The 288,358-nt window shown below is 45.9% G+C and overlaps 7 protein-coding genes and 1 long non-coding RNA gene across 15 annotated transcripts; 5 read left to right on the top strand and 3 right to left on the bottom strand.

The window, feature by feature from the left end:
• Nucleotides 1–2,047: 2,047 nt before the first annotated feature.
• On the top strand, nt 2,048–23,217 carry ilrun (inflammation and lipid regulator with UBA-like and NBR1-like domains; the record flags this gene model as incomplete). The annotated part of the gene is given in 4 exon segments (XM_042342116.1): nt 2,048–2,202; nt 8,759–8,956; nt 12,661–12,989; nt 23,100–23,217. Coding segments are annotated over 4 exon segments (718 nt in total), but the record flags the coding sequence as incomplete, so codon positions are not given.
• A 61,021-nt stretch (nt 23,218–84,238) lies between these two features.
• Nucleotides 84,239–115,947, top strand: LOC103179064 (SAM pointed domain-containing Ets transcription factor). 2 transcript variants are annotated; one of them, XM_007894144.2, is made up of 6 exons: nt 84,239–84,383; nt 104,214–104,687; nt 113,597–113,794; nt 114,277–114,360; nt 115,087–115,227; nt 115,660–115,947. In XM_007894144.2, exons 2-6 carry the CDS (start codon nt 104,237–104,239, stop codon nt 115,836–115,838), a joined length of 1,053 nt encoding a protein of 350 aa, XP_007892335.1. In that variant the 5' UTR covers nt 84,239–84,383; nt 104,214–104,236; the 3' UTR covers nt 115,839–115,947. The 2 variants fall into 2 exon arrangements, with proteins under 2 accessions (XP_007892335.1, XP_007892336.1); XM_007894145.2 differs by having other exon boundaries at nt 114,277–114,324; nt 115,660–115,946.
• Nucleotides 115,948–121,634: 5,687 nt separating this feature from the next.
• On the bottom strand, nt 121,635–189,078 carry pacsin1b (protein kinase C and casein kinase substrate in neurons 1b). 6 transcript variants are annotated; one of them, XM_042342112.1, is made up of 12 exons: nt 188,968–189,078; nt 178,461–178,543; nt 147,946–148,072; nt 136,262–136,418; nt 134,958–135,193; nt 132,995–133,150; nt 126,868–127,043; nt 125,871–125,991; nt 125,156–125,283; nt 123,940–124,083; nt 123,137–123,333; nt 121,635–121,835 (listed from the first exon to the last, which is right to left on the bottom strand). In XM_042342112.1, exons 3-12 carry the CDS (start codon nt 148,003–148,005, stop codon nt 121,726–121,728), a joined length of 1,485 nt encoding a protein of 494 aa, XP_042198046.1. In that variant the 5' UTR covers nt 148,006–148,072; nt 178,461–178,543; nt 188,968–189,078; the 3' UTR covers nt 121,635–121,725. The 6 variants fall into 6 exon arrangements, with proteins under 6 accessions (XP_042198046.1, XP_042198045.1, XP_042198048.1 ...); XM_042342111.1 differs by lacking the exon at nt 188,968–189,078 and adding an exon at nt 183,480–183,528; XM_042342114.1 differs by lacking the exon at nt 178,461–178,543.
• Nucleotides 189,079–208,413: 19,335 nt separating this feature from the next.
• On the top strand, nt 208,414–214,939 carry rps10 (ribosomal protein S10). Its single transcript, XM_007894149.1, has 6 exons — nt 208,414–208,495; nt 209,317–209,466; nt 210,970–211,144; nt 212,656–212,727; nt 214,611–214,666; nt 214,857–214,939. Exons 2-6 carry the CDS (start codon nt 209,317–209,319, stop codon nt 214,893–214,895), a joined length of 492 nt encoding a protein of 163 aa, XP_007892340.1. The 5' UTR covers nt 208,414–208,495; the 3' UTR covers nt 214,896–214,939.
• A 1,438-nt stretch (nt 214,940–216,377) lies between these two features.
• Nucleotides 216,378–231,385, bottom strand: ttll1 (tubulin tyrosine ligase-like family, member 1). 2 transcript variants are annotated; one of them, XM_042342231.1, is made up of 10 exons: nt 231,273–231,321; nt 224,178–224,346; nt 223,345–223,553; nt 221,709–221,889; nt 220,799–220,933; nt 219,756–219,864; nt 218,284–218,427; nt 217,718–217,804; nt 217,456–217,619; nt 216,378–216,893 (listed from the first exon to the last, which is right to left on the bottom strand). In XM_042342231.1, exons 3-10 carry the CDS (start codon nt 223,550–223,552, stop codon nt 216,770–216,772), a joined length of 1,152 nt encoding a protein of 383 aa, XP_042198165.1. In that variant the 5' UTR covers nt 223,553; nt 224,178–224,346; nt 231,273–231,321; the 3' UTR covers nt 216,378–216,769. The 2 variants fall into 2 exon arrangements, with proteins under 2 accessions (XP_042198165.1, XP_007892338.1); XM_007894147.2 differs by lacking the exon at nt 224,178–224,346 and having other exon boundaries at nt 231,273–231,385.
• Nucleotides 231,386–234,004: 2,619 nt separating this feature from the next.
• On the top strand, nt 234,005–255,458 carry LOC103179069 (bcl-2 homologous antagonist/killer). The gene is made up of 6 exons (XM_007894150.2): nt 234,005–234,068; nt 237,111–237,228; nt 240,143–240,275; nt 243,650–243,793; nt 247,399–247,579; nt 249,099–255,458. The coding sequence occupies exons 2-6, from the start codon at nt 237,138–237,140 to the stop codon at nt 249,201–249,203; spliced, it is 654 nt and encodes a 217-aa protein (XP_007892341.1). The 5' UTR covers nt 234,005–234,068; nt 237,111–237,137; the 3' UTR covers nt 249,204–255,458.
• A 3,373-nt stretch (nt 255,459–258,831) lies between these two features.
• LOC121850443 lies at nt 258,832–261,316 on the bottom strand. Its single transcript, XR_006085608.1, has 3 exons — nt 261,133–261,316; nt 260,202–260,332; nt 258,832–258,906 (listed from the first exon to the last, which is right to left on the bottom strand). It is a non-coding gene; the product is annotated as an uncharacterized LOC121850443 (long non-coding RNA).
• A 14,791-nt stretch (nt 261,317–276,107) lies between these two features.
• On the top strand, nt 276,108–287,847 carry apobec2a (apolipoprotein B mRNA editing enzyme, catalytic polypeptide-like 2a). Its single transcript, XM_007894152.2, has 3 exons — nt 276,108–276,457; nt 281,759–282,303; nt 287,537–287,847. Exons 1-2 carry the CDS (start codon nt 276,303–276,305, stop codon nt 282,297–282,299), a joined length of 696 nt encoding a protein of 231 aa, XP_007892343.2. The 5' UTR covers nt 276,108–276,302; the 3' UTR covers nt 282,300–282,303; nt 287,537–287,847.
• The last annotated feature ends 511 nt before the right edge of the window (nt 287,848–288,358 follow it).

The following is a 288,358-nucleotide window of genomic DNA, read 5'->3' as shown; positions in this document are numbered from 1 at the left end:
CGAGGATGTGATAAAGTGCTATATCAAATGCAAGGATTATTATTATAAGCAGATAGGGAAAGCTGTGATGGTCAGAAGGATCACCTATCAAATGACCAGCTTTTTCTTGTGTACTGTCCAGCAGCTCAAACATTGTTGGAAGATCATCCAAAGTATTGGAGCAGTATTGTACTGACTTGGGCTTTTCTAGAAAGTTGAACTTGTTGAGAGAAATCTAAATGTTTGCCAAAAAAGGACACCAAGCTATTGGAGGCAGCTTCAGCAGTGGAGATGTGAGTTCCATTTGAGATCAGAGGAGAAAGTGAGGCCACAAATGTCAGCAGCTGAATGAGAGTGGAGACATCAAAGGTAAGCAGTGCTGGGAGCCATTGATTGGATTTCAGAAAGTTCTTTCATGTGTCTCATATGAAGTGAAAGAAACAAGGTTTTCCTTACTGCACTGAAGGGAATTTAGTTGCTGAATCGGGAGCGTTATCAGAGCAGAACTTGTCCTTCACTGCCGTGGTTGCCACTTTAAATGTGGTGACCTGAGCAAGCTACAACTTAGCTTTGCTGCTGGTTTCCAGCTTGACAAAGTATTTATAAAAAAAAATTCCTTGCATTTGATATAGTACCTTATCACACTGAAATGTCTCACATGTAGTGTCTATGTGTTTGTAGGCAAATAAGTATACCAGGTAGAGGGTAGTTTAGTGAAAGGGACTCGTAGTTTTACCTCTACAAAGCACCGTGGACTCTTAATAGAGCTCTGGGCAAATGCGGGAGACGATGCAACTTTTTATAGTTGAAAACTAGTGATTAGAGAGCTTAATGGTATCCCCTAAAGAGAAGGAGCTACTGTACTGTTTTAAATGAACATGAAGGAAAAATAAGTTCAGGGCCACAGTTTTGGCAAGTGTGAGTGTTACCTGGGAAAAAAATAATTGGGGAGTGAGGAAAAAAGCATATCTTTTTTATCCAGGCTGACCATTTCCTCGCTATTCCATTTGTTGCTTTGAAGGAATCACCTTTGTTTATGGATATTGGTATATCTTAAATCTGTTTCTTGTTCTTACATTGGACAATGCTTAAGATTATTGTCATTTCACTTTTATATAACTTTAATGTTGGAGAGAATGAGCATTTGAGACACTTGACAGACACACAAGAGTAGATTTTCCAGGTATTGGCTTCTTCGGTAAAACAATATTTGGATGTGATTGAGTTCAACCTTGCTCTTCAAATGAAGTGACCTAAAGTTACAAGGGAAAGCAAAACAAATAATGGATTAGAGATCTGATATATCCAGAGAGTCTTTGGAGTCTTGTTTTAATGCTCATACTGTTCCAGTTTCAGAAAATGTAGAAAAACTAGAATGAAGAACTTCTGAATTAGATTTTATCTCCATGTTATCAGTTAGTCATTCTAAACGTGAGTATCTTTTCTGTTGACTAACTATATTGCCATTACCCACTCCAGGGCACTGCTGATGACAGTCCAACCAGTTTGGAGTACCAGACCAGTTACTGGAAGCAGGGATTCTTCCTACTTAGCTCTTGTTAACCCTGCAAGCCAAAACCCTAATGGGCAGGGTGGACCTAGATGAACAAGTACCTAGGTGGACATGTCGTCCATCTAGGACCACCCAGAAGCTTGCCAGACAGTGATCTCAATGGCAAGATTTGCAGTTTTAGCTGGTTAAATTCCAGTAGTATCCCAATGCACACTCTGGGGTCCCCAAGCCTTGGCTCTTGCCAACCTGTCCCTCATATCTCCAGAATTAGATAAGAAAGGTGTATACCTCTAGAGAGAAATTGCACAATCCATTCCAGACACAGTGGCATTTCCATGCGTAGGTGGCATACATGTGTGGAATTGGGTCTGGTTGGATATTCTTAAGCATGGGATTGGGTTTCTGTATGTGTCAGTTGACACATTTAAAAATGATTATAATCTTTGCAGTTATTTGCAGATCTGATAGTATTATTGTAACTGCTTTCCTGTCTTAAATATTAATGCATTTCAAGGAACTATTCAAATTGAAGAAACCTGTTTTTTTGTTTTTCAGGAATTTGCAAGCTGCCATTGGTGCTTACTATGACTTTGAGAGCCCCAATATAAATGCTCCTTCTATGTCATTTGTTGAAGATGTTACGATAGGAGAAGGAGAATCTGTACCACCCGACACCCAGTTCACCAAAACCTGGAGGATACAGAACACGGGTAAATATCTGCCCAGTCTGTAGGCTGGCACTTTCTGTAAAGTTAAGAACAGAAGAAAAAGATTGAGATGCATGTGGTGAAAACCTGTTGCTTAAACTTTTAATTTAAGTCATGCAAAATGCCTACAATGGGTACTGAAACACAGGCTTGGCAGTCCAGAGCTCTCTGAGGTTGGGAGGAAAACATTTTGTATGACTTAAACATCTTTCTTGTTCTCTGTCTCTTCTGTTTTGTGTTCCACTAGCTAACCACTGAATGAATTCAAGTTGTTATTTAACCGATACTCTTCAATTTTTAAGTTTCATCATTGTTATACTTTGATGAGCCACCAAGTCTGCATTGGATAGAGCTGATTATTTCCACTAATTGTCAATTGTGGATCAGCGAACATTGCTTATAAATGGTCACAATACAGAATGCAAATTAGTTACAGTATATCGTCATGAAGAATACAATTGGCTTACCAGAAATTTTTCCCACCAGAAATTATACTATCACTATCGTACCTCAGTGGGCCAGCCCTTCACTCTCTCTGCCACTCTGGCTTTAATTTTCTCACTCTGTTTCTCTGGCTTTCTTTATAACTCTTAAGTCTACCTCTGTTGTGCTCACAAAATACACAGTTATATCGCTTTACAGTCTATCCTGTGAAGCTCTTTTGAGAGGTCTCGACAATGTAATAAGGCACTCTTATCAGTTACAAGGATTATTATTGTTATATAACTTTTATCTGTTTGCGCACCTCTGTTTGCAGATGTTAATATTCTGTTGGCGGACTCAACTGGGGATCTTGTGCGCGGCACTCACCATCTTGAACAGTGGGACATGATGGTGGGTACCTCCAAGTGCAGATATATGGGCCTTGAAGGTACTGATTGGAAGATACAAGAGGCATCAGTCCTAATTGTTGATTCTTATCGGTATCTGGGGCATGTAGCGGGCACCAACTTTTGATTGGACATTGTCCTGCGGGACTGTGTTGAGAAGGGGCAAAGGTCATTGGTCGTTCTCATCTCTTCAATAACATCAGAGTCCCAATGCAGGTCAAGCTTGTGGTGTATAAGACTTGTGTCCAATCAATTCTCCTTCATGGTTTCCAGCTCCTGCACATGCAGTGAGTGGGTTTCCTCCAGACTGTTTATCCAGGATCAAGCAGTGAGGTGAATTTATGACAAACAGGGGAAGTAGCTACAGGGATGCAGGGCTCCAGCCTACACCGACTTGTCGCTGAGCACGCTGGCAGAGTCGACTGTACAATGGGCACTTCTATTTGTCAGTCCTTCACACAAGGACCTGGATTAGTCATTTTAGACTTGGACCTAGAATCATACAGCACAGAAGGAGACCATTGCGTCCGTGCCGGATTTTTGAAACAAGCTATTCAAATCAATCTCACTGCCCCACTCTCTCCCCATAGCCCTCCCCAAATAATTATCTACTCTCTTAAAAGTTGTTCTCGAATCAGCTTCCACTACCCTTTCGGGCAATTAATTCCAGATGACCTCTAGAACAACAAGGCATGTTAAACTGTCCTGTAAAGGTCCTTCCAACATATTGAAGGCAGATATCTGTCGAATAGCTGAAAGGAAAACTCTGAGAGGCTTGGGGTGGCAGCTGCTGGAAGGCGTTACCTGGAGTTCAGGTTCGTGAACATGCAGTCATATGTCTAGGGCTTAGAAAACACCCTGATTGGTGCAGAGAGGTGAGCAGCTGATGCTTAAGCGCCTTGGGACGTCCTCCCGATGTGAAAGGCGCGATACAAATCTAATCTTGTTGTTGCTAAGCTCTGCATCTCCAACTGGTGGAACCAATGCTCAATGGGAAGGAACATGTGTCTGAACTGTGGGCAGGAAGATAGCTGCCAATGTTCTCATGCATTTCATGCTGAGCTGTGCTGTCCACCAAGAAGCTTACATGGAGTCCCTGGTACTTGCTATCCATCTAGTGAGGCTCAAATCTCCACATGTTGATGTCAAATGACTAACTAGCGACTATCCTCCTTGTGGGAGGGGTAGCGGGGAGAGGTGTGGCATCTCCTTGGAGCTGATCTGGCTTCAAGGGTACATACTTGGCAACCATTGGAGCTGAGTCAATCCTCTGTGGGGGTCTCGGAAGTCCAGTTCCTGAGCCAAGCTCTTTGCAGAGCTACAGGGCACTGCCAATGACAGCACAGCCAGGCTGGCTCAGCGACAGGAATTGGGAGGTTCAGCTCTGTCACTGGGGACAGTGATTCTTTCCTCTCGGCTCCTGTTAACCCTGCAATCCAAAGCCCTAATGGGGAGGATGGTCTTACCTGGTCAAGGGGGATAGCTTGCCAGAAAGTACTTTCAATGGCAGGGCATGTGCATGTAAAACTTCACGTGTGAATTTTATTTTGCCATTATCTCACAACCCTGCACCCATTTTTACATTCAAACCTAATGTAGATAAATGGGCTTGTAGATAGTGGGTGTGTGGTAGAATGGTGTTCTTGTGTAGCCAGAATATTTGGTACATTGGTGCAAATCTTGTCTGTGCGAAGGGAGAGGTATTGATGTCCCTCTGAGAGTTTTATATTGAAGTGCATCCCAGTGGAAATTGTCCCCGGGTTAGCTACAGTCCTAACCAGAGGGAGACATTGTCTTGTATTACTGTCCTCCGTCCGATCAGGAAAGTTCTGTTTCTGTGACGTAGGAATTAGCTGATCTAACTTGTGAACCTTTGGTGCACTTTCAACTTTAACATTTTAGCTTATTGTTCCTTTCTGAACTAGAAGTGCTCTGTGGAGCGTTTCGAGTTGCCATCGTGGGTCTTTCCTTTGAAGACAGATTTGTTGTGCTTTAGATCCTAGTCTGGAGTCCAGAGCTGAAGGAAGCTGCTGTCAGCATCTTTGAGATAGAACTAGTCAGCACAATATGACAAACATATTGGGGGACTGAGTTTATAGTGCTACAAAACTGCTTGAGCTGCGCTCTTCAGTCATTGTGTACGAATTGAGAAAATTCCTTTAATGAGTGCTGCGTCGTTTTGTTTTTTGTTTTGCAGTTGGAATTTCTCATGTTAATTTGGATTAATATAATTGTTGTGCATCTGCACAATCCCAGTTGGCTTTTGAATATTTATACTGCCATCACAGTAGTGGAAAGTAGATAATTAGTCAGAAATGTACTTTGATGTCAATTAAAAAAGCCTGTCCATAGTTCATTGTCAGCAAATTGCATGTTACAATAATAAATAATCCTTGCATTTGGTATAGCACTTTTCACATCTTCTAGACGTCTCAGTGCGCTTCGCAGAGTATACTGTAAAATGAATTAACTGTATATTTGTGGGTGAAACGTGGCAGCCAATTACGCACAGCAGTGTTCCACAAATAGTTGTGGATTGAGTGACCTTTTTTTAGGGATTATTATCCCCGGAAATGCAATCCGCCAATCGACTAACAACTGGGTTCCTAGTTACTGCTCGGTAAACAGGCGTGTGGAGTAAGGAAACTCGCCTAACATTTCGCCCTGCGGGAATCAAACCCAGGACTCTCGCTTGCAAGGCGAGCGCTCTAACCACTGAGCTACATGACTCCACTAATAAACTGAAGTGTTTCTACAGATGTTTTTTTGGGGGGGGGGTGGAGGGGAAGAGAGGTGACTTCCACTCAGCCAGGACCTAAAATGATGTCTCAGTGTCAGCAATCTGTGTATTCTGTTTGTGTGTGAAGATTTGGTACTGAATAACAACACGTTACATTAAGATCGCTCCTGTCATGTAGAGTAACATCGGTATTCAGTTACAAAATATGTGCTTTTCTGACTGTAAAACCAAAATTGTGTATTAATGCAGCGTATTGACGTTGGTGATTTGACTCGTTCTGGTGTGTGATTCGTTACAAACTGTAGCTTTGTGTAGTGCCGCCTTGAGGCATACTGTGTGGCAGTTCTATAAAGTGTCAGTGGCATCTCATAAAATCCTCATTTTCTCTTGAATCTACCAGTTTCTCAACAAAAATGTAACATTTGTGAGGAATGGTACTGCACCCTTGCCTGCTCATTGATGTCTGATTTTAAGCGGTGTTGCATTTACATTTGTGCAAACCTAAAGCAAAAATCAGGAAAGTAAATCGTGTGATGTACTTGTTCATGCATTAATCTGATCGAGCAGCTCACACAATTCCACAATTCTGATATGGTCAGATGGACCCTGATCTGAGATTGGAGCTCAAATTTAGATTGCCCAGATTGCTTATCAGTGGACAGGTGATTTTTTTTGTATGACTCATGTTTTCAGAACTGTGAGCACTGGTTGTTTCAATACTTTCCAGTGGCTGTCAGTTTATAATGTACTTGTTAGCCTCATTCCCTCTCTGGCTGACCTGAATAGAGCTTCCATTTTATTCGTTTTGAAGCTGTTACGGATGAAAAATAGAAACCTTGCATTTAATATAACACCTTTCGTGTTGAGAGGACATCTGAAAGCACTTCACAGGATTGTACTGACTATTCGCCCACAAATATACAGTCAATTCACTTTACAGTGTGTTCTGTGAAGCGCTTTGGAACGTTCTCCCGACGTGAAAAGCGCTATATCAAATGCAAGGATTATTATTATTATTTGTAAGTGAATGCGGCAGCCAATTAATACCCAGCCGTGTCATCTGGAGGACAGTACCGCTCAACAATACCCCACACCACTCCCACAGCATTACATGGGAGAGTCAACCAGGACTGAATTCAAAGCACTGATATTTGAACCCACAACCTTCTGACTCTGAAGCGAGAGTGCTACCAACTGAGCCAGGCTAATGTGTAATGAAATGTTTTATGAATAATTAGTTTTGGTAGAAATATGTAACAGAATTCTGTGCAAACCGGCCCCAGATAATCGAATGGTAAATTGCCTTTCGGCTGCACGGGTTGAGGATCTGAGGCCCCGGGTTGGCAAAATGCTAGAGGGAGCAGGTGAGGAACCAATTATTTGATACAGGTTGGTGTTCGCTGAGCGAAGGGAGTTGCCAGGTCGGTGTGGCTGAAAGAGGTCGCAGAGAAAGAGTGGGGTGAGATTGTGAAGGGATTTGAACGTGAGAATGAGGATCTTGAACTTGATCTACTGGGAGATGGGGAACCAGTGACACTGAGTGAGGGTGGGGGTGATAGGCCGATGATGGCCAATGATGGGTTTATTAATATGAAGAAATCATTTTGCGGGTTCTAAAAACTACAGTTCATAGTATGCAAGGATTATTATACCAGTTGATCTTTACATCAATATCAAAGTGTTTACAAATTGTCTAGTGAGTATATTTCACTACATTATTATGTTGAATCAGATAATTGTTGCTGGGCACTGGAGCCGAGAGGGTTGAGGGGCAAGATTATCAAAAGCACATATTTGCGATGTTAAAAGAGTGGATTGATGACAATAAGTGGTCTCCTATTTCTGGTGCTTGATGGCATATTCAGCATTTTGGATCAAGGTTTAATTTTAATTTTTAAGATCTTATTTTCATGGTAACATGTAGTAGCATCTTGGTCTTAGGTTGATATTGTTGATATTGTGAGAGCTGCTTGAGCTTTCAAATCTCGGATAGTCAACCAATTGTAACTTTGGTTCATATCTACCTTGTTCTTTCATTTCATTAGAAATTGACCGTGGATGATTTTCTTCTTCCATTTGTTTTTTCTACAAGAAATCATTTTCTTTTTAAGGATAATTTTCATTCATTGTGTCATTTTTGTTAGGCCAGATGAGCTACTTTCTGTTCCTTTTTGATGGGTGTCATATTCTTGTTTGATCTCGATTGCTTCTTTAATGATGGAACATTTCTTTTTCTGGTTTTCACATTTTCCTATCATTTTGATCCTTGATCAGTGTTCTGATATATTCAGCTAAACTTCAAAATGCTTAAATTTCATTCAGGCCTCCCCCTCCCTCCTCCTTGATATATGAATATGCAGGACATCAGCCTTTATATCGTGTAGGCCTTGAATGGTCAACAGTTGGTATAACAAATACATTAGATTGAGGTTATTGCCATATCTGAGAGAGATGTTTCATCCTGTAAGAATTGCAAGTGAAAACCAAAGGCTTAAAGTTCTATGGTCCAGATACTTGGAGCTGAGGTACTGTTGTCCCTCAGAGGTAATGTTGCCATGCATTACCCTTCGTCTTTCCTAGGAAGCAGTTTTCAGTGTTTCCAGTTTAGAATCTAATATTTTTACAAAAGTGAAATGCTTAGCAAGTACATCTGAGAATATTTCATAAAATGGGAGTATTTTCATTTCTAAATTTTAGTGCTTAGGTAACAAAAATCAAAGAGCTTTCTTTATTCAGCTCCTCCCTCTTTCCTAGAAGCCACATTTGTTTTCTATGGCTTAAAGAATTTACATCATTGTTTCCAATCTGTGAAGTCTTACTCTTGACTGAAACTACACCCTTAGGTTTCATTTTCTCAGAATTCCCTGTTCTGAGTTTGGATGGGGAATAAATCTTTCTTCATTCAAGTGGTACATTTACTTTGAGGGTATTCAGTGGCCCATTGTTTTAGGAGTGATAGAACTACAGTGACCAACTCTTTCCTTTCCAGGTGCAGAGCAGTGGCCACCTGGAGTTTCCCTGAAGTATGTGGGAGGTGACCAGTTTGGGCACGTGAACATGGTGATGGTTCGGTCGCTTGAGCCTCAAGAAGTTACTGACGTCAGCGTTCAGATGCGAAGTCCATCTACATCAGGAATGTTCCAGGGCCAGTGGCGCATGTGCACGGCTACTGGGCTTTATTTTGGAGGTAATAACATTAGGAACTAATGTTTCACGTGATGATGAGGGCAAGAAGTGCTTTCCTCCTCTTTCTCTTCGAAATTACAATAAATAACCAAATTTATATTGGTCTTCCTTCATGTTAAGAAAATTCCTCAATGAGAAGATTTTGTCAGAAATCTTGATTTATAGAAGTACAACAGTATACAAGGCTGGTGAGCATGTACGGTTTACACTTGGATATTGCCTTTCACATTGAGAGGACACCCCAAACCGATCGATAATTCTTGCTGGGCACCGGAGCTGAGAGGGTTGAGGGGCAAGATTACCAAAAGCATGTATTTGAGATGTACCTTAAAAGAGGGGAGAAAGAGGGAGCAAGTGGGAGGGACCTGGGAATAGAGTACCAGAGAGCGGGCACCAAGTGGCCACTAGCCAATGGCGAGGTAGATAGATCGAGGGATGTGTAGTTGGTCAATGTCAGCCAAGGAAAAGAAAGGGCTGGGTTGGTGTGGATGAAAGAGATTGCAGAGGTCAAATGGGGAAAAACCATGTAGGGATTTAAATGAGAGAACGAGGATCTTGAACTCTATCTGCTGGACAATGGGGAACCAATGTATTCAATCAAGGATGGGGTGACAGGCTAGTAAGCTTGATACAGGAGAGTGCATGAGCTGCAGAATTCTGGATAGTCTGCAGCCTATGCAGGGAAGAGCAATTAAAAAGCAGGAAAACGTAATGCATGTTATTCTCCACAAGAGGGAGCTCTAACATTTCAGTAGATCAGTTGGATATTGTGGGACAGGAAGACCAATATCCAAGAGTTTTGTTTTTAACAGAGGATTCTATCAAAATGCTTGTTCTTTATTATCTCCTTTGCTGATCTAAGCAGGTCCCTGAGGCACTAAACGCAGGGCAAAGGAGAGGAACTAGTTGAACCTAAGGAATAATTAGAGGAGCTAAGGTTCTTCAGCCTTGACATTGGATGTCACAGAGGCAACTTTGTAGAGGTATATAGTATCTAAATCGGACAGAGAAAGATAAAACGGAACAGTGCTTTCAGATATGCTAGGATAGGAAGACAAGAGGCCATGGGTTCAGGTTTGAGAAGGGCCAGTTTAGATGGCTGCCAAGATATATTTCTTTTACACAGAGGGTAAATAATATCTGGAATGGCTCATCAGGTAAGGTGGGAGAGGTCAGAACCCTGGACTCACTTGCAAAAGTGCTTGATGTTGTGATGGAAAGATGTGATGGGTTGATATTAAACCATAGAAATGAGTACCATAGTAGGAGGCCTGTTTCTTCATGTTAGTGTTTCCTCTAACAAGAAACCATCTCACCATTTTGTCCTTGTTGGTCCTCCTCTTTTGGGGAGGGGAGTTAGTGGCATTTCCTTGAGCCGAGCTGGCTCCAAAGTGACGAGCTTGGCAACAGGATGTCAGAACTGTAAGGTTTGGATACTCTTCAGTGTGACATTGGGTTTCTGCACAATGGGCCAAATGGCTGCCTTCTGTGCTGTAAAAATAAATTCTAGGTATCAGACAGCCAGTTGCCCAACTAAAAAGCCTTCCATCCTAATCCCAATTTCCCTCTCTTTTTCTGTACTCTCTAATACCATTCCTCTGCATGTCCTTGTCCAATTCTTTTTTAAAAGCCCCAATTGATTCTGCTGGAACTGCCACCTCTGACAAATCATTCCACATCCCGACAGCCCTTTGGGAGAAGTTTTTCTGAATGTCTCCCTTTACTTTCCTCATCACAATCTTGAATTCATGCTCTCGTGACTTCAAATCCTTTATTAACGGCAATAATTTTTCAGGATCAATTTTCTCCAATGACCTCTAATCTATCATAGCACCCCTCGCCCTTCCTGCTTCAAAGGGAACAGTCCTAATCTCTAGCTTCTCATGGCGATATCCTTTCATTCCCCGGTATCATCTCCTGTAACAAAGATGAGATTAAATCGGCCAAAAGGTCTTGTTCCTTTGAATCTGGCTTGTGAAGTTCAACTTCTGGTGCAATGTAATGATCCATTGGTCATAATTTATTTTGGTAAAGGTTGCCATGCACTATTCCCCAGCTGAAGGGAATGCAGTCAGGCAAACAACCTGTTCCTGGGTCTCTGCCAATATCATTCTGTCAGGAACAGCTTGGAGGCACCCTGTGGCTCTACATTATACTCGGATTGTCCTTCAACCATTCCCCTCCCTAAATATGTTGCTAGTTAACTTGCCGTGTGTTTTTGCCGTACTTTTACATTCTCCTAAGTAATGTTTAAAAGCTGTTTATTTTAATTGTAGCATACTTTAATTTCCACTTGAGTGTATAATAAAAGGATTCGGTTGTTGAAGTTATTTTTTAGGTGGGGTGAGGATTCAAGGGAGACTATAGGATGGTGCCAAAAGATTCTTGCAGTACAGAGGGGTAGATGCAAAAACTCTCTGACATATTTCTTTCTACATAACTTACCAGTGAGTAATGCGATTTCATGCCGGCTAGCTACCCTCTTTTTGGAGAGTGGGGAAAGGGAGGAATTGCTTCTTCAGAGGTTCTGGAATCTGGTCCACCAGAATTCAGATACATTAATACAGCATTTCACATCAAACTGGCAAACCACAAGTTGCTGTGGGTGCTGCTGCTGAGTCAGTTTGAGGCAGCAGCTGTGGAATGGGATGATCCTCCATTGCTGCCAACACTGACGTGAATGTTTTGCAGGTAACTGGTTAAAGTAGCTCTTAAACACAGAGTTGCAGATTTGTCCTTGTAGTTTCTAATATCTTGGAATTCTCAATTTGGGGTTTTGCTATGATTGAAATGAGGCTCTGGTTAGAGGAATGGAAGGCTTGCAAACACAGAGTGCTTACCATCTACTTGGCCAGTGATGGTGTGTGCTTTTGAAGAGAGAGCCAAGATGATCTTCCTAATGGGAAAGTGTTGGCTTCTTGTTGACTGGATGGGTACAGCTTAGTGTATGGGCTATGTGGGCCCGCATTCAGTCTCTGAGCTGTGTTAGATTAGTGCTTAACCAGGATATGTTCAATTGCTCACCTGCTTTGTGACTGTGAGGTCCTGGAGGTTGCTGGTGTCCGTGAAAATAGATTTTTAATGATTTGCCTCCTTGAGTGTGATGGAAAAGTGGAGGCGGGTGGTGAAGTGTAGAATTTTTTTTAAAACAAAATGCTCACATTGGGGAAGGTCTGAGATCAATGACTCGTGTACCCATGAGGGTGGCAGTCAGGTTCTTCCTTTTTCACAAGAAAAACACCAAAATGAAGAGAGAAGATTAGTCTGTCTTTAGAGTTTTCATCCCCTCCTTAAAAGGCACACAGACAGTAGCAGCAGCCCTTGGGTACCATGCTCAGGTGGTCGTTCCTCATGTACGAGCCCAGATATGGAGAGCGCTGGAAACAGTGAGGGGTGGGAGGAAAATACCCATGTCCTTCCAGGAAGGGTAAATGACCATTGCTATTGTTTCCCCTCTCTCCCCTGGGGTGGAGAGCGAACGAGAAAGATTCCAAGCCCTTAATGCATAGAGATACATTGACTACTGAAGTGATTTGTAACAAAACTGACATTGACGTTATCGATTTAGATTTTGCCAAGTTCTGGAATCTGAATTCCAAGGGTTTGAAATATTTCAGTAATGGCAAATGTTAATTGGCTCCAATGGCATTGTAATCTACTCAGTAATTGTGATTTCATGTCTTTTGTGTCTTGTATCTGTCTCAGATGTGATTTGGGTGATTCTGAGTGTTGAAGTCGGAGGCCTTTTAGGAGTTACGCAACAGTTGTCTTCGTTTGAAACAGAATTTTCTTCACAACCGTGTCGCAAGATTGAAGGCAATTTTAACCCTTTCGCCTCACCGCAGAAAAACAGGCAGTCTGAAGACAGCATTGTGAAGGACCCCGGGGGCCGAGGTACAAACCCCATTAGTAAAAATGCATGGAGCCCAAGTCAAGACCAAAATGAACAAGAGCAAAATGGACTGTCGCAGAAATCTGTAAATATCTCACCTAACAGTCACTCTAGCAACTTATCAGTGGTGACTTACAGTCAGGTAAATACAGAATGATTTTTTTCCCCCTGTTGTCTTGCTTTTCTATTTTTATATTTGTGTGTCATTTTGATGTAGCGGCTATAGGAATGGGTTTTTCCTTGGGATGTTCAGGAAATTGAGGGCTGACCGTCTTAGGAAATGGAACCTTTCCCCACTTTATACCTTGAGCCACCATTGAGGATTCATCAGTAGGGTCATACTACAGAGAAGGTGCAATTAGGAACCCGACTTAACCATATAAGGTCAGAAGCGACTGCTGGTTTAATGCCGTTGAGGCTTCTTTTTTGGTCTGCTGTGAATTCATTAAACCTGAATTAAGTTCACTCAGCTCAGTGTAACCTCACAGTCCTTAAAAGCAAACGCTCAAATGGGTTTGGTTTGGAGTGGTGCAGTCTTACACAAGTAAGCCAGTGAGCTTCTTTCCCCTTTCCCTTTTCTCCTCCCCCACCACCCCCCCCCCAAAAAAAAATACTAAAATATAGTCAGCTTCTTAATGGACCTGTTTGAATGCAGCTTTCCTGAGAGTGGAGTTTGAACTGTGTTTTGCACCCATACCTTCACAATAATACTTGCTTCCAAATGCTGATAGAGGTTGAAGAACACAAATGTATGTTAATGGTGTTCTCTGAATAAAATGGATTATTTCAACTTTTTTGCTTTATATTTTTTTGTTTCAGTATATTAAATGTCGTGCCTTTCTCCTGATTAGACTTCTCTTGCTCCTCCTTCCTCCCAAACAGGAGACTGGTCGCAGTGCGGTCTCAGTAGTTGCTGCCGGTGCTAATTCAGCATCTGGCAGTCCAAACGCTGGGGACAGTACACCCCCCACCCCCATCCCCATTACCCAGGGTTCAGTTTATTTCTCGAAAGTTCTCCCCAAAACTTGCCAAATGAAGGCAAATAGTGATGCTGTGGCTGGAAGTACTGACTGTCCACTGCTAGTTTGCTGGCTTTAGCTGAAGTTTGCTATTTTAATATAAACTGCAACTTCTGATGGTACAAGCCATTTTGGTCCTGCTCTCTGGAACTCCATCCTGGAGTCCTTCCTGCCTTCAAAACCCACCTTAAGACTCATCTTTTCGCCCAAACTTTCAGCCACTTCCTTTATTCCTCCCCTCAGCTCCCCCCCAGCTTGCATGCAGCGCTTTGAGACATCCACCCGACGTGAAAGTTACTTAGTAAATTGTTGTTTTAGCAACCCGGTACTTAACTTTACATTCATAAAAGCGACAATTATGTGTCCTTGAGCACACTTAACTTTTTAAGTGTAAAAAGTGTGATTATTATGGTGTAGTAACTTTATAATGCTACAAGGAGGTAAGTTTTATTTTCTTTTGACTTCTAATGCTCACAATTCTGTTGCACAGGAGGGAGCTCTCAGAAATTATTTTAGACTGGAGGGAAACTAATAGGAAGGTCCAAAGTCCATTTTCTGGTCTTCTATAAAACACTGAGTCACTAGGTGTGGAGGCAATAATTGCTCGAAGAAGGCAGATATCTGAAGGCTCGCCCTCCCACCCGCAGTAAGTGTGCGAGTGAAAGTGTTGGCTGGTCGCTGTTTGCTGTTATCACTCGACACTTAACAGCCCAGTGACTGACACTGTCCAAATAAGTATTTGGCAAAGTATAGAGAGGCAGGTCTCAGGAACTGCATACCAGCGATAGTCATTGACATGAGGAGTGCAGGGGAAAAAACAAGACCGAAGGCTCTTGCTTTGTTTCTTGACTTGTTGCAGTATTGATACAATACAATATTACATTTGTATAGCGCCTTTCACATCAGGAGGACGTCCCAATGCGCGGACGTTCAGGGATTTGGGCCATAGCAGGGGGGAGTTGGAGCAAGGGAGGGTAGGAAGGTGGCCAAAGGCACGGTGGAAGAGGAGGATCTTGAGATGTGCCTTGAAGGAGGCAAGGGAGGGAGCGAGGCCAAGGGAATGTGGGATGGAGTTCCAAAGGGTGGGAGCGGAGACGATGAAGGCCTGACAATCGATGGTGGGGCGGGCTGAGCAGGGGATGTGGAGCAGGCCAGATCCTGCTGAGCGGAGGGAGCGGACAGGTTGATAAGGGGTTAGCAGGTCACAGAGGTTGGAAGGGGCAAGGCCAGGGAGGGCCTTTAAGGCGATGAAAGTAAAAAAAAAACTAAAAACAATGTACCCATGTCTCATTTCCGCTCGTGGTACTGATTGGAAATGTAACATACCCCATTGAAGGACTAGCTTTGCTGGATTTCTTTTGAGTATTTGTACTCCGATTTCTCCCATTTGCCCTTTAAAACTACTGCCAATTTAGCTCCCGAGTCCCACAGGAGATTGGATGACTGTGGGTTTAGAATTTCCTCTGATAGCTTGCCAAAGTGGTTATTGTTTATGTGCAAGCCGAAATGGTGAGAATTGCCAGGCTGTTTAACCATTGTGGGCATTAAACCAAGAGCCAGTTCCATCCTCACCCGATTTCAGGAATATTTAATGGTTTGCTTTCTTTTTTTGTCTAGTTATTTATTATGTTCTTAGGGGGATTCACCTCCTAAGAACATAAGAAATGCTAGACGACAAAAGACCAAAGTCCATTTAGTTTGCCCTCCACCTCCTTGGAGGTCGCATGAACATATGTCCCAAACTACCTATGTACTATATTCCATATTGTAATTTCTAAAAGAAAGCTATCTAATCCGGGTTTGAAAGAATCAACACTTCCTGCTTCAACCGTCTCCTCAGGGAGCCTGTTCCACAGGTTCACTATTTGTTTACTGAAATAGTATTTGTGTAAATCTGTTTTGAATATACCCCTCTTTAACTGCAGGCCGTGCCCTCTCGTTCTACTATTCTGGACAAGGTAGAACAGCCTGTCATGATCTATCTTGTCTTTCCCCTTTAGAATCTTAAAGACAGGAATCATGTCGCCTCTGAATCTTCTCTTTTTCAGTGTGAACATGCCCAATTTACTTAGTTGCTTCTCATAGTCCAGTCCTTCCATTCCCTCAATCATTGTGGTTGACTTCCTCTGTATCTTCTTGATTTCTCCAATATCCTTTTTGTACTGTGACAACCAGAACTGTAACTCCTAGCCCTAGGGACACTGAAGCTAATCATACATATCATACATCCACAACTAATAGGCCACTAGGGCAAGATATCTGAGGAAATTTACTACAGCAGGCTTCTGTAGGAGAAAATTGGCAAAGGTTTTCCAACTCTCTTAAGTGTTAATCCTAGGTGGGCAGGAGTGGCTTTGATAAATGAGCGAATTGCTAATGGAAAATAACCTTATCAGGGTGCTAGTTTTTAAAAACTATTTGTTGTGCTGAAGTGTTTTGTAAATTATTTACTCTGGGCACACACGGCGTTCTCTTTGAGCAAAGCGTATTGCAGTAAATGGCAAATGCTCGTGTCTATCCTCATCGGGGTGGGGTAAGCATGGTCTCCTTGAGCTGGACTTTAGGTAACATGTTTGGCAACAGAATGTCAGAAACTAGTCTACCCTGAGTGACAGTCACGGTTCCTTAGCCAGGTGAGTCCGCAGAATTCTCTGGCATTGCTGCAGACAGACAGCAGCCTAGCACGTTGGCAGGACTTGGAGGGAATCTTCCCACTCAGCTTCTGTTAACTGCAAACTAAAGCCTATGGGTAGGGTGGCCCTAGCTGGACTTGGTGAGAGGACTTGGATGCTGAAATCTAACCAACTATTGAGAGCCCTGCTTGGCCCTAGCTTGCCAAGCAGGGTTCTCAATAGCTGGTTAGATTCCAGCGGTTACCCCAACGCACACTCTGGGGTTCACAAGCCTTGGTTGGCTCTCACCGACCAGCACCAAATACTCTCCAGAATTAGGTAAGCAGGATGCATCTATCCTGAGAGAGTGTACGTTCTATTCCAGGTAGAGGGGAATTTCCATGTTTATATGGACATACATATCACACATATCTACCTCTTAAGGATGGTAATGGATTTCCATACGTGTTATACATCTGACTGATCAAAAAAAGTGCCATCTTAGAAAGTTGCTTTAACGTCCCTCAATAGTAGATTGAAATGCATGCTGTGTTTTAAAAGTGTTAAGAACTAGTGTAACTAATTTGCACATATTACAGCTTGACATAGTTTTGTCTTTGTTGGCTTGGGGAGAATTAGTAAGGCAGCTTTGTGACCTCCATGTGAGTATGTAGTTTGTAGTTAACTGAATGCCCTTTTTATGATGCTTGAAGTGAAGTAATATCTCTTCCTGTAGCTAAGCTATTGATAATGGAGTGAATTTTAATTTCCTGTTCCCAATTGCAGTGGGCAGAGTGGATGTTATGGATGTTGATATTAGGTGTTGATGTCATTTTCTTTTTAACATTAAAAAAATGGTGATCCAATGATCTGCCCGTGAACTTTTGAAAGACGATCAGGACCTCAATTGATTCACAACCAAGCAGTCAGTGCAGGTTAAACATCAATGTATTGTAGGAACTGCTTCCTCAACAGCTTGGTTTATGTTGTAGGAAGGGATATCACTACAGTATAAAATGCTTACAAGCAAGCCTGCTGTGTACTTCCTGCTCCTGATTACATTGTCCAGGGTTCGAGAGAGCTCAAGCTCATGTCCAGTGAAGCACATGCCAGAACTCTAATAATGGGTGTTAGATCTTCAGTGTTAAAGAGCTGTTTGGGTGACATGTGCTTCAATAACATCACGAATAATCCCTGAAAAGTCCCCCAATGGAGCTGTGGTTATACTGGACCTGGTGTGAAATGTGTTTCGAAAGTCATCACCTCGGGGTGATATTAGCAGCCAGGCTCCAATGAGATCTGAGTTGAATCCCATTGATAAATCTGATTTCTAAGGCCCCTTATGTGGCTGTTTGCCTCACAGTATAAACTGTCTGTAAATTCTCAACTGTTAACTGAGATAAATAATCATTACATTTGCATTTGAGATCCAGTTCTTGCAATTGAAGGATGTGTTGCTGCTTAGTACTTAGTACTTTCTAATGCACACATAGAAATAGAAAGTTTTAACACAGGAGTAGACCATCTGACTCTGCAAGCTCCAACTGATTTTCCATTGAATTTTAATAATAATAGTCCTTGCATTTGATATAGAGCTTTCCACATCTTCTCGACGTCTCAAAGCCCTTCACAGGATAGACTGTAAAGTGAATTGACTGTATATATTTGTGGGCGAAATGCGGCAGCTAATTGTGCACAGCAGTGTCCCACAAACAGTCGGGGATTGAGTGACCAATTTATTATTGTTTTTTTGAGGGATTATTATCAGGCATGTGGAGTAAGGAAATTTGTCCAAGGTTTCAGCCTGCCGGGAATCGAACCCAGGTCTCTCACTTGCAAAGCGGGTGCTCTAACCATTGAGCTACAGGACTCCACAAAATAATAATAATAATAATACTCCTTGCATTTGATATAGCGCTTTTCACATCTTCCGGACATCTCAAAGCGCTTCACAGAATAGACTGTAAAATGTTGTTTTCCTGCAGTTAACTATTCCACTATGCATTGCTGCTGGGATGCAGTATTTAATACATGTTCACTATAGTGTAGTAAAATTAGTTATCTTAATTGGTAAAGCAACTGCCAGTAAAATGTTTAGTTTCGTCCCCATCCGATATCTCTATTCCCAGTATTCATTGACTCTTATCTTTCTTATTTTATTGAGATCCTTTTCTAAGACAATGTTATGCATTGTAACAGAGTCACTGGCAATTTTTTCTTTAATTATTTTGCTGGAAACTTTTGATCTACAGTGTAGATTTGGTGTTATTGTGCCACCAAATTCTCTCAAAATATCTGCAGGATTTACTTTAATAAACTAAATTAATGTATCAGATTTATTAAAGAAGCAAAATTTGCTTTGGTGAGAATGTGGTAAAAGTCTACCTTATAATTGCAGGACCCAGTCCTGTCAGAGTATGTTCCTGTATGTTTGGCCGTGTTCACCACAACTGCAGTGACAAGTTTGTAAGAATTCGTAACTAGTTGAACACATTCCTATTGATGATAACATCCAGCCTTTACTAAGACAAGAAATTCTTTTCACAAAGTTTGTGAGCTCATTCTAGTCAGCATGAAGGTCGTAAGAGATCTCCAACTGAAGGCAGGGCGGGAGAGAAGAGACTGAGAGTAACACAACTTTTAATGCCGGGGTTCCTACCTTGAAATTGACACAAGCTGCAATGGAACCCTTTAACATCATTTCTTATAAAATTTTGTTTGTGGATTCTCTCGTTGAACAGTTTACTTTCCTGTATGTTTGGCTGTTGATGGAAGTTTCACAATCCAGCCGCAGTCCTCTGAGCACTGTAACGACTGGAGCGATCATTATAGCAGAAAATGTAGACAATCTGCTTATAGACGTAGACAATATACATTTCCAAATCAGATGATCTATTAAGTGCTGTGTTTTTGTACCTTGAATGCTGAACTATTGCTAATTATTTTTCCTTGATGCTGCATTTGTTTTTTATGAGGGGTATATAATGTGTATTTGCTTCAGGTTTGGTCTGATTTTCCAGTTGCAGCTATACTGTCAGAGGGAGGTGATGGGGAATAGGAAATAGATACAACACCAATTTGCATTTATATAGAGTCCTTTACGCGGGGTAGTGTCCCGGAGCACTTGACAGCGGTGGAGTCTGACACCGAGCCAAGTGGAGAGGTTACCGTAAGCACGACCAAGAAGCAAGATCTTTAGGCAGGATTTGAAAATGGGAAGGGACAAGGTAGAGGGATTGAGGGAGAGAGTTCTAGAGCTTCGGGGCGTTGTGGCTAGGTACGGCCACCGATGGTGGAGCAGAAGGGACGAGGGACAAACGGGAGGGAGGAGACAGCCGATTGGAGGCAGCAATGGGGGGTAAGCAACTCGGATAGGTAGGGATAGGAGAACCTCTGCGTCTGGTAAGATACTGAAACTCCAGGGAGGGAAAGGGAGAGGATAAATTAGACCTAAGGTACCACCCCTCCTAGTGCATAGATTCCAAGCATGATTGAGAACAGTTCCCATGTGAACCTGCTGTTAATCCACAAAGGACACACACTATTGCAGAGGTGCTGTCAATGGGTTTTGTGTCCTGGCTTGAATGAAAACTAAATTGCACTGAATACCACAACGCCCAAAGGAAACTAGCTCATTTTGGGGGGGGGGGAAAGCATATAGAGACTGGAACTGTTTGGAACTCTTTAGAAAAGCTGTTACTTGAAATATCTTTTGCAGAGTTCCATTCATTTATCAAAATCAGTCACTTAACTAAGTAGGGCCCAACCTTTTGGCTGCTGAGGGCCAGATGCCAGATTTGAGCAATATTTTCTCCTGATTGGCCAGTTCTGTTGTTGGCCAGAGCCTGAGCCCCTGGTGACAACCTCTTGATTGGTTCACAGCCCAGATAAAGTCACCCCCTGGGCCGGTTGTGGCCCACGGGCCGCCAGTTGGACCATCCTGTCGTAATTTATTGTATCTCGGAGTGGGAAGGAAGAGTAAAGTTTGTGTGGACTTTACTTCATAATTAATAAAATAGTATTTTAACATTAAACATTCTATACACTTAAGAGTGATGACCTGATTTGTTTCTTTTAAACTATACACTGAAGACATTCTAAATGCATTTGGGGCAAAACCGATCTCTGTCTTCCTAGTTTAAAATGAGACTGAGAAGCTTTGTGCGTTTTGAATTTTCTGCTTAATATTTGCCCCCTGAAATTTTTTTGGGGAAATTTCCCATCTGGAACAAAATATTTATTAAAAACCTGAATATTTTACTGTATCCAGTCTTTATGCTTATCAGAGTAAGAGACTAGCTTTCTGGTCACATCGCTACTGTTACAACAAACTTCTCAAGAGTACTGATAGTTTACCTAGCAGGAAGTAGGAATACAGTTGTTAGTCAATTGGCGGATCGCTTTTCCGGGCATAATAAATATCCCTTAAAAAATAATAATGTTTATGGGACACTGTTGTGTGTCGTGTTTCGCTCACAAATTGGCTATCGTGTTTCGCTCACAAAATATACAGTCAATTCACTTTATAGTATATTCTATGAAGTGCTTTGAGACTTCTCGAGCACGTGATAAAGCGTTATATCATATGCAAGGATTATTATTATTTTTACCATTATCAAATGGCCATCTCCAAACGACAACAAATAGCTTTTTGACATACTTCAACAAAAACCAACCAAAGAGTGTTAAAGCTTCTGGTTAATTTTATTGCACCACATTCTGGGGCACAATACAGGTACTTGTAATGTATGAAATAAATGATGTCTCGCAGTGGCTGCTTTTACAACTCCCATTTCAGGAAATACCATTGGTTACAATACAGACCACTTGGTTGATAATCTATTCAGATTGCACTCGGGGTTCTGGTTTTGTTTGCACATCACAATTCCCAAGTTGGCAAAGTTCTGGGAAAGATTTAGCTGAAAGCTTTTTTTCCCCTGGCCTTTTTGAGGATTTGGGCAGTTTGGGGATTTCCAATATTCCAATTATTTCCAATAATCACAACCTGGAAGTGAATGCAACAAATTTAGTTTAATATTGTATTTTTTACCCCAATATGATTTTTAGTGTTTTGGGGGAGTAAAAGCAATTTTGATCAAGAAGAAGGGCAGTGCTTTCTTCTGGCTTTAATTTTGGTTTCAATTTAGTGGAATCTTTTATTCTGGACTGAAATAGTTTACTTTGCTTAAAGCAGCTGCACTTTCTCTCTCCTTGTCCACTTTCACCATTTTTCATTTACTTCATTTTGTGGCTGGTCTATTGTGTTCCATGACTTTAAAATCAGAAATAAAATACATTTTCCTTTAACTAAACTAAAAGAGCTCAGGACAGCCACAAAGGCCTGAAATGATGTCTGAACATTACTTTGGTTGTCTTAGGGATATCAGCTTTGTTTAGAACTTGAAAAATTATTTATATGGATGGGTAAGTTTGCTGTCTATTTGATTTTCAGAAGCTGTTGGCAAGTCCCCTAACTTCTAAGTATATCTGAATTTTATACACATCTGTAAAACCCAATTGCATAACAATTTTTGGAATCTGGTAATTGCGAATTGCGGTCCAGCACTCATTTCTATGAATTTATTCAAAGTTGATGTTTTCCTCTCGGTTTTTTTTTCATTTCTTTGATTTGTGCGTGCTTGACTTTACGGAGGTCACAAGAACATTTTGCTGATGAGACAAATGCCACTGATTCCAAATAAGCAGTTAGAATGGCCTCATTATTGCTACAGTAGCTACAGATTGACTGACCACAAGATGCAAGGGAAAAAGTCTTATCATTTTAAGGGCTCATAACCCCTCCGGAATTTGCTTGGTGTGCAAAAAGTTGCTCAGCGTGACTATGTCTCTCTGTGGGAGAATGCCTCGTGCTCCAGCTTGTGTTAGGGCTTCCCCAAGGGCATTAAATCCACTATCCACCACTGTATTGTCAGTGAGTGCTTTGCAGTTGCCATGCACTTATGTCAACTCTTCACTACCCCTTTTTGATTCCTTGTACCACCTTGGAGGCTATTCTAATTTCCTATTGGGTTGTTGCTGGAGCATTGATCTTCAGTAAGCAATTAAGATCTTAATGTGTCCCGAGTCTGTAGTGGGGAAAGAGACTGAGGGTATAAAGCAACTGGGAGGAGAGTCATAACAAAGTCTTTGGGAAAACAATGGTCTGAATTCTACAATTGGAGAATGTGTTTCTGCGTATACCTGGTAACATGGTCAAGCCTAAAAAACTGGCACTTTGAGAGAGCTTAAATTTGAAACGAATTGAGTGAATTGAACCTAACCCTCTTGGTTAAGATTCCTAAATCTTTTTAAAGGACCTTGTCTACTATTGTGTCCTGTAAGATCAGGCCAAAATAGTAGACTTCCTGCTTGTATCCGCAATGACACAGGGTTTTGGGAAGTGTGTTGGGACACAAAGAAACAGAGCCAGATATAGACGCTAGAATTTGGAAGCTTGAATGTTTTGCTTTTAATGTAATTACAGACACCTTCATTACTTTAAGGCTTTGTTACAGCCCTACTTTAAGCTTAAATCGGTGCAAAATGCATAAAAGCTGCGCTTCCCGTGCAATGTGGCTGCTGCAAAAAAGTAATTAACATTTTCACTTTTTCTCTTTCCAGGGTTTCCATGGCCCTTATCCCTTTGGTCAGTCTTAAAACGGGTATTGCCATTGTCCAGCAGCCTCTGGGGTCTCAGCGTGACTCTGCAATTTGCTATGGCCCTCCCCCCCCCCCCCCCCTTGACCCAACACTGAAAATGATGGCTGTTTGTTACAAAACAATGTATGCATGTGTGAATGCTAAATTAAAGAGTGCTCTAATTGTTGAAATAAAACACAATGGATTTTTTAGATGACATTGTCAGAATAATTATGTAGTTAAACACAAAAAAGCCATGTTCAAATTATTTTGCCTACTGAGCAACTGTAGTTTAAGCAAAAAGGTTTCAAAAAAATTATTTTGTATTTGTTTGTTCAAAAAACATCTTAATTGTTGGAATTTTTTCCAGTGCGAGTGTGAGTTTGTTGTAACCCGCGGATACCACATGGAGAGAGTGCATGAATGGAGTAGGTTTGTGTGCGAGATGAGTGGAACTCACTATAGAATGGGAGCAGTCTGTCAGCACAATCAATTGGAGATTTTTCCATACTGTACAAATGAAGTTTATTATTAAATTAACACTGACGTCTAATCAAACTTGTGTCTAATTTTAGAAATCACTTTGTTTCAGTCAATGTCAACAAATGAGAGACTGTTGACCATTTTCACAATATTTTTTAAAATGTCTATCTCCAGTTGATTTTCAATTATATTTCAATGTGCACTGAAGAGTTATGCTATGTGATGTGTTCAATGGGATGATTTAATTTCCATTAGGCCATCCCAGGATGTCAACTGCTCCTGTGTTTGTGGAAAAGCAACCAACAAATGCTCTCTAAGTCAGTTGGATATCTTATACACTACCATCTTGTCACGGCATCTGTTTAACCTTCCAGTAATATCTGCACTCAGTTCAAAATTCTACAGTTACCAAGCTGGCCAGTAACCATAGCTCATTCTTTCCTATAAATAGTACGTTTCCTAGTTATTCTCTTCTCCCCACCTATTCTAAACCCTTTGTAGTTTAGGCTGACCCACTCACTGTGGACTGGTTTTCTCTGCCAGTGGCACACAGCCAGCGATTGCACAAATGCTATTCGTAATGTACAACTCTAGGGTGATTTTAACTGTGTAATGATATTGAGTTTGCTGCAGATGCCAGTTCATAAAAACATTAGGTAAGGAGCATGTTGCCACATGCGTTTGATGACCCTTGGGGCAATAAGACAACATGGCTCATGGTGGTTCTAGATTTTTGCTACATTGTGCTTTTCTGATCTCTGATAGACTTGGGTTTCCCTGTGGATTTACAAATTCAGAGCCTAGACTGCTCTTGCATGGTTACCAATGGCTGATCATTGCCTTCAAATTCCTGCACGCCCTTGCACTCCCTACCTCTGCAATTTTCTGTGACTCTACATCCTGGGCACTTTGCCAATGCCGCCCCATTCCATGTCTCCTGCCCCACCATCGTCAAGCCAGCTGGCAACCTCTTTGCTCCCTCACTCTGGAACTCCTTAAATTCCTCCTTCCTCCTCCTCGCTCTTCCCTCTGTGCTTTCAATTCCTGCTTGGGGCCTCTTTGACTGTGTTTTTGGCCACCTTTTCCCAGCTTGGGTTCCCACATATTCTTTTCAATTTCCCCAACACAAAAGTCTCTGTACGAAGTGTATATTGTTGGTCGGAGAGTGACCGAGACTTAGAAATGGTACATGTTCCTGCTTCTGCATTCTATAAAAAACATCATTTAGGTATGAGATAGGCTGTAAAGTTAATGATGGTTTGCTTTCATGTGTTTATATGAAGCTAAGCCAGGACTGCTGCCTGTTGTCACTGCAGTATATGACAGTTCAGTTCTTGTGCATCTAAATGCCTATAGTGTAGAACAAAGAACTGGGGAAGTGAACAGAGTGAGCACGGAGTGGCTTGAGACTATAAAGAGAAAGTAGACATGAAATGGTTTCTGCAGCATCCAGTGTATATCTTGTTGTCCATCCCCCTCAGATGGTTGTTTCAATTTCTAATTATATTTTTTTAAATGCTGTCTGGTTTCGGAAATTAAATCAATAATTGTGATCTAACTACCATTAGTGTTACAACCAAAAGCACCTTAGTGAAGGTTATTAAATCCATGGGAGGGAGGAGGGAGAAGAGAAGAGTGGGATTCTCTCTAGACGCTGTTGGAAAACTGCATCAAATGGCTGTCTACATGGTGAATATCTGAAACCAGAATGTGAGAGCAGCTATTCATGAAGACTATGCATGATCTGTTTGCAACATGTTCGAGACTTTTGAACTAAAGTGGTTTGTAACCACATTGGAAGCCAACCCACTAAGTGTGTCCAATCTATTGAGCCAAGGAGCTAGTGGTGCTATCTGCTTTAAGAGGAGTAATGGAAGTCTGAATTGGTTGCATGTTTGTAGAGACTAAATTGAAGTAAGTGAACATCTGGACTGGGCTTGCAAACTCTAGTGGACCTGAACCAATACTTGGATCATTTTGCTTAGTTTATTAGTTTTTCCAATGACATTTCATATGCAATCTCCCCCACCCCACCCCCTGCAGTTCTCTTGCTTCACAGCTTTCCAGCTTTGGTTCACCCAGCATAGTTTTCATGGGTGAGATGGTTTAACCTTTTGTTTATCCCATTTCATCGCTTCGCGACTTTGCACAACATGTCAAAACCTCACTGGTTTGTAGTTGAGGCTACTGTTTGTGCCAGTTTTATTTCACTCTCTACGATTCAGTCTCAATGATAAACTCCAGAAGTTATCCTGGAGCCATGCCAACATGAGTGCTGACAAAGGTGGCATTTCACAACCTGCCTTCTGCCTACTGAAAGTGGTCAAAAGTCAACAGTGGAACATATTAGTCATAAGCTGGGCCAATAGAAAATTGCACTCACAATTGTTTCACAAAACCTGTGAAAAAAAATACTTTTTCCCCTCCCCCAGGGCCGCTGTTCAGATTGTGTGTGTCTCTCTGGGTGTGTGTCTCTCTCAGTCTATGAGTGTATCTCTCTCTGTGTATGTGAGTGTGTCTGTCTCTCTCGCTGTATCTCTCTGGATGTCTGTGTGCGTTGGTGGTTCCGTGAGGCAGAAGGTGGCAACCTCCTCGAGCCTCGCAGTCAGGGCACTGGCGATCAATACTGGTGTTCAGCGGATCTCCACTCCTTCAAATGTAGTGCAGAGTGGAAACGGACCAGTCGGCCCTTCAGATCTGTGCTGGTGTTTTTCCTCCCATGTTTTTGTGAAAGAAAGGATTAATAAATGTTTTTTTTTGTTTGCAACAATCTATGATTTCTCCATATTTAGTTTTTATCAAAGTGAAAAAAATGTAGGTTTGCAGTAAAATGTGCCTCTCAATACCACCAATCAACTCTCCGCAATTTACAGCAAAATTTGTTAAATTCCCGGCAATTTTTGGCAAATATTTCTGCAATTTTCTATTGGCCCTGGTCATAAAGTGCAATGAGCATGAATCCGAATAGTCTCAAACTGATATCAAAATTGCATAAAACCTCAGTGATATGAATTAAATATTTTATACACCAGGTTCCACTATTTCTGTTGACGTTGAGCTTTACTCTCGGACAGCTGTCTTTCAGTATCAGTTGCAAATTTTAATCCTTGGTCACCATCAATAGAAATAAGTGTGACTGAGTGAATATAAAGAGTGTGTATTGGTAGAGTTTTGTAAGTGTGTTTGATGGTAGAAGCATATATGTATATTGCTGACTGCTGCACTGATGAACATAAGAAGACTTGGAAATTATTGCAATTAAAGAAATGTTAATTTATAAATTGTGTGAATAATTTGATGTGCAGTTTAATGTCTAAACACAGTGGGATTATTTTACTCTGTAGCAACATTGGTTGTGTTCTCTACGAAGATACATATATATATATAAAATTGTATAGTCTGGTCAAGGCTATACACTTGGTACCATATAGCCATAGTGCACAATTACATTATAGGAAACCCATTTTAAACGTTTCTTGACTTCTCTGTTGTAAGTATTGCATTCTCAATACTGAGCTACATGTACGTTTATAATAATTCAAAAATTGTCTTGCATTTGATATAGCACCTTTCACTGGCTGATATTTCAAAGCACTTCACAGGATTCATCTGGCAGCAAATTTGCACACACAATATCCTAGAAATGGCCATGAAGTAATTGACCAATTTTAGTTGGATACGACACTGTTTCAAATAGTGCCATGGCATCTTTACTATTCAACACCAACAAATTACATTTGTATAGCACCTATCATGTCGGGAAGACATCCCAAGGAGCTGGACAGTCAAAGGTTTGTACCCGAGCTGGGACTTGGGATCAGGAGGGGTGGAGCGCAGGGAGGCTAGGGGTAGAAGGGTGACCAAAGGGTTAGGGTTTTGAAGAGGAAGACAACCTCAACATGGAGATGTTACCTTGGTTTAAAGCCTTATCTGAAGGATGGCTTCTTTGGCTCAACAGCACTCCCCAACACCTTCTCTTCACCAACCATTGACAAAAGGAGATGCAGTTAGTTTGTTCAACAGCTATAACTACCCTTTGTAATGTGCCTTTCATGTAGGAGGTCTTGGAAGTGCTTTTCAAAGTGCAATTAAATGGCCACTCAGATTTCCAAATTAACATGAGTTTGAAAAGATCCAGTTAAAATACCATACACTTACCTTACATCTATTTATCAAGTAGAATCATAGAATTTGACAATTCACTTAGCTCCCTTCCCTTTCACCTCCCCTGCCCTCTACTTGTAGCCTTTCATGTAACTCCTTAAATAAGTGAGTGCATTTGCTTTGACAACTTTATACCTGAACAAGCACAAGCATTTCAAATGAAACCATCGAAAGGTGACTGACTGGATTCACAACCTTGTTCACTCCGGACTCTCACAATTGCAGTTTCAAATGAAACTTCTTGAGGGTATGGTTTCTTTGTAGCTGCGTGTTAAGGAGCAGCGAGTGAACATTCATTCCCATCACTGAAGTTTTACCCACATCAGGAAGACATTGTGAGAATCCATTGAGATGCTATTGCTGGAAGATCCTAATGTCATGAGGGATTTGCATAGTAACAGGTTTCTGGTTTATGGTAAGGAAATAGGAAAAGTGCCATTGGTATACAGAACCCACCTGAATATGTGCCCCAAACTGCCCTGTTACAATCAGTGACAGATTTCTACATTCCCTGAATACATGGAGAGCATCTTGCTGAGAAAGATTCAACTGAGAAAATTCCCCAAGTCATCACTGTAAATGCGATCTTTAAAAATTCCATCAAATATATTCTGTGCAATTACTGGAAAAGCTTTTGCTGATGGTTTCTTTGTGATGGACTCATTAAGGTACACAAATAAGACCTTGGTTTCACTTTTCCAATGCTCAATCTCATTTTCTGCCCTGGCGTTGATTGCTTCCCGAGAAGGTAAGTGGACAAGGTGATCTTCATTACTGATCATGTTTCGTTGGATCCAGATACTTAAAAGCAAGCCTGTGCAGCAATAATACAATGAAATAATAATCCTTGCATTTGATATAACGCCTTATGTCTTCAAGACGTCTCAAAGCGCTTCACAAAGTAATAATAATAATAATCCTTGCATTTGATATAGTGTTTTTCACGTCTTCTAGACGTCTCAAAGCGCTTCACAGAATAGACTGTAAAGTGAATTGACTATATTTGTGGGCGAAACGCGGCAGCCAATTGTCACATCAGTGTCCCACAAACAGTCGTGGATTGAGTGACCAAATTAGTTATTAATTATTATTCATATATTAATGAGAATTAATTAATGATTATACTGTGAATTGAATTGGCTGTATATTTTGTAGGCAAAAAGGCAGTAAGGAGGCATTCTCTTATCTCCTGACTGCCCGGCTGAGGAGTCAGTAAACAAACCTCCACTATGCAATACGTTACCTGAATTGTGAGTTGTCAAAAGTTTACTGAGATGTCCATAAGTTGAGGTTCTGCTGCAGTTTCCAAGCTCAAGTTTTATTGTTGCTAAACAAGTTGCTTCACACAAGTAGAAGTTAGCTTATCTTTTCAAATATTACTGTATATATACTGTGTGAACCTCGTTACACCACATTCTGGTCCTGGAGAATGACTGAAGTGCTTCCAGCAAAAACAACAAATTACATTTATATAGCGCCTTTCATGTCAGGAGGTGCTGGGCAGTCAGGAATTTGTACCTGAGCTGGGGGTTGGGATCAGGAGGGGTGGAGGGCAGGGAAGGTGGAGGGTAGAAAGGGTGGGGGTAAGAGGATCACCGAAGGCGCCGCCAAGAGGAGGGTCTTGAGACGGGTCTTGAAGAAGACAAAGGAAGTAGCAAGACGAAGGGACTGGGATGAAGTTCCAAAGGGTGGGGTTAGAGAGGCTGAGGGCTCAACGTGTCATTCTCTTTCCACAGTCAACAACAACTTGCATGTAGGCCGTTTGGGAACCTGCAGGGGAAGCAGAGGCAGCTGTTCGACCTTATTTTAAAATTCTATTTTACGTGGTCCTGAGAAACGTCTGGTCATTAGAAGAAACTTACGAGAGAAACATGGGGACAATTTGAAATTTATGTTTCAGTGCCCTTCACACAGGGAAGCATCTTGGAGCGCTTTCCTATTCACTTACCCTTAATATTTTTGGGGCTTTCTCCACTTCATTTTTAACATTACCACAATACACAGGTGTCAAGACAGACAGCTTATGAGAACTGCATCTGATACCTTCATGGGCGAAACCTTGGGCAAGTTTCCTTACTCCACACAGAGCCTAATAATAATCCCTCCAAAACCAAAAACAATAATAAATTGGTCATTTTCAATCTACGACTGTTTGTGGGACATTGCTGTGCGCAATTGGCTGCCGCGTTCGCCCACAAATATACAGTCAATTCACTTTACAGTGTGTTCTGTGAAGCGCTTTGGGACGTCCTCCCGACGTGAAAAGCGCTATATCAAATGTAAGGATTATTATTATTATTATGAGGGGTTTAGATAGCTCTGGATATACAACAATTAAGCACATTTTTGGATCAATATGTACCATGCTCTTTCGTGTAACTTTGTAACTGCTTGCAGGGAAACTTCTGGGCACAAAGCAAGAAAATACCAACGGATAAGGCCGGGAGAGAGTAGATCTTAATGGCAATTGGAGTAATAACTTTAGTTGAATCCATAGCTTTGTGTGAAGGGGAAAAGGAGCAAAAATAATATGAATGTTAAAGCCGTTGATGCTGGTAAGAGAATTTAAGTGACTGCCCATGTGAAGCCAAGCTTTGGGATAATAGAATTCCAACTACTTATTCATTCAACCTGATTTCTTTTATCAAAATAGTGTGGGTAAAAGTAAAATATTTGGAGACATTTTGTTATGGAACAGTTTGACCTGCACCTTAATGTTTTAAAGGTCATTGTGAGATAGTCTCGTGATAATTGTTCTATTTTCATTTTCAAGCTTTGTTGGATCACTACGCTATATTCCTACTAATGCTTAAAAATTATTCCGCAAAATGTTCTCATCATAGCCTTAGCAAGTGGCTTCCTTAACCTCCTTTTGTATTTTAAGACTTTTTGATTTAATACTGAAATACTTAACGTTTGAATTTTTTTCTTAAAAGGTTTTAACTTGTTGACATTTAATGGAGAGCCAGAAGGAGAGTGGGCCAAAGGCAGGGCAAGGCTGCCTGACAGCAAGAGCCAAGGCATTAATATGTGACTTATTAACACTGAAACAATTACAGTGGTTCTGTTCAGATAGGTTCTGTGGTCCTTCAATCAGGTGCTCAATTTCTTCCCACAGTTCAAATCAGTGCAAGTTCTCAGTGAGGTGACATTGGCCCAACAGGAAGCCATGAACTGCATTGCGTAACTGAGCCTGGGTTTTTTTTCACCACACTTTATCCAAACCGAGCTGAGACTTCTATGATTCCCTGCCCCCAGTGACTTGTCTGCCATTCCAAGTCCTGCCGATGAGCCAGTGACCAGCAGTGACCTTTATCTTTATTTATATCTTGCTAGATAAAGTCTGGGGTCAAATTTGCTCTGTCAATCACACCAGTAGAAGTTCATTCCAAGGCAGTAATGTTACTCCCAAGTGTTTTAAACTTTAAATTTGCCTGTTGGAGAAAGAGCTGTTGACAAGTCAGCAATGAAAGATCACACCTTATGAGGAGTAAATGTCCTCATCCTTGGAAATTGTACAAAATATTAGGCTCCGAAATATTAGGCTCCAAAATTAACCGCAGTTCACATTACAGATCAATCTGCAATTGCATTGACAAAGACTGGCATTACACATTAATATTTAGTACCATTGCTGTTAACATTTTCAAGTATCTGCATTTGTAGTTCTTAGTAATATGGATACCTGGGACGATTCACCAACAATCATTCAATTTAGAGATCAGTTGATAATAATAATCCTTGCATTTGATATAATGCCTTATTACGTCTTCGAGACGTCTCAAAGTGTTTCACAGAATATACTGTAAAGTGGATTGACTGTGTATTTTGTGGGCGAAACGTGAGTCAATTGCGCACAGCAGAAAGAGTGAAGCTTCGATAGTTTGTAATCCTTGTTTAATCCCGAAAATACTCCCGTTTGTCCATGACTTTGTCCACTGCTGTTTTCGGGTTTGCAGGCAGAGTTTATAATACTGTGTTTCTTGCTGGTTGTTGATATGATTGTGGATATTAGCGGGGCAGTGGACCCAGTTGGTGTATTACATCTCCACTGAATGATAAATAGACATTTTAGTTACCATCGAGTCACATTCCCCAGTTTTTCACTATTTAATTGTGTTTTATATCATTCAGTTAGAACCAGAAAAATAGAGGAGAATGTCACTTAGTGATACACGCCATGTGTAACATTATCTACTTCATGTCACACGACGGAAAGCTGCAATGGCATTTCAATTCTCTCCACTGCTGACCTTTTTAACAAAGCCATTTAAAAATGTTTATTTAAGGGGAGGCCATGTATGTTTTGGTGGAGCTTTTAGTACATAAACTCCCTTTTTAAGTCACTCCCTTTATAATATGACCGTCATCATTCTGAACCAGCCCACCACACCACTGTGCTCCAAGCTTACAGAAATCACACACCTTTACCCCTGAAATACCATATTTTTTCTAATAATTCTGCATGTAAACTGAGTCCCTATGATCCAATTGAATATGGTTGAATGTTGGGTCAATAGAATATACAACAATATGTACAACCCCTCACTCAGGGTAGAGTCCCAGAGCACTTGACAATAACAGAGCATGACGCTGAGCTGAGAAGAGCTGACCGTAGGCACAGTCGAAAAGGAAAGTCTGCAGGTAGGACCTGAAGATGGGGAAGGAAGGGGCAAAGTGGAGGGATAGATGAAGATTGTTCCAGAGTTTCGGGGCGTAGTGGCTGAAAGTGCGGCCGCCTATTGTGTAACAGAGGGGCTAGAACTGACATCTGGAGCCAGTCGAGTGGAGGCAGCGGGTTGTGGGTTGGGGAGTAAGCAGGTCGGAGAGATAGGGAGGTGCCAGGGCATGAAGGGATTTGAAAACGAGTGTGAGGATCTTGAAATCGATCCATTCGGTAATAGGGAGCCATTGGGAGTCCGGCTAGAACTGACATGATGGGGTTCAGAGCGAATAGCACTGATGAAATGTGGAAAATAGGTGTCACTGATTTGTCTGGCACCAGCCTGTTTAGGTGGAATTAAAGAAAACGTCACTAAGAAAATCAGGGTCAACATTCCCGTCTGGTTCAACTTTCAATGAATCGTTCCGTTGATGATCCTTTCCTCACAGGCTCTGCGGTCCAGAAAGTTACATTTCTTTATATAATCGTGTAAGGTTAGACAGTAAACTGATGATTGTGTTTGTGAACACAAAAGTTGTGCATTTTCTTAAACACTGAAGATGCAAACTGATTTGGGAATTTTAAATGGGAGAGAAAGCTGAGACCTTTAGTTTGCTTTAAAATATTTTTGGGGGCTTTAACACTTTCGGATTTTGTTTTCTCTGTAAAGAGCTTGCTGTCAGTGCTGAAGCATATTCTAGCCACCTTGGTCGGCAGTGACAGTTATAGCATGGCTTAATAAGTACACAATACAATCTCTTTTCTGTTCCATCCTCAGAAAGGGAACCCTCCCACTGTTCTATTATGACCCCCCTCCGTCTCCTACCATCCTTGTGACTGCTCAGAGATCTTCAGACTGCAGTGTGCTAGCTACTTGTCCTATACAGAACTGGCACAATATATATTCCATATAGATCTGTTCGCTCCCTCTGCTCAGCAGGCTGGAGAGCCTGCTCCATGTCCCTTCTCCCAGCCCAGTTTGCCCTCCAAACCATTCAACCTCTCCGCCCTCACCCTTTGGAACCCGCGAGCCAGCGAGCGGCAGGGCCTCGAAAACCCAACTACCGACCCATTTCAAACCCAATCCCACAGTCCCCTTGCCTCGCCCCCTCCCTTGCTTCCGTCAAGACCCTCCTCTTCAACCGCACCTTCGGTCAACCTCCTACCCCCACCTTGCCTGCCTCCACCCCTCCTGATCCCAAACCCCAGGTCTAAATCCCTGACTGTCCAAAACCTTGGGACGTCCTCCCAACTTGAAAGGCGCTATACTAATGTCATTTGTTATTGTATCCATGGGGTTCAGACTGCAAGCAGCCGGGTCAGGCTCACACCACAGGCGGAAGGGCATTTGGTTAACTTGAAGATCATCTGAGAATCATTTTCACAAACTCTTTACACTCACTGAATGGAATACGGGCGTGACTGACTCACTTGAATTCTGTCCTTACTGCGATGAAGTGCTGTGTTTACAAAGATGTTAATACAATTATTTCATTTAAGCGCTTTGGGACGTCCTCCCGACGTGAAAAGCGCTATATCAAATGCAAGGATTATTATTATTATTATTTAATTGTTTATGCCACCCCAGATAAAGAGATAAAACTACCAATTAAAATATTATCACAGCTCCAAAATAATAGATGATTCTTGCATTGGATAGCACCTTATCAAATAGTCATAACGTTTCGCAGCACTTCACGGGATTTACTGTAAAGTGTAGTGACTGTGTAGTTGTAGGCAAATGTGGCAGCCAATTTGCACGTAGCAACGAAGTGAATTAACCAATTTTATCTGTCGGACTGTTGGCCAGGACACCAGGACTCCCTTCTCTAGGCAGTAAATGGCTCGTCCTTTACCCCTTTCAATGTGTGCAAGCTGCCTGGATTCACATTGTGGGGTTCAGGACGAATACTGGGCAGTGAATCATATGCTACACAATGTTGGCATACAGTTCTACCTGGTCAGCATAGGCTCAGCCATTTAACCCTTACCTGAAGAGCAGTGCAAGCTTCACCAGCGTGACTCACCCACCATTGGTTTGAACATCTCTGAGCGAGAGCGGTAACTCCAATGGAAGTTGTGTTCCTGTTTCCACACCTGGTGTGAGACTTTGTTTGGATTTCGATCCCCACAACCATTGTACTAAGGAACCATTCATCCACAGCTAAGGTAAGGTAACCAGGGAAATTGTGGATTTCTGCTGCAACCAAATGAAGCCTACATGTTTATTTTCTGTTTTGTATTATCAGTAAGACAGTTGCGTTGATGCTTCACTTTGCATCGCTTGTCAGCTCTGCTCAGTGCCTCTGCACAGGGCTGTGCGTGGCTGCAGTGGTTTTCTCTGTGTGTGACACTCTGCAGTGTAAATACATGCTCTGTCGGTCTTCCCTCAGGCCATTGGTGCTCAAACCAACAATACATATCCATTGTGCTCCCAAAATATCCATCTCAAGCCTTGTAGGATATGGAGCCCTTTAGTAACCAGTCTGCAGCATAATGCCTGGCATAGGGATAGCAGGCAAACCAATCTCACTCTCGTTCATCAGGCTCCAGCCTGCTCCATGTCTCCCACCCGACCCGCCCTACCATCGGTAGCCGGGCTTTCAGCCTCTCTGCCCCTACGCTCTGGAACTCCATCCCACGGTCCCTTCGCCTCGCTTCCTCCCTTGCCTCTTTCAAAGCCGGTCTTAAGACCCTTCTCTTCGATCGTGCCTTTGTTCTCCCTCCCACCTCTCTGCCTTCCCTCAACCCTACACCACCCCTCCCCCATGCTGGGGCCCCGACATCTGACTGTACAGCGCTTTGGGACGTCCTCCCGACGTGAAAGGCGCTCTATAAATATAATTTTGCTGTTGTTGGTGTGGAGAAAGACCACTAATCTGTGAACCAGCTGGTCAGACACACTAGTCCAGGTGTGTAAGATGTACAGCAACCAACTTGCTGGGGTTGGCTTCTCATAAAGAAACTCAGGCGACTGTGCCTTCGGCCACCTTCCTACCCTCCCTTCCCTCCATCCTCCCTGATCCTCAACCCCTTGTTCAGGTCCAAATCCCTGACTGTCCAGCACCTTGGGACATCCTCCCGACGTGAAAGGCGCTATACAAATGTAATTTTATATTGTATTGTATTTCAAACCAGATTCAAATACAGATTGAGAAATCTCTACAGAAGCATAGTCCAGGATCTTCTCCTATGGGCCAAGGTCACAAAGTGTATGTGAGCACTGCAACACAAGGCGGCAGCACTGGAATCAGTTTTGAGGCTGCAACGTGCTTCTAATGTGTCAATATTTCTGTGCAATGCTTTCAAAGCCAGATATATCTCCCCGTGCTTTAAGATAATTTACAGACAGGCGAACAGTTTGAACGCTGATGCTTGCTAAATCTGTCCATTTTGACTATTCAGCACGATTTACATTTGTACATTTCACATCGCCTTTCCCTTTCACATCTGGAGGACGTCTCAAAGCGTTTCATGTAGCCAGCTTCCAAACCGAGCAGAGGTGGGGATGGATGGGGGAAGATGACTCAAAACAAGGCCACAAGGCCTTTTTTTTTGGTCAGCCCGGTGTCTGACACACGCGGAAAACCATCACCATGCTTGAGTATCCAAACCAAACTGAGATTTTCATGCATCCCACCTACACATGGAAATCCCAGAGACAGATTGTTGGAATGGAATTCTGGAGTCTAACCATCTAAAACCGCATAACTTGCCATTGATAACACTGTCTGACAAGCTTTCCCACTTCTTGTCCAGCTAGGACCACCCTTCCCATTAGGGCTATGGCTTGCAGGGTTAACAGGAGCTGAGTGGAATGACTCTGTGCCCCCAGTGACTGGTGTCCTTCCAGGTCTTGCCAATGAGCCAATGCTGATGTGTTGTTGTGCAGCAGTGCTCTTTAAACGTGGGGAGGGAGGGGAAAAGCGGGAGGGACGGAGTTCCAGAGAGCTGGGGCACATTAGCTGATGGACCAGTCATAGTCTGATTGAATATGATGTGGGAGCATGTGTTACACTGCTTTCCAACACTTCCCCAGATTCCCTTAATCTTTTTACATCTCAGGTGCTTATCTGGATCCCAAAGTAAATAAATTGCTCTGCCTGCATTATATTTTTAAACATCATATAGAACCATAGAGTTATACAGCACAGAAAGAGGCCATTTGGCCCATCTTGTCTGAGCCAGCTCTTTAAAAAGAGCTATCCAAATCAATCCCACTCCCCCGCTCAATCCCCATAGCCCTGCAAACTTGTCCTCCCCAATATGGACTGAATAGGGCCTTACTAATGAGTGGGACAGTTTGTATAATACAACACTACATAAGGCTTGAGGAACACAACCATTCATTCTCTTTGAACCTCAAGTTAATAACAGACTAAAGATCTAAGTGCTGTTGCGATGCTTATCGCATTCATCTATTGATCTACGGCTGCCATGATTTCTGTTCTGAGTTCTATCTATCGCCTATAGCAGCAGTGTGGGCATTTGTTGGTGATTATTTGGCTGTTCACGATGCATGGTCTGTGACCAGGGCTCCCTCTGCCTCCTCAACCTCTTTCCTGCGATCCTCAGGGCTCACCATCAGCAGCATCACTATCCATGGATGCACACTCCACCTCACTGAGCTTCCTCAGCACACAGGCCTGTGCATGTCCCCCAACCCCTCCGCGCCACCATTGGTGTCCATGCCTTCAGTCACTACATCCCTAACCTCCGCAAATCTCTGCCTCTATCCCTCTGCCTTGCTCCCTCTCTTTCTTTAAATCCCAACTTAAAGATCACCTCTTCGACAGCGCCCTTAGTCACCTCGCACTCCCCCTTGCTATTGAGGGTGAGCACTGTGCCACTATCCTGCGTGAAGGCCACTGCACTGTGAACCCCCCTGCTCGGGTCATGACCCAACTGTGCAGCGCCTTGGACGTCCTCCTGACGTGAAAGGCGCTTTATAAATGGAATCTTGTTGTTGTTGTTGTTGTTGTTGTTGCATCAATACAAGTTACTGCTGTTCCTCAATAAATCAGTTTCTGCCGGTGGAACACATTGACATTTTCTTCCCTTAAACCTCAGGTCTCGGAATATATAATTTACTTCAAACCACAAGCTCTTTTTAAAAATTTCCACAGACCAGTCACCCAACAATAAGAACATAAGAACATAAGAATTAGGAGCAGGAGTAGACCATTCGGCCCCTCAAGCCTGTGCCCCGCCATTCAATAAGATCATAGCTGATCTTCAGACCTCACTCTAATTACCCGCCCTATCCCCATATCCCCTAATGACTCTGTTTTTTAAAAATCTATCAGTCTCAGCCTTGAAGATGTTCAAGGACTGAGCATCTACAGCCTTCTGGGGTAGTGAATTCCATAAATTCACTACCCTCTGAGTGAAGAAATGTTTCTTCAACTCTGTTCTAAAAGGCTGACCCTTAATTTTCAGACTGTGACCCCTGGTTATAGATTCTCCTATTGGGGGAAACAGACCCTCAGTGACTACTTTATCAGCCCTTTAAGAATCTTATAAGTTTCAATAAGATCTCCCCTAATTCTTCTGTACTCTAGAGAATATAGCCCTAGTTTATTCAGCCTATCCTCATAGGTCAGTCCCCTCATCCCAGGAACTAACCGAGTGAATCTACGCTGCATCCCCTCTCGGGTAAGTATGTCCTTTTTTAAATAAGGCGACCAAAATTGCACACAATACTCTCGGTGCGGTCTCACCAAGGCCCTATACAGTTGCAGCAAGACTTCCCTACTCTTGTACTCTAAACCTTTTGCAATGAACGCTAACATGCCGTTCGCCTTCTTAGTTGCTGCTGCACCTGCAAACTAACTTTTTGAGACTGGTGTACAAGGACACCCAAATCCCTCTGCACACTAACACTATCTAATCTCTCCCCCTCTAGAAAATAATCTGTTTTTCTATTTTTTCTACCTAGGTGAATAACTTCACATTTCCCCATATTAAATTCCATCTGCCACCTACTCGCTCACTCCCCTCGCCTATGTATATCCCGTTGCAATCTTTTTGCATCATCCTCAGAGCTTACTCTCCCACCGAGTTTAGTGTCATCCGCAAATTTAGATACGTTACATTCAATGTCCTCGTCTAGATCATTGATGTAAATTGTAAATAGCTGAGGCCCAAGCACTGATCCTTGTGGTACTCCACTAGTCACATCCTGCCAATTCAAGAGTGACCCATTTATCCCTACTCTCTGTTTTCTACCCGATAGCCACTCTTCAATCCATGCTAATATGTTCCCATTAATCCCATTAATGGGCCTTAACCTTGTGCAATAGCCTTTTGTGTGGCACTTTGTCAAATGTCTTTTCAAAATCTAAATATACTACATCTACTGATTCCCCCCTATCTAACCTGCTGGATACATCTTCAAAAAACTCTAAAAGATTAGTTAAGCATGACTTCCCTTTTGTAAAGCCATGTGGACTCTGCCTAATCTTGCTATGGTCTTCCAGGAATCCCATAACGACATCCTTAATTAAGGACTCAAGAATTTTCCCTACCACTGAAGTCAGGCTAACTGGTCTATAGATTCCCATCTTTTCTCTCCCACCCTTCTTAAATAGTGGTGTCACATTTGCAACAATAATCCCTATCAAAGGTGGATATGAAAACCATATGTGGTATCAGCTCCCGAGTTTGTATCTCAACACAAGCCTGTGGTTTAGCAATAGTACAGATATCTGGGAACTACTACAATCCTACACTGAAATGCTTGCACACTATCTAATCTCTATTGAATGTCTTTTTAATTGACAGTAAATGAGGCTGTTTACCCGGTCCAGTTTCCTCAATTATAACAGCAGCTGGTGCTTTAATGCTGACGTCAAGTGGAAATGCGCCTGCTAATACTTACACACATTGCAACACTACAGTAAACAGTGCTAGTTAGGCATAATACTGCCAGGGTTTATACTGCCTGATTGATGAGTGTGAGGAGCTGCAGTACATCTGTGATCCTTTATTGATCACAAATCGGTGACTCCAGTTGTCAGCAGTTGCTAATAGTTTAATGACCGCTTTCTTTCTTTCCTTAGTATGTTTCAAAATGTGTCCTCCCGTCTCTCAACCTATTCTAGTTCCCGATTAGCTTTTCTTGGTAATGTTCACAAAATCATAAAAAATATTTTTTTTTCGGGGTTGAACCTTTTATTGTCAAGAAAAAGAGGGGGAAAATTGGATGCAAAAAACCACAAGTAAAAATCTGCCTAATGTTAAAGATACAATATCATTTACATTGCTGTTACGTTGGGAGGTGACCATAGCTGATCACAGCTTGCTGGTCACCCAAGGGGGCGGGAAGGACAAGATGACTCAAAGTGCGAACGTTTCGCCCACAAAATATACAGTCAATTCACTTTACAGTATATTCTGTGAAGCGCTTTGAGACGGCTCAAAGACATAATAAGACGCTGTATCAATTGCAAGGATTATTATTATTATAAAGAGATGAGTCTTAAGGCAGGCTATAAAAGTGGGGGGGAAGAGGGTGGGTCAGAGGGGCTCTGTGATGGTGTTCCGGAGAGCAGGGACATAATGGAATGGCTATCGACGTTGGGATGATTGGTTGACAGAGGACATGAAGCGGGCCAGTGTTCAGTGAGCGACGGGAGTGGCTGGGTCAGTAGGGTTGCAGGAGGTTGTAGAGATAGGGTGGGAGAAAGGCCATGGAGGACGTCGAAAGTGAAAGATCATCAGAAATTCAGACTGGGTTTCACAGCGCAAATTCCACACAGCTCCTTCTCTCTCAAGTCGTGGGCAACACTTGTGAGATTCTGGGCTCGAGTAAGAGGAACATGCTGAGAGCATATTAAGGTGCTGAGCTCATCTCGGGTCTGTCTGTACACCGTCACAGGGGTCAGAGGCTACTGTCAGTGCAGTGTTTGTGTCAATCCAGCCCAAAAGCAGGACAAAATTGGAGAAATTATTCCTGTTCCGAAAACCTATTCCAGGTGTGGCTTTGATATCTGTGTGCCCTTTCCCAGCTCTGTACTCTCCTGTTCCCTCCAGTCCGCTTGGAACTCATAGAATATTGATCAGCAACTGGTCCGGTGGAGAGATAATACTGCTCTCCATTACGTTTAACCTTTAACAAGAATAAAAGTTGTTTTTATTGAATTAGAAACAAACTCTGTGTCAGAATCGTACCTGCTCCTCTTTAGACTCACTTTTTCATTGGCTTCAAAAAGTAGAGCCTTCAACTCTCTCCCTAGAGGGATACACCCTGCTTACCTAATTCTAGAGAGTATTAGCCACAGGTTGGTAAGACCCAAGGCTTGGGGACCCCCAGAGTGTCCGTTGTGGTAGCTGCTGGAGTTTAAACAGATAAAATTTGTTTAGCTTACCGTTGATAGCAATGTCTGGCAAGCTTTCGGCAGCTTATCCAATTAGGACCACCCTACCCGTTAGGGCTTTGGCTTGCAGTGTTAACGGGAGCTGAGTGGGAGGATTCCCTGCCCCAGCGACCAACGTCAATGTCAATCACTTTCTCATTTGAAGGTGCAAGAACAGTGCCGGCCACTGGGGGCCCTGCTTGCTCTGAAGCTCCGGCAAAGTCACTTGTGAGTGTTGGCACCAACGGTGACAGCTGTGGCCCTTCATGGGCCTCACTGCACGAGTGCTGAGATTCGGGCTGTTGTTGGTGGCTAAGAATACTGCGGCTCAGGAAGTGGAAATAGAGACCCGCACAGAGGGTTGGCCCAATTCCGAAATCATTCCAACATTCTGACTATCGCCCCCCCCCACTCCCCCACCCTTCCGCCAAAGAGAAAGAGGACAGTCATTTCCGGGCAGTATATATTACACAACGATGTGTGCACCACACATACGTGTGGACCAGTGAGGCACCTCTGCGTGACCAGAGTGTGATAGTGTGAGACCAAGAGACCAGGCTGTCTATTTGCAATGAGCATTTTCACTGCCAGGAAACAATGCTGTATAGCAACCACCGGTTCTCTCGGTAGAATTTCATTTTTCTAATATGACTTTATTTGAAATCACATTAAGAAGAATGAAATCAGAAAATGACAGACCATTGTAATAATCTTTTAATGTTTGATTGAATCCGCGTCAGTTCTACAAGTTACAAAGTAACTTGATAATTTATAATGGAATAGCTGAGTTGCAGCAAAGCACAAAAGCCTTGTCAAAGCCATGATTTGCATGTTATTCCCATATTTTACAATATTCTCAGATAGTGTGTCAGCCTGACGCAGTAGTAACGCTCTTGCCTTTGAATTAAAAGGTTGTGGCTCAAGCCCCACAACCTGACTTCAAACTCACATAGTCTATGCTGACACTCCAGTGTAGTGCTGGGGGTGTTGTAATGTTGGAGGTGCTGTATTTTGGATGAGACTTTAAACCGAGGTTCCATCTGCCTGTTCAGGTGTATGTTAAAGATACCATGGCACTGTTGGCCTGGTCCTAAACTCTGCACCTCAACAACCCAGTCCTTGCCAGGGTCCACTGGCTCCCTGTCACAGAACAGATTAATTCCAAGATCCTCACACTCACGTACAAATCACTTTGTGCCCTGGCACCTCCCTGCCTCTCCAACCTGCTCACACCCACTGGGTTTCTGCAAGTCCCCCAATCACTCCGTTCCGCAATCAGCAGATCACATCTGAAGACTTTGCTCTTCGACTATGCCTACGGTCACCTCCCCTTTCTCCGGGCTCGGTGTCAGGCTCCACCATTGTTAATCGCTCGACGCTACCCCACAAGTAGGGGTAAATTCAGTTGGTGGTCATATCTTCACTGGGATGAGCGAGGGAGTAGTGGCGTGGAATCGTGGAGCAGCAGAGAGAAGGAGAAAGATCGGTGCTTCCTGCCAGTGTCCAGGGCAAGGACATCAGAGCGTGGAGTGGAGGGAATGAGAGGAAAAAAGAAGGAAAGAAAAGGCCAGAGAGCAATTGTAGAAACACGCACATATGATTGTAAGGTGTGTGAGTTGGGTGGGGTGGGGGGATAGCTGAGGAGGGCAGGCAGGAAGGGGGATAAGATGACCAAAAGCACAAAGAGACAGGTCTTGAGTCAGGCTTTGAATATGGGGAAGGAGGGGGCCTCAGAGGGACTCCGGGATGGAGAGAGGGAGGCACAGGGACCCCACCCACCATCAATATTTGTTCCTCTCCTCCTGTCCCTGTGTCTTCCATTCCTGAGATCAAGCAGATATCTGTCCCCTTCTCTCTGAAAGAGACACGGCACCAACTTTATTTGCTGGGAGGCTGTTCCACCACCTGCTCAGTGAGAATAAATCCTTAACTAATCTCTAGTTCAGACGGTAAATGTGGGATTTGAGGTGCCTTTCTGGTGGTGGTGTTTATACTGCACAGTGTCGTCCCTTATAGTCTCACCCTCAACGCCATGTCAAAGAAAACAGTGAAAACAGCCAGAAAACTTTAAAGGGAAGAATTACAGCTTCTGAAATGTCGGTCACCGAGACTTCCAGCTTTGGCTACGAATATTTCATAGAATCATAAAAATTTACAGCACAATTTGGCCCATCGAGTCCGCACTGGCTCTCAGAGCAAGTTGTTCAATCCCTCTGCCCTGCCTACTACACTGCTTAAACCTCTATCTCTCATATACCCGTCTACTTCCATCTTGAAACTCACACTGGACTCTGCCTTTACCATCTTGTAGGCAGTATGTTCCACATCCCAACAGCTCTCTGAGTGAAAACATTCCTACTAAACTCTCCTTTCACTCTTCTGTGATTGTCTTATATCAATGTTCTTTGTCAGCCTTGCTGTGACACAGGCAGAAACCCATCATTGTGTTTAATAGTCTCCAAAGCAGATTAAATGTTCCATATTCACATGGTTTCGATTGACCTGGTGCGCACCTCTTACTCTCACTTGGCATCCCTGCTCCTGGAGATCATTAGGTGCAGGTTGGCCCGGAGACAAGTCTTGGGCTTCCCAGAGTATTTGTTGGGGTACTAACATCACTTCCTGCTGCATGTCCAGTGAGGCCCAGACAGCCGTTCAGCTTGCGAGTGGGAAGATTCCCAGCCCCAGTTTAATGTAAAAGAGTTCGGAGTTTTGTGCAGAAACGACCTCTTGAAGCTTTGGTGAAGCGTACCATAATGGAAGTGTTTTGTAAGAACTGATTGAACGTGAAGAGTACAATAAACACTGAAATGGCTACAAGCACAGGCTGAATCCATGCAGTAATTGGAGTTTGTTTGATGTTGAAATCCTTTTTAAGTTGGTTTGTTTTATCCTGTAGTTTGACAGGCGAGTGGGTGGCAGACCACAGACCGTATTTAGTTACAAGGCAAACGTTCACTGAAGACTTGATGCCTTAGGGCTGAGGGAGGGAGGGGAAGACATACACAGAACAGCCAGGAGCCACCTGTTGAGAAATCTCACTGCAACATGTGTATTTTAGCTGTTAATCTCAAACACTGCAAAAACATCAGAAAGCCATGGCATGAGAAAGGGCTATTTGGCTCATCAAGACCGTTTCTTGCCACAGACCAGGTACAATCTGTTCTGTCATGGCCTCCTGACCCAGCCAGCCTCCTCAGCAGTTTCTTCCTCTCCTGCCTTCAAAGGCAAATGAAATAAAACTCCAGAAAAGCAAACCATATATTCCATTGGCTTTGCCCACGGCTGACTGCTTCCCCTGGCAATGCGCCCCATGTTGCTGAGCCAGGATTTGGTTTGACGTACACTCAGTACGGCAAGGATCAGCCTGGTCAGTGGGTTACACATCTCTCCTCACCTCTGGGATCAAGCCCCATGTTGACGCTTTGAACTCACAGCCCACAGTCCAGAGGTGCCATCCTGCTGATAACACGTTAAACCAAAGACATGGTATGGGGTGTGTTGGGGTAGTGGGTTGAGCTGCAGTCCGCTGCCCCAGGAGTTCACTGTATCGAATGCCAGTTTGTGCTGAGATTGCTGGTCTTAGCCGATGCTGTGTGAGGAGGCTAAATTGGCCCTGGCCTGCCCAGCGTTAGGGAGGAAATAACCAGTCAGGGGTCCTGCTCCTGGTCATGTGCGGCAACTGGGGGAGGAAAGATCAGGTTTGTCTGTGACTCCCTCTTCACTCAAGTGATCCGTCGACACTCACATAATCAGTGGTCACTAGGGTGGGTACCAGATGGCACCCGATGCCTGTGGACTGTGCCAGAGCAGGCAGAGGCCAGACCAGGGACCGATGGGGAGAAACATCAGAAGATAATTTGACAAACAAAAATGTTAAATAAATGAATAAATAAACCTCAGTCCTCTCAGCCTGTTCAGGTGGATGTTAAAGATCCTGTGGCGCTACTGGAAACAAGAAGTGAGTTTCCTTTTGGTCACTCACTTCAGGACTGTTCGTGTGACCTTGCTGCGTGCAAATTGGCTACTGCGTTCACCCACAAAATGCAGCATCACTACACTTTAAGTGCTATGAAGAGCTTTGACACTTCCTCCTGACATGAAATGCACTGTATCAAATGCAAGGATTATTATTATTATTTCAACGGGTATATAATATTACAGTGTGTGTCAGCACTGAGGGAATTCAGCTAGACTGGTTTTTGGTCTTTGTGGTAATACATTACAGCTATAGCAGGAAAACAGGCCTGACTCAGCCCAGTGTTGACACAAGGAGTGTGCGGGAGAGGGCAATGACTGACATTTACCTGAAACCCAGCTGCACACCACAACTACGTTGCAAATTGGTAAAGTGCTTGCCAATAAGAGGAAAGGTGGCACGTTCATTTTGAAGGGCTGGGAATTGGTTGGCCTTTCCACTGGGATAGACACCAGGAAGCATGTTTTTTTCGCAAATTGATAGAACAGGATGGGATGAGTGGGTTAGGCGGGGGCCGGTTGGGGGCTGGTGGGTGGCAGGAGATCTTGGAACCAAAGTCACATAATCACAAGATTGATGCAGATGAACAGTATTTCTTAACAAAATTCCTAAGTACCACGTGGGAACTCTCCTCTGCAGTTATGGTCTGTCGGAGCAGAATTCCTATCAGCCCAATGTAACTGGAAGGAATTGCCATTCCCAGATGGGAATGAGGCCTCAGTAACTTACACAGAAACATATAATAATAATAATAATAATCTGCATTTGATATAGCACCTTATCATGTTGTTGAGACGTCTCAAAGCGCTTCACAAGATATACTGTAAAGTGAATTGACTGTATATTTTATGGGCGAAATGCAGCAGCCAATTACACACAGCGGTGTCCCACAAACAGTCATGGATTGAGTGACCAAATTATCTCAGGCAACAATGCAACTGTAGTGTTATTAAGCAGCAGTGCCCAAAACAGACCCTCCAACTGCATCTCCTAACCAGCTTTGTGTGGAAACCTCCTACTCTTCTGATGATAACTTCTGGAACTCTCGTCACACTGAAGGTCAGACTGACCGGTCAGTGTGGTCGGCCTGGGTGTGCATCCATTGTTTAATATAGGACAGAACAAGCATAATTTACAGAAACTGCACACTCCATGATTCTTATACAATTTAACCAGTGTTTCCCTGACATAATGCCTTTGTTACACAGCACTTCTCTTCCTGCTGCAAACCACTGCTGAGGCAGAGTCCATCAATGCTTCCAAACATGAATTAGATACAGTGTTGGGAAAAAAGGACCATCAATTGACAGCCTCCTGTTACTGACGTGCCGATCAGTGGAGATAGTCTCTCTGTTAACCTTACCTCAGTGACACACTCTATTGCCACCAAACTCCAGAGACTCAGGAGGGAGTTGCCATTCCTTTAGAAAGAGGTCAGACATTGGTCCCAGGGTGGAGAGGGAATCAGAGTCACACAGCAAGAGACTCAGGTGGATGTTAAGATCCCATTGCACTATTTAAAAAAAGAAGGAAGTTTCTCCTGGTGTCCTGGTTTCTCCTGAACAAAATTGGTCACTCGCTCCATAGCTGTTTGTGGGGATGTTGCTGTGCACAAATTGGTTGCTGAATTTGTCTGCAAAATATTTGATACAGCATCTTTCACATCAAGAGGATGTCTCAAAGTGCTTCATGGGATTTACTGTAATAAAGGGAACTGGTAACCAGGAGACGTGGAAAAACTCTCTTCTCTTTTCGAATAGTGCCATGAGATCTTTAACGTCCACCCGCACAGGCAGTTGACTGATTGAACCAGAGTTGATTGAACTCTTTATAGTAAATGCTGTGAAGCACTTTGAGACGACAACAACAACAACAACAACTCGCATTTATATAGCACCCCTCAAGCAGGGTAGTGTCTCAGATTGCTTGACAGTGGTGGAGCACGATGCCGAGCAGAGGAGGGTGGTGTGTGGGGGGCACAGGTCACACACGGAGATGTCCTCCTGATGTGAAAGACACTGTATCAAATGCACAGATTATTATTAATAATTACACTGCCTTCCTGACACTGGCCTGAGCTGATATTGAGGCCAGTTGTTGGGATCTTATGCCAGAGGAAGAGGCCGAGACGAGAAAAACAGCCAGCAAATTAGAGGAGAATTAAACAACATTACGAATTGCTTTCACCTGCTCTGAGAAACACCTTCTTGTTTGATCTTGGCCTTTGGACTGAGGAGATTCAATATTTATTCTTTAATTATTATGAGTAGAACGTGATAGGAGGCAGGATTGCACAGACAACACTGGATTGGTGAATGATCCCTGCCAAATCCAGAAAAATCGCAGTAAAGAGCTTTCAATCCCAGCTCCTGGCACTAACCAGCTGGCCTCCTGCACCACATAATAATAATAATAATAATAATAATAATATACTAATCCTTGCATTTGATAAGGGCCCTATCACGTCATTGAGACGTCTCAAAGCGCTTCACAGGATATACTATAAAGTGAATTGACTGTGTATTTTGTGGGCGAAACGCGGCAGCCAATTGCGCACAGCGGCGTCCCACAAACAGCCGTGGATTGAGTGACATATTGATTATCTTCTTTCTTTCTTTCTTTCTGTCTGTCTGTCTGTCTGTCTGTCTGTCTGTCTGTCTGTCTGTCTGTCTGTCTGTCTGTCTGTCTGTCTGTCTGTCTGTCTGTCTGTATGTATGTATGTATGTTGCCGATGTCACTTCACGAAATAAGTCATGTCAGGGAACTGATGTCACTCACACCTTCACCCAGGGCTGGGGGCAGGATGGGGTGGGCGGTCTCTGGACAGTGGTCAGGAGCAGGGAATCCTGGCTACTTTTCAGTCCCTCCCCCCACGAATAGCCCTAAACCCAGTGATCGCCACACCTTACAGTTGATGCAGCAACTTTCGGATTGAGAGGACGCCTCAAAAGCCCTTACATTACTTGCTCATCACCCAGTAAACACAGTCGATCCACTTACCATACATTAACAGCACATCCTGTGAAAGTGCTTTGCGATGTCTTGGCGACGTGATAAGGCGTTATATCAAATGCAAGGGGTATTTGGTGCAGTGACTGTTATTCTAAAGCCACATTAAAAATAATAATAATCCTTGCATTTGATATAGCGCCTTATCACGTCTTCGAGACGTCTCAAAGCACATCACAGGATATACTGTAATGTGAATTGACTATGTTTTGTGGATGTTTGGATGTTTTGCCATGTGGATGGAGGATGGAGTCAGGCTTCCCTTTGTAATAATAATAATAATCCTTGCATTTGGTATAGCGCTTTTCACGTCGGGAGGACGTCCCAAAGCGCTTCACAGAAGACACTGTAAAGTGAATTGACTGTATATTTGTGGGCGAACGCGGCAGCCAATTGCACACAGCAATGTCCCACAAACAGTCGTAGATTGAAAATGACCAATTTATTATTGGTTTTGGTTTTGGAGGGATTATTATTAGGTGTGTGGAGTAAGGAAACTTGCCCAAGGTTTTGCCCTCTGCCTGGAATTGAACTCAGGTCTCTCGCTTGCAAAGCGAGTGCTCTAACCACTGAGCTACAGGACTCTAATAAGGAAGTGAAATTCCTCTCGAGTTGCATCTGCTTCTGTTACACTTCAGCCAATGCTGCACATCCTCACCCACACCAGGGCTGGCTTTTGGTTTCTATTGACTGAACTCAAGATAAAGCAACAAACATAAATCCAGATTGCTGTTGTGTGGGCACTTGACGCTCAAAGCAAAATACAGGCCCACACTGTTAACCCTTTCAAGACTGCAGACATATTCAGCCACCCCCCGCACCAAATGAATCAGGTTCTGGGTAGAGTAATGCACAACAATAATAATCCTTGCATTTGAATTGCCGGCTTTCACATCATCCAGTTAGTTATGGCGAAGAGCGTGTGGAACTGTGGGCACACCCCATTTGTCAGGAAAACAAGTGAAGTTTCTCAGCCCGTGACTCAGACTATCTGATGGACTGAGCACCAGACGGCAATGTCTTGCTTTGAGATATGACAAAGCAACACAGGAACAGGAGGAGATATATACTCAGTCGAAGAGGAAGGTTTTGAGACATGCCTTCAAGGAGGCAAGGGAGGGAGCGGGACGAAGGGAATGTGGGATTGAGTTCCATAGGGTGGGGGCAGAAAGGCCGACTGCTGATGGTGGGGCTGACAAGCAGGGAGTTGACGTGGTCAAGCCTGGATGTGATGAATGGGTGGATGAGGGTTTCAGCAGCCTGAGGGGTGAGGCGGTGGCATAACCGGTCGATGTTGTGGAGTTGGGGGAAGGCAGAACGGGTCATGGCACTGATGATGGGGTAGAAGGGAGAGTTGAGGGCCAAACAAGACCCCAAGGTTCCAGACTGGCTCAGTGAAGTGGAGTGTGCATCCATTGATGGAGATGCTGCTAGCGACTGAGGGATGGAGGCGTTGTCAGGAGCCAATCAGGAGGGCCTTGGTCTTGTTTGACCTTCAACTGGAGAAAGTTAGCTGGTCACGACCACAGTGATCCTGGAGTCGAGAGTGGAAGCAGAGGCATAGTGTTGGGTGTCATCCACAAAAAGTTGACCCCATGTCTGCGGATTATGTCACCAAGAGGGAGCATGTAGATGGGGGGATGGTAGGGTGGATGTTCTGGAGGATGAGATTGGATGATCCAAAACGCTTTTTTCTCCAGATCGATCTTGTGCAAACCAAAAATGTGTATTGTGGGCTCGAGCAGCAACTCTGTGTTTGTACTGTCCTGACAAGTCAGAGATAAAGATGTTCTCTAGTTAGTTAAACATTAGAAAATCCCAATCCATTAATCATCAAATCATTTCCTCCTGGCTACACTGGCAGCGCAGGGCCCAAGGACATGCACAACAGCTGAAATAGGTGCAGCAAGCAAATTCTGTGAACGACATGTATAAAATAACGTATTAAAGTACAATGGATTACAATACAATGCATTACCATACAATACCATGGGGTTGGAATAACACTGGTGTTGGTGTTCACAAGAGAACCAACAATCCCCTTCCCAGCTCGCCCTAAGTGCTCCGAGATCCTGCTGTGTGAAGGGGACTATATAAATCCCAAAGAAAATACTATAGATGTTGGAAATCTGAAATAAAAACAGAAATCGCTGGGAACCCTCAGCAGGTCCGGGAGGCATCTATGGAGAGAGAAAAGTGGGTAAACATTACAGGTCGATGACCTTTCATCTATGTTTGTTGTGTTCGTTCAAGGTGTCCTTATCCAGATCCAGACTGGAATTCCCAGATTTGATGGGAATTGGAGGATTTTATAGATGCTGGCACCAGCTTTTTTACTATTTATCGGGTTCTGCGGGATTTCAGGATGAACTTTATTTCTTGTTAACCCGGCTGATCTGGCGCCAACTTGACATCACAATTAATAATTGGCTTTAAAGCTGCAAACGCAATTAAAAGCAACTTGTATTTACGTAGCGCCCTTCATGCTGGGGAGCCAGTGGCGTCTGGCAAGGACTGGTGTGATGAAGGAAAACTGGTAACACATGATGGACAGAACGAGCGAGAGGAAAGAAGATAAGTGGACCAAAAGAGAGTTGGTAGAATGCTCCATAGCCACACTCTGTGTGTATGCCCATTTCTCCTCACGCGGGCTGCGATAACAATAAAAATATCGAATTGTGCAACACTCCCAAAGTTACAGGATTTGCAATTCAGCCTCACAGCACGACTGTGAAAAACAATTTTAACAATTTATTTCAGGTACAGTTTAGGATTAGAGACAAAGAGAGAGAGAGAGAGAGAGACAGAAAGTCAGCACGTAATAATAATCCTGTATTTCATGTTGTGCAGTAATCATGTTGAAGGATCTCAAACGCTCCTCAGTTTTCTGTGAAGTATAGTGAAGTATTTTGTAGGCAAACACAACACCCAATTTGTACACAACAATGTCCCACAAACAACTAACAAAGTGAATGATCACTTCTATCTGATTGTCGGCCAGGACACCAGGAGAAACTCCTGTCTTTTTGAGCAGTGCTGTGGGATCTTTAACCCATAACTTTCTGATCCTGAGGCGAGAGGCTGACACCTGGCTCAGTCAGTATTACTCCTGAAGGCCTTATTCCTGACTGATCTCACAACCTCCCATCGACATTCCTTTTGTTTACTTCTTTTTTGGGGGTCAGCCGGGTGTCTGATGCATGCGGAAACCTGTGCTTAAGATTATCAAACCCAAACTGAGAATTCCTTGCATCCCACCTACACATGGGAATCTCAGAGATAGGTTGTTGGAATGAAATGTGCACTCTCCCTGGACGGATGCCTTCCTGCTTACCTAATTCAGCAAAGTATTAGAGGTAGGTTGGCAAGAGCCAAGGCTTGGGGACCCCAGAGTGTGCGTTGGTCTGATGGAGTCTAACCAGCTAAAACCACATAGATATTGCTGACTTCTGTTTTTATTTCAGATTTCCAGCATCTATAGTATTTTGCCACTCACTTCATGGCTCTTTGTAGGACGTTGGTGTGTGAAAATTAGCTGTTGCGTTCAACCAACAAATACACAGTCACTATACGTTACTGTGAATCCCAGTGAAGCCGGGACCAATGCGAGGAATGTTCTCAGGTGGTCTACCTCATTCAGGTGGTCTACCTCACTCAGGCCTCAATGTTTCATTACAGGAAAGTGACGGTTTAACATTATGGGGGAACCTGAAAAGTCACTGTGCTCAGCGAGTACTGTTTAAAGGAAGGAGCAGGTTATTGATGAGAGGCCGGTGTGGTATGAAGGTGGTTCATTGTCGGATTATTTGGGACACTTGGTCACACCAACACCCACAACCCCACCATCTCCCACAGGCCGTGCTGTGGGCTCCCAGCACTGGTCCCAGTGTGGACAAGGAGAGAGAAACCAGCAGCATTCCTTCTCGTCTCTCAGGAACTGTCTGTCCAGGCAACTTCCCGTGAAGTGGACTGTTAATGATTACAGTGAATCCTCGATAATGATAAAGGGAAGCTGGGCTGATGGAAACCCGTCAATAAACAGCAGAGTTGCAGCTAACAAGTGCTCTCAGGTGCAGAGCCCAGGTTAACCCCTTCACCCCTGACTGCTAAATAAACACAATAAAAGATGGTTAGTGCAATAAATGTGGAGCCTGGCGACAGACAGACTTTATGATTCTTGTTACAGGCGAGACCTCGGCTCCTTGTGAAGCTCTTGGCATCCACTGCGTTTTTTCCCTGCCTTTCTGTCCTTTCACCCTCACCTCAGCCTCTTTTCTTTATCCCCCCACCCCCCACCTTCCCGGTCACTGAGCTCTCCACACAACACAGCACTTTAATAGACTCAGATTTGACCTTGGTTTAATGGCATCACCCACATAGCACTCCTACCAGCACTGCACTGGAGAGTCAGCCTGGACTGTGAGTCTCACATCCCGACATGACGTCGGGGCTTGAACCCATAACCTTTTAACCGGGAGGTGAGAGAACCACAGTCAGGCTGACATCTCCCCCCACCGCACCCGCCCACCCATGCCCTCCGATCCACCACTGGCGGTCGCCCTTTCAGCCAATACGCCCCGAAACCCTGGAACACTCATCCTTTATCCCTCTTCCTAGCCCCTCCTTCCCCATCTTCAGGTTGTACATGTACATGAAGACCTTCCTGTTCGAAAGTACCTACGGTCACCTCCGAGACGTTATATGAATGCAAGTTGTTGTTTTTGTTATTGTTCAAGTTGTGTAATATCAGTCTTGCAGGCAGTGAAATGATGAACTCTGGGTTATCTCCCCCTGATATCAAAGCCATTCGGAGCTTGTTTTGCTGCCATATCCCACTCAGTGTGATAATTGAGCTCTCAAACAGCAAGTGATAAAGCAGCTCATACAGCATCAGCCATTGCGCAGGCAAACGTAAACACTCTGACTGATAGCATCTCAGGCTTCCGGAAACCCTGTGTTATCAGCCTTTGATGGTGTGTGCGGGCAGCTTCTCCCTGTGTGAGTGTAGCGGCACATTAACAGCCTGTGCTGTGCTGTGTGCAGAGAGGCCCAACCTCAGGCATCAGTGTCACAACTCTGCTCCGCTCCGAGTCCCTCCTACATCTCGACCGCAACAGCTGCAGGGCTCTGTGATAGCTCTGTCATACGGGAGCTATTCTACACACTGCTGTGCGTCAGTGCTGAAGGAATCTCAGAGCAGTGCGTATATTGGCAGAATGTCACAACCAGAGCAGTTGTGAGATAGGCACAACACAACATGTGTTCACTGTGCTGCCTCGTATGTAATACCTGCCTTTGACAGAGACCTTTATCATCCTGAACAGTCTCAAAGCACTTTATACTTCATACACTTTACTTTGAAGTGTAGTAATGATTTATGTAGCAGCTATTCTACACAGCAGGATAAATCGCCCATTAATCTTGCGGTTCTAGTGAGTTGAGGAATGGGAGGAGCTCCTGGGCGGAGGACCTTTCACACTCACCTGCACGGCCAGGAAAGGCAGATGGAGTTTTGTTTTACAGTGTGTAACGTGAAGGATGGCACGTGTGTGACATGTCTCAGGACTGCACTGGGACCAGGTGTCAAGTTCAAATCAAGAGGAAGAGATCTCAATGACCATGACCTGCCGAGCCAGAAGTCAGAGTGCAAACCCAGTGAACCAGAGGTCAAAGTACAACCCAGTGCACTAGAGATCAGAGCCATGGAGTTACAACAACAGCAATTTGTATTTATGTAGTGCCCTGCCCAGCATTAGCCGAGCAGGGCAGCGTCCATTGTCCCACAGAGAGCTCATTCTCACTTGTTCCTGTGTCTCTCAATGCTCCGTGGGCCTTTCCAAACATAGTAAAACCTACTGTCAGTTTAGTGGCATATCCAATCTTTATCCCCTCCAGTGTCTCAGACATACCCACCTGGCTGCTCCCTTTGCTCACTGGGCATTGGTCTGCCTCATGCCCCGGTCTACCCACCCCACGAGCAGCTATTCTGCTCCTGTTTTCTGGAACTGCATTGTGGAGTCCCTCCAACATTCTCCCTCTGTCAAGGTCCACCTCAAGATCTTTGACCGATCCATTGGTCATCTTTACATTCCCCACCCTCTGCTCGAGTGTCCAGCCAAGGACTATCTAGTCACAGCCTTGCGATGCCTTCCTGTTGTGTAAGTTTGTAGTGAATTGTGTGAGAAGTGGATGTTCCCTCTCCCAATTCCATTTTAACATTGAAGTGGGAAACCCATCACACTGGACTCCTGGCACATGGATTTCATTGAAGTCACGCTCCAGACACATATCAGTGCTAATAATCTCTACTCCTCGCTTATCATACAGGCTGGAACAACAACAACCTGCATTTACATAGCACCCTTCACATATCACAGAACATTAAAATCATCTCAAATCGCTTCACAGTCTTGCTCTTCTCTACCTCTGCAACCTACTAAATCTTTACTAACCCGTCTGCTCCCTCTGCTCAGTGGGCAGTAGTCTGCTCCATGTCTCCTGTCCTGCCCACCATCGGAACTCCATCCTTCAGCCTTTCTGGCCCCAACCTCTGGAACTTCAACCCAGAGTCCCTCCGCCTCGTCCCGTCCCTTGCTTCATTCAAGGCCTGTCTCAAGACCTTCCTCTTTGACCTTGCCTTCGGCATAAAAGCATAAAAATAAATCCTATATTTTGTTAAAAATTTGAAGCTGTAAAAGTTAGTAAATGTGGTTTCTCTCAGTGTCTCATTTCTCCTATTGAATTAACTGCCACAAGTAAATTATAGTTCAATCGGAAGGTATAAAGCTTCTTTCTGATTTTCCACATGTGCAGATACCCAGCGGCATAAAGCTACACAGAAATAAGCCATTCCACCCAATTAGACCACCAAATAATGGGAATGAGACAGATGAGCAAATCTGCAAGCAGATTTCAGAAATGAAGTGGGACAAGTGGAGCGGGTTTCAGGAGAAGAGCATCTGGAAAATAGTGAGCACAACATCACTAGGTTTAGAGTACTTATGGAAAGGGACAAGGAACAATCAAAGGTGAAGATACTCAACTGGATGAGGCTAATTTCAATGAGTTAAAAAGGGACCTAGCCAAGGTGGACTGGAAAGAAAGATTGGCAGGTAAAACAGCTAAAGAGCAATGGGAAGCCTTCAAGGAGGAGATAGTTCGGGGACAGAGCAAATACATTTCCACAAAGGGGACAGGTAGGGCATCCAGACCTCCCTGGATGAATTAGGAAATTGGGATTAAAATAGAACAGATAAAGGAGGTTTATGATAAATGTCAGGTCCAAAATACAGAAGATAATCAAATAGACTATAGAAAGTATGGAGGAGAACTGAGAAAGGAAATAAGAGGAGCAAAGAGATTGTATGAGAAAAGATTCACAGGTAACATAAAAGGGAACCCTAGGGTATCTTATAAGCATATAAAGAATAAAATGTTAGTCAAAGATAGGGAGGGTCCAATTAGGGACCAAAGAGGAAATCTTCTTGTGGAGGCAGAGGGCACGGCTGATGTACTGAATGAGTACTTTGCATCTGTCTTCACAAAAGAAGAGAATGCAGCCAATGCCAAAGTATCGGAGAAGAGGTGAGAGAAATTCAATAAGATAAGAATAAACCAAGAAGAGGTACTAAAAAGGTCGTCAGTGCTCAAGATAGATAAGTCACCCGGTCTGGACAGGATGTTACTGAGGGATCTAAAGGTGGAAATAACGGAGGCTCTGGCCACAATCTTCAATCTTCCTTGGACACCGAGGTGTTGCCAGAGGACTGGAGGGTTGCAAATGTTACTCCCCTGTACAAAAAGGGGCAGAAGGATAAACCCAGAAATTACAGGCCAGTCAGCCTAACGTCAGTAGTGGGGAAACTTCTAGAGACTATAATCCGGGACAAAATAAATTTTCACTTAGAAAAATATAGGTTAATAAAGGACAGTTAACACAGATTTGTTAAAGGCAAATCATTTCTAACAAACCTGATAGAGTTTTTTGATGAAGTAAGAAATAAGAGATTTGTAAGCAAAACAGAAGCTCATGGTATTAAAGGGACAGTGGCAGCATGGATACAGAACTGTCTGGGAGACAGAAAGCAGAGAGTGGTGGTGAACGGTTATTTTTCTGACTGGAGTGTGCAGTGGTGTCCCCCATCAGTATTGGGACCACTTCTGTTTTTGATCTATATAAATGACCTGGATTTCACCATGGGGAGTATAATTTCCAAGTTTGTAGATGATACTAAGCTAGGAAAAGTAGAAACAGTGAGGAGGTTAGTAGCAGACTGCAAATGGACATAGACAGACTGGTAAAATGGGCCGACACGTGGCAGATGACGTTTAATTTGGAGAAATGCGAAGTGATACATTTTGGGAGGAAGAATGAGCAAAAGCGATATAAGATAGATTGTACAATCTTAAAGGAGGTGAAGGAACAGAGAGACTTGGGGTTTCATATAAGTAAATCTTTGAAGGTGGCAGGACGGGTAGATAAAGCTGTTAAAAAAGCATACGGGATACTGGGCTTTATAAATAGGGGCATAGAATACAAAAGTCAGAAAGTTATAATGAACCTTTAGGCCTCAGCGAGAGACTGTGTTCAGTTCTGGGCACCACATTTTTGGAAGGATGTCAAGGCATTGGAGAGGGTGAAAAGGAGATTTACCAGGATAGTACCAGGAATGAGGGACTTCAGTTATCAGGAGAGGCGAGAGAAGCTCGGATTATTCTCCTTGGAGCAGAGAAGGTTAAGAGAAGACTTAATAGAAGTTTTCAAAATTACGAGGGGATGCGATAGGGTGAACAAGGAGAAACTATTTCTACTGGCGGGTGGGTCGGTAACCCGAGGGCACTGATTTAAAATAGTTGATAAAAGAAGCAGAGGGGAGGTGAGGAGAAATTTTTTCACACAACGCTTAGTTTGTATCTGGAATGCATTGCCTGAAAGGGTGGTGGAAGCCGATTTAATAACAGCTTTTAAGATAGAAGTAGATAATCATTTGGGGAGGACAAGTTTGCAGGGCTATGGGGAGCGAGCAGGGGAGTGGGTTTGAATTGGATAGATCTTTTCAAAGAGCCAATACAGACACGATGGGCCGGATGGCCTCTTTCTGTGCTGTATAATTCTATGATTCTAGTTGCGCCGGTGTTTATACTCCACATGAGCCTCTATGCTCCTAATCCCCCTCTCTAGCCTCCCCTCCATATCCCTCTATGCCCTTCTTCCTCATTTATAATAATCAAAGCATTTCACAAGAGTTTAATCTAAAGCGTAGTGACTGTATTTTGTAGGTGAATGGAGCAGCCAATTTGTGCACAGCAATGTCCCACAAAGAGCTATGAAGTGAATGACTGATTTACTGATTTTATTTGGGGGACTGCTGACCAGAACACTGGGAGAGAAACGCCCTTATCTTTTTTAATAGTGCCGTGGGATCTTTAATGTTCACGTGAACAGACAGAGGGGACCTTGGTTTAACGTCTCATCTGAAGAATTGCCCCTTCAATTCTGCAGTGCTCCCCAGTACCACAGAACACACACAGGCAGAGAGCATGCATTATCACAGGCACAGGAAACAGACACGTGCAGTAATGTGTGTGTGCCTTCACAGATGGATAAAGGATAGGATAAAGGTAACACTTGGCTTGAATCATGCACTCAAGGAAAGAGTTAAATAGGTCCAGAACAGCAAGTGGCTCAGGGAGGGCTGAAGCTGGGACATGGCCAAAAGAAATGAGTGGATCAGACCAGCTGTTGAACACAAAGTTAATTGTGCGTCTAAGTAAATGAATCAATATAAATAATGAGTTATTGTACATAGGTGGAGCTCACAGAGTCAGCACAGACACTTACTGGGTTCACTTACTCACACGCATGACTCTGTGTGACTGAAAGGTCTCAGAGTTTTATAAACGAGCTCCTGATTAGGGTACTCACTAAAACCATCAACTGATTGGTAAATGGCTGGGGGTTTGCGGGGGTGGAGCAATAGAAAGCCAAGTGCAGGAGTTTAAAGTGACCGGCACTGAACAGCAGAGGATCAAAGAGGATCTTTTGGGACTTGGCTTCAAATTTAGCCCAGGGTGAGGGGATTCCTGCTCCAGCTGCTGAAGACCCCACTGAAAGCCTTTCTACTCAGTCTTAATGGGCTCTTAGAGAACAATATTTCATAGCTTGTCGGACGTCGCTGTGCACAAAGCTGGCTGCTGCATTTCACCCACAAAACACAGTCACTACACTTTACAGTGAATCCTGTGAAGCGCTTTGAGATGTCCTCTCGACGTGAAAGGTGCCGTATCAAATTATTACAGTAAAGATTGGCCATATTTCACCATAGATTTGGAGTTGGCATCCAGAGAGCACTTAAATGCGGTGAGTACAGAACTGCTCATTCTGATGTGAAAGTGCTGTAATAGAGAAAATCCTCCAAAGTGGTATCACTCTGATCCTGTTATTAAATGGAGCAGCTTGGCTCAGTTTGTAGCACTTGCACCTCTGAGTTAGAAGGTTGTGTTTTCAAGCCACATGTCAGGGTTTGAGTTCATAGTTTGGTTAACACTCGAGTAAAGTGCTGGGCGAGTGCTGCATTGTCAGAGGTGTCCTACTTTCGATCCAACTCATAAACTATTTGATAAGGGAGTGTCTCCCTGGCCAACAATCCTCCTATTAATAGGTTTTTCACGTCATGTCCCAATTTGAGGGACGTCACTGGAGTAGATTAGGAAAAGGCCCTATTAAAACCATTGTACACAGAGCCCCAGACTTCAACAACAACAACTTGCATTTATACAGCGCCCTTCACTGTATCTCGGAGCGCTTAATTCCACATAAATGACCTATGATGGTGCTCACTCTTCCCTGGAGCTGTCTACTTCGCCATCTCAATTCTCTCATTTTCCTCTTCGTGTTTAATTCAATTCCCTTTTAAATCTTCTTATGGTCCTTTGCTTTAATAACCACTTGTTTCAGAGTGTTCCATGCTCTGATGACCCTCTGTGTCAAAAATCATGTTCCGCTTAATTCCTCCAGTCGGTTTATTATGATAATAATCCCTGCATTTGATACATCACCTAAAGCCACAAATCGACTCAAACACTTTACAATAATGTAGTGACTGTGTAATTGTCGCCTTGTGTGGCAGCCAATTGGCACATAGAATGTCCCCCAAACAGCCATGAATTGAATGGCAAACGTAGTTGGTGGCCAGGACACAGGGAGGAACTCGTTTCTCCTCACTTATCAGATTTCCAGTTTCAGTTACATTTGATTTTATAATCTTTAAATTGAACTGTAATTTTACCCCCTACCCCACCTCCAGCTCGGAATGTCTGGGAAGCACCAGAGACACAACGACTTGCATTTATATGGCACCCTTCACCTAGAATAATGCCTCAGAGTGCCTCATAGTGATGGCATTGGTGATGGGATTGGACGCTGAGGAGGGGGAGGTGATTAGGGTGTGGTCAAAGGGACAGACTTTCAAATGGGATTCATAGATAGGTATAGAGGGTGTGAGATGGAGGGAGTTCCAGAGGTCGGTGTGGGGAGGGGCAAAAGAAAATCACTGAAATAGGGAGAGCAGCAAAGGGTGTAGGAAGTTCTAGCTGAAGGTGGTGATCTTGAAGTTGATCGGTTGGGGGACAGGGAGACTAGTGTCTCTGGTCACTAATGTCCCGCAAACAGCCATGAAGCGAATGACCAATTTTTATCTGAAGGATTGTTGGCCCACAAATATACGGTCAATTCACTTTACAGTATATCCTGTGAAGCGCTTTGAGATGTCTAGAAGACGTGAAAAGCGCTATATCAAATGCAAGGATTATTATTATTATTATTGTAACCCAGTCAGGACAGAATATTTAACAAATCAACCTGTTCATATAATTAACTAACCACAAATGTTTGCTCAAGCTAAGAACATTGGCACAAAGGCCAATTTACTGTTTGCTGCATGACCAGTTTGGAATAGATGAATTGACAAGAATATTTCGATCTCTTACTAAAACGGCCTGATTCAGTCGCTCACGCTCTCCCCTCAGCGTCAAACGGTTGAGGGTTCAAGCCCCAAGTGGAGGCCTTTGAGCTCACACTCTTGGCTGACACTCCAGTGCAGTGCTGGGGGTACACTGCATTGTCAAAGTGCCGACATTCAGATGCCACATTAAACCGAGTCCCGTCCGCCTGTTCAGGTGGATGTTAAAGATCCCAATTTTTATCTGAAGGATTGTTAGCCAGAAGAAGTCCAAGAGAAATTCCTTCTCTTTTCGAATAGCCCTATGAGATGTTTAATCTTTAATGTTCACCTCAGTTTAACATCTCTTCCGAAGGACGTCACCTCAACAATGTAACACAAAAAGAGAGGGGAATTTATCTCCCCCAGTTTCCTGGCCGATAATCCGTCACATAAATATGATCATTTACCGATTGGTTGTTTGTGAGAACTTGCCTTGTCACATTTGCCTACAAAATACACAGTCACTATACTTTACAGCAATTTCTGTACAGTGTTTTGAATTATTTTGATGTCATAGGTGTAATATAAAATTGCAAGAATTATTATATTATAGAAGGCAAAATGAACAATTTAACAATAATAATAATATAATACTTGGATGACTTTCTTCCTGCCCGTTGCTAAGTGTTGCACAGTTTTAAATGTCTGGTTAGTTTGATGTGAAAAGTTTCAAGCTCCTGAGGATACTTATCGTGCCCTCTCCCTATCTATGCTCCGTTGATGTAATTGACATCCTTCCAACATGGAAGGCACTACTGTATATAAATGCAATTTGTTGTTGTTGTTTAGGTGCTTTTATTACTCTCCCTCCCATGGTTTGAGTCTGTTTTTCCCTTCTCTTCATCTATTGCAAAAGGATAAGAGTAAATACAGCTGGTGTAAGCTGAGCAATGGGAGGAGGCTGGGAAGGGACCTACTGTTTGTGGGACACTGCTGTATGCAATTGTCTGCCATGTTTTGCCCACAAATATACAGTCAATTCACTTTACCTTATATTCTGTGAAGCGCTTTGAGACGTCTCGACGAAGTGAAAAGGGCTATATCAAATGCAAGGATTATTATTATTATTAATCTTTAATAGTTGGCAATAACCAGGCAGTGCAGACATTCAGACGTCAAACCTCGAGCCATGGATACAATCATTGTCACTGTGGAAGATTCCTTCTTCACATGAACACAAGTCTGGATAAAGAAGGCCCTTCGGACCATTTGACCTTATTCTGCCTGAATACCCTTCTTTTGGATACCTTTCCTGTCCTCCCCCCTCCCCTCATCCTCCTCCGCTTTCACTCACAGCTCCAGCTGGAATTATCAGATGCTTTGGGACGTCCACACAATGCTAAAGGGGCTGTGTGAGTGTAAATTGTGTTGTACCCAACGATCCTCCCATCACATCATCATTTCTCCCACAAAACACACAGTCACATCACTTTATACTTTACTATATCCTGTGAAGTGCTTTGATACGTCTGAATGACATGATATGGTGCTGCATCAGAGTATAGCAAGAATTTTTATTATTATTAAAATAACAATTTTATCAACCTTGGGGTATTTAATAAACTAATATTCTGATATCCTGATATTGGAGGCTGCTTTGGAGCGTGAATGTAAGGTCAGTCCCAACACTGAGGTAAAGCTCCATATCTGAAAAGGTTGTCATGTTCATTTGAAACAACCGACACTGCCAAACCCACTGACCGTGTATACGAAAGCTCAATTGTCTTTTGAATAGAAACGTCATAAAATTGAACAAAATCTACATAATGTACAGTTTTTCTAAAACGCGCTTGTTCCTTCCCATGGGAAACAATGGAAGCTCACCCAAGGCTGCCCAGTGCCCAGCACGGCCTGACCGGTCAGTGTGACTCCAGTGTGCAGCAGTGCTCCACTAGTTTCCAACAGGAGCGACGAACTGTGCTGGAGAGTATGAGAAGGAATATCTCCAGGGCAAACGTAAAGACTTGAAAACATCCTATAAAAAGTTGTAAAAAATACATGTGAGAAACGTCTTTGGATGTGTTTACAGAACCATTCAGAGGAGGCCATTCAGTCCTATGAATGTGTCTGTGTTGGTGCTCACTCCCCACTGGAGCTCTCCGTTCTAATCCCATCCTCTGCTCTTTCCCCATCGTGTCTGTGCTGGTGCTCACTCCCCCACTAGAGCTCTCTACTCTAATCCCATTCACTGCTTTTTCCCCACAGACATTTATATTTATTTTTCCTTAATTATTTTTCCTCAATGATTTATACAATTCCTTTTTAATTGCTATTTGCTGTTACTGGAAAGTCTCTCATGCTAAAGCTCCCAATGTCTTAACAACACTGAGAAAGTGAAGCCAGAACCAGATATATCAAGGCAACAGAACAATAGGGCACAGGTTCAAAGGCCAAAATTTCATTTAAAAATCATCTTGATTCCATGATGGGGGGACAGTAAGGATGGTGTTCTGGAAGATGAGATCAGATGGGCTGAGGGGCCTCCTTCAAGTGCTCATCAAGGGTACAAATGATGTCCTCTGTCTCTGTGACCAGGGTTCCCTTCTGCCTCCTCATCCGCTGCTGTTAATAGAGTGGGGGCGTAGTAGCTGAAAGCACGGCCGCCGATGGTGGCGCGGAGGGGGCGAGGGCCCAAAGGTAGCTGCAGATGGCCGATCGGAGGCTGCTGGTGGTGGAGTGGGGGATTAAGCAAATCGGATAGGTAGGGAGGTGTGAGGGCATGAAGGGATTTGAAAATGAATGAGAGGATCTTGAAGTCGATTCGTTCGGCAATTGGGAGCAGGGCAGCCTGGCAAGGACCAGTGTGGGGGGTACGAAGTTTTGTGCGGGTGAGTGTTCGTGCGGCAGAGTTATGAATTAATTTAATTTTGTGTATGTTGGAACTGGGGAGACCAGCGAGGAGGGCGGTTGAAAAGACCAGCCAGGAAGTGACAAGGGCTTGGGCGAGGGTTTCAGTTGCTGTGGGTGTGAGGTATTGGTGGAGGCGGGCAATGTGGCAGAGGTGGAAAACAGCAGTCCTGGTCAGGGAACGGTCCTGAACAAGATGGAAGCCATCCTCCTTGGCTCCCATCACCGTCTTCTCACCTGCAGCTCTGAACTCCCTAACCTCCCCGGCCGAGCTTTCAGTCTCCCCCAAACTATACACAGCCTTTGTGTCAGGTCTTATGGTGTTCATTTCATTGAATTTGAGTTGAGTGATGGTTGGAATTCAAGCTCGAATCCTCCTGATTGCAAGGTGATTGAGGGGGCAGTCTTCCACAATTCTGCTCCATCTTAAGTTTGAAGTGAACAGGGTCAGAGAGGGTGGGCGCAGGTTCATCTCTAACGTTCTGTGTTTCCCTGTGAGTCACTGGTGTGTTGTGCAGGCTATTGTCCTGATGCTGCTCAGCGTTACACTGGATGCTTGAGGGAAGGGGAATCAGCCAAATAATAAAACTCACATTGAGTTATAATGACTAGACCTGAGTTTTATTACCTTGGGTAATAAAAAATATACAGTGAAGTCACTTTACAGTATATTCTGTGAAGCGCTTTGAGACGTCTGGAGGTCGTGATAAGGAACTATAAAAGATTATTATTGAGTGAAAGTCGAGTTGCTTTATACCCAAAAATCTATGGTCAGCCATAGAACCACATGGGAAGCCAGGGAAATGCAATAAGAATAGTAACTAATAATAATAATTTTTCTATTTTATACAGTGTTAAAACATCTCAAAGCGCTGTAAAGTTACTATGATGTGCAGTGACTGTGTTTTGTGGGCGAATTCAGCAGCTAATTTGTACAGAGCACCACCATCCCACAAACAATTATGAACTGAGTGACCCACACTGGACAGAATTAGCTGTGAAGTGCTTTGAGATGTTTTGATGCTGTATCACATTGAAGGATTATTAAAACCCATGTTGATGGCCATTGCGCACAGTGTTTGATGGGATCCAATGCTTCGCTCCCACTATCTTTGTGCTCCACTGTGTGAACCACATTGTTCCTGGATTTCCCATCATCTGGACATGATCACAAATTGGGCACCAGCACTAGACAAGCTCTGAATTCCTCATTCCCACACCCCCACTTCTCCACTCTCCCCTCCTTCCCCACTCTCCCTAACTTCCCCCCTCCCCTAATCCCTCCCTCCCTCAATCCCTCCCTTCCTCACTCCATCCTCCACAACTTTCCCCCTCCCCAACTCCCCCTTTCCCCACTCCTCGCTCCCCCCTTCTCCCCCCAACCCTGAGTCGTTCCCTCCAAGTTGCTGACTGTGTGCCGGGACAGTTTATTGTTCTAATTTGCTATCTGCCGTTCACAACTGCAATCCCATCCCCAGGACCAGGCGGGTTGTGACAGCCCAGGGCCAGGCGGGCGGGCATGTATTTGCTGGAGGGGCTGAGGGTGATTCCCACCGGGCAGCCCTGATGGTTGGAGTGATTGTCACATGTAAACGGACAGAGACACAGGGCAGGCAGGGCACCAAACTCAGCAGGGAGAAAAACAAACCCTCTCACAGCGAGATGTGCTCTCTGAGACACTGGCAACTTTCAACACCTGTCACTCAGACTTACTGCACAGTTGTGTATATCTTGCTGTTATTGACTGACTCACATTAAGCTGATTGTGGATTGATGGTACAGGACGGTGGGAAAGCCCTCAAGGGGGATGAGGCCATCAACGTCTTAGCTCTGCTGCTCCTTGTCAACCTGGTTCAGTTGGTAATGCTCTCACCTCCAAGTCCGGAGATTGGGCGTTCAAGCCCCAATTGGGGACTTTGGACTTGAATTCTAGGCTAACACTCCAAAGCAGTGCTGAGGGGGCGTTGTGTTATTGCAGTTGCTGTCCTTCAGATGAGACATTAATCCGAGCTCCTGTCTGCGCCTGAAGCGAGTTTTTGAACAATTTCAGATACGAGAGAGAAGGAAAACCATTTTCACTGGATCGTGGAAGTTTGAGAGGAGACCTGGCAGAGGTGTTCACCATTAGGAAAGGTTGTGAGCAGGTAAATAGTGGAGAAACTATTTGTGTTAGTCAGCGAGTTGATAACTAGAGGGCATTGATTTAGGATCGTCACCAAATGAAACAAAGGGAGAGGAGAGGTTCCAAGAGTTGCTTTACACAGAGAGTCACTGAGAGATGGGAACAAATCTACAATTGTTTTTTTATAAAAAAGAACTGGACAAATATTTTAAAAGGAAAATATGGAAGTGGAAGGCAGGGAGTGGAACTCAATGGATATCATAATCCTTGCATTTGGTATAACGCCTTTACATCAGGGCAACATCTCAAAGTGCTTCACAGGATTTATTATAAAGTGCAGTGACTGTGTATTCCTAGGTGAATGCAGCAGCCCATTTGCAATGTCCCACAAACAGCAATGGAGTGAATGACCAATTTCATCTGTGGGATTGTTGACCAGGACACCTGAAGTCCCTTCTCTTTCCCCAAGAATGCCAGGGCATCTTGAAGGTCCACTTGAACAGGCAGACAAAAGCTCGGTTTAACATCTCATCAGGAGGACAGCACCTCCAACATTGCAGCACACCCCCAGCACTACACCGGAGTGTCAGCCTAGATTGTGAACTCAAAGAACCGATGTGGGTTTTGAACCCATAACCTTCTGATTCAGAGGTGAGAGCGCTACCAGGCTGACAGCAGCCTTACAGCTCTAAGAGCACTCTAGGACACCACCCTGCATGAGGGGGCTATATAAATGCAAGTTGTTGTTTATAGAGAGACAGCGCAGCTATGGTGGCTGAATGGCCCCCTTTGGTGCTGTAAAACTATCTTGTTCTACGGAAATATGAAGGATCAGGTTTTGTACTCACTTTACTGAGGTACACAGTGTACAGTGCAGATTGTGTCTCCTCATTCAAGCAACTGCTCAACCTGAACAATGTTGTCGGGGTCCCCATGCCTTGTCTAATACTCTCCGTAGTTAGGTAAGCAGGACTGTCCCTCCAGGGAGAGAGAGAGAGAAAGAGAACGCATTCCATTCCCACAATCTATCTCTGGAATTTCCATATTGGGAGGCAGGGAAATCCCAGCTTGGTTTGGAGACTCTTAAGCTGGTGATGGGTTTCTGCACGTGTCAGACTTCCGACCCCCCCAAAAAAAATGCTGTCAGGTGGAGGTGTTGGCAGGGGGTGTGGGGGAATGGGGGCTGAGGGGGATCCTCAAGTGAGTTAATAGCAGCACTGAGACTGTAAAAAAAAAACAAAATGGTGCACTTTCCCCATTGCAAATCTGCAGAATTGGCCGTGTGGGTCAGTGCTGCGGAACATCAGGGAGGCTCCACAGTTTGGGCTGTGCTTGTAACCCCCAGACAACCAGCGAGCGAGTTCTCAAGCTCAGTGTCGGGGGGGAGGGGGCAGGCTGGCACACCGCTGGCACTGCATGAGGGCAGGGTGACCCTGGCCACCTCACACAGGTAGAGGGGCAGGGGAGGGGAACGGCTGTGCGGGCCAGGCCAGGGACAAATCAACAGCAACGAATAAATGAAATAAATTAATGGGTAAAATCGAGTCGAGTTTAACTTGAGAACTTTGAAATGAATCGTTTAGGTCTGAAATTCCACTCGGTTTTACTTACCTTGTGAGACTGTTCTATCTCAACATTTAAAATCACGTGGGAATGTGGGATGTTCTTAAATTCAGCCTGAATTAGGATTTGGGAATTCTGTGTCATCTGTGTCATCTCAGGGCAAAACAGTGGAATTTTAGCTCAATTAGTGAACTCACTTGTGATGCACTCAAGAGAACAAGGGGTGAGAGTCTGACATTCTGTGTGATATTTAGCACATCGAATGCTGCATTTTTCACTCCAAGATTGATTGTAAAGCATCCATCTCAGGTACATCCGGGAAGAGCATGTCTTGGAATTGAATGCCTGAGATGATAGGAATCTTATGTTGTCTCAACAGTAAATAATAATAATATAATAATAACAATAATAATAAGCCATACATTTGATACAGCGCCTTTCACAGGATTTTCCTCTGGAGGTATATTCACATGGCTTCGGTCTTACGACTCACCCCAGCAACATCATTGTGCAGTCTGAATATTTAAAGAGGGTAAAATAAGTTAAAAATATCCTTTTTAACATTTACTGTGAAGTGCAGTGACTGTGGATTTTGATGGAGAATATGGCAACTGGTTTGCACACAGCAATGTCCTGCAAACAGCCATGAGGTGAGAGGAGTTTTACAGCAAGTTTGTTTGATTGAAGTTTGAAGGAAAATGTTGGGCTGATTGAATACACTTTGTGACATCCTGCAGAGAATACAGGGTGAGTGCCCGAGGCTAACAGGGTGTCTGTCACATGTGGAAACCCATCACTATGATCAACCAAGTGTCTAATACATGTGGAATCTATTCCCCGTGATCAGTCAGTGTCTGACATTTTACACACGCCATGCTAAAGAATCTCCAAGTTAGACGAGTGAGTTTCGTAACTTTGCCCGACTCTGCCACCACCTCACACCTCAGGCACTGAAACTCTTATTCATGCCTTCATCACCTCCAGGCTCGACTATGCAAACGCCCTGCTTGTCTACCTTCCCAACTCTTCCCTCCACAGACTGCAGACAATCCAGAACTCTGCAGCCCGTGTCCTCTCCCACACTAAACTCCATGACCCCATCTCCCCCATTCTCGCCAGACTCTGTCCTCCTTCAGAGGATCCAGTTCAAAATCCTGGTCCTCACCTACAAAGCCCTCAATGTCCTCGCCCTACCCTATCTCTGTGACCTCCTAACCCCCTACCAACCCGCCTGCTCCCTCCGTTCAGACGGCTCCGGCCTGTTCCACGAGCCCCAACCCACCCGCCCCACCATTGGCAGGAGAGCCTTCAGCCACTCTGCCCCAACCTCTGGAACTCCATCCCCCAATCACTCCGCCTCGCCCCCTCCTTAGCCTCCTTCAAGTTCCGCCTCAAAACCCTCCTCTTCAACCATGCCATCGGCCACCCCCCTTCCCCTCCCCTCTCCCCCCTGACCCCAGCTCGGGTCTGAAATGCTGTATACTGTCCAGCGCCTTGGCATGTCTATCACAATCGCTATAAGGCGCTATACAAATGTAAACTTGTTGTTGCTGTTTCACATATACATGAAAGTTTTCCATTGTCTGGAACGGAGCGTGGGGCCTACACTGCTTACTGAACCCTGGGGAGTGTTAGGCTCAGGTTAGCGAGAGTAAAGCTTGTAGGGGGGGGGGGGGGTGACGCCCAACGTGTGCATTGGGGTAATTTCTGGAGTTTAACCATGTAAAACAGCTCGCTTAGCTGATGCCGTCAGGCAAGCTTCCCACCGCTTGTCCAGCAAGGACCACCCTACCCGGGACAGGGTTGACAAGTTCAAGTGGGAGAATCCCAGCCCCAGGGACTGTATTTTGAGAACAATTTTTGTTTGTAAAGTTGCTGCACAATAAGAGAAGCTGCACCTGGCCTGTACTCACACGGTCACACGTCTCTGGCACAAACAATAGTCTCTGTCCATAAATCACTGTAACCAGCCTGGATTAAACAGCCACTGCTAAACTGGGCATTTTGATCAATTTAATATTGTCACTGCAGTTCCATTTCAGACAATATATTTCAGTACAGTTCAATATCGCAAACTCCAACAAATCACAGGTTTTAGGTCATGTTTGGAGCCTTCTGAACTTCGTAGAAATTATAGAGGTTTTTATTATTCCTGTGGCACCAGGGACAGGATGTTATCAGACAGCACAGCCTGTTCTTGGTCGGGCACATGTTGAAGATCCAAAAAGAGAAGAACAACAAATTACATTAAAACAGAGCCTTTCACGATGGGAGGACATCCCAAGGCAGTGGACAATGCACTCGAGATGAGGATTGGAATCAGGAGGGGTGGAGGGCAGGGAAGGTGGGGGTGGGAGTTTGGCCGAAGGCATGGTTAAAGAGGAAGGTCTTGAGATGAGTCTTAAAGGTGGGAAAGGCAGTGGGGCTCTGGGATGGAGTTCCAAAGGGTGGGGGCAGAAAGGCGGGGGACCATCGATGGTGGAGCGAGCATGGCGGGGGACATGGAATAGGCCAATGCCTGCCGAATGGAGCGAGTGAACAAGTAGGTATGCTATTAAGAGGTCAATGACGATGAGGAAAAGGGAGATTCTCTTTCCTGGTGTCTTGGCTGACAATCCCCCAGATAAAATCATTCATTCACTTCATGGCTGTTTGTGGGACATTGCTGTGGGCAATGCCTACTGTTTTTGCCCATAATGTGCACAGGTCTCCAAGCACATCACAGGGTTCACTGAAAAGTGTAGCGACTGTGTATTTGTAGGCGAACGCAGCAGACCAATTTAAACACAGCACACAGTAGCACCATGGGATCTTTGACATCTACCCGAACAGGCAGACTGGACCTCAGGTTAACATCTCATCTGAATGACTTCACCTCTGACAATGCAATGCATCCCCAACACTCTGTGAGTTAAAGTCCCAATGTGGGGCTTGAAGACATTAGAAGCAAGAGTGCTATCAACTGAGCCAGACTGACAGAAGCATTGTTATCACAAAAGAACTTACAGAAACAAACGGCTGCAAATTAAGACTGTATTTAAGAACAGTTTAAGCCTTAGCCCTGGGGCAGTTTCTCACTTGAAGGGAGCAGAATAAACTTGTTTCACCCAGTGCTTCCACCGTTTGGACTTCAGGGCAGGTTACAGACAGATCCTAGACAAACTGATTTGAATCCAAGAATTGTATGTCTTTTTCCAGATAATTTCTGCCCCTCCTCTCAGCAAACGATTGTGATCTGGCACTCGCCAAGCTAACAGCCTTGTCATGCTCTCTTTATAAGATTGTGGCTATCTCCTCTGATTATCCAACAACAACAACAACAAAATTACATTTATAGAGCGCCTTTCACGTCGGGAGGACGTCCCAAAGCTCTGAGTTTACCTGTAACTTGTAAGCAATTTGTGCTGAGTATTGAATCCAGGTCACTTATACTCACAACGAACAGATGTCAGCCTGGCTCAGTCTGTAACACTCTCGTCTGTGTCTGAGATCCACCTCGGGACTTTGAGCTCACAGTCCAGGCTGACAGTCTAGTGCAGTGCTGGGGGAGTGCTGCATTGTCGGAGGGGCCATCCTTCAGATGAAACATTAAACCAAAGTCCTGTTTACCTGTTCAGTGGATGTTAAAGATTCTATGGCACTATTAACAATGAGAAGGGAGTTTCTCTCTCCTGAGGTCCTGGCCAACAATCCCCCAAAATAAAATTGATCACTGACTCCATGGCTGTTTATCGGATATTGCTGGGCAAATTGACTTTGCTTTTATAGAATCATAGATTCATAGAATCTTACAGCACAGAAGGAGGCCATTCGGCCAATTGTGCCTGTGCCGGCTCTTTGAAAGAGCTGCCGACTAGTCCCACTCTCCCTCTCTAACCCCCATGTAAATCTTTCCTTTTTAAGTAGCCATCCAATTCCCTTTTCATCTACAAAATATCCAATCACTGTATCTGACACAAAGCTATAATGTGTTCTGTTGTTGTAGGCATGTTGTTAAATGCAAAGATTTAAAAAAACTTAATGTGTCCACCATTGTGGCGCAGGGAGTGCTATAAAGGGACTGTTGGTTAGACCTTAGTTGGAGACTGGGTTCAGTTCTGGGCTTCACTGCAGGAAAGGTGTTTAAGCCTTTGATCATCACTGGCATTAGTTATGAGAAGAGATTGGAGAAGTTGGATGGGTTTTCATTGGAGCAGAGAAGGTTGAAAGGGGAACCTGATAGAGGTGGACATGGTGATGAGGTAGAAGCTTCTCCATTGTTGGGGAGTCAGACACAGATGTAAGAGAGGCACAAGAAAGGTGAAAGGAGAAATATTTTCCCTTGGGGAGCTTTGGTGATGTAGAATGTCCTGTCAAGTAAGAAGATAGAGGCAGAATCCAGTTTGGGTTTCAAGAGGGAAGTAGAAAGGGGCTTGAAGGGGAATGGAGTGGTGGTGGGGTTGTGGGGAGTCAGTGGAATTGAATGAACAGCTCGCTCCGAGTGCCAACACAAATTTTTTGGGCTGAATAGCCTCGCTCTATGTTGCAAATGTCTATGATGTCATGAGCAGGAACCCTACCTGGTTTTCCTCTCACTAACCCTGGGAAGGCTCTGGCCAATGTAGCCTCCCCCAAGCAGCCTCACTGAGTCCAGCAAACTCAGCACAGAACCAGCGAGCTCCTGGTGCGTTATCCACAGCCCCGTCCACCCCGCCATCAGGGCTGCCACACAGATTGTTATTAACAGGAAGGTTTCGACACAGAGGTTGCCGTGAGCTATTGATGGGCTGGCAGTGCCAGGGGAGGTGCGGGCAAGGGTCAGATGTAATGGAAGTTGGGAGGAAGCAGCCATTGAACGAGAAAGCTTCTCTAAAGCAACAGCCAATATGTGCTTATAGCATGCCCAGTGGCTTGGGACGGCCTCCCAATATGAAAAGCGCTATACAAATGTAATTTTTCTATTTTTCTTATTATAGCACTCCAGGTAACAGCCTCCTCAACTCTTGCAGTGACTGTGTACCTGTGTGAAACTGGTCAATCTTGTTAGAAACAGAGCCTATTTCTCTCTGCACCTCCTATTGTTGGCAAAGCCTCCTCGGTTACACATGAAGTTGTGTGTTTATTGGTGGCCTCTCTGTCCTGGGGGAGGAATTGTCCAGAACGTGCTGATTATGAGTATTTAGTTTCTGCCAGGAAAATATGTGATTTGCATGTTGCTAATACAAGGAAACCTCAACATACCTCAGTGAGAATCAGCAGGAAACCACTCGACACAGACACCTCACACACTCACTCTCACACACACACTCTCTCACACACACACACTCACTCACTCTCACACTGACCACGGATACTCATCACACATATTCACTGACTCAGTCACACACGCACACATACACTCACTCTTACACTAACCACACACACACTTGTTCTCACACACACTGACCACACACACTCACTCACTCTCTCACACATACATAAACACTGACCACACACACTCACTCACTCCCTCACACACACATAAAAACACTGACCACACACATTCACTCACTCTTACATACACTGACCACACACACACACGCACACACCTACTGACCATGCACACTCACTCACTCTCACACTGACCATGGATACTCAAATTCCTGAATTCTGCCTTCATTTGGAAGCTGTTTTTTCTTTAACAAATGCAGAAAACTGGCTTCTAAACAAAGACTGAATTCGAGAACTTTCCACAATTCTGTGTCAATTTAAATTTTAAAGCAAAAACCTGAGGTTTGAGGTGCGGAGTGTGACAGAGCTGATGGATGGTCCTAGCTGTGTAGCTTCACCATGAACCACAAGGCTGGGAATCATACCCGGCTTGAGAACGCCAGGCACTCAGCTGGCAATGGTGGAAATGGGCATTTTTAATGTACAGGACTGAACGCAGGGTCGACCATCCAACAACTGAGCTCAATAATTGATCATGTGTTTAGGAATGCTTATAAGGAGCCCACATAAATGTTACTGGTCTTGTTCAAACCCCACATTGATCGAGGCTGACACCCCCAATGCAATGCTGGGCGAGTGCTGCGTTGTTAGAGGTGCTGTCCTTCAGATGAGACGTTAAACTGAGGTCCTGTCGGCCTGTTCAGGCGGATGTTAAAGATCCCATGGCACCATTCGAAAAGAGAAGGGAGTTTCTCTCTCCCGGTGTCCTGGCCGATAATCCCCCAAATAAAATTGGTCACTCACTTCATGGCTGATGTGGGACATTGCTGCGTGCAAACTGGCTGCCACATTCACCTACAAAACACACAATCACTAAACTTTACAGGGAACACTGTTCAGCAAGTGCCTTGCAGTGTTTTGATGTTTAAGTTCTATAACTAATGAAGGGATTATTATTAATAATAATAATACATCCAACCCATATTGTTTTGGATATGGTGCTGATCTAGTTGGTGCGGTTTAGAAAGGGTTAATCTCGAGGTGGGGAGGAGACTGTAAAGCTGTGAATGTGAAAGAGTGAACAGATCCCAGCAGAGGAAAGCAAACAGTGGCTTGTGTCAGTTGAATATTTATGCACAAGTAATTTAACACACTTTAATAGTATCTGGAATTGAGATAAGAGATGTGCAACATTCGCCAGCTGTCCGTGGACTTAGAGAAATGAGTCAGTATTTAAAGGCTCCACGAACTCTCCAACAGCAACATTCGGCAAATCCTCAGCCGAATACTGACCATCAACATACCATGGTCAGCCGTTGTCTGACACACACGGAAACCCAACACCATGATCAGCCGGTGTCTAACACACACGCAACAATAGCAACAACAACAACAATTTGCATTTATATAGCGACCTTCCCACAGGTAGCGTCCCGGAGCGCACATGGAAACCCATCACCCCGGTCAGCCAGTGACTGGCACACCCAGAAACCTATAACCATGATGAGCCGGGTATCTGACATACATGGAAACCCATCACCTTGATCAACCAGTATCTGACACACACAACAACAACAACTTGCATTTATATAGTGCCCTTTCACGTGGGGTAGCACCCCGGAGCGCACACAGAAACCCATCACCGTGATTAAGGCTTTCCTAACCAGACTGAGAGTTCCCCATATGCCTTCCACCTGCACATGTACATCTCCCAGTGACTGGTCTGCTCCTCCAAGTCCTGCCGATGAACCAGGCTGGGTTGTGCTGTCATCAGCGGTGGCCTGGAATACTGCAGACCCACCTGGCTCAGGAACCGGGCTAGAGGCCGCCACAGGGGGTGACTTGATTCTCGCATTCCGTTGCCAAACACGTCACATTGGAGCCACTTCAACCTCAAGGAGAAATGTTGGGCAAGTTTCCTTATTTCACACGCCTCTGTTTACCCAGCAGTAAGTAGGAACCTGGTTGTTAGCCAATTGGCGGATCACTTTTCCGGGGGTAATAATCCCTTCAAAAAATAACATAATAATAATTTGGTCACTCAATCCATGACTGTTTATGGGACGCAATTGGCTGCCGCGTTTTGCCTACAAAATATACAGTCAATTCACTTTACAGTGTATTTTGTGAAGAGCTTTGAGGCAACAACAACAACAAAATGACATTTGTAAAGCACGTCGGGAGGACATCCCAAGGCCTGAACAGTCAGGGATCAGGACCCGAGCGTTGGGCCGCAGGGTTGGGATGAGGGAGGGCAGAGGGTGTAATAGGGCAGCTGAAGGCACGGTCAAAAAGGGGGTATTGAGCCATGCCTTGAAGGAGGCAAGAGAGGGAATAAGGTGAAGGGATGGAGTTCCAAAGAGTGGAGGCAGAAAGGCTGAATGTGCCGCTGCCGATGGTAGGGCGGGTTGGGTGGGAGGCCTGGAGCAGGTTGGAGTCTGCTGAATGGAGGGAACGGACAGGTTGATAGGGGGTCAGCAGATCAGAGAGGTAGGAGGGGGCAAGGCCGTGGAGGTGCCTTGAAAGTGAGGACAAGGATTTTGAATTCTATCCTCTGAGGGACGGGGAGTCAGTGGAGCCGGGCGATGGTGGGGTTGATGGAGTCACGGAGACTTGTGCAGGAGAGGACACGAGCTGCAGAGCTCTGGATGATCTGCAGCTTGTGCAGGGAAAAGTTGGAGAGGACAACAAGGAGGGAGTTTCCATGGTCGAGCCTTGAGGTGACGAATGCATGTATGACGTCTCAAAAACGTGATACGGCACTATATCAAATGCAAGGATTATTATTATATATAATTCAGGGGGTGAACAGGTCAGAGCCTATTGTTAACTATTGTTAGTTTCTTCCATTTTTTACTTTAATGTTTGCTACTTGGGATGTGCTCCTGATGTGGAATGCACTACAGTACTGTATGTAAATTTAAGAGCTATTCGAATTTACAGGCAATTTTATTTCTGTTTTTCCCTGGCAGCCAGGAGGAAGCAGAGCACAGTTCTTGCTTGCTCTATTCCCATCATGTCTTTGCCGGTGCTTACTCCCCACTGGAGCTTTCTACTCTAATCCCAACACCTGCTCTCTTCTCATCGTGGAGTCCTATAGCTCAGTGGTTAGGTCACTCACCACGCAAGCGAGAGACCTGAGTTTGATTCCCGGCAGGGCGAAACATTGGGCAAGTTTCCTTACTCTATACACCTCTGTTCACCTAACAGTAAGTGGGAACCCGGTTGTTAGTTCCTTGGCGGATGGCTTTTTTTTATTCCTTTAGAAAAATAATAAATTGGTCACTCAATCCACGACTGTTTGTGGGACACTGCTGTGCACAATTGGCTGCCCCTTTCACCCACAAAATATACAGTCAATTCACTTTACAGTATATTCTGTGAAGCGCTTTGAGACATCTCGAAGACATGATAAGGCGCTATATCAAATGCAAGGATAATTATTATTATTGTGTCTGTGCTGGTGCTTGTTCCTCCCTGGAGCTCTCTACTCTAACCTCATTCCCTGTTCTCTCCCCATCATGTCATGTAAGAGAAAACAAAAGTGAAAACAAGCTTAGAAAACACGGAGATGTGAGGAGACTTGCTGGAGAGTTAGAATACAACAGAAACTTGCAATGAGATAACACCCTTCCTACAGGATAGTGTCTCAGAGCACTTATCACTGGCAGAGCCCGACTCCGAACCAGGGAGAGAGGGGAAGTGACCGAAGGCGCAGTTGAAGAGGAAGATCTTCTGGTGCGATTCGTAGACAGGCAAAAAAGGGGCAAAGCAGAAGGATTGAGGCAAGGAGTTCCAGAGTTTAGGGGCAATAGAATCCCACTGAAATATCAGACTAGCCATCTTTGCTTTAAACTTTAACCCGAGCACTTAACATAAAAAACCTATAAGGTAGAATTAGTTTACACTGTACATATTTTTCTCTTATATAACATTGAAGATCATCTGTAATGAACAGGCATTAAGCTGATGATGATCCCCAATTGCTTTTTATTGTCTGTTTTTCGTAACTATAAAATGTAATGTTATCCATTATCTCAGTGAACGTGACAGCATCCTATTTAGTGAGGGGCTGGTGCTAGATACAAAGATATGGGAGGCTGCTGCTGACTGGCTTGCTGGGCTGCTCGGCCTGTTATATACTAATCAGTGTAATCATGGCCTAAACCCTAGCCTTTTATACAACATGTCTGCACGAGCTCTGAACTCACCCAGGCTCAAAGGATTAGAGAGGAATCTATTATCCTGACTCTGTGCAGATCGAGCTGGGACATCTCTGGTTTTCAAACACAAGCTGCCTCGAAGACAACAGAAAACTCTCTGGATGATCCTCTCCCACAAGACAATAAGTACCCCCATGGGGGAGGACGTGGACCCACAAGGGATTGGGGGGAGGGTTGGGGGCTGGGGGAGAGCCACTGTGTGGAGGGTCCAGCCTCTCCTACTTGTATCCTCTTTACTCAAATCAGTTTACATCTGATATTAATGGAAATAAAGTATGTCAAGGACAATCAATTGAATCGAGTTATAAGCACTGAACTTTAAAAACTGTAGAATTGAGCTTTACTTTGGTTGATTGATTTGAGAAGATGCATGTCTCTTCAGGTTGCATTGGAGCTGTCAAGGTTTGTCTATCTGCCTTGCATTGGTTGCCATTTGAACCGAACACTAGTCAAATCTCCAGGGAATACATTCGCCACCAAGCAACAGGTTGTGGCATTTTGAATTCATGGTATGAACTGGGATGACTTGTCTTTCCCTGTTGGGCTGAGCTGAATGAGGAGCCACTAGTTAGCTGCAGGAATAATTTAGGCTTTAACTCAATGGATTACTAATGTTACCCAGGTTAATTGGTTTCTTGCCAACAACAATAAAACCTAGTACTGATTGACAGGCATCTGAGAGTAAATATGGAACCATAGAAATTTACAGCACAGAGGAAGAACATTTGGGCCATTGTGTCTGTGCTGCTCTTTCAGTCCAATATAAAGCAATGTAATCTCTACGAGGGCTTCAGAGTGACAGCAATACCCACTGAACCTTGCTGTACATGGGAGAACATCTGGCAGTGCTTTACGGTGATACGAATAGCGGAGATGGGGAAGGGGTTAGGGGGATGACTATAGGTAGGTTTTAAGGTTGGACTTGAAGCCAGATAGAGAGGGGACAAGACAGGGGGGTGGACGAAGGGAGGTCAGAAGGTCCGGGGGCATAGAATTTGAGTGTTTGACCACTGGCATGAGTAGGTCAGGGTAGGGCATGGGAAGTCCGGGTTAGCCGAATGGATGGGATGAGCAGAAGAGTGGGGTGGGAGGAGATAATAGAGATAGAGGCAGAAGGATTGAGGGAGGGGCTCCAGAGAGTGGGGGCAAAGTTGATGGGTTGGCCACCGATGGTGGGGAGAAGGGAGGAAGGGCAGGGACTGCAGGAGGCCTGAGTGGAGAGTGCTATATAAGTGCAAGTTGTTGTTGATGTTGCTTACCTCGCGGAGTGGGGGAGGAAGAGTGTGAGGTTGGGGCAGGTCAGAGATGGAGAGAACGAGGATCAATCCACTGGGAGATCAGAGAGGTAGGGAGGTGCTCGGGTGTGAAGGGTTAGAACCTTGAAATCATTAGGGAATATGGCGACAGGGGAGCCAATTGGGGTGATGGACATGTGGAGTTTTATGCGGCTGAGGAAGTGAGTGGTGGATGTGTGGGTGGGTTGGAGCAGGGGAGAGCAGCAAGGAGAGTGCTATCAGCTTGTCTGGCAGACATGAGTGTAAACTTTCTGCAGCTGAATGTGGGCAAGACGGAAGCCATATTCCTTGGCTCCCGTCAACATCTTCAGTCTTGCGGATCCAAACTCCTCAACCTCCCTGGGCTCTCCCTCACACTCACCGAACCAGTGCGCAACCTAGGTGTCAGGCTCGACCCCCAGCTGTCCTTCCTCCCCCACATCCGGTCCCTGACCAGGGCCGCCTTCTTCCACCTCCACCATATTGCCAGCCTCCGACCGTACCTTACCCCAAATGTAGCCAAAAACCCTTGTGCGTGCGTTTATCACCTTCCGCTTGGATTACTCCCAACGCAGTCCTCGCCGGTCTCCCCAGCTCCACCATTCACAAGATCCAGCTCATTCAAAACTCTGCCGCCCACATACTGACCCGGACCAAACTCTGTACCCACATCTCATCAGTTCTGGCCGGCTCCACTGGCTCCCATCACCGAATGGATCAATTTCAAGATCCTCACATTAGTGTTCAAATCCCTTCACTCCCTAGCAGCTCCCTACCTCTCCGACCTCCTCACTCCCCACTCCAACACCCAGTGCCTCCACTTGACTGGCACCGGCCTCCTGCTTGTCCCTTGCACCCTCCGCCCCACCATCGGAAGTCGTGCTTTCAGCTACTATGCCCCAAAACACTGGAACACTCTCCCTCAATTGCTCCCCCTTGCCTCCCCTCTTTCAAGTCCCGCCTTTTCTCTTCTACCGTACTTACAGCCACCTCCCCCCTTCCCCCCCGGCTCAGAGTCAGGCTCTGCCACTGTTAAATGCTCTGAGACGCTACCCTGAGTGGATGGCGCTATATAAGTGCAAGTTGTTGTTGTGGTTTACCTAGCGGAGGGGGTGAGCAGGAGTGCGAGGCTGGGGCAGGTCAGAGATGGCGAGAGCGAGGATCAATCCACTGGGAGGAGATAGTGGAAAGTGAGGGGAGAGGAGGGAGAGACAGAGACACCTGTTTAGACACCTGCAGTCACACACAGAGAATCACACCATTCTGTTTATTGTACACCCAAAAGACACTCACTGGAATCTTAAGTGCCTCTTAAACGCGGTTAGGAACACTATGCACTCTGCTGCCGCTGCATCTTAGTTTACATGTGAATTATTATTTGGGTGTTTTTTAACATGAGTGACAGAGCGGCCCTGTGGGCAGTGAAATGAGCAAGCACACCCCTAGACTGAAGCTGGCCAGGCATCCAATGGCAAGTGGCTGGTAGGTTGTATATAAATCGCTGCCTGGAGAGCTGTGCGGGAGAGCTGGACTGTGTGGATGGCACTAGTGACAGGACTGATGCTGGAAGGATCAGAGCTTGTGTGGAACCTGGTAGGTTGATGAACTTTCCTTTCTCATCTTTTGGGCTTGTGATAACGAGGTTAGAGATTATTACCCATAACAAGAATGGCTCCTTTAATTAGTGACCAGCCTTCCTGTGCTCAGAAAAAAATAGGGGAATAAAACAATCCAGGACCAAGCGTATGTTTGTAGCCTTCAGCCCATCTTAACATTCCAGATCGGGCAGAATCTTTAGCTGGTTTCAGTTCCCAAGTGGGGATGAACTACAGTAAAAAGTGTTTCCCAAATGAAGACTAAATTGAAGAATTCACCAAAAGCTGCATCGTCTGCAAATTTAAAGGCAAAAACAATGTTAAGGCTAATACCACCAGCACAACAACAACAACATGCATTTATATAGGGCCCTCCACACGGGTTAGCATTCCAGAACACTTTGAACAGGTGGAATTCCAGGTCTGGAAGGTATTGTTCCCAGTAGTGACTGTACATCCCCCTCACCCCGTTTCTATGAATAGACAGGAATGAGAGCCTTTCCTGTTGTTGCCCTCCCAGTATAATAATAATAAGCTTTTTATTTAGTGCAGTGTCTTTCACATCAGGAGGAAGTCTCACAGCATTTACTGTAAAGTGTATGTTTTGTAGACAAATGCAGCAACTATTTAGCTCACAGAAACGTCTCACAAACATCCATGAAGTGAGCTTATCTGGAGGATTGTTGGCCAGGCCTTCTCTTTGCAAATAGTGCCGTGGGATCTTTAACATCCACCTGAACAGGCAGATGGGGCCTTGGTTCAACGTCTCATCTGAAGGACCTCCGATAATGCAGCACCCCCCCTCCAGGATCCCCGCAGCCTTCCAGCAAAGCGCTCTGAGACATTCTCCTCCATGAGAGGTGCTAAATCAGGGTTGAGGCATCCTGAATGCCATTCCTGTCATGAAAGTTGTTTGCTAAACCTCTCCTCCAGCTAATCACTGGAGGCTTGCTCATAGTGTGATAGGTCTCTGTGCAAACCTGTTAACCAGTGAGATTTCTGCACTTGCCGCTTATCCCCTTGGCAAGTTCCAGAGCAGTCACCCAGCTGTGGTGACAAGATCTTGTGGTCAGGGGTGGGGGGGGAACATGAGTCAACACACAGCAGCAGATGGGTCATAGCTATTACACAGTGACAATATAGGGTGGAGGACAAGAAGCTGTGGTGTGGACAATAAAACTAGAGATAGGGAAGACAGGAATATTCCGCCATTGTAGGGACATCAATTCAACAAAAAAGAAACAATGGGAAGGCTTGGGATCGAGAATTTTGAAGCCAGAGTGAGCAAAAGATTCATATACACATGGACACATGCAGGCAAGGCACAGAGACCCATTAATTGCCACCACCTCACCCCCTTCCCTCTAACTACACTGCTTTGTGCTGTTGTTGACGCTGACTTAAACCTGGATTGACAGAAGTGTTTCTCTCTGAAAATGGTGAGTTTGTGCAGACTTCCAATGTTCATTAATCAAACTCCTAACCCTCCCTGTGAGAAGAGGAGATGGTGGCAAACTACACCTGTTGCCTGGGGATAGATAATGTCAACCATGACAGCCTGTTTCAACTTGTTCAGAATAGTAAAGCCAGAGGACCTGTGATTGAAAGCAATAAATTCAGAACAAATCTATGCAAACACTATTTCAGTGAGTGAATATTAAACCTGTGGAATAGGCTCTCTAGGGAGACGGTTGAAGCAGGAAGTGTTGATTCTTTCAAACACAGATTAGATAGTTTTCTTTTAGGAAATAACATTATGGGATAAAGTACATAGGGAGTTCAGGACATATGTGCATGCGAACACCAGGAAGGTGGAAGCTGGACTAGATGGACCTTGGTCTTTTTTTTGTCTAGCATTTCTTATATTCTTATGTATGTTATGATTCCTGTCTCCAGAAAGTTTAAGTTGACTTCTGTGTCTGAATGTTAATTTGGAAAATACCCCCATAGAACCCCAGACATTTACAGCTTTTCCTGGGGATCACCCCCTTCCTCATCACAGCCTCCTCACCTGGATTCCCCCCCACCCAGCCCTCGCCCTAACCAACCTGGTGATGGGGTGGTCCTCATCTCCCAAACCTCTCTTTGTCTATGCTCTTATTCCTCCGTCTTCTTCCCCTGGGAATTTATAGTGCAGAAGAAGGCCATTCGGCCCATCATGTCTGTGATGTTCTTTGACTTCTTTGACTGAAGAGTTCAACTACACAAGGTCTTACTTTGAGAAACAATTCTGTAATATTATCAGAAAGATATCTTTATAATAATACATAACTAATAATCTTTGCACTTGGTATAGCTCCGTAACACATCGTTGAGGCATCTCAAAACACAACACAAGATTTATTGTAGTAAATCACCTGTATAGGTGAATGTGGCAGCTAATTTGCACACAACGATGAGTTACAAACAGTCAATGAAGAGAATAAGCAATCTGGGGGTTTGTTGGTCAGAACACTGGGAGAAGGATGGCACCTCTGATCTGACAGCGCTCCCCCAGCGCGGCACTGCAGTGGCAGCCAGGCTGGCACATAGAGCTGGGCTGACACACACTGAGCCAGGCTGACAACTTGAATCATTTAACGCTAACCTGGATGCTTCCATACAACCGGAGGAATTTAAGATACAGTAGGAGTCCTTTTGACCCATTTTATTTGTGTCAGCTTCAGTGAAGCCACCCATCCTAATGCCAATTCCCTGATCCTTGCCCATCCCCTCTTATACCCTCCCTTCACACTTGGCAAGCTAACTGCTTTTTAAATCCTCCCAATTTCCTCCAAAAGCAGAGTTATTTTATCCAGTGGTTAGCTGATTATTTAATGGGCTGTCAGGAGGTGTTTTCATTACCAATGTTCCCAGGTGGTGTAATTACAAACCTGCCTCTGGGGGTAACTACATCAGCACAGTTCAAATGTCACCTTTTTTCCTCCTGTCAGCTCTGGAGCTGTATTCACAGAACATCCATCTCGCCACTCACTCCAGCAATGTCACTGTGCAGCTCTGAAAGTTTCAGGGGGAAAAAATATTGTCCATTTTAATTTACTGTCAAGTGTAGTGACTGCACTGTATTATGTAGACAAATGCAGCAACCAATTTGCACACAGAAACATCCTACAAACAGCAATCAAGAGAATTAACAATTTTATCTGAGAAATTGTTGATCAGGATTCCAGGAAATGAGTGATATGCGCCACAGCAACCTGAAATTCCACCTAGTCTCAGCTTGGGAGACCATTTTGTTTCAAAGTTTAAGATGCTGCTGTATTGTGGAGACTTCTTCATTCCACTGGTAATTTGAAAGCCAGTTTTCTGTAGTTCTGAAACAGAAGCCGGCTTCCAAATAAGATTGATTTGACGAAAGTCCCACTATTCTGCCCCATCTTAAACTTTAAGGAAAACTGGTCTCACAGGCTGAGACTAGGTGGAATTTCAGGCCAACAGAGAGCAGTGACCACCCCAGCTGGATAGAATGGTGGAGACCTGAGGCTGGTGAATGAATGGTACAATACACAAGTGAGCATGTGAGACACTATCCCATACAAATAGGATAGCACTATAGAGCACCATATAAATGCAAAATCTTGCAAGCCAAAGCTCTAACGGGTAGGGAGGTCCGAGCTGGATAAGCAAATTGGCTGCTGCGTTTGTCTAAGTAATGTGCAGTGCAGTCACGACACTTGACAGTAAATGAAAAATAAGGATATTTTGACAGGAGAAAGTAATGTGACATTTAACTGTAGGAAAGCGTTCCGGACAGCGATATCAATGGTAAGCTTTTTGGTAGTCGCTCGGCCTCAGCTGAGCTCAGCCCAAAGCTTGCCTGTCCCTGTGTTAAACCGCTGTAGCATTGATAATGTTAGCAGAGGTCAGTGCAGGTGAGTTTCGGTGAGTGAAGGTCAGTGCGGGTCAGGGCGAGTGAGTGCCAGTGGTCAGTGTGGGTCAGGGCAGGTCAGTATGGGTCAGTGCCAGTCAGTGCCAGTGGTCAATGCAGGTCAGAGTGGGTCAGTGTGGGTTAGTACCAGTGGTCAGTGTCAGTCAGGTACCAGTGGTCAGTGCAGGTCAATGCCAGTCAGTGCGGGTCCAAAGCACAGTGTAAACTGGACACAAGACGCTAAGAAGCAACAACAACAACAACAACAAGATTCCATTTATAAAGCGCCTTTCACGTCAGGAGGACGTCCCAAGGCGCTGCACAGTTGGGTCATGACCCGAGCATTGGGGGGAAATGGTCAGGGTGAGGGGAGGGAGGGAGCGAGAAGGGGGAAGAGAGTCGAGAGGGGAGCTGAAGGCACCCATCACCCAGCACCAGCCATGGATCAGCCATAGCCCAGCACACGTCAGGCTGAGCACATTGCCAGTCCCAAGCTCTAATGTGAAAGGCGTTGCACAAATACAAGTTATTGTTGTTGACCCAAACTGCTGTGGGTCTGAGACGTTTTGTCTTTAAATTTAAGTGCGCTCAGAATTTTGGAAAATTGTTAATTCAAACAAAGGGCTTCCAAAACAAGATTGAATTGAGGAATTTCCCTTAATTCAGCGCCATTCTTAGATTGAAGACACATTGTCTCACAGGCTGAGACTTAGTGTTGTTTTATACCATCAAGGCATGCCTATGCGAGCCTAGTGGCCCTCGCTTAATAATGTTAATTATTACATTCTGTCCTTCGGATGTAAAACGAGGTCCCGTCTGCCTGTTCAGGTGGATGTTAAAGATCCCATGGCGCTATTCAAAGAGAGAAGGGAGTTTTTCCTGGTGTCCTGGTCAAAAATCCCCCAAATAAAATTGGTCACTCACTTCAGGGCTGTTTGTACCCAACGGGCTGCCACGGTTCGCTCACAAAATACACAGTCACTACACTTTACAGTATATCGTATGAAGCACTTTGAGACGTCTCAATGAGGAGTCCTGTAGCTCAGTGGTTAGAGCACTCGCTTTGCAAGTGAGAGACCTGAGTTCAATTCCAGGCAGGGCGAAACCTTGGGCAAGTTTCCTTACTCCACACGCCTAATAATAATCCCTCCAAAACTAAAAACAATAATTAAATTGGTCATTTTCAATCTACGACTGTTTGTGGGACATTGCTGTGCGCAATTGGCTGCCGCGTTCGCCCACAAATATACAGTCAATTCACTTTACAGTGTGTTCTGTGAAGCGCTTTGGGACGTCCTCCCGACGTGAAAAGCGCTATATCAAATGCAAGGATTATTATTATTATTATTATATGTGATAAGGAGCTACATCAGATGCAAGGATTATTATAGTTATAATCCTCCAATGTCCCATTTGCACCTGAGCTCCGGGTAGCGAGTGCAGTGGAGTGAGGGTGCTGCTGTAACATGTGTTAAAGGGTTAACCGGTGGCTGTGATGCACTGATGTAAGCCCCATTGTGTTTGTACAGGTAAACAATGCTTGATTATAAATTCAGCCACTGCCTTCATCTACTGTAGCCAAACAGGAATCATTGCAAGAAGGAGCAGCGTGGAGTTTCCCCAGTGCAGGACAGGCAGGAACACGTTCAGGGGACACCCGGAGTATCTCTTTAAAAAGAAGCAAGTGTGAGCGAGCAGTGCCATTCAGGTAAGTTTGAATGCACCTGTCAGCTTCCATGTCTGGGATATAATCAGTCATCATTGTGAAGTAATAAAACACTGTGCAACTTGAAGGATCATTGTGATAACGATGAGTTAGGAAACTTGTAAACTAACAAACTGGTAAAACCTGTAGCTAAAAACTGACTGAATGTTTCCTGCTGCACTTCCTCTGTGTAAGTGCTCAGTGGCTGCAGAGTGTCCGCACTCTCCGTTACCAGGTTCAGTCACCTCAGATGGTAAAGGGAACTGGTGTACAGGGAGAACGTAATGCGATTCGGATGGAATTCCCACCTCTCCTCGTCCCCGGGGCTCCAGGCTGCCGTCACAAGCTCGTTGGAAGAGAGCGAACGGGTCCAGGTTCTGCACGTCTGGGCTCATGTCTGAATTTGAACAACACGACCCTGTGCTGGGGCCACCTCAGCGACTGTGGATGTTGTCAGTGAGATTTGCTGTCTGACTGTGCGTCACTTTTTCTGTGAGGAGGGGAAGGAAGTGCATTAGTGGAAAGTAATTGAGAGATATCGGAGCAAATGGGAAAGAAATTGGGAAGAGTTGCAAGAGGGAACATTTGGTTCACGGCACCTCTCTAGCCACCCTTCATTTCGGAGACTGTTCTTGAAGCGTCCTGTCGTGTATGATCCCTTTAAACGTAGTTGGAATCTTTAAGAAGCTATTTTGTACCGGGTGACCAAAAACTCACACCACCATTAAAATGTCTAATAAGTCTTAAAGAAATGAATTTTTTTTAGATAACAGGGTAGTTGTCACAATTTTTTGATCACCCTGGCTTTGGCCTGCGGGATAGTCAGTGTTGGTTTATGGTGTTGAGTGGGACTGAATTGGCCGCAGAGTACAAGTTTAGCGCTCTGAGGGGTTAAATTGCCTGTTTGACACATCTCTGAGTGCAGAACACACCCTCCAGGCTAGTGTTTCTCAAGCTTGTATTAGACACCAGTGGCTGGCTGTCTCTCTCTCTCTCTCTCTACTTACGATGGTTGTAGGATACTGCTGTGCGCAATTGGCTGCCGCTCACAAAATACAGTCACTACACTCTACAGTATATCCTGTGAAGCGATTTGAGACAGCTCAAAAATTATTATTAATGTAATGGACCATCAGTAACCACGGCATTAGGCCAACTCTAGCACACTCTGGGAATGGAGGGAACTGAGGGGCTCGGGGCTGGAGAGTAGAGGAGGACTGGGGGAGAGGAGTTGTGGTTTGCGCTGGATCACGCTGATCTGAGAGCCCCCGTTGCACCCCCCCCCCCCCCCCCCCACCAGGGCTGCCCACAGCCTGTGACTCTTTATTGCTGGCACTCGTTAACTCACGTTTGTAACCAACTGTGAGTGCAGTCGGCTAGAATGAATTTACCCAAAGCTGGACTAAACGTTTTCCCAGTAAAGCCGGACACTCCTCTCATTCCTTTGCACAGGCAAAATATCTTCACATAAATGGCAACATGCTTGTGATCTGCGGATAGGTTTGCAGGACTGGGATAATATCAGGTTTTGTTGAAGTGAAAACAAATGGTGGCAACATAGAGCCACTGAATACATAGCAATAATAATACAATCCAAATAAGTATACAAAAATTAAGACTGTAATGTATAGTAATGTGTAATAATACTCAGCTTTTGATATGATGTTGAAACATCTCACAGTGAGCGCCTCGCAGAGAATTGCTGTCAAGTGTAGGGACTGTGTGATTGAGTGATTTAGCTGGACATTGGCGACTGAGAGAAACTCCCTTCTCTTTTCCAATAGTGTGGTGGAATCTCTAACGTCCACCTCGTTAGGCACAGTCAGGACCTAGGTTTATTGTCTCACTGGAAGGAGATTTGCTGTGGGGCAGCCGGGTGTCTGACACACGCAGAAACTCATCACTGTGCTAAAGAGTTTCCAAACCAGACTGAGAATTCTCTTTCGTATGACACCTACACACAGAGATATCTCTGTGTCTGGAATGGAATGCGCACACACACTCTCTCTCACACTCTCTATCTCTCATTCTCTGGACGGATGTAACCTGTTTAACCCAAGCAGGGTTAGCAGAGCCAATTCTGAGTAAAGGACAATTGCCAAACAGTCCAGGAAATGGTTAAAGTGCAACCCAGAAAAAACCCTCAAAAATGAGCTTGCAGCTGACTTGGATGGATGTTTCATGAAGGTGAGGTTCTGAAATCAATTTCTTTTTGGGTAGGTTTCCCGTTGCCAATGTAAACACAGCGCTCGGGGCGTGTCAGCTTGTGAAGTGACTGTTGTTAATAATAAAAAAAAACTGTTGTGTTGTAATCATTCTTCTCGCCCACTGGGGTGATCGTCAGAACAACCGAGCGTGTTCACCGCAAAATACACAGTCACTACACTTCCCGGGAAACCCTGCGAGGCACTTTGTTACTGCAGCAGTCAGTGTACCTGGCTGCTCTCAGCCTGTGAGACATCCTGTCTTTAACATTTAACATTTAACAGAAAATCGTCAGCCTACTGCTCATTTGGATACGGCTTTTAGGACAAATTAATCTTCTAAGTTAGGAATGGGCCTGAAGATGTTCTCTGGACAAATTGTGCCTGAATTGAAGGGTCGTTGCTTCAATATTCTGCGCTGCCTTAAGTTTCAAAAAGAGAGGATCTTTCAGGCTAAGACTAGGTGGAATTCTGGGGCTTCTGTTCAGACAGCAAACCACCCCAACCCATTTCTCAAATGGTGTGATTTGGGACTGTTTGCATTCAGGGGTTCGTTCCTATAGGCAGGCACGTAATAATAATAATAGTAATTCTTGGATTTGGTATAGTGCCTTATCATATCTCCTTTAAGAGGAGTTTCCTTTAAGAATCTACAGAAAATTGACTTCAAAGTTAAGACCAAATTCAACGACTTGCCAAATTCTGGTGACTCTGAAAGGCTAAGCAAATAAAATAAATCCAGAGCCAGGTAGAATTTCTAAACTATATTGTGTCCTGTGTCCTCCTGATTGTGGTCTGGAAGGCAGAGCGGAAATACCAGTGGCTGTGACTGCGTAAGGCTTTTCCTATGAGTAGACACAACGTACAGAATAAGAATGAATAATACTTTATTTTATTCAGCGGACTCTGGCTTGCTCCACGTCCCCTCCCTGCCGGCCCCACCATTGGTGGTCAGGCCTCCACTCTCTCTGCCTCCACCCTCTGGAACTCCATCCCTGAATCTCTCCATCTTGTCCCCTCCCTTGTCCTCCTTTAAGGCTTGTCTCAAGATCTTCATCTTTGACCGTGCCTTCGGTTATCTTCCCACCCCCTTCCCCTGCCCTCCACCCCTCTTGATTCCATTCTCCAGCTCAGGTGCAAACCCTTCACTGTCTAACGCCTTGGGATACCCTCAACGAGAAAGTTGTTATATAAATATAATTTGTTGTTATTGTTAAGAATTAGAATCAGGCAGGAACGAGCGGAAAGGAAAACCACATGCATGAAGATGGTAGTTGTCAGGGTTGTTATTAACTGTAGGAAGAGAGCTGACTGCTCTATCCCCAGGGTGTGAAGCGCACTCCTGGGATCACTTGTTTGGCCCAGTGACTCTCACCAAGCTGAGCACTGGATTTTGTTCAATCCCAGTGCAGTCCTGAGGGGGTGCTGCCTTGTTGAAAGTGTAACCGTGCTCCTCTGTGGCGGGCGGGCAGACGGGAAAGATCCCATGAGCCGAGTGTTATAAAGAGAAGGTAGTTCTCTCAGGTTCCTGTCTGGATATTCCTCCCTCATCCACATTCACTAGCGGAATATTAACCTTGGTCTTTCGTCTCATTTCTATTTGTGGCACGTGCTAGTACAGATTATTAATTAGAATAATAATCCTTGTATTTGATATGACGCTTTATCACATCAGAGATGTTTTAAAATCGCTTCACAGGATATACTGTAAACTGATGTGACTGTGTGTATTTTGTGGGCAAACTTGATAACCAATTTACGCACAACAACATCCCACAAACAGCCATGAGGTGAATCATCAGTTTTATGTGGGGAATTTTTGGCCAGGACACTAGGGGAAGAAATGCCCTTCTCGATTAGTTAATCTTCAAAGTCCACCTGGACTGACAGATGACACCTCATTTATGTCTCATCAGAAAAGTATCACCACTGACAATGCAGAACATCCCCAGCACTGTACTCAGATGTTAGCAACAACAACTCCATCTTGGAGTGTTGAACAATGGATAAACTATACAGGTTCCAAGTCCACAGAGGTGAGGCTGCGGCATTAAGCCAAGCTGACACATACTGAGCTGGTGATTGGGGAGGAGACCATATCTCCACTGAGGGAGATGAAGAGTTTGGGGTACCCGGGTTACAGCTGCCCAGACACAGTGTTACTAACGGTCATTAAATCAGTATTCTAGACTCGTATCTTGTTTCCCTAAAGACCAATGATACATCCTTCCAGATGTATCACCTGGGAACACAGCTCAGGCCTGTGTTGAGGAGGGTGTCAGCTCAGGAGTGTTGAGGAGGGTGTCAGGCAGGAGGAAGAGTAGGAGGATAATGAATAAGTGGTAGATGAGGGATGAGGAGAGAGGGCAACCTTGGGGAACAATGGCTGGCTAACATCCTCCTCCCAAGGGCCTTTCTTCCCATCCCTTCCCCCCACACCCCCCAGTAGCAGGTGGTACAACTGCCAGAGAGGAGCTCAGAGGCAGGGACGAGGGAGCCAGCAACTTTGGACATGAGGGTCCAGGCACAGGGAACCATAGAACTATAGACATTTTCAGCACAGAAGAAGGCCATTCGCCCAGCATGCCTGTGCCGCTCCCTCAAGAGCAATCCTTTCAGCCCCACGTACCTGCACTTTCCCCACACCCCTATACAAGTTCCAACTTTAAGGTATTTGTCTCGTTCCCTCTTGAAGGCTATCCACTCATATCAGGGCATTCCATATTCCTAATGTGGTGAAATATCCCTGTGAAAAAATTCTCCTAAACTGCCCATTTGCTCATTTACTAATTATCTTAAAACCTGATGCCCTCCAGTTACTGACTTACCAACAAGTGGGAATAATTTTTCTGACAGTGATGTTGATTGGCCCGGTGAAGCTGGAGACAGAATCGTACACATCAGCCTTTTCTCACTGTGGGTCCAACAGGTGATTGAATTGCTAGTTAATGGGTTTCTGAGTTTCTGAAACTCTTCTGAGTTTCTGGTCAGTAGTCAAGGACCCACTAACTAGGAGGGCACCGGTGCCTGGCTTTGTGGTTAGTCAGATTGAGCAAGAGCATCATGGGGGGAGTGGGAGGTCAATCTCCAGAGCGTAGCTGAAGCTGGAACCCTTGGGCCTGTTTGAGAAGCAGCTGGGTGTTGTGATCAGCGGGCAGCTGGTCGGGAATTCTAAAGGGATGAGATCAGAGGGTGGAAGAGATTTCTTCATCCCAACCAACCTGATGGCCTGTGACCTGCTAAAGCATGGAGCCTATCAGTAAGTGTCCAGTTAAATCTCCCACCCCACGGACACACACACACAGTGCCTCAGGCACCTATCGCACCATTAATTACCACAGTGTCAGCCAGGCATCCGGAAGATCTGAATCAAGGAAATTTACAGCACAGAAGGCATCCACTTGACCCGTCATGGCTATGTGGCTCTTTCAGTCCCATTCACTTGCCCTTTCCCCATACCCTGAGAACCAATTCCTTTTTTTAAATTTGCCAATTAAGCAGTAATTTACAATTTATGTTTATATACAGTAGCACCTTTCCTGTTGAGAGGACGTCTCAGAGTACTTTGCACAGCTGGTGGGCTCCCGAGCTGAAGAGTGCCAGCCGTCGTGGGTGGGGGTTAAGCTTGAGGCTGACATAATGTGTGGATTAGCTCTGGTGGTAGGAGGGACACAGAGATGGTCCAGGGTTGACAGTTTCAGGGACAGGCCCAATGTCACTGGTTCTAACCAAGCACGTGACCCCGGGATTAGAATACAATACTGCAGGGGCTTGTGTTTGTGAGCTATTTCTTCTGAGCTGGGGGATTTTTTAGATGTTGTGAGGAATGTGCCGTGGGAAGCTTTGAGAGAACATAGGGTGGTAGAGGTCAGGACACGACTTATTTACAAAACAGGTTGACGCTATGATGGGAGGCTGGTCAGGTAGGTGGGTGTTTATGAAAAAGGTTTATGAAGTCAGCCTGACTCAGTTGGCAGCACTCTCCTCTGAATGAAAATCTTGTGGGTTCAAACTCCACATCAGGTAATAGAGCCCAGAACAGTGCTGGGGAAGTGCTGCATTGTCAGAAGTGCCGTTGTTTGGGTGAGACGTAAACGTTACTATCCTCCTTGGGGGTGGGTGGGGGTGGAGGTCAGTGGGATCTTCTCTGGGCTCACCCTGTATTGGCTCCAATATTGGTGTGATTGGCAATGGAACGTTGGAACTTCCATGTCAGAATGGAATGGCAGAATCGAGCCCAATCTCTGTAACGGTCTCATAGAATCATAGATTATTACAGCACAAGAGGAGGCCATTCGGCCCATCTTACCTGTGCCGGCTCTTTGGAAAAGCTATCCAATCAGTCCCACTCCTCCCACTCTTTCCCCCTAGCCTTGCAAACATTTCCTTTTCAAGTACCTATCCAATTCCCTTTTGAAAGTTGTTATTTATTGTCTGGAGTCCGGTTCCTGAGCCGGGCAGGTCCGTGGTACTCCAGGGCACTGCTGGTGACGGCACAGCCCTGCCTGGCTCATCATCAGGACTTGGAGGGTGATTCTTCCTACTCAGGTCTTGTTAACCCGCTTTTCCTAACAATATCTTGGATCCCAACAGTGCCTCAAAGCGCTGTAGAAAACATAATTGATGAGAAATGGAGGGATTGTTGTTATATGGAAACACAGCAGCCCAATGAGATATGTGGACTTCTCCTTTGAAATTGGGGGATGAACGTGGGTCAGGCCCCCAGTAATGGGGCGCGATGGCTGGCCAGCACCTGGGCATTGTCACCTCAATAATCCCGTGACCAATCCATGTGCGTGAGACCCTGCTCTCGCCCCAACAACCTAACCCACTCACCCGCCGGGAAGTCAGGTTGTGTTTTGCCACAATGTGCCAGCAGGTTAGGATACCCCTGCAACGAGCAGGATCCCAATGAGGGGTCCACAGGGCTCCCACCTCACAGGCAAACCAGTGTTATACCAGAGCGCATTATAACAGGTTTCTGCTGTGGAAGTCAGAAGCCCCTCCCACACACACACACACACACTGTTATCAAACAGCATCTCCTTCACCTGCGCTCAGCAGGCGGGAGCTGAAGCAAAAGCAGTGATACAAGAGAAGATGGGAATTGGGGTCTGTGTCAGCCATTCACCTCCTCTGATTGGTTATAGTTTAACGTGCAGTTCACTGGTGGACTGGGAAGTGATGGAAGCTCATTGCGAGCGTGGAAAGCGGAATAGAGCTCATCGGTCTCGGTCCCCGGGACCAAACCCTTATCTTCTGTGCTCACCCCTGGAGCTCCGTCCCCGAAGCCCTCCGCCTTGCCCCTCCCTTGACTTGTTCAAGGACCGTCTCAAGCCCTACCTCTTTGACCTTCCTCTTCAATCACCCTCCCACCTCCACATCCCTACCCCGATCCCTATCGATTCCAACTCCCAGATCGGGCGTGGACTCTTAACTGCCCAGCGCCTAGGGATGTGCTTCTGACGTAAAATGCTATATAAATGTAACTTGTTGTTGACTGAGAGCTGTGAGGTGGACACAGGAAGAGGAGGAAGCTGGAGCTCGGTGCCTGGGCTGGGGTATGCTTCCAGGCTACTTTAACCTTTTGTTTGCTCTTTTGCTGGGAGGAGAGGCGTAGCAGCTGGGAAGAAGTGTCAGAACATTGCAAAGAGCAAAAGTACATTTATTAAAGAAATGAAAGCAGCACGGAATAATGTGCGGTGTAGATATAACCCACTGACTTAATCTCATCTCTGTCGCTGATATTTTCCTGCAAGAGAGAAGTAGCTGAGCAAATATCCACACCTGTTCAAAAGTGCTTTGGCTCCCGTCCACGATCTGTGGAAACGAGTGATTAAGCCAGGAGCCACCCACTGTGTAAAGTGCCCGGCCTCACCTCCCATAGGCCAACACGCAGGCTATTGCTCCTACAGGAATCTGGCGTAAACCGTGAGCCCACAACTGGGAATTGTATTCAGATCATTTCTTTACAGAGCGTCGAGTCCTTTGGCAACTTTGCATTTCAAAAGCTTCAACTTTCTCTGTTTGTTGAGCTGGTGTATACTGTAGGCTGCACTCACTGGCTTTCACCCGCCCGTCGTTTTGATGTGACTAAAGCACTAAATGTTTACTTTACACAAACTGACTGATGTTCCAGTGCAGTTCTGGGGAAGTGCTGCGTTGTGTCAGAGATGGGGTGAGGCGTCAGTCTGGCTCAGTTGGTAGGTCTGAAGGTTGTGGGCTCAAGCCCCCACATCGGGACTTTGAGTTCACAATCTAAGCTGACACTCCAGTGGAGCACTGGGGTGTGTCGCATTGTCGGAGGTGCCGTCCTTCAGATGAGATGTTAAACCGAAGTCCCGTCTGCCTGTTCAGGTGGACGTTGAAGATCCCGTGGCGCTATTAGAAAAGAGAATTTCTCCTGGTGTCCTGGCCGACAATCCCCTAAATAAGCTTGGTCACTCACTCCATGCTATCTGTGGGACAATGCTGTGCGCAAATTAGATACTGTGTTCACCTATAAAGTAAATAGTGACAACAACAACAACAAGATTACATTTGTATAGCGCCTTTCACGTCGGGAGGACGTCCCAAGGCGCTGGACAGTGTACAGCCTTTCAGACCCGAGCTGGTGACACCACATTACAGTAAAAATCCTGTAGAGCACTTTGAGGATGTGAAAAGCGCTTTGTTAAATGTAACAGTTATTATATTCACGATGCCCATTCACTCAGGAATCAGGGCCTCTATTTTACACGATAATCCCAAGCCCTTTTGGGGAAACAGTCCCCCACTAGATGATCGGTGCAGAGTTTAGTTACACTGAGGATCTGGGCGGCAGAGTTTTGAATGAATTGGATTTTATGAATGGTGGAGCTGGGGAGACAGGAGAGGAGGAGATGGAGAAATCAAGGTGGGAAGTCACAAATGTGTGGATAAGGTTTCAGCCACGTTGGGAGTGAAGTACAATGAAGTATATTTACACCGCTCCTGATATTCAATCCTCCCCGTCACTGGGAGATTTTGGAGATACAAATAGTGCTGTGTTTGCCTGCTGGTCCTGTCTGTGTGTGTGTGTCTGGATTTATCTCTGTGTGTCACTGCTGACAGCCTGGCTCAGTTGTTAGCCTCTGGATCAATCCTCCACTTGAATTGATCATTCGCTCCATGGCTGTTTGTGGGATGTTGCTGTACGTAAACTGCACAGTCACTACACTTGAAACCGTGTAAGGTGTGCTGCAATATTGCGATGTGATAGTTGCTGATTTGTTATTTATTACCACTGCTATCACCTTAAGATCACAAAGCCCCGAGCTCAGGGTGGGGTTTGAGTTCAGCGTTGGTGCCGGAGTTATAACAAGTTAACGGCTTCTCTGTTAGGGTATTTGTGAGCATGTGATGCCTGTGAGAGATTGTAGCTTCAGAACAAACATAAAAGCATAGGGGTAGCACTGAGCGCAGAGCAATCACCCTTCCTCAGGGATCATTTGTGTCAATCAAGGTTAAAACAGTGCTCTCATCCTGTGATTAAAAACAGCCTCGCTGGGGACACTCAGCGGGTCAGGCAGCATCTATGGAGAGAGGAAAGTGAGTTAACGTTTCAGGTCATCAACCTGATGCGTTAACTCACTTTTCTCTCTCCATAGATGCTGTCTGACCCGCTGAGTGTTCCCGGCCACTTCTGTTTTTATTTCAGATTTCCAGCTTCTGCAGTATTTTGTCTTTTCTCTCACACCGTCAACCAGTTTGAGAGTTAGTTAATGGTCGCCACTGTGGTGTGTGCTGGATGACATTCTCCTCCTGATGACATAGGCACTGTCTTGTCCTGGAACATTGCTCTGGGACAGAACATCCTCTGCCAACAGCAACACACTGTGATACTTGTACTGTTTCTGGGTCAATAGCAGAAGCTGAGGCTCTGTAACCTGAGCCGAATCTCTGTCAAGTATCGTTTACAGTCCTGTTAGGTTTAGTGAATAGCACAACGTGTCCATTTTTCCACGTGAGAAGTCAGTGTTAGTCTCCAGCCTCCGTCCCGAGCCGGTGTCGTCAGCCCAGGCTTCCCCGTCCCCACTCGCCACAGTCACAGCTGCGTCTGGATCCACTGAATCTTGGTATCAAGCCCTCAACCGTTCAATTTGCATAAAATAAATCGCAATTTCAATTCTTGTCATGCTCTCATCCCTGGCCACAAACATGCTGGGCTTTTATACTGCTGCTTGGTAAACGGCCAGGGGCAGTGATCATCAAATCGCTCTTGACTTGGGTAAGCTGGAAACTTATTGAGACTCAATCCAATGGCAAGCCAGCTGAATCAAAAGGCTGTGGGTTGAAGCCCCACATCAGGAACTCTGAACTCACAGTTTAGATGTACGTTCCTGTGCTGGGGCTGGAGGTGACATCCATTGAGCTGAGATGTTACTGTCTGCTCAGGTGGACGTTAAGAATTCTGTGGCACTTTTCGAAAAGAGAAGGGAATGTCTCTCTCCCGCTCTCCTGGCCAACAATCCACCGGGTAAAATTGTTGATTCACCTCGTGGCTTGTGGAACATCGCTGTGTGCAAATTGCCTGCCGAGTTCCCCTGCAAATACACAGTCACTACACTTCACATGTGTCAGTGATGCGCTGTATCAAGTGCAAAGATTTATTCTAAAGCCTGAGGTGTTTTTTAGGAGAAGGGCTTGGAATTCAATCACTGTCTTTTTAAACAAACCTCTAAATATACACAGTCACCATTGATTTGATGCCAACAGTGAGGTATAAATAGGACAATAGCTGAGACTTGGTGCCTGGGGCCTGAAACTGACCTGCCTATGCTCCATGGTGTTGCAAGAGGGGTCATCACCATTACTGGCCTGATACACCCCCCAGTCTCAGCCTTTGAAACCAATGTGTCTTAAAATGTGCATTTTTAAAATCAAAAATGGCTCCGAAATTCAGACACCAGATTGAAGGATTTCCTAGAATTCAGCACCACCTTCAAAGTTGAGACAGAATGGTCTGAAGAGCTGAGTTTGGAGAAATTTCGGGGGCCTCGGGTGCTTTGGATACTTCCTCATCTCGTATTTCTCTGTTGCGAGACCAGAAATAGAGTGTATTAAAGTTATTAAAAGCTTTTGTAGATATTTTGGAATATTAATGTTCTTTGAACAGGGTCTGTGATGCGTGCTCTGCTTTGTGAAGCTGCTCAGCCAATTGGGGTTGTTCAAAACCTCCTTTACATTGTACAGCTATGGCTTTGGGCCGAACAGAACAACCTTTGACCTGCCCCAACCCCTTTGAAGCCTGCGATTCCAGTCAGGTTGGTTTCTGAGTTTCTCAGAAGTGTCAGCCTGGCTCGACTGGCAGCACTCTCTGAGCAAGAAAGTTGTGGGTTCAAGACCCCAGGCTGGCACTGCAGGGCAGAGCTGGGGAGAGCTGTATACCCGAGGTCCCATCTGCCTGTTCATCTGGACGTTAAAGATCCACTGGTGCTATTGAAAAAGAGAAAGTAGTTTTACTCTCCCATTGCCCTGGCCAACAATCCCCCAAATCATAAAATTGGTCAATCACTCCAGATGAAGAAGGAAGGCCCTGCGGCGTATTTGAGTTTAGAGTTTAAGATCAATTAGGCTGCAGGATTGTGGCAAATTCTTACATTAATCTGGAAGCTGGTTTCTTACAGTTCTTAGAAAGTTCCAAGGTGACATCCTTGGCAATGAAATGTCAGACTTGAGTCAACCCTCTGTGATGGTCTCTAGTTCAGTTCCTGAGCCAGGTGGGTCCACAGCACCCCAGGGCATTGCCCAGCCTGGCTCATCGGCAGGAGTTGGATGCCCACTGCGGGCAGGGAATCCTCCCACTCAATTCCAGTTAACCCTGTAAGACAAAGCCCTTATAGGTAGGATGGGCCTCGCTGGCAGCAACAACAACAACAACAATACATTCTCGAATTAGATAAGCTGCATCCCCCAGGGGGAAAGAGTGCACATTCCATTCCAGTCATAGGGAAATTCACATGTATAGGTGGCATAAATATGTGAAACTGTCAACCTAGTTTTGATATTCTTAAGCATGGTGTTAGGTTTCCGCAAGTGGCAGAAACCTGGCTGACCCCGAAAATTGTACTTACCTCAGTAAGGGCTCTGCTGAGATGTTTATTTTCAAGATCCCATTGATAGCAATAGCTTCATTTAAAAATGTCATAATTCCGGATCAGTGCCAGCAGCCTGGCTCAATGGTAGCACTTTTACCTCTGAGTCACAGGATTGTGGCTTCAAGGCCCATGTCAGTATTTTGTGGGTGCTACATTGTCAGAGGTGCCGTCCTTCAGGTAAGACGCTAAACCAGAGGTCCTGTCTGTGCCTGTTCAGGTGAATGTTAAAGATCCCATGGCACTACTCGAAAAGAGTAGGGGGAGTTTTTCCTGGTGTCCTGGCCAACAGTCCCCCAGATAAAACTGGTCATCCACTTTATGACTGTTTGTGGGAAGTCACTGTGCACAAATTAGATGCTGCGTTTGCTTACAAAATACACAGTCACGGCACTTTACAGTAAAAATCCTCTGAAGAGCTTTGAGATGTTTTGACGATGCGATAAGGTGCTGTACCACAGGCAGAGATTTGTTTTTATTGTCATCAACCCCAGAGTCTCCAAATCAAACAATGTTTATAATACAAAAACCTCTGAAAAAACCCTGCTTGATGGATATTGTCTAAGCCCCAAAGTTAGTGCTCACAGCACCACCTTACACCATGCAGACACCGGGAGGCCATTTGGGAATTGGTGGTGTAACAATAGGAGCACAGCTGATTTGGCATTTGGCCCTTTCCCCTTCCCCGTGCCCAACTCAGCGCATTTTTGCTGTGAAATATCGGAATGCCTCCAAACAATAGGAACACGGTATCTGATTGCATTGTTGACTTAGTGAAGCTGCCAGCAGCTACCTCCTAGATACCCCACTCTATCGACGGAATGAAACATCGGAATATTGCCCCTTTCACTGTAACAGTTCCCACAATTTATGGCCCCAAATAACTTTTTAATGGAGTAATTATACTGTATAATTCCCCACATTGGATTATCTGTATGTTGGGAGCAGGTTGTGTAATTGTATCTTCCTCCCACATACAGAGCTTAGGGAGTTGGCAGGGAAGGAGTGCTGACAGTGACAGTGCTGAGTTATGTGGGAATTTTTAGTCTTTACGCAATCCTCTGCAGTGAGGTGTAATGTGTAATGAATTACAACATAAACCTGTTTTACACTCCAGCAGCTTTATTCTCTGCAGACTCGGTGCAGGACCGTTCAGGGCAAAGTGATCACAAATATTTCTCTTTCTGGCTGGCGTGGACACCCTGTTATTCACGGGTTCTGCACTTGTGGACGCCACAACCACTTAAGTGGCCAGTAAAGTTCAACCGAGACATAACTTTCCAAAAACAGGAACCTGTGCTGTCAGACATGTCAAGAGAGCATGTCAGATTTGCTCCCTTAAAGTTCCTGTGTACGTTTATGTGTGCATCGGTGTGTGTGTGTTTGCTCCGGGACGCTACCCCACATGAAGGGCGCTATATGAATGCAAGTTGTTGTTGTTGTGTGTCTGTGTTGAGTTTGTGTCTTTGGGTATGTGTGTGTGGAAACCAGGATAGAGTTCCAGAGAGGGGGATGGAATGGCTGAAACCTCGCCCGCTGATGGTGAGGTGGATCAGGAGACACTATTATTAGCTATCAGGCTGCCTCCGATTTAACTCATTCTTAGAATCATAAAATCTTACAGCACAGATGTTGGCTATTCGGCCTATCGTGCCTGTGCCGGCCTCTTTGAGGTACCAACTAGGGCCATTCACCCGCTCTTTATCCCCTAGTCCTGCAAAATGTTGCTTTTCAAGTACCGATCCAATTCCCTTTTGAAAGCTATCATCGAATCTACTTCCACCACCCTTTCAGGCAGTGTATTCCAGACCGTGATAACTCTCTGGGTAAAAAAGTTAATTGCCAGCAACTAAATACTGTACAACTCTTTACCTGCGTCACCCAGATGTCAGCGGGAATCAATGGGTTGAGCTCTTTCTTCTGGGTTTAATCCACGTCAGGGTTGTGAACTCATCGTCCAGGTTGACACCCCAGCACAGCTCTGTAGGGAGCCCTTCACTGGCAGAGGTGTCGGCCTTCGAATGCGATGTTGAACTAAGGTTGCATCTACCTACAGAGAAACTATTTCCTCTGATGGGAGAATCCAGAACAAGGGGCATAATCTTAAAATTAGAGCTAGGGCATTTAGGAGTGAAATCAGGAGGCAGTTTTTCATCCAAAGGCTAATGGAAATCTGGAACTCTTCCACCAACAGGCTATGGATGCTGGATCCATTCGCATTTTCAAGACTGAGGTGGATAGATATTTGTTAGGTCAGGTATCAAAGGATATTGGGCAAGGGTGGGTAATTGGACTTGAGGTGCAGATCAGCTATGATCTTATAGAATAGCGGAACAGGGTCAAGGGGCTGAATAGCCTACTCCGGTTTCTATCTGTTCAGGTAAATGTTGAGTATGTGATGACAGTAATGTCAGGGAGTTTCTCCCAGAGTCCTAACCAAAAGGCCCCCAAGTAAGGCAGCCAACCCAGTCTGAGCGACTGACCTGTGCATTGTTCATGTGGCAGCGATGGCTCCTGTAACCTCTGTCAAATGCGCATTATAAACCAGCAAATATTATATTTATTTTATTTATTATTTATTATTATACATAATAATGAAGCCCTTCGATCGGAGCAGCAAGGGAAGGCAGAGAAGTTCCTTAGAATAAATAGTACTTACTGATGATATAATGCTTCTCACAATGTTACTGTGAAGTGTAGTGACTGTATTTTATAGGCTAATGCGGATGCTGATTTGCACACAGCAATGTCTTACAAACAACCATGAAGTGAATGATCATTTTTATTTGGGGGATTGTTGGTCAGGAACCGGGAGAGAGAAAAACTTCCTTCTCTTTTTGAATAGTGCCATGGGATGCCGGCAACTTGGGTTAACATCTCATCCGAAGCACAACATCTCCAACAGCCCTGCGCTGGACTGTCAGCTTAGTCCATGTGAGTTCAAAGTCCTGATGTGGGGCTTGAGCCTACAATCTGGGTGAAGTCGCCTCTTGGTTTAAGCCATGTTAGGGCAGTGAGCTCACTGTCTGGACTGACACTACACAGAGTTACACTACACTGTGTTATCCACAGTGAGCCGGGCTGACAACTGGACGGAATGAGCTGGAGTCAGAGATGATGGAAGTTGATTTCATTATTTCAGGATGATAATGGAGGCAGAAAAAAAATCACATCACACTTTTCTTGTCAATTTCGATCTGAGGTCAAATTTTCTTACTGAAAGCAAGAAATTTTATGCAACTTTGTACCACCTTCAATTTTACACCAAAGTGGCTCCACAGGCTGACCAATGGGTATTCCAGGTCTTCGGCAGGTCTTCAAGCTGTTACTGCATTAAAGTACACCATGGGGGTGGGGGTGGGGGGGGGGGAAGAGGGATGGGAGGGGGGTTAAACCAATCCTATAATCCAATCCTTTCATACAATGAAGCTCCAATCGCCGTGGCAACACGTTCCTGCAGAAGGTACACTGCGCTGAGCTGTGGAGAAAGTATTGAGACACAATCCCAGGGGAACGCACGTGAAATTAGGTATTAATGGGATGCTCTGATCCCCTTCCCCCCTCGCCCCTCACCCTTTCAGTCACTGGGGTCAGCGACCATCAGTAATAACCAATAACCACAGTCTGTTGCTTTGGTGACTTGATTAAAACAATGTCAAATTCACCCCTCTCAGATAACTCAACCCCACACACCCGTTCTGCGGTAATACCCACCCCGTCTCCGCACGGGGAGGGGGTTTCCGAGAAGGGGGGAAATTTACATTGTTTTTAATCAAGTCACCAATGTAGCAGCTGTGTTTGTTATTCCCAGAGAAAGAGCTGAGCGTGTATAATGTGTACTTATAGCCTCAGCTCTTCAATTCATTGTGTTAGCTTTCTCTGTAATGCTCTTAGTAATTAAGTACTCCTTAAATTAACACTGGCGCTAGTTATAACAACAAGAATCCTTGCGTTCGATATAGCGCCTTTTCACATTGTCCAGACATCTCAGAGTGCTTCACAGACTGCAAAGCATCACAAGATCTTGAGACATACAGTCTGTGGAAAATTCTTACATTTTGTCTTGATTTAGAAGCTCTTGGATTATGGGAAACTAAGGCAAATGGGCTCCCAAATAAGGAATGAATTTAAGAATTTTCCGCAGTTTTGCACGATCTTAAATTTCAAGCACAAAATGGTGTTGCACGTTAAGATGAGGTGGAATTTGGGCATTTTTCTTACATTAAAATTCAAGAAGATCTTGCAAAGATTATGAAAATTCTTGAATTGAGGTCCTCGCCTGTAAGCAAAAAGAATTGTGGGCAAAAAATATGGCTTCCAAATTTTAACGCTGAATTTTTAAGGATTTTCCAGAAGAATTCTTACACAATCTTAAATTTGGGCCTTGGATATTTCTGATTTGCAAACCAGATATCCCTGACACTAGTGAGCCAGGATTCTGACTCCTCATTTGCAAAATGACCCAGTTTGTCTAGTAACATGCTGTCACTGCCCAGGACCTGTCGCCTTGCACTTTCTCTCTCTCCTCCGTCAATGGGGGTCATCTAACGAGTGAGCATATAAACCCGAGAGGGCAGAGGTTACCATTGCAGTTGCTGCCTTTCTCAGCCAGCACACACTAAGTCAAAATACTTTTATAAATCAAACCTGTACAGGGCTCTTTCTTTCCTTATCTCAGCTGTTGGCTCAAGGCTATAAATTTGGTTTTAATTGAGTGTTGCATAGACTCAAAAAAGCACAGGAGCATGCTCAGTCACCGCCACCACTCAGAAGCTTTCAGTTTTGAATTGTTCCAGGAGGCAGACCCAGGGCGCTGGGCTGAGATTCTCTCCAGATAAAGAAGGTTTTTATCGCGTCCATAGCATCAGCTTTTCTCCTTGTTTTTAGACCTTCACAGAACATGCTCTTTAATGTACGGACGCTAAAGATCCCATGGCATTATGATAATAATAATAATAATCCTTGTATTTGATGTCTTATCACATCTTCGAGATGTCTCAAAAAACTTCACAGAATATACTATAAAGTGAATTGACTGTATATTTTGTGGGCGAAAACGAGAACGGAGTTTCTCTCTCCTGGAGTCCTGGCCAACAGTCCCTCAAATAAAGTTGGTCATTTACTTTATGACTGTTTGCGGTGTCCGACACACACGGGAAACCATCAACATGTTTAAGAATCCATACCAGACTGAGATGCCACCTACCTGTCTGTAATGGAACGTTCACTCTCTCCTCGAAGAGAACAAATAACTGAAGCGGAGAAATAACAACAACAACTTGGATTTATATAGCTGAGCTAAAACCGCGAGTAACTGAGGTAGTGAGGTAGGCATCTCCAATACAAGAGTTAAATCCGACTATTGTTTCTCCACCGGCTTTCTCTCTACCTTCCTGATGATATGTAACTCCCACTTCCATAGTAATTCACAGCACAGAAAGTGTAGTCGTATGTGGAGCACAGACACCAGTTTAGCCGAATGGGCTGGTTCTGTGTGTAAATATAAAGATAAGGGTGGGAGAGAATGCTAGCTGTTTTAAATAGATTGCTGTTTTCTGTAACCCAGCCCATAGAGCGGGCTGGCACGGAGAACTCAGAGAGACATCACGGACAAGATAGGCAGAGTTACATGGAACATTACACACAGAACCAACCCATTCGGCTAAACTGGTGTCTGTGCTCCACATGCAACTGCACTCTCTGTGCTGTGAATTACTATGGAAATGGGAGTCACATATCATCAGGAACCTCAGTTACTTTCAATCTCAACACTTGATGATCCCATTCCTGCCTCAACTCACTCCTGTTGTTTTTCTCTTATCTGTCCAGTGTGTGTTCTTCAGCTGCACGGAGTGCGACAAATGGTACTAGATGAGTGAGATAGCGCGCAGAGAATCAGATTGTTCCATGTTAACACGAAAGAATCATGGAGAAAAGTCACCAATGAGATGACCTGTTACACCATACCTGACCGGCGCTTATGGCTGTTTACAAAAAGCCTGTCACTAGGTTCACAAGATTAGCTCAGATGAAGAAGACAGTTCGAAACAGCTGATCTCATCCCCCCAGAACATCCACACTACTTTCCTCTCTTCACGGTATTGAGCTGTTTTGCAAATGAATCCCAGTGACTTGGCCTCAACCACACTTCCTGGCAAACTGTTCACTTGTTAATTAAGCTTTGGGTAAAGAAATACTTCCTAGTATCTGTCCAGAAATTCCCCTTCACAACTCTAATCGTGTGTCTCTTGTTCTCCTGTCTAGTTGCTTCCGAGACGTGAATGATAGCGGGCGAGGGAGCAATACATCTAGAAGCTCAAAGGAATAAAAAGAATAAAATTAACCCATTCAGTCATCAGCAAGCTGCATGAACCCTCTCTTGTTTAATGTAAACAGAACAAGGGGTATTATGATCATTCGTTGTCAAGAGAGTGTGAGTGATCCTCACCAGAGTGAAACCGTTTCACCGAGCCTGTTGGTATAGCTCCAACACTGGCAATGTCACCCAGAGAAGCCCTGAGTGACTGGGGGTGGGAAGTGGAGAACGTCACCTACTCAGTGCACTAGGGGGCGCTCTTTTGACACTGTGTCTGTCTGACACGCATTGTCTGACTGGAGTGGAGGGAACGTAAAAGAGGCGAAACCTGAGTTTTCTTCTTGTCGGGTGGCCTGAATTGGGCAAATGTCCCAAATGTCAGCGTTCACGTCTCAGTCGCATGTCGATGAGAACAAAATCCATCGTAAAGAGATGGTTAAACAGGAAACATATGTTGCCTCCTCACCAGGGCTGAAAGCTCTCGTTGCATGTTCCAGTCTTCCCACGGTCATGCCCCCAGAAGAGTGAGGAGCGGGGTTTGCACACGGTGGGGGGGGTAGCCGTGTCAGTGTCTCGTTTTACGTGTTCCTTTTGAATGAATACCTTCAGGAAAAATATAGGTAACAGGATGTGTCCCTCCGGAGAGAGAGTGCGCATTCCATTATAATAATCATCGCTGGAATTTCCATGTGTAGGTGGGATGCATGGAAATCTCAGTTTGGTTGGGAGACTCATAAGCAACAGTGATGAGTTTCCGGATGCGTCAGACACCCGGCTGACCAAAGATAAGACCAAGTTGTGCTTGCCTCATGTCTGTAGATGGCAAAAACGAACTTGCCAGGGGAAACATTTCTCAAGGAAAGGTGACAAGTCATAGAGAGACTGAGCTGGCTCTCATCAAACAGAGCTTTTTCACTAAACTATATTAGAGTAGCGGTACAGAGCATTGATCTGGGTCATTAGAACGACTTGAGGGAATCATTGGTTACTGCAATTTGACCCATGAGTAAAACTTTCATTGAAGTTTATTCAGGAGTCACTAAGTTTTTGAAGTGACTGTCTGACCCTTTAATCTGCCTTCTTGTTAGCTTGGAGCCTCTTACTGGGCTGAACAAACAGAGCTGGGCAGATACAATCAGTGGGGAGCGACGTGGGGAAGGTGTTGCTTATTAACCATTGTCTCTTTGGGTTGCTGTAGATCTGAAACAGTGACGGGAGGCGATGGGAAGTGCTGGTCGGAGACCGAGCATGTTGCAGCAGAACAGACTTGCCTTTGAGGACAGTATAATGACCAACCTGGAGAAAGGGAACCAGCAGCCCAAGGGCCAGGAGTGGACATTGGTGCAGCCATCCAGTGCGCCTCCCACGCCCGAGAGGACACTGCCCGTCTACTTGTCCTACTTTGACATGTTACTCACTGAAGACTGTACGTGGCTATCTAAGGGACTTGCAGAGCGGCCGGAAATTGACCACGGCTTGAAGACTGAGCAGCAGAAAGAGCCAGAGCAATGCCCCATAGTGGACAGTCAGGAGATCTGTGTGCCCACCGAGCTGGACTATCAGAATGGCGTCCACCTGGAAGAGCGGTCTCTGGAGCAGGTTCAGACAATGGTGGTGGGGGAAGTACTCAAGGAGATAGAAACGGCTTGTAAGCTACTGAACATCGCAGCAGGTAATCATATCCAGTGTTATCAGAATGACCATGTTACTCTCTGTACTCTGTGAGCAAACTAATCCATTTAAACCAGTGGTGGCCAGCCCTTATGGTCGGCCAACAAAATAAATGTTCTTGATTGAACATTTCTTGATTTACGCCATAATATTCAATCAAGAAAAAAATGCTGATAGAACACAGACTTACCTAGACTGGGGGGATGGGGCGGGGGGGGTGCTCTTCTTGATGGCCCCACAGGCCACAGGTTGGTCACCACTGCTTTAAATCCTTTTTAACAATAACCAAATAGCACATTTTGAACACAATGCATTATTCTATTCTACGTGTCTGACACATGCAGAAACCCATCACCATGCTTAAGAGTATCCAATTCATAATGGGAGTTCCATGTTTTTCACCTAAACGTGGAAATTTCCCTGTGTCCGGAATGGAATGTGCATTCCTGGAGTGATGCATCCTGTTTACCCAATTCTGGAGAGTATTAGGCACAAGTTGGCAAAAGCCAAGGCATGGGGGATCCCAGAATGTGCGTGGGGTAACCGTTGGAGTCTAACCAACTAAAACTACATAGCTTGCCATTGAAAGAACTGTCTGGCAAGCTTCCCGCTGCTTGTCCAGCTAGGACCATCCTATCCATTAGGGCTTTGGCTTGCATGATTAACAGGAGTTGAGTGGGATGACTCCCTGCCCACAATAACTGGGCTGCCCTTCCAAGTCCTGCCGATGAGCCAAGCTGACTGTGTTGTCATCAGCAGTGTCCTGGAATACTGTGCAGTATGGGATAAAACATGCACTGTGGGTTGTGAGATGACATTTAACATTTTTCGCCCTAGTCAAGGCATTCATTTAATTGATTATAAGGTTAGGATTTTTATTTAAAATTTCCCTGACGGGTTGCCTGATCCTCACACAGTTAATGTGATGTCATGGAGACTGCGAGACTCTTCTAGGTTAATATAACGGTGAGCGGCACCACAGAATGTTCAAGGTTAATGTGACCAGGTCCAGCATAACAGAACGTTCTACAATGTGAAGTGTAAAGAAAACATGGTGATGGCCTGGATACGGGTTCTCTCTGTAAATGTGTCTTGAGCAGTTTGTATACAATGCAGTTAACTAGACCCATTACTGTACATCTTCTGCTTCCACATATACCGACATAGTGTGCTGCTGTCTGGTGCCCTGTTGTTGGAGAATATGTGCTGTCAGCCTGGCTCAGCCGCTCGCACTCTCATCTCGGGGTCTGAAGATTGTGGGTTCGGGCCCCGCGTCAGGGGTTGAGCTCACAGTGTAGACTGACACTCTAGGGCAGTGCTGGGGAAGTGCCGCATTGCAGAGGTGCACGTCCTTTGGCCTAGACATTAAACTGAGGTCCTGTCTGTCTGTTCAGGTGGACATCAAAGTCCCGACGTGCTGGCCAAGAATCCTCCAGTTACATTGATGATTCATGCTCCCTGCTTGTAGGACCTGACTTGTACATAAATGGACTGCTGCCTTTGCCTGTACAGTCACTACACATCACAGTAATTCTCTGCGAAGTGCTTTGAAACGTTAGAGAACTGGCTTCGGAACAATGTAAACTAAGGCTAATTCCTGGGGGCTGGGAGCTGGGAGCTTATGGACAGACCGCTGTTTGAAAGCTCCAGTGTTTTTAAAAATAATAATAATAATCCTTGCATTTGACACAGACAGGAGGATGGCACATCGGGAGGACATCAGGATTTGATGCAAAGCGTAGTGACTGTGCGTTCTGTAGGCGAATGATAAAGCTAAAGTTTGCTTCTCCCTGAGGAAATCCCTGAAACCCCAAACAATGTGCAGAGAAAGATCCCATCTCTTCTGTTTGATCTTGGGAAGAATTTAGTTTAAAACTGCCGTATGCGCGGAGCTCCGTGGCCCTAGTGGGGGTTTGTGTCCTGAAACAGTCTGTAGAGAAATTATAAAAATTGGAGGTAGTGACATCACTAAACAGCGGCCTTTATTTCTCCTAGTTTTGTTGGTCAGAGACACAGTGGTCAGGACATTAAAGGTTCCACGGGTCAGTGATGTCCCAATGCTTAATGGTTTTGTCCACACCTCCTCCCTCCCTCCCTCCCTTCCTCACTCCCTGACTCCGACTCTTTGCGCCTTTTGGTCTCATAATTTCAGATCCTGCCAATAGAATTTCAGAAAACTCTTCAAATCAATCTTCAGTTTGAAGCCGTTACCGGCAAAAACCCTTCCAGAATAGGACCGAAATGGAGATTTCCTGAAAGTGCTTTTGATGGCTCAGGCTCTGAATGGTTACATCCAGTCAAGATTTTTTTTTGTTATCAAGTCTAACCTGCCCCAGCCTTATCAAGCCCACTAGTGGCGTTGATAAGGCTGGGGCAGGTTAGACTAGATAACAAAAAAATCCTGGACTTTGAAAAGTGACAGTGTTTACTGCAGGCGGGCAGAATGGCTTTCAGAGGCTCGTAAGCTTGTTCAGTGTCACAAATGTCCCTAATCCCTGTTCTCCAGGGACAGATGGCAAGCAAAGAATGACTCTGTTTTCTTCGATGCTCAGAAATCCAGCCCAACCCTTCATCAAATTCCAATCTGTTTACAACAGTAACAAGGGGGTGGGGGAAGGGGGGGAAAGCACCGTGTGAAGCAATCATTTCCTGGTGTGAATAGGCAATGTGTTGCTCTTATCCTCCCCAATGGCTGACACAGTCAGTCTGTTACCCCCACCTTTCCCTTAACCCCCCTCCAGTGTTTCTTAGCCTATGGGTCAGGAGAACGCCAGAGTTATGAAATTCCGCTTAGTTTTAGCCTGCGAGACGCTTTGTCTTCTAACCTAACATCGCACAGAACTGTGGCATACTCTTCAATTCAATTCTAATTAGGACACCAGTTTTCTTTTCAGAAAAGTCTCACATCAGAGAATGTGAACTCACAATCTACGCTGCCGCTCCAGTGCAGTCCTGGGGGAGGGCTGCTGCATTGTTGAAGGTGCCGTCCTTTGAATGAAACACTTAACCGAGGCCCTGTCTGTACTTGTTCAGATGGACGTTAAAGATTCTGTGGCATCATTGGAAAAAGGAAGTTTCTCTTTCCTCGTGGCCTGGCCAACAATCCCCCAGATAAAATTGATCGTTCATTTAATGGCTGTTTGCAGGACATTTCTATGTTCAAAACTGGCTGAGGTGTTCCCTACAAATACGGTCACTACACTTTACAAACATACACAGAATCCTGTGCTTTGCTTTCTGAATGTGAAAGGTTGATATCAAGGATTATTACTATTTATTAAGATTGAGCCACCAAATTCTTATAATCTTTGCATTTAGTATAGCACCTTATCACATCATCAAGATGTATCAAAATGCTTCACAGGATATACTATAAAATGTAGTGACTGTGTATTTTGTGGGCGAGACGCAGCAGTCAGTTTGCACACAGCAGTGTCCCACAAACAACCACGGAGTGAGTGACCAATTTTTAATTTGAGACTGAATTGGAAAAAATTCCAATCTGCATCAATCAGCAATTGTTAAGACAAAACAATCTCACTGGATGAGACCACAGGGAGTTTTGGGACAGTAAAGGGTAACAATGATAAAATATTACTGAACAAGGATTTGAGAGGTCACAGACACGCCTCACTTCAAGCTCAGAACCTCAATGACTCCTCTGTATGTGTATATGTATGTGCGTGTGTATGTATGTATGTGTGTATGTATGAATGTATGTATTTGTGTGTATGTATGCGCGTATGTGTGCATGCGCGCGTGTGTGTGTGTGGATGTGTGAGCATGTGGTGGGGAGGAACTTTTCAATTCTGCACACACGCACATCCATGTAGGTCTCCCCACAGCAAGGCTGAGGCAGGTTAGACTTGGCCCCACTCACCTGCCCTATTGTTGTCCATGGGCTCTGAGCGCTTGCTGGAGTTCTTGGGAGGCAAATAAAAATACCGAATTACATTTATACAGCGCCTTTCACATCAGGAGGATGTCCCAGGGCCAAATCAGGGATTTGGACCCGAGTTGGGAGTCGGGATCAGGGAGCATGGAGGGCGGGGAGGGTAGGGGTAGGAGGGTGGCCAAAGCATGGTTGAAGAGGAGGGTCTTGAGATGCGCCTTGAAGGAGGCAAGGGAGGGAGCGAGGCAAAGGGAATGTTGGATGGAGTTCCAAATGGTGGGGGTGGAGAGGCTGAAGGTCAAATTAGTTGTCATGTTAGCCTACAATGTGCACAGTCACTACGTTTAGCCCACAAAATATACAGCCAATTCACTTTACAGTATATTCTGTGAAGTGCTTTGAGACGTCTCGAAGACGTGATAAGGTGCTGTATCAAATGCAAGGATAATTATTATTCAGCAAAAATTCCATGAAACTATTTGAGATGTTCTCCTGATGCGAAAGGCCCAAATTACATTTAAGGGTTATTATTATTATCTTTTTCACAGACACTGTAAAAACCCAAATTCCTCCTTTCTCTCTGAACTTGATCCATGAACGATCTCAGGAAATAGTCAGTCTTTAATATGATAATAACCTCCCATTTGATGCAGTGTCTATACTGTCAAAACTTCTCAGAGGTTTCTGTAAAGTGTAGTGACTGTATTTTGTAGGTGAATATGGCAGCCAATTTGCATATAGCATATGTCCCACAAACAGCTGTCAAGTGAGTGACTGTTGGCCAGGACACCAGGAGAAACTCCCTTCTCTTTTCGAATAGTGCCACAGGTCTTTAGTGCCCACATGAACATGGGACCTCAGTTTGTCTCATCTGAAAGACAGAGGCTCTGATGGGAGGTGCGTGTGTGGTGGTGGGGGGTGATGGTGATGGTTGGGGCAGTAGGTGTTCTCATAGGTTGGACGATGAGCTTGCAGTGTTCAAACCCAGATGTGAGAGTGCTGCCAACTGAGCCGAACTGACACCTATTGACCACAGCTTCCATCAGTCTGGATCTTTACAGCCAATGGCAAGTGATGAAACGCTTATTATTTGAGCTGCACTATCTGAGAACAGAAAGCAATGAGGTTGGGCTGACCTTGAGCTCAGTGTACTAAATCTGGCCATTGCTCTTAAAAGCATAATAGCAGAATATTTTTCCCAAAGTAAGTGTTTTATTTACTGATTGTGCATTGCTATGGGCCATTGTCTCCAGTACATGTGCCAATACGCCATCATTCATCAAATTTAAAGGGACACTGTCACCCAACCGGGGAGACTGTGGCTGCGCTCAGCTTTTGGAAGAACAGCTGATGTGAAAAGACTGGGCTGGTGGTTGAAGCCAGGACACTGGGACTCAATTAAGAGTCAGCTTGATGCTGTGATGTATGTGGGTGGGTGGGTGGGTAGGGACGGGACAGGGGTTGAGCCTCATTACAGGGGAGGGCATAATGTTGGTTACAAGTGCAACTCACGGGCTCTGAACGTTTGCCACTTTGCCCACATTAGCATCTGTCTTTCTCATGTATGTATATATGTATTATATATCTATTATATATATTGTCAATCTGTTACATAGGTTTAAAGTATTCCTGATGTGCTTTATTGAAGGGGTGAGGCTTTGTTCCACATCGCTCCACACGACACACATTCTAGTAATCAGGCTTCCAATATATCACAATGGCACAGGAAGGCTTCAGACAATATTACACAAATCAGGGTTATATCTGCACATTCCTGACAAGTTGACTTGTGCCCTGACACTGTCACCGTCCCCATCCCCAACGCTGCTGTGCAAGTCAGTACAAGTCCTTCAAATGAGATGCAAATCTGAGGTCCCATCTGCTTCGTTCTTGGGATTATCTAATTGCCATCCTAATCCCAAATAGATAAACACATGTAGAGATATACTACAAGATCTTTCTCCTCCCCCTTGTGTGCTATGCCTCTCCACGAATTAAAAAGTCCTGTAGCTCAGTGGTTAGAGCACTCGCTTTGCAAGTGAGACACCCGAGTTCAATTCCAGGCAGAGGGCGAAACCTTGGGCAAGTTTCCTTACTCCACACAGAGCCTAATAATAATCCCTCCAAAACCAAAAACAATAATAAATTGGTCATTTTCAATCCACGACTGTTTGTGGGACACTGCTGTGTGCAATTGGCTGCCGCGTTCTGCCCACAAATATATGGTCAATTCACTGTACAGCATATTTGTGAAGCACTTTGAGACGTCTAGAAGATGCGAAAAGCGCTATATCAAATGCAAGGATTATTATTAAGTCCTTCTGAACCTCTCCTTTGATTCCCAAAGTCACCTCACCCTCTCCCTGACCAGCGGAAAGAACTTCTCACCATTAATTCTCTCAAACTCTTTCATTCTCTTCATGACCTCTAGTGTTCAATCTTGAGTGACGCACCTTGTGGTGATAAATGATGATGCTTGAAGGATTTAGAGCAATAGGCTGATTTAGGAGCAATGGTTTGGCCCATTGAATCTGTGTCATCATCACACAGTCTACAAAACACTCCCTCTTCTAATCCCATTTCCTGTCTTCTCGCTTTAACCTTAAAGGAATGTTGCACATCCCTCAGTGAAATTAGGCCCTTCAGAACCAAATGGACAGTGGGGTATCATACACATCTACAAGCCAATGCTGTGACTAAACATGTCCCCTGGTCTATGTTGTAACCATGGTAAGACAAAAAGACAGATTTAGTGGCCGTGCCAGTGGTCGACAATAGAAACTCTCTGAGGGTGATGGGGAGAAGCCAAGTAAAATCACTGGGACTTGGTTGACCATGGACTGGGCTGTAATCCTGAGCCACTGTTTGGAGAATGGACAGCAGGTTGCAAGAATATCGTTGTATTCCTCTCATCCCAAAGGATTTTTTTTGGTTAAAAAAAAGTCACTGATCATCACACTCTCACACCCTGGAGTGAATTTTTTACCAATTAGCTCTCCAATTCTCTGACATAATCCATCGCCACTGTTCCCTGGCTCATCCATTCCACACGCTCTCTACTCCGTGTAAAGCAATAACAATAATCATTCTAGCATTTGATAAAGCACCTTATTACATTGTCCCAACCATCTCAAAGCACTTCACAGGATTTACTGTACAATGTAGTGACTGTGTATTTATTAGGCGAATGCAGCCAATCAGATACAGCTGTGAGTTCAGATGGAACTTTTTCACACAGAGGCGAGTGAGAGTGTCTTACATGATACACTTAAATACAGTATATTGATGTATTTTGCTTCAACTCACTGTCGGCTGATAAGGTTAAAGCAAAACCATCAATGTATTTAAGGGAAAACTTGAAGCATACATTAGGGAAAAAGCAATTAAGGGAGAGAGGTATAGGCAAGATGGAGGCTCATGTGCAGTATAGAGATTCCCAGTGGCCTTTTTCCACAAGCAGTAATGAGAACGACTAATTTTATCTAAAGTATTCTTGGTCTTATAAATAGGGGTTTTGGAGTATAGAAACCAAAGTGGCAATGCTAAACATATATACAGGGTAACCGAAAATTCATGATATGTACCCTGTTGTCTAAAAAAAATTATAATTTCTTTATGACATTATAATGGTATCACAACGTTTTGGTCACCCTGTACATTGTTAGTTAGACCACAGCTAGAACATTATGTCCAGTATTGGTCACCTCACTTTAGGAAAGACGTCAAGCTGATAAAGGGGGTGCAGAGGAGATTTACTCTGATGATACCAGGAATGAGTGGTTTGTCCTATGAGCGGAGACGGGAGGAACTGGGACTTTTTCTGAGGCAACAATTTAAGACACTGTAGTTAGTTACTAATGAGCAATTGAGCAGGAGAAATGTTTTCACGTACAGAGTAGTCAGGATAAGGAATCAAAAGTGAACTAGATAAATATAGATAAATGGGACTGAAAGGATTGCAGCACAGATACAATGGGCCGAATGGACTACACCTGTAAACGTCTATGGTTCTACGGATTGTTGGCCAGGACCAATAGGAACTCCCTTTCCAAGCAATGCCACAGGATATTTAACGTCCGCCATGCAGGCGGTCGGAACCTCGGTTTCATCTGAAGGACAGAATCTCTGACCATTCAGCACTTCATTCTCTCCTGTGCTGTACTGCAGTGTCAGCCTGGACTATCAGCTCAAAGCCCCTTGTGAGCCTTGAAGCCACAACCTTGTGACTCAGAAACATTGTACCATGTGATTCGCAATGTGTGATACTGGACTATACCATAAACTAATAATTCTTATATATGGTACTGTGCCTTTCTTGTCAGGAGGACATCCCAAAGCATTTCATTGGATATACTTAAATTGTGATGTCTGTGTTTGGGGTGAACTTGGTAACCAATTTGTCTGCAGCAATGTCCTGCAAACAGCTATGGAGTGAGTGACCAATTTTATCTGGGGAATTGTTGGCCAGAATATCAGGAGAGAGAAACTCCCTTGTCTTTTTGAATAGTAAACAGACAGAGGAACCTCAGTTTAATGTCTCCTCCGAAGGATGGCACTGGAGTGTTATCTTAGACTATATGATTCCAAGTCCTGGCATGGAGACAAGAGCTATCAATTGTGCCCAGGCTGACACCACATGCATAGGTGACAAATAATCTGGCTCAATGACACAGGAGCTACATTTTGACATGGACTTTGGAGATTCATTCTAGGAGAAAGCTGCAAGTCGTGACTATGTCCCGAACTACCTATGCACTGTATCTCATAATAACATAATGGGTTAAAGTACATAGGGAGTTCAGGACATATGTGCATGCGACCACCAGGAAGGTGGAAGGCGAACTAGATGGACCTTGGTCTTTTGTTTTTGTCCAGTATTTCTTATGTTCTTATGTGACGGACCCAACAGCTGTGTGACTGGGTGCAGCTGTGGCAGATGTGCAGGCTGTGCCCTTGAGACAGCCAGCTGTGAGGTGGGAAGCCTCTCCTGCTCACCGCGTTGCTCTGCTTGATTTCAGACCCGATGGAGTGGGGAGTGGGCAATGTTCAGAAATGGATCCTATGGACTGAACACCAATACCGGCTCCCGCAGATCGGCAAGTCCTTCCAGGAGCTGAGTGGCAAGGACCTGTGCTCCATGTCCGAGGAGGAGTTTCGGCAGCGTTCCCCAGTGTGTGGGGACATTCTCTATGCACACCTGGACATCTGGAAGTCTGGTATGTTCATGACTGGACCTCAGTCTGCTCCCTCCCCAGGCTTCCTCTAACAATGCTGTTACACACAGAATCATAGAATCTTACAGCACAGAAGGAGGCCATTCAACCCATCATGCCTGTGCCGGCACTTTGGAAGAGCCACCCAATCAGTCCCACTCCCCCACTCTTTTCCCATATCCTTGCAAACTTTTCCTCTTCAAGTACCTATCCAATTCCCTTTTGAAAATTGTCGTTGAATCTGTGTCCACTGCCTCCTTCAGGCAGTGCGTTCCAGACCGTAACAAAAAATGTAAAAAATATATCACATGCCGTATTTTAGAGCCCAAATCAGCAGATTGAAGACGGGCAGTTTGAACTTGGTTTGAGAGGGAAGGGGAGTGGGAGGCAGGGTTGGGGGGAGAGGGATGTTGTTTGTGAGATTTAGGAAAAGTGACAAGCAGAGCGGTGACCACTAACCCCTCCGCCCTCCTCTCCTCTTACAGCCGCTTGGATGAAGGAAAAGACGTGTCCTGGAGACAGCAGATATAATGGTAACACGCTCCTCTCCACCGCTGCACCGGCCGGCTGTATGTAAACCTCTCTTTATACAGTATTGCTGCATGTTTCTGAAATGAGTTTAATCCGCGCACACTCACACTCACACGCTTGTAACTCACCCACACACATACACGCACTCACACTGTTGGTGAGGCTGGGACAGACAGACAGACAGACGTACTCACTCACAGACAGATGGATATTGTCCTGACACTCTGAGAGTTCCCCGTGCCTCAGACACTCGGTTTGATTGATGTCTGGTTTCCTCTCTGTCTGCCCATCGGTCTATCCGTCTGGCTGCCCATCTGGCTTCCTGTATCATTCACACCTGAGTGATTTACACTTGCCCTGGTTTCTGAGCATCTCAGAACGTGTGCGTGAGCCATGGTCACTGCTGAGACACCAGTCTGCCCCAGGCCAATGCTCGGCTACAGTTGGTCACTGGGAGGTGCCCAGAGTAACTGAGTTACTCAATGCGAGATCCCACACACTGAGCCTATGCTGCAGACCCCTGAGTGGCCTGGATCATGGTTAATGCCATTTCACTGCCCTCCTCGCCTACAACAACACACAGTTACTACTCTTTACAATAAATCCCATGAAGGGCTTTGAGACGTTTGATGGATGTGATAAAGCGTGGGATCAAATAAGAATAATTATTATTATTGTCATTATATTTGTATAAGTGTATGTTTGCTGACGGAGAGTTGAGGAGGGTGAGTGAGGCCAGCGCTGACGGGGTTTGTGTGTCTCAGGCGCTGACGAGGGCTGGATGGACACAGAGGCTGACTCCTCCTGCTCCGGGCAGCCCATCCACCTCTGGCAATTCCTGAAGGAGCTTTTACTGAAGCCACACAGCTATGGACGCTTTATCCGCTGGCTAAACAAAGAAAAAGGTCAGTGCTCTGGGTGTCAAGGGGCTGAGCCAGGGTTAGGGTTGAGAGGAGGTGGGGGGGGGGTTGAATACGATTTGTGTTCCCAGGGCCTTCGGTAGCTGGAGATTTTTCAATTGATTTTGGGCTCCTTGGCCTTAATCAACATATTGGGAAAAAAATTTTGGAACAAAAATATGGAGGCCTGTAGCTTGGTGGTTAGGACACTCACTCCGCAAGTGAGAGGACCTGGGTTCGATTCCTAGGCAGGGTGAAACGCTGGGCAAGTTTCCTTACTCCGCACACCTGCCTCTGTTTACCTAGCAGCAAGTAAGAATTATTTTTTGAAGATATTATTACCTCCGGAAAAGCAATCTGCCTCAGTGTAACAGCCACGTGGGCCTCAGTGTAACAGTTCCTCTCTGAGTCGGCCTGTTTGCTCCTCTCTCCCGACAGGAATATTTAAGATTGAGGACTCGGCGCAGGTTGCCCGGTTGTGGGGGATCCGGAAAAACCGTCCGGCCATGAACTATGATAAGCTGAGCCGCTCGATCAGGCAATACTACAAGAAGGGAATCATCCGCAAGCCCGACGTCTCACAGCGCCTGGTTTACCAGTTTGTGCACCCGGTGTGAGAGAGAGGAGAGCGGCAACGAGCAGAGACTCACACGCACTGTGGCCTTCACATCACATCCTCGGCCCTCGGTCAGGCCCTCCACCTCCCTGCCCCTGGCCTCCCCTCTCTCCCCACGCGCCCCAGCCCACCCAACCCCGCCCCTGGTTTGCCCCCTCCCCCAGCTCTGCCCTCTCCCCAGGCCCCATGGTCTGTCCTCCCCCATCCCCTCCCTCAGGCTTGCCCTCCCCCCCAGACCCTCCCAAGGTCCATCCCCCCCAGCCCTGCCATTCCTCCCCCTAGGCCTTTCCAGGAGAATTGTTTCTGGTAGCCATCTGGGGGGACTAACCAGTCATGAAGCTTGGCTGCCCACAAAAATCCCTTACTGATCGGAGCTCTGTGATCCCACGGACACTTCACGCCTTTATTTGTTTTAGCTCATTTGATAGTTAGTTGCCCCTGAGGGATAATTCAGTAGCCGAGGGCCACATAATGGCGGTGAATTCTGGCCCTGGTCTTTTCTCTGCCTTTCATGGCATCAAAATGTGAAGATAGAATGTCCATCATCCATCTTGGCCACCCTGGACATGGGGGGGAGGAGAGGGGGGTGCAACAGGGGGACAGGGGGCTTTTATACCGCATTTTATACAGCAACACAGGGGATAGGGGAGAAAGTGGGCGTTTTTCTACTCTCACAAAACCTCACCATTCTTTGCCAACATGGGACAGTGATGGGCCTTTCTCCCCATCCCCCACCCCACTGCCAGGCCTCACATTGCCACCCCACACACTGCCAGCCCTCACACTGCCAGCCCACACACTGCCAGCCCTCACACTGCCAGCCCTACCTGCCCCCCCACAATACCAGCCCTGACACTGCCCGCCACCTCCACACACACACTACCCCCACCCCCACATACACTGGTCCCCCCCACACACTGTTGTCCCCACACACACACTGCCCCCCCACACACACTGCCCCCCCACTCCCTCCTCCCATACACACACTGCCCCCCCCCCACACACACTGTCCACCCCCACACAGTTCCACCCCCACAGTCCCCCACACACACACCTACTGCTCCCCATCCCACTTCCTTCTCTCCCACTGCCCCCCCACACTGCCAGCGCTCCCCCCTACCGCGGTGGATGGATGCTGAGATGATCTGGACAATAGTTGTTTGTGGGGTTTCTTTCCTCTTGTGACCCGGGTGAGGAGCCGGGGACATTGTGGTGGGGTCAGGGCGGCTCTGGGGGTGGGGCGGGTGGGTGCGGGTATATGGTTTGCAGAGCAGCTTGAGACAAACTATTTGGGAGCAGAGAGACCTAGGGAGGAGAAGGGGGATTGAATTGAACTATTTGTCGGGTGAAGTTGTGTGATTCCACTGCCACTACCAACTGTGCCTCTTGTGGTTAGTCTGAGAGGTCTATTCACATCTCTCACCCCCACCCCTGGCACCAGTTCTTCGGGTCTCCAGCTGGGCATATGAGCCATGATTGTCTGCAGTTCACATTCATGACACAGCCCGAGACAGAGATGCCCCGGAGACCATAAGGTCTTGAAACGTGGGAGGGGGTTGTGGAGGTGGAGGTTCATGTGGATATAGACACCGGCACGGACTGACAGGGCTTCCATGCTGCACAGCCTGTGTGTAATTCTGTATGAATGTTTTTAGATGACACAGAATTGTGAACAATTCTTCTCTTTGGCCTTAATAACCTGGACGAATCTTAAGGAAAACCCGCCTTCCAAATTAAGGCTGATTTTAAGGGATTTTTCACAATCCAAATGGATTTTCAGGTTCTTTGACCAGGAATGGCTGGTGCTCACACTGGTGGGCTCGGGGGGGTAGGGGTGGTGGGGTGGTGGGTGGGGGTGTCTCAGTGTGCCCGAGCAGTAACATTCCCCCTCCCCTCGTTTGTTTAATTCCCAAAAATGAACAACTGAATGTGTAACACTGTGAAATGTGATAATTAAACTGTCTGATGACACGAGTTGGTTCATTTATATATGATAATAATCATTGCATTTAATGCAGTGCCTTATCACGTTGTTGAAACATCTGAAAGGGCTTCACGGGCTGTACTGGAAAGTGGATAGACTGTATTTTGTAAGAAAAATGCGGCAGCCAGTTGCGCACAGCAATGTCCTACAAACAGCCATGGAGTGAGTGACCACTTTTATTTGGGGGATTGTTGGCCAGGACACCAGGAGAAACTCCCCGCTCTTTTCAAATATTGCTATGGGATCTTAAACTTCCGCCTGAACAGGCAGACAGGACCTTGGTTTGACATCTCATCCGAAGGACGGCAGCTCCGACGATGCAGTGATTCCCGCAGCACTGGAGTGGAGCGGCAGCTTGGACCATGTGATTCGAACTCCCGACGTGGGGCTTGAACTCACAACCTTCTGACTCAGAGGCGAGACTGCGCCAGACTGACACGTATAAAGTGTTTAGGGGAGGGCAAAACAAGGGGGAAGGGGACAGGAATATATGTAAATAAATGGCTGGAGGTAAGTAAGCCCGGAGCTGAGAGTCAGCGGGGAATTAAGAAACCCACAGGCATCAGTAAAATACTCTCTTTATTGACTTTTATACCGAATAAATGACAGGAATCCTCGGGTGAGCTTAAGGTAAACAACGACTTTCTCTGCCAACAAATGACCAAACGCCACACACATACGATCAGTGACAGACACACACACACTCACACAGTCAGTGACAGTCACACACACACACACGCAGTCAATGACAGTCACACACACACACACACAGACATACACACACAGACACACAGTCAGTGACAGTCACACACAAGGAGTCAGTCAGTCAGTCAGGCAGTCGGATGGTCAGTGTCTCAAATGTTAACACTGCTATGAGCTGCTCAAACACTCTGGAATCAGCTGCAATATGAATTCAGTGATTTTTACCAAGTGAAGCCAACCCTGAGGGGCCGCCTGGGCAAAGGCAGGGGAAGCGGAGCAGGGAAGACCCAAAGTGCAATCATTCAGGATTTAAAAGGGGCAAAAATTAAACGTCAGCTTGTGTTTATAAAATGAAAGTCTAGAATCTCAGGAGAACCAAGAGGTCACGATCGTTGTTGGAAGATTACAAAACAAGTGTAATTGGGGGTGGGTTACACAGGGCACCTCACTGTTGGGATTGCAGAGACAGACACACGTGAGTCTCGGAACGGCATCAAACATCCGCAGCAGCGGCTCGTGTGCAGGAGGCAGTGACCCAGAGAGCGGCCACAGGCTTCCGAGAGTGAGCGAGACTGCACTGTCTGGAGGGTAAAATAACAAGCCTTAAGCTCGCCTCCATTGGGTAAACTACACCATCATCTGCACCGGCCGCCCTCCCCAGCCAGGGCCTGAATAGCTTCACAATTCACGTGCACCTTGATTTTGTTTTTCATTGGCTCTGTATAGCAGCACTGACATACAATCACACACGCACACGCACACACACGCACCTACATACCCCCACGGTAGGCATCACACTATGCGCACACTACCACACGTGACATTGCTCACACATCCGCCACATGCGTGACACTCCACACGCCCATGCCACACACTGTGGCACTAAACACGGCCATACACACCAGACTACAGTACACATGCAGGACACACACATGCCACACACAAACGCTACCTGCGTACGTACGTGCCACAGACAAATTACACATACAAGCAACACTACACACACATGCAATACTATGTGTCAGCACCACACACACACACACACACACACGCACACACACATACACACCGGAGCCTGTACGCAGTTAACATAGCCTGCATTCCCCAGACAGGGTAATCTACAGTTCACATTAACAGGTCCCACATCAGGCAGCCTGACGTGGAGTGAACTCAACACGTCGACAGAGGTTCGGTCACAGAGGAAAGTCAGCTCACACTCACCCACATCACACGACCACAACATGATCGGTCATATTACATCATCATATATATATATATAAGGTTCCAGCACTGATGATACAACAGCAACGGGTTTTGCGCCTGACACGTTTGGGGTGGAAGTGAATGCGAGGAATGCACATCAACATCTAAAGCACGGCACGGCTCACGGCACAGTCACGGCACGCTCACGGCTGCACAACGATGGCCGTCGGTCGGTCGGTCGGTCGGTCGTTTGGCCTGGCGTCATGGATGCCGGCTGGCCGGCTCGCTCCTCTCCGGCTCGGCCACACGTGGCGACGCTGAAGCCTGTGGGACGGTGCGGAGAGGCCGAGGGAGGTCGCAGTTCCACGCTGACGGTAACACAAGCGCGGAGCCTCCCAGGCGCATGGCCAGCCCCCTCGCGCCCCCCCCCACCCCCCGCCCCACACACCCCACCTCCCGTTACAGCACAGCCACACCCCACAGGGCGTGCAGCAACATCCATCAGCCTGAAACCTGCTCACGGTTCAGTCTTTTTGACCAATTACTTGAATTGTTTGGCCTTCTGTCTTTATTTTAATTATATAATTATATATTCTTTACATGATTGGGGGTATAAAATACTCTTGCGGTACATTTGTCAGCTGCGGGTCTTTTTGCACACAGACTACAGCCGAGGCGAGAGCTAAGGGCCCGGGGTTGCTCCCCCCCCCCCAGCAACGCTCGAGGCCAGGGTTTAACGGTTAAAAGGAAAACTACAGAACCTCGGCTTACCTACGTCAGACCGACCTGAAAGACTGGTCCACGGAAGGACGGTTAGCGGCATACACACACACACACACACACACACACACACACACGCGTGTGCCCATAGCAACCCCTCTCCCTCTCCCCCACTGCAGGTCCCCACACCCCTCACCGCACCAGAGCATGGCTGCGGATTTAAGCGAGTGACGGGCACTACAGCAATGCAAGTTGTTGTTGTTGTTGTTTTTGTTGATGGCGATGTTGTTGTGGGATCGGGCCCTGGATAAGCACAGGCGTGACCCGTGTGCAAACACACATGTGCAGCATCTTAGCTCAGATGTTTTGTAAAATGACTGTTGGGTCTAAATTACGGAATGTGTGTGTTGGGGTCGGGGAGGCGGGGGATTGTTTCTGGGAGTTGGAAATCTATCACCAGAGAGTGAGAGGAGGGGGAGAGTGAGTGAGAGGAGGGGGAGAGTGAGTGAGGGGAGGGGGAGAGTGAGTGAGAGGAGGGGGAGAGTGAGTGAGAGAAGGGGGAGAGTGAGTGAGAGGAGGGAGAGAGTGAGTGAGAGAAGGGGGAGAGTGAGTGAGAGAAGGGGGAGAGTGAGTGAGAGGAGGGGGAGAGTGAGTGAGAGGAGGGGGAGAGTGAGTGAGAGGAGGGAGAGAGTGAGTGAGAGAAGGGAGAGAGTGAGTGAGAGAAGGGGGAGAGTGAGTGAGAGGAGGGAGAGAGTGAGTGAGAGAAGGGGGAGAGTGAGTGAGAGAAGGGGGAGAGTGAGTGAGAGGAGGGGGAGAGTGAGTGAGAGGAGGGGGAGAGTGAGTGAGAGGAGCGGGAGAGTGAGTGAGAGGAGGGGGAGCAAGCTTAGTCCATGTTCTCTAGTTGGGCTCTGATCTACACGACTCTCTGGCTGGTTTGAGTCGCTGGGAGACCAGCCAGTGCCAGTCGTGGTGCTCTGGCCTCTGAGGGTGCGGAGGAAACGGGGGGAAATTCTAAATACTGGTGAGATGGGGTTGTGCGCTAACACTGAGCCCCGCGGGGGGATTGGGTTGTGGGGGCGGGGGATGGGGGGGTGGGGGGTAGGTTCTGTCTAGCTCAGGGTGAGCCACGAGCTGTACAAATGACAAAGCACACCAGGCGAGCAACAGAAAATACTAAATGAAAGTGAATTTTGTTGAGTTACTTTACGAACGGAAAACACAAGATCTAGAACATGTCTATATGTACACAGCTGCAGGGACGGCTCGGGAGGGGCAGTGTCTACACACTCTCCACATAGTTGGCGGGATACAGGCCCAGCTGCCCACTCTCCAACTGCCCCTTGCACCAGCCCTGCTCATCCTCGTCCTCCATCTTGATCAGGAAGTCACCTGTAGGAGCCGTCAGAGCACAGTGGTCAAACTTGTGCTCCAGTCACTGCCCATCACACCAGCTCATTCCCGGTCACTCGCCCTCACACCAGCTCATTCCCGGTCACTCGCCCTCACACCAGCTCATTCCCAGTCACTCGCCCTCACACCAGCTCATTCCCAGTCACTCGCCCTCACACCAGCTCATTCCCGGTCACTCGCCCTCACACCAGCTCATTCCAGTCACTCGCCCTCACACCAGCTCATTCCCGGTCACTCGCCCATCACACCAGCTCATTCCCAGTCACTGCCCTCACACCAGCTCATTCCCAGTCACTGCCCTCACACCAGCTCATTCCCAGTCACTGCCCATCACACCAGCTCATTCCCGGTCACTCGCCCTCACACCAGCTCATTCCCGGTCACTCGCCCTCACACCAGCTCATTCCCAGTCACTCGCCCTCACACCAGCTCATTCCCAGTCACTCGCCCTCACACCAGCTCATTCCCGGTCACTCGCCCTCACACCAGCTCATTCCAGTCACTCGCCCTCACACCAGCTCATTCCCGGTCACTCGCCCATCACACCAGCTCATTCCCAGTCACTGCCCTCACACCAGCTCATTCCCAGTCACTGCCCTCACACCAGCTCATTCCCAGTCACTGCCCATCACACCAGCTCATTTCCAGTCACTCGCCCTCACACCAGCTCATTCCCAGTCACTCGCCCTCACACCAGCTCATTCCCAAGTCACTCGCCCTCACACAGCCCCATTTCCAGTCACTCCCCGACTCACACAGGCCCATTCCCAGTCACTGCCCAGTACACCACCTCATTCCCAGTTATTGCCCATCACACCAGCCCATTCCCAGTCACTCTCAGTTGTTACTGAGTGACAACACTGAGGAAGTGACAAGGGCAGGTAAACAGGATTGTAGTCACCAGATCAGATCAGAGCAGGTGTCTGGTGGTTACTGTGCCAATGTGACAGCAGCAGGAGCTGAACAATTCACTGGTGAATCTTAGAGACGAGTTCAGCAAAGACCCCAAACAAGCGGGGATTTGCTGACGATTCTGTAAGGCTGAAAGTGAGCTCTGCTCTCTGCCCTTTATGGCTTCCTCTGGAACTTCCCACCCACCCACCCACCTTCAAATTCTGCCTCAAGACCTTCCTTTTTGATGGTGCTTAGGGCCACCTTCCCCCCCCCTCCCTCTCCTCGTGGCTCAGGGTCAGACTCCGTCAGTGTCAAGTGCTCTGGGATGCCACCCCAGGTGAAGGGAGTGATGTAAGTGCAAGTTGTTGTTGTCGTCGCCTTCTCACCTGCTCGGAAGCTCAGCTCGTCCTGCTCCTGGCCTTCGTAATCGTACAGCGCGCGGACCCGGACCCCCGGCCCGTGGGCGGGCGACGCTTCCTCGTCAAATGGGTTGTTGCCCCCGTTGGCGTTCGTGGCCGGGTTATTGGTTTCGTCATCGGACCATTCGGCGGAGTAAGCCTGGTTCTTGTCATAGCTGCTCACACTGCGGCGCAGAGAGGCAACACAGGCTGGTCAGTGAGGGGCTGGGAACCTGCACAGCAACGCTACTCAGTTTCACTCTCTACTCCGCTGAGCCGTCAGTCAATCAGTCAGTCTCACTTTCTCCTCCGCTGAGCCGTCAGTCAGTCTCACTCTCTCCTCCGCTGAGCCATCTGTCAGTCAGTCAGTCCAATAGTATCCGAGAGAGAGCAGCGTACAGTACAGGCAGAGAGGGGCACAGCTACCGTGTTAGTGTAAGCCAGCAAACAGCACGACTGCACTTCCCAGAGAACAGTTTCCCTTTCACAGCGGATTCACACATCTGAGTCAATCGGCCAGTGACCTCACTCACATCACTCACGGCTGCAGTGGATGCTGCTGTCACAGGGGCCTAATTTGCGAGCTTTGCAATAGAACAGCACGTGTTGCTGGCGCCTCAGTGACAGAGAGAGCTCCAGAGGCGTGAGATGTCAGTGTGGCAGAGCTCCGAATCCCAGCACACTGGCAGCCCCCCGGCCCCAAGCAGACGGTTAGTGGCTCGCGGTGAGACGCATTGAGACACAGTGAATGTTAGCGAAAAACCCAGAGAGTAAAGGATTCTTTCACCAACGTTTTGGGTTCTTCTCTCTGCACCTCCTTCATATCCTCGGTCATTTCGTCCGCAAAAGGGTTAGATCTGGAACCTTTCCCATTAGGAGCGGAACTTTTCCCAATAGGAGCGGTCCTTTTTCCATTATTCTGGCTGACATTACGGCTGTTCGGGAAACGGGGGGGGGGGAAAAAGGACAGCTGGGTTTTTAAAGGCAGCCCTAGCAAACGGTGGGCTGAGAATCGTCAAACCTCATGCCATCCATCACATGGGACACACGTAACTCAAGACTGAGCCTGAAGGAACTTTATGAGGACAAACAAGAATAACCATTCTATGTGTGTTGGCATCTCCGATGTAGCTGCTCGTTCCTCACTCCCTCTGCCCCATCATCAATAGCTGAGCTTTCAGCCTCTCCCAAAGTCCCTTCCCTTTCAAAACCAGACTTCTATTGGAGCTTCCCTGAGGCTGTGTCTGTCAACATCCCCTATGTTAGCCTGGCGCTCTTGCCTCTTAAGCCAGAAGGATATGAGTTCAAGGCCCATGTCAGAACTTTGAGCTCATACAGTCTAGGCTGACAATCCAGTGCAGTGGTGGGGGAGCGCTGCAGTGTTGGAGGTTCCGTCCTTCAGATGAGACGTTTAATCGAGATCCCGTCTGACTGGTCAAGCGGACATTCAAGATTCCACGGCACTATTAGAAAAGAGAAGGGATTTTCTCCCGCTGTCCTGGTCTCACCCCCTCTTTAAACGTCTTTAAGTCCAGGCTTAAAACCCACCTCTACAATCGCGCCTACGAAAGGGTGACCGTACATCCCCGATTCCCGGGGACAGTCCCGATATTGTGTCCCTTAAGCTAAATTTGCCCCGTCTTGAGTTCACCAACAAACTGAACAAGAACAATAACATTGTAAAGCAAGTACACTCATCAGAGAATTACAGCCATTAATCCCACACGCTTCTCCAGTAACTGCCAGCATCAGGGATTGTGGTGACTTCATTTTTTTTTGCGCGTGTCCCCGGGTTTGGTTTACAAAATACAGTCTCCCTCCTGCTTGACCACCTTCCCCTCGCCTGTTTGATGTCCACCCCTGACCCTGTGCAGCTCTCAGACGTCACACCATGTGACAGCGCTGTGTAAATGCAAACTGGTGTTGGCCATTAATGGTCAATTTTCTTGAGCTCCTTTTGCAGATGTCCCTACAAAATATTAACCCCTTCTTGCCAAGTATATTTACCTGCCCCGGTCTGCAGTTGGTGTCATGTGCTCTCCTCCCGGCGAGATGTTCGTCAGAGTCACTCCTTCATTCGGTTTTTTTACTTTCTCCCTTTTAGTGATGGTGTGAGTCATGTCTGGAGAATATTCCTGTTCCCGAAACAGGGACAATTTAGGTAAATCACCAGCAGAACCACTCAAGGCAGCCCGAATCAACGACTAACAGTTTGTCAGCCTGGCTCAGTCACTTGCACTCTCATCTTTGGGTCAGAAGGTTCTGGGTCAAGTCCTTGAGCGCATACAGTCCAGGCTGGCACTCCACCGCAGTGCTGGCGGGGGACGCTGCATTGTCAGAGGTGCTGTCCGTCAGATGAGACGTTAAACTGAGGTCCTGTCTATGCCTGATCAGGTGGCCATTCAAGATCCCACGGCGCACTAGTCAAAAAGAGACGGGAGTTTCCCTCTCCCAGAGACCAAGGCCAACGCAATCACCCAGATAAAACTGATCATTCACTTCACGGCTGTTTGAGGGATGTTGTTGTGTGCAAATCAGCCGTCGCATATGGGTATAAAATACACAATCACTGCGCAAACGGAAAGCTTTATGAAGGGTTGAAAACAATGAAGTTATGTCAAACACCACAACCAAGGCCTCTGGTGTACGAGAGCGGATTGTGTAACGCTTACCGGGATCCCGGCACACACTCTGGACACCATACACGACGAGGAAATGTTACCTCAAACTGGGGCCAGTTCATGGGCATCCCTGGCCCCTGGGTGTTGCTGAACCACTTCAGATCTTCCTGTGCATCCGCCATACGGATCGCCTGCTCCAGGTCCTGGTAAATGATGGCGTAACTACAAAAGGAAACATCCCAACCACAATGTTTTACCGCTCGCTCCAATATTCTCCAACTCTGTCAATTACTTTGCATGTGGCACCATCACAAGAGGGCTTCAGAAGGCCCTTTGGTCAGTGAAGGGTTGCATCTGAGCTGGGGATTGGAATCAAGAGGCCACCCTTCCACCCATCCCTACCCTCCACCCATCTTGACTCCAGCCCCCAGCTTGGAGGCAAGCCCTTAGCTGTCTCAAGACCCTTCTCTTCGATCACTCCTTCAGTCACCATCCTACCCCCATCCTCCCTGCCTTCCACCCTTCATGATCCCAACCCCCAGCTTGGGTCCAAATCTCTGACTGTTCAGTGCCTTCCAACGTGAAAGGCGCTGTATAAATGTCATTTGTTGTTTGGCCCATTTGATATCATCCTTCAGGGCGTCAGCCTGGCTCAGTCACTCACCCTCTTGCCTCTGAAACAATGGCTTGTATGCTCAAACCCCACCTTTGGGGCTTTGAGCTCAGTCTAGGCTGACACTGGAGTGCAGTGCTGGATGGAGCACTGCATTGTCAGAGGTGCCGTCCTTCAGATGAAATTAAAAACGAGTTTCTGTCTTCAGGTGGACATTAACGATCCACGGCACTACACTTAAAGAGAAGGGAGTATCTCTCTCTCCCATGGCTACACATGTGTATAAACAGGTCAGCGTTGGGTAACGGGCGGCCAGTATATTCTGATAGCAGAGCATCAGCATCTAAACAACAAAATCCAGTGTCGGCAAATTGGGACAAGGAGCTGGAGAGCAAGTACAACTCTCTGAGCTCCGTCTGGACTTTTGTCAGGTTCAGTTTGCAATTCCCAAATGAATTCTGAGTCGGGAAGCAGATTTGACTGACCTGTTGTTTTCGGTGAGGTTCAGGTGCCGTTTGATGTCCTGCAGCACCTCCCGGAAGAAGATCAGCCGCTTCTCCTCGAACTGCTGGCACTGCTCAAACACCTGCTCCATGTTCTCCATGTACTGTGGCGTGCATTTGCCCAGCTCGTCCAAACCCTTCTCGTACTTCTCTTTCGCCTGCACAGGCACGGAGTGAAATTAGTGCCTGGAGCTCAGCAACACCCTGGCAGGACCAACACCCACACAATTCACAAGCAACTTCATTCAATAAACAGCACATTCCTCAAATCCTCTCCCCGTGATGTGTTTCTCCTGTGCAACAACAACAACTTGCATTTATATGGCGTCCTTCACTTCCCGCGGGGCAGTGTCTCAGAGTGCTAAGTGCAGTGCTGAGGGAGAGCTGTGCTGTTGGACGGTGCCGTCTTTTGGGTTTGACACGATTGGGCCAAATGGCCCATCTTCTACAGATGAGACACTAAACTGAGGTCTCGTCTGTACCTGGCCAGGTTAAAGCCCCATGGCACAAATCAACAACAACAAGATTTTTTTGTATAGCGCCTTTCTCGTTGGGAGGACCTCCCAAGTCACTGGAACCAGTGTACAACATTTCAGACCCGAGCTGGGATCAGTGGGGGAGAAGGGAGGGGAGAGGAAGGGGGTTAACTGATGGCATGGTCGAAGAGGAGGATTTTGAGGTGGGACTTGAAGGAGGCTTAGGAGGGGCGAGGCAGAGTGATTGGGGGATGGAATTCCAGAAGTTGGGGGCAGAGTGGCTGAAGGCTCTCCCGCTAATGGTGGGGCGGGTGGGTCGGGGGTGGTGGAGCAGGCCGGAGCCGGCAGAGCGGAAGGAGCGGGCGGGTTGGTAGGGGTTTAGGAGGTCACAGAGGTAGGGTGGGGCGAGGCCATGGAGGGCTTTGTGGTGAGGACCAGGATCTTGAACTGGATCATCTGAAGGATAGGGAGCCAATGGAGTCGGGCGAGAATGGGGAGATGAGGGTCACGAAGTTTGGTGCAGGAGAGGACACCGGCTGCAGAGTTCTGGATTATCTGCAGCCTGTGGAGAAAATTCAAAAAGAGAAGGGAATTTCTCCTGGTGTCCAGGCCAACAATGCCTCAGGTAAAATTACAAATTTATTTCATGGCTGTTTGTGTGACACTGCTGTGTGCAAATTGACTGAATAATTACATCTTATCCTCCAGGGTGGAGGTGGAGGGGAGGGTGGTGGAAGTAAGCGGGGTCTCCTTGGGGCTGAACTGGCTCCAAGGTGACATGTTTGGCAATGTAATGTCGGAATCAAGTAAGCCCTCTATGATGGTCTCTAATCCGAATCCTGAGCCAAGCTCGTCTGCCGTACAGGGCGCTGCTGATGACAGCACAGCCCAGCCTGCCTCATTGGCAGGACTTGGATGGACAGACTAGTCACTGGGGGCAGGGAATCCTGTTAATCCTGCAAGTGCTCTGAGATGTGTGAAGAGCGCTATATAAATGCAAATTGATGTTGTTGTTGCAAGCCAAAGCCATATCGTAGGGTGGTCCTACTTGGAAAAGTAGCGGGAAAGCTTGCCAGACAGTGATCCCAACGGCAAGCGATGCAGATTTAGTTGGTTAAACTCTAGCAGTTACCCCAACGCCCACTCTGGGATTCCCAAGGCTTGGCTCTTGCCAACCTACGCCTGATACTTTCCAAAATTAAGTAAGCAGGATGCGTCTCCCTGGGGAGAGTGTGAGCATTCCGCTCCGATAAATACCTCTGGAATTTCTACGTCTAAGTTTCCATTTATATCAAATTCAAGGATTAATGAATTGATTTACTCTCAGTGCCAGATCCAGGAAGACTCGTCTGTTTTGAGTTTTCACTTATTTGCAGTAAGTGCGTGGAATTCTCAGCTTGGTTTGGATACTCTTAAGCATGGTGATGGGTTTCCGTATGTGTCAAGACAACAGCAACAACAACAACAAGATTCCATTTATAGAGCGCCTTTCACGTCGGGAGGACATCCCAAGGCGCTGGACAGTTGGGTCAGGACCCGAGCAGGGGGGAAATGGTCAGGGTGAGGGGAGGGAAGAGAGGGAGCGAGCGAGGAGGGGGTAGAGAGTCGAGAGGGGAGCTGAAGGCACAGTAAAAGAGAAAGGTCTTGAGACTGGCCTTGAAGGAGGAAAGGGAGGAGGCGGCGAAGGCACTGGGGGATGGAGTTCCAGAGCCTGGGGGCTGAGAGGCTGAAGGCCCGGCCACCGATGGTAGGGCGGTTGGGGCGGGGGATGTGGAGCAGACCGGAGCCAGAGGAACGGAGGGTACGGGCAGGTAGGTAGGGGGATAGTAGGTTGGAGAGGTAGGAGGGAGCGAGGCCGTGAATGGCCTTGTAGGTGAGGATCTTGAATTCGACACCCGGCTGACCACAAAAATGCAGTTAATGATTTTACCAGTAGAGGGCAATAATTGGGCAAAAGAGAAATATCAAAAGGCAACACGCAGCTGTGCAGGTGCCAATTCTAATCTGAACCACAAAGGCAGTGATTCCTCTTGACTTCTTTGTGATACACTGACAGAAGACGCTAAGAAAAGGCAAGTCCTTTCTCTCAGAACAAGAACAAGGGATTTAAAAGTCAACCAAAGCCATAAACCCCTGTCAGTGGCTGTGATCGTCCCACCTCAGTCCCTGGTGCTACTCTCCGCTGCTCGATACATCTGATCTCAGTTATTGGCAATGTCAGCCCATTAACAGAGGGTAACTCGCACTGCATTGCACTCACTGAGAAAGACCCAGTGAGCCCCAGGCAAGGTGACTGATGTGGACGTGCTATTGTTCTGGAGCAGCTGATGGGAACGCTGCCGTGGTTGAATGTTTAAATCGAGCAGGAGGTGGTTACGTGGATAGGCACAGAGTGTACAACATTTGACACAGGATTGAGAAAGTAAACCCAGATCAATCCTTTCGGATGCAAAAAGACAGCAGAACAAGAGGATCATTAACACCTCTTTAACCCATCATCTCCTTTGTCTTCCTTGCCCTGCATCCCCCCTCTCTGTTAGCCCTTAAAAGCCTCTCCCTCCCAACATAATAATAATCACGTCGGGAGGACGTCCCAAAGTGCTTTACAGAATACACTGTAAAGTGAAGTGACTGTATATTTGTGGGCTAACGCGGCAGCCAATTGGGCACAGCAATGTCCCACAAACAGTCGTAGATTGAAAATGACCAATTTATTATTGTTTTTGGTTTTGGAGGGATTATTATTAGGCTCTGTGTGGAGTAAGGAAACTTGCCCAAGGTTTCGCCCTCTGCCTGGAATTGAACTCAGGTCTCTCACTTGCAAAGCGAGTGCTCTAACCACTGAGCTACAGGACTCCACAACATGACCCAGTTCTGACGAAGGGTCATGGACCAAAACGTTGACTCCCTTTCCTTTCTCCATAGATGCTGCCTGACCTGCTGAGTGTTCCCAGCGACTTCTGTTTTTGTTTCAGAACAAGAGGATACAGGTTTAGAGGTGCAAAGGGAATTTGTGGACAGACACCAGGAAGTTTAAGAAACGGTAGGGGTGGGACTTCTTGAGGGTTGAGATTAGATTTGCTGAATTTTTTTTTACAAATCTGATCCAATCTTGTAATGAGGAGTGTCTTCTCCCTCACAGACCTGGGCCGAGCAGAAGATGTGGGAGAGTTTTGCTCCTCGCAATAAGAAACGTCACATCCATGCTTTGTGCTGAGTTAATGGGCCAATTGTTTTTGCTTCTTTGGTAGTTTTTTTACGCTGACGCCTGACAATTGTCTCAGACACAAACCAAAACCACACAGAACACGGTCAACCGAGGGAAAGGAATTTCCTGCATCTGTAAAGGTAAATCTGTAAATATACAGAAACACGAGATAAACATAAGAACTTGCTCGGCAAAAGAAGGCCAGTTTGACTTCCATCATCCTGTCAGTCGCATGACGTGTCATGTCCCAAACTATACACTGTATCCCAAAATATTGTTTCCCAACAGGAATCTATCTATTTTGTTCTTGAAAGAATTGACACTTTCTGCTTCCTCCGTCTCCCGAGGGAGCCTGTTCCATAGGTTTACTGCTCGCTCACTGAAGTAGTATTTCCGCAGATTTTGTTCTGAATTTATCCCCACTTCAATCACAGGCCGTGTCCTCTGATTCTACTGTTCTGGACAGGATAAAACAGCTTATCATGGTCTACATTATCTGGTCCCTTTAGAATCTTAAAGACGGTAGTCATATCACCTAGAATCATAGAATTATACAGCACAGAAGGAGGCAATTTGGAAAAAGAGCTATCCAAATCAATCCCATTTCCCCGCTCTCAACCCCTTTAAGATTGTACCATCTAGTTGACATTGCCTCTCCTCATTCTTCCTCCTAAAATGCATCACTTCGCATTTCTCTACATTAAACTTCATCTGCCACATGTCTGCCCATTTTACCATTCTGTCTATATCAACCTCTCATCCTTCTCTTCTCCAGTATGAACATGCCGAGTTTATCTAATCGCTCCTCGTAGTCCAATCACTCTATCCCCTCAATCATTTGGGTTGCTCGCCTCTGTATCCTCTCAATCGCTGTAATATCCTTTTTGTACTGCGGTGGGTGCCCGGAACGGCACACAGTATTCCAAGAGCAGTCTCACCAGTGATTTAGGAAGTGGCAGGATTACCCCACTATTTTGGCTCAATGTTGCACTTTTAATACAACCCAGCATCCGGTTGTGATAACTTCAATTTATTGTCAATCAGGACCCCCAGGTCCTTTTCGTTTTCCGTACAGATTACTTTCTTACCATTTAAATAACAGTCCCTGCTGGATTTTTTGTCCCCATGTGAAGCACTTTGCATTCCTCTACATTGAATTTCATCTGCCATCAATCTGCCCAATTCCCAAGTATGTTCAATTCATCCTGTAACCCATCCTGTTCACCTTTGCAGTCATCTGCATTAATTTTGTGCCATTTGCAAATTTGACTGTGCTTGTGACTCCCAGGTTCATCATTTATGAAGATATTAAATAAAAGAAGTCCCCCAACAGACCCAGCAGAGGTTAGCGGTGTGAGCTCTGAACCTGATGTGATTGATGTAGAATGACACCCCGTTTGTCAAACGGACAGAGGCTTCTTCTGATGAATTACAGTTACAGCAGCTTTGCTAGAGATTCACAGTGTGATCAGTATTCCCAAAGACTACTGCTTCCTGTTGTGCCAGTACCACACACTGAATTCGCATCATTCTTCACACAACCAATGGATACAGCCTGGACCCGGGTTCCTTCATTTCCATATAAAATGAATACAAATGACAACAGTCACACGCTCCCCGTGCTTGAAATAAGGAGGCAGGCTCTGCTTTCATCCCAAAATACCGCTCCTTATAATTTCCTTCTGCTTTGTTTCCCGAGTGAAAGGTAGTCGGTACAGAGAGCAGACATTCCCCCAGTGAGTTTCGCTGCAGGCTGCTTCAGTTATTTGTATTGGTTTCTCGGGATCTGAAGGTTGTGGGCTCGACTACACGTCGGGGACTTTGAGCTCATAGTCCAGGCTGATGCTCCATTGTAGTGCTGGGGGAGCACTGTATTGTCAGAGGTGCCGTCCTTCAGATAAGATGGTAAACCGAGGTCCCGTCTGTCTGTTCAGGTGGACGTTAAAGATCTGATGGCGCTATTTGAAAAGAGAGGGAGTTTCTCTCTCCTGGTGTCCTGGGCTGTGAGTGGGACATTGCTGCATGCAAATTGGCTTTTGCTTTTGCCTACAAACCACACAGCCACTACACTGACAATAATTCCCTGTGCTGCCCTGTGACACAGAGACGTGCTAAGACGATGCATCAAATGCAGATTATTATTATATTTCTTTCTAAATGGGTCGAGGTGTGGCTTCACTTAAACGGAGCCTCCTTCACCAGCTTGGCAGCCTGTCCATCACTCTGCCGTCCTCTGTCTGTCACAACACCACATAGAGAGCGACTGGGTTAGCACTAAAATAACCCCCATCCTCTCACACACGCACAATACACACGTATAAAACAGAGATAGAGAGAGAGAGAGAGAGAGAGAGAGGGGAGGGGTGTTGGCAGAGGACCTTCAGGCCTCAGTACCGTGGGCTGCAGTGAGTGGGATCTTTCTCACCTTCTGCACTTCCTGTTTGCACTTATCCACCTTGTCCTGCAGTTTCTTCTGTTGGTCTGCAGTGACAGACTGGTCGGCCTTGCTGTTCGTCTCTCGTGTGATTGCCATTTTTTCCTCTTTACAGGCCAGGTGATAAGCCTTCTTCGCCACCTCCATCTACATGAAGCAGGAGTTACCTTAGACGTTAGTGATTCAGGAAATCAGCATCAACAACAATAACAACAAATTACATTTGTACAGCACCTTTCACGTCGAGAGGATGTCCCAAGGCCTTGGACAGTCAGGGATTTGGACCAAGCAAAGGGAGGGGGTTGAGGTAAGGGAGGGTAGGAGGGTGCCAAATGCACGGTCCAAGAGGAGGATCTAGAGACGTGCCTTGAAGGAAGCAAGGGAGAGAGCAAGGTGAAGGGAATGTGAGATTTTGGGACAGAATGGGACGGGATGGGCAGGGGACATGGAGCAGGCCGGAGCCTGCTGAATGGAGGCAGCAGACAGGTTGATATGGGGTCAGCAGGTCACAGAGGTAGGGAGGAGCAAGGCCGCAGAGAGTTTTGAAGGCAAGGACAAGGATTTTGAACTCTATCTTCTGGAGGATGGGGAGCCAGTGGAGCCGGGAGAGGGTGGGAGTGATAGGGTCACGGAACCTGGTGCGGGAGAAGGCACGAGATTCAGAGTTCTGAATGATCTGCAGCTTGTGGAAGGAAGGGTTGGGAAGGCCAACAAGCAAGGAGTTGGAGTAGTCCAGCCCAGATGTAATAACTGCGTGAATGAGGGTTTTGGCGAGCTGAGGGAAGAGGCAATGACGGAGCCGGGCGATGTTGCGGAGATGAGGGAAGGCAGAGCGGGACATGGCACGGATATGGGGTAGAAAGTATACTTGAGGGTGAAACAACATGCCAAGGTTCCGGACTGGCTCAGTGAGGTGGAGTGTGCATCCATGGATGGTGATGCTACCACTTCCTGAGGTATGGAGGTGCTGATGGGAGCCAATCAAGAGAGCCTCGTTCTTGCTGACGTTCAACTGTAGAATGTTAGCTCTCATCTGTCAGGACAGCAGTGGTCCTGGAGTCGAGAGTGGAAGCAGAGAGGTAGAGTTGGGTGTCATCCTCATACATGTGGAAGTTGACCCCATGTCTGCAGATGATGTCACCAAGGAGGAACATGTAGATATTGAAGAGGAGGGGAACAAGGTCAGAGCCCTGAGGAACACCGCACAAAATGGCGTGGGGGCCGGAGGAAAAGCCATATATAATGATCAATATTATGATCAACCACCTGCCCTAGACCCATTCCCCTACAATCCTCTGAGCTTCAGAGGCTCCCGAAGGGAAAACATTTCTCCTAAATTCTTGTGCCTCTCTTATCTCTGTGTCCTCTTGTCACTGGCTGCCCGGCCAGTGGAGATAGCTTCTCCCTGTCAAACCCTCATCACCGTATCCACTTCTATTAGGTCCCCTTTCATCATCTTAGCTCTAACCTCTCCTCATAACTAATCCTGTAATGATGGAGTTCGGTAAGGTATTGGTTAGAGCGCTCGCCTCACAAACGAGAAGACCTGGGTTTGATTCTCTGTCGGAGTGAAACCTTAGGTAAGTTTCCTCACTCTACCCTCCTCTGTTTACTTAGCACGATGTAGGAACCCGAGATATCAAATGCAAAGATTATTATTATCCCTGCGATTACTTTGACAAACCTCCTCTGCCTCCGTCCAAGGCCTTAACATCCTTCCTGAAGTGAGGCTCAGAACTGAACCCAGTCTCCAGCAGCAGCCTCATCAATGATTGTACAAAATTATTATTGCTTTGCTTTTGTACTCTGTTCCTCTATGTATGAACGCCACAATAACATAAGCTTTTTCACAGCACTTTCCACATCCACGTCGACCCCTACCACTCTAAATCCCCTCTCTCTCTCCCCTCCCCCTCACCACTCCGGCCACCACTCTTATAGACCAGCTCTTTACCTCCTTCAGTTTTTTCGCCCAGGGTTTCTGTGCCTTGCGAAATCCGTCCTCGGCCTCCTTGGTCTCTTTGAAGCCTCCTATCATCTGCTTGTGATACATGTCTTTTTGCCAGTTCTTCACTTTCTCAAAGTCGTCAGTGACCAGCCCATTCCTCACGTCCTGGTGCAGCTCACTGACTCTGTCCGCTTCGGTCATCATGGTCATCCAGGCTCTCTGTAACGTGCCGTACTGGGGCCCTGGCAACAACAGTGACACACACTCTACAGCATGCAAATAGGCCATTCGGGCCAACTGGTTTGTGCTGGTGTTTATACCCACCCACTCCTGGGTGTCTTTAAGACTCCAGTTAAGAAGAACAATGTTACAGAAAAACATAGGAAGATGTTTTGCATTTTTATAGCACTTTATCACACAAGATCATTTCACGCAGTACCTCATGGAGAATCACAGTCAAGTGTGGTGACTGTATTTGTACGCAAACATAAAGCTAATCTACCTCGACAAGATCGCACAAACAACCAAGACATAAATGATCTCATTTTAATGGGGGGAAGAAGGGTCTCCTTGGAGCTGAGCTGAGTTCCAAGATGACTCACTAGACTAAGGTATATTGGAATCGAGCCAGTCCTCTGTGACGGTCTCTAGTCCGGTTAGTGAGCTAGGTGGGTCAACAGTACTCCAGGGCACTGCTGATGACAGCACAACCCAGCCCGGCTCATCGGCAGGACTTAAAGCAGTTTGCCTACAAAACACAGTCACAACACTTTACAGTGAATCCTATGAAGAGTTTGGAGACGTCCTCCTGATGTGAAAGGCAATAAAGGAAATGTTTGACATAATGAACAAGTCCAAACAATGAACAATGAAAAGCTGGAAGATTGGCATAGATTCACATCAACCATACCCACAGGACAATTTCTGGTGGGTTTATTTGTGTATGAAGCAGGTTCACTTCATGGTTTATTGATTTGAGAAATGCTCAGGGTTTTGATAGGGTTGCTTTTGGGGAAGGGTTGACAAAAAGTGGGGAAGAAGGGAGCGGGGGAAAGAGGAGAGAAGAGTAAAAGACTCTTCTTTGCCGTGTGTTGCCCAGGCTCGCTCTGTATTGACAGCCTTGATGTGAAATCCCCATTGGTTGACAATTAAAATATAATTAACACACAAGAAGCAAGTTAAGTCAACAAATGCAGAGAATTGTTATCTCAGGCTCCTGTCCCTCCCCCGGTGTGCAGCGAGGAGATTCTGGTTTGACAAATTGGACAGGACTGGTTTACCCTGCACACTGGCCTTGCGAAGTGACCTACCTTTCTCAATGAGCTGTTTCCACCTCTTCGACCAGTCAGTCAGCTGCTGGGAGTAAGCCTTCTCAATCTTGGCTCGCTCGTTGATGCAGCTCATTAGATCATTACACAACCTGTGCCCATCATCAATCCGCTTGACTGAACGCTTGTAGTTCCCCACCTGCAGCAGAGAGACAGACAGAGCAAATCTTCAGCAATGCCCAGCACACTGCAAATCCTCTCCTTGAGGCTTAGACCCTCGGCGGCCGAGCTTTCCGTCACTTTGCCCTCCCCCACTTTGGAACTCTCTCCCAAATCTTCCATCTCGCACCCTCGACTCCGCTTTCAAAAGCCATCTTTGACTGGACCTTTTGCCACCTTGCTCCTCCCCACCCCCATACTCCCCCCGGCACAGGCTCCCACTCCACCTCTATTATGAGCTACGAGGAGATGGTTTGCCACGTGCAGGTGTGTATAAGAACAAGTTGTCGTCACACTCAGCTCTGTTTAAAGCAGCATTCACTGGAAACACCACACAACAACAACAACAAGAAGATTGCATTTATAGAGCGCCTTTCACGTCGGGAGGACGTCCTAAGGCGCTGGACAGTTGGGTCGGGACCCGAGCAGAGGGGATATGGTCAGGGTGAGGGGAGGAAAGGGAGGGAGCGAGGAGAGGGTAGAGAGTCGAGAGGGGAGCTTCACGGTTGAAGAGAAACAGACGGTTGTTATCTACACATGAGCAGGGTGTTCGGTGGAGCACTCATCTGCCCACACCAGGAGAACCCTGACTCCAACTAGCCATTACTCTAATGCAAAAAAATACTTCCTCGTTTTTGTCCTAAATCCACCATCTATCCCTCACCCCGCATTGTGCAGTCCTGGCAAATCTGAAAGCAATGCTCTGAGAATATATTCTGTGGCCTATTTAGCAATGTGTATTCATTCCTGTTCCAAGACGTCTCTTTTCAGAGCAAAGAGCCCTAATTTATCTCCTTTCCCGTAGTTCGAGCTCGAACACGGGATCACCCCTGTCACTCTGGTGTGTGTGTTGCCTCTCGGTCTGGGAAAATCAATGCTGAGTCAAGACCGGGGAACAATTTATGCAAACATGTCCTGTGTGGGTGTGACTGTGTGCCGTGGCCATTTGCGGCCAGCGTGATGAGGGACGAGTGACAGCAACAGGAAATCGGCCATAGCTGACCTGGCAGCAGAACACAGGCTGGGCATTTGGGGTTCAATCTGATTCATGGTTTGAATTTGCACTAAAGTCCTCAAAAGATTACAAGTAACATGAGATAGTGATGGAGATAAACTCACACCATCTGCCCAGCTTCCGGCTAAACACACACTTGGGTTTGTTCACTTTTATTTAAATAAAAGTGAACACAAGACCCTCATTCATGCATTCATCATATCCAGGCTCGATTACGCAACTCTCTGCTTGTTGGCCTTCCCAACTCGTCCCTCCAAAAGCTCGATGACTCTATCACCCCCATCCTCGCTCGACTCCACTAGCTCTCCAGGCGGGAGTTGACATGCACGAGGGTTTCGGCTGCATTTGGGGTAAGGTACGGTCGGAGGCAGGTAATGTGGCAGAGGTGGAAGAAGGCGGTCCTGGTCAGGACTGCCTTCTGTAAACACACATACACACACAAAGATACACAAGTATACACACATATCCACATAGATACAAACACACACACAGACACACGTAGACACACACAGATATACACCCACACAGACACATGCACGCACACACAGATATACACAGGGCACAGCGCAGAGCGTGTGAGAGGCAGGTCTGAAGACAGTCAAAACCTCACAAGATAACTTTTAACCAGTTGAAATAAGAGATGAAAGTCTTTATCTTTAATTCATTGCTAATGTTGGTTTCCTTCCTCTAGAGACAGTGTCAAATACCCGATCGCGTGGATTCTCTTTTTAAACCCACAGTGAGGTACTAGCGAGAGGTGTGAGGCACAGTGAGGAGCATCAGCTGCTGTCTCACTCACTGCATTCAAACTGTGCAGACAATCCACCCGCAGTCACCTTCAGCCAGAACTCTCGAGGGCGATCGATAGTGTAATAGGAAACCCTTTGAAGTTCATCAAACAATATCCGAGGCTTAATACTGACACTAATTGATCACAAGATGGTCTGGATGAAGAAGGCCCTTCAACCCATCTGATTTCCTCCCTCCAGAACACTTCAAACTCCCCCCCACCCCATCACAGCATCAAGCTGCTCTTTAAATGAGTTCCAGTGTCCTGGCCTCAACCACGCTTTCTGGTAACCTGAGCCTGCCATTGATTACCCTCAGGGTAAAGCAAAACTTCCTGGTGTCTGTCCTGAAATTGTCCTTTACACCTCTAAACCTGTGTCCTGTTGTTCTACTGTCTTACTGTATCCTGGGCAGCCCCTTATGTCACAGTGACCAGAGCCGTGTGCAGTGTTCAAGGTGTGGCCTGACCAGAGCAACGTACAGCCTGACAATGACGTCTGGGGATCTGAACTCCACTGATTTAGCTCCGAGCCCAGCATCCTGTTTGCCTTGTTTATTGCTGCCTCACACTGTTTTGACACAGTGAGCGACAGGTCAACTAACACCACGAGATCTCTTTCTGCTTCCCCCTTGGCAAGCGCTATCCCAATGGAGGATTGTGATTCCTATTCCTGGATCCTATATGTAGTACCTTGTGTTGATCAGTATTAAACTTCATTTGCCAGTTATCAGCCCATGTGCACACCCAATGGATACACAAGAAAACATGGCCTCCAGCCCTGCTCCTGTGTCATCAGGTGACCGCTGATATTACTTCCGGCACGACCTGGCTGACGTCCGGTGACAAACCTGTGCGAACAGGCCACTGACAGACATTATCCACAGCAACGTGGTCAGTGGGAGGGTCCTGCCTTGGCACAACTCCAGCGAATCTATTCCTGCATCTCATCTGTTCCTAACCTTGGTAGAAAGTAACTGCAAAATGGCACAACATTCTCCCTGTAAGCATATCAGCCACCTCCACACACGAGCACAGCACTGATCTGTCTTGAAACTGTCCTTTAAAACTCTGAACCCATGTCCCTCCCATGTCCATATGCTCAGACCTCCGTATCAGATGAAAAACCTGGGATTATAAATCTATAAAAAAAACACCCAGATTCAAATTCCTAAACTATAGCTCACTGCCAATCCAGATTTCCAAAGACATCATGAATCATAAAAGGACGGAGCTTCATTTGATATTATTAGCCCCACGAGATTTCATTTCTGTCTTCTCATCTCTTCAATTACATTTACAATTATCAGTTAGACTACCTCAAAGTGTCTACTGTTGCTCGCTGCCCTGGTAGGCAAACTTGAGGAAGATACAAGTGAAAGGGAATAGAGACAAGCAACAGCCATGAAGGTATTTCTATGTCAACTAAACATTGCCGATGAGAAAAGTGCAGTCCATATAGTCAACTGTACAAAGTTACAATTCGTTGCCACATAACCCACAAACTCAAATCTTAACAAAAGGTACAAATGGGTCTTTTCAGCTACAGCGAAACAACTGAGGTCAGTTTAGAAGTCAGTGGCCAAGTGCACTATTGTAATTATAATAATAATTCCGGCCTTTGATACAAACCCTTTTACTCTGTTAAAACACCTCAAAGTTTTCACAGGATTTACTGTAAAGAAGTGGTAGCCAACTTGTGGCCCACAGGTAGTCAAGAAGCCCAACCCCATACCCCCCACTCCTCACCTCCCCACAAAGAACATTTGCACCAGTCTGTTCCATCTGTACTCTGTTTTCAGTTTTCTCTTAATTGAATATTTCTTAATTTCTATCATAAATCAAGAAATATTCAATCTTGAACATTTATTTTGTTGGCCGATCAACAAGGTTGGCCACCACTGGGTCAAAGTGTGTGTTTTGTATTCAAAATTGAACCTAATTCTCCAACGGAGCTCTCACTTTGTGGAAATGTGGACAGTGTAGCTACACGCACTTGCTTTTTGGGGGGGGAAGTGAGTGAATGGAATGGATGTATTTAAACAGGGCTGGAGAGTGTTCCTCGTGGCAGAGAAGACACCTCTCCCCGCACTGAGGTCAGTCAGTCAGACTCCTGGCCATCACGGAGCAGCATTCACCAGTTCCAGGGCAACCTGGCCATGAGGCCTGAGGCCAAAGGTCATACACTCCATTACAAACAGGGATGCTAAAAAAAAAGGCCTCCAGCCCTGCTCCTGGGTCATCAGGTCACTGCCGACATAACTTCCAGGGTGGCCTGAGGGCTAAGAGCAGATCACTTCTGCCTGAGGACGTCCTCTTGATGTGAAAGGTGCTATATATATGTAACTTGTCGTTGTTGAGAGAAACAAACTCATCTGAAGCAAAGCTTTGGCACCCAATTACTCCATCGTTTGTTATGCAGTGAGCGCGACACAAGACCTTTCCGAATGCTGCAGGTTCCATTAATCCACGTCTTACTGCTTAAATGGGAAAAATCTACACAGGCGTCAGTTGCCTGGCAACGCGGGACAGGCCCAAGTATTCTTTTTACAGGAGCTCCGATTTCCCTCCTGCTTCACACACTGATCAAGCGCTGTATTCAGGTGGAGCCAAGGGCACGGAGCCCAGACTGGCGATGAAGAATGTGTTCTCTTGCCTTCCTGCCCTCATAACATCCAAGTCAAGGACATGTATATACAGGAACTCAGTCAGACAGATGCAAACATCCTCTGACTGAGCAGCCCAATAGGATACAGGGCATGTCTCTGCTCAGTGAGTATCTCTCCTGAGTGAGTGTCTCTGCTCAGTGCTGGGCAATGAGCATTGGCAGCACGTGGCCAGGCTAGGGGCACAGACACTGCGGAAGGACCCTCAGGCCCAGCCTCTCCTGCTGGCCTCGTGTGACTTTAACCTTACCCAACGGAGCCTTCTACTCAACGAGACCGGCCAGCAACGTGGCCACAGACTGACACTTATTGCAGTCGCTAGAAATCCCCTGAGATGCTCCAAACCTATTTCACGAGGGATTCCCAGTCCACGAGGAACCTGGATTTCTTCACTCTTATCCCAGATCCTCAGCGTTCAAACCGCCCTGAATCCATTGAATGTTCAAACCACCCTGAATCCAGCTGGTCCACTGTCCTGCACCTTACAGACCAATCCATAACTGTTTGTGGGACATTGCTGTGCGCAACTGGCTGCTGCATTTTGCCCATAAAATATACAACTCACTTTACAGTATATTCTATAAGTGCTTTGAGGCGTCTCGAAGAAGTGATAAGGCGCTATATCAAATGCAAGGATTATTACAGTCTTGTACGGTGTTCCTCTGGGCTCTGTCCTCAGTCCCCTCCTCTTCAACCTCTATATGCTCCCCCTTGGTGACATCATCCGCAGACATGTGGTCAACTTCCACATGTATGTGGATAACACCAATTCTATCTCTCTGCCTGCACCATTGAATCCAGAACCACTAATGTCCTGACAGATTGCCTGTCTGACATCAATTCCTGGACGAGAGCCAACTTTCTACAGCTGAATGTCAGCAAGACCGAGGCCCTCCTGATTGGCTAGAGCCAGCGCCTCAGCGCCTCAGGCACTGGCAGCATCAGCATCTACGGATGCACATTCCACCTCACCAAGCCAGTCAGGAACCTGGGCATCTTGTTCGACCCTCAACTGTCCTTTATCCTCCATGCTATGACCCACTCTGCCTTCCCCCACCTCCGCAACATTGCCCGACTCTGCCACTGCCTCAACCCTCAGGCCGCCGAAACCCTCATACACGGATCCCTCACCTCAAGGCTCGACTACAGAAATTCCTTCTTGTCAGCCTCCCCAACTCCTCCATAGGCTGCAGATCATCCAGAACTCTGCAGCTCATGTCCTCTCCCATACCAAGCTCTGTGACCCCATAACCCCCACCATCGCCCGGCTCCACTGGTTCCCCAACCCTCAGAGGATAGAATTCAAAATCCTTGTCCTCACTTTCATGGCTCTCCACAGCCTTGCCCCCTCCGACATCCCTATCAACCTATCCGCTCCCTCCATTCAGCAGGCTCCGGCCTATTCCAGGTCTCCCGCCCAACCCACCCTACCGTTGGTGGTCAGGCCTTCAGCTTCTCTGCCCCCACTCTTTGGAACTCCATCCCACAATCCCTTCACCTGCTCCCTCCCTTTCCTCCTTCAAGACACGACTCAGAACCCTCCTTTTCAACCATGCCTTCAGCCGCCCTCCTGCCTCTTTGCCTTCCCTCATCCCGAGCCTGGCACTCCATTCTTGGGTCCTGATCCCAGACCATTCAGTTCCTTGAAACCTTCTATCAACGCGAAAGAAATGTAATTTTGTTGTTGTATTTTATTTTATCAACCAGGCAGGTGTCTGCTGTAGGGATGGTGACATTTTGTTTCTAGTTAAAGCCTGGAGTAAGCAGTCAGAGACGTGTGCAGAATTCCGTCCCGTTTTAGTACACTCACTTCCATAGTTAATTCTATTCAAGTAACCAGCTCACTGGCTGGCCCAGCGTTTACTTTGAGAACACTGCATCAATTCTAAATTTATAAAAAAATAAATCTAGCACCTGGCCCATAAACAAGACAAGTCCTAATTACAGCCTCCAGATTCCCCGCCCGGCCTGCCCTTTCCAGGAATCTTCACATTCAAAGGTTAGTTACAATCACAGACATTGCACATACACAGGGAAGCCAAAACTAGCTGTTTGGATCATGAAAGTAAACATTTACTGTATGAAACCAAATTGTATGGACGAGAGGATAATAATAATAATCCTTGCATTTGATATAGCGTCTTATCACATCTGCAAAACATCTCAAAGCGCTTCACAAAATATACTGTAGAGTGAATTGACTGTATATTGACTGTATAATTGACCGAGCATCAAACGCAATATCTCAGCTAGGGTGAGTAACACTGTGCTAGACCTAGCGTGAAAACCTAGCGTTCCTCTCTCTATTTGCTCTCTAAAACTCGCCTCCGCTAAATCATCATTCTACTCCCAAGACAATCTTGGAGGCTAAGGACAACCCAGGCTCCGCTTCTCCATCAAGAACCAGCTCCTTCGTCCACCCTGTCACGCCTCGTCCATCCTCATCTCAAATACCACTAGTGGCAGGCGGGCCTTCTGCTACTCTGCTCCCACCCTCTGGAACTTCATCCCGCAGTCCCTCCACCTCATCCCATCCTTTGGTTCCTTCAAGACCCATCTCAAGACCCTCCTCTTCAACCGTGCTTTCGATCATCCTGCTTCCCCCCCTGCCTCCCACCCTCCCCGATCCCGACCCCCAGCTCGGATCCGAAACTCTGTATGTCCAGCACCTTGGGACGTTCTCCTGACGCGAAAGACGCTAAACACGTAATTTTGTTGTTGTTATTGTTCTTGTAAAACCTTCTCTGGGAAAAGTGTGGACATATGACATGCCCGCTCCAGCATCTTAGCGCTCCGAGACCTTAACTGCAAATTATTGTTGTTGTTTAGATCACGTCCGATCTACAACTTAATCCCATTTCTGCTCTTTATAATAAAATCTCCGGTCACCCGCAATTCCCGCCTTTGGCCACCCCCTTCCCCTCGCCTCCCTTCTCCCCCCCTGACCCCAGCTATACATTGTCCAGGCTTTGGGACATCCTCCCGACGGGAAAGGCGCGATACAAATGTAATCTTGTTGTTGTTGTTGGCAGCTTTGGTTCAGATTTTGAAAACGCTTGTATTTTGAACCCAGGCACAAAGCACGATTTCAGATCAAACCTTCAAACAATGCAGCGAGGATCACAATGACCTGCTCACAACACAGCATAAAACACAGCAAATATAAATTCAGAACGATTGTTTTCTCCATTGTGAATGTCAGTGACTGGACCCTGGCCTCATTAGGCCCCTTCACTCCAATAGCACATTCACAATACAAGGGTTACAAGCCCACCAAGTCTGGATTCACTCCATTTAGCAGTGCGTCCTAAATTTGTCCTACATTTGTCCTAAATTTGGCAACTCTTTAAACACAGCTTTAATTTCGAAGTCAGTCACTGACGTGAAAAGTTGTAAGAGACGACAGAAAACCAGCTTCAAAGTTAAGACTGAATTCAAGAATTTGCCACGTTCTGGATGCTCTGTAACTCTACATTAATAGAGTAAATCACCAGTCCTCACCAGCCTCCCGGCTCCCTCACCCTGAAAGGATCGATTTCAAGCTCCTCACCCACAGGTCCCTGCACACCCCAGCATCCTGTCTCTCTGACCTGCTCATGCCCATCGCCCTGATGCCCCGTTTGCCCAGGCCTGCTGCATGCCCCCTGATCACTACTCACCGCAATCGTTGACCGTGCCTTTAGCCACTGCACCACTAACCTCTCGAACTCCCTGCCTTAATTGTTCCACCTCTCCCTCTCTTTATCTGTCTTTGAAACCCACCTTAACACCTACATCTTCAATCCCCTTGTTTGGTCATCTCCCCCTCCCCCTTCTCCCTTGCTTGCCGTCCAACTGCGGCACTGTGCAGCGCTCCGAGGTGCTGTCCTGCGTGAAGGGCGCTGTGTAAATGCACGTTGTTGTAAATCCAGACCCAAGTGGAATTTTATAACAATTTGCATTCTCTGCAGATGTCCTGCATAAGAGAATGTATGCTGGAAAACTTCAAAACTCATCTTAAAATGCGCTGTGAATGTCTCAGGCGGTGGTGAAGGACATATACACTCACTGCTTCCCATGGCTGGGCTGACAAGCAGCTCAGGAACAAAGCTAAAGCTACACAATGGACGGTAGAGCAGGGCAATCTTCCCGAGAGACAACCCCATTATATTGGGCTTCTTCGAAGATAATATCGACAAATAATGACAGATCTCATGGCAAAAATGGAGTGGAATGAGCCCAGGGACATGTGATGCCATTTGCACTAGAACCCAAGAATGTCAGAGATTTCATTAAAAAATAAAACAAATCCTATTTACGAAATCCCTCAAGAACTCTGTGATTCTCTCTCTCTCTGCCCGAGTAATCGATCAACTGCTCAACAAACAGAATGAAACATATTTGGGATTTCCATTATAAAGCCTGTGTGTAAACCTGGTACACCTCAGTTAGTCAATCTCTCAGCCTGGAATACACATCCCATTTACGCATGTCCTACAGAGATGACTTTGGACAATGCATCAGTTTATTTTGACAGATCAGATACCAACTTCAATGACTGATTAGGAAGTTAGCTGCTCGACCACCCAAATGTCCCTATTCACATCGGGCTCCACAGTCTGATCCATCAGGCTAGCATTTCTGTGGTTGGCAGTTAGCGGATGCTTGGCTTGAGAATGTTAATGGCTAGTTTGTTTTTCAGTTGAATCCTAATAATAATCCTTGCATTTGATACGGAGTCTTATCATGACTTCGAGGTATCTCAAAGTGCTTCACAGAATATACCTAAAGTGAATTGACTGTATGTTTTGTGGGTGAAACACGGCAGCGAATTGCGCACAGCAGTGTCCCCACAGATAGTCGTGGATTGAAGTGACCAATTTATTATTATTATTTTTGAAGTATGTATTACCCCCGGAAAAGCAATCCACAAATTGACTAACAACCAGGTTCCTACTTACTGCTAGGTAAACAGAGAGAGGTATGTGAAGTAAGGAAACTTGCCCAACATTTCACCTTGCCGGGAATCGAACCCAGGTCTCTCGCTTGCGAATCTTCTTGTTATTTTCAGATAAATGATTCATCTCCCAGTAATACAATGACTGCAAAGTAATTTTAGGATGTTATTTTTTATCGTTATAGAAAGACAAGTGACAGATCAGAAACTGGTGCGTGTTCTGTCCCTCCACCCTTCAGCTGAACATGGACAAGACAGAAGCCATCCTCCTCAACTCCACAACATCTCCTGACCTCTGGCTCTGAGTACCGGAGCCTCCCGACCTTAGTGTCAAACTCACTCTGGCTGTTCCTCATGCCTCTCCCGGCCAACCCCACTTCGGTGGTCAGGCCATCAGCCTTTCTGTCCCCACCCTTCGGAATCCATCGCTTAGCCCCCTCCCTTGCCTTCTTCAAAGCCTGTCTCAAGACCCTCTTCGACCGCACCATCAGTGATCCTCCTATCCCTACTCTCCCTGTCCTCTACCCTTTCCTGATCCCAATCTCCAGCTCAGGTGCAAATCCTTGACTGTCCAGCACCTTGGGGTGTCCTGATGTGAAAGCCGCTGTGTAAATGTAATTTGTTGTTGTGGGATGGGTAGGATCGGGGCATGGAGCAGGCTAGAGTCAGTGGAGGGAGCAGACAGGTCTGTATGGAGTTAATAGGTCACAGAGGTAGGGAAGAGCAAGCGTGTGGAGGGCTTTGAAGGTGAGGACAAGGATTTTGAACTCTATCCTCTGGGGGATGGGGCGCCAGTGGAGTCGGGCGAGGGTGGGGGTATTAGGTTCACGGAGCCTGGTGCAGTAGAGGACACAAGCTGCACAGCTCGGAATAATCTGTAGCTTGTGGAGGTAGGGGTTGGTAAGGTCGTCAAGCAGGGCGTTGGCATAATCAACACCTCCCTTTAAGACGTACTCCTGATGTGAAAGTCTCCACATAATATAAATCGTATTGTCACCGCCTCCTCTCTACCAATCTCCCAAATAACATGCCTAGACACCCGTCTCTTTGGCCATGCCTACATTCCCCTCTCTCCTCCTGCTCGGTGCCCGCTCGGTCTCTGTAAAGCGTCCTCGACATTCCTCTACATGAAGTTCTGTGGACAAACGCGCATCACTGTTGTTATACAATGAAGTCTCTGTGAAGGCTGCACAGTCCTGCGTGTGGCTTTCTGTGAAACCACTGGACTGGTTCGTTGCAACCGAGAATTATTCCTCGTTAGACGTTAGATTTTTAAGGGAATGTGCTGAAGGATTCTACACAATGCTACATTACAGCCCACATCTTAGCTTAGTGCCAGCTTAGCACTCGCGAGGCTGCAATAGGCTGCGGTTTCCCACTCTGTAAATGCAAAACATTTCAGTCTCTGCTTTTACAACTGATTGCAGCCAAGCCGGCAATGCAGGGGGACAGGATCCTGAGCTCAAACCTACATCAGCTCCACACCAGCCCTCGCTCCCCCCCCCCCGGCAGCTCCACACTGCATTGTCAATTCATACAGGACATCAAAACGCAAGATTAACCCCTTAGTGCTCCCTCCTCACCTCGAAATAGCGTCATTCTGATCACTTAGCCAGGAAAAGCCTCACAAATGCCGGCCAGCAACTGCATTCACAAAAACGTCAGCTGGACAATGATTTCACACACTCACTCACACATACACACTCATACACACAGATACAACTCATACACACTCACACATTCACACTCACATTTACACACACCCACTCTCTCACATACACACATTCACTCTCAAGAATACACAACAAGAATAGCAACAACAACTAGCGTATATTCGTAGCATAGTAAATTCTGTGAAGCGCTTTGAGACGTCTTGAAGACGTGATGTGGCACTATATCAAATGCAAGGTTTATTATTATTATAGCGCCCTTCATGCTTAAACCCCTTGTGCCTCCACACAAAGTCAGGACTTGACAACAAGGCGCTGGTTTTATATCCTTGTGTGCAGGCACGAGAGAGTTCCTTTAAATCCCCCCAAAAATAAATTACGCTGTAACGTTCACATTCCAGTGCCCTGAAGCACGGCCAGAAAGTTGTGATACCTCCCAGAAGCTGTCGGTGATTTCCTCTGATCCAGTGGAGTCTTCGTAGGAGCCGGACATTTTCTCCTCTTCGGCAGGGAGAACCTTGAACTACCTGCACTGCCCCAGACCTTCAGCTGCCGGTGTACTGCGGGGGAAGAGAAGACAGCAGAAGCATCAGAGCGACAGTCTCTTGCACACACACACACACACACACACTCACTCACAGCTAAAGGTCACTTTGAACCTTCGCAGCTCAATAGCTTCATCGATGTAAACAGCCGGTGCTGCCCACACACTGTAGCTCACAGAGCAGCAACAACAAATTGACAGACTGACGGGAAAATCAAACCGAAAAATAAACGTTTTTCCCGACTGACATAAAATCTCTCACCCAAATTAGCCCCAAACCGTTTTATCAATGCGAAACCATAATTCCCACCCTGGCCCGTCCTGCCAGTCCGCGAGATGACGGCTCACGCATTAGAGCGGAGGATTAATCTGTGTTTGGGTATTAGTTAAGCTGCGTCCCTCCGAGGGCATGTGACAGCACACAAACCGCTCTCACACACAGGTTCAGGGCATGCGCAGCACCGCAGCTTCCAGTATGCAGGCTCAGGGGCGGCACTCCAGCAGCTGAGCTGTTTTACTGCGAGTAATGTGGCCTCAAGGACACGGCGAGAGAGCACAGCTCCGATCGCAGCTCTTCCCCCTCTCCCAGCTCGCAGCGCGGGCCCGGCCCGGCCCGGCCCAGCCAGACCGCCCGCGGGGGCTGCCGCCCTCCGAGCCGGCCGCTCCGCCACCCGCACCCTGCCCCCCACCCACCTCCCGCACTCCACCCCCCCCCCCCACCACCCCACCGTGGCATCAGTGTGAAATACCAACAGCCGAAATGGTCGCGGTGTCGAAAGGAACAGCACTCGCCCCAAATACCGCTTACTCTTGGCCTGCGGGGCTGTTCTGTCTTCAAATTGAAGATCGCGCAAACAGTGGAGAATCCTTCGATTCCGTTCTCAATTTAGCAGAGCGTTATTAAAAAGATCCCCCGGCTCCCAAACTTAAGAGTGAAGGGAAGAATTATCTACAATTCTGCACCATCTCTCCCCCGAACGCTCTTAACATTGATCAACATAATAATATTGGTAATACTAATCCTTGCATTTGATATAGCGCCTTATCCCACAACCTTCTGACTCAAAAGAGTGCTACCGGCTGAGCCAGACTGAACTTCATGTCGAAACGTGTTCAGTGTTTAATATCGAAGTCAGTGCAAGGAAATTGGAAGCATTGATTCCCAGTTCTTGTAGAATTGGATGGATGGTGACCTTACAATTCCTCTGGCTTTATCAATGTCTCAGCCAGTCGCCTCACTGTGCCATATACTGAACATGTCTGCATGCACACAACACATTGTACAATATTACAAACTAAATCCTCATCTCTCCCAAACGCAAGGAAAACACGTTGAGACCAGAAAGTGCCCCCGCCACTGGGACTCGGCTTTCAGCAGACAGAGAGCCCGCCCGCACCACCCTCCCCCCAACCCCCTTCGCATGTACAGCAACTGATGGGGAGAGGGCACCTTGCTGGTCTCAGCAGTCTCTCTCCCCGGAGGAGGATCGTTGGACACAAAGTGCTCAATCAGCGCATTGAGCTAAGAAGCTGACGCTGAAGCCCGGCTCCTCGGGGAAGGACTGTGCGGCTGTGCTCACTGCTGGGACCTTTCAACGACAACAAAATTACATTCGTAAAGAGCTTTTCACGTCGGGATGACGTCCCAAGGCGCTGAAACGCACACAGAGCAAAGCACAGCCGATATCCACATACATCGGTGGTCGGGCCTTCAGCTTTCTGCCCCCACCCTCTGGTACACCATCCGGGAGCCCCTTCGCCTTGCCCCCTCCCTTGTCTCCTTCAAGGCCCATCTTAAGACTTTCCTCTTTGTTTGTGACTTGGTTCACACTCCTACCCTCACCTCTTACCTTCCACCCTTTGTGTCTCTAACTCCCCCAGCTGGTTGCAAACCCTTAACTGTCCAGTGCCTTGGGACATCCTCCCGACATGAAAGGCGCTGCATGTAATTTCTTGTTGTTGTTGAAGCCTCCAGGTGCTGTACAAGAGCAGAGGGGGCAAGGACACAGGCGGGTGGTGGGGGTGGGGGGTGGCAGGGGCAAGGAAAGTAACCGCGTGCTGGCAGAGTTGTTCGCAATGTAATTCCTGATGTGTGGAAAAATATTCTGTTCTAACAATATTTGGCGTACTTACACAAACGCGACTGCAGACGTGAACATTGAGGTGCTTTCATGACTGTATGCAGAGGGAATTAAAGCAAGCCATCTACCAAGCAAATATTCTTCAATAAATAAATTCCATTAAGAAAAATAACCAGCACAACAAGCATCCCATCAATCTCGATTTAATATTAAATCTGGATGAACTAATTTTGTAACATTCATTCTCACATAGTGATGACGGTTGGTTAAGTAGGACTCGAACCAGGAGAGTGAGGTCCAACTAAGGTGGATGAAGGAGGAGAGGCTATGTTAAACGCAGCAGAGAGGTCCAGGAGGACAAGGAGGTAGAGGGAGCCCTGGTCACAGACAAGAAGGATGTTATTTGTGACTTTGACGAGGGCTGTCTCTGTGATGTGGGCAGGGCGGAAACCGGACTGGAGGGGCTCGAATGGAGGGAGAGGTGTGAGCGAAATTGATTTGCAACAACGCGCTCCGGACTTTTAGCAAGAAAAGGCAAGTTGGAATTGGCTGGTATTGTGCAAGGTATATGTAAATGCAGCAGTCACGAGCAACAGCAACAACAAAATTACATTTGTATAGCGCCTTCCATGTTGGGAGAACATCCCAGAAACGGTTTTAAACATGAGCCGTCAGCTGGAAGCAACTTCTCTACTATTTACATCTAAATGTTTTTGTGTTCCTATAAAATGACAGTATTAGTCAATCAGCCTGGCTCAGTCAGTCGCACTCTGGCCTCGGAGTCAGAAGGTTGTGGGTTCAAACCCCACGTTGGGACTTTGAGCTCACTGTTTGGGCTAAAGCACCAGTGCAGTCCAATGGGAAGCACTGCATTGTTGGTGATGCCATCCTTTGGATGAGACATTAAAACAAGGTTACGTCTCCCAGTTCAGGTGGATATTAAAGATCCCATGGCACTATTTAAAAAGAGAAGATGTCCTGGCCAACGATTCCCCAAATAAAATTGGTCACTCACTTTATGGCTGTTTGTGAGACGTTGCTATGTACAAATTGGCTCTGCATTCACCCCAAAAAATGCACTTTACAATATATCCTATGAAACGCTTTGAGACATTTCAATGCTGTGATAAGATGCAAGCACGATGATGATTCAGTGACAGAGAGCACAGGGCACATCACTGCAAGTACAAGTCATCGTGCAAGAAACAGGGTGAATCTTAACATCCACCTGGATAGGCAGTTGGGATCTCCGAAAATGCAGTATGTTCCCACCACCACATTGGAGTATCAACATAGGACTTTGAACCACATTGTGAGTTCAAAGTCCTGACATGGGGCTTGAACCGACAGCCTTTAATTCAAAGACGGGAGTGCTACTGACTGAGCAATAGGTTGGTAGACAACAACAACAACAAGATTCCATTTATAGACCCCTAACACAGAGATGGCAGAAATCCCCACCAATAGGAAGCATCTCGTTCAACCTGTAAAATAACCTGTAACGTGATGGGACGTCATCCCCATGTGAAAGGCGCTCCTCCATTTACATATAAGTTGTTGTTGTTGTTGTACTCGTGCCTGAAACGTTAAACACAAATCTCACATTGGTGGGAACGCTGTGCTTGTGGGAGCCGAGCTGACCAGGGAGCTGGGAGTGGGACTGGACAGGAGCGGCACTGCAGAAAGTTCCACTTGTCTGCAACCTTTCACCCCGGGGTGACCACCTGTCACCTCGCCCATCACAGAAAAACACTCACTGTCCAGACTCCAGCGTGAGGATAGCTGGGGTGGGATGGGGGGGAGTCAGGATGTTGGAGCTGTGTCCCAGCCAGAGCCAACACCCTGAGATGAGCGAGGGAGTTGTGGTAACTGTAGTGTGCAGTGGGTTTTTTCGGGATCTATCCAGGGCCATGTTGATACACAGCTGGACTAAGAGGACTCCAAGTCTCTCCCACCTGCCAGGTGTCAGGGTCTGGTTCAAACAAAGTTTGTCATCGACTGCAAGCTGCAAAAATCACACAATAACAATGTGTATATTTGATACAGTGCCTGATCATCTCGTCAAATGAATCAAAGCGTCTAGCATTCCTTATGTTCTTATGCTCACAGGATTTTTACTGTAAAGTGCAGTGATTGTATTTTGTGGGCAGCAGATTTGTACAAAGAAACATCACACAAATAGCTATGAAGCAAGTGATAAATTTTTAGTGGGTGGAATTGTTGGCCAGGACACCAGGAGAGAGAAACTTGCTTCTCTTTTTAAATAGTGCCGTGGATCTTTAATGTGCACGTGAATAGGCAGACAGAATCTCAGTTTAACGTCTCATCTGAAGGACAGCACCTCCATCACTACAGTGCTCCCCCCAATGCTGCACTGGAATAGAAGTTGCAGTAATACCATCAATAGTTTGGGTGAGGTTTACAGACACAGGAACAGAGACTGACAGGAGTATAACAGCAACACTGATGTCTCAAATGGGAATTATTGGATTTTAGAATTATTGTCCTTTGCCCTGGTGAGCAAAGACCCAATTTGCTCATGTTAATTAGCTCCAATTCACACAATTGCTGAATACATTATTCCTAAAAGGTCAGTTTTATAATTATCTCATTTTGTTGCTCGAATATCTCATGTAAATGATACGTTAATAGAGATGCACCTCAGCATTGTCAGGCAAACAAGGCTCAGTGTACACACAATAATAATCCTTGCATTTGATATAGCGCCTTAACACGTCTTCGAGACGTCTCAAAGCGTTTCACAGAATATACTGTAAAGTGAATTGACTGTATATTTTAAGGACGAAACACAGCAGCCAATTGTGCACAGCAGTGTCCCATAAACAGTCGTGGATTAAGTGACCAATTTGTTATTTCTTTTTTGAAAGAATTATTACCCCCCGAAAAGTAATCTGGCAATCAACTAACAACCAGGTCCTACTTACTGCTAGGTAAACAGAGGCATGTGGAGTAAGGAAACTTGCCCAACGTTTCGCCCTACTGGGAATTGAACCCAGGTCTCTTGCTTGCGAGGTGAGTGCACTAACCACTGAGCTACAGGACTCCACAATACAGTCAATGTTAAATTCAGACCATCAAACGACAACAACAACAAATTACATTTTTATAGCGCCCTTCACATCGGAAGGATATTCCAAGGCACAGGACAGTCAGAGATTTGGACCTGAGCTGAGGGTTGGGATAGGAGGGGTAGAGGGCAGGAAGGGTAGGGGTAGGAGGGTGACTGAGGGTGCAGTCGAAGAAGGTTTTGAGATGGGCCTTGAAGGAGGCCAGGGAGGAGCTAGGTGAAGGGACTTTCTGATGGAATTCCAAAGAGCGGAGGCAGAGAGGCTGTAGGTCTGACCACCAACCAATCCGACAATGATTTACACACTGGGAGAACGTCTCAAAGCGCTTTAGAAGCCTAAGCTCGAGTGTGAGCCTGGGCTGGGGGCGGTGGACGGGGGTTGGGTGTGGCTTAAACACAGTCTTCAGGTGGGATTTGGAAGAGGAGGAAAGGGGCGAGGCGGAGGGATTGCGAGGGAAAGTTCCAGAGTGCATTTGATAGAGCGCCTTATCACATCTCTGAAACATCTCAGTGATGGAGGAATGAGCTGTGAGCAGCGACTAGACAAGCTCAGGGTCTTCAGTCTTGAGAAGATGACTCAGAGGGGACCTCATACAACAACAACAACAACAACAAGATTCCATTTACAAAGCGCCTTTCACGTCAGGAGGACGTCATAGAGGTGTATAACATTTTAAATGGGATTGAAAAGAAACCCAGATCATTACTTTAAGATACAGCAAGACCACAGAACAAGAGGACACAGGTTTAGAAGTGTAAAGGGAAATTTCAGGACAGATGCCAGGAAGTTTTTGTTTACACAGAGGATAATTAATCACAGGAACAGGTTACCAGCAACGGTGGTTGAGGGCAGGACACTGGGACTCATTTAAAAAGCAGCTTAATGCTGTGATAGGGGCACGGTAGGATGGGTGTTCTGAAAGGATGAGATCAAATGGGCTGAAGGGCTTGTGTATCCAGACCGATCTTGTGAAAACGCCAAGGCTGAGATAATGGCAAAACTTTGGGAGAAGTTTGGAGACTCGGAGTAGAGGTACTCACATCAGGAGTAGACCCCACTGCCTGGTGTCCTGCTCCCGAGCTCAGCTCCTCACAATGGGCACAGGATGTCCCGCTATAGCATTGACCGGCACAGGAGGTGTTGAGAGCACACAGAGACTGACTGGTACCTTTAGACTCTCTCCCCTTACAAGTGACTCAATTTCACCCATCGTCTGGGCATGCAGAGACTCTCCGCATCTCCTATCTGCGGCTGAGTATTATCAACAAGGGGGCAGATTTTAACTGAGTGTGCCCGTCCCTGCACATCCCTCTCCCACTCGCTCGCTCTCTATCCGCTCCTCTCATATTTAGGTGTGTAGGTGCTATTGCCTGGCTTTGAATCCCTTGTATGTATGTAATAGCTGACTATTAGCTGCTGACTCTAGTTTCGGGTATGAGTGAAGGACTCTCTGCCTCTCTCCAGTTTGGGCGCTTGTTGTCTTTTTGAGATTGTGTTTGGAAAATGAATAGATTTATCATTAGAATCGGTGGCCGCAGGTTGACAGCCCAATCCATCAAGTGCTCTCTGACCAAGGAGCTTCAGGGGAATCGAGAAGAAACAGCAAACTTATTTTCCCATTAGCCGTCTTCAGTGAGGGCGGGAGTGAGTGGGCAGCAGGCCGGAGCTTACGCACTCTAACCTGGACAAGCAATCACTGCCAGCTCCAACATCTCTCTGGGTTAATTAGCAGCGCATCCTCGGTCATTTAAAAATAAAACTCACGGAGAACAATTACACTCTCCAGCCCTGTAGCAGAGTGTTAATCACACACCCCGTGCTTCTTGATTAGAGTGAGTGACTGGCACCAGCCCCCCACCCCCTCTCAGTGCGCAATAAGTTGACACGAAAGCCTCTGCGTCCAAAACAAAACCCCAAACTCCAGCCATCTCCGAAAGGTCAACAGGACAAGGACTACAAGGTGCAGCTGATGTCAGTGACTCACCCTAACTTTGGGAAGAGAGAACGTTCAAATACCTTGGGCTTTGCTCTGATCTCACTGATATCATAAGCTGCGAGCAATGCAGATATGATATGTTATTATATTTCGTTTCATGGGAACTTGCAGCAGAATCACAAGCACTTGATACAATAATCTTTGCATTCAATCGAGTGCCTATTAATGTTAAACATATTTCCAAGGTGAGTGCTGCAAAGTGAAGTGACTATTTATAGGTAAACGTACCTTGAGGTTGCTGCCCAGCTCCACTCTGAGAGCTATTTCAGTGAATTAAAATAGCCTATTGCTGCACCACACACACGCTATGTGAATTTCCTTCAATGCGGCAGGGGAGGAAGACAACAGATCTAACCCTCATGATCAGCTGCGGGAAGCTGCACTGTCCACAGACATCTGCTTGTTCAGGTGGGCATTAAAGATCCCTGAATGCTATTGGAAAAGAGAGGGCAATTTCTCCCAGTGTCCTGGCCAACAATCCTCCAAATAAATTGGTCACTCACTCCATGGCTGTTGGTGGAACACTGCTGTGCACAAACTGGCTGCTGTGTTTGCCCACAAGATACACAGTCACTACACTTTATATTGTGTCCTGTGAAGCGCTTTGAGACATCTTGTCGACCTAGGATGCTATATCTAATGCAAGGATTAATTATTATGGCTGTTTGTGGGACATGGTTGTGCAAAACCAGGTGATGTGTTTCCCTACAAATGCACAAATACTGTAAAGTATTTAGTTGTTATAATTGGAATTAAATCGAATGCAAAGATTTACCACTCTATCCCTGAAGGTACTAACCTCTGCTGGATAAGATTATTAATGACCCTGTATGAAGGGTACTATATAAATGCAAGTTGTTGTTGTTGATAATACTGACAGAGCCTTTGAGTGCCCGGCTTGAGCAGGTATTCTCTAGTGAATGGAGATGGTGAGGGATGGTTTGACAGATGGTGGGTGAAAGAAAAGGCAAGAAAGAGACACAATGGATCCTTTTGTCACCAGCCACCTACTGGTGACCAGGACACTCAGAACCTCTCCGGCTTCTCAAATATAACGGGGCTGGATTTGCTGAGCTGAGAGCCAGGAAACGGCATTACCCAACCACTGTCTTCCAGAGACAGTCAGCAAAGGGCAGTCATGCAGCCCAGCACCCAGTGAGCAGCACAGTGCACAGAGCAGAGAGAGAGGACCTTTCAAACCTTGTATTCAAGAAGACTGAAGTCCACACGAGAAGGGAAACAGACATGCAGATGGACACACAGGGAGGGTTTATGATTATGGTCCCTCAACGCCCGATACTCTGCAGGATTGCCAGCATGTGAACCAGACTGGGCCACTGGCTCCTCAATAGGTCAGCATTGCTGGACTGGAGGGAGGGTTAGGGAAGGAGCATTAACCAATGGTTACATGAGAGATTTCACTCTGCTCAGGTTTGCCATTGGCCTCTAACATCCAATTTCACAGATTCCAATAACCCTCAATGTTACAAGAAACATATACCCCTAACCTCCCCTTTGTCTTTGGTGATGTTAAATTGTTTTCTTCTCGTCAATGGGAACAGCTTCTCCCTATTTATCTCATTTAAACTACAATACAATATAGAAATGCAAAAGTTCACGCTCGGAGGGTTTCCCAGTGCGCTGGACAGTCAGGGATTTGGACCAGAGAAGGGGGGTGGGATGAGGAGTGGTGGAGGGCAGGGGGTATAGGAATAGGAGGGTGTTCGATGACCTGGTCAAAGAGGAGGATATTGTGACATGCCTCGAAGAAGGCAAGGGAGGGAGCGAGGCAAAGGGAATGTGGGATGGAGTTTCAGTGGGTGGGGGCAGAGAGGCTGAAGGCCCAACCGCCGATGGTTGGGGGACGTGAAGCAGGTGGGAGGCTGCTGAGAGGAGGGAGGGGACAGGTTTATATGGGGTTAGCAGGTCACAGAGGTAAGAAGGGACAATTTCCATGCATCCCACCTACACATGGGAATCCCAGTGATGGATTTTTGGAATGGAATGTGCACTCTCTCCCTGGAGAGACAAGTCCTGCTTACCTAGTTTTGGAGAGTATTAAGCACGGGTTGGCAAGAGCCAAAGCTGGGGACCCCAGAGTGTGTGTTGGGGTAACTCCTGGAATGTAACCAGCTAAAACCATTGATATTGTGGTCCGACGAGCTTTTCTGCTGTCCAGCTAGGACTCTCCTACCTGATAGGGCTTGGACTTGCAGGATTAACAGGAGCTGGGATGACCCTTTGCCCCCAGTGACTGATCTGCCCTTCCAAGTCCTGCCAATGAGCCAGGCTGGCTGTGTTGTCATCAGCAGTGCCCTGGAATACTGCAGACCTGGCTCAGGAAATGGACTAGAGGGCTGGCTCGATCCTGACATTCCATTGCCAGGCATGTCACCTTGAGCACAGTTCACCTCCAAGGAAACCTCTCCTGTCAATGAAACATGACCAAGCCCAATAATCTGGAATGATTTAAACCCAACAGGTCTCAGTCGCACAGAATTAATTTTATGTGATTAAATAAACAATGGGGTTTTACCTGTGTAACACGCATTTATGGCATTAGTGTTCGAAGGAAGGTATCTATTTTATAGACAACTTAATTTGCACTTGTACATTCGATATAATTAACAGAACTTAATTCTCTCCCACATACACTGGAGGCAATCTTTATTAACAGAGAATGCAGTATCTTGAACTTTACAGCCGCTTCTCTGAGTACTCTTTCCATTTAGTCCTATTCTCCAGCCTTTTCCATTTTGTCTTTTGTATTTATCTAATTCCCTCTTAAAAGCTAATATAGATACTGCCTCAACCACGGTCCCAGGGGGTTCTGCATCCTAGCAACCTTGTGTGTGTATGCATATGTGTGCGCGTGCTGTGCCTATATGATGTGTGTGTGTGTGGTGTGTGTGCCTGTTCTGTGTGCCTGTGTGGTGTGCTATGTGTGTATGTGTAGTACGGTGTGTTTGTGTGTGTGAGTATGTGTGGTGTGATATGTATAACAAACCTCTTTCCTTTGCACTTTTGGTGATTATAATAAGAATAATCCTTGCATTTTTGAGATGTCTCAAAGCGCTTCATAGTATATACTGTAAAGTGAATTGACTGTATATTTTGTAGGCGAATTGCGTCAGCTAATTGTGTACAGCAGTGTCCCACAAACAGTCGTGGACTGAAATGACCAATTGTTTTCCCCCTACTGGGAATCAAACCCAGGTTTCTCGCTTGGAGGCGAGCGCTCTAACCACTGAGCTACAGGACTCCACAAGTATTATGTTCAATCCGTATCCTCCAACTCCCTGACCAGAGGAAACCTTTCTCCACCGTTAACTTCATTAAACCATCATCCTTCCCGTAATGGTTACTTAGTCATTAAAGAAAGTTCAAGAACACAAGATGGGGAGGGGGGGGGGGGGGGGGTAGAGAGACAGTGTGTGGAAGGGGGTGAGAACAGTCAATGCATTAGGTACTGATGATTTACATTAACATTCCCTGAAGGATGCTCGATATTCCAATCAGGAGATTGCAGTGATGTTTATCACTCATCGGCACCCTATAAATCAATGGTAATATCAAACATGCGTGGGCTGCACGGCTTGGTGCATCTCTCAGTCAAACACAGCACTGACTCCACACTGATCCTCCTATTCACACAGATCCTCTGCGACACCCATATAGAAAACATTTTCCTATACTAATTCTGGAGGGGCTTTAACAGCTCATCATCCACCCTCCCAACCCCCTCCTGCGCAGGATTGGATCCACAACAATCAGTGTACCAGATAGATTGCTCTGAGCTGCTTTCCCCCACCCCCCAGTTATCTGAACATCTCCTATGTTTGAGCAGAAAACCTGGTGTGTGGCTTCCCGGCTGTGCACTGACTGCCTGCTGCGCTCCCCCACAGAGTGACTACACTGTCAGCCATGACCTGGGAAGCACTTTGAGACAATCCGCTGTTACAGGCACTGTATCAAAGGTAAAGATTATTTTATACTGAAAGAAAAAGGCAGCAATCTTTCTGTAAGCTTAGTGTATAAGGATGTACTGGGTTGTGCTGAGCAGCATTTCAATTAAAGTCATTTAAAGAGGAATTGGAATAGCTGACGATTTGTCACTGAATCCAACAGCTCCTGTCATCTTTAATAAGCACTCAAAGCATTTTGTATATAATAACCATGTGATTAGTAGTTTTCCCGTCAGGAGACCCTCAGCAGTTTACAATGGTGTATAAACACCACAGTGGCGCAACCAAGGCCTTGAGACTATTGCTCACTGACGTTGTTTGAGGAGCCAATAACATCCAAGCACCGAAGCATCTTTAAAGCCAAGATTATTGGCTCTTGCTGTTGAGGGTTTTCCTCGAACATTCTCGCTCACACAGACCCTCGCTGTACGCAACTTAGATGAGAATGTTTACACCTGGGAAACTGCACAAAACATCCAGATACAGTGATCCAGACAGACAGACAGACAGAGAGCAGTGTGTGATACTTTCAGTAATGTGACACATAACATAACATAATCCTTGTCCATGGGGTATCTGAGGATGTCTCATTAGAGTAATTACCTTCCGTCCTAGTGAAGGCTCCTACACTCTGGAACAGTTTTCAAACCCGACCAGAGGCCGCCAACAGCAATATCACACACCTGTAGTTACACAGAGCTGTACTAGTGACCATAATCTCCATATAATTAGTTAAGTGTATTACAACGGACAGAGGCCACATCCACCTGTGCCACAGCACCATGTATCTAAGCCAATGATATGCTGTAAGGAGGTTAAGTTCTCGAAGCTTTAAATAACTCTGTAACATGGACATTAAGCAGGCTTTGTAAGCAGAAGGGCCGAGTGTCTGTAAGGGCAAACTCTTCAAAAGTCTCGCCAGCTGTAAACATAATGTGTGTCAGACCAGGATCACTCCTCCCTCAACACTGCACGTCCAAACTAATGGTGAGGATCACACCTCCACTCCTAACCCCCACCACCCACACAACCCCCACCCCCTTACCCCACCCCCAACACACACCCCACAGCCCCCACCTCCTACACCCTCCATACCCCAACCCCCACACACACCCCAGAGCCCAACTCTCCCACGCCCCTCCCCCCATACCCCACCCCTGTCACCCCCCATACCCCACCCCTCACACCCTTACACCCTCGCACGTGGGATCTTTAAGTCCATTTGAACAAGCAAACAGGAACTTGGTTTAACGTATCATCTGAAAACAGCACCTCTGTCAACGTAGCTCGCCCCCAGCACTGCATTGGAGCGTCAGCTTAGACTATGTGATTCCAAGTCCCGATGTGGGCTTTGAACCCACAACCTTCTGACTCAGAAGCGAGAGTGCTGCCACTGCGCAAGGCTGACACCAGGAGGGAAATACAGGCATCCTGCTCTGAAGCAGGACTGCTGAAAGTGAGCCTAAACGACTCCACAGTGTACAAGGGCCATTAAATATACATCACCACTTGGCCAACATTACTCAGGCGTTTAGTAATTTGCCTTTGATTCTAAAGTCAGTAAAATACTGCAGTACGTTTTCGAAAGCTTGCTATAAACCCAGTGGGGGGGGTGGCGTTTACTGCAACAAGTTTTCCACATTGGCAGAGGCTGCACTCTCATAACATTGGAGGAGTTTGGTATAATCACATTTAAGCTTTTAAAATACGCTCATGAATATTATTCAGCTGCTTTGCATGATTTCAGTCTGATAGAACAGCTAACACTGGGCAGTCTTGTGACCTGTTGCTGGTTCACAGGCTGATCACTGACAAGGCACACCCATACAGGGCAACACAAACTACAGTGTGTAGGCAGTAAAAAAAACACTGCCCATGGAGAGAACCTGGCAAGGGAGAGACCAGGGTGTTAGTTAACTCATCGCATCAGTCACCGTGCCTGCACAGCGTGAGGCAGCAATGAACAAAGCAAACACGATGGTGGGCTATGTTACGAGTTGAGTTCAGATCCATGGATGTCAGACTTGAGCTGTACAGCGCCACAGCCTGTACCACACAGCTCTGGTCACTGTGATACAATGTGGTGCCCCAGAGAGTGCAGAGGAAAGCAACGAGGATGATCCCCAGTGTTAGAGGCATGAGCTGTGAGCAATGATTAGACAAGCTCAGGCTCTTCAGTCGTGAGAGAAGTGGTGTATTATATTTTAAATGGGATTGAAAAAGTAAAACCCAGATCAATACTTTCAGATAAATCAAGACATGAGAACAAGAGGACACAGGTTTAAAGTTGCAAAGGGCAATTTCAGGACATGCACTAAGAAGTATTTCTTTACCCAGAGGTTAATCAATGACAGGAACAGGTTGCCAGGAAGGCTGGTTGAGGCCAGGACACTGGGATTCATTTACAAAGCAGCTTGCTGTGGTGATGGGGACGGTAGGGCGGGTGATCTGGAGGGATGAGATCAGATGGGCCGAAGGGACTTCATCCAGAACAATCTGATGATCTTGTAGCTTCAGTTTGTGTTGAAATCCCCATTAGTCAGACTCGAGCTGTAGAGTGCTCCGGTGAGACCTCAAGACCTTTCTTTTTGACCGTGCCAAGGCCTACCTCCCCCTCGCCCCGTCTCGGCTTCGTGCTCCGCTGCTGACAAGCGCTCTGGGACGCTGCCCTGTGTGAGGGGCGCTATATAAATGCAATTTGTTGTTGTTGTTGTTGACTGCCAAAGCTTGGGGATATTCACAGAGGAGAGATCTGAGTGAGGTGCTCATAACAATGAAGGGAATTGACAGCTAGAGTGTGTGCCTCTTCCCCAACAGAAGGAGGAAACAAAGAAGATGTAGGCTTAACATTAAAGCTAGGATACGGTTAGCAGCGAGATCAGAAAACAGCCCGTCACACAGAGGCAGATGGGATGATCTACAAGCATTTCAATTGATTCTGTGGAGGCAGAATGATTCTAATACTTGGAAGGAGATATAGATATCTGAGAAGCAAGTGTATTAAGAGGATGAAATTGGATTAAACGATCTGCTATGAATCAATATGCCTGGCAATGGAATATCAGAAATCAAGGCAATCCACTGCAGGGAGTTGGCAGACAGCTAACACTCCTGAACCAGGAAAGTCTGCAGTACCCAAGGGCACAGCTGACCAACACTCTGTCTTGTTAACAAGACTTGGGGGAACAGAGAAGCAGCTTGAAGCTGGATTGGGAACGGGATTTCAGGGGGAGGAGACTAAATGGGCCAAAGGCCCCTCCCTCCGAACCATCTGCAGCTCAACCTCTCTGGTAATGGCGACCTCATCAGTTGTCACATCTCACAAGGCGGGGTGCAAACCAACATAGCTGGGGAGATGGGAGAGAGAGACAGCAGGGTGATGGCTATCAGGGCATCACGTCAACACGTCAAAACCCACAGGATGTTTAGGAGATTCCTGTTGCACTCTGGCAAATCCTCAGTCAGGAATTGCAATCCAATCCTAGTCACACTCCAATCATATACCTATCCTCAAGGCTCCAGTTCCAACTGCGCTTCACCGAATATACTGTAAAGTGGAGTGACTGTGTATTTTGTGGGGGACACAGGGCAGCCAATTGTGCACAGTAATGTCCCATGAACAGCCATGGAGTGTAAAACCAATTATGCGAATAATATCAGTCTCTACATTATCATAACTGGAAATGTGCGTTTGAATATGGGAGGAGGGGGCGGGGAATTACAAGCAAATTGGTCTTGAGAAAGGAGATTAGCAGGGAGTTCAGGCTAAATACCAATGATCTTTTCAGCCCCACACCTACAGTCAGTCACTTCCATCACCCAATCCATTCATTCCACATCAGCACAGAGCACCCATCGGGGGTTGGCAGCAGCTGAGCTAAACTGGACTGGACTCGTGAAGTATAAAGCCGAAACGGGCTGGCTGGGTTGAGGGGGCTGTTTGCGTGCTGTACAATCTGTGTAAATCTAGGTCAATTATTTACAATGTGGGCTGCTACGTTCCACCCACCAGGGCCCACACCAACACCCGGCACATTTACAACAAACACAGGCCTGAAAATCTGGCTCGGCTATGTCAGGCTGTCCTCATCTCCAGTGTCGGAAAGCAGCACTGTGCTCTCTCTCTCTCTCTCACACACACTCACACATACACACACACACACACACAGCCCATTCTGCCAGCTGCAGTACACTGTCTGCAGTGCTGTTCTGGATAGTATTGTTAATGACGTTGCCTGTTATTTCAGCATGAATTAATTCACGACAGGACTGCGGAGATTGAGAGTTTGTAAAGTACAAAAAATAATGAAAACGTCAAATGTTTCAGCGATTCAGAACGCAAGGCCTGATTGCTTTGTACAGGGGACTGCAGGATTGCTTCCGATCGGACAGTTCAGTCATTGTGTGTTTTGCTCGCACTGTTACAGCCCGGGAGGCTGTAGGAGAGCCTGCATTCCTCATTTAATTAAACATCAGTATCAAATGCTCATTAAAGGATTTATCAAATGCAAAAAAAAAATCAAATGAACATATAATTTATCAACATAAATAAGTCTGCAGTCAGTGCATCTCGGAGCTTGGCATTGTGCTATAGTCAGCAGCACTCTGCTCTGCCCCGCGAGCTGTCACTGCAGATTAACCGGCAAGCTGCCCGCAGGCCCGGGCTATCACTGGGGATCACTGTAGCTGTGAATCTTTACCACAGCTAGAAAATATCAACTCCAATGTCCACACAAAAACAAACTGCCCTGGCTTCATATAGTATGAAGTGTAGTGATTGTGTGTATTTTGTGGGAAAACGCAGCAACCAATTTGTGCACAGTTTTAATTGGGGGATTGTTGGCCAGGGCTTGTACCATGCCAACTCTTCTTTTGACAGGTGTAAACCAGTCCCTGCGATCAGCTGGTGTCTGACACAGGCGGAAACAATGCCTGAGAATATCCAAACTTCCACTTGCGTATGGCAACTACACGTAGAAATATACCCATATGTGGGATGGAATGCGCAGTCTCTCCTCATTAGAGGACCTACCTAATTCCAGAGAGTATTAGGCATAGGTTGGGAAGAGCCAAGGCTTGGTGTTGGGGTAACTGCTGGAGTCTACCCAACTAAAACTGCATAGCTTGCCATTGAGAGCGCTTTCCATTGTTTGTCCAGCTAGGACCACCCTATCTGCTCAGGGCTTTGGCTTGCAGGCTAACAGGAGCTGAGTCCCTGCCCCCAGTGACTGGTCTGCCCTTTCAAGTCCTGCTGATGGGCTGTGCTGTCATCGGGGGTGCCCTGCAGACCCACCTGGCTCAGAAGCTGGACTAGAAACCGTCACTGATGGCTAGCTCGATTCTGATATTCCGTCGCTGAACAGGTCACCTCGGAGCCAGGCCAGCTTCATCCTCTTTCTCCCCTCAGCAGGTCAGTCACTTGTTAGGAGCCGCCTACAGCTACGTTGAGTTAATTTGATAAATGTTGCCAACGACAGTTGAAATTCTGCTTTGCCAATAATATTACACTTTGTTCAAAAAGATGGTCAGCAGTTTCAGGAGGTCAAGTTCGCAATCAAGTCACATGGAACTGAACAGCACCTCATCACAGTGAGACATGGACTTGTTTCTCCAGAGTTCATATTGGCCCCCGAGCTCCATCCAAACTCTCTGTGCAAAGTGACGAGCAAGGTTAGGGATCTCTGTCTTACCTCCACAATGAAAAGGACAACAACTTGCATTTATCTTGTACCCTTCACGTAGGGTTTGGTCTCGGAGCACGTTACAAGACAGGGTTGAATGCCGCGCAAGGCAGAGGAGAAAGGGGAGGTGGTCATTGGCGGGTTTTGCAGAGGCAGGATTCCAGGCAGGTATTAATGACAGAAAGAGAGGGACTGAGACAGAGCGAAGGAGAGACAGAGTTGCAGAGCTCGGGGCTGTAGGAACTGAAGGTTCAATCACTGATGGTGGCACAGAGCGAGCGGAAACGTGAGCTGAGTGGATGGGCCGGGTCGGAGGAACGTAGCAAAAAGCAAGAAAGAGGAGAATAAAGTGAGTGTCTCAGAGCTGCACACTCGCTGCTCAACTCCAAACTGAAGAACGGCACGAGATATTACACCTTTGGTATTACACCTTTGACAACTGACACGCATTACAGAGCATCTCAGCTCCTCACCTGCAGCACAGCACCTTCGATTTCAATCTGCAGCACATTCAGAGCTACGAGAGTTCAGAAGTGCAAGTCAACATCAACACCCATTACAAGACAGTGATGGAACATGCACAGTAAGTGACATGACCCTACCCGATACTGTACAGCCTCAGTAACTGGAAGACAAAGAACAACACAAACCAAACCCCCTTTGATGTCCATCACCCACGACAGTTCAAAACTCATTTTTGTGATCGTTAAAACGTGTGACACCCTGACAACAACCAACTAGGTTTAATCAGCTAAAACGACATAGCTCACCAATGATACTGTCTTGCAAGCTTTCCCACCAGCTAGGACCACTCTACCAGTTAGGGCTTTGACTTGCAGGGTTAACAGGAGCTGAGTGGATTGATTTCCCGCCCCAGTGACTGATCTGGCCTTGCATCATTGGTACCCCGGAATACTGAGGAAGCTCAGGAATCGGACTACCGAGACCGCCACTCTGTGGAACCTGTTCAACTCCATGGAGACCCCATGGAGATTGCATAGATCATGGACGGTATAATGCTGTGGCCAGGCAGCAGAATGGGGCAGCAGCTGGAGACTGCATAGGTCATGGACAGTAACTGTTTCAGTACTGGAGGCTTGGTCCTCTTTTTTGCTGACAAAATACACAGTCACTCCACTGTACAGTACAACTGTGAAGAGCTTTGAGATGTTTTGACAACGTGAAAGATGCTGTACCAAATGCAAGAATGAATATTATTACTTACCCGTTACTTTCAAACCACGACTTTCCTTTCCCCTGGTGGGCAGAGACTCCAGAGGAGCAACTGTGTAACACAATGAGAGAAATCTGCCCAACAGAAGAGTTTCATTCGAGCTCCCCCCAACCGCCCCCGTCCAATTTGCCTATGGTGTTCACAAGGACACAGGATGTATAGGGGGGGGTTGGTCAGTCAATCACGGAGAGTACTTCCTCCACACAGAGCCCTGGCAAAATTATTCCGTTAGTGATTCAATATCCAATTCTGCATTAGTCACTTCCCCTTTTTTGTGTAGAAATAAAGAGTGCAGAAAGACATGTGAAATATGCTGAGCAGAAGATTTTAGGAAAAGTCTAATTAACCCCTCACCTCTGGTCTCCTGACATTCCAGTGTCCTTTTCTGATGAAACTCTAGGTCCTGATGGCAAGGACTGAAAGGGTTACTGCTCCCCACGTGCAGAGGGAATTAATGAAGCAGATGAGGTGCCTTTGGGTTATCAAAAGCCTCATCTCACTCCATTCACATTCAGTCAGTACTTCCTACTTAGTGCAGTCTGGTCGCAAGCCTCAGTTATTTCAAGTGAAACGAGAAACTATTTAAATTAATATAATTTTTTTTAAAAAGAAAGGAGCAATGATGAGGTCGAAGGTATCTTGGCCATCTTCCACTCTCCTTTTCACTCGTTTCTCTTTATATTTCAGCAGGTTAACATGAGCTCTCAGCTCAATTGATCAATGAGGACATTGGTGCACCTATTAAACAGCAGAATTGTACTGTAGCGCTAACCTTGCCCCTGGGAGACACTATGTATTTGCATCTCTCCATTGTGAAGGACAGCCCTGTACTCCCATTGCTACTAGTGTCATGCAATCTTTTTTTTTGCTCAGCCGGGTGTCTGACAAACTAGGAAACCCATCACCAGAGGATCCAAACCAGACAGTGTTCAATGCGTTCTATCCACACATGGAAATCCTGCGTTTGAAATGGAGTAATAATCCTTGCATTTAATAATACACACATTCTGGAGAGTATCAGGCAATAGATTGGCAAGAATCAGGGTTAATGGGAGCTGAACGGGAAGAATCCCTGTCCCCAGTGACTGGTCTGTCCATCCAGGCTGGCTGGGTTGGCAACAGCAGTGCCTTGGAGTACTGCGGACCCACCTGGCTCAGGAACCAAACTACCTGGACCGTCAGAGGGCTGGCTTGATTCCAACATTCTGTTGCCAAACATGTCACCTTGGAGCCAGTTCAACCCAAGAAGACAGCTCCCTACCAGGAGGACAGTCACCAGTTGGTATTTGACATGTGACAAGTGCAGGCTTGAGGCCTCACTGTGTGGTTGGCAGGTATGGGGTTTTAACATCCACCTGAATAAGCTGACAGGACCTCACTTTAACCTTTCATCCAATGCACCATTCCCCCAGTACCGAACCACAGTGTAAATCTAGACCTCAACCACAAAGTCCGAACCTGGGATTTGACCCAGTGGTGAGAACACTGACACCTCTGAATTAATACATCTTCTTTCCTTTGTATTGATCCATTGCAAACACTTCCCTCTTTAAAATGGGCTCCCATCTGATCAAATATGTATCCAGTCTGAGGACCTTCAGAGAATCAAGGTCAACGGCTCGGCCGTTAATCTGTAAAACCTCAGCTTCCAGCCGGTTCAACAAGTGAGGTTAGCACATCATGGCTGATCTAACGGCCTATTCTATACACGGTGGTTCCTCTTTTTAATCGCACCCACAAGGGGAAAGGGCAGTTGCACTTTCAAAGTTAATTGGACCACATCGAGCTGGATTTGAATAGATTCCAAGCTGCAAAAGAAATCCATGTGTCCAGATGAAAGTATCTGACTGAAGCAAAGAGATTGATTTGAATCTCTGGTGGATGGTCATAACCTGGGCTTAGATTACAAACAACTCCATAAATTATTGTGTTTATATAGCAGCAAAGCCTGGGTGCTCAGAGTTGTCCTCTCTGATTGCCTTCAGGTTTTATTGCTCCACTATCGGTGGCCCTGCCTTCAGCCACTCCACTACTCCCTGAAACTCTGCAACTCTCTCCCTCAATCCCTCCGCCTTGACCCCTTCCTGCCCACTTACAAATCCTGCCTAAAGACCTTCCTTTTTTTTAATCATGCTTACGGTCATCTCCTCCCTCACCTGTCCCCCTGGCTCGGGGTCAGACTCCGCCACTGTCAAGCGCTCCGGGACGCTAAGCCGCGTGAAGGCCGCTATATAAATGCAAGTTGTTGTTGTTTTATGAGGTTAGCTTGGCTTCGTCAGTGACACTCTCAGCTCCAGGTCAGAAGGTTGTGGGTTCAATACCCACCTCGGGCCTTTGAGCTCATGGTCCAGTACAGCACTGGGGGGTGCCCTAAATGATTAGAAGTGCCATCTTTGAGGTGAGATATTAAACAGTCTGCCTGTTCAGATGGACGTTAAAAATACTACAACTTTATTTGAAAACAGAAGCAAGTTTCCCCCAGTGTCCTGGCCAACACTGTGCAAGATAAATTGGTCATTCACTTCAGGGCTGGTCACGGAGTTTTGCGGTAAGCAAATTGCCTGTTGCTTCTGCCAAAAAACATACCTTGGGAGCAATCCCTTATGAAGCACTTAAAGAGATGTGGATGTTATAGACGCTGTATTAAATGAAAGGGTTATTGTTCATACAATATATTCCTGCAGGCAGGAAGGACACGAGCACGGAGGGGAATCCCATCCTGGGTCACAGACGCGAGACAGTGAAGACACTCAGCTCCTGTGAAATGTAGTGACCAAACATGGCAGCACAATTGCGCACAGCAATGTCCCACGATCAGCCATGAAACGAACAGACACCACAGGGGTTGGAACCCTCTGATCCCAAGTCCTGCACTCAACCAACTGTAGCCCCCTCAGGGAGGTGTGAGAATCATTCCGCTCCCTTCCCCCCTCCCCTGGTAACACTTACTCTCTCTTTCAATCCCACACTGTCTTCCCATATGTCGGGAGAGGAGGGGGGGGGGGGGGTGTCCAATTGGCCGTATCCAGCCCACCTGCTGGACAATTTCATCCACCCATTTCATATGACCCACCCGCTCCCTCCAGCCAAAAGTTTGGACACCCTCTGCCATACGCAAGCGGCTAACCAACACCCCAGGCCTCAACACCCCAGCCACGCCTCCATCTTGGGGCCATAGCCTATGCAGTTCCACTGGGAACTGGTGAAACGTGGCCAAGGTGCGGTGAGTGAGAAACGGTAACAGAACAGGCCCTGACGTTGTGAGTGACACAGAGCAGTAGTGATGGGTCCCTGCCCATCATTGCCCTGACCAAACTGGTTTTATACAACAGAAACCTCACACTGGAGTCAGCACTCAGCCCCACCACCACTTCCTCTTTCCGCTCTGAAGAAGACGGCCATTTCCTCTTTTCATTCATTTACAATGTGGAAAAAAGGTACTAAAAGTGCTGCGGGATTTTTGTATCAAGAAATAACTGAAGCAAGGTTGTGTTTTTTCATATCTATTTAATATCCTACCTATAATCTACAGGAAAACTACAGGGACAGCAGTGCCAGAAGCCGGGACTGACGCACTCTTTGGTGCCGTAGTGAGCTCTTGTCACTTCACTGACGTCTTGACACCACCCGTCCATGAAGTAGACACTCTCCCCACTCTAGGGGGAAATCACTTGGCAAAAGAATGTCCGACCACGCCAGACATCTATGGTGGTTTCTGGTCTGGTTCCTAAGCCAGGCGGGTCCGCAGTACTCCAGGGCACTACTGATGAATCTTCGAGAGAACACAGAAGGCCAGACCAGTCAATGGAGGCAGGGAATCCTCCCACTCAGCTCCTGTGATCCTGGCAACGAGGAGGGTGGTCCTAGCAAGACAAGCAGCTTGTCAGACAGTGCTTTCAATGGCAACCTTTGTGGTTTTAGTTGGCTAATAATAACCAAACGAACACTCTGGGGTCCCCAAGCCTTGGCTCTCGCCCCTAATACTATGTAACTCTGAACTCCGTAAGCAGGGTGCGTTCCTCCAGGGAGAGAGTGTTCATTCCATTCAAGCCACAGGTAAATTTCCATGTGTAGGTGGCAGGAATATGTGGAATTCTCAGTCTAGTTTGGATACTTGAAGCACACTGATGGGTCCACATGGGTCAGAAACCCGGCTGATCACGGTGATGGATTTCCTTGTGTGTCAGACAACAACAACATTTGTATAGTGCCTTTCACGTCAGAAGGTAGACACCCGATGACCAAAGAAAATCTATCTTACAAGCCATGGATCACAGAATTTTACAGCACAGAAAGAGGCCTTTTGGCCTGTCCAGCCTTGCTGATATGATTCTGCACATAAACTGCCCGATCTCCTGCTCCCCTCCCCCCCACTCCCCCCACACACACCATTCAATATGCTTCTAGCTTATCTAGTATTTATCAATTCACCTTTATAAGTGAAGCAGCTGCAAAAAGTAATCAGATTCTTATGATGGAATCCTGACGGTAATAATAATGCAACAATAATCTTGCATTTGATGTAACGCCTTATCACTATATCACTGTATAGCCTCCTCGCTGGTTTAGAGCAGGGCTCAGGACTGCAGGACTGGTATTAGTACTGAACTGTACGAGGAACTAACTGTAAAGTGTAATGGAAATGGAGAATAAGAAAGTGAGCGACTCCCAGTGAAGGGAAGGGCAGAAGGGCACTGTGCTGATGAGGCACTGTCCCAGGGTGGTGGGGGTGGGGGCCTGCAGTCTCCCTCGGCCCTGCTGCGTTCTCCCCTCTCTGGTTACCAGGTTTTGGAAGCGGAGAGGAAGGGGGGAAAGCAGCGGCACAGGGGCAGGGGCAGAGAGCGGGGACAAAGTGGCTGAAGGTAAACACAAACCCTTTATACACTCGAGGTACAAAATGGCCATCGTCATCTCTCAAAATGAGCCGATTTGACACACACCTTCAGAGCCACTGGGCTACATCACAGCGATAATTCCCTGGGATACATTTATCTGCAGAGCCCACGTGTTGGAGAACAGGTAAAGACATTTGTTACAATCAAGCAGCAAAATTCTGAACATAAAAACCTGCTCCTCTGAGTCACTGCGGCTCACAGACACTGTCAAATTGCTATAATTTTGCATTTAGCGATTCCAGCCTCTAAAAGCTGTCGAACCTTCAACGAGCTGGGTATAGTTTAGAGAAAGCAAGCCCTTCATCCAACGGCTCACCAATTTCAGAGGTTTCTGAAAACATCACCTCTAAAATCATTCCACACAACACACACCGCACACCGACAGACGCACTGAGAGAGACACAGAGAGAGACAAACAGACAGATAAAGACATATACACATGACACACAAACATACGCACAGGTGTAGCTGTGTGTGTGTGTGTGAGCGTCTGTATGTCCATGTGGTGGGAGGGGTGGTGGGGGTGGGGGGGGGGGTTTCTCTGGCTGACCTGGTGGAATGTCTGTACAGACTAACCCGAGGCCCTACTAAGGATATCACGTCCCTAACGTAGCCTCATAGGGAAGGCCAGACCCAGACCTACTGAGAAAGGCTCTGCTCTGGGCTATGCACTGTGTTGTGTGGTGATGTGTTATCTGGGCACAGAGCCAGGCCCCAGCCACTGGTAATGGTCGATAGTGTGTGTGCACGTGTGTGGTGGGGGGGGGCGGGGTTGGTATAGAGCAGTGAGAACAGGAGGAGGCCATTCAGCCTATTAGATTATATCACTGTTGAGCTTTCTCTATCCTCCTCCCTTCCCGTGCACCCATCAAACATCTCCCTTGTGATAAATAAAATACACCGAAGCCCGGCTCATGTGGGGGTAGACCGGGGCCGGCTGTGCAATTACTGCCGGTGATGTTTTCACCGGCATCATTCGGCTGCGGTTTCTACTGTATGTTAATTTAGCTCTCGTCTGCTCGCGGGATTCAGCCTCACAAACTAACAAGCTAGAGGGTAACATAGACACCACGCGGAGGGGAGGCAGGAGTCGTGAGCATGGTGTGGGCAGGGCGTGGGTAGGGCGGGGGCAGGGCGGGAGCATGGTGTGGGCAGGGTGGGGGCAGGGCGGGGGGAACGACTGATTTTATTTGAGGGATTATCGTCCAGGACAAGGGAGTGAGAAACTGGGAGCTCCCACCCTCAAGGCCCTGTATCAGGCAGCTCACACCCTCACAAGCCCAGCACAGCAGCCGCTGAGACACTGGCTGAGGAGCATCCTCACCTCTCTCTTTGCATTACATTGGAAAGCACAGCCTGAAAGGCTGGTGGAAACAGATTCAATAACAACTTTCAAAAGGGAATTAAATAGTTACTTGAAGAGGAGAAATTTGCAAGGATATGTGGAAAAAGCAGGAGATCTGGACTGATTGGGTAGCTCTTCCAAAGAGCTGACACAGGTACGATGGGCCGAATGGCCTCATTCTGTGCTGTGATATTCTATTATTCTATAACCATAACAGGACAGAGACAGTCACAGCACAGCCTACATTCCACATCAGCCTCCACACAATATTCCATGCGGGAAATAGAAAAACACAGGGACCGCTCAGTCTTTGAAACTGTTTGGGTTGGATTCACTTTTAAAATAGACCCTTTAATCCGGATGCACTCTCCACCCCCACCCCCCCCCCCCCCAATATATCAGATATGTTTTATTATATTACCTATGCCATCGCCCCCCCCCCCACTGCCCATACACATATGTTCCAAGGCTCATTTTCTAAATCTGGAAGAAAACAATCTGTGAGTCTCTCTCTGGCTGTTTGTGTGTATCTGTGCGTGTGTGTCTCTCTCTCTGGCTGTGTGTGTGTGTGTGTGTATCTCTCTCTCTCTCCGAATGTATGTGTGTGTCTCTCTCTCAGCTGTACGTGTGTGTGTGTTTGTGTCTCTCGCTGTATGTGTGTGTTTCTCTCTCTGACTGTAAGTGCATGTGTCTCTCTCTGGTAGTGTGTGTCTCTCTCTCTCTGGCTATGTATGTGTGTGTGTCTGTCTCTGGCTGTGTGTGCGTCTCTCTCTGGCTGTGTGTGTGTGTGTGTCTCTCTCTGGCAATCTGCATGTGTGTCTCTCCCTGTCTGGCTGTATATGTCTGTGTCTCTCTCTTGCTGTCTGTGTGTGTGTGTGTGTGTCTCTCTCTCTTTCTCGTTTTCTCCTCCCTTTATTTGAATCTGCAGCGAGAATGTTACACAGACAAGCCAGCACTCACCCTGAGCACCGGGCAGTGCCCACGAGCTGCCAACCCACAGGCACAGCCCCGGGAACACACTTAGCATGTCCCAGGAGCAGACACACAAGTGTGGAGTCAAACCAACGCATAATAATAACAACAACCCCTACATCTGATATCACGCCAAGAGGATGCCTCAAAGCGTTCACAGGATTTACCATAAAGTGTAGTGACTGTGTATTTGTGCATGGGGCAAATACACAATCATGGGGCAGTCAGTGAGCACAGCAACGGCCCACAAATAGCCATGAAATTAATGAGCAGTTTTATCTGAAGGACTGTTGGCCAGGACACAGGAGACAGAAACTCCCTTCTCTTTTCGAATAGTGCCATGGGGTCTTTAATGTTCGCTTGAACAGGCAGACGGCTTTAATGTCTCATCCGAAGGACGATACAAATTTACATTCCGTTTATGCTTTTCACATTGGGAGGATGATAGAAACATAGAATTATACGGAACAGAAGGAGGCCATTCGACCCATCGTGTCTGTGGCGGCTCTTTTAAAAGAGCTATCCAATTCAATCCCACTCCCCTGCTCTCTCCCCATAGCCCTGCAAGCTTGTCCTCCCCAAATAATTATCTACTTCTCTCTTAAACGTTGTTAGTGAATTGGCTGCCACCACCCTATCAGCCAATGCATTCCAGAACCGAACAACTCACTGTGTAAAAAAAAATTCTCCTCACCTCCTCTCTGTTTCTTTTAACAACTATTTTAAATTGGTGTCCTTGGGTTACTGATCCACCGCCAGTGGAAATAATTTCTCCTCGTTTACCCTATCGAATCCCCTCATAATTTTGAAAACTTCTATTAAGTCTCCTCTTAACCTTCTCTGCTCCAAGGAGAATAATCCTCGCTTCTCTAGTCTCTTGTGATAACTGAAGTCCCTCATTCCTTGTACCTTCCTGGTAAATCTCCTTTGTACCCTCTCCAATACCTTGACATCCTTCCTAGAGTGTGGAGCCCAGAACTGAGCACAGTCTCTACCTGAGGCCTAACCAGTGCTTTATAAAGGTTCATCATAACCTCCTGACGTTTGTATTCTGTGCTCCTATTTATAAAGCTCAGTATCCCGTATGCTTTTTTAACAGCTTTATCTGCCTGTTCTGCCACCTTCAAAGATTTACTTATATGACCCCCAGGTCTCTCTGTTCCTTCACCCCCTTTAAGATTGTACCATCAGCTTATATCGCCTCTCCTCATTCTTCCTCACAAAATGCATCACTTCGCATTTCTCCACATTAAACTTCATCTGCCACGTGTCGGCCCATTTTACCATTTGCAGTCTGCTACTATCCTCCTCATTGTTTACTACTTTTCCTAGCTTAGTATCATCTGCAAACTTGGAAATTGTACTCCCTATACCTAAGTCCAGGTCATTTATGTAGATCAAAAACAGCAGTGGTCCCAATACTGACCCCTGGGGTCACCACTGCACACGTCCCTCCAGTCGGAAAAACAACTGTTCACCACTCCTCACTGCTTTCTGCCTCCCAGCCATTTCTGTATCCGCTGCCACTGTCCCTTTAATACTGTGGGCTTCTATTTTGCTTACAAGTCTCTTTTGTGGCACTTTATCAAATGCCTTTTGAAAATCCATATAAATACATCAACTGCACTACCTTCATCCATCCTCTCCGTTACTTCATCAAAAAACTCTATTTATTAACCTATATTTTTCTAAGTGAAAATTTATTTTGTCCCGGATTATAGTCTCTAGAAGGTTCCCCACTACTGAACTCTGTCCTGTAGTTCCCAGGATTATCCTTCTGCCCCTTTTTGTACAGGGGAGTAACATTTGCAACCCTCCAGTCCTCTGGCAACACCTCAATGTCCAAGGAAGATTGAAAGATTGTGGCCAGAGCCTCCATTATTTCCATCCTTACTTCCCTCAGTAACATAGGATGCATCCTGTCCAGACCGGGTGACTTATCTACCTTGACCACTGACAACCTTTTTAGTACCTCCTCTTGGTTTATTCTTATCTTATTGAATTTCTCTCGCCTCTCCTCCGATACTGTGGCATTGGCTGAATTCTCTTCTTTTGTGAAGACAGATGCAAAGTACTCATTCAGTACGTCAGCCGTGCCCTCTGCCTCCACAAGAAGATTTCCTCTTTGGTCCCTAATTGGACCCACCCTACCTTTGACTAACCGTTTATTCTTTATATGCTTATAAGATACCCTAGGGTTCCCTTTTATGTTACCCGCTAATCTTTTCTCATATAATTTCTTTGTCCCTCTTATTTCCTTTTTCAGATCTCCTCTGCACTTTCTATAGTCTATTTGATTATCTTCTGTATTTTGGACCTGATATTTATCATAAGCCTCCTTTTTCTGTTTTATTTTAATCCCAATTTCCTTATTCATCCAGGGAGGTTTGGATGCCCTACCTGTCCCCTTTGTGGAAATGTATTTGCTCTGTCCTCGAACTATCTCCTCCTTGAAGGCTTTCCATTACTCGTTAGCTTACCTGCCAATCTTTCTTTCCAGTCCACCTTGGCTAGGTCTCATTTTAACTCATTGAAATTAGCCTCTTCCAGTTGAGTATCTTCACTTTTGATTGCTCCTTGTCCCATAAGCACTGCAAACCTAGTGATGTTGTGCTCACTATTGCCCGATGATCTTCTACTGAAACCCGCTCCACTTGTCCCACTTCATTCGCCAGAACTAGATCCAGCACTACTTCCTTCCTCGTTGGACTGGAAACATACTGATCCAGAAAGTTATCCTGCACATATTTATTATCTCCTTCCCCTTCTAGAACGTTTTGCACCTGTTCCATGATGTCTTCAACCCTGCACTAGGGAGGCAACATACTATGAAAGAGTCATGTCTTTTGTTGCAGAAACGTCTGCCTCCTACTTTCACCATTGTGTCCTCAATGACAATTGCATTGACACTCTTCCCTGTATCCCCCTGTGCATCCATTTGCTTTTGACTCCCCTCCCCAGAGGTGTCATCACCCTGACTACTATTCATTACAGAGAGCCGGTGTGAGTGCCACACTCTCAGGGGATTTCTGCACTGTCCGTCCCCTTTCTTACCATGACGGGTGGTCACCCACTCATTCTCCTTCTGAACCCTCTGTAGCTGTGGGGTGACCACTTCCTGAAACGTTCAATCCATGAACTCTTCAACCTCCCATATGCTGTGTAGAGATACCAGACAAACCTTGAGCTCAAGCTCGAGCAGCCGGAGGCACTTCCTACACATGTTGATGTCAGAAGTTGCTTAACAATAATGGCTTGGCCCCGAACTGGGGGGGTGGGTGGCGGGGGGGTTAGTGTAAAAGGCAAAGGGAAAAACACGAGGTTTCAGGTACAGCCCCCACGATGGTGCATCTACAATGCCTCCCCCTAGCATTGTGCTCATCCAATCCCACTCCCCACCCCATTGCCCACCTAGCCTCCAGCTTCTGCTGCAAGCAACCTTTTCACTTTCCACACATGACCAATGGCATTTCTGGTCAGTGTCTCTGGGCTGGGATTACACTCAATGCTGTGCTCCCCGCCCCAAACCCAATCAGTCCATTTTACCTGAAACAAAAAGGCAGGATATTGAGCCTGAATGGAAGCCGCTACAGAGAGTGAGCACAGACACGATGGGTGAATGGTTCTACACCCTCACATTCCACAACACCCCAATAACACATGGTTATTACCACACAGAACAGAAACGATATCAAGAAAAACAGTACTATTGGCATAATAATAATAATAATCCTTGCATTCAACCTCAATCATGTTGTCGAAACGTTTCACAGCACAGGATTTTACTGGAAAGTGTAGTGACTTTTTATGGGCGAACAATATATTAGAGTAAAGCAAGTTCACTCAACTGATAATCTACCAGGTCAACACCACACTGAAATGCCCCGGCTTTCCTCAGCTTGTCAGCTCTTTATAACTCTGCGGTAGGCCAGCGAGTCTCACACACAAGATGGGTCCACCCTCTCTTCATCAAACAATATCCCTGATGTGTGGGGGAGCAGCGGGGGATGAGGGCCAGTCAGGTTTTCTGGATTGAGCTGTGTCCAGGGTGACAGCAAGTCAACAGCTATCAATAAACTCTGCCCCTGCCTGACACACAGCTCCAGAGCAGTGCAGAGTGACTGCAGTGAACAACAGTGGAGAACCAATCTACATATTAATATATTTATACCCACATTGTACACACACTGTGCACGCACACAGTATAATATGTTACTGAACTTGAAGCAGCTTTGTGTGCATTCTCTGTAAAGCACTATTTGGGTGACATGTACACTCCACTTTGTTTTTTTCACTGACGACAGGTAAACAAATTAAGTTTTATATCAAAGGGATTCACAGTATTCGTGTGTGTGACCTGGAGCCTGGTATCAGCCTCATCCTCACTGCTCTCAACATTCAATTTAAGAGCAGGAAAAGTTCTGTGCACGACCCAAATGTCACAGCGAGTCTGGGAGTGTGGGTCCCGGGGTTTAATGTGACGTGATCCCAGATCCTAGCACTGAGAGCCTGAGCATACCCTCCCATACACAAGGTGAGGATTTTACTGCATTAAAAAANTGATCGGAGATATTATAAATAATAAATAATCCTTACCTTTAACATAGCACCTTTCACAATGGGAGGACGTCTCAAAGCGCTATATAGGATTTACTGTAAATGGAGAGACTGTGTTTTGTAGGCAAACCCGGCAGCCAATGTGTGCACAGGAAAGTCCTACAAGTAGTTATGAAGTGAGGCACCTGGGATCAGGACAAACTGGACACAAACTTCCTCTGCATTTAAACATCAATGCTGAGAGCAGGAAGGACGTGGCTGTGTGCACATCTGGGGAGAAGTTCCCTAGATGTGGTATCTGGGGAATTTCCCTTAATAACAGAACAAATCATTTTGCCCACAAAATATACAATCAATTCACTTTACAGTATATTCTGTGCAGCGCTTTGAGACGTCTCAAAGGAGTGATAAGGCACTGTATCAAATGCAAGGATTATTATTATTATTTTTATTCTTATTTCCGAGTTTGGTAAATTGTTGAATGAACCTTGAAGTTGGTTTTCCTTAGTTCTTAAAACTAAAACTTACAGAAAAATAGCTTCGAAATTAAAGACTGGATTTAAGATTTGCCTTCCGGCTCTCAACGTACCTCTGTGACCTGCCCTTCCGTTAGCTTTCTCTCTTCCCCGGCTCGAGTGCCCGCCAGCTGTACAAAGCGCTTGGAGATGTCCTCTAGAAGTGAAGGCAGGCACTGTGTAAATGTAAATTCTGCTGTATTGTATTTCAAATTCAACCCTGAGAGCAGGAAGGGAGTTCTACCTTACTCTTGATACCGGGATCAGCTGTTTGTGAGTTCTCCCTAGAGGATTTCATGATCTAACAATGACCTGCAATGGAACCAGTTGCTATATTGGATCCTGTGAAACCTGATACATCAGCAAAGACCAAACAATAAACTAAATGGGGAGAAATTCCATCCGGGTGCAGATCTAATAGAGTGTTTTAGAGCGACCAGAACTTAACAAATTCTTAAATCCAAGAACTGATGAATTCTTAAATGAATTCTAACTCCTGGCCCAAAAATGAACTGAACTGAAGTATTTTGCTTGTGGGGTCCGGGTGCCTGCACCCTGCTCACTGTCTGACTGAGACTGAGCACAGGGCTGGCACTGGGGACTGGATTGCTGCTTGTATATTTTCTGTTCCAGAAACCTGGCTGTATTGACAGGTACTTGCTGACAGCCACAAACTAACCTCGCTCCCAAACTGCGTGGAAAACTGCACTCAACACGCAATTACAAGGGAAGGACAGCAAAAGCAGCACAGCTGACTCGGTGGTGAATTGCTACATTGAGTGGAGGAGAAAACATGGGTCAAAACCATCCATAAACAGCTAAATATAAACCCCAGGAAACCAGCGCACTGCTGGCTAGGAACGGAGATGAGGTCTATTGCTAATTCCAACAACAACAAATTATCTGCCATTTTGTACAGCACCATTCATATAAACCAAAACATCTCAAAATCTAATTGATAATTGAGAGAGAAAGACCCCACTTGTTTTGAAATACAGACTTTAAATCCACCTGAAGCACAAGTCAATGGGGGCTGAGAGGCTGAGACAACCATAGTATGAGGAGGAGGATTATTTCAGCAACAATAATAATCTTACATTTGATATAGCGGCTTTCACGTCGGGAAGACATCTCAAAGCACTTCTTGGGATTCATTGTGAAGTGTAGGGGCAGTGTGTTTTGTAGATGAACATAGCAGCACAATCTATGCATATATAAGCACAATATATGCTGTTTTTCGCCCACAAAATATGCAGTCAACTCTACAGTATATTCTGTGAAGCACTTTGAGACGTCTCAAAGATGTGATAAGGCGCTATATCAAATGCAAGGATTTATTTATTTACTCTCCAGACCCAATCATTAACCCCACATACTGTATGGTGGACTTGGGGAGGTTTCAATTTAATTTGAAACACAGACTGCTCTCACTTCACATTGCAAGTCAACAAGAAAGGCTGCAAATAAGGAACAACGTGACAGACGAGATAGCACAACCTCCACAGGGCCTCACTGACATGCTCACCTGGAACAGATACATCTGTCCATTAGTTTGATGTCTTGCAACATCCAATGCCAGGTTTCTTTTGCTGTACAGAAATCAAACTGTGCTCTCATTTGACTGGCACAGCGCTGCCATCTGTGCCCTCAACGATAATTCAATCCAACACACTAAAATAGGTCTACATTAGAACCACAAAAATGTAGAAATTTTACAGTGCTAAAGGACGTCATTCGGCCCTTCATGTGTCTCCTGCCCATCGCGTTTTAAGAGCGATCTTTTCAGTCACGCGTAGCCGCCCTTTCCCCACAACCCTGTAGTTTACTCCTCAAGGTGATTTTCCAGATTAAAGAAAAGCCACTGATAAAAAAAAATCAATGAACCTTTGTTCAGGAATAGGCCAGCAGTAAAGCCACAGTCAGCCCAGTCTCTTCACGCTCACACACTGCTGACACTGCTACTGATTGAGAGCATGACAACAACAACTAGCATTTATATAGCGAAGCAACACACCGCCCAAAGGCCAGAGTGAAGCCATTCTTGTAACAAGAGAGGTGGAGATGACCAAGGCCCTTCGACCCATATGATTTCACTTTTCCAGAGAAAGAAAGACAGATGAGTGGGCAGTAGAGTTATTATGGGGTATATTAAGGGTAAGGACATTGGGATTAAAAGATCTGCCAAAATCTAATAAACTTGTGTAACAGGTTCGATGAGCTGGATGGCATCCTCCTAAGCTCTTAACCATCCTATTAGCTTCCCGTTGCAGAATCACACTCTCCTGATCTCAGCCACCCTTCCTAGTAACCCTGTGCCCGTCGGTAATTGCCCTCTGCTATCTGCCCTGATATTGCCATTTGCTACCGTGAACCAGGGCCCTGCTGTTCTGTGCCTCGTCATATCTGAGTGTTGCTCTGGGTTTACTATCTCAATCCTGTTTGGAATCTTACATAGTCTCCTCTCTGAGGTCCCCTCCGAGACCTCTCTTCCACGCTGAGTTCTGCAGTCGTTGCTGACTGGTATGTCAATCAGCCTCACTGGCAACTCTAAGCTTTTAAGACGCTTTCAAAACCACATTGTTAAAAAAGACTATACCAAATTCCAACCGGGGTTGTCTGGTGAGAGTGTTGGGCTGGAACGGGATGGCTTGTTTAGGATTCGTTAATTACAGGTTATTCCAGTCCAACACTGTGATCGATATGTCATTGTCAGTCTCACTATCCCAGGAAAACACTAACCTGTAGTCAAACACACTCTGCCACTGATTTCCAATAGGTTCTCTTTCTGTGTGGTTTAAGAGTCAGACAACAATGCTTTTGTTTCAGGCCTATGATTGTTCAATGTTTTTACCCCATTTCCTCCCCCGCCTCCCGCAACAAGGAGAGTAAATCGCCTCTCCTCTCAGCTCCACCTTGACGGTTCTGATTTTGTTTAGTTTCACTCTTACCTTTCCCCATCATCTCCACTTCATATCTGCCAATGGCTTCTCCTCCTGCCCCTGTACTGTCACTGACGATGTCGCCCAAGCAGTCATGAAATGAATGACCAAGTGAATGTCATATGAAAGGATTATCATTATTATAATTATTATAACTGTTGTCCCGTCTGCCTATGGAAATTGATGATGGTCATGAAACCATTCGAAGTGCTTGTCCTAGTCTCCTCGCCAGCGATCCTCCAGATCTAATTGGCTCCATGACTGCTTGTGGCATCTTCCTGTGCAAACACTGGCCGCTACTTTTGCTGCAAAAAGCACTTGCTATATTTGACAGTAATTGTTGTAAAACCCTCGAGACAATAAATGCTGCATCAAAACACAAGTTCCTTCATGCCCTGGAGAATATATGGGTCAGGCTGAGACTTGCAGGTGGGCGTGGTTGAGAAGGTGGCAGTAACCTCACTGGGTCACCAATCTTTCCTCTGCCATCATCAACATCTGAGAAAAATAGAGCCCGACTCTGCCAGACACAGCCCTGAACCTGCCACATGGGGAGAGTACAATGTTCAGTTTGTGTATTATGATTGTTCCAGTAATTACCAGCGGACGCTGGTTCCAGTTCAATGGCCACTTCAACCGACTGAAGCACAAAAAGGAATTTCAAGAACCCTAATATGGATTCCACCCGCCCCCTGCCTTCAGTGTAACCACACTGCGGAATTCTGTCTGCCTCCCCCCCCACCTTTCAGGCCACATTAACATCTTTCATGACCATACTTTTGGGCACCTTCCCCACCCCTCCCCAACTTAGTTCTCACCACCCAGCTCGGGCTCCCAGTCGGCTACTCCTGCCATATAAACATAAACTTGTTCTTACCAGCGTAACACCGGATTTTACACTAAAAATCTCTCTTCAAAAGTAAAATCTGTTGAAAACAGAATGGACCCAGCTCTCCAATCCTTGCCCATCTTCACTGGCTCCAAATTCCTCAGTGAATCCCACCCTCACCATTAAAAGAACCTACAGCCATGCTCCAGGTTACCTCTGTGATCTCCTGTGACCCCATATCCTCCTTGCATTTGATGCACAGCAATGTCCCACAAACAGTCCTGGGACATTGCTGTGCATCAATCATAATAATAATAATAATCCTTGCATTTGATATAGCGCTTTTCACGTCGGGAGGACGTCCCAAAGCGCTTCACAGAACACACTGTAAAGTGAATTCACTGTATATTTGTGGGCGAACGCGGCAGCCAATTGCGCACAGCAATGTCCCACAAACAGTCGTAGATTAAAAATGACCAATTTATTATTGTTTTTGGTTTTGGAGGGATTATTATTAGGCTCTGTGTGGAGTAAGGAAACTTGCCCAAGGTTTCGCCCTCTGCCTGGAATTGAACTCCGGTCTCTCACTTGCAAAGCGAGTGCTCTAACCACTGAGCTACAGGACTCCACAATCATGTCATTAATGTGTATATGTGCGTGTGTGTGACACCTAATCATGTCATTTAGATGTTTTAAAGCGCTTCACAGAATATTGTAAAGTGGATTGATTGTGTATTTTGTCGGCCAAACACAGCAACCAATAGCGCACAGTCGTGGATTGAGGGACCATTTTTTGGGAGGTATTATTTACCTCCCGAAAGCGATCTGCCAATCGACTAATCAGGAAATTTTATAACAAGTCCAATTTTTACCATTATTCCTCAGAAACATGGAAACAGGAGTAGGCCATTCAGCCCCTCGAGCCTGTTCCACTATTCTATAAGATCATGACTGATCTGTACCTCAACTCCAATTATCTGCCCTTGTCCCATATCCCTTGATACCCCGACCTGACAAAGATCTATCCACCTTAGACTTGATTTGTCCAAATTAACTCAAGGAACACATTAAGGAATATCGCAAATTTTATCCCAATCTTGCTCCAATCCTAACACAAGCAGCCAGAGCTGACTTAATGGCAGTCTGTCCCTCCAGTGAAGCGTTTAATCTCTCTTTAGTTCAGTACCTCCCTCAAATAGCCAATCTGCTGTTATTTGGTGAGGTTCAAGCACCCATTATCAAGCAGTCTATTGATCAGAAAGAGCAAATCTCTGCTCGACTTTGCACCAAATTTCACCCGACACTTGGAAGCTTCAACTGCTCACCTGCAGTCGTGCTCGGATGCGACGCTCACACACACACTGCGCTGCCCGAGAATTCACAGGGGTTTGGAGTCTGTGCTGTGGATGTCTTCAGTCACATCGTGTTCCCGGCAGAGACAGGAACAAACAGCTCTGAGAGAGAAAGGGAGAGAGAGAGGCAGTTCCTTCAACTGCTGAGAATATTACAATTTACACATCTTGATTATTCACAACCTGCATCTCTAAAATATAGAGTGATCAAGCCTTGGCTCTCGCAATAGTAGGCCGGCGAGAACCAAGGCTTGATCACTGTATATTTTGGAGATGAGAGTTGTGAATGGCTTCTGGAATTAGCTAAGCAGGGTGTGTTCTTCCAGGGAGAGAGTGTGCATTCTAATCCAGACATATGAGAATTTCCAGGCGTTGGTGGCATGCGTGGAACTCAGTCTGGTTTGGATGCTCTTCAGCATGTTGATGGATTTCCACACGTGTCTGACACCCGGCTGGCCAGAAATAAAGGCTGTTTGTGGGACGTTGCTGTGCCCTAATTGAAAAGAGAAGGGAGTTTCTCTCCTCCTCCGCTGTCCTGGCCAACAATCGGCCAGATAAAACTGGTCACTCATTTCATGGCTGTTTGCAGGACATGGCTGCACAGATTGGTTCCTGTTCTCTTCCAAATAAAGAGTCCTGTAGCGTGGTGGTTAGCGAGAGGACTAGGGTTCAATTCCCAAGTGGGGCAAAATTTTAGGCAAGTTTCCTTCCTCCACACGCCTCTGTTTACCTAGCAATAATTAGGAATCCAATTGTTAGTTGATTGGCGGATCGCTTTCTGGGGGTAATAATCCCTCCCCCAAAAAAATTGGTCACTCAATCCACAACTATTTGTGGAACATTGCTGTGCACAATTGGCTGCCATGTTTTGCCCACAAAATATACAGTCAATCCACTTTACAATATATTCTTTGTAGCGCTTTGAAACCTCTCAACGATGTGATAAGGCACTTTATCAAATGCAAGGATTATTATTATTATTATTAAATGCTTTGAGATATCTGGATAATATGATAAGGCACACAAGGATAAGTATCAAATGCAAAGATTATTATTTATATTATGTTGGTGCAGACAGAAAGGAGATGAGCACTGCAGTGGATCACGTCATGTGTCACAGACGAGAGACACTGGAAAAGATGATCGAAAAATACACTTTATGGTAAATCCTGTGAAGCGCTCTGACAGATCCTCCCCATAAGAACGTAAGAATTTGCTCAGTGAAAGAAGACCAAGGTCCATCTGGTTTGCCTTCCACCATCCCGGCAGTCGCTTGACATGTCGTGTGACAAACTATATACTGTATCCTGAGATATTATTTTCTTGCAAAAATCTACCTAATTTGATCTTGAAACAAATGACATATTCTGCTTCCGCTGTCTCCCTGGAGAGCCTGTTTCATAATTTTATTGCTCTCTCACTGAAGTAGTGTTTCCACAGATTTATCCTGAATTTACCCCCTTCAATCGCAGGCCGTGTCCCCTGGTTCGGTTCTACTGTTCAGGGCAGCTTCCATGGTCTACATTATCTATTCCCTTCAGAATCTTAAAGACGTAATTATATTGACCCTGTAAAAGGCTCTGTATAAATGTCAGTATTATTAATCACCTCTGCCGTCAGCAGAGCAGCTGCTCACAAACATCTCCTCAATCCTGTGTGGGGCATTGCTCAGAGTGGTAGATGGAAAGGCGACACTTCTTTTTTTTACTCCTGTTTTGAGGTGGTGGAGAGAATGACTCGCTGTGATAATATGTCCAAAATCAGGAAATCAACGGCAATTATTCACAACCTTCGTCTCTACAATACACAGTGACCAAATCCTGGCTCTCGCCAGACAAGGATTAGTCACTGTGTAATTTATATGCAAAGGATGGAATTAGGTAAACAAGATGTGTCCCACCAGGGAGGGAGTGCACATTCCATTCCAGACACGTGAGAATTTCCATGTGTAGGTGGCATGCATGGAACTCAATTTGGTTTGGATCCTGTTAAGCACGGTGATGGTGGTGATTGAAGGTTGGGGAAGACAAGAACTCCGAGAGAGAACATGGTGCAAATCCATGTCCAGCTGTGGTGGGTCCCTCACTGAGCTCTGTTACCTGCTTCGCTGGTGTCCACTGTAGTTCAGTTCACAACGATAAAACCATCACGTAGCTCTGCAAGTGGGAGTGCGTCATACACTCTCACATACAGAGCCACAGGCCCTCTCCAGAGGGTATTATCAGGAGAACAGCTATTATAATAATACATCACATCACCAATTCACAGTGTAATTGAACCACACAGTGTTATTTATCACCAGTGAGTTCACTGGGATATTTCACAGTCACGCTCGATTTACATTGTCACAATGTGGGGAAAAATCAGTTTTCAGTTTCCAGTTACTGTAACTGCAAAAATCCCTGCGATTGTTCACCTACAAAATACAAAGTCACTACACTTTACAGTGAACCCTGTCAAGTGCTTTGAGACCTTTGAGCGGCCTGATGTTACCATGTATTTACTACGCACGTTTGCCACCAAAGTGGTGATTTGTTGACAAGACAGCAGCATAATCACAGCCTTAGTGTGATGTCAGGTGGTGGGATAAGGGGCTGTGGGCAGCTACTCGGTAGATTTTATTATTTACTTTACTGTCAGTTAAACCAGGTACAAACACCAGACGAGCCAGCAAGCCTCAAATATGGAAATATTGTCACGGAATTCATATAAAAGTTAATAATAATCATCATCCTTGTACTTGATACATTTGCATATCAAAGATTGATTCTGACCTTCCGCAATCCTGGAACTTGGGTTGAATTCATGTCTTTGCTGATCTTAAATGTTCAAAAGGCAAGATGTGAAAGCCTCTGTATCACACGCAAGGGTTATTCTTTGCATTTTAATCACAAGCTGGGAACAGTACACAGCCTCCTCCTGCTCTCAGCAACCACACAGCAAAGGCCCGGCCTACATTCTTCAAATGCCGCCTTTGGCACACAGCAGCTTGATTGATCCTGTGTAATAGTGCAGGTTAGAACAAATATATTCCTGGGTGTATGTGGGAATTGATCCGACTGTTTTGTTTAATGCTGCATTTCCTCCCATCGCTGAGCAGCATAAGCAGCACCTCTCAGATCTATATATAATATATATATATATATCTGTACATGGGATTCATAGCAGCTCACCGCAAACCAGGGAGCCAAACTCTTCTGTCAATCACACCCTCTGCAGGCGATGTGGACTCATATCACATTTCTCACAAAACTGTAAAATAAGGTGAAATATACATAGCTGGCGTGGGCGACTGGCATTGACTGAAGGATTCACACAGCAGATCTCAGGGACTGAGACAAACAGAGAGGAATGGAATCTCTGTCTGCAGAAAGCTGCTCACGTTTCTCTCTCACAGTTTGACAGCTGAGCACTGACTGTGCCAGACTTCCCATCGCTAGCCTGGATACCAACACCACCCCCTATCACCATGTCCCTCCCGACCTCCAAATATAGCTCCCAGTCAGTTACCCACTGCTTGTGTGATGCACAGACCAAGAACGTAGGACAATGTCGTCAGTGATAAATAAATAATCCATGTATTTGATACAATGCCTTTTCACTTCATTGAACATCTCAAAGCGCTTCACTGGATCTAATGTAAAGCACCCTCCACTACCAGTGCTGGGTAAGCCTGGTACACGGCAGTGGACTTGGACCTCGAGAACATCAAGGTGGCTGGCAAATCACACACTGTCCTGTAAAGGTCCTCCCACCATGTTGAAGGCAGACGCCCGCCAGATAGCCGATGAGGATACTCTGAGGCTTGAAGCAACAGCTGCTGGAAGGCATTACCTGGAGTCTGAGTTTGTGAACAACAACAACAACTTGCATTTATATAGCGCCCTTCACGGGGGGGTAGCATCCCGTAGAGGTTTCATGCACACATATGTTTGTACATCCAGCGCCTGGAATCCACCTTGATTAGTTTGAGGAGAGGTAAGCAGCTGCTGCTTAAGCTCCGCACTTCCGATGGGAAAGGCTGTGCGAATAAGATGTCCTGTCTGCCTGATCAGGCGGATGCTAAAGATCTCACGGCACTCTTCGAGAAGAGAAGGGCATTTCTCTCTCCCAATGTCCCGGCCCACAATATCCCCAATTAAAAATTGGTCACTAATGCTACGGGCTGTTTGTGGGATGCTGCTGTGCGCAATTGGCTGCCGCGTTTCACCCACAAAATATACAGTCAATTCACTTTACAGTATATCCTGTGAAATGCTTTGAGACGTCTCAACCACAGGATGAAGAGCTATATATGGATGATTATTATTGTTATTATTATTGTAACTCTCAGTTTGATTTGGATATTGTTAAGCACAGGGATGGGTTTCCGCATGTAATAATAATAATCCTTGCATTTGATATAGTGCTTTTCACGTCTTCTCAACGTCTCAAAGCGCTTCACAGAATATGCTGTAAAATGAATTGACCGTATATTTGTGGGCGAAACGCGGCAGCCAATTGCGCACAGCAGCGTCCCACAAACAGTCGTGGATTGAAAATGACCAACTTACTATTGTTTTGTTTTGGAGGGATTATTATTAGGCGTGTGGAGTAAGGAAACTTGTCCAAGGTTTCGCCCTGCATGTGTCAGACACCCAAAAAGTCCCCACTCCAGGCTCACACTGTACAAGCCTCAGCTTGTTCGTAAGGTTCACAGTAAATGTTTGAACGAGGGCTTCATAGAAAAAGCACAAACGCACTTTTCTCAATGTCTAAGAGCTGATAATGGACAATTTTTCAGAACAGAAACAGGAATAGAAAGAAAATTCTGATTTCAGACCAGGATGTCAATAATTCACCCACAAAATACACAGTCAATCCACTTTGCAGTATATTTTGTGAAGCACTTTGAGGCGTCTCAGCGACGTGAGAAGGCTCTAAATCAAATGCAAGGATTATTATTATTATTATTATTATAATTCACTGCTGTAAAGGGTTGTGGCAGTTCCTGATCCCACCTGGGGTGTGATTTACACACGACAGCACAGTATATACACTATGATTGATTAGCAAACAGCTCATTGCCACAACTGTAACCATAAAGCTTCAATGTTCACAGCTCTCCAGGCTTTTACAGATCCCACAACCAGTTTGTTAAATAATATGTCCCATATTATTAGACATGATACTATACATAATATTCTAATTATATGAATAATCCTATAATAATCAATGCACTTGACATGGAACCTTTCACGTCTCCAACCGCTTCTCAGGATTGGTGACTGATGTGAAATTCAGCTGTAAAAAATAGGACAATATTCGGCATTGTTTCCTATTGACATTCACTGAAGGATTAGCATGTTATTGCAGTAAAACCCCCTACCTCCCGTCAGCATGGCAACTGGAACCCGTGAATTTTACAACGAGGCAATTTCAAGCTGAGCTCAAGCTTGTGCAGTAATGGCCCTGGACTTACCTGGTACACACACAGCCTGGCATTAGGTCTTCATCCACACTGCAAGTCTGTCACAGCTGCTCACACCAGCTCTTGCACACAGTCCCACTGGCTGCAATCACAGGGATCTCAGCCAGAGATCAGGCAGCAGATTAGAGAGAGAGTGAGCCACAGGCACCAATCAGACAGACTGCCTCACCAGGCTCACTCTGCACGTCATTGCCTCAAACCTGAAATGCTTTAAATAGTGCGGGTAACACAAGGGGTGGGGAGCGATAGAGAGCGCGAGACTCAGTCACTCCAACTCCAGGAACCATTTAATTTAATCCGAGGTTCAGCACTGGTGCAATGTTCCTTTTTCACCCCAAAGATTTGATCCAGTCTCTGTGTTGTTCACGAGAGGTGGGGACTTATAAATAAAAACAAAAACCCTTTAGAGAATGCGAATAGTAAACAAACATTGTGGAGTAATTCTGTACCAAAATTTCACATCAGTTATTGTTCAGGGAGATGCACAATCCCTCCGCCTTGCCCCCTCTCTCCCCTTTTTCAAGTCCCATCTGAAAACCTTCTTTTTCAGCCGTGCTTATGGTCACCTCTCCTCACCCCCCACCCCCGGTGAGGAGTCAGGCTCTGCCACTGTTAAGCACTTTGTGATGCTACCCCGTGTGGAGGGCACTATATAATTGCAAGTTATTGTTGTTTTAACTTTGTCTTAAAGAAACCATCCCTGTTTATGGAGCCTATCACACCTTCCAACAAAGAGGTTTGGCTACAAAATATAGTCTCACTACTACACTTTACAGTAAATCACACGAAATGCTTCGCCCCATCCTCCCAACTTAAAAGACGCTAGATCAAATGTAAGAAATATTATTATTGATTTGCTTAATAATTATCTTTGCATTTGATATAGTACCATTCTCTCTGCTCACTGGGAGTAATATTCGGGAGAGATCGTCAGCAAAGAATGGATCTGGGATTTCAAACCATTCTCAATATTTCCTGACAACAGATGGAAGAGGTTTTAGTTTGTTCTTGGAATGAAATCCTCAAATACAAATGTTCTGCTAGAATAAATCTTAGCTTGCCTCATTGCCCATGTGTCCTGACCCCCACAATAGCAGCATTGAGATGAATCAACACTGGGAAGCATTTATCGGGAGTCTATGTATAAGTGTTAGATTAATGAATTTCAGGATAAAGAACACTACAGTAACGATGAGTGGAATTAATTCAACTACAAGTATCAAAAGGGGCTTGAAGGAGTTGATGACTATTTGTATAGCCTCTGTGTTTCTGCACATCCAGTCTCCCCAGTGACACCGCTGGCTTTCACTCACAAGGCTGAATCATCAGCCTCTGCTAAGGGTTGGTTGCAGATTAGCCCACAGGCCTGGGGTTCGTTGTGGGTTCGGGGATCTGTTACTCCGTGACACTATCCCAAGGTTGGCTATGAGGTGAGCAGATCCACACATACACACACACACACACATACCACCACAAGTAGTAGTGCTGATTTAGGTATTGTGATTTTCTGTCAGCTTGACTCAGTGCTAATGCTCTCACTTCCGAGTCAGAAGATTCACAGGTTCAAGCCCCATGTCGGGACTTGGAATCACATAGTCTAAGCTGATGCTCCAGTGTAGTGCTGGGGGTTCTGCTGCATTCTCAACCTACTAAACTCTTACCAACCTACCCGCTCCCTCTGCTCGGCGGGCACTGCCCAGCCACATGTCCCCCGGCCTGACCGCCCCACCATCGGTAGTCAGGCCTTCAGCCTCTCTGCCCCCACCCTCTGGAACCCCTTCCTGGAGCCCCAACCCCCTTCCTCCTCCCTTGTCGCTTTCAAGGCCCGTCTCAAGACCTTGCTCTTCGACTGTGCCTTTGGCCATCTTCCCATCACCACTCCCCACCACTCTCTGATCCCAACCCGCACCTCGGGTGAAAACTCTTCACTGTCCAGCGTCTTGGAACATCCTTCTGATGTGAAAGGCGCTTATATAAATGCAATTTGTTGTTGTTGTTGGACGTTAAAGATCCTGTGGCAATATTCAAAAAGAGGAGTTTCTCTCGCTGTCCAGCATATTCCCAAACTACCTGAGAAGCTCTTTGAGACGTTTGATGTTATCTGTTCTGTACCAAACACAAGGATTATTATTTGTTAAATTGGCCCTTTAATTGCCCTCCTATCTCCATGTCGCAAGGACCCAGGTTCAGAATCAATCACTAATCAGGTTCTGTGGCGGCTTCTTCAATGTTAAGATGCTCGGCACGTTCTCAGACTGATTTCAAAGGCAAGAGTCATTTAAACCAATTTCACAGCAAACAATAACTCCAATCCAAGTTGAAATTGGATTTTCAGATAAAAGACATTTTTGATAACTGCCTTCACATGAAGAGGAATTTGATTGCCTTTGATAAAATCATTAAACCAATAACTCCAACCCACTCACTTCCTCATTCATTTCAAGGAAAGAAAGCTTGTGCAGGTTTAAATCACTCTTGACATCTGCCTCATCATTGGCTGTCAGTCTACCGTCCTCGTACAGTCTGAGACAGACAGTTAGACCTTCTGCACCATCCAGTCAGTTACACAAACACCTCAGCACATCACTGAACTAAGTCCCGCACACATCTCCCATGCACATCATTGTCAGTCAGCCACTGGCAAAAGCCCTTTATTTTGATCAGCCGGGTGTCTGACTCACTCAGAAACCCGTAACCCTGATTGGCCATGTGTCTGACACATGGAAACCCATTGCCAAACTCAAACGAGTGTCTGGCACAGCTCACCGACACCGGCACTCCCCGAAAACACAAAATTTCACCCCCAATCACTCTCTGGTAATGAGCAATCGGGTCCTTGAGCACAGATGTAAGAACAATGGACCACAGAAAGAAAGACCACAGCTGCGGGTTGGGATCAGAGAGTGGTGAGGAGTGGTGATGGGAGGATGACCAAAGGCACAGTCAAAGAGGAAGGTCTTGAGATGGGCTTTGAAGGCAGCAAGGGAGGAGGCGGGGTGTGGGAGCTCTGGGAAAGGGTTCCAGAGGGTGGGGCAGAGAGGCTGAAGGCCTGACTACCGATGGCGGGCTGGTCTGGCCGGGGGACTTGTGGCCGGCAGTGCCCGCCGAGCAGAGGAAGCGGGTAAGTTGGTAAGTCTCAGACACCTGCCTATCTCAAGGCTGAGATACAAGCAGGCTGTAGCAGGCTGCTCATATCTCTCTCTGTGCAACGCAGTCTGTGAAGGGTGGGGGCTATCTCTGTGACAAGGGGAGGTGGAGTTAGAAACACATTAAAGAAAGATGTAACTTTGAAATAGTTGGAGTCGTGCAGAGGTTCAGCACTTCCCAGTGGAATCGATATTGATTCTTTTGTATCTATGGGTATGTACAGGGGTGAGGGAATTTACCTCCAGTAAGAAAGTGACTATTCAAAGTGAAAGAGGAGGAGTAGTGGGCAATATGTTTTCGGTTCTGTTTGCTGGGCAGAGAAGTAATAACGGTAGTTAGTGGTTGGTCTGGGGAACCCAGAAGTCAGGTTAGGCAGCACGGGCGAGGTGCTGGGCTAATAGCTGGTTGTGTCTGTTGAGTTTACAGGAGCCACTCTCTGTGATTCTGTGTGATAGTTTTGTGATTAAGTATTGTTTTTATAGATTGGTTGTGTCCGAGAGATTACCGGGCGCCAGTCCCTATTAAGTTTTGTATTACAGAATCATTTGTCCCCGAGGGATTTCCGGGGGCTGATTTCTGCTGCGTATGTTGAGGTGTGTTCTTGGGCTTATTGTTTTGTCTGGAGTACTGAGCAATTCCTGAGTGCACGCTGTTGGTCTCAATTATTTGATTTGTATACCTGTGTCGTTGTATGGTGCGGATTATTGTGTTGTAATATGGTCAAATGGCTTGAATACAGTTTGTTGAACTTTACCGTTTGTCTTATATATATATTTCATATTATTGGAATAAACACTATACTCTTACCACTCGCCTGTCGAATTATTAACACCTCTGGGGGATGGAGAGCCAGTGAAGCCAGGTGAGGATGGGGGTGATTGGCTTGAGGGAGCTTGGTGTCATATCCACCCCTCCCAAAATCAACCCTCAGCTTGGGTGCAAACCCTCAACTGTCCAGTGCCTTGGGAAGTCCTCCCAAAGTGAAAGGCGCCATATAAATGCAATTTATTGTTGTTGTTCTGATCGTCATTGCTGAGCTCTCCTTAATTGGGCGACTGTTCCAATATTTAACTCTGAAATGTCTTCAAAATATTCAGTAAACATTCATCATCACATTGTTTATCAAAAACCTGTTCTGCAGTTATTTGTTAGTGCCGACCTCAGGATTCAATGCACAGACCAGATTCCCAGATTAGACCTTGTTGGACAAAAATAAATAAAAGATTACTGTGGAAACAAAAGCTGCTCGGAATAGCCAGATCGGTCATTTAAGCACGAGCCTGGAACCAGTTCAGCTGCAGAACACAGGGCATAGTGTTCACAGCAACTATGGTTTTCACAGCCGCTCCTTCATCCATATTCAGACATGTTCAAGAACATTGTAGGTCTGATTTTAACAGTGAGTCTTACAGCCCCATTTAACTTGTCTCATTGAGTATTACATCCTGTTACCGAAACACAAATAATCAGCAGGAGCCATGTCTCACATAGGAAAATACACAAAGACACTCACGCACACGCACACACACACACACACACAGACAGACACACACACACCATACACACACACGTACACACACCACATACATACTACACACACAAATATACTCACGCCCAGATACATTCACACATACATAGATACACTTTCTCTCACACACACACACATGCCCCACACACACAAACAAATATACACACAAATATACTCACACACAAATATACTCACACACACATACATTCACACACATAGATACACTCTCTCACATACAAACACACCCCACACGCTCACACGCAGATATACTCACACACACACACAAATACACTCACACACACAAACACACATAGATATACTCACAAACACAGATATACTTACACACACAGATACACACACACATACAGACACGGATGCGTGCACACACACACACACACATACAAATACAGGTCTATCGTTCATGGATTGAATAGATTGAGAAGAGCAATGGGAGAGGATGAGTCATCTCTGGGCTCTTGCCCTCCGCCTAACAAGTGACTGAGGAAATCTGCAGTCAGGAGCCTGGAAACACCTTTCCCTCTCGCCTCAGTTTGTGTCTAGCACAGGAGACCTGCTCAAATACAGACACCAGTGGAGACCAGAGAGCTTTATTAACAAAACAGTTTGCATGTCAGTTTGCACAAAGTATGGCAATGCATCAGTGAAGCCTGTTGACTTTGTGCTGATACAGTGGGAGGCGGGCAGTGAGGAAGGTACATTCATTAAAGTCACTGGAATGACATCCTTCACCTCCCGCCTCCTGTCCCTCCCACACACTTTTCAATTCTTCTCAACTGTGTTTTCTGAGGCACAACAGAAAATAAATTGATCTTGTGGTCTTAGTTGTGAGAGCACTCGCCTTGCAAGCGAGATGACCGAGGTTTCATTCCCAGGCAAGATAAAACATTGGGCAAGTTTCCTTACTTGCACGCCTCTGTTTACCCAGCGGTAAGTAGGAACCCGGTTGTTAGTCGTTTGGCAGAATCGCTTTTCCGGGGGTAATAATCCCTTTGAAAAAATGTGGTCACTCAATCCATGACTGTTTGTGGGACACTGCTTTGCGTAATTGGCTGCCGCGTTTCGCCCACAAAATATACGGTCAATTCACTTTACAGTATATTCTGTGAAGTGCTTTGAGACGTCTTTATTCCTCCAGGTCTGGCCTCCTCCTTGTCCCCCGAGTCCTCCACTCCACCCTCGGCGGCCGTGCCTTTAGCCACTATGCCTCGAGGTTCTGAAACTGCCTTCCCTTCATCTCGCTCCCTCCCTTCCCATTTTCAGGACTCTGCTGAAAACCTTTCTTTTCGACCACACCTTTGGTCACCTTGCCCTCCCCTCCCCCTGGCTCAGCCCCGGGATCCGAAACTGTAAAGCGCTCTGAGACGCTGTCCGGCGTGGAGGGCTCTGTATAAATCCAAGTTGTTGCTGTTGTCTCAAAGAAGTGATAAGGCGCTATATCAAATGCAAGGATTATTATTATTATTATAATAAAGAGTGAACATGATTGGTTCTTTCCTTGATACCTTGATGGCGGCAGGCAATCCTCCCGCTCAGCCCCTGTTAACTTTACAAGCCAAAACCCTAATGGGTGATCATAGCTACACAAGAAGCGGGAAAGCTTCCCAGACAGCATTATCGATGACAAGCTACGCGGTTTTAGCCTCGGCTCTCGCCAACCTTCGCCTAATACTCTCCGGAATTAGGTAAGCAGGATGTGTCCCTCCAGGGAGAAAGAGAGAGAGAGAGAGAGAGCGATTCCATTCCAACAATCTATCTGTGGAATTTCCATGTGTAGGCGGATGCATAGAATTCTCAGTTTGGTTTGGAGACTACTCCTAAGTATGGTGATGGGTTTCCGCATGAGTCTGACCCCACCCCCCCCCCCCAAAAAAATCCTTGGTACAAATGTTTCAGCATCGAGTGCGAGGCTTTGTAATCATAAGGTTAGGGTTTGCCTGGGTTTGCTTCTTACAGTCTGTCTACTACAAAGCGATCGAGAAAATAGTATGAGTGTTGAAGCGAGTGAAACCCCCACAGATTTTGTTGTAAGGTAAGCTTGTACATTCGTTAGATACTTTCATCTCACAAACAACCCCAGGCATTCTGCTTGCCACGTCCCTGATACAATAGCACATCTTTCAGATTACAGTGTTGAATTGTTCACATCCCACAACTGGGAGAGGATAACTTACTGGGAAAGTCAAGCTGGTCTCCTGCCCTGCACGCGCATGTCCTTGCAAATAAATGCTTTCAGCACAGATGTCAGTTCTCCCTGTGCAGTAGATGCGTTCACACTCTCTCACTGCCTCTCTGTCTGTCTCACTCTCGCTGGCTCCTCAGGGGACTCGTATCATCACTCCTGGCTGCACCTGTGAAAGCACATGGGAAGGGAAGGAGTCACCTTACCGCCAGCTCAAACCATAAAACTTTAACGCTGTTTCTCAGGCAATGCTTTGCCAGCTTCACTCGCTCTGCTTATTTCTATCTGTATAAATTATTGAGCTCCGAAATGCAGCCTATGTAATCACTCCGGGACGCTACCCCGCGTGAAGGGCACTATATAATTACAAGTTTTTGTTGATCCTGAGCCAACCAGAGCGAAAGCTATCAATGGGAAGGAGCAGGCTCAGGTCACCAATCTAAAAGTATGAAAGACTGTCTTGCCTATAATTACACACACTGGCTCTGAACCAACAACGCTGGGAATAGAGATGTGTTTGGATCATTGATCAGGGCGATCGCAGACTGACTGAGGTTAGCTAATGAGCAACAGCTTATTTAAAAATAGAATGTTATTGATAAACTCTCAAAACTTTTAGCAGAGTGGTTAGAGCACTCGTCGAGAAGACCTAGGTTTGCATCTCAGGCCAAGCGAAGCCTTAGACAAGTTTCCTTCCTCCACACGCCTCTGATTACCTAGCAGTAAGTATGAACCCGGTTGTTAGTTGATTGGTGGATCGCTTTTACACTCGTCTCTCCTCTGCAGTGCCAGAGACTGCAGACCTGCCTGGCTCAGTGCTCTCGACAGCTGGTGATGAAACAGTCATAGAGTTCAGCCAGAGTCACGTACAGCACACAAGGTCATCCAGCCCATCATATCTGTGCTGTTCCTTTAACAGCAATTTTTTCAGTCCCATTTATCTGCCCTTTCCCCAGACCCCTACAGTTTATTCCTTTTTTGGGTATTTACCTCCTTCCCTTTTGAAAGCCCAAGGAGAGTCATAAGAAGGCGGTTTTTACAGTAAGGGTTTCCCAGGAAGGTCCCAGCCTCTGTCAGGAGCCGGTGAGCATCTAATGGATGAAGCAGTGACCTGTAATCTCTGTCCCATCCTATCCCACATTCAGTCACCAGTTACGGTAATACCCTCAGCTGACACCATGTTTTCTTGTGCAGCTCCTCACAGCCTGACGGTAACAAGAGGCATGTCACACCATCAACAAGTTCAGCTGACAGAAGGCAAGACTTAATGGGAAATAACACTGAGTCTTACAGAGAGCACCCTGTATACAGTGTCACCAATGTGATGCAGCCTCACCCCATCCTTTTAGATGCAAAGCAGCAGTTTAAAATAGCAGTGTATAAGGATTCCTTAGATTGTGAGCTACAAAAAGACATTTTGTGTTTTTTAGGGGATTGAAAGTTGCCAACAACATGAAAAAAAAGTCAAAAATCATTTGGTTTGCCCACAGCTGCTGCTAAGATTAAAGGGATATGTTAATTGTAAAGTATGAACAAACGGTAAAAGAAGTCTCTGGCGAGAGGTTTGATCTGCAGGATGTATAATCCTGCACATAACAATTTTATAAAAGAACATGACTATATGAGTCATTCATTATCACATCTCTTCCTTCCTTCAGACCAGATCCTCACTGGAAGCTGTGCCCAGCTGGAAAGCGTTCCTGTCGTGCTGTATTAATTACACTGTCCTGAGTCATGGGAATAAACACAATTAACATTCACACATTTCGGGCTCTATCTTAAGACTTCATTACCAAAAGCTTCATAAAAATTGACGAATTAATGGAACTCATTAAAAGAGATTGTTAATCTGGAATCCGAGGTCCACAGAGAGTCTGCGGAGAGACTGAGCTTTGGAGCTGGTAACTCGTAAGACGCTGATTGGAATAGAATCGAGCGGTGACAGACAATGCAAGTCTTTATTGGGGAGACCAGCGACACCAGGTCAGGACGGAGGGCCCAGCCGAGCTCCGCCAGTGAATGTACAGAACCCATCCACCCTCATCCTATCGGGACGTCCTCCCGACGTCAAAGGCGCTTTACAAATGTAATTTTTGTTATTGTTGAACTCACTAAGTCATGTTATTTACACTGCTGACTGGAGCCCAGGGCTGAAGGTGTATTGTGGGTGTCAGTTTATACTGTACGTGGTCTGTACTGAGACCTGGTGCTGAAATCCAGATCAGTTAGCTCCTGAGGTTATCTTTCTGTTCAACTTTGTGTTGAATTTTTTATTTTCCAATGCATTTTGACCAGTGAGTAATGCAAGAGCCAGCCCTAGTTATTGTCAAATATGTAATAATAGTAATCTTTGCAGTTAACATAGCGACTTATCACGTCTTCGAGACGTCTCAAAACGCTTCACAGAATATACTGCAAAGTGAATTGACTGTAGATTTTGTGGGCGAAACGCGGCAGCCAATTGCTCACAGCAGCGTCCCACAAACAGTCGTGGAATTGAGTGCCCAAATTATTTTCATTTATTTTGGAGCAATTATTACGCCCCGGAAAAGCAATCCGTCAATCGACTAAGAGCCGAGTTACTGCTCGGTCAACAACAACAACAACAACAAGATTACATTTGTACAGCGCCTTTCAACAGAGGTATGTGGAGTAAGGAAACTTGCCCAACATTTTGCCCTGCGGGCAATCAAACTCAATTCCTCTCGTTTGCGAGAGGCGAGTCTCTGACCACTAAACTACAGCGCTCCACATGTACAGATGTGCTCGTGGTTTTACACAGCCTGTGATTTCCGTACAGAAGCAGATGCGTCCTGGGGAGCTTGTTTTGCTTGGAGCAGCTTTATTGGGAAAGCAAAAGGAAAAGTCACCAACCGTCTCTCCCCTCCCACGTGTCCACAACAGCGCTGATACACGTCTGATGCCAGGTCTCCCCTTTAACTGGTAGATTCACAATTTAGGTCAATTTACAGTGGCCAAAGCCAAGGCAATATTTTGGGACAGATTCTAACCCTTGCGTCTAACCACAAGCTGATCATTTTGATTTTCTCTCTTATCACATTCAATTTCAATCTCGGTTCCAGTCTGAATTGACTTTTGCTGGCAACCAGTTAATGTCTGAGCAGATAAAGTTTGGGAAGAATGCCAAGTCAGCCAGGCTCCAGTGGCACCACTCTCACTTCTAGGTCAGAAGGCTGTGGGCTGAAGTCCCACATGGGAACCTGAATTTATTGTCTAGACCAACATTCTGGGCAGTGCTGTATTGTTGGATGCATTGTTTTTCAGACAAGACATTAGACTGAACTCGCTCTGTCTGTCTTCAGATGAACATTAAAGATGCCTTGGCACCACTGGAAAAAAGAAGAGAGTTTCTCCCAGTGTCCTGGTGACAATCCCCCAGATGTGATGGGTTATGTACCTGATGTGATAGCTTTTGTTGGATATTGCTGGCATGGCTGATGGCTACAACAAAGCAGTCCTTATATTTGACGTTAGAAATGACAACTATTTGTTTCAAATACATACATTTTATATATGAATAGCAATTACCTGTGAAGCACTCAGAAAGGTTTCAACATTATAGTAATAATCCTTGCGTTTGATATAGTGCCTTTCACATTGTCACAATGTCTCAAAGTGCTTCATAGGATATACTGTAAGGTGGAGTGACTGTGTATTTTGTGAGTGAAATGCAGCAGCCAGTTGCGCACAGCAGTGTTCCACAAACAGCCACGGATTGAGTGATCAATATTATTTGGGGGATTGTTGGCCAGGACACCAGGAGAAATTCCCTTCTCTTTTCAAATAGTGCCATGAAATCTTTAACGTCCACCTGAACGTGCAGACAGGACCTCGGTTTAACGTCTCATCTGAAGGACAGGTCATAGGCTCCGTAAAGATGGAAGTTCATTCTCACCCGTGGGATAAGAAAGACGTTTCGCAATTTTCCAAATATCTTGAAGTGGAAGAATGTCAAAGGTGACAGGGAAGGTCAGTTCAGTGTTCAGTGTAGGCTGGCCACATCCACCATAGCCAGAGACGCCATCTGCCACTTCTCAGGGAGCCTACAAGGGAACAGAACATTACGGTTTAATAGTTAATCAGTGAAACAATAAAACTATCAATGATACAGGCTGTTTGAAGCAGACGGACTTTGTTGATGTAAAATAAAAGCGCAAGTCTCTGAAATTAATACCAGTGACTGACTGTGTCAATTACACGCTAAAACCCTGCATTATTTAACACCTAAGTTACGGGGAGAAATTCTATCTGGGATGAGATTTACTCTATTTTTGTAACATGTTAGAAAATTCAAAATTTGAAACACAGCTTAAACTTTGAAGCCAGTTTTCTTTAACCTCTTTTAAGAAATAGAATAAATCTAGACCCTGCTGGAATCTTTGCCCAATTAATCGTTATAAAGGTTCAAGATGGTTACAATGTGAGCCATGGGTCCAGTTCAACTGAATGAACTTACAGCTCGTGTACTCTCACGCACCAGGCTCCGTGACCCCATCACTCCCACCCTCGCCCAACTCCACTGGCTCCCCATCCCCCAGAGGATCGAGTTCAAGATCCTCATCCTCACCTTTAAGGCCATCCATGGCGTTATCCCCTCCTACCTCTCTGTCCTGCTGACTTCCTATGAGCCTACCCACTCCCTCCGTTCATCAGGCTCTGGCCTGCTCTATGTCTCCCGCCCAACCCGCCCTACCATCGGTGTCCGGGCTTTCAGCCTCTCTGCCCCCACGCTCTGGAACTCCATCCCACAGTCCCTTGGCCTCGCTTCCTCCCTTGCATCGTTCAAGGTCGGTCTCAAGACCTTTCTCTTTGACCGTGCTTTTAGTCTCCCTCCCACCTCTCTGCATTCCCTCACCCCCATGCTTGGGCCCCGACACCTGACTGTTCAGTGCTTTGGGACGTCCTCCCGACGTGAAAGACTCTCTTTAAATGTAATTTTGTTGTTGTTGTTGAACCTGAACTGCTCCATTATCATAGACAGACAATGTGCTGTCCATTTCAGGAGCTAAGAGTGATTTGGTCATTTAACTAATGCACCACAATCATAACAGATTTATGTGAAATTCTGTGAAGCGTTTTGAAAAGCGCTACATAAAATGCAACGATTATTATTATTATTATTATTATTATAGCAATGAACTCATTAAGCAAAGAAGAGGATACATTGCTCTTCCCCTCCCCCGGGCAGTTCGTCCCCAGTCACAAATCAGAGACTATTCGTCCTTCGAGCCTGTACTGGTGCATTCACTGGAGTGAACTCCTCGATTCCCTCCAACAACCTCTTGAATAATAATAATAATAATAATCCTAGTGTTTGGTATGGAGCCTTCACATCAGTTGGACGGCCCAATGTTCCTCTTCAAATGTTAAATTCCTCTTTAAGCGTTGTAACGGTCTCAAAGCATTCTGTGGCAAAGCATTCTGTGTTCTAACTGTGAGATCACGTTTCATCTAAATACCCTTAACTCTTGAATTGACAATTCACATCTTATGCCCACTTGTCAATGATTTAGCCACCAGTGGGCATTGATATAAACTCACCAAATTGAACCACTCTTCAGTGGAAATAATTAAATGTTATGGGATGTCCAGACTGTCATTATAACCAGACTAGCCATAAACACAAGAGCTCCCCACTGCACTCTCCCCTTCACCAGCTCAGTCAGTATCTGTTGCAAGGAAAGTATTTCAGTAATCCAAATATCCTGATTGTAGGATTGTCAGTCTGAAGAAACCTCAAACAACACATCCTGACCGACCGACCGACTGACCGAGTGACTGTGTGGTACATGTCTGACTCGTGTGCTGACTGACCAGCTTCCTGTACGTAGGCACAACTCAACTGGACACACAGTCACCTAACACTGCCAGCTGTGACCTGGATGCTCTGACTTGGTTACATTTGTAGTCTAACACAAGATCCAAACCACCTCGTTCTAACCTGTAACATAGCATTCTAACCCTGGAATGGAATAACAGACTGTATTAAACGAATAGTCCAAACATCGCTGTTCCATACAGAGAGACAGGTGACTGGTGTTACCGTAAATCCATTTTAGTTGTTGCGTATTCCAAATGTCCAAATGTCACTGAGTAAGAGATCATTCTGCTTTGTGGGATGTCCGAAACATTCACTCCACACAGTGTGTATTAACCCCTGAAGTTTCTAACTCAAATCAAACCATAAGATAGGGGCCATTGTATACAAATTGTATTCAGGCCAATACACCACATTTTATGGCAGCTGAAGTCACTTATGTTTCCCAACAACCGTGTAAGTGATTTTATCAATTCATTTTATGTTTAATTTGTTTTTCACAGTTCCTCTTTTCGCTCTTTCCTGGGGTGTTTGCTGAAGCTTATTTTATCTCCTTTGTTAGCAACAATTCACATTTATACACGTGGTTTGTTGCTGAGCTGGAAAGGAAGGGGCGGTGACCAAAGGCACTGTTGAAAAGGAAAGTTTACAGGTGTGATTTGAAGACAGGCAAAGAGGTGGCAAGATGGAGGGATTGAGACATGGAACTCCAGAGATTTGGGGCATTGTAGCTGAAAGCCATGGCCGCCAATGGTGGAGCTGATGGGACAGGGACATGCGTGCTATCTATTCTCGATACGTAACTTGCTTTATCCACCCTTGTCAGCACAATTTACAAAACATTAGTTAAATGATAATGAAATGTGTATGCAAGAAAAAAGGTGTTAATAATGTAAAACAAAGGTGGGGGGAAATTGCAGCAAAACAGGAGAACCAGAGAGAGAAAAGATTGTCTGGGTCCCAGATGATATGGTAACGGTCACAGAAGAGAGGGAATGGAAAGGTGAGCTATTATGGTGTGAAATTATTTAAATAAATAATTCCCCCTCTTTGTTTCGCATTATTAACATCTCCTTAATCCATCATCCCCTGCCTTCTACCCCATTTTCTTCTTTGTCTTCCTTGCCCTGCCTCCCCCTTCTCTGTTAGCCCTGAAAAGCCTCTCCCTTCCAACGTGCCCCAATTCTGATGAAGGGTCATGGACCCAAAACGTTGACTCACTTTCCTTTCTCCATAGTTGCTGCCTGACCTACTGAGTGTTCCCAGTGACTTCTGTTTTTGTTTCAGATTTCCAGCATCTGCAGTATTTTGCATTTTGTCTAAGGACTATTATTATTGTTATTTATTAGTCAAATGAGTTGAAGAGGTTCCTTCATTTAAACTTCTGTTGTAATCTGGATCGCATTTCAATGCAGCTCATTCCTGTGATCCACACAGTAATAGGACTATGGCTTTTTAGATATAATATATGATTATGTTATTTGACATAGAATAATCCTTGCAATTGATATAGTGCTTTATCACAACGTCAAGTCGTTGCAAAGCTCTTCACAGGATTTATAGTGAAGCTGATTGACTGATCCAGTGATGGGGCTTCTGCTCAGTGAATGTACGTTGCATGTCCTTGGCACTGTCCTATTAAAGCTTTCACTGAGAATGATGTGAGGACATGCAAGATGCTTGACACCTCACAGCCTTGAGACAACAGCCGGGTAAGTAAATGAAACATAAACATCACACTTCGATTGAACATAATTTCCTTGGGGTGTCTGATCTGAGTAAACATTGTCATTAGGACACTGGCAGCTAACTCTGCCACACTGATAAGATATCATGTGCAGGTATCTGCATGTCATCAGTACGCCCCTTTTCTGCAGGTTAAAGCATTGCTGACAATCTTGTTTTATACAAGCTGAAAGTGTTCTGGTTTATCTCTATCATCATTGTCAGAGTTCATGTTTTTGGGGAATGCAGACTGAGAGGATCTAATGTATTAATCACTAAAACCAATGATCTTTTTCACTGAATGTTTATCATGGGAAATCTGATAAGAAACTGAGAAAAAAAGGATACGTTCAGAAATTGGATACGTCAGACTCCATAGTTAAAGTCAGAAACTATGGTTGATGTTCAACAAGATTTCCGGGCCATGCTTGGATATCATAGGCATCGTCACACGAACAAAGAGGTGTCAATGTGTAAAATGCTTGTTGCTTTGTATAGTTAGCAAGTCCGTATGAAGTGCACTTAACTCAGATTATCCCATTTCATTGCTCTGTAACTCAGAAAAGATCAAAACATTTCAAACCAAAAACTGTTTTTATCTCGTAGGGTACCACCAAGAAATTGGTTGAGCGGCCAACAAAAATTCTGATTCAACCCATTGATGGTGAGCTTTTAGTGAGCCCAGTGTCTGTGCGAGAGGGAATACCATGTGATGGACTATGGAGTGGAGGGAATGTTAGGTCATACAAATAACCCACTCGATATACTTCCAATCTACCTCCTGAGTGCAGGTAGAGGATCCAGGCACAGATGAGGAGCGCCCTGAGAATTTAGTTTGTTTCTCAACCATTTGACTAAGATCAAGTGTAGTTTCTGTGCTTATCGGTTACTCCATGAGCTGGCACCGGCAGCAACGTTCTCCTATTCAGTTTTGCTTGTGTTGGTTACCATGAGCGAAAATCACCCATAACTGAGGCTTTTTCAGAAGGTTTGAGCTCCTGGCAACAGCTTTGCTGTCAGCCCTCTGTTGGTTGGGATGAGTATTGCTGTATTTCCCATCTGAGCAGTGTGATCAACAACAACAACTTGCATTTATATAGTGCCTTTCACGTGGGGTAGCGTCCCAGAGTGCTGTGATCTGCCCTCACGGGGAAGTGAGGATACTAGTATACAGAGCTCACTTGAGCACCCGATCACTAGGCTCAGGCCGGGCTTGTCCTGCCGGAGAGGCCATCCCATTACCTGACCTGCTTGGTGGGTGTCTTGAAGACAGGTATCAGGTCCACATTGTCCTGTGACAATTTGGGGCCGAGAGAGATTGGGGGAGGAGCATTTCTGCGGGGACAACCCTCGTTCCCTAAATGGAACATAATAATATTAATAATAATCCTTGCATTTGATATAGCGCTTCTCACGTCGGGAGGACGTCCCAAAGCGCTTCACAGAATATACTGTAAAGTGAATTGACTGTATATTTGTGGGCGAACGTGGCAGCCAATTGCGCACAGCAATGTTCTACAAACAGTCGTAGATTGAAAATGACCAATTTATTATTGTTTTTTGTTTTGGAGGGATCATTATCAGGCGTGTGAGGTAAGGAAACTTGCCCAAGGTTTCGCCCTCTGCCTGGAATTGAACTCAGGTCTCTCGCTTGCAAAGCGAGTGCTCTAACCACTGAGCTACAGGACTCCAAACATGACCAACATGTCTGGTTTAATTCGGTTAATGGAAGGGGAGCAGGCCTGACCTCCCAAAGCAATAAAAATAAACCTGAAAAAGTTTTAATGCGGTCATCCAGATCACTCACACACTCCATCTGGTGGTCACTTCGGAAAGGGAGATATTAGCAGAAGACAGTACCCGGTGGGAGTACAATTGAACCACATACACAGTGAGAATGCCAAGTTAAAACACAAAATACTGCATTTACAGTATTACAAATACAAAATGCCAAGTTATTCACTTGAAAGGCCAAGGTCCATAGCTAATGGGCCATATCATTTGATGATCTCGTCCTCCCAACGTGAAAGGCGCTACACAAATGTAATCTTGTTGTTGTTGTTGATCTGGCCACCTGATTAGTAACAGTTTGAGGAGGTGCAAACCAGGCAGGAATTACCCAATGCTACTGAAACGTGAACATCTTTGCACATTGGACAAGAACAACATGGCTGTGACATGCTCTGCAGCTGAACAGCCAGGACGACCAAACAGACAGCTGCTGGATCTGCTGAAGGATTCTTCAGTGAGACTCAGGGGAGAAACGTGCATCACAAACAAGTTGGGAGATGGGCAAGAGTGACCCGTGGATTGAGGATGCTCGGAGGATTGGCTTCTCTTGATCCCAGTTTGGGAGCCAATGGCATATAAGACCTGTTTTCAAATCTCTTCATGCCCTGGCACCTCCCTACCTCTCGAACCTGCTTAGTTCCCAACCCAAAACCCGCTGCCTCCGCTCGACTGGCTCCAGCCTCCTGCATGTCCCTTATGCCCTTCATTCCACCATTGGTAGCCGTGCTTTCAGCCACTGCACCCCGGAACTCTGGAATACTCTCCCTCAATCCCTCTGCCTTGCCGCTTCTTTCCCCATCTTTCAGATTGCTCCTGAATACCTTCATCTCCGATCATACTTACGGTCACCTCCCTCCAGCTCGGCATCATGCTCCACCACTGTCAAGCCCTCTGAGACTCTATCCTGCGTGAGAGGTGCTATATAAATGCAAGTTGTTGTTGTGCAAAGAGCCCTCCTCTATGGTTCTGAGCTCTTGGAGATACAGCGGAGAGGCTTCCTCTGGCGCACTTAACAAAGTCCAGGATCAAGCAGTGAGATGGATTTGTGGTAAACAGGAGAAACGGCTGCAGAGAGGGAGGACAACAACAACAACAACAACAATCCTTGCATTTGATATAGCGCTTTTCACGTCGGGAGGACATCCCAAAGCGCTTCACAGAACACACTGTAAAATGAATTGACTGTATATTTGTGGGCGAACGCGGCAGCCAATTGCGCACAGCAATGTCCCACAAACAGTCGTAGATTGAAAATGACCAATTTATTATTGTTTTGGGTTTTTGGAGGGATTATTATTAGGCTCCATTATTAGGACTCTAGCCAACACTGACCTGTGGCTGAGGGGCTTGGAGGCAGAGTCGGTTTTACAGCGGTCATGTCTATTTGCCAAGGCCCCTCGCATGACGACCTGGATTAAACAGCTGGTGCTGAATAACTCTGGTACCCAGCATTGGACTTGGACCTTGTCTTGCATGTCACACACTGTCCTGTAAAGTTCCTCCTTCCACACTGAAGGCAGAGGGAACTCTGAGGCTTGGAGCGACAGTTGCAGAAGGCGATACCTAGAGTCTTGAGTTCCACATTGCTGTGTGCAATTGGCTGCAGCGTTTCGCCCACAAATCACTCCACTTAATTCCGTATATCCTGTGAAGCGTTTTGAGACGTCTCGAAGACGCGATAAGCCGCTATATCAAATATTATTATAGGATTATTACTATTATTATTATATTCCTGACATGGGGATTTCCATGTGTCGGTGGGACGCATGGCATTCTCAGTTTGGTTTGGACGCTCTGAAGCACGGTGATGGGTTTCCACCTGTGTCAGACGCCCGGGGACCACAAACCTCTGACCGCCACCCCCTCAACGCCACCCCCAGTTACAGTGGGGCGCCAGGCTCTCGCCGGCCATTACAATCCATTTGTAGCCCACGTCCCACCAAAAAGTTCAATCCCAGGCAGAGGGCGAAACCTTGGGCAAGTTTCCTTACTCCACACAGAGCCTAATAATAATCCTCCAAAACAAAAAACAATAATAAATTGGTCATTTTCAATCCACGACTGTTTGTGGGACATTGCTGTGCGCAATTGGCTGCCGCGTTCGCCCACAAATATACAGTCAATTCCCTTTACAGTGTGTTCTGTGAAGCGCTTCGGGACGTCCTCCCGACGTGAAAAGCGCGATGTCAAATGCGAGGATTATTCTTATTACTATTAAACGTTAGCCCACAAGTGGCCCAGTATTGCGGGTTGGCTCCCAGGGGCAGCAGAGTGGTCGGTTCGGGTTAGAGCTTCGAAGGGAAGACCACGTTTTGCGGGTTTGTGGTCCTCGCGTTTGACCTCTGACGCCTCCATCGCGCTTCACTGTGGAGTCCTGTAGCTCAGTGGTTAGAGCACTCGCTTTGCAAGTGAGAGACCTGAGTTCAATTCCAGGCAGAGGGCGAAACCTTGGGCAAGTTTCCTTACTCCACACAGAGCCTAATAATAATCCCTCCAAAACCAAAAACAATAATAAATTGGTCATTTTCAATCTACGACTGTTTGTGGGACATTGCTGTGCGCAATTGGCTGCCGCGTTCGCCCACAAATATACAGTCAATTCACTTTACAGTGTGTACTGTGAAGCGCTTTGGGACGTCCTCCTGACGTGAAAAGCGCTATATCAAATGCAAGGATTATTATTATTATTATTATTATTATTATACGCCGTAAAGCGTAGTGACGGTGTACTTTGTGGGCCAAACGCGGCGGCCAATTGCCCGCAGCAGCGTCCCCACAAACCGTCGTGGATCATGGGGACCGAATCCGCCAAAAATAAGATTAAAAATATTTTTCTTAAATCCACCCCCCGCCCAAAGCCGCTTCCACCCCGCCCCAACCCGCCCAACCCCCGCCCAACACGCCCAACCCCCGCCCAACCCGCCCAACCCCCGCCCAACACGCCCAATCCCCGCCCAATCTGGACCCGCTCTGAACTGCCCGCCGCGCGCAGCCGCCCAAGGCCCCCGCCGTGAGCTGCCCACTGCTGCTCCCGATTGTAAAGTCTCAGCGTCGCGCGGATTTCTAATATTTATCTTCCGCTCTCACGGTGTACAAGATATGTTTGTCAAAGAAAGCGCTGTGTAATTTCTTTTGGGGGGGGTGGGAGGGGGGGAGGGGGGGAAGAAGTGCCCACACTCAATCAGGCGGTCCGCGGGCCGGGAGAAGCGGGGTCTTGGCTGAGGGAGAAGAAGCAGCGAGTGCGCATGCTCAGTCCTTTCGCGCCGCAGCTCTTCACCCGGTGGCCGAGGTGAGCGCCGAGTCCCGGGCAATCCGTCACCATCGCCGCCATCCCACCCGCTCCGGCACTCGCACCCTCCCGGCTCGCTCCGCGCACCCTCCCTCAGGCTACCCGCACCCTCATTTCCCCCGGGGGTGGGGGGAGCGCTCCCGCTGTGATGGCCGAGATGTGGGATGTGCCGCTGGTGTTGGCGTTAGGCCGCGCCGCCTCTTGAGAGGAGCTTCACAGGGGAATGTGTTGTTTGAAGGCCGCCAGGTCTCCGCGGGTGGGGGGGGGAGAGAGAGGGTGTGGGGGGTGTGGGGATGATCTTTGCCCCTTGTTAATCAGTGTATGAGGTGTCCAGTCGGGGTCGTGAGGAGTTTGAGTATCTGTGGCTCAAGTCCCTCTCACTGTCCACTGTGAGCAGTGACTGACTGACTGACCGCTCGGCACACAAGCGAGTCCCCCGACCCTTTGCGGGAGCTGTTTATTACAGAGTATGACCGTGTTGCTTTGGGACGTCCTCCCGACGTGAAAGGCCCTCTATAAATGAAATCTTCTTGTCTTGTTGTTGTTGTTGTTGTCGTCCAAACTGTCCAAAATAATCTTAAGTAAGAAAAGCAGTGAGCAGTCTTAAGAGCGCTGCGATGTCTTAATGTAACGTCAGCAAAAACTTCTGGGATATCAGCAGCTGTGTATGATATAGAATATACTGTATCCGTCCTGAATCCTGAAGTCTACTGTAACCCGTGTTTCTGGGTGGATACGGTGTTGAGGAAAGTCCGCAATATAATGTTTCTGATTTATGGAACTAACGCCTGAAACTTAACTGATTTTGATCCTCATTCCAGATGTTGATGCCCAAAAAGGACCGAATTGCTATCTATGAGCTCCTCTTCAAGGAGGGGGTAATGGTGGCTAAGAAGGATGTGCACATGCCGAAACATCCAGAGCTGGCTGATAAAAATGTGCCAAACCTGCACGTAATGAAGGCCATGCAGGTACTGTGTATAGGCATCAGAATCATATGTAGATTTAGTTGAAGTTTGGATGGAATAAGTTGTCTGAGCCCTGTCCCGCCCGTCAGGTTATTTTATCAGGTTGTGCTCTTCTATAAATTTAAAAACATGTACAGAGTGGGTCTCCATATCATTGTCATTCTTTTGGCAAAGAGAACTGGCAAACATTTCAGCTGTTGTGGATACACAGTAATCCTTGCATGTGATATACAATCACGTTGAAAGATCTTGAAGTGTTTCACAGGGTTTGTCTATAAGTGCCGTCTGTATTAGAGGTGTGCTCCTAATGTAAAAGGCAATGTGTCAAATGCAAGTATTATTATAATGGGCAAACAGGTCAATATTCCAAAGTCTTGTAGCAACAGGTCCATTCTAGCAGACAATGTTATAAGAGCAAACCAATACAATATCAGCAATAATATATTTAATAGAATATTCTTAATTTTATTAATGAGATGTGCAGAACATTAATGCTTTGGACTGATTCAGATGAAGTACAGTAACTCCTAATTATTAACTTGTCTCTACCATTTAAGTGATCATGCTGTCAATATCTCGGCATTTATTTATGTATTTATACATCTGCCTAACTCACCATTCCAGACTACCCGTCACTGAACCCCCTTTCCCTAAAAGTGACAAATTATCAGGAGTTTACTGAATATTTTTATAAAATATTTGTTTGTGGCTTTTTGGTTGTCAGGCGGATGTTTCTCGACAAGTGCGGAAACCCATCGCAATGCTTAAGAGTAACCGAACCACACTGAGTTCTACATCTGTATGCTGCGTACACATGGAAATTTCCTCATGTCTGGAATGCACTCTCCCTCCCTGGATAGGTGTATCCAGCTTAACTAATTCTGGAGAGAGGTTGCCACAGGTTGGCAAGAGCCCAGGCTTGGGGAGCCCAGAAAGTGCGTTGGGGCACTGCTGGAGTCTAATCAGCTTTAAAAAAACACATAGGATGCCACTGTCTGCCAAGCTTTCCCGCTGCTTGTCCAGATAGGACCACCTTGCCTGTTAGGGCTTTGGCTTGCAGAGTTAACAGAACACCTACTCCTAATGACTGGTCTGCTCCTCCAGGTCCTGCCAGTGAGCCAGGGTCTGTCATCAGCAGTACTTTGGAGCAGCCTGGCTCCGAAACGGGACTAAACACGATCGTTGCAGAGGATTGACTTGATTGCGATATTCCGTTGTCAAGTGTGCTCAGCCAGGTCAGCTCCAAGGAGACCCACTCTTCCCCCCCCTCCCCCCTCGGATGATAGTAATATGGCTAAACTATTGTGGCTAAAGATGACTGAAGGCACGGTCAAACACTTTCGGATGTGGCCATTGACTTGAGCTGGACAATGACTCTGGGGCAAAATGTATGTTTGCTGTATTTTGATTTTTACTTTAAATGGATGAAGGTTATATATGAAGCTCTTATTTCTGATAGGTTTTTGATCACTGACACAAACCCACCTTTTGTCATTTCATGTACAGTCTTTGAAGTCTCGTGGTTATGTAAAGGAGCAGTTTGCTTGGCGACATTTCTACTGGTACTTGACCAACGAGGGCATCCAGTATCTGCGCGACTACCTTCACCTTCCCCCAGAAATTGTTCCCGCTACCCTGCGTCGTCAGACCCGCCCTGAGACTGCTCGGCCAAGACCCAAAGGTAAGCTTTGCTGGCCGGGATCCCCAAGCAGGCAGGCAAATATTCTGAGGGATGGACAAGAATTCTACTTCATTGTGCAGTATCCTTGTTATTGGATCTTGAGTGTTGTACTGCGTTAGAAATCTGAGCTGAAGTGGCACCTGAACTTTACATCGATGCCTTCTCTTCTGAATCTTTGGCTTTTGTTTGTCTTTTCCTTTTCAGCCCTTCTCAGTGTTGGGTATGATTCCGTTTAGACAGGATACCTCACCCTCATTGGTATCTCTTGTCTGATTGTGGACAGTTGCTGAGAGTCCTGGGTGATTACCTGCATCTCCTTCGTAGCCTCTCAGTGCCACCAGCTGATGGTTTGGCGGTGGGGAGGGCTGAGGTGCAAAGCATTAATTCAATCAACTTGTTCAGTGCCTTTATCAGAAGTCCAATTCACTAATGAAGTTGGTGTTATGGCAACTAGTTAAATACAGAATAATCTCTGGTTTAAACGAGGGTTTGCTTTTAATGCGGGTGCCCTACAGTTATCGGAAATACTTCTGGACAGACTAACCTTCCCAAACTAAAATTGGCCTTTCATATTGTTGGGAGTTTTTACGAGCATCTCGGTTTGCATGCTGCACATGTACCCAGTGCACAGGAAGTGAAGTCAGTGACAGCCTGAAAGACGGCCATTTTTTGTTGTTTCCTCTTAACACAGTGATCTGAGCTTGTATTTCCAGGCCACAGGGTTATCGTCGGGAGCCCTGCAGAAATGAGGCTGTTTTATCTTATTGGTTCTGGGACTATTGGGTTGCTCACTGTTAATATTTATTTTTTGCTGTAATTTCTCTTTTGAGTGTTTGTCACACTGTGATTGTCACACAGTTCTGCTCCAGAGTGGAAATATTCTTGAGATATTTGCCTACCTTTTGAGTGGTTTATTTTCATGTGTGCTGGTCCCAGGGGCTTGAAACTATTATGTTGGAAGCTTGTAATGCTGGGTGGGGATCATTAACAATGGTTCGTGCAGTGTTGTGGACTTGTCTGGTCTAGAAAAAAATTGTCCAGAGAAGCATTGAGCCTTGATCCTTCTAATCCCATTTCAACAATTCCTATAGAAATCCTAAAGTGATTATATATTGTTAGTCACACAAATGTTCCAACTGGAGTATAAACTATCTCCAGGTTCTGTAGCCTCAGAATCGCTTCATACTGTAATCTGCCCATTCACACCTCGGTTTGTCCTCGCAATGTGAAAAGCAACGCTGCATAAATGTAAATGTCATGTTTCAGTGCAGTGTTGATTTAATCATCACACAGCTCTCGATGTTGCTGATACTTGAATATGTCATTTCATGCAATATGCTGTGTGGCTCACAGCAAACACAGCAAATGAGTTCAATGTTGACTCCCTCTATCTCTCAATGTGTGTACATCTCCATAAGTGGAGACAATCCTGTTAATCGTTGCAATTAGCATTAAACTGGCTCGCAAAAGACGCTTACGTTTGTTACTGTAACTTTCTCTCCTGTTCTCAGGTCTGGGTGAGGAGAGACCAGCTCGTCTTCGTGGTGAAGCTGACCGAGACAGCTACAGGCGTGCTGCTCCCCGTAAGTACTGCACAATGCGATTGCCTATAGATATCAGTGGAACAGTACTGGTGTTTGCCATTTGTTCATATCTAATTTTAGAGTTGTGGGGATCTGGTTTTGGGTTGGATTATATTTGTTTTGCTACACATTGACTTGTACTTTGAGGGCAACTGTTAACCTTTGATTTTTTTTTTGACTTTTTAATCAAAATATTCAGTTGACAGTTGTTGTGGGGTAACCCTTCTGACTTATAGAATAGTTTCCATTTAAACTGCATCTTTCACGATGGGAGGATGTGCCAAAGCATGTTCACAGTGCTGGATGGGCACGTGAGCTGGGGGTGGGAGGGGAATGGTAATCAAAAGGGTATTTTCTGAGACGTGCCTTGAAAGTAAGCAGGGAGTTGGAGGCACTCTGGAATGGAGCTCCAGAGAACAAAACAAACTGGCTGAAAGTCTTGTCAGGTGATGGTGGGGTGGATAGGGCACGGGGGCGTGAAGCAGGCCGGTGCTCACTGAGTGAAGTGAATGGCTGGGTCGATAAAGTGAGGCAAGACTTTCTTCTTCCAAACCAGAGTGTGCTTTGTGTACAACCAGCTAAAACTGCAATGGTAAGCTCTGGCTAAACAAGAGCAATACCGGGTTAGCGCACATCCTAGGATTCCCAAGCCGTAGCTCTTACCAGCCTGTGTCTAATACTCACAGGGAAAACACCTGGCGAACCAAACAAAAAATCCAAACCTCAATTTTGATCACAATGTCCCAAGACCGACGCCTTTTTTAAAATTGTCTCCAAGTAAGGAAATCGTGTGACTTCTGTTGTGGCACATTTGGGAAATTTGAATTACATTCCTGGTGGTTATGTTCAGAAAAGTGTAATCTCTGGTTAAGGGGTGTTAAGTGATAACGTTCAGAAATAACAATTTGCCCAATTAAGAGAGACCAACTTGCATTTCTGTAGCGTCCTTCACGTCGGGTAACGTCTTGGGAGTTCCTTATTCATTTAAGATGCAATATGAAAGTTTTTTAACAAATAGCTCCTTTATAATGATATTCCTTGCATTAGTTCTACAAATACAATTTCTTTTACCAATACCTTGCTATGTTCAAATCTAATTTACCACCTTAGCTGAGTAGGCCAAGTCCTCCTTACAATTGATATTAATAATTGCATTTGATATAGCGCCACATCATGTCTTTGAGACAATTCAAAGCACTTCACAGTATGTACCGTAAAGTGAGTTTTACTGTGTTTTGTGGGTGAAACGCGGCAGCCTGTTTGCACACAGCAATGTCCCACAAGCAGCCGTGGAGTGAATGATCAATTTTATTTAGGGGATTTGTTGGCCAGGGCATCGGGAGAAAGAAACTCCCTTCTCTTTTCGAATAGCGGCATGGGATCTTTAACATCCACCTGAATGGGCAAACGCGACCTTGGTTTAACATCTCATCCAAAGAATGGCTCCTCTACCAATGCAACACACCCCAGCACTGCATTGGTGTGTCAGCTTAGACTACGTGATTCCAGGCTTGAACCCACAACCTTCTGACTCCAAGGCGAGAGTTCTCCCACTGCGCTAGGCTAACACATAGTCCAAACGGTACCTCATTGACCTCCCTTTCAGTGATCTTTTCCCCCTTATCATCCCCTCACTCAGGTACCAGCATTGAAGTGCTTTGAGACGTCTCCCGGTGTGAAAGGTGCTATATAAATGTAAATTGTATTGTGGTAGCTGATGTATGCCTATGGCGTCTGTAACAACAAATTGCATTTATATTGTGTCTTTTACACAGATAGCGTCTCGCAGTCCTTAAAACACTCGCGTAAAATGGGTAATTTGATGACTTAGATGCTTTTGTGTTCTTCCTAAGTAATAGCTTTGCAATTCAATCTCTTCACAGCTGGTGCAGACAAGAAGGCTGAGGCTGGTGCTGGTGCAGCCACAGAGTTCCAGTTTGTAAGTATAGTCTTTTGTTGTGTCTGCGCACTTTCAAACAAGAAAAAGATGCATTTGTATTCCGAGGTCCTCGAATATTTAACTTTCACATAAGACCTACAGTATGTGCGCGACCTAATCCAATGACAGTTTAGCCTGTTGTGTAGTGAGATTTATGAATTACTTATTGTACCTTTTTTTGTTTTTACAGAGAGGTGGATTTGGCCGTGGTCGTGGGCAGCCTCAATAAATCTGTACAATTTACTGTGTAAAATAAAAGTCTTTTGAAATATTTCCCATGTTTAAACCATTTATTTACTGAAATAAAGCCTCTCTCTCTTCCCTCTCACACTCTAAATCCCCATCACGCTCTTTCCCCCCCCGCCTCTCCTCTGTCCCACACACACACACACTATTCCTTCAAACTCTCTCTATCCTCTCTCAATCTCCCCCGTTCTTTCTACCCCCCTCACGCTCTCACACTCAATTACTTTCTCTCTTCCCCCTCTTTCAGTCTCTCTCTCCCCCTTACGTCTCTCACACACATATGCTTTCTTCTCCTCTCCCCCCCCCTTTCAAGACTAAGGGGTCTTGGAGCTGAACTGGCTCCAAGGTGCCTGGAATCATGCTAGGCTTCTGTGGCAGTCTCAGTAGTCCGCTTCCTGAGCCAGACAGGTCTGCAGCATTGTAGGGCACTACTGATGACAGCACAGCAAGCCTGACTTATCGACAGGACCTGGAAGGGCAGCTCCTGTGAACCCTACAAGCCAAAGCCCTAATGGTGAGGGTGTTCTTGCTGGACAGCAATATTAATGGCAGGCTATGTGCTTTTTAGTTGCTAGAGTCCAGCAGTAACTCCAATGAACTTTCTGGGGTCCCCAAGCCTTGGCTCTTGCCAACCTGTGCCTAATATTAAATGCATCCCTCCAGGGAGAGAATACACATTCTAACTTCAAGGCATTGGAATCTATCTGGGATTTCCATGTGTAGGTGGGATGCATGGAAATCTCAGCTTGGTTTGGATACTCTTAAGCACAGTGATGGATCAGACATCCGGATGACCAAAAAACATCTCTTGCAATTGGTAAGAAACGCGTTTGCCTTCCTGAGATTGCAGCAATGGCCTGAATTATTTTCACTCTCCGCGCTGCGTCCTCCCAACTGCCGGCTCCTGCCACTGCCATGGGAGGATGTTCACCAGGGATGAAGACCAGAAGTTGGAATGTTGGAAATAGTCTCTGATCGGATAAAATCATCTACTGGGCCGGGTGCGGCCCATAGGCCACGAGTTGGACCGTGCTGTCTAAGGGCATTTAAATGCTGTATTTAGGAAATTCTGTACCATCTTAAAAAATTGGTAAGTGGTATCATACTTCAAGGCACTAACAAGTAAAACAAATGTAACTTCACTGGCTTTAAGTGGCGTGTTCAAGTTCCCTTGTTAAATAAAGTGTAACATACATCATTCAGTATCAAAAGATGCCTTCTCTTTCTACCCTCCAGCTGCTTCCACACCTGTGCTCATTACAGATGCACATTAAAAACTAGGTATCAGGTAAAGGTTCTGTTTTTGTGTTTAAATGCGTCGACAGCAAACTTATGGTAACTTGTCACTCCAAGGAAAAAGAGCTGAGCGACAAATTATCAGGAGTGGCGAGTTAGGCATATGCATAAACAAATAAATGCAGCTGGGATACTGACCGCAAGATGATTTAAGTGATAGGAGTCAGAGTCAAGTTATCAGTTTACTGTAGTATCAAAGGTACATATAGTATATCTTGTTACACATTCCACAGCTCTGGTCTAGTCAGTACCAATAACTTGAATTTTTGCAACATTGGCACCTGGCAGGATCATTTAATCCAATGATCCCTTGTATTCAGCAGGAATGGATTGCCCAATACTGTACTCATACAGGCCGAGGAATATCACGTGTACTGATGCAAGTACAGTACAGGGTGATTTCATCTGGCAAAGCCCTTCAATAGGTTGTACAAGTTCAAGAAGGTTAATACTGGAATTTGAATGCCCTTTGTATTCTGTGGACATGGGAAACAAATATTAATAAATACATCTTATTTAAATATCAAATATCCTGTACTGAAACTGAGTGAAGGAATCATGTTATTTCCAAGTGGAAAAGGGTTTCCTGACATCCTTCAGCCGACTGCCTTTATTCACTAAGGGCCCAATCCGTGCCCTGCCCTCACACTCGACCCCCTCAGCCTGGGCCAGGTCTTCATCATACCTGAGGAGGAAGGAAAAGATACTTCAGGCCAAAGAACACGGAAATCATCAGCTTTTATCCTAGTTAATTAGACCATTATCTCTATACACCTCAAACAGCTCTGTAAAGTGCAGGTTTGCTTGTATGGAGTTTAATTTGAGAAATTAAAAGTTCAAACTGGGCAACAATAGCACCAGTACTTTAGGTGACCAGCCATTAATCTGGAAAAGGAGTCTCACACATCATTCAGTCTCAATTCTCTTCCCCAGAGACATACCTGAGTTTTGGTGATAGATATAATTTAATGTTACTTGTTTTTAAAATCTGTTTTCATTGTTTAATCTGGAGGAGGGAATCAGGGATATGGGAGAGAGCTATTAGGAGGGATGGAGACTCATGTGGACTATAAATTCCATTGACCAGTTGGCTGTGGATCCTGGGTCAATTGGAATTTTCAAGTCTGAGATTGACTGAGACTGATTGACTAATTTGTTAGGTCAGGATATGGAGAAGAGGCTGAGGAGTAAGTAGAGCTGAGGTACAAATCAGCCGTGATAAAATCAACTTCAGGCGAAAGACTTACAGGAAGTCGTAGTGACCAAGGGCTTCTTTGGGTGGACATCGGTTCCACTTGCAGTCTGGTATCTCGCTGTTTGGCACAACAATATTTAAGGTGTCGTTGATGAGATTGTACTTCAGGATCCGGTCATTGGCAGTAGTGGACGAGAGTGAGGGGGAAGCATTAACCTGCAGTTTACACCCACACGTTAGTCACATTTCAGAAAAACATCAAAATGCATTATTAAAAAAAAGTTTTGTTTTGGTGACAGCGTAAGCAGTTGTACCTCGATGAGCCAGGGCTTCAGCTTGTCATCAATGATAATGTCATAACCATAGCATTCGAAGCAGTGTCGATCATTGATCATTACAGGCTGTGAAAGGGACAGAACCACCTCTACGTTAGATCCCGAGCAGAATTTCTGGTAAACATTAAAACCTCAAAGCCTTCAGGCTTTGGTTTAAAAATAAATAAGCACTGTTTATACAATGTCTGGGAGTTACAAGCTCAAGATGATCGACACAGTTCAGGGAAACGGCAAAAGGAAATCTTAGACAGTTTGTACAATTATTCCAATCGTGCGACTGCCATGAGCCCACTCTTAAAGTAAGTGCTGAACACCTGCAGCCTCCAGTGCTGACTGACCAGCTTCTTGGGGGTAGCGCACACATCACTGACATCACTACACATGTTAGCGGAAACCTGATGACCAGGAAGGACGGACGTCAGCCTTGTAGTGCTTTATTTTTTGGGCTATAAATCCAGTGACCCCAATGACAACAGAAACAAAGCTAAGTGCAAGGGAACGGAGCTCGATTGAAAATGATTTTTTACTGGGATTGAAGTACTTACTGCCACAGCTTTAAGGGAGTGAACGACTATCCAGTGAATGTCATCAAAAAGTTTATCGGTCACGTCCTTCCCCTGGGTGCTCTCCAGGTACAGCCGCAGGTTACTCACTGACCATTTACCGCCATGAATTGGATTATAGTCACCCTGGACACAAAATAAAAATTAATACAGCAGACAATCTCCTGCTTTGTGATGCCAAGAAAAACAGTGCACTTAACCTTTAACTGTCAGAAAGGTCAGTGAATTCCAACGATACAGTATTTAATAATCTGTGCATTTGATACAGGCTTATAACTCTGAAACATGTTAAAGAGCTTTACAGCAATTACTGTAAAGTGTAGTGACCGTGCATTTGTAAGAGAACACGGCAGCCAATTTGTGCTCAGCAATGTCCCATAAACAGCCAAGACAATGGGACACCTTCTCTTTTCATACAGTGCCATGGGATTGTCAACATTACCAAACAGACAGGACCTCGCTTTAATGTCTCATACAAAGGGCTGCCGATGAGGCACAGGATGTGTGGAGTCCTGTAGCTTTGCGGTTAAAGCACTCGCCTCGCAAGCGACTTGGGTTTCAACCCGGGCAGGGCAAAATGTTGGGCATGTTTCCGTACTCCACACGCCGCTGTGTACCTAGCAGTAAGTATGAATTCGGATGTTAGTCGATTGGCGGATAGCTTTTCCAGGGGAAATGATCCCTTAAATTTTTAAAAAAATAATAATTTGGTCACTCAATCCACGACTGTTTGTGGGACACTGCTGTGCGCAATTGGCTGCCGCGTTTCACCCACAAAATATACAGTCAATTCATTTTACAGATATTCTGTGAAGAGCTTTGAGATGTCTCGGAGACATGATAAGGCACTATTTCAAACGCAAGGATTATTATTATTTTCCAAGAACTGTCTATTTGCTACAGGAAACTGACCAGATAACCTGCTACCATTTTACAATTCTAGGTTCCACTTCTGATAAGCTTCTTCTGCCTATTATTTTAATCTTGTGTTTTCTGGCGAGTTGTTCTGCTGATTAATAAACTGATGCCAATGTTGAACCGATTTTCCACTCTGTGTACCCAGTGTCAATATTAAAGGTTCTGAGATCAGTCAGAGCATGGTCAGACAGAAATTCAGACACCGGCCTGACAGGTGGGGTTCAGCAATGTGACTTTCTCCCTGTTGCCCCCAACACAAACCACCCACTCCACCGACTGTGGGCTCTCTCTGCGATTGTGATCTGGTACTGTGGGTCTGTTCCCTACTAGTTATTGAGGGTAACTTCCCAAAACTGACCTCACATGGAATTCTTATCACCAGCAGAAAAATGTTTTATCTCAGCAACAACAACATTTTTATAGCGTCTTTTCCATCAGTATTTCAGCACTCTGAGCCACATCCCAGACAATTCTTTGTTATTGATCTGATCTGTCAAGACGACGTTGGTCACCTCATTAGTCAGCACATCACTTACTCCATGCTTCTGAACAGACACATTTGTAAGATGCACAAACATGTTATCCAGCTCACTGGTGCTCGGTGTATATTTCATTGTGCAAAAACGGCAAAATCCCAGCCGGTACCTACAAGTGAAGGAGATTTAAAAAATAAATACTTGTTGTATTTAATAAAAACTTGCATTTAAATAGTGCCTTTGACGGAAATATGTCTGAAAGTACTTTACAAGATTCAATTCAGGAATGAAAGTGGATGTTGTTAAATCGGCAAACTTATCTTGTAAGAGAGCTTATCAGCCAACTTTATACTCCAGAATTTCTACAGTTTACTTTAACAGAGACCTTCATTATCAAAATTAGTGTTAAATCCCATTCTGTATCAGAACATAAGCAACACTGTCAGACCATAAGGTCACACTGAGTTGCACTAACATGTCCCGTCATGGCTTTGTTCAGATTAGCAGCATGGGGAGAGTTTGTACGAAATGAGTGGTAAAGCCTGGATGTGATGAAAGCATAGATAAGGGTCTCAGTGGCTCAAAATGTAGTGGCAGAGACGGGTAATATTACGAAGGTGGAGAAAAGCTGAGTGAGTCAAAGCACAAATGTGGGGGTTAAAGGACAGGTGAGAGTCAAACAAGACACTGAGGTTCCACACTGGCTCTGCGAGGTGGATGTACATCCATGTAGATTGATGCCTGAGATGAGAAGACGCTGACGGGAGCCAAGCAGCAGAGCCCCTGTCTTATTGACATTCAACTGGAGAGTAAGAATAAGGAACATACATATACATAAATACCTGGAGAGAGATCATGCAATGGGAAGACAGACTTCAGGGCCAAAGTCAAAAGCAGAACTCCCACCCTGACAGCATTCTGACAGAAATCCAGAGAGGAGATCTTAAAGTGCTGAAGTAAACCACAGGGAGGTGGGAAGAGCCCTTGAGTAGGTGAGTAGGCTTGAGGGCTAGATCCTCGGCAAATGGTGCCAGTGAATCAACCTGCACTGTCTGGTGATGTGCACAGTGAAGATATGCGACATGTACTGTTAATTCACTTACATGTAACATTTTAATGGTCGATAAGAGGTCACCAGCACATAAAGCCGTAAATCAAATTTCTTTCCACCTATCAGTAACGGGTTGTCTATGTACAAGGAAATGACATAAGCCTCCTTCCCAGCCGGAGATATAAACCTGCGACAGAAACGGTCAGAGTTAGTTCCCTGGACACCATCAGTTTTGATGATTTATACAGAATCGAAATAAGCAAAGATTCACGATACAGGGGACAAACATCATAATCCTTACGTTTGATACTGCACCTTATCATCATTGTTGAAACGTCTCAAAATGCTTCACAGCATTTACTGTAATATGTAGTGACTGTGTATTTGTAGGCAAATTCAGCAGCCAATACATGCAGAGCAACGTCCCACAAACAGCCATGGAATGAGTGACTAATTTTATCTGGTGAATTCTTGGCCAGGACACTGGAAGAAACTTGCTTCTCTTTTCAAACAGTGCCGTGGGATCTTTAACATTCACCTGAGCACACAGACGGGACTTGGGTTTAAAGTCTCATCCGAAGAATGGCACTTCTGACACTGCAGCATTCCCCCAGCACTGCACTGTCAGCCTCGACTGTGAGTTCAAAGTTCTGAAGTGGAGCTTGAACCTACAACCTTTGACTGACTCAAGAGGCGAGAGTGCTACCAAATGAGCCAGGCTGACACCACACATCAGCATATCCATCAAAGTACAAGTCTGCATAAGCGACTAATTTCTGCCCTCACAGTAATCTACATTTACATTTTTATTCAAGGTCAGAAATTTTTAGAAATTATTCTGCTAAACCTTCTGCTACAACATCAGTGCTCAGTCACGCATTGCACTCTCAGTCCTTTCGACATACTCTCGGCTTTTAGTGGTCAACAACAGCTGCAATAGAAACAAAATCAGTCATTCTTACGTAGTGGTCTTGCTGTCCCGCGACCACTTCTTGATCTGGGAGAGCTTATTGATGAGAAAAATGCCCTTTCCTTGGGCTTTTCCACACGGCTTCATTATCCACGTGCTTGTTGGATTCTTCCGAAATTCTTCGACAAACAAATTGTAGTCACCAGGTAACATAAAGGTGACTGGGATAAAATCTGTAAGAATGACACTATATTACAGCTGCTCTTATAGTCACTGCTGGAGATTACTCAGTGTTTATTTTAATCCACTTTTTTCTTATCATTTGCTGAGTATTATCTTGAAGCATGGCGCCCATGTAGCTTTCACTGATCTGTTCCACTTCTTACCAGCACTTCACTCAAGCAAGTAAGGCATAGTTTGTTGCAAATTATAAAATATCTAATCTATTTTATACCCTCACCCCACATGCTCAGCTCACTGCTTTTACATATTCTGAAGGTCAGAATTTATTTCAGAGAGATTAAAAGAGGTAAATGCACAGATGGGACATCCAAACTTGTGTGTACAATTCACTCATATTGTACATCACTTGGTTGAAGATGGGACCCTGACCCACAAACCATTGTGCTAGGTTCTGCTATTCAGACGTGGAAACCTAAAGTACAACGTGCAACTTATACAAGCCAATGGTGCTAAACGCCACCCCTCTGCTGTGAGGGTCCATAGGTCAGCAGTGGGAGCGCTAACTGATGTTTCTCCTCACAAACACAGGGGCAACAAGCCCATTTTGTGTTCTAACCTGTTGTTTATGAGTAAATTACAAGACATTAATTGCTAAATAACTTATTTTACTGTAGATGTTATTCATCACATCTCTTCCTCATTGAGGATAGCACCTCAACAATCCAACACATGCCCAGTACGGCATTAAAGTGTCAACCTGAGCTATATGAGTTCCAAGTTCTGATGTGAGGCTTGAATCCACAAACTTCTGACTCAGAGACAAGAGTGCTACAACTCAGCCAGGCTAGCATACATTGATATCTTAAAAACTGCAGCTAATTTGTGCCAACTAAAATCATCAGATTATTGACTGATCAGTTTTCAACTCTGGCAAGCATCTGATAATTAGAACTGATCACAAATCAATTGCATTAATTGATTTAACAAATCAACCATCATCAAATTTGAAGCTTCAAATCCTCTAAACGGAAAACCCTCTCCAGGGTCGAACAATGGAAGGGATGCTATATTGGGACTTATCCTATTATCTGCTGTGGATGTGTGTGTTGGTCTGAAAAAGCAACTAAATGATACGAAATTCAGTCAGCATAAGGCTCTGAAATGACAGAACATTCTCAGAACTTTTGACCGCACTAAATGAATCATGACAGTGAACGACAAAACACCGTCCTAATGGATGGAGCTCCTCAATTCTGACGTGGAAGGAGTTGTTCTCAATGTAAGTGAATCATCTCCGAGAATAGAAACATAGAAACAGGAGTAGGCCATTGAGCCCCTCGTGCCTGTTCTATAAGATCATGGCTGATCTGTACCTCAACTCCAATTATCTGCCCTTACCCCGTATCCCTTAATACCCTAACCTAACAATTATCTATCCACCTCAGTCTTGAAAATGTGAATGGAATAAGAATTTAAAATGATCACATTGAGGTTCTGCAATTTACCCAAGTGAATGTGTTTGCCATTTTCATCCTTCTCGACCAGCAGACTGCCATCCCTCTCCAGTTCACGCCGATACCGCTTGATATTCTTCACCATCAGGTCCTTCCGTGTCAGCTCATAGTGATTGGGGAAGTGGTTCACAATTTGGTCATCGTTCAGACGGTAGCCACTTTCAATGCTGAAAACATTTCGAATTGTCTGCACGCTCATCCTAAAACACAAGTGCATCAGTTCAAGGCTTTCTTTGATTTCAAACATACAATGACTAGGCATTGAAATACCTCCAATTGTTTTCTTCCGTTGAGGGTATGATTCTCTTCCCTCCATTCGAAGCAAAGTACCACTCTTGGTCTTTTCGATGCCTCCAACCACTATCACTTGAGCCTGGTGACCCTCAGAGTAAGTTGGAGCATGACCTCACACCAGATGGCTCAACATATTGAGGCAGTTAATCTTTACACCCTCAATATTTTACACTGCTCTCCTAAAAGTAGAATTTAGAGGGTATAAAAACAAGCTAACAGGGTAGTTCCAGCTGTGCCGACAACCCTCAGGTACCTCACTCAAGTGGTCATTTCTCACGTGTGCCCCTAAGCGCTATATCAAATGGAAGGATTATTATTATTATCCAATAGCCCAAAAATTCACACTTTCCAACAGGAATCATTGGCTTGTGTTCAGGAGTGGGAATCCTGGCTGAGAGTTCCCCTCTCTGACCCAGGGGCACGGAGGCCAATTACACTGCCCCGGCTGATCATCTAACAGGCAGCAAACCCGGAAGCTTCGATAGTAAAACAAAGACTTTTCAGCCGTCTGCCTAAGTCACCATACCCACCACTGTCACCGTGGGTGGGCAGCAGGAACCACAGTTATGTAGTATTGTGTGCCCACAGTCTGATCACCTCCCCAGGCGCACGGACAGTCACGTTAGATCAACACTGTTTCAGCCACTTCTGGGCTGACCATGAGGCGGTCTCGGGCAGCGGCACGACGCACTGGGGCAACTAGTTAAAAAATAAAATTGTAAACATAAAAATTAAATATTTAAGGAATCAACTACATTAAAGAGTGATGAGGATACATTAAAAATGCAAGTTAAAGCTAAACGAGGTTAACATTATGACACTATCCCTGTATAACATTATTTCTGTATAACATTATTTCTGTGTACCATTATATCAACATAACATTAATGGCTGTGTGATGCCGGTCGCTGTGTGCACTATGTGACTTTGTGTGTGTGTGTGAGAGACACTAAGTGTGTCAGCCTGTGTGACAACGTGTGAGTGAGTGTGTGTGACAGTGTGCGAGTGTGTGTGGGGGGGAAGATTTGTAACTGATCAGCGTGTGACAGTGTGCAACATGTATGTGTGGTGATGGTGGGAGGGGGTTATGGGGGAGTAACTGACAGTGTGGGTTGTGTGTGGGTGGGGCTGTGTGTGTGTGTGTGTGTTGGGGGAGTTAACTGACCAGTGTGTCAATGTGTGACAATGTGCAGTGTGTGTTGTGAATTTGGGGGGTGTAAGAGTGTGTTTATATGAGGGTTTGTGGTGTGTGTGTATGAGGCGGTACGTGTGTATAAGAGTATGTGTGTTTGTGGTGTGTATGTATATGAAGGTATCTGTATATGAGGATGCGTGGCGCGTATGAGGATGCGCGGCGCGTATTTTTGAGGGTGTGTGTGTATTTTTGAGGGTGTGTGTGTAAATGAGAGGGTGTGTGTGTAAATGAGGGTGTGATCTTAGGAGATATCTTATTGAAACATATAAGATTCTTAAAGGGCTGATAAAGTAGTCACTGAGGGTCTGTTTCCCCCAATAGGAGAATCTATAACCAGGGGTCACAGTCTTAAAATTAAGGGTCAGCCTTTTAGAACAGAGTTGAGGAAACATTTCTTCACTCAGAGGGTAGTGAATTTATGGAATTTACTACCTCAGAAGGCTGTAGATACTCAGTCCTTGAACATCTTCAAGGCTGAGACTGATAGATTTTTTAAAACAGAGGGATTAGGGGATATGGGGATAGGGCGGGTAATTAGAGTGAGGTCTGAAGATCAGCTATGATCTTATTAAATGGCGGGGCACAGGCTCGAGGGGCCGAATGGCCTACTCCTGCTCCTAATTCTTATGTTCTTACGTGTATGTAAATGAGAGGCTGTGTGTGTGTCTATATATGAGGTTGCACGTGCGTATGAGGGTGTGCGTGTGTATGAGGGCGGGCACGCGAGAGGGTGTCTGTGTGTATGTGAGGGTGTGTGTAGGGTGTATATGAGGGTTTGTAGAGTGTATATGAGAGTGTGTGTGTATATGACGGTGTGTGTGTGTCATAGAATCATAGAATGTTACGGCACAGAAGGAGGCCATTCGGCCCATCGAGTCTGTGCGGCTCTTCGACAGAGCAACTGACTTTTATTAACCCCACTCACCAACTTTCTCCCCATAACTCTGCAAACCTGTCTTCTCCAGATACCTATCCAGTTCTCTCTTAAAAGCTGTTATCGAATCGGACTTCACTGCCCTTTCGGGCGGATCATTCCAAATTTGAGCAACTCGCTGAGTGAAAAAATTTCTTCTAACCTCCCCTCTGCTTCTTTTGGTAGATATCTTAAGACTGTGACCGCGGGTCACAGACACACCTATCAGCGGAAACAGCTTTTCCCTATCTCGCCTGTCGAAACCTTTCATGATCTTGAAGACCTCTATCAGGTCCCCGCGTAACCTTCTCTGCTCTAATAATAATCCTTGCATTTGATATAGCGCTTTTCACGTCGGGAGGACGTCCCAAAGCGCTTCACAGAACACACTGTAAAGTGAATTGACTGTATATTTGTGGGCGAACGCGGCAGCCAATTGCGCACAGCAATGTCCCACAAACAGTCGTAGATTGAACATGACAAATTTATTATTGTTTTGTTTTTTGAAGGGATTATTATTAGGCTCTGTGTGGAGTAAGGAAACTTGCCCAAGGTTTCGCCCTCTAATGGGAAAAGTCCTAACTTCTCCACTGTCCTCATAGCTAAGGTTCCCTATTCCGGGTATCATTCTCGTGAATCTCCTCTGCACCCTGTCCAGTGCCTTAATGTCCTTCCTGAAGTAAGGTGCCCAGAACTGGACGCAGTACTCCAGCTGAGGCCTAACCAGTGTTTTGTACAGATTAAGCATTACTTCCCTACTCTTATACTCTATGCCCCTAACAAATGAAGCTCAGTACACCAAATGCCTTTTTTACTGCCCTATCTACCTGCTCTGCCACCTTCAATGAATCGCTTACTTGAATGTCCAGATCTCTCTGTATGTTCAATCTTCTTCACTATTTACTACCCCTCATCTGCAAACTTGGAAATAGTGCTCCCTATACCCAAGTCCAGATCATTAATATATATTAGAAAGAGCAGTGGTCCCAATACCGATCCCTGGGGGACACCGCTGCACAACTCCTTCCATTTCGAGAAACACCCATTAACCACCACCCTCTGCTCTGTCACTCAACCAGTTCCTAATCCAAACTGCCACTGTCCCCTTAATACCGTGGGCCTCCAGTTTTTTTTATTAACCTCTTATGCGGTACTGTGTCAAAAGCCTTTTTAAAATCCATGTAAATAATGTCCACCGCATTTCCCTCATCAACCCTCGCAGTCACCTCTTCAAAAAATTCTATTAGATTTGTTAGGCAAGATTTGCCTTTAACAAATCCATGTTGGGTGTCTCTAATTACCTCGTGTTCCTCTAAGTAGAGATTTATTCTGTCCCGGATTACGGTCTCCAGTAGCTTTCCTATTACCGAAGTTAGGCTGACTGGCCTGTAATTTCCGGGTTTGTCTTTCTGCCCCTTTTTGTAGAGTGGGGTAACATTAGCCACTCTCCAGTCTCTTGGCACCACTCCTGTGTCCAATGACGATTGAAATATAATGGCCAAAGCCTCCGCTATTTGAACCCGTATCTCCCACAGCAACCTTGGGTGAAACCCATCTGGTCCTGGTGACTTATCAATTTTGAGCCCAGTCAATCTTTTCAGAACTTCCTCTCTGTCTATAGTAATCTGATCTATGTCCTCTACCCTCTCATCCAATACTGCGGCATTTGGGGCATCCGTTTCCGTTGTGAAGACAGATGCAAAGTACTCGTTCAGTACATCAGCCATGCCCTCTGCCTCCACAACAAGATTGCCGTCATTGTCTTTGATTGGCCCCACCCTACCTTTAACTAACCTTTTTTCCTTTATGTGCTTGTAAAATATTTTAGGATTCCCCTTTATGTTACCCGCTAACCTCTTCTCATGTGCTCCTTTAGACTGTCTTATCGCTCTTTTAAGATCACTCCTGCATTCTCTATAATGCGCTTTGCTATCCTCAGTGTCTCACATCCGCCAATTGTCGTACTCCATCTTCTTCTTTTTCATCCTAGACAGAATATCCCTGGCCATCCAGGCCGGCTGGTTCTCGCACATTTCCCTTTTGTGGGAATATATCTATTTAGACCTTGAGCTATCGTATCTTTGAAGATTTCCCATTGCTCATGAGTTGTTTTACCTGCCATTCTTACTTGCCAGTCCACCAACTCTAGGTCCCTCTTTAGCCCATCAAAATTAGCTCTTTTCCAGTCAAGCATTTTCACCCTTGACTGTACTTTGTCCCTGTTCATGAGTAATCTAAATCTAATAATATTATGGTCACTGTTACCTAGATGCTCCCCTACCGAAACTTGTTCAACCTGACCTACTTCATTCCCTAGGACAAGATCCAGCAATGCTTCCTTCCTTGTAGGACTGGAGACATACTGCTCAAGAAAATTTTCCTGTACACAGTTGATGAATCTTTCTCCTGCCTTGCCCTTAACGCTGCTATTTTGCCAATCTATATTGGGATAATTGAAATCCCCCATTATGACAACTCTGTTCGCCCTACATCTGTCCGTGATCTGGTTGCAGATCTGCTCTTCTATCTCCTTCCCACTATCTGGTGGTCTATAGTAAACCCCTATCAGTGTAACCACTCCTTTCCTATTTCTGACCTCTAACCAGATCGATTCTGTTGTCGGGCCCTCTAGAGTCTCGTCCCTTTCTACAGCTACAATTGTATCCTTAACTAATATTGCCACCCTCCACCCTTTCTTCCTTCTCTATCCTTCCTGAACACATTATACGCTGGAATATTTATCTCCCATTCCTGTCCTGGCTTGAGCCATGTCTCAGTTACTGCCACCACATCGTAACCCCCTACGGCCAGTTGAACCTGCAGCTCATCAACCTTATTCCCTAAGCTCCGTGCATTTAAGTACATGCATTTGAGGAAATTGTCCACATGTACCTGCTCTATATTTCCCTCTTGTCTTTTTCCTCTATTCCCTAATCTATTGTTTATCCTGGGATACCCACGCCCCCTCGCCACTAGTTTAAATTAGCCCCCCAGCATTCGATAATCTCTTGGCCAGGAAGCTAACCCCTGCCTTGCTTAAGTGCCGCCCATCCGCAAGGTAATGATCCCACCTCCCCCAGTAGTGGTCCCAATTGTCCACAAAACAGAAACTTTCTTTTCTGGACCATTTTTCCAGCCAGTCGTTCATACGCCCAATCCTTTCATTATGGTAATAAGTATATGAGAGTGTGTGTGTATATGGGGGGTGTGTGTAAGATGTATATGAGGGGATGGGCATATATGAAGATGTGTGTGGGTGGGTGTGTGTAGGGTGTGGGGGTATATGAGGGTGTGTGTAGGGGGTATATGAGGGTGTGTGTAGGGGGTATATGAGGGTGTGTGTAGGGGTTACATGAGGGTGTGTGTAGGGGTTACATGAGGGTGTGTGTAGGGGTTACATGAGGGTGTGTGTAGGGGGTATATGAGGGTGCGTGTCGGGGGTATATGAGGGTGCGTGTTGGGGGTATATGAGGGTGTGTGCATGAGGGGGGGTACACGTGTGTGTGTATGAGGGGGGGTGCGTGTGTATGGGCGTGTATGAGGGTGTGTGTAGTGGGTATATGAGGGTGTGTGTATGAGGGTTTGCATGTGTGTGTGTATGAGGGGGGAGTGCGTGTGTATGAGGATGTGGGGGTATATGAGGGTGTATGTCGGCAGTGTATGAGGGGCTGCGTAGGGGGTGTATGAGGGGCTGCGTAGGGGGTGTATGAGGGGCTGCGTAGGGGGTGTATGAGGGGCTGTATGAGGGGGTGCGTAGGGGCTGTATGAGGGGGTGCGTAGGGGCTGTATGATGAGGGGGTGCGTAGGGGCTGTATGATGAGGGGGTGCGTAGGGGCTGTATGATGAGGGGGTGCGTAGGGGCTGTATGATGAGGGGTGCGTAGGGGCTGTATGATGAGGGGGTGCGTAGGGGCTGTATGATGAGGGGGTGCGTAGGGGCTGTATGATGAGGGGTGCGTAGGGGCTGTATGATGAGGGGGTGCGTAGGGGCTGTATGATGAGGGGGTGCGTAGGGGCTGTATGATGAGGGGGTGCGTAGGGGCTGTATGATGAGGGGGTGCGTAGGGGCTGTATGATGAGGGGGTGCGTAGGGGCTGTATGATGAGGGGTGCGTAGGGGCTGCATGATGAGGGGGTGCGTAGGGGCTGCATGATGAGGGGGTGCGTAGGGGGTGTATGAGGGGGTGCGTAGGGGTGTATGAGGGGGTGCGTAGGGGTGTATGAGGGGGTGCGTAGGGGGTGTATGGGGTGCGTAGGGGGTGCGTAGGGGGTGCGTAGGGGGTGTATGAGGGGGTGCGTAGGGGGTGTATGAGGGGGTGTATGGGGGTGTATGAGGGGGTGCGTAGGGGGTGTATGAGGGGGTGCGTAGGGGGTGTATGAGGGGGTGCGTAGGGGGTGTATGAGGGGGTGCGTAGGGGGTGTATGAGGGGGTGCGTAGGGGGTGTATGAGGGGGTGCGTAGGGGGTGTATGAGGGGGTGCGTAGGGGGTGTATGAGGGGTGCGTAGGGGGTGTATGAGGGGGTGCGTAGGGGGTGTATGAAGGGGTGCGTAGGGGGTGTATGAGGGGGTGCGTAGGGGGTGTATGAGGGGGTGTGTAGGGGGTGTGTAGGGGGTGTATGAGGGGGTGTGTAGGGGCTGTATGAGGGTGTGTAGGGGGTGTGTAGGGGGTGTATGAAGGGGTGTGTAGGGGGTGTATGAGGGGGTGTGTAGGGGGTGTATGAGGGGATGTGTAGGGGGTGTATGAGGGGGGGGTGTAGGGGCTGTATGAGGAGGGTGTGTGTAGGGGGTGTATGAGGAGGGTGTGTGTAGGGGGTGTATGAGAGGGTGTATGAGGGGGTGTGTAGGGGGTGTATGAGGGTGTGTGTAGGGGTGTATGAGGGGGGGGTGTAGGGGCTGTATGAGGAGGGTGTGTGTAGGGGGTGTATGAGGAGGGTGTGTGTAGGGGGTGTATGAGAGGGTGTATGAGGGGGTGTGTAGGGGGTGTATGAGGGTGTGTGTAAGGGGTGTATGAGGAGGGTGTGTGTAGGGGGTGTATGAGGAGGGTGTGTGTAGGGGGTGTATGAGGGGGTGTAGGGGGTGTATGAGAGGGTGTATGAGGGGGTGTGTAGGGGATGTGTAGAGGGTGTATGAGGGTGTATGAGGGGGTGTGTAGGGGGTGTGTAGGGGGTGTATGAGGGGGTGTGTAGGGGATGTGTAGAGGGTGTATGAGGGTGTATGAGGGGGTGTGTAGAGGGTGTATGAGGGGGTGTAGGGGGTGTATGAGAGGGTGTATGAGGGGGTGTGTAGAGGGTGTATGAGGGGGTGTGTAGGGGGTGTGTAGAGGGTGTATGAGGGGGTGTATGAGAGGGTGTATGAGGGGGTGTGTAGAGGGTGTATGAGGGGGTGTGTAGGGGGTGTGTAGAGGGTGTATGAGGGGGTGTGTAGGGGATGTGTAGAGGGTGTATGAGGGGGTGTGTAGGGGGTGTATGAGGGGGTGTGTAGGGGGTGTATGAGGGTGTATGAGGGGGTGTGTAACTGACCAGTAGAAGTTCCACTCCTCGTCAGTAGATGTCTGTACCCAGCCGCGCTTTTCAAAATTATTCACCAGCACCGATTTCTCAATGTCCGTCACCCATTTCACTCTCCCCGACATAGCGACGGGGCGGGGGGGGAGGGGGGGGGGGGGGGGTGTTATTAATGTAATGAAGATCCCGCACTGAGGGGAGGGGCGGCGGCTGCAGGCTCCAGCGGGCTCAGCAGGCCTCAGCTCACTGCGCAGGCGCAACAGCCCGCGCGGCATCACGGGAACTGTAGTCCAAGCGCTCCTCAGGAGCGGTGACGTCACTGGAGCGGCACGGGGCCGTGCAGCCAGGCAACCCAACCGAGTGGGCGGTGTCCCGCCCCGGCGGCGGCGCGGCGATTGGCTGGAGGGCGGCCGGTGTGTGCCCGGATTGGTTGCGGCCAGGTGTCCGTCAGGCCCAGCGCCCGCCCTCCTTCCGCAGCCGCGGCGCGAGGTTGGCGGGGTCGGAGGCGGCGTCCACTGGGGTTTCACGGCTGGTCGGCAGGGGCCGCCCTCCTCACTCACCGCCGTCGTGTGAGGGTGACAGAGCGCGCGCGGGGCGGCCACACGCCGAGCGGCAGCGGGTGAGTAGCGGCTTCGGCCCCGGGTTCGGGTCAGACAGGGGACCGTGCGTAACGCCCGGCGGCTCCGGGCAGAGGCGCGACCGGGCAGGTTCGGCTGGAAAGAGAGGGCGAGGCCTGCGTCTTGGGCTCCGGCGCCGGCCGCCGCCTCCTTTCCCTTCCCTTCCCTGCCCCACGGACCACAAGCAAACCCGGGGCCCTCCCTCCCTCCCGCCCGCCCGCAGGCCTGACAACCCGCACCCGTCGACCATCATCATTTCGGCCACGACATATACAGTCAATTCACTTTACAGTGTGTTCTGCGAAGCGCTTTGGGACGTCCTCCCGACGTGAAAAGCGCTATATCAAATGCGAGGATTATTATTATTATTATTATTATTATTATCATCATTTCGGCCACGAAATATACAGTCAATTCATTTTACAGTCCGTTTCTGTGAAGCGCTTTTGAGACGTCTGAAAAAAAAGGGGAAAAGCGCTACTACCAAACGCAAGGATTATCTTTTTAACGATTAATAATAGTTATTGCTGAGTTTGGTGAACCCCTCCCTTCCTCTTCACACTGTCTGCCGAGTTCACAGACACAGTCACCACACAGATACCCACCAACAGGGTCAGCACTACACTCCTCAGACTGTTTGCTGTGTTCACCCACAAACACAGTCACTACACTCATCCAGACATCAAGGCCTGGATGCGTGTAAACTTCCCGCAGCTGACTACGGACGAGACGGCCGAGCCGTAAACCTTGGCTCCCGTCAACGTCTCGACTCCTGTGGATCTAAACGCCTCAACCTCCCTGGGCTCTCCCTCAGACTCACCGAACCAGTGCCCAATCTACGCGTCCGGTTCGACCCGCAGTTGTCCTTCCTCCCCCACATCTGGTCCCTGACCAGGACCGCTTTCTTCCACCTCCGCCACATTGCCCGCCTCCTACCATAACCTTACCCCAAATGCAGCCGAACCCCAAAGCTTGGATGACTCCCAACGCATCCTCAGCGGTCGCCCCCCAGCTCCGCCATTCACAAGATCCAGCTCGTTCAAAACTCTGCTGGCGGCGTACTGACCTTGACCGAACTCCGTACCCACATCTCAGCAGTTCTGGTCAGGCTCCACTGGCTCCCCATCACCGAATGGATTGACTTCAACATCCTCACACTCGGTTCAAATCCATTCACTCCCTGGAACCTCTCCTACCTCCTCAGTCCACAATCCACCACCCAGTGCCTCCGCTCTCCTGGCATCGGCCTTCTGCTCGACTGTCGCATTAACCGCCCCATCTTTCAGCCACTACGCTCCAAAACTCTGGAACACTCCCTCAATCCCTCCGCCTTGCCCCCTCTCTTCCCTCTTTCAAGTTCCACCTGAAAACTTTCCTCTTCAACCGTGCTTATGGCCACCTCCCCCCACCCCCCCCCCGGCTCAGAGTCAGGCTCCGCCACTGTTAAGCGGTCTGAGGCGCTACCCTGTGTGAAGGGCGCTATATAAGTGCAAGTTTTTTTTTGCTGTGTTCACCCACAAACAGTCACAACACAGGTCCCACCTACATCTCCCTCCCTGTGTAGTGACTGTGGGTGAACGCCACAGATAGTTTGTGCACAGCAATGTCCAGCGGTTTTATTTTGTTGATTGTTTTTAGGGTGTGTAATCACTGTAAAGTGCCATGACTTGTGTGTGTTTTGTAAGCTAACTGCTGTTTTCAGATCAAACTGCTGAGATGATTTTTTTTGCCCCAGAGGGTAATTAACAACCACTTAACTGGTTACTAGAATTATTAATAATAATCTTTGTATTTGATACAGTAAATTAACACGTCATCTCAGATCGCTTCACAGGATACACTGCAATGTGGTTTTGGCTGTGTGTTTTGTGGGCCAAACAAAAGGGAGGTTAAATAAGATGCTCAGACTTGTTTAAAAATAGCTGTGGCGTTAGAGCTGTAGGGCGTATATTTTAGAATTATGGAACCAAATGACCCCCCATACTTGTGGTGTGAACCTGGCAGCCAATTTGTACATATCACCACATGCAGCTATGAGGGGAATGGCCAGTTTATTTTTGGAGATTGTTTGAGGATTGGTCGAGACGTTGAGAGAAACTCCCCATCTCATTTTGAATAGTGACACGGGATCTTATTGTGGGGATTCGCTAAACTGACTCTGCTCAGGGGTGTTGTACTCGCTGCTGTTGTGATCGTAAGTTGATCTAATAATATAACTATTTGCAACATAAAAGACTATAACCTGCCTTTTATGTTGGAAACATCTATGAGCCAATAATCGGTGCTGGTGAGTACTCATTACACCTGCTGAACATTGAATGAAAGGTTGGAATGATACGATGGACTTTATAGATTTGTTCTTGATGGTTCTAAAAGTAAATGACATGCATCTTAATGTGGGGATTTCTTAAAATACTTTGTGCAATGAAAATGTAATGACTGGGCTATGTAAACAACTAGTATACATTTGGAGCACATCAGTCACTGATTGAAAATCTACCGTCTAATGTGATTGGAGACTCAAGATTTGAAGCTTTTGCAGATAATTTGTATTAAAACATGTCAGTGTGTTACCTTAACAGTTCCTCTGTCGTAGAATTCACAATGATCCAAAGTTCTGTCAATTGATAGTTTGGTTACCAGTTGAAAATGTAACCTGATACCTAAATTCTTAATGTTCTATTGTGGTTGGGCTGAAAGCAGAATAGCTTCTTTGGACTACAATTATTTCAGCCTTGCTAAAATTTTTCTTTTGAAAATGTTAAGCTATTGCTTGTATTAGGGGTGGAATTTACAATCACGCCATGACAGTGGTGTGTAGAAAAACATTGCTTGTGATCTTTGGTACCGGTTATTGTTTGAAGGAAATATATTGAACATTGAGGTAAGTAATCTTTGTTACATTAAAATAATTGATGTTTGAAAGCGATTACAAGGCAGAAATTCAGATGAGGCCCTCAACAGAGAGTGTGGTGAGAGAATACATGTGGAACGAGTTGCCAGGAAAGGTTCAAGAGACAAATATTTGGATTTCTTTAGAGAGGAAATGAGAGGTCTGAAAGGGTTTTCCTGTTCCTAACATTTCTGTAGTTTGTACCTCATATGAACCCAAAGATTGGAAATGTCCTATCATTTTTTAAGGTGCTTGTATAAAACTGAGCTTTGTGTAGAGGTGGTCAATTAATGTTTGTTTACTCAAGTCACGAGTGTGTCGTCACCTAAGCGGTAATCAAGGCTGAAATGGATGCTCACTTCCCTCATAGCTGATGTCAAATCCGCAGTATGGAGGGCAGATGAGAAAAGGCTATGTTGGAAGTAAATATTATTAAAAACTAGAGGCAAGCTCCTGCATGGAAATATTTCTAAATTTAGCTTTTACCTATATGGAAAGTACTTATTTTGAAAATACTCTATCCTATTCCTTAAGTAACCAAGTGTTTAAAAAAAACTGCATTGATATTTGACACATTGATTTGATTCTTGATCTGTGGTATTTGCTGATATAAATTTGAGGCAGTGGCTGGGATACTGAAATCAGGCTCAGCAGTTTTGGGTTCTCAATGCACATTGTAGCCAGACAGATCATTTCCAAACCCCCTTCCACCCACCCCACTGTGTTATTAGAAATAAAGAAACTAATTGGATCCAAGTCACAAAGTGAACCTCTGCTTGCTTTATTGTCTGGCAGAGCGGAGTTTAACAATAGCCGTGTGTTGAAGTCACTTATGAGCTGTAATAAAATACCTGGATTCAAGTGACTGTCTTGTATAATTTGAGCTTCATTCTCGTGGTTTAGAATATCCTATGGATTGGATTAGATATCTAACCTAGATACACTGATAGAAGTAAGTGTTCAATGGTGTATTGCATTTTTTAAGGTGCTGATGGTATCCTAATCGTGAAGAATGTCAAACCATTGATGCATTGCTGTGCGCAATTGGCTGCCGCGTTCGCCCACCAATATACAGTCAATTCACTTTACAGTGTGTTCTGTGAAGCGCTTTGGGACGTCCTCCTGACGTGAAAAGCGCTATATCAAATGCGAGGATTATTATTATTATTACCACCCAAATCCTCACTTGGCTCCACATCCTTCAGCGGATAAAGTTCAAGATCTTCGTACTCATCTTTAAGCCTTGCCGACCCTACTACATCTGTGACCACCTCAAACCCTACCAACTTGGCCCCTTTCGCTCAGCGAACGCCATCGGCAGACGGACTTCAGATATTCTGCACCCACGCTCTGGAACTCCACCCTGGAGGTCCGTCTCAAGACGTTCCTCTTTGATCATGTTTTTAGTCATTTTCCCGCTCCCAACCCCAGCTCGGGTGCCCATCCAGCACTGTTAAGCACTTTGGGACATCCACCCAATCTATATAATAATATAAAATATAAAAAGTACTGTATAAATGTAAATTTGTATTGTATCTCAGAACTGTTCAGTCTAGAAATTTGCAGCTTGTACCTCCCATTGATACAATGGTTCTTTTAATGGACTGGTGCAGTTATGATTTATGTGTTGTATCATTTGTTGTTCACATTTACTGTCTTTTAAAGATATTGGTTATATTTCGTGGCATGGATCAATTAGTTATAAGATAACTCGTGCATGGCAAAGCAGATAATAATCACTATATTTTTGTACATTCCTTTTTCTTGGATTCAAAAATAAACAACTTGTGATCTTTTTAGACTCGAAGTAAAACATAAGCATAATTTACAACAAGTTGCATTTATATAGCGCCCTTCACATAGCTTAGTTACATGATGTATCTTCTTGCACCATTATTCCTGATTATTTTGGGTTGCTTGTAAAGCATAAGGTTTAGACCTGATTGTTTTGGCAAGGTGGTGGAGCTTGAGGCATGTACTAATAGAGAAGCTGTGGTGAGGAGGACATGACTTTATTTTGTTAGTGGGTATATGACCTGTGAATGTCTATCCAGGAATGTTAAAGCTTGTAACACATTAGAATCTTAAGCAATCCAGGATGCGACTCCACGTGAAGGGCGCTGCGTAAATACAAGTTGTTGAATTTGTGCATAAAAGGGTGCAAGAAGCTGGTTTATTCTATCATGTTCTCCTTGATGGGTCAAATAGCATGTTTTGACCTTGACTCTTAGCAATGGGGCCTGTGCCTGTTTGGATTGAATTTGTCAAATCTATCATTTTGTTCTTGCATTGTTTGCTAGGTTGAGAGAGAATCTTTGCTCATGTTGACATTGTTTTTTGTAGATTGACTACAGTCAGCAGGGTGACGCTATGGCCTCAGGCGGAGATGGAGATCCCTTCAGATCCAATCTACCCAGGAACCGAAAGAACCTTCACAGGCGTCCTTCAAGGCCTGTCACAGGTGAGTGTCTGATTAAGAATGTATTGAATGGAGAATTGAAAAATGGCTGGTTCAGATTAGCTTTGAATGGACAGGCTCTGAACAAGCTAGCTTCTCAATGCTTGGTTTTCTCAAAACATAAATGGGATTTGAGATTTGTAGATTAAAGTAATCTCGCTGTCAGTGGCAAGCCATGTAGATTTAGCTGATCAAAACTTCAAGAGTACCCCAACATACACTCTGAGGTCCCAGAGCCTTATCTTTTGCCAACGTGCACCTAATACTCTCCAGAATTAGATAACCAGTGTGTGTCCCACCAGGGAGAGAGTGTGCATTCCATTCCAGATAGGGGATATACATATGTGGAACTCTGTCTGGTTTAAATAGTTCTATTAAACAATGGTGATGGGTTTCCTCAGGTGTCAGACACCCGACTGAGTAAAAAAAAGTACTGTGTATTTTCAGTTTGAGAATAGAAAACTGACCATTACGCAAAACACAGGGTAATATTGAAATAGAAATTTTGTAATACTTTGACATTTTTGTATATTCCAGGGCAATGTTTATTAAAAGCAGCAGGTAAAACATGCCATTTAATTCAAAATCGTGCCTGGTTCTTTTTGATTAAACTTAATAACAACAACAAATTACACTTGTATAGCGCCTTTCATGTCGGGAGGACGTCCCAAGGTGCTAATGGCTTTGATTCCTTGTTTGCACATGTCAAATGCCACTCTAAGTTTTTAAAGATAATATTTTTAAATCTTCCATTTCTCCTCACCACCACTGAGCCTCCTTCCAAGCAGGCTTGCTGTGTCTATCTAGTATCTACAGCAAAAACAAAATTACATTTGTATAGCGCCTTTCACATCGGGAGGACTTCCCAAGATGTTGGACAGTCAGTGTTTCACTAGTCGGGATTGGGGAGGGTGGAGGGCAGGGGTGGTGGGCGGAAGGAAGGTGATCGAAGGCATGGTCAAAGAGTAGGGTCTTGAGATGGGTCTTGATGGATGCAAAGGAGGGGCGAGGCAGAAGGACAGCGGGATGGAGTTCCAGAGGGTGGGGGCAGAGTGGGTTAAAGCCCTGCCTGCCAATGGTGAGGCGTGCAAGGCGGCGGACGTGAAGCAGGCCTGAGTAGGCAGGTTGGTAGATGGTCGTGGAGTCCTGTAGCTCAGTGGTTAGAGAACTTGCCTCGCAAGCGAGAGATCTAGGTTTGATTACCGGTAGGGCGAAACCTTGGGCAAGATTTCTACTCCACATGTCTGATAATATCCCTCAAGAAAAAAAAACAATAATAATTGGGTCACTTCAATTAACGACTGCTTATGGGACACTGCTGTGCGCAATTGGTTGCTGTGTTTCGCACACAAATATGCAGTCAATTCACTTTATAATATATTCTGTGAAGCGCTTTGAGACGTCTAGAAGATGTGAAAAGTGCTATATCAAATGCAAGGATTGTTATTAATATGGTTAGGAGGTTGCAGAAGTGGGGACCAGTGAGGCCATGGAGGCCTTTGAAGGTAAGGACCAGGATCTTGAACTGTATCCTCAGTGTGATGGGAAGCCAGTGGAGTTGGGCAAGGATGGGGGTGATGGGGTCGCTGACACAGATGGCTGGTTTTGGATAATCTGCAGCCTATGGAGGGAGGAGTTGTGGAGGCCAACAAGCAAGGAGTTTGCATAGCCAAACCCGGATGCTATGAATGCGCGTATGAGAGTTTTGCCAGCCTGCAAAGTGAGCCGGGTGATGTTGCGGAGGTGGGGGAAGGCTGAGCGGGTCATGGCACGAATATGGGGTAGAAAGGAAAGTTGAGGATCAACAAGACACTAAGGTTCTGGACTGGCTCAGTGAGTGGATTCTATGACTTTTCTTTCTCTCCCCCCCGCCCCCCCCCCCCCGAGAAAGTGTTTACTCGGTTTCAATTCTCGAGTCATAATATTGAGCTATAATCTGCAGTTTACAGCTCTGTGGTAACAGCTTTCCTCTAAGTCACCCAAGATCAGGGACTCGTCAGTCAGATGGTGGTTAGTAACTCATGCCCTAATCCCAGACACCTAGATTGTAGTACTTGTTGTTGTTTATAGGAAAAGATAAAGTGGGGAAATCATAACAATTCCTCTAGCTGACTTCCTGTTTACATCAAATGGTGACATGACTCATCCATTACATACTGATCAATACTGCGTACAGTGCTGACTCATCACATCGTGACACAGCACACTTCAGGTGTTTTTGTTTCAATTGGGCTTTGTTGATCTTATCTGTCTGGACAATAAGGATGTCTGTCAGAGTTTTTGGCACTGTAGAGAGCAAATTGTAAGAACAAACTAACAATTCTGTCTGTATACTGAAGTTTCGACGTGCAGGATGTGTGTCTGGGATCTTGCTGTATTTATTTAGCTCCCATTCTGAAAATAACTTGCCAACAAATTTCCAATTCTGGCATCTCGTTCTAGCATTGGATGGATGTGGGCTCACACTAACCTTTTATGCTGATTTTCAAAACCACAATAACGTAAAACAATTTTTACAATGTGCCGAAAACCAAACAAGAGGGAGTGATGGGAGTCAGAACCACAGTCCCAGTGGGGTGGATTCTACAGTTTAATTTGATTTTAGGATAACTTATGTGAAAAATGAACAAGCCCGCACTGGTGATGTATCCCGTGTTCTGAGGTCAAAGCAAATTAGCATTTTCGGGCAGAGTTTGAGCTTTGTTGTGTATCTGTGTGAGTAATATGTCACCAACAACATTTTGTCTCTCTGTGACCACAGTTCTCTCTGCCTCTATCTTCATGAAGCTGTTGAAGCTTGCTGTATTCATTTTGCCGTTGACCAGTCTCACGACTCTGAAGGGCGTGCTTGAAAAGATGGTCATAAATAGAGTAAACCTAGACCCAGGTGGAATTTCTTCCTGTTTGTTCTCCCCAGAGGAAGGCGTTGTACAAGAGACTGAAGAGGTTTTCAGAAGCTATGTCTTTTTCCGGTACCAGACCGAGAGGGAAGAAGGAGGGAATGTCCCAGAGGATCCAGAAATAGCAGAGATGCATCAATCACCTGAAAGGTTTGCTATTGGTGGTATTCATTAAATGTAAGATTAGAGATATCTAATCAGTGTTTGCCAGGAAATAGAATGCTGTCCAGCTAATTCATCTCTTGGTTATAAGTCATTTTTGGTTTTGCTTTTTGTTTCCCAACAAAAATCATAGAATTATACAGCACAGAAGGAGGCCATTCAGCCCATCTTGTCTGTGCCAGCTCTTTGAAAAGAGCTATCCAATTCAATCCCACTCCTCCCGCTCTCCCCATAGCCCTGCAAACTTGTTCTCCCAAAATAATTAAAAGTTGTTATCGAATCGGCTTCCACCACCCTTTCAGGCAATGCATTCCAGATCCGAACAACTCGCTGTGTGAAAACATTTCTCTTCCTTTTAACAACTATTTTAAATCGGTGCCCTGATCTGTCTGCCAATGGAAAACTTTCTCCTTGTTCACACTTTTGAATCCCCTCATAATTTTGAAAACTTCTATTAAGTCTCATCTTAACCTTCTCTGCTTCAAGGAGAACAATCCTAGCTTCTCTAGCCTCATGATAATTGAAGTTCCTTATTCCTGGTACCATCCTGGTAAATATCCTTTACACTCTCCAATGCCTTGACATACTTCCTAAAGTGTGGTGCCCAGAACTGAACACAGTCTCTAGCTGAGACCTAACCAGTGTTTCATAATGGTGTATCATAACTTCCTGACTTTTGTATTCTGTGCCCTTATTCATAAAGCCTAGTATCCCACGTTTTTTAGCAGCTTTATCTACCTCCTGCCACCCCCAGGTTTCACTGTTCCTTCACTCCCTTTGGACATTGATCTGGGGTTCGTTTTCCCACTCTTGTCCCAAGGCCGATTGCGTAACGAGCAGTAGCATCCTTACTGACTGTCCCAGACCCCGACTGAGGTGACTTAACGTTGCAGAGAGACTTTTCTGGTGTGAAGGGCTCTGTCCAGCGCCTTGGGACTTCCTCCTGACGTGAAAGGCACTATTTAAATGCAATTTGTTGTTGTGGTGCCGCATCATGTAGCGCAATTGATGAAGGGTGCTGCAGGTGTTATGCTGGCAGAGCCAAGCTCTGTCGGATACACTGGCATTTCCTGATCATTTGCATTATGATGTGATGGATGTAACAGTGCATCCAGAATATTCTTTAAAACTTTTCAGTAAGTGAAAATTGCCCATTAAAAGAACTTCTATCATAAAATTGCACAGAGTGGTACACTGTGGAAAAATGTCATTCGACCAAATTAGTGCCAGTGATTACACTTCATACGAACCCCCGCCCCTACTCTCCTGCCCCACTCTATTCTCTTCTCCCTCAGTATTTGCGTCACGTTTTCTCTTAAATACATTGATGCTATTTGCTTCAACCACAGCTTCTACTAGTAAGTTTCTCATTCTCACCATCCTCTATGTGAAGAAGAAGTTCCTCCTGAACTCCTTTATTAGATCTGTTGCTGGCTCGCTTATATTTATGCCCTCTGATTTTGTTCTCGTCAACAAGTGGAAACTAATTATGCTACCATTACTATTAATTATGCTACCAATGATGTCAGGTTGTATGAATCTGAGTTTGAATTGACCTTGGAGATTTTGATGCAGTTAATCTTTTACTAGATCACAAATTAAACCAAATAATTTACCAAGAAAGCTGATATTTCTCATACAATTTCAGTCCAGACAGACTTTCTGGTACTGTAGCAAACCTGAATTGCACCTAATCTCAGCCTTGAGACCATTGTGAAATTTAAAATGCTGCAGAATTTTGGAAACTGCTTAACTTAATTTTAAAATTCTGTCCAAACTTAAATTTTAAGACAATGGTCTAAAGGCCAAGACCAGGTGGAATTTATGGTCTCGAGTACAAAAGTCTGCTGCCTGATCAAGCCGAGAATGTTCTAATGGGTGCAGTTTCTGAGCTCAAATTATTATTTGAAGCTTCCCTCATCCGCCCGCAGCATTTTCGAGTCCAAGTCATCTCCAACCTCTGTGTGTCTGCTCTGAAATGACCGTGAAGGACAGACAGTGGACGAGAAGTTGAAGGTGATTTGTCGCCCCTTTTACTCCTCTCGACAAGAAATGCTTTAGTGCTTTACTATGTTTGGTGTCTACGCCCCCAAATCGCAGACGAGATCAGAAGCTGCTGCATAGATGTTGTTCATTACTTTACTTTTTTCTATTAGGTTTTCTATGGGCAAACAATTGTTCAAAAATACATAGGAGAAAGTGTGCACAGATATTGGGCTAATTCAGCTCCCCCCCACCCCCAGTTTGAAACCAAATTGATTAGTTTGAAAAATAAGGTATGTGGAGAGAAGCAACCTGTCATTGAGCATCTGACTGTTGTTGGAAGCCACTGAGAAGATATTGTTCCTCCCTACCCCAAAGGCACAGAGACCAATTGACACAAGCTAATACACAATGGCCCAAAGCTAGTAAACTATGACTTCCTCACCCGATTCACTCACATGAGACATCTTATTCAACAACGACAACTACTTGCATTTATTTAGTGGCCCAGAGTTCTTGACAGTGGTGGGGAATAACACCTAGTTTGGGGGGAGGAGGAGGTGAACATAGAGGAAGGACTTAAGGCGCAATCTGAAGATGGGGAAAGAGGGGGCAAGGCAGAGGGATAGCAGAAGAGTGTTCCATAATTTTGGGGCATACTGGCTGAAAGTGTGGCCACTGATGGTGCAACAGAGGGCACAAGGGATATGCAGGAGGCCGGAGACAGTCGAGAGGAAGCAGCGGGTATTGACTTGTTGTCTGACAGCAAAGGACCAAAACGAAACCTAGCACCTTCCTCATCTGCACACCAGGCAGGTAGCGTCTTTGCCAACTGTGAGTTTTCATATGGTTGAAGGGTGGAGGAATTACATTTTCTCTGCCCTCCCCTCCTATGTGAAAGGTTGTGCAACAATGTGAGTTGCATAACCGTCAAGAGGCTATATCTTTGAATGCTTTAACCAAGAAAACAAACTATGACAAATCTACTAATGGTGCCTTAGATCAGCTGTCTTTAAATTGAGTTTGCCCAATGGAATGCTTTGAACTGCGGTTAAATCCTATCCTTATTCTAGTCCTTTTCCTTGTTTTTTTTTGCACTTTTTTTTCTGAGATCCCATTTACATCCCATGATAACATTGTTTAATATTTAAGAGCAAGTGGCTCATTGTCTCGACCCGTGCGTTTGACAAGGGTTGATGGAGTGAGCGACAGATCTACAGCTTGCAAAGCTAATGGTTCATATTTATTAGGATCTATTTATTTAGGCTTGCTCTACTAAATAGCTTAATGGAGACAATGATGGAGGAACTTGTTTATTTATGTTGGCAGTATCTGCTTCTTACCACATATTCTCTCCCACCCTCCTTCTCTCCCCCCAGCACCACAGCTCTTGTTGGACGGCAGCTTGCTGTCATTGGAGATGACATCAACCGCAGATACGATTTAGAGTTCCACAATCTGCTGTCAACCTTGCCACTCAACGCCGAGAATGCGTATGACTACTTCCGCAAAATAGCTCTCGGGTAAGTGTCAACATCAGAGTTACTTGAGATTTTAAGAGTGAAGGAGAATGAATCTTATGTAGAAGTGCACAGTTATTTAGCCTGAATGTAGCATTTGCTTAATCTGTTAAATATTAGGTTTTTATACCTGTTTTGGTACCTCAGTGGAAGATTTAAGGCTAACTTCAAAGGGCTCATGTGTGATTGGAATATAGCATTTTAAAATCTAGAGCTTGTCCCTCATATAAGAGGTGGAGGCCCGACTGGTTTGGTTGAGAGCCGAGTTCACGGCTGGTTTTATTTTTCCTTCTCCGTCACTCGCTCAGGATTACTGATGTCAGTTTAAGAAGCTGGGAATGAGACAAGGAAACTCATACCCGGGGCTTTCCAGACACCAGATTTATACAGCTGAGTCATTAGTTATACAAAGGATCATCAGATGCCTTTAGTGGGCTGCCTTTGTTAGTACTTTATTAGTGTGTGTGTGTATAATATATATATTATATCCACTATATGCTTTACAATCTATGTTTGTCTCTTACAAGGAGTTTGAGTGATGGTATTGTAGTCTGGAGCTGATTATGATGATAACTATAAGACTCTCGATTTATAAACTTCACAGTGAATGTAAACAACCCAGCACAAACAATGGTTTCTATTGTGTTGTTTAAATTCACTGGATAAAAAAAAGAGGAATGGTACTGTGGAAGCCACTTGGGGCGTAGGTCGAGTAAATCGGATGAAAAACGCACAGCTCAGATTCATTTATACTCTTACCTATTTTAAGTACACCGGACAACAATCCGGTTAATCCGGACAAAATGCTGCGCTGATTGCTGCTGCAATCACTCACTCGTGCATTCGTGTCTTGAGCGACTCTATTCAGCCACGAGCAGCTCCGGGATGGCAAATTGGTCTTGATTGACAAGTCTGGAGCTGATTATTGTTAGGTGCGGTGCTCATCCACTCACAAGCAACTCCTAAGGCTGCCAGTCACCTTGGAGCTTCTGCTAATAGGTCCACTTCCCGTCCATTGGGAACGGAAATGGGAGGGGAGGGGGCGCACCCGCTCCTCTGATGGGTGGAAAGGGTTCAAGAGAACTTCAGTTAACCTCGGACGCTGCTCAAACCGGACGAAACGGCCGGCTCTGATGTGTCCTGCTTAACCAGCTACCTCTGCATTTTACTGCTGTGTCATTTTATTTTCATTTTTCATTGTCTTTTTCTAATTTCCGATAAAATCGTATGCCCTGGGTGTTTACTTTGTAATCTCCCTTTCCTGTAACATATTTCGCAGTAAAGTGATCAGGGCACCTTTTTCTCCCTAACATGGAATGTTGGCGGATTCTGTTTCTGAATCAATTTCCAACCAGATTCTGTCGTCTGGAAGTAACTAATCATTTTGGAGCAGCTAACTGGCTGAACTCTGAGACCTGACATTACTCATGGCTTTAGCCTTAACGACATGGTCTTAAACAACTACAACTTGCACTTATCCGTTGGCTTTCACATGGAAATGTGTCAGAGTGCTTTATAGACAATGGGTGAGAACCTGGGAGGCTGGAAAGTCAGTCGGATGTGGTTTTGAAAGGAGAGAGGGAGGGAGGAGCGAGGATTTAGTGAGACTTCCAGAGTATAAGGCAAAGTAACTAAACATTCTTAATATTTAAAACTGCAGGTCTTTGAAAAAAATCTTAAATACACTTTTTAATTTGGAAACTGTCTTTGGAATTCATTCCCACAATTGTCTGTTCAGGCCATTTAATAGAATCATACAAACTGGATACTGGGCAATAGTATTGGGCAATTCTGGGCAATAAAAACATGAAGGGATGTGGGAAACAAGCTGGGAAGTGGGATTAATAATAAAAGAGGGTAAGAGGCTATTTACAATAACAGGTAGAACTGACACAGACTCTGTGCAGAAAGTTTCCGATATCTGTTCTCATTTATTTGTCATTCCAAATGAAAGCAGAGTTGTGTGTTCTTTTCCATAATAAAGATCATGGTCTTGAGGCTGAGACCTTGAGAAATTTTGTGACCTCTAATGATGGAAAAGGCTCCTTTTTGTGTTTCAGTATGCATCATGTCCTTGTTCTTTCTTTACCCTCTCTGCTGTGAAACTGCTGGTATTAGGCCAAATGCGCCACCGCCCTATAATTTGCAAATGTGAAAAACACAGTGATACCGGTTTTGAAATTGTGCATTCATGCATCAGAGTGAAATATTTTAATCAAATTGGAATTTGAGTATTTACGATTCAAACTTACAGCTTTGAGGAGCTGTATTGCGTGCAGTATCTCAACACTTTGTTTTTCATCAAATGTCAGTAGTGATGCTAACTCTACGTCTCTTGTCTAATTCTCTTTCCTGTCCTTTACTTTTGCTGCCTTTGGATGGTGAACCTTAGGCGCTTTGCTATAACTTGGTTATCATTCTTGCTTTACAACGGAGAAAAGGCAGGTAAAAAGAACTGTTCTCATTTTATACTTTATCATGGGGTTAGTTAACAGGCAGCAAGAAAATTACTGCCTGAATGTGAGGGTAGGACTCAACTTTACCTTCCAAGGGCCCAACCTGTAAGAGACGGACACTAATAATAATAATATTGTTACATATTGTACCTTTCATGTTGTCGAGACGTTTCAAAGTACTTCATAGGAAGCGCCCACAAAATATACAGCCAATTCACTTTACAGTATATTCTGTGAAGTGCTTTGAGACGTCTCGAAGATAAGGCACTTTATCTAATGCAAGGATTATTATTATATTGTAAAGTGTTTTTTGACTATTTTATGAGCTAAACACAGCAACCAGTTGCACACAGCAATGTCCCACAAACAGCCATAGAGTGAATTACCAATTTTTTTAATTTTGAGGGAATGTTTGCAGGACACTGGGAGAAACTCCTTTTCTTTTCGAAGAGTGCTGTGGGATCTTTAACATCCATCTGAGAAGGTAGATGGGCTGAGTTTAACGTCTCATCTGAAGAACAGCACCTCCGACAATGCAACACACCCCGAGCACTGCATTGGTCATTTTTGAATGCTTGCAATGCAAGTTGTGTGAGAGGAGTGTTTGAGTTGAGCTGGGGTGGGGGGGTGGGGGTAGAGAAATGAAGTAACTAAACTGAAGGTGTGTTTCAGTGACTGGTGTATGTGGGTTAAACCGCCATCATGCTGTGCTTGAATAACGAACTCAGACGTTGGCTGATTTAGCTGCTTAGATGTGTCTTGGATTTCTAAAGTGAAATTGTTGAAACCATTACATTTTAATAAGGGCCTAAAATCTCATCCAAATTCCAAACCAATGCTTCAACTACTCATTGGCGATAAATTGGTCATGAAAAAGCTCAGTCTCTGGGATGTACATGAATGCAGCTTCAGTGGGGAAGTCTGGCAAGTTCAGATAACCGATTTGGGGATAACAGATGACAATTTTTTTGTGTTGAAAATCACAATCATTGAAAACAAAAGAACAATTACTAATTCTAAACTTTAAGTGAAAGTTAGATTACTGTCTAGTGTTTTGGCTTTACGTTTTATGAAGTGCTTTTAAAGTTTGTTTTGTTGATCGACTCGGCAGTTCACAACTGTGCTGATGTTGTTTGTGCCTTTTTCCTGCAGGCTTTTTGAAAGTGGTATTAACTGGGGCCGTGTGATAGCTCTCCTGGGCTTTGGTTATCGAATGGCTCTTTACGTCTTCCAGAGGGGTATAAAGGGATTCATCAGTCAAATTGCAAAGTTCGTTGCCGAATTTGTTTTGAGAAATCGAATTGCACGGTGGATTGCAGCTCAGGGCGGCTGGGTGAGTACCGGACACTTCCTTCAGGGGCCAATTGCTGTTGAGTGTGGAGAAATTCCACCTGTATGTGGTGTTTTAATTTAGTGTCGAGAATTTAGCAAATTGTTGAATTCAGTCTTAATTGATTACTAAAAGAAAATCAGCTTCAAAACACAGGCATTGCACTTTCTGGATAGTGTAAACTACTAGATTCAAGTGAAAATTATATTCCCAAACAATTGTTAACATCTATGCTGAAATACAGCTCCCTGATTTACAACTAATTCAGCGGAGAATGGGAATTATACCTGAACTACTGTTACCAATGCAAGATAATTGACATTTATATTGCACCTTTCACATCGGTAAGACATCTCGAAGCATTTCACACAATGAGGCAATTCAGAGCAACATTAGTACCTGTTAACTCATAAAAATGAAGATAATAATTCAGCGTTCAGTTTATTCCATGAAAACCCGGTACGTTTTTCTCATAAGTGGAATAAGTTGGACAATCCACAAAGTATATTCTGTATTTGAATAAAGTGTGCTCTTGCTTATCAGACACCTCAGCCTGTTCTTTGATTATTTAAGGTACAAGTTTTAGAATACTTTAATACTTGTATTATAATTTGAATTTTCCTTTTCTCCGAAGTGTAAGCTCCAATTTTCAATTGCATTAAACCAAAGCCAATTTAAATCACGAGCCTAGCCATTCATTTTAGCAGTAACCTTAATTAACATTTTACTGGGTCTAGCAAAACTGACCTGAATTATTTTTGAATTCTTGAGCTATAGCCTACAGTGACCTGCTTTAGGGCCAAATGGAGACACCCAGTTATAACTATCTTTAGTTGGATATGTGAATTCCATCTCAGTGTGACCACTCAGTGTGTATTGTGTAGAGTGGCATTTGACCAGTTTGCGATCTAAATCTATTTAAGTAGAGTTTCCATTCCAACAATCTATCTCTGAAATTTCCATGCGTAGGTGGGCTGCATGGAACCCTATTTGGTTTAGATAAACATGGTGATGGGTTTCCGCAAGTGTCAGACACACAGATGACCAAAAAATATATATAAGAATATAACATATGAAATGCTAAACGAAAAAAAGACCAGGGTCCATCTAGTCCGTTTTCTACCTTCCTGGCAGTTGCATGTACATGTGTCCTGAACTACCTATGTACTATATCCCATAATGTTATTTCCTAAAAGTAAATGTATCCAATCTGTTTGAATCAACACTTCCTGCTTCAACCGTCTCCCTAGGGAGCCTGTCCCACAGGTTTACTATTTTCTCACTGAAATAGTGTTTCTGTAGATTAGTTCTGAAGTTACTGCCCTTCAATCACAGTTGAAAAAATCTGTGATGCTCTACATTGCCTTTTTTTGAAATATATATATATATATATATATATAAATACTAAGGAAGGGCTTCACCGGGTTTTTTGTGGAATTCTCTGTCTGCTCCTGTCAATTTTGTACAATGCTGTTTATAGGATGTATTCCCCTTTCTCAAACACATTTTCCTTTCTCTACAGGTTGCAGCTCTGGATTTAGACAATGTTTATATGAAGTGGATGGCTGGAATTCTGGCTGTAGTTCTAATGGGAGTATTTGTGATCCACAAGTTTTACAGGCCTTAATACGTGGATCTTCGCTGGAGCAGGCCTCTAGCCTTTGACTGTACAGATAGGTTATTTTAGGCAACTGTTTACATCCACATAACCACTTCTGAAGACATGCTACTGATAATGGATAGGATGTGGGGATCCAGAGTCATTCATCAAATTGCCAAATGCAAGCAGGCATCTTTATTTTGTGGGAAGAACATTGAAACCCAAGCACAGTTCTCATGTTTGAAACTTCAATGTTGCTTTGAGTCTTGCTGGCAAAACAGATGATTTCTGGCTCCCAGAACCTGCAGACAATCCTGTTCCTCTCGGGCGGAGACATTTCTGAGCTGAAGTAGGAAGGCAGAGGCAACCTGGAGTTATTTGTATTTTTCAAAACGGGCTGTACAAAGAGATAAACAGAAATGTCAGCTCTCACACATTTAGTAAATAGACCAATTGCTCATATCATGTGAATGTTTTGTTCATAGGGAGTGGTTCATCATTTTTTTACTGCATTGCTTTGAGGCATTCTTTGTGTACTTCGCTAAGAGAAGGATAGAAAGGCCGCCCTATAAATACACTCACTGAAATGCACTTTTTACACGACTCCTGTCCTTATGAATTGCAGATTGTCTCTGTACAGGCCTAATAATTTCAGAATTATTTTGCATGCAGCTATGACAGAAAAATGGGAATATATAATCAACACTGGAATTGTGATTCATGGGACAGAGAGAATGTATTGCTGTAATGCTGTAGCCCGGCCCACTGTGTTTGTAAGCCGTGGGCAGTTTTGTCACTATTTGGGGTCAGTGTTCCTGTGAATAGTTAGTCACTGATCATGCGATGAAATCAACCCATCTAATCTATAGACTCGCAGAGGAAAAAGGAAAGACTTGGTAATTTTCAGTGTTTCAATCAGAAATGCAAGCAGAGGGAAAACAGAAGGGAAATGGTGATGGTGGAGTACAACAGTGCAGATCCAGTCCACAGTGTTTGAGCGAGGAGCTTTGTAATAATAATAATAATCCTTGCATTTGATATAGCGCCTTTCAGGTCTTCTAGATGTTTCAAAGCGCTTTGTAGAGCTTGTGTGCGTGCTGAGCCTGGTCCTTGGGGCAGGGCTTGCTCACTTCACATGGGTTTGGCTGCAGGTTGCTATTGGTGCTTGGAATCAAGTTTCTTCTGTGCTTTTGCCAATAAGATTCATTTAAAAGTTGATTTGAGGAAGTGATTTATTTGGCTCCTGAGTTTTAGAATTTGGCTCAAAATTTTAATTGAATTTGTCTACAGCTTAAACCCCTGTAAATCACACTGAGATCTGTTTAGAATGAACTGTTTGTGTGACCAACTTTAAAGACAAGATTTGCCGTTGGACAGCTCCTTTAAATTATTTTTGAATGGAGATCCTAAAGAGAAGAACAATAATTGGTTTATCTGTTGATTTAGAACCTAGACATTCCTCATCAATGCAGATCTTCCAATTTTCCTGGAGTTTTCAAAGGATGGAGATAAGTTTGTGGAGCATCCAAAACCTGGGTAAAGTCAGAACATTAGATGTTTACATCAACAATCCTGTTCTTTCAAGTGCATTAAATGTGGATGGAAAACCAGCAGGCTTCCAATCTCTGATATTTGCAATATTAATAAGCATCATGAGAGTAATGATATTTGGATGAAAGGGTGTTTGGAGATTGTGAGTACCTGTTGTACTGCACTGTTTAACCAATATCAGTCTGCAGCCAGACCATTAACTATTTAATCCTGATAAATGCTTACATTCATTCTTTGTCACAAAATAATATGATTGGGATCAGTAACTTTATAAACTTCCAGTTGAGCCAATGTGTTTTGTTTTTCATATTGCAATTCAAACTAATACGTACTCACAACATCTGATGCCTTAACTATTGGATTTCTGAAATGTGCCTGTGGATATTGTCAAAGCAGTAAATGTTTTTTGGTAGCCTGGTACCTCAACTAAGTTAGTAATGGCGGGTGCTGCAATTGGCTTTTGGCTGGGCTAGATAGAGAAGGAAAGAAACAATCAGGTGGAAATGGTATGCTTTTCTCAGGAGTTTATTGCATTTCTATAGAATTGCATGGAAGGTCAGGGCTTAATCTGTTTCTGTGATTTCAACTAATGCAAAGATATTAGAATTTCCAAACTGCCTAAATTGGAACTCTTGAGGACAATGTCTGCAAACATAGAATGGAATATGTCCCTGAAAATACCAGAAAAGTTATTGGGATGGAAATTGCTGCTTAGACAAGGTACTGTAAGGAACCAGCCAGTTCAAGGTTAAGATGAAAAGTCCATGGCCTTGCTGAGCTCATGATACGGAACACTCCTTTAGCAGCAGGCTCCTGGCTCTGCTGCTTAGCGTAGATGCTAGCTGTTAGTAACCATCAAATACAGGCTGTCAAACACACAAGAGTTCTGAAAAGGTAGCTGAACGTGGGAGAGTACAAAGGCCAGCCTTGAGAGATGCAGACTTAATGAGGGTATTTCCCCTCCCTTGAAGGTACAGGACTTCAGTCTGATCCCTATTCTTAACTCTTACCCCCACCGCACCCCCCACCTACCCCCCCAGCCCCTGGTATTGTACAGGGTGACCAAAAGTTGTGATAACTACCATATTATCTAAAACCAAAATATCATCATTCTTTTAAGACTTATTAGACATTGTAAAGATATCACAATCTTTTGGTCACCCTGTACTTCATCCACTGAGCACCAGACAGTCTGCTTTGCTGAGCACATACCCTACCTCAGGTGGACATGTTCTGGCCTGACCAGACTTAACTCAGGTGAATTTGAGTGGAATAAAATATCAAACCAGCTTTCAATTAACTGCACTGTGTGTTTCTGCGCCAACCTGCAGCCTCTGATATTAATTTAATGAAATGGGCAGGTAATGCCAGCTGCACAGTGTTTCATGGTTTTGTAAATCAAGTGTAAACCATGTTTTATTGATTGTCTAGAAAATTATTTAGATCTTTTACTTTTGTTCACTCTTTTTATGTATAAAAACTTCATTGTATTTAAGTGCAGAATGGGCATTCATGGTATAGATATTGGTTTTTATTCTGCGTCTTTCTTGAAATTTACAAAGTTTGGGTGCACTTAATGCTTCAGTGAAGAAACCACGTAAAGATTACAAACTACAATCAAATCTGCAGTCCTGGTGATTAATGCCAGTAATGTGTCATTTCAGATGTTGCTATTTTAATGTGAATGCTATCTTTTTAAATTCTCATCATGTTGTCTACCACATTTCCTCAGGCTTAGCAAGGCAAAAGTATCTGATTTTGTGTTGTGACGAGAGTGAAAGTTTTTATAATGAGTAGCCATTTATAAATAGCACTCCATTGGCAAGTTCAGAGGAGAGGATGCAACACTCCTGAATACTGCAATAGGACTCAAGATTCCCTGTTCGAGGCACTATTGGAGCTTCACTAAAACAAATTAACCCAGCACACTGCCAGGTTACTCTGGTTTGCACAGATGTTTCTTTCTCATTTTGTGAAATAAAACTTCAGTTTGTTAGGGGTAAAGCCACAGTGCTATTCATAAGCTGGTTGTATTTGTGAGTGTGAGCAGCAGTGTAGTGTAACCTGATTTGTACAGTATGACTACATGCCATTCCATCACTGTCCTGAGCAGTCCAAGCCTATTCCTCGCGTCGGTCTCTCCCTCATGTTGGTACTAACTTCATTAGCTTCTCAAGTTTACACATTGACTCTTGCTTACTGTTATCTGTGCCCTTTTGTCACAGCTGCTGCACTCACTGTCTTAGTGCACACTGGGGGAATGGCTGAGGGTGTGAAATTGCACCTCAGCATAATTACTGCCTTCAGTGTGTTGGGGGTGGAAAGGGGATGTCTTGCTGCTAAATCTTCTCAGACATTATATTCTAAAGTGTCCTCAAGCAGCAGTGATCAAGACTACCATAAATATAAAGGAAAGGGGAAAGTCTGAGGCGGTATCACTTAGCCGTGCCTAAGAAAGCTCTGTTGATGGTTATTTCCGATGGAACCAAAGGAGCAGAATCCAGCTCAGGTTACAAGCAGCCTTACACAATTGTGGTTTCTGGATCGGCAATTTTTAAATGACAGCACTCTCGCTGCACAGCACCATTGAGAACCTTTTGTGTATTTAATGTACATAGTAATGGTGGAATACTGCTGTGAATGTTTGTGGTGGGTACATGTCGTGTTAGATGTAGTGGGGAATGAGAGTTGATACACTACCTCCAGTATTAAAAGGCAATCGCCAGATAATAGACTGGTTAAAAACAAGCTTTCTGACTTGTATCATTTACTTCCTTCACAAACCCTCTGACATTAACTTTTTGTTGGGTGAACAAGCTGATAAAATTACAGTGCCATGGTATTTATTGCAAACATTGAAACATAACCAAAATAGGTTGCTCATTGAACATACAACCAGCTTGTTTTTCATTTAGCAGAGCCCTGAATAGTAACAATCTGATTTGCCAAAGAGAGGGAAATTGGTTTGATCTGACCATTCGTCAATGAGCTAGCTATCGTCCTACCCTCAGATGTAGCTCAGTTGGGGAAGAGGTAGGAAAGAAAAAAAATATGGAAAATGTGCAGCCACAGGAGGGGTGTGTACCCTCCAAAATGACCCTTTTAACTGTTTATACAACAACTTGCATTTTATAGCACTTCTTAAGTAAAATTATGTCTCTGATAACTTTACAGGGATGGGGTTGGCTGCCAAGCGATTGGGAGGTGGCCTTAGTGTGTTCAAAGAGGGACTTAAAGGCAGCAAAAGACAGAGTTAGAGGTATAGGCCACCTTGGCCAACGATGGGGGAGTGGAGAGAGTGGGAAGTCCTGCAAGCCTGAGTTAGCTGAGTGGAGGGGATAAGCATAGGAGTGAGACAGGAAAAGGTCAAAGAAATAAGGAGATGCCAGGGAGTGGATGGATTTGTATGTGAGGACCTTGAAATTGATCCAGTGTGTGTCTGTGGAGACAAGTGAGCACTTGGGTGATGGGCGTGTGGAGTTTAATGCAGGTGAAAGTTTTGGAGGCTGAGTTTTGACTGAGTTGCAGCTTGTGAATGTTGTAGCTAGGAGGACCAGTGAATAGTGTGTTATATAGAATCTAATCTAATTATCCTTATAGAATCGCTTGAACTGTAAAGAAGTGGACCTTATCCATTGAAATATGGCATTACCAATGTTAACTACACAACAGTTTCAAAATTCAAACCTCTTTGCTACCAAACAGGCTAACCAGTTTCAGGGAATAATGAAGAAAGTTAAACCCATGTTATTTTTGCCCATGGTACAGATTTATCAAAGCCCTTTCTCTCCCTCTTCCCGCAGTTAATGTTTGTTGAAAGTAGCAGTGCAGTTTAAATCTCTGATTTTGAGATACTGGGAAGCTTGTTTGATTAAACTGTGTGTTCATGGATCGCGTCAGATAAGATGTTCTGCATGTTCTCCATAATAAGAACAGAAATGAATTGAATGAACAAACCCTCTGACATTAACTTTTTGTTGGGTGATTGAAATTCCTTTTTGCAAAAGACTCAACAATTCCGCTGAAGTCCTTCCCCCAGTGGCGATCCATCAACAATAATTGTGTAAACGTGGCTTAAATCTTGCCCTTGGTTTCTGAGTGTTGTACTTGCACTGTAAATGTACTGTAATGTGGCCAGCAATGGACCATGAATTTGAGATGTAGCAGTTCAAGGAAGTCATGCAAGTGACAATTGCGGACTTTATACACTGTGCAACTTGACCATAGCACTGCAGCACTTTCCCCTGGCCAACTGTAAGAAGCTTCACTGTTGTGCTGAGAAGACCATTAACTTTTGGAAACCTAAACTTACTGTGCCTGTAAGGTACACCACCTTATAATCCCAGCACAGGTTGAGGTGGTGTATGTAGCCAAGCAAAACGGGTTAGCTTTTTCTGTGTTAGCTTGCGAGTGTTCGGCGTGACTTTCATATTCTCAGGATGGACTTGTCTCAAATCAGTTCTGCTTTCAACTTTAATAAATGGTTAACTGTGACAACATTTTTAAATAATTTTATAAAAACAAACTCGGGACTAAAACTTTGAAACCTGGCTGGACACTACATTCCTCAGAGTGTGAAATAAAAACCTGTGCTACATCATGATATTATTGATAACTAACTGCATTTGGGAGGAGAGAGCAGGAGTGGTTGTGTGTGTAATTTGTTTGTACATTGAAATAAAACCATGGGCATGTAAATAGCCTTTTTCTCAAACCACCTAAGAAAACAAAGCTCTTTGTTCTGTCATTTTTGAGTTTAGTGTTCCTGAGGACGTTTTGGCATGGTTTCAGTCTCGATTGAAGTTTCGCTTCCACCATGATGCACAGACACCACTTCCTGATATTGTGCTCAGGGTATTACACTTGTTTTGCATGTTTCAAATAGATTCTCCATTGTTGAAATTCCAGCTGCTGTGGATGAAATAATAATAATCCTTGCATTTTATATAGCTCCTTTTCACGTCTTTGAGACGCCTCAAAGTGCTTCACAGAATATACTGTAAAGTGAATTGACTATTTTTGTGGGTGAAATCTACAGCTTTGATCCAAAAGTTTGACTGGAGGGATTTTTTTTCTGAAAAGAACCTGATTGATTACATGGTTTGATTATCTCCTAAATCCTGAGGAGGTGACTGATTTTTAAGGTCGCTGGCCCACTGATAACACCCTAACCTCTGGGTCGGAAGGTTGTGGGCTGAAGCCTCTCATTGAGACTTTGAGCTCATAGTCTAGGCTGACGCAGGGAGGTACTGCTGGAGATGTCTTGGGGGTAAGGCCCTGTCTTGTTCAGTTGGGCCTTAAAATGCCACCAACCCATTTGATTGATCAGTGGAAGAGAGTTTCCTCTGGCCAACCATCCTCCAAATCACTGCTTCTGATCACCTCCTGGTTGTTGCATCATTATGGCAGTGCGAATGGTTGTCGCTATTGCCCAGACAATAATCATGAGATATTTTGATAAGGGGCACGGTCAAAATGTCTTGTGATTATTCTCATAGACAACGACAGTTTAAAACTAATGAATGTAACTTCTGCAGGTCATTGACATTCAATGCAATAATACAACGAGGCTTGTGAAAATGCCAGTGTAATGAGGTTAGGAAAATCCCCATTGCAATGCCCTCTCATGATCAGAGACTCTCAGCGTGTATCAATCACCACAAAGGGAGCCACAGGGACAAGGCAACACAGCGATGGAACACTTCACATGGCTTGTGGTAAATAGCCACAACCAAGAAGAACCCCTCATGATCACCTTTCCTGCTGAGGTAACTTGCCACTGGCTTGTGAAAAGCTGTCACAGTTGGCCTTGAACTGGGGTTAGTTACCAAAAGCAATCCGCTTGGTCTCTGGTTTCTGTTTCTGATTGCTGCCCAGCGAGCCCTGGGGCAGTGTGTGTGCTTGTGTGGGTTTTGGCTGAGGATATATTGACAATAATGCTTGCGTTTGAGTTGACACCTGAAATGTCTCAATGCCCTTTGTAAGGAATTCCTGTCAGGTGCAGTCAAGATTTGTCCGTTGGTCCAAGAAACATCTTGTACCAGCTCACTTCCTGCTTTGTTTTCTCTCTCTCTCTCTCTCTCTGACCGTCTAACTTCCTCTCCACTACTCGCTCTCCTTTTTCTAACTCTTAACTTTCTATCTCTCTGATTTTCTCTTTTTTGGGATGTCCTGATGTGAAAGGCGCTATACAAATGTAATGTTATTTTTTGACATTCTCTTTCTCTTACTGATTATCTTTCTATATCTCTGACTTTATCTCTCTCTTTGCATTTACTTTCTGTCTCTTGTTGACTTTATCTTTATCTGGCTCTCTTACTCTCTCGCTCTCTGTGTGTCTGAGTCCCCCCGCCCCCCCACAGAGTCTCTCTCTCTGAGTCTCTGTCTCTCTGAGACCCTTGCTCTCTGTCCGAGTTCCTCTCTCTTTCTGAGTCTCTGTCTGCTCCCTCTTTGAACCCCATGCTGTGTCTGTAAATTGCTCAGTGAACACTTGTGCAAAGGGCAGTTAATAGGCTGCAGTCAGACCTGATTGTGACACACTGTATTAGAGTAAGAAAGTCCATCATCTACAATTATCTACAAACAGAATAACCGTATTGAACGTTCACCTAGTCATGGGGGGAGGGAGAGACCTTGTTTATCAGAGTACATAAATGCTTAGCTTGTTGGACAGTTTCGGTAGTTTAGATTATGTATTTAGTTAATTTGTTTAAACACTAATGGGCTTTTATTGCTGTCAGTTATCAGCTTTGGCTCCACTGAAGTCAGGCTGATACCAATTCTTTCCATTCTCTGAGAAACAGCCTTCATCATTCTAACCCAATGGTCTCAGTCTGGCACATGCTTTCCTCGGAGTCTGAAGGTTGTGGGTTCAAACTCCACGTTGAGATTTGAGCTCTAGCCTAGGCTGAGCCGCTGCCCCGCTGAGGGTGTGCTGCAGCCAGACACTACCCTGCATGAAGGCGCTGTATAAATGCAAGTTACTGTTGTTGAATCATCAGAGGCAACAACCTTTAGATGAGATGTCATACCGAGGCCCTGTCTGTCTGGTCAGGTGGACTTAAAAGATCCAATGGCACTTTTTGAAAGAAGAAGGAAGTATCTTCCTATGTCCTGGCCAACATTACCGCATATTACCTCAACCCATCACCCTCTCAAACCCCCCCCACCCCACTGTCACACAGTCACCCGCTCTCCCTCACCCACCCTCACTCTCTCTCCTGGTCGCACCGTTCCACTTCAACAAGTCATTTTAAACCTAAACCCGGTGCCTCCCCTCACTGACTGACTCTGATATTTGGGTTATGAAGAAGACTGCAGCGTGCAGATCAATCAATCAGACGAGAGTGTAAATACAGTAAATAGAGGAATCAGTGAGGGACCAGTCTTTCACCTCAGCCCTCAGATTATTACTAAAACTAAAACCACACAGCTTGCCATTGAGAGCACTGTGGCAAGTTTTCCCACTGCTTGTCCAGCTAGGACCACCGTACCCATTAGGGAGTACTGTGGACCTGCTCAGTTCAGCCTGGACTATGGAGATTGCCACAGGGGAATGACGTGATTACAACAATCCATCGACAAACACGTCCCTTGTTAACAAAATGCCCCAGAGAATCAGACACAGTCTGAAAGCAGAGTGGACCCAGTCATACCTCTGTCAATGTGTGTTCAGGTGCACCTACTGCAGTAAATTGGTTATCGTGTTTGTGCTACGACAAACACTAATGTATTCAATAATGAGTCAATGCTCTTTCATTCCTTTCTACTTAATGGAAATGATTTCTAGTCTTCCCTTCATCTCTTTCCACTCCATTACCTTTATAAAAAAACCACACCCAAGTTATTTTAGGTGGCATTTTATGCAAACCAGGCCAGCGCCCGATTATCTCTGTCAGTCAATCTCCGAGCTGAGATACCTGCCAGACTCGGGCTGTGTTTTTGAGGACAATGTTAATGGCTGTGGTTAGCGTGGTGTAGAGTATTCAGTGCTTCTCGCTGGAGAGTGACCCCTACACTCCTTGGGATCACCTCCTAATTTGAAAGGCGCTGTGCAAATGTAAGTTCTTGTTGTTATTGCACTCACCTCTTGCAATTTATTCACGGGACTTTGACAGGGACACTCTCTGTGTTTGTGGTGTGGAAATGAAGGATCTCTGTTTATTCGATCTTCCAGACCCTAAACCCAATGGAAAAAAAGATAATAATAATCCTTGCATTTGACATAGCGCTTTATCGCATCATCGTGGCTTGTCAAAGCGCTTCACAGGATACACTGTAAAGTGGGTTCACTGAGAAGGTGGGGGGGAAACGCGGCAACCAGCTTGCATACAGCAATGCCCCACAAATATCCATGAAGTGGGTGACCAATTGTTGTTTGGGGGATTGTTGGCCAAGACACCCAGAGAAACTCCCTTCTCTTTTCGAATTTAGCATCTCGGTTTGGTTTAGCCAATGGAATGTTCATCCGAAGCACAGCACCACCGACAACGCAACACATCCCCAGCGCTGCATCGCAGTGTCAACTTAGACCATGTGATTTCAAGTCCCGACGTGGGGCTTGAACCCGCAGCCTTCTGACTCGGAGGCGAGAGTACCAGGCAGACACGGCTGATCTCAGTCAGTGAGCAACAATTGGACCTGTCAGTCTGGCTCAGTCAGCACTCATCTCCGGATTAGAAGATTGTGGTTTCAAGCCCCACATTGAGGACAGTTTAGGCTGACATTCCAGTGCAGTGCTGGCGGTGTGCTGTATTGTTGGTGAAGTTGTCCCTTGATAATCTTCTCCACTGATTTACAAACATAAAAACCTGCATTTTCAACCAAACATTTTTTTAAATGTACATGTGTTTACATTTATTCGCCTCGGTTGGTTGCTCATTTTGCCCTGAGATTTCCATCCCGGAGCCCGGGGCAGTGTGGGGGTGAGGGTCTGTACACTCCCAACCGGAATAACTACTTATAAAGAATTTTTTTTATAACAGTTCAAATATCAGCGCATCTCACAGCACTTCCAAGTAATTGCTGTCAAGCGTAGTGACTGTTTCTTGCAGGAAAACATTGCAGCCAATTTGCGGACAACAAGTTTCCCAAAACAACCATGTGAATAACTGATTAATTGGAAGGCTTACTAGTGAGGACACCGAGAGAAACCTCTTCTCTTTCTGAATACAATGGTAATGTCCACCTGAACGGGCACGTTGGGATCTTACAGTAACAGCTACAGCAGCTCGGCTTGAAAGACAACACCTTTGACAATATACAACAAGATTACGTTTGTATAGCGCCTTTCACATCGGGAGGACATATTGCACTGGAGTGTTAGCCACGACTGTGAGCTCAAAGTCCCAACCAGGCTGAGTCAGGCTGCCGGTCAGCCCCGCAGTGAGCTTCAGTGTCAATCACAGGAACACAACATGTTGGGAAACATCCGTGTGTCACAAACAGAAACAGAGTGCTTGTTGGAATACATACCGTTTGGTAGGTTGTGCATGGTCGCAATGATTCCAGTGTCTTGGGACGTCCTCCCAACGTGAAAGGCACTATACAAATGTAATCTTGTTGTTGTGGTTGATTTCACGGGATTCCTGGTCTGAAATTTCATTCTGTTTGTAACAGAGGGAAAGTAGAGAGAAGGAAGAGAAATGATCATAGGGTACAATATCTTCCAAATATCCTCCAGTCCAGTTTTGAGTAACTGTATAAATCTACAAGTCCTGCAAATAAACAGATGAGGCTTCTCATTCCGGTAATAATTACAGTAGTTCAGTGACTGAGAAAACATCAGACGAAGTGATGATGTGAGAGGAAATGAGAAGAGTTTGTGGGCTCCTCTGTGTCGAGCCATCAAGCCAGGCTGGCTGGTCCTTTTCCGAGTACTGAGGACCTGCCAGGTTCAGGATCCGAGACTGCCACAGAGGATCAACTGGATTCTGCTATTCCGTTGTCATGCACATTATTTCAGTGCTAATTCAGTCCCTGCTTAGCTCCCCCCAAGGAGGGCAGTTGAAATCATGTGTGAAAACAAAGTAAAGAAAACATTAGAGATTGTAACAACAACCGCAAATTGCATTTATACAGCGCTTTTCACGTCACTGGGAACGTTCCAGGACAGTTAAGAGTTTGCACCCGAGCTGGGGTTTGCAATTGAGAGGGTGGAGGGGAGGTGGGAGTATGGCTGAAAGCAAATTAAGGGGGACAGTCTTGAAACAGACCTAGAAGGAGGCAACGGAGGAGGCGAGGCGGAAGGATTCTGGGATGGAGTTCCAGAGGGTGGGGGCAGAAAAGCTGAAGGTCCAACCGCCGGTGGTGTAACTACAGACTTTACAGCAAAGATTGTGTTTATCCAACAGAGAAATGGAAGTCACTTCCCCTCCTGGCTAGATCGCAAGTCAGAAATACTCACCATTTTCTTCTTGAAACAGAAAGATCGGAAAGAACACTTTCTGTGCCAGATGTGCAGAAACAGGACTGACTGGCTTGCACTCTCCTCCACCTTCTTCCAGCCTGAGGGGAAGCAAACACAAGAAATCAGAGAATAGATTCTGTTTCAATCATGCTGGTTAACAAACCTCCTGTTATTTTTATACTGTGCAAATGAATTCCTATTCATATCTGGTCTCACATTTACACACTGTGAAATCATGTTCGGGACTTGCACTTTTATACAACTTAAAGAATGGCACTTTAGGCTCTGGTGTGTAGGAGGGGATGTTATTAGGTTCACAGATACACTGAAGTGAGCTGTACACTGGATTTTACAGGAAGTCAAGTCTCTGCTGAAACACCAGAGTGATCGACTCTCAGACTTCTGCAATAATAATAATGATTGTATTTGATATAATGCCTTATCACATTGTTGAGAATATACTGAATATACTGTAAAGTGCATTGACTCTATATTTTGTGGGTGAAACACAGCAGATGGTTTGCACAGCAGTGTCCCATAAACAGCCATAAAGTGAGTGACCTATTTTATTTGGGGGATTTTTGGCCAGGGTACCGGGAGAGAGAAACTTCCTTCTCTTTTTGAATAGTGCCATGGATCTTTAATATCTACTTGAACAGGCAGATGGGACCTTGGTTTAATGTCCCATCTGAAGGACGGCACCTCCGACAATGCAGCATCCCCCAGCATTGCATTGGAGTGTCAGCTTACACTATGTGACTCCAAGTCCCAACACGCGGCTTGAACCCACAAGACTTCCTGCCATTGAGCAGATGCCTGTGTTGATGATAATTATGGTTCATTATTACACTGAGGCATTATTGCAGCTTGACAAAACAGGACCGTCAGGGGGAGGGGGTTGAAAGAGAATTAAGGGGAGCCACCAGGAAGCATTTCCAGAGAGTGAAATTAACAGCTGGAGGAGTTTACATGATCGAGTGATTGGGGCTGGGATGCTATAGTCTTAAGAAACAGCTTGATGCTGTGAGGGGAGGACAGTAGGGTGAGTGTTCTCGAAGGATGAGATCATATGGCCCAAAGGGCCTTCTTCATCCGAACATCCAATGCAACCAATCGCTCGGCTCCGCCACTGCCTCTTGGTATCACTGTGCTGGGGCACAGGGCTGTGCACTGAGCTGTACATCCCAGCAGCAGAGAGTTCCTGCACCTGGGGACCAGCTCCTCATAACCACAAACATCCTAGAGATGAAGGGAATCCTCCAGGGAAGTCACCACAAGTTATATCTCTGAGTTATTCCCTGGTATCTCAGTGTGAGTTTTATTATTTTAAGTTTACAAAGATGTACAGCATGGAAACAGCCCTTTCGGCCCAACCAGTCCATGTTGGTGTTTATGCTCCACCCACTCCTCCCTCCCTTCCACACCCTTCTATTCTCTTGAATGCATCTACACAATCTGGTTCAACCACCACCTAAGGCAGCGAGTTCCACAATCTCACTACCCTCTAGGTGAAGTAGTTCCTCCTAAATTCTCTTTTAGCTTCCCCAAGTCCCTGTCTTATTCTTGTGTCCCCAGGTTCCAGACTCCCAACCAAGGGAAACATCCTATTTAAGTTAACCTAATCAAACCCTTTTATAATTTTAAAACCCTTAATTGATGTACTTTGTTTTTTCTCCAGATGTTTTCTCAAGTGCGCTGGCCTGACTTGTCTTGTTCCCTCTCGGTAACTGCAGTGACTGTGTATTTTGTAGACAAACTATTTTGGACTCCCTGGTAGATTGGACAGGGAAAATGTAATTTCAAAGACAAGATAATACCTTCAGATAAATACCCGAGGACCAGAAAAGTGTCTCTCTTATTTCCACTGGAGTCGAACGGTTGCACTGGCCCACAGAGAGCCCCGTTGCTGGACTCTTCATTGGTGATGGCCCACTGTAAGGCACATGGTGTACTGTTCAGGAAGCAGACCCTGATCTGGAAGTGAGTCTGCTGGAGGCTCAGTGGGGAGCTGAAGATTGCCAGAGGCAGCCACTTCTGGACATGGTCCTTCTCCTGTTTCTCCAGGATGCCGGTGTACAAACTAACACAGGGAGAGAAGCACATTTATACAACAACAACAACAAAATGACATTTGTAGAGCGCTTTTCACGTCGGGAGGACGTCCCAAAGCGCTGAACAGTCAGGTGTCGGGCCCCGAGCATGGGGGAGGGGTGGTGTAGGGGTGAGGGGAGGCAGAGAGGTGGGAGGGAGACCAAAGGCACGGGGATGGAGTTCCAGAGTGTGGGGTTTTACCAGAGTAAAACTCCTGTTACTCACCAACACCAATCGTGCATTAAAGTTCCAGCAGGTTATCTGCGGTCACAGACACATTCTCACATTCATGTAAAACGGGATATCATAGGCAAAACAAGAACTGTCGAGCTATCCACCTGCCTCATCCACACGCAATCTGCCCCTGAGAGCAAAGGAACAGGACTAAGCCATTCAGCCCCTTGAGTCTGTTCCGCCATTCTATAAGATGATGGCTGATCTGTACCTCAACTCCAATTACACGTCCTTGCCCCCTATCCTTTGATACTCTGACCTAACAAATATCTATCCACCTCAGTCATAAAAATTTGAATGGATCCAGCATCCACTGCCTTTTGCGGGAGAGAGTTTTAGATTTCCATTACCCTTTGTGTGAAAAACTTCCTCCTGATTTCACTTCTAAATGGCCTAGCTCCAATTTTAAGATTATGCCCCCCTTGTTATAGATTAGTCAGCTCCACTCCCTCTAGTTCATTTCCTGAGTCAACGTTCTGCATAAATACTGTCTGAGCCGTAACCCTGAACAGGTCTGTGGAATAATGAATAGTGCCCTGGGATCTTTAATGTCCACCCGAACAGGCAGATGGGATCTCGGTTTAACGTCTCACCCAAAGGATGAAAGCTTTCAACAGTCTTGCCCCACCTTACCTCTGCAACCTGCTAAAATCTTACCAACCTGCCCGCTCCCTCCACTCAGCCTGCTTCATGTCCCCGCCCTGCCCGCCCCACTATCGAGGGTCAGGTCTTCAGCCTTTATGCTTCCACCCTCTGAAATTCTATCCTGGAGTCCCTTTACCTCATCCCTTCCTTTGTTTCGTTCAAGGTCCATTTCAAGACCTTCCTCTATGACCATGCCTTTGGTTAGCTTCCCTGCTGAGCCCCCACCCCCACCACCCTTCCCCTTGCCCTCCATCCCTCTTGAATCCAATCCCCAGCTTGGATACAAATCCTTCACTGTCCAGCACCTTGGGATGTCCTCCCAATATGAAAGGCACTGTGTAAATATAATTTGTTGCTATTGTAAACACAGCAACTAATTTATGTACAGCAAAACCTCACAAACAGCCACAAAGCGAGTGACCAATTTTATCTGGGACCTGGACATCCCACCTGACTGACAGGATAATGAGCAGGAATTGGCTGGATGTTGGAATCCATTGCACCCCTTTGAGCATCTCAGCTGAGATCAGGTAAAAGCACCGAGTGTGGATCAAACTAACAACCTTCTGCTTTATTTGGCCACCCTTTCCCTGGATAAGGCTGCTGCCATTGAGGAGCCGTGTTTGTTTGCGGAGGAGACTTTCTAGTGGCTTCTGTAACGTCTTCATTTTTGTTTTTGGTCAGCTGGGTGTCTGAACATGTGGAAACCATCACCATGCTTAAGAGTATCCAAATCGCAGGTTGGCAAGAGCCAAGACTTCGGGACCCCAGAGTGTGCGGTGGGGTAACTGCTGGAGTCTAACCAGCTAAAGCCGCATAGCTTGCCATTGATATTGCTGTCTGGCAAGCCTTCCTGCTGCTAGTCTTAGCTGGACTAGCAGCAGGAAGCCCTTTAGGGCTGTGGCTTGGAGGGTTAACAGGAACTGAGTGCAAACAATCCCTGCCCCCAATGTCTGGTCTGCCCTTCCAAGTTCCTTCCAATTGAAGCCCTCCCTCTCTGATTGCTCTCAGACATCCCTTCCCCCAGCTTCTGCTCAGTGTTGGTCAAGCTGTGACCCACGCCTGACAATGTGCAAGCCACTGAATAAGTGAGCCACACCGACACACCAGATACACCAGATTGGTTTGGATGAAGATCCTTCAGGCAGTTTGATCTTTTCCTGATCTTATCCTATTGGAGATCTCAGCCTGGATTCTGCACTCTCACTGTTAAATCTGAACATTGTGGGTTCAACCCCAACTTTGAGATTTACAAACCAATTTTTAGCACCAAACCACCTGCTCTCAGCCCGTGAGACCATTTTGCCTTTAAGTTGTAGATGCTGGAGAATTGAGGAATCAGCCTGAGTGAGGAATTGTCTACAAAGGGTAGAGACCACTCAGTGGCCGGTCAGGTCACCTTCTTTCCTGCTCACAGCCACTGGTGCTGTGGAACGCTATTATTTGTCACACGTGAGTCTGGACACTGGGAGAGCAGATCATCTAACTAAAGGGGGGTGGAGATTCACAACCACAAACACCTCCCTGTCCATAGGGGTGGGTGTGGGGGGCACTGGACAGTGATCAAGAGTGAGAATCACACAATCACAAGATTGGTTTGGATGAAGAGAGAGGTCTATTTAGCACTGGAGTCTGATTTATGGTATTCCTTCATAAGAAGTACCTTCAGTGGCCGATCGCAGAATTCCCGGGTCAGTTACTGTAGGACATCACCCCCGGCAGCACCTGGCTATGCCACTCCCCAGGTTACAGCCATATCTGTGATGGTGCTGCATTGTTGCAGGTGCCGTTCTTAAAGGACACGAGCTTGAGTAGGGAAGAGGCGGGTAGTCCAACGAGCAGAGAGTTGGTGTTGTTTAGCCTGGAGGTGACAGCCCAAGAAGAGAGGTAGTGGTGGAGGCAGGCAATGTTTGCACCCAGGCCGTTGGTTGGAATCAAAGAGGGGTAGAGGGTGGGGGTGAGAAGATGACCGAAGGAACAGTCAAAGAGGAGGGTCTTAAGACAGGCCTTGAAGGCGGCAAGAGAAGGGTGAGCTGAAGGGACTCTGGGGTGGAGTTCCAGAGGATTGGGCAGAGAAGCTGAAAGCTCCAACACTGATGGTGAAGAGGACCGGACGGAGGATGTGGAGCAGGCCAGTGCACGCTGAGCGGTGGTTGTGGACAGTTGGTAAGATTTTAGTAGGGCACAGAGGTAGGGAGGAGCAAGACCAATGAGGGCAAGGATCTTAAAGTCAATCCTCTGGAGGCTGGGGAGCCAGTGGAGCCAGGCGAGGGTGGGGATTGATAGGGTCATGGAGCTTGGTACAGCAGAGGACATGAGCTTCAAAATTCTGAATAATCTGCAGCTTGTGGCGGAAAGAGTTGGGAAGAGCCGCAAGCAGGGAGATAACGTATTTGAGCCTCAACATCATTAATTCGTGGGTGAGGGTCTTGGTGGCCTGAGGGGAGAGACAGTGGTGGAGCTGGGCAATGTTGGGGAGGTGGAGGAAGGCAGAATGCATTTCACCCACAAAATACACAGTCACTACACTGCACGGCACTGTACATCCTGTGAAGTGCTTTTAGATATCTTGACAACAACAACAAATTTACGATAAAGTTCCTTTCACGTCGGGAGGACGTCCCAAAGCACTGGACAGTTCAGGGTTTGCATCCGAGGTAGAGGTTGCCATCAAGTGAGGTGAGGAGGATGAGGTTGGCCGAATGCACGATCAAAGAGGAAACTATTTAGACGGGTCTTGAAGGAGGCAAAGGATTATTATTATTATTATTATTATTATTATTATCGACAAGGTGATAAGACGCTAAACCAAATGCAAGGATTATTATTATTAAAAGGTTAGGATCAAAAGCAGGATTTTACTTCCAGGGCAAGAGGATCCCGAATGACCCCGACACCCGGCCATCCTCCTGTCGTCAAAACCAGCAAAGAGATTGTTATTGTAAAAGGAGCCTCGGAAACCTGTTAAACATTGACAGAGGTTCAGCTTTTTCTGCAATAAAAGGAGGCGTGGATAATGCAAGATAGCAGCTATCTGCAAACATTACCTCTTCCCTCAAAAGAGTTCAGTCCTGTGCTCCCCTGACAGACACCACCAGCGCTACATTTCTGCAAATGGCTTTTCTTCTCGCTTCCACCCGGTCACCTGTGGGGTAGATACCCCAAGGATCCATCCTTGGCCCCCTTCTCGTCCTCATTTATATGCTTCCTCTCAGTGAAGTCATCTGCAGACACGGGGTTAACTTTCACACGTATGCAGATAACACTCAATTCTACTTTTCCACCTCCAGCTGCGACCCCCAGTCCCCAGTTCTGTCAGCTTGCCTGTTGGACATCAAGAGCAGGATGAGTGCAAATTTCCTGCAGTTAAATGTCAACAAGACGGAAGCCATACTCTTTGCCTCCTGCCGACGTCTTCTCTCCCACGGTTCCGACTTCCTCAACCTACCAGACCTGTCCTTAAAACACGCTGAACCCGTGCGCAACTTAGGCGCCAGATTCGATTCGCGGTTATCCTTCCTCCCTAACATCTGGTGCCTGACCAGCACCGCTTTCTACCACTTCCGCCACATTGCCCGGCTCCGACAATACCTCACCCAAACGCTGCTGAAGCCCCTGTCACCTTTGTCACCTCTCGGATGGACTACTCTAACGCCCTCCTCGCTGGTCTCCCCTCCTCCACTATTCACAAAATTCAGCTCATTCAAAACTCCGCCACTCGCATTCTCATCCACATCAAACTTCATATCCTGATTACTCCAGTCATTGCCAAACTCCACTGGCTCCCTGTCACAGAGCAGATCAACTTCAAGTTCCTCACTCTAGTGTTCAAATCCCTCCATTCCTTGGCAACCCCTATCTTTCTAACTTCCTCTCTCCCCACAGCAGTGCCAGCTGCTTCCACTCTACTGGGTCTGGCCTCCTCTGTGTCCCCTGAATCCTCCGCTCCACCATGTCTTCAGCCACTACGTCCCAAAACCTTGGAACTCCCTCCCTCAACTCCCTTTGCCTCGCCCCCTCCTTCCCATTTTCAGGTCGCCCATGAAGACCCTCTGACGCTCCAATGCAGTGCTTGGAATGTGCTGTATTGTCAGAGGTCCCTTCCTTTGAGACATCTTGAAGATGCAAGGATTATTATTAAGGATTATTATTATTACTACATAAATCCTGTGAAGTGCTTTGAGAGATCCTCCCAACATGAGAGGCGCTGGATAAACACAATAATTATTATTCCGCAGCTTGGTCAGGCCCGCTCGCTATCTCTAGTGATGGTGTGTGGGGCACCCCAACCCCCGTCTGGTGTTGAACAAGCTGACGTGCTGAGCGGAGATCAGGGCCCCAACGAGAAATAGGAACTTCACAACACTGCTTCTGTTTACTTCACACAGAGAGGTGGTGAAACTGGGAGAGAGACCACACAGAGAGGCAGTGCGGGCAGACCAGGTAGTGGATTTAGGTAAAACCAAACACACATGTTACAGTGAATCCTGTGACGACATGGAAACTGCTGTGTAAAATACTCTGCGAGAATGCCAAATATCCAAACAGGGCCTACCTCTCCGACCTCCTCACTCCCCACTCCACCATCCGGCAGCTCCGCTTGACTGGCACCAAGCTTCCTGCTTGTCCCTCGCACCCTCCGCCCCACCATCGAAGGTCGCGCTTTCAGCCACTACACCCCAAAACTCTGGAACACTCTCCCTCAATCCCTCCGCCTTACCCCCCTCTCTCCACTCTTTCAAGTCCCGCCTGAAAACTTTCCTGTTTGACCATGCTTATGGCCAGCTCCCCCCGGCTCGGAGTCAGGCTCCGCCACTGTTAAGCGCTCTGAGACGCTACCCTGCGTGGAGGGCGCTATATAAGTACAAGTTGTTGTTGTTGAGATTTGCACACATGTATAGTTTGTTTGTTTGGAATAGAGTATGTGCTCTCTCTCCCAGAGGATTTCAATGGGAAGCTACGTGGTTTTAGCGGGATAGAATCCAACAGTTACCCCAACGCATACTCTGGGGTCCCCAAGTCTTGTCTCTCACCAACCCGCGCCCATGGAATTAGGTATAAGCAGGAAGCGTCCCTCTGGGGACACAGTGAGAATTCCATTCAAATACACAGAACTTCCATGTGTAGGTGGGATGCGCGGAACTCTCAGTTTGGTTTGGATACTCTTAAGCATTGGGATTGGTTTCCGTGCGTGTCAGACCAAAGTCCTACCGACAAGGCAGTGTCATCAACACTCTCCTTCACTGATTTTTGTACCATTTCACACACTGCCACTGCCCTCAGCCTCTCGTCATGTGTGAGCCTGTGACAGTGAGTCCTGGCACCCTGTGTGTGGGGAAGGGGAGGCAGCGCTGGTGTTGGGCAGCATGGACCCTGCCGGTTTTCCCTGTCTAACGCCCAATAATAATCCCTCCAAAACAAAAAACAATAATAAATTGATCATTTTCAATCTACGACTGTTTGTGGGACATTGCTGTGCGCAATTGGCTGCCGCGTTCGCCCACAAATATACAGTCAATTCACTTTACAGTGTGTTCTGTGAAGCGCTTTGGGACGTCCTCCCGACGTGAAAAGCGCTATATCAAATGCAAGGATTATTATTATTATTAATCCTCTCTGACACCCACTGACGGTCACAAGGGCCACCGCCATTGTATCGAGCTGTCGCTGCCACCTGGTGGCTGGAGATGGAGGAGCTGCTTCCAGACCTGGACAAGTGAGCGTTCAAGAACAACAACTTGCATTTATTTATACAGCGCCTCCTCACGCAGTGCAGCGTCCCAGAGAGCCTGACGGTGGCGGAGCACGACGTCGAGCTGGGGGGAGGGGGAGGTGACCGTAGGTACGGTCGAATAGGAAGGACCTCAGGCGTGACCTGAAGATGGGGAAGGAAGGGACAACGTGGAGGTCTAGAGGAAGAGAGTTCCAGAGTTTCGCGGCGTAGTGGCTGAAAGTTCAATTCAATTCTCACAGAGAACAGGAGAAATATGGAACTACTGTATCTGTATAAACATCCAGAATGTCAGAAACACCAGCTTTGTATTCCAGAGGAATTGCTGTGATTCAAACTGTTTGTTTTAATTGCAAGTTTTACTGTTGTTTTAATGCTAATTGTTCCATACTGTATGTTTCTGAGTGTTCAAGGGTTGATTTCAAGACTCTCACCCTCACATACACCTTTCACACCCCAGCACCTCCCTCTCTCTCCGTGAGTTGCGAATGATTAAAGCTGTGCGGACAGTACCCGTGGTCAGTTACTGCGATGGCGGGGCTCAGCGGGGTTGGCAAGGACGCGATACCTGCAGAGGGCAATGTTACCCTCCACTGAGGTCAAGCCTTGCCCAGAGGTAATCCCCACTGAGCCGAGCAGCGGAGCTTTGTCTTGTTTGTGCCACACTGAGGGAGGCAGTGAGCAGAGGCAGTGGTGAGGAGATATCACAGGAGCATACTGCCTCCTGCTGGACACTCATGGAGTAGCATTAATAGGGGTTTCTCTTCAACCGTGCCTTCACCTCCCCTCTCGACTCTCTACCCCCTCCTCCCTCCCTCCCCTCACCCTGACCATCTCCCTCCTGCTCGGGTCCCGACCCAACTGTCCAGCGCCTTGGGACGTCCTCCCGACGTGAAAGGCGCTCTATAAATGCAATCTTGTTGTTGTTTCGAGGAGGTCAGCCGGTCCCCCTCCCCATGGGTGGGGGGACAGTAAGGGGTGTGAGACCAGAGACCTGGAGAAGGAACACAAGAAAAAGCTTTAAATGTTTTACCAAGAGTGAAATCTCACCTCTTTACCTGTCTTTAAATCCCACCTTCAAACGTACCTCTTTAACTGTGCCAATGGTGCCCTTTCCCTCCCCCTCTCCCCTTGTTCAGCTTTAATATTAGAAGCACAAGTTGTTAGCATACAATCAGAGCCAGTTTCCATCTCAGTATCACTGTGTCTCTTGTTGTGCCCTCTGTGTCCGTTGCTAACGTATTAAAGTTCACATTTACAGGGTGATGGGGGCAGCCTCCCGCTGTGGCTGCTCTCTCTCTTTCTCTCTCTTTCTCTCTCTCTCTCTCGGTCACTCCATTCTCAGCTGTCGTGGCAAAGGTTTAGACGAAGAGAGGATTGAAGCCAAGAGCACAATATAGGCCAGTAACTAACAACCAGTCACAGTCATCGCCAATCGCTCACAGCGGTGAAAGGAGGGGGCGACAGCTATTTATACAGCGAGAGATTGATATGGGTCGTTGGATGTGGGCCCTCCTTGCTAGGCTCAATCTCACTGCCAGAAATTCCCCGCAGTCTGTAGTTCCATATGGATGAGGGGGTCAGCCTGGCTCCTGGGTGAGGGACGGGCTGATAGCAGATGACTCATCGTCTCTCAAACCCATCAGAAGGTCAAAATAACAAACCCAAACCGGGGATAGATAAACGGCTCTGGCAGATACCACAGTTGGCGATAAGGTGACCAGCGATCTCCACTTCGAGAGATGGAGAGGAGGTGGAGAGGAGAGGGCAGTGGTCATCATGACACACGATCGCTATGTCAAAGCACTCGCTATTCACTATCGCTCCCATTATCAACATGTCAGCCTGGCTCGGTCGGTAGCACTCTCACCTCTGAGTCAGAAGGTTGTGGGTGTGCTGCATTATTCGAATGCAGTGACTGTCCACTGTCTTGGGATGTCCTCCCGACGTGAAAGGCGATTTACAAATGTAACTGTGTTGTTGTTGTTGTTATTGGTCTTCATGTGCTTTGAAAGGGGAGGGAAGGAGCGATTCGGAGGAACTCCAGGAATGGAGCTCCAGAGAGCGGGGGCAAGATGGCAATAGTGCAACAGATGGGGTGGGGGGTGACATGTAGCAAGCTGGTGTTTGTGGGCAAAATGAACGGTCGGGTCGGGAGGTCACAGAAGTACGATGGGAAGGGGAAATGATGGACGTAGTGTAGTTTCTCGAGGGAGCTTTCTGTGAGGAAACTGCATAGTACATTGTTCAGTGGTCGAGGGAAGCTCCACTTATCTCCCTCCTTGATCTCTCTGCTGCATTCGACACAGTTGATCATGTCATCTCCTCCACCGGCTTTCCTCCCTCATCCACTTCAGTGGGACCGCATTTTCCTGGTTCGAGTCCTACTTGACCCACCACCATCACTTTGCCTCCTCTAACTCCCCTCCTGTGGGGTACCCCAAGGCTCCATCCTTGGCCCCTTCTTTTGCTCATTTACATGCTCCCTCTCAGCGACCTCACACCCAATGCAGCCTACAGCCATGACCAATTTTATTTGGGAGATTGTGGGCCGGGATACTCAGAGAAACTCCCTTCTTTTTTTTAATAGTGCCATGGAATCTTTTAACATCCACCTGAACAGGTAGACAAGACCTTGGCTTAGCTTAGATTATACAAGTTTCAGTCCCGACATTGGGCTTGAACACACAACCTTCTGACTCTGAGGTAAGAATGCTACCACCTGAACCAGGCTGCAATAACCATCTCTCCCATCTGCTCATACCCTGCCCCTCCCCACCCGCCCCCTTCGCTCGGCCACCTTGGCCTTCTGAGCGTCATATAGCATCCTCCATGCTATATGAAAGCAAGTTGTTGTTGTAGTTGTTTGCAGGACATTGCTGTTCACAAATTGGCTGCTGTTTGGCCTACAAAATACAGTCACTGCATGATATAACAACTCCTGTGAAGAGCTTTGAGACCTCCTCCTTCTTTTAAAGGCGATATGTTAAACATAAGGGCTTCTATTTATTTATGTCACACAGACATGATGGAGAGTGACTAATTCTCCCAGACTAATGACACACGGAGTGTCGTACAGGGAACCAGTGATGAGTTGGTGAGCCTGAGGAAGATCTAAAAGACTGTGTCAGTCTACGAATGCCAGGCTATCACCCGGGAGCGTCACACGCTAACAGTGAGCTGTGTCTAAGTTGTTTTTTTCCAGACGACAGTGTTTCGAAGCGCTTTCAACACCCAGCTGGGCAGAGTATCAATCTGAGGCCTGTGAAAGCTGCCCTGGTCAGTCACTGCCTCTTGCAGATTGGCACAGCAATGGACAGTTAAGACCGTACAACATTCTAACAAATCATCGCCCTAAAAGGAGCGCTGGACACTGGATGAGACTTGAGTCCAAGTAAAATCACATCAATGGTAAAGCGGATCAGAGATACTCCTCGATTGGCTTCTCTTGAGATAAAACATTGCCCCACAGGTCTGTCACTTAGCTCCAGCCATGCACACGCTTCTAAAAATACATACAGGCCCTGCTCTAAATTAGGAAATATGTCAAGATACTGAGACAGCTTACTGATAGGCCAGGACTGTGTAGTCAGGGTTACTGTGTGACACCCATTTATAGCGGCTAACAGCAGTGCAATTAACCCAGCGTGGCTCCTCTCCAGCAGCGTCACTCTACACTTATCAAAGGCGGCACTTTCCCCACAAGGGCTTTTGAAAGTCAGAGAGGCTGAAAGCCCGGCCGCCGATGGTAGGGCGGGTTGGGCGGGAGACCTGGAGCAGGCCAGCGCCTGCCGAGCGGAGGGAGCGGACAGGTTGATAGGGGGTCAGCAGGTCAGAGATGTAGGAGGGTGCAAGGCCGTGGAGGGTCTTGAAAGTGAGGACAAGGATTTTGAATTTTATCCTCTCAGGGATGGGGACCCGGTGGAGCCAAGTGATGGTGGAGTTGATGGGGGTCACAGAGCCTGGTGCGGGAGAGGACACGAGCTGTGGAGCTCTGGATGATCTGCAGCTTGTGGAGGGAAGAGTTGGGGAGGCCGACAAGGAGGGAGTTTTCGTAGTTGAGCCTTGAGGTGACGAATGCGTGTATGAGCTTCAACCCACAACTTGTGCTGAGCTCAGCCTGGCCAGATCTCAGGTCTCTGTGAAGAGATGGCTGGGCGAGCATGGCTTTACGGGGCCAGAGTACATTTCATTAGCACAGTGCCTTACCACATCAAAACATCTCACAGTGCCTCACGCCATTCACCATAATACTGTCTGTCTTGTAGGCAAAGGGTTAGCCAATTTGCGCACAGCAGTGACCCACAAACAGCCATGAAGTGAATGAACAAATTTATCTGGGGTACTGTTGGCCAGGACACCGGGAGAGAGAAATTCCCTTCACTTTTTGAATAGTGTCATGGGATCTTTAACATCCACCTAAACGTTCACAGTTTAACAGCTCATCCGAAAGACGGCAGCTCTGACAACAAGGTGCTCCCCCATCACTACACTGCAGTGATGGCTTACGCTGTGAGCTCAAATACAATACAACACAATTTACAATTGGTGTAGCACCTTTCATATTAGGAGGGCGTCCCAAAATAAAGTCCCGATGTGGGGCTTGAACCTGCAACCTTCTGACTTAAAGACAAGAGTGCAACCAACCGATACCTCAGCGCAGCATTAGGTTCCATTGTGGAATAAAATAGAATCAGGCCTGGGTGTGGTGAGTAAAGGTTAAACGGTCTGTAAAGGTTAAACCACATGGTGGAGGTTTTTTGCTCAGCGCTCGACACTTATCAGTTGGGTTTCGTATACAAGTTGCAGCTGTTGTCAAATCAAGATCGATGGTGCAAGGAATTCGAATGGGTTTATTCAGCTGCTAATGTGAAAGGCAAACAGAGAAAGTAACACAGACGTCCTGAAAAGAGATTCAAAGAAGATCACAGCCAAACATTCACAATCCTGAAAGGGTTTGAAAGGGTCAACCATGAATGGACAGTTACACGTGTTAGTGAATAATAATTATAATCCTTACATTTGATACAGCGTCGTTCATGTTGTCAAAACATCACAAAGAGCTTCACAGGATGCATTGTAAAATATAGTGACTGGATTTTGTAGGCGAACGAGGCAGCTAACAAACTACAAGGGACATGAATTTAAGATTATTTCATATATAATCCTAAACGTGCATCAAGAAAAAAAATCTGCGTTTACTTTATCAATCCCATTTACAATTTCGTACACCTGCATAAATGTCCCCTCTGACTCATCTTCTCTCAAGGCTGAAGAGCCTGAGCTTGTCAAACATTGCCCACAGCTCATTCCTCTAACCACTTTGGATCCTCCTCGTTGCTCTACTTTCTGCACTGACTCTATGACTTGTGCAGCCCCTTGTGTCACAGTGACCAGTGCTGTGCAGTGTTCAAGGTGCGGGGCCTGACCAGAGACTGGACAGAAGGAGTACAACTGAAGGCTTGGCCAAGGAGGCAGGTTATGAAAACAAGGAATGTTTTTTCAGTTAGCCGGGTGTCTGACACATGCGGAAACCCATCCCCTTGCTTGAGAGTATCCAAAGCAATCTGAGAATTCCACATACGTGTGCCACCTAAACATGGAAAAATTCTGAGTCTTGAACGGAATGCGCACTCTCTCTCTAAAGGGACACATCCTGCTTACATAATTTCGGAGGGTATTGGGTGCAGGTTGGCAAGAGCCAAGGCTTGGAGACCTCAGAGTGTTGTTACTGGAGTTTAACCAATCATGTGGGTATATAGCTGGCCACTGATATCGCTGTCTGGCAAGCTTTCCCACCGCTTGTCCAGCTGGGACCACCCTCTGTTAGAGCATTGACTTGCAGCGATAACAGGAGCCGGGTCAGAAGGGTCCCTGCCCCCGCTGACTGGTGGGCTTCCCAAATCCTGCCGATGAGCCAGACTGACTGCGCTGTCTTCAGCAGCGCTCCGAGTCTGCAGGGCACTTCTGGTGACAGACCATCACAAGAAGGAGGGAGACGTGAAGTGGAGGGATTTGTGAGGGTTTGCAGAGGGCAGGGGGTAATGGCTGAAAGTTCACACGACGTGGAGCCAGCCTATGTGGGAGGGAGAGCAAGTCTGGAGGAGATCACGGAGGGAGGGAGGGAGGGAGGGAGGGAGGGGAGAGGCCGTGGAGGGTTTCAATTGGCAAATGGCAAATAAGCATAATAGTTCGATGGATCACGTTCTGATTTATATAGGGGGAAAAGCGAGGATTGGGATAGAAAAAGGAAAGAGGGAATGAAAAACAAGCTCCAGGGTGTGGATGAGATAAACCTGAGCAGAGCTGTTGTGATTGACAGAGCTGGTGCAGGTTATTTCAGTCTCTCCTCCCTCACTCCCTTATTTATGGCTTGGGACAGTGACCTCACTTCTGGCTGCTGCTGCTTCACTGCAGAACTTCCCCGGGGTCAGTCTGCTCCCAACTGCTCGCGTCTCTAATCACAATGGCTGAGAAAAAAGAGGTAGCAAAAGCAACGGAGAACAGCAAGCCTGGGGAGGATGGCAAGCCTGGCCAGGATGGCAAGCCGGGTGAGGATGGCGAGGAGCCTGGGGAGAAAATAGAGCTCCCCGAACTGGGGCCGTTTGAAATAATTACTGGGTGAGTGTCACAGGTTTAATCGGTACGTATTGTCCGTGGAGCACCGAGGTAAAGGTGGGTAAGAGTGCGCTAACCAGAGGGTGAGCAGTCAGTCAGGCCCCCAGCTATAACGAGAGTGAAGTCTCTAAAGATAGTTTCCAAGCCAGGAGATGATGTGGAACAGGGATAATCCTCATTGCCTGTTAATAACAATTTGGTGGTGACAAGCACAGCGCATGTCTCAGTGATCGGTACAACGAGATGGTATATCAGTGCACGTACAACTGCAGATAAATGTGCATACAGTACGTACTTGCCTGCACATGCTGTGTATATCTGGTGTTGATGTGTTAAGCATGGATGTACAGTGGGAGGGGAGCACTGCATTGGCGGAGGCACTGTCCTTTAGCTGAGAACCTAAACTGAAGACCCGTCTGTGCCTGTTCAGGTGGATGTCAAAGATCCTGTGGCACTACTCAAAAAGTTTCCTGGCCAACAATCCCCCAGATAAAATTGGTCACTCACTTCACAGCTGTTTGTGTGATGTTGCTGTATGCAAATGAACTGTTGAGTTTGCCCACAAAATACAGTCACTACGCTCTCTCGCTTTTAGGTGTTTCGACGACGTGATAAGGAATTGTATCAAATATAACCACAGCAAACTGCAGTATTTTCCCAATGTGTAGCTATGTGTGTCTGCCTTTGCACATATGTGTGTGTGTGTGTGTGTGTGTGTGGTGGGGGGGGGGGTGGTAGCAGGAGTCAAATCTAATTGAGATAAAAAGGATTCTGTTTTGATCCTAAACTGATTATGGAGTTGTCACCCCACATGTAGGGAGGTTGTCACCGGGAGATCTTTCATGCAATCGCTATCTTTTATTAAAAGAAATTGATTAATAATGATGTGGTAGGTGCAGACCTGAGATGTCCTTACTTTTGGTGAGTAAGACTTCCCAACCCGTGATGTCGAAGCTGAACGACAATTCACAATCTTTAAAAAGAAACAGCATTTTCTACTCAATGGTTACTTTTTCTTCCATTGCTTTCTATTCGTTCCACTGCCCTACACCAGGGCCAGTCCCCTGCCAGGCCAGGACTAGTGCCAGGGTCACTCTATTGCCAGTCTCACGAACGTGTGGGATAAGCCCAGGGTTGAGCTCTCCTCCCCGGTCGGGGAGATACTGGGTCTCCTGTGAGCACAGCTGAGGCTGAGCTGGAAATGGAAATCCCATTGATTGTGGCTGAGGAGAAAGCAGAGCACTGCTCACAGCACTGAATAGAAAGTTCACTCCATTCTCAGCAGCTCATCAAGGAGACACAATCTTCTCAACATCTCAGGAATCCAAATATATTTATGCAGCGTCTCTCATGTCAGGGGGAAGCCTCAAAGGGCTTCAAAGAGTCAACTGGGAATCTAAGCTGTGTGGGGTGGGGGTAGGAAGGGGGCTGAGGAATGTGAGGGGGAGGAGTATGGTCAGCTGGATGTCTGATACATGCGGAAACCCATCGCCGTGCTTATGAGTATCCAAACCAAACTGAGAATTCCATGCATCCCACCAAACATGGAAATCCCAGAGGTAGATTATTGGAATTGAATGTGCGCTCTCTCCCTGGAGAGACACATTCTGCTTACCTAACTCCGGAAAGTATTAGGTGCAGGTTGTCAGGAGCCAAGGCTTGGGGATCCCAGAGTGTGAGTTGGATGTGTGGGGGTGGGGGGGGGGGAGAATGAATGGGACCAACATGCAATCAAAAAGATAGGTCTTAAGGTGGACTTTAAAGGTGGGGAAGGAAGGAGGGGGCACAGTGGAGGGAAGGAGTTCCAGAGAGAGAATGAGGGCAGAATGGCTGAAAGCCTGGCCACCGATGTGGCGGTGGTGGGGGGTGGGGGGAGAAGCAGGTCAGGTAGGGACATGAAGCAGCTCGGTGTTGGCTGAATGGGACTGCGGTAAGTGTTGATGTGGATGTTGCGGTTGTGTTGGAGGTGGAGCCCCTGCCCCCTCCTGAAGCAGGTTGTGTGTTTGACTAATGGGACCTTGTGCTGCCTGGGAGCCAAGCCTGCCCTCGAGCTGGGTTCAGCTAACCAGTGTCCCCCACACCTGAGCCTCACTGATACAGGGTGTTGGAACACTGATAGGAGGGGATTGATAATTTCATACTGAAGGGATTTGTTAATTGAGACAGGGTGTCAGACCCCAATGTCCTGGCAGTTCAGTGCTCCTGTGTTGCTTGGCCAAGAATTGCACAACAAACCTTGTATGATCTATGACATCAGTATATGTGTGTGTCAGCCTGGTGCAGAGGTACGGCTCTCATTTCTGAGTCAGAAGGTTGTGGGTTCAAGTCCTAGACCTTGGACTGGATCATATAGTCTAGACAGCCACTCCAATGCAGTGCTGGGGGTTGCGCTGCATTGTCGGAGGTGCCGTCCTTCAGATGAGAAGTTAAGCTGACGTTAAAAGAGTTTCAACTGGCCAACAAAATATACAGTCAATTCACTTGGCATTATACATCCTTGAGTTAACATTTCAAAACACTTCACAGTAATTATAGCGTATTTTGTAAGCAAATGTGACAGCCAACTTTCACATAGCAATGTCTCCCAAAAGTAGTCAGGAGAAACTCCCTTCTTTTTTCAAACAGTGCAAACAGTGGCTCTTTAATATCCGCCTGTACAGGCAGACGGGACCTGGTTTAACATCTCATCAGAAGCCCATCACCTGTGACAATGCAGTGCTTTCCCCCAGCCTAGACTGTGAGCTCAAAATCCTTGTTTTTGAGCTCACAGTCTAGGGTACATCACTCCTATCCTTAAAAACCCGCCCTGGACCCATCTCTGCTCCCAAATTACCGCCCCATCTCCAATCTCCCTTTCCTCTCCAAGGTTCTGGAATGAGTTGTTGCTTCACTCCTTCCTCTCCCACCACTCCTTTCATGAACCCCTCCAATCGGGTTTCCGTGCTGCCCACAGCACAGAAACAGCCCCTGGTCAAAGTGGCCAATGACATTCTGTACATCTGTGATCGGGGCTCCATCTGCCTCCTTGTCCTTCTTGACCTCTACTGCCTTTGACATCCCTGACCACTCTATTCACATCCACCGCTTCTCCTCTCACCTCAACTTTCATGACTCTGTCCTTGACTGGTTCAGATTCTACCTCACACATCTCCACAAACAGTTTCTCCTCTAGCCCCCACACCGTCTCGTGCAGCGTTCCTCAGGGCTCTGTCCTTGGTCCCCTCCTCTTCAATATCTATATGCTCCCCCTTGGTGACATCATCTGCAGACATGGGGTCAACTTCCACATATATGTGGATGACCAAACTCTATCTCTCTGCCTCCACCCTTGACTCCAGGACCACTGCTGTCTTGACAGAACGTCTGTCAGACATCAAGTCCTGGATGAGAGCTAACTTTCTTCAGTTGAATGTCAACAAGACTGAGGTTCTCCTGATTGGCTCCGATCAGCACCTCCTCACCTCAGGCGCTGACAGCATCACCATCCAAAGGATTCATACTCCACCTCTCTAAGCCAGTCCGGAACCTTGGTGTCTTGTTTCACCCTCAAATATCCTTTCTACCCCACATCTGCGCCATGACCTGCTCTGCCTTCCCCCACCTCCACAACATCGCCCGGCTCCGCCACAGTCTCACACCACAGGCCACTGAAACCCTCATACACGCCTTCATTACATCGAGGCTTGAATATGCAAACTCACTGCTTGTCGGCCTCCCCAACTCCTCCCTCCTCAGGCTGCAGATCATCCAGAACTCTGCAGCCCGTGTCCTCTTCCCCACCAGGCTCTGTGATCCTATCACCGTCATCCTCGCCCGACTCCACTGGCTTCCCATCACACAAAGGATACAGTTCAAGATCCTGGTGCTTACCTGCAAAGCCCTCCATGGTCTTGCTCCCCCCTACCATCCTGCTTGCTCCCTCCGCTCAGCAGGCTCCAGCCTGCTTCACATCCCCTGCCTCACTCACCCCACTATTGACTTGCTGGCCTTCTGCCACTCTGCACCCACCCTCTGGAACGCCATCCCGCTGTCCCTCTGCTTCACCCCCTCCCTTGCCTCCTTCAAGACCCATCTCAAGACCCTCCTCTTCATCTGTGCTTTTGACCTCCCTGCTTCCCCCCCCCTGCCCTCCACACTACCCGATCCCGACCCCCAGCTCGGGTCTGTAACTCAGTCTGTCCAGCATCTTGGGATGTCCTCCCAATGTGAAAGGCGCTATACAAATTTAATTTGTTGTTGTTGTTGTGAGAGTTGAGCCTACAAGCTTCTGACCCAGAGGGAGAGTGCTACCACATTAGCTATGCTAACAGGTGAAGACTGTAGACAAATTGATGTGTTTAAGAAGGAAAAAGTTATTCTTAGAAAGTAAGGGATTAAAGGAAATCGAGAAAGAACAAGGTGTCCTGGCCAACAATCCTTGAGATAAAGTTCGTCTAGCATTTCATGGCAGTTTGTAGGACGTTGCTTTGTGCAAATTGGCCGCTGATTCACTTACAAGTACACAGTCACTACTGAAACAGTGTGAAGCCACGAAACACACTCAGTACAATGGTTGCTCTATATCAAAGAATATTATTATAAATAGAATCAGGAAGAGCTGGCAGGAATTAATACATTAATAAAGTGGCGAGATAGGTTGGATAGTTCACTTCCATTCCAATGTTCCTAAGCACAACGACAACATACATTATTCCAGTCTTTATTCTTAAAGTAAGTGCCTTAAGATAGAGAGAGGTAAGCGGGGTCTCCATGGAGCTGAACAGGCTCCAAGGTGACATGTTTGGTAACGGACCTGTTTGGTACGATAAGTAGTGGAAAGGCTTGTCAGACAGTGTCCTCATTGGCAAGGTTTGTGGTTTTAGTTGGTTAGACTCCAGCAGTTACCCCCAACGCACACTCTGGGGTCATCTTGACAACCTGCGCTTAATACTCTCCAGAATTAGGTAAGCAGGACGCATCCCTCTAGGGTGAGAGTGCGCATTTCATTCCACCAAATTTCCATATAAATTTGGTTTTCCAGAGGTAATAATCCCTTAAAAAAAACAACCGTTGGTGGGACACTGCTGTGCGCAATTGGCTGCCACGTTCCGCCCACAAAATATACAGTCAATTCACGTGATAAGGCGCTATATCAAATGCAAGGATTATTATTATTATTATTACATAGGTGGATTGCATGGAAATCTCATCTTGGTTTGGATACTCTTAAGATGGAGATGGGTTTCCGCATGTGTCAGAGATTTGTCTGACCCCTTAAAAAAGACCTTTGGACCATGGAATAATAATTGCCTCTTTCATTTGTAGGAGACGTTTTATGATCCATTATTTTAAATTCCAATTCAAAAACGTGGAGTATTCCTCGGGGAGGAATAAGACCTTCCTGTGCTACGTGGTGGAGACGTTGGGCGAGGACACCGTCAAGACCGAGGGCTTCCTGGAAGACGAGCACTCGACCACGCATGCGGAGGACGCCTTCTTCAACCAGATCTTTGGCCCCCAGCAGTGCAGCGGTGACTTGAAGTACCGGCTCACGTGGTACGTGTCCTCCAGCCCGTGTGCAGCTTGTGCGACCCGGATAGTAGAGTTCCTGCGCCGCTACCCAAACGTCTCACTCACCATCCTCGCTGCTCGCTTGTTCATGTGGGAGGAGCCCGAGGTGCAGGACGGGCTGCGTATGCTCAAAGCCGCTGGCTGTCGCTTGAGGATCATGAAGCCCGTGGACTTTATCTTCTGTTGGGACACCTACGTGGAGAATGAGGGCGAGGCTTTCCAGCCCTGGGAGGACATTCAAGAGAACAGCTCATATCACGAAGAGAAGCTGCATGAAATTTTAGAGAAAGCCTAGAAAGGTGAGTGTCTCAGCAACCTTAGCGCTCAGTAAATTGCTTCTCCAGGTCAGAACTGATACATAATCTCGGGCTCTTTGGCCATTGAAAGAAACATCTCAGCGAGACCTCTAGAGCTGAGTAAGATTCTAATTGGATTAAGAAAACCCAGAACAGTACTCTCCGATACGCCATCCCAACAGGATAGGAGGGCACAGGGTCAGGCTCTGGCAGGGAAACTTAGGCCAGACACCAGGAAGTATTTCTTTACACCGAGAGGGAAAGTGACAGTTTGGTATCGGCTAGGCTGGTGGAGACCAGGACAATGGCACTCAGTCAAGAAACAGTTTGATACAGTGATGGGAAAGTGACGGATGGTTGGGATGAAATGAGCCAAAGATATTGGTCACCTGATCCTCGCTTGTGGCGAGTGTGTATAACAGTAACACGCCCTTGCCCTGACTGGTCATGGTTTGGTTTCAGGGAGTGAGCATTCATGTCCCAAGGCCGTGGACAGTCAGGGATTTGGACCTGAGCAGGGGGTTGGGTTCACGAGTGGTGGAGGGCAGGGTGAGTCGGAGTAGGAGGGTGGCCAAATGTGCGGTCGAAGAGCAGGGACTTGAGACGTGCTTTGAAGTAGGCAAGGGAGGGAGCAAGGCTAAGGCACGAGGGGATGGAGTTCCAAGGGTGGGGGCAGAGAAGCTGAATGCCCAACCGCTGAAGGTGGGGTGGGCCGGGCAGGGAATGTGGAGCAGGCCGGAGCCTTCTGAGGGAGTGGACAGGTTGATATGGGATTAGCAGGTCACAGAACCAGAGAGGATCAGGACCCATGTGGTGCTGTCCTGGGGAAGATGATAAAATGGTTACAAAGTGTAAGTAAAGCAAATGCAAACAGTCAGTTCAGCCAAACCTGCCCACAAGTAGAAGAGGAAGAATTGGAAAGGATATGGGGAAAGCAATGGGGGCTCAGGGGGCGCAAGACCCAATCACTTTGAGGTCGGACCCCCCTCCCTCATCCCATCTCATCCTTCAAACCTAGATTTGCTCCGGGGAGAAAGCACAGAGAATTCGGATTCGTCTTCTCATCTTATCTGAGCTGCAACCCCCAGTGTGCACCACCCCCACCACACGCACCCCCAGCGAGCCTACCCCCTGAGCGAGCTACCCCCCCAAAATGCCCCCGCTTCCTTTCACCTCCCGTTCAGGTGCTCAGCCAGCAGGGTCGAGCGCTTTGAGACGTCCTGCCAACAAGAAAGACGCTGTAAACATGTCTATTGTATTGTGGAGATCAGGAAGCATATTGTGGCGTTGGAGAGAGAGAGAGAGAGAGGACGGTATAGATTGAAATGGCTGGTCCCAGGGTTCAGTGGGTACAATATAATACAAAATTACGTTTGTGTAGCGCCTTTCACGTTGGGAAGACCTCCCAAGGCGCTGAGGGACCAGCTGTCACACAGACTGCACAGGGCAAAGCTTTTCTCTCTAGAGCTGAGAGGATTGAGTGGGGATCTGATCGAGGGGTTTAAGGTTATGAAAGGATTGCATAAGGTGGATGTTGATAGGCTGTTACCACTTGATGCCGAGTCCAAAACAAGGACATAAACATAAGCTAATCCGTGGGAGGTCTAGAGGCACTTCAGGAGGAATTTCTTCACACAGAGGCTGGTGAGAAAGTGGAACTCAGTGGCGGATGCTGTGGTTGAAGCAAATAGTTTATTTAAGAGAAAACATATTGAAGGGAAAGCGGGAGGCATTCGTGAAGGACCAGGGTATGCAATGGGAGTGGGGGTGGTGATGGGGGAGATTAAGCACTGTCACGGACTAGTTGGGCTGAATGGCCTGTTCTGAGGAGTGAAGTTCTGTGTAATTCTATGTAAGAGTAGCTAGCTCCAGTGGAGGAGCACAGATATACACTGACATCTATACGTTGGGAAGATGTCTCAAAGTGCTTAACGCTGCTGAGTTGGGGGCAGCTGAATGGAGGACGTGGAGTGGGGGCGGGGGGGGAGGAGATTGACTTCCTTGTATCCTGTCATTTCTTGGGTTGAATTGCAGGATGTGGTTTATAGAGCAGGAAGTTCAATTGCAGTGAAATAAACATTTGACTGAAGGGGTTCAGGGTGGAGCTGGGACTGTTCAGCATCTCAGTAGCAATAGCTGATCACAACTGGAGCTTTGTGAGCCTCCGAGCCATCCCTCACCATCCGCTGTTCTTTTCTAGTTACTAGTTTCCATTACAGTGTGTGTGTGTGTGTGTGCGTGTGGGGGGTGGGGGGACCTGCAGGACCAACAGCTGTTTTCAGTTCAATATAAATTTAGATCTTTTGTATCTAATTCAGTCTTGTCCCTGACTTGCCCCAAACACAGGACTGTTGGCCTGATTATTTTGCAGTGGGTGTTATACTTTACTGCAGTTCCTGGTTTGTTTCAATGAGCTGGCATGGTTAATTAGTTAGTTTAGTTAGTTAATTAGTGAGGACATGCAGTGGATCTCTAAACAGGATACGAACAAGCTGAAGGCAGATGCTCCTCTGTTATGGCATCTATGGCAGGGCAAAGGGCAGCTCAGATTGCTTTGATCAAAGGACTCCCGTGTGGATAGACAATGAGGGATGTGGATCTACTCTTCGTGGTGTCAGTTTGTGTCTCATTGAGCAGCGGTCAGAATCCCTCAGTGTTGTCAGTCTTCACTCTGAGCAGCTCAGAAGGAATCAGTCGCCCAGAGACTGTGTAGGTATATGTAGCACCCGGAGATGCCGCTCAGTGTTAAATTACACAATTTCCATACAACAACAACAACAAATTACATTTGTACAGCGCCTTTCACATCGGGGGGATGTCACTGGGTGCTGGACAGTCAGGGATCCGCACCCGAGTTGTTGGTTGGGATCATGAGTAGTGGAGGGCGGGGAGGGCAGGGGTAGGAGGTTGACCAAAGGCACGGTCGAAGAGGGTCCTGAGATGGGTCTGGAAGGAGGTAAGGGAGGGGGCGAGGCAGAGGGACTGTGGGATGGAGTTCAAGGGGGTGGGAGATGAGAGGCTGAAGGCCTGCTCCTGCAAATCGTGGGGCAGGGGGACATGAAGCAGGCCAGAGCCCACTGAGCGGAGGGAGTGGACAGGTTGGAGGTCACAGGGGTAGGAAAGGAGCAAGGCTTGGAGGCCTTTACAGATGGTAAACTGAGCAGTGAGTGAGACAGAAGTGAAGATGCAGTGTGTGATGTGGTAATTGTCACTGGAGTTAGTTAACACATCATATCCTGCACTTTTCTTCCGCACAATTACACAATCTTAAAAGCTTAAAATTGATGGAACGAACAGATTACCGGGACGGATTTTTTTTTAACAAATGGAGATAAGAGGAGATATGGGTGAGGCATATTACTCAGTAATAAAGTAAAGCTGTGAGATTCCTATGGATTTAGCAGCATCTCATAACTGGTGACTGCAAAACATGATACTTGGGTTACTTGGGATCATCTTTGGAATGAACATTCTGCGCTGTGCTGAGCTGAGCAGAGGAAGCAGTTAGTAACAAAGCAGCTATCTTATTACCCAATAAAAGTATTATTGATTTTTAACAAAGTACAGGAAAATCATATTATGAGGGAACTATAATTCCCCCTCTTTAAAGTTATATACGTGAAATTCAACATCAATATCCCTCAGAACACTCAAGTGCTGCATGTCATTCTCTTAGGCCTCGTGAAGGAATTGTCCAATATTTCTTTATTAAGAAAACCACTACAACAAAATTGTCTCCATTAATTGAGGAAGGGCATCACCAAGTTCACTCTATATCTAATAAAATAGGAGTCACTGGGAACACTCAGCAGGTTAGGCAGCATCTATGGAGAGGAAAGTGGGTTAACGACAAAAGGTCATCGACCCGGAACATTAACCCACTTTCCTTTCTCCATAGATGCTGCCTGACCTGCTGAGTGTTCTCAACGACTTCCGTTTTTATTTCAGATTTCCAGCATCTGCAGTATTTTTCTTTTTTTACACTCTATATCTATACATTCCAGGTTGACTCTCCTCTCCCTCAGTGGTGGGAGAGCACTCTTGCTCCAAGCAAGAAGGTGATGAAAGTTCAAGCCCCGACTTGAGGTCCTGAGCTCACAGCCCAGGCTGACACTGCCTGGTACTGGGGGAGTGCTGCAATCTTGGAATTGTTGTCCTTTGGATGAGACGTTAAACAGAGGTCCTGTCTGTACCTGTTCAGGTGGCCGTTAAAGATCCCGCAGCGCTATTGGAAACGAGAAGGGAGTTTCCTCTGGTGTCCTGGCCAACAATCCCCCAGATAAAAATCGTTCATACACTTCGCAGCTGTTTATGGGACGTTGCTGTACACAAATTAACTGCCGTGTTCCTTACCATCCACCTTGGTGTGAGCTCTTCAATGTGATGAGGAACTTTCAGCCACTACACTCCGAAAGATTCTTCCTCTATCCCTCTGCCTTACCCCTTCTTTCCCCATCTTCGAGTCGCGCCTGAAGACCTTCCTCTTCGACCGTACCTCCGCCTCCCCCTGGCTTGGCATCATGCTCCGCCACCGTCAAGCGCTCTTGGACGCTGCACTGCCTGAGGGCTGCTGTTGATGCTGTAGCCGTGGGAGCTGGAGTTTACCGCATTCCCAGGACAGAATGTTGGCCTTTACTGTCTATATACAAGAGGCAAGGACACGGCCTCCTGCTCTCCGTCCTTGTGTAATGTGCACTGAGTGCCATGAGGCAGCTTTCAGTCCTGTTGTCAAGTTCTCTTCTCAAACGCAGTTCATTAACTCAAGAAGGAACTGGCTGGTCTTGTGGTTGGCAGCTCGTGGCAGGTGGTACGAAGTGCTGATTGGAAGCTTCCACTCACCTTGTTATATGAAGGAATCCCGTTAGGAATTACAATATTAGTCCTGATTGTCATAGCGCTGAATCAAATGCAAGGATTATTATTATTATTATACGATTATTCCCACTGCCACAGCACGCTAAGATTAAAAACACATTGAATAAAAGAAACAATTTGGTCACTCAATCCCCGACTGTTTGTGGGACGATGCTGTGCACAATTGGCTGCTGTGTTTCACACACAAAAATACAGTCAATTCACTTTACAGTATATTTCTGTGATGCGCTTTGAAACGTCTCAAAGACGTGACGAGGCTGTATATCAAATGCAAGAATTATTATTATTATTATTGCTTCTTTTGCACTGTGATCTGTGATGTACCAATGTTAATCAGTGACAGTATTTTGCTCTGTTACAGGGCGTAGCCCGCTCTGTGCCACCTGATACCCCGGGAGTCGCTGGGAAGTGAAGGAACGGACATACTTTCCTCTATTCATTTGGACAGAACCAACAGAATCTGCTGAAACGCCTCTTACTGTGTGTCTGATGTTTGTGAAATGACAGCAAATAGCCGCAGCCCCTCACTGCGTAGCTTAGGGAAAGCGGTTCCAAACAGTCGACCACAGCAAGGTGTCTATAGGAATCATTTTCAAATCTCAGACTTTATTCCTTTTGTAAAGTTTGTGTTTTGTATGGTGAAATGAAGTGAATTAAAATATGTGACTACAATCTCTTGTTGCACGTGTTCTGTTCAGATACATCAGGGCCGTCACTGTTTCCCAGCCAAACCTCAGCGGGCAGAACACAACAACAACTTGCACTGCTATAGCGCCCTTCATGTGGGATAGCGTCCCGGAGCGCTTACAACTTGGGGAGAAGAGGAAATCCACGTTTATGTCACTTTCTGTTTGAACAAACAAATCGTCTGATCATCTTGTTATAGTCCCCAGTGTAGCCATCAAATAGAGACCGCTTTGTGCTTGCTGGTGGCTCACGGATCCTTTCCATTCACTCCACCTTGAATTCCACCCTCTGTGGGCCAGGATGGATATTGCTGTACTTCCCGCAGGAGTGGGATCTGCCCTCACGCAGAGGAGGTGGAGATACTGGAATACAGAGCTCACTCGAGCACCTGGTCACTAGGCTCAGGCTGGGCTTGTCCTGCCAGAGAGGCCATCCCTGACCTGACCTACTCCTCGGGTGGTCGTGAAGACAGGTGTCAGGTGCACATTGCCCTGTG

The sequence above is a fragment of the Callorhinchus milii genome, unplaced genomic scaffold, assembly GCF_018977255.1.
Source record: "Callorhinchus milii isolate IMCB2004 unplaced genomic scaffold, IMCB_Cmil_1.0 Scaffold19, whole genome shotgun sequence".
Classification (NCBI taxonomy): domain Eukaryota; kingdom Metazoa; phylum Chordata; class Chondrichthyes; order Chimaeriformes; family Callorhinchidae; genus Callorhinchus; species Callorhinchus milii.
This window is presented reverse-complemented; position numbering and strand designations above follow the sequence as displayed.

Bases quoted from the DNA above. Each gene is read 5' to 3' on its own strand.
- rps10 (XM_007894149.1), top strand. From the start codon at position 209,317: ATGTTGATGCCCAAAAAGGACCGAATTGCTATCTATGAGCTCCTCTTC. The intron at 209,467-210,969 runs GTACTGTGTATA...TTTCATGTACAG, and splicing joins ACGTAATGAAGGCCATGCAG to TCTTTGAAGTCTCGTGGTTA. The intron at 214,667-214,856 runs GTAAGTATAGTC...TTGTTTTTACAG, and splicing joins CAGCCACAGAGTTCCAGTTT to AGAGGTGGATTTGGCCGTGG.
- LOC103179064 (XM_007894144.2), top strand. From the start codon at position 104,237: ATGGGAAGTGCTGGTCGGAGACCGAGCATGTTGCAGCAGAACAGACTT. The intron at 113,795-114,276 runs GTATGTTCATGA...CTCCTCTTACAG, and splicing joins CCTGGACATCTGGAAGTCTG to CCGCTTGGATGAAGGAAAAG. The intron at 114,361-115,086 runs GTATGTAAACCT...TGTGTGTCTCAG, and splicing joins CACCGCTGCACCGGCCGGCT to GCGCTGACGAGGGCTGGATG.
- LOC103179069 (XM_007894150.2), top strand. From the start codon at position 237,138: ATGGCCTCAGGCGGAGATGGAGATCCCTTCAGATCCAATCTACCCAGG. The intron at 240,276-243,649 runs GTTTGCTATTGG...CTCTCCCCCCAG, and splicing joins ATGCATCAATCACCTGAAAG to CACCACAGCTCTTGTTGGAC. The intron at 247,580-249,098 runs GTGAGTACCGGA...CTTTCTCTACAG, and splicing joins TTGCAGCTCAGGGCGGCTGG to GTTGCAGCTCTGGATTTAGA.
- pacsin1b (XM_042342112.1), bottom strand. From the start codon at position 148,005: ATGTCCGGCTCCTACGAAGACTCCACTGGATCAGAGGAAATCACCGAC. The intron at 136,419-147,945 runs GTATCACAACTT...TCTCTGCTGCAG, and splicing joins TCACCGACAGCTTCTGGGAG to GTGGGGAACTACAAGCGTTC. The intron at 125,992-126,867 runs GTCAGTCAAATC...TTCCTTTTGTAG, and splicing joins AACCTCACCGAAAACAACAG to TTACGCCATCATTTACCAGG.
- ttll1 (XM_007894147.2), bottom strand. From the start codon at position 231,385: ATGTCGGGGAGAGTGAAATGGGTGACGGACATTGAGAAATCGGTGCTG. The intron at 221,890-223,344 runs GTAAATTGCAGA...TCATTCTTACAG, and splicing joins TGGCAAACACATTCACTTGG to ATTTTATCCCAGTCACCTTT. The intron at 219,865-220,798 runs GTAAGTGAATTA...CTTCACTTGTAG, and splicing joins CGACCATTAAAATGTTACAT to GTACCGGCTGGGATTTTGCC.
- apobec2a (XM_007894152.2), top strand. From the start codon at position 276,303: ATGGCTGAGAAAAAAGAGGTAGCAAAAGCAACGGAGAACAGCAAGCCT. The intron at 276,458-281,758 runs GTGAGTGTCACA...TTTCATTTGTAG, and splicing joins CCGTTTGAAATAATTACTGG to GAGACGTTTTATGATCCATT.